Source organism: Geotrypetes seraphini, chromosome 1, assembly GCF_902459505.1.
Source record: "Geotrypetes seraphini chromosome 1, aGeoSer1.1, whole genome shotgun sequence".
Classification (NCBI taxonomy): domain Eukaryota; kingdom Metazoa; phylum Chordata; class Amphibia; order Gymnophiona; family Dermophiidae; genus Geotrypetes; species Geotrypetes seraphini.
The window spans coordinates 487371049-487659406 of record NC_047084.1 but is presented as its reverse complement, the minus strand read 5'-3'; the positions used below and the strand labels follow the sequence as shown (position 1 = coordinate 487659406).

At 44.2% G+C, this 288358-nt stretch overlaps 2 protein-coding genes across 4 annotated transcripts; one reads left to right on the top strand and one right to left on the bottom strand.

The window, feature by feature from the left end:
• Positions 1-101568: 101568 nt before the first annotated feature.
• ANAPC13 (anaphase promoting complex subunit 13) lies at positions 101569-112359 on the bottom strand. 3 transcript variants are annotated; one of them, XM_033926388.1, is made up of 3 exons: positions 112227-112359; positions 103914-104030; positions 101569-103175 (listed from the first exon to the last, which is right to left on the bottom strand). In XM_033926388.1, exons 2-3 carry the CDS (start codon positions 104010-104012, stop codon positions 103050-103052), a joined length of 225 nt encoding a protein of 74 aa, XP_033782279.1. In that variant the 5' UTR covers positions 104013-104030; positions 112227-112359; the 3' UTR covers positions 101569-103049. The 3 variants fall into 3 exon arrangements, with proteins under 3 accessions (XP_033782279.1, XP_033782259.1, XP_033782270.1); XM_033926368.1 differs by lacking the exon at positions 112227-112359 and adding an exon at positions 112070-112211; XM_033926379.1 differs by lacking the exon at positions 112227-112359 and adding an exon at positions 107474-107620.
• A 46-nt stretch (positions 112360-112405) lies between these two features.
• Positions 112406-278989, top strand: SMC2 (structural maintenance of chromosomes 2). Its single transcript, XM_033926356.1, is given in 25 exon segments — positions 112406-112714; positions 117498-117599; positions 117601-117648; positions 117913-118035; positions 130925-130963; positions 134513-134623; positions 134703-134747; positions 141955-142188; positions 143898-144047; positions 146688-146921; positions 156269-156428; positions 170599-170716; positions 185908-186046; positions 186170-186289; positions 188009-188213; positions 192642-192777; positions 203039-203163; positions 237406-237599; positions 242610-242753; positions 245521-245715; positions 248728-248928; positions 254760-254876; positions 263930-264090; positions 277423-277570; positions 278398-278989. Coding segments are annotated over 25 exon segments (3582 nt in total). The 5' UTR covers positions 112406-112546; the 3' UTR covers positions 278563-278989.
• The last annotated feature ends 9369 nt before the right edge of the window (positions 278990-288358 follow it).

Sequence of the window (288358 nt, the reverse complement as noted above, 5' to 3'; positions counted from 1 at the left end):
TGTAAATGTTAAGGGGGCATGAAAGAGGCATGATTTGGATGGGATTTGGGCGGACCTAGCACTTGGATATCTTGCAGGGATAACCAAAGCTTTTTTAAGACATCTAGGGCATCATTTAGATGTTCAGAGTTAGACCTGTTTTAAAAGTGAATAAGGGCCAAAAAAGTACCCAAACTAACCAGATGACCACTTGAGAGATGAACTCCCAAGTGGTCACTGACCCCCCTCTCATCCCCCCCCCCCCAAAGATGTAAATGAAACAGAACATACCTGTCTCTAAAACAGCAGCATGGGAAAGCCTTGTAGAGCAGCATGGGAAAGCCTTGTAGAGCAGCACACAGGTGTCTTAAGTAGCCTGGTGGGTTGGCCAACGAACAATAAAGAGGACGACCCAGGCCCATAAGCAACTCTACCCACTACATTTATGGTGGAAAGTGAGATCCCATCAAAACCATCCAAACCCTACTGTACTGCTATATAGGTGACACCTGCAGCCATAAGAACTATTGGGATGATAGACAAATGGATATAGTAGGATTTGGGGAGAGTTTTGGAAGGCTCACCATACACTAAAGGGGGTTCTGTTGAAATATGTACCTGGTAGTCTTTATGTGAAGATCACAGCAGTGACCTATAAGGTGCCTCACTGCCCTGTTGGGATATCTGTGTGGCCAGTCATTAAGATAATGGACCCTCCCACATCCAAATGGGCTTTATTTGGACATTTTGAACATGGACGTTTTGTACGTTTTGTATTCGAAAAAAGCCAACAAAGTTAGACGTCCAAAGGCCAAGACGTCTAAATAGGTAATTTTCAAATAAGAAATTTTGAAATCTAGTGATTTTAAGAATGGATGTTTCCCTGCCTCTACATTTGGATGTTTTGCAGGATACGTCCAAAGTCAGACTTAGACATACTATTGAAAATGCAACTCCACAACAACAAAAAAAAATTGATATGAAAAAAGAGGTGAATACTCAAAAGATTTGCTTGGGTAACTTCAGCAGTTTCCTGTACTGGTCTTGCCTCTTTAAAATTCCTTGCACACATGCAGACCATCTTGGGCAGTGCTTTACCAGTGGGGAGATGAATCCCTTAATATCCCAGTAGTCTCCCCTCCCCCCCTTTCCCAAGTTTGATTGTGCTGAATGATTGCAGGTTATTTACCTAATTGGCAGAATGTAGACATGTTGGTTTTTATAATTGTTGTCTACACATCTATGTTCCATGTGTAACACAAAGTAGGGATCCACACTAGAGAATGACACGGGGACAAATTTGTCCCCGTCCCCAAAGGAACTCAATTTCCCCTTCCCGCCCATGCGAGTTTTGTCACTGTCCCTGCCCCATTCCTTTAAGCTCTGCCTTAACGGCACAAGCCTCAAACACTTATGATTTGAAAATGTTTGAGGCTTGTGCAGAGATGAGGATGGAGCTTGCAGGAATGGGGCAGGGACAGGAAAATAACTCACGGGGTTGGGACAGGAAAATAAGTTCCCATGGGGCCAGGGAAAAATTTGTCCCCATGTCATTCTCTAATCCACACCAAAAGAACACCACCAAAAAAAGAAATTGAGGGATTAGAATATTTAAAGTTAATTCTGGGGCCAAAAATTCCCGAACATATAAAAGGTGGTCTTGAAGCGCCTATATCACTTAAGGAACTCCAGGCAGCGTTGAAATTCTTCAGTGTTGGATCTGTTCCGGGTAGTGATGGTTTCACTGTGGAGTTTTTCAAATCATTTCAAATTACACTTTTACCTCATCTTCTTAATTTATATCAATCACACCTAACTAAAGGTTGTATTTCAGGTACTACGGCAGAATCTTTAACTATTGTTTTGCCAAAACCAAATAAAGATCCCATGTTGGTTTCAAATTACAGGCCTATTTCTTTAATTAATGTAGATGGAAAACTCCTGGCTAAGCTATTGGTTCTAAGATTAGCCAAGGCTCTCCCTTATATGACTGATATGCACCAAACGGATTTTGTTGCTCAAAGACGTTCTTCAAATAATACTAGATTGGCATTTCATATGCTAAGTTTTTGTCAAAAGCAATGAATGATCCGGCTTTCTCTGTCTCTTTGGATGCAGAGAAGGCCTTTGATCATGTGGAATGGACTTTTATGTATCAAGCGATGGATTGGTTTGGTATAGGATCTGGATTTATACAAATGATTCAAACCTTGTATAGTTCCCCCTCAGCTAGACTATATATTAATAATACATTTTCAGAGCGTTTCTGTCTGAAGAGGGGAGTTAGATAAGGGTGTCCCTTGTCTCCTTTGCTTTTTGATATTGTTTTGGAACCCTTGTTATTGGCCATTCAGCAAGCAAAGGGGATACAGGGGATTCCTTATGCAGGTCAGGAATATAAGATCTCTGCTTATGCAGATGATGTTTTGCTTCATTTGAAGAATCCTGAATCTACCATTCCGCATTTACTGGAATTGATTGATAAATTTGGCAAATTTTCTGGATATAAAATAAATGGGAGCAAATCAGAGGTTCTTCCATTAAATGTGCACTGTGTAAAAGGATTATTTGATCCATTCCCATTCCTTTGGAAGGAAGAGGGTATAAAATACCTAGGTATCATGATTCAAAAAACTTTGGAAGACACAATGACAGTAAATGAAAAATCTTTATTGTTGAAAGTCAAAGAAATGTGTGAGCATTGAAATCCATTACATCTCTCTTGGTGGGGGAGAGTCCAAACTGTCAAGATGATGATTTTGCCTGTAGTTTGCTACCAAATGAGTATGTTGCCAGTTTATTTTCAGGGTCTTTTTATAAGAAATTGAATGGAATTCTCACTAAATTTATTTGGCTAGGTAAAATGGCTAGAATAGCTTTAGTTATCTTTGCAAAAACCAATTGCGGCGGATGGGGTAAATTTCCCAAATTTTTATAGATACTGAGAGAAGGAGGGAAATGGCAAGAAGGTAAAGCATGGAAGCTCTGGAAGAATCCCTCTGGAAGAATCCCTTTAAGTCCTGACATTATTAAACCAGATGAAGTGGGATAAGGAAAAACCATAAGCTCACAGAAACTGTTCTCTCTACAAAAACCTTTCTCTCCCCCTGCAACTAGTATCTTATCTCTGCAGCTGATGGAAACAGTAAATTAGCTGTGAAAAGATATTTCACATCATTGACTAAAGAGCATGCAAAGATGGGGAAATGCGCTGTTTTTAAGTTCAATTAGCTACTGTAGCAGTAAAACTAGAGAAAAAGCAACAGGTCCTGAGGCTGTGGGTTTGTTGTGATGCATCAAGGCCCACCCAGCCAGATACCATGAAGAGATAAACAGACCATGGTCCGAAGATATCATCTAAAGTGTCAGAAATATTTGCAGTTGGGAGGAGGTTTATTGCTCGGAAATGCATATATGGTATAGAGAGACATTTCGGGGAAAAGGTTAGGTCTTACGGGAAACAGAGTGAATATATAACATGACGCAGGTGACAACAGCCAATAAAGGAATGTAGTTAGGCAGTAGTGCATAGGAAAATAGCCAATAAGGAGGTATCATGTGATCTAGGCCAACGTGGTGTTGGCCACTAAGAAATGTATAAAAACCAGGCCTTTAGAAGGGAGAGGGCAGAACAGACATCAGAGAATCTACAGGCCTGGAGATCACCTTCTGTTACGCTATATGCTAAATGATTTATTCCTGTAAGCTGTTATTGATTGGCTAAATAAATATATACTTATTGAAACCAGTATATAGCGTTCGAGGTCTCATTACCGAGGTAGGCCTGGACAGCGGCCTACATCAATACCATCAAGCTTTCATACTGCATCAGGGTATGTATTGGATCCTTCCTGAAGTCTTGGAGCATCTTCCGGACTGGCTTTACTTAGAATGGAAACTTATGTCCCCATTACGGTTATTAGATACCAAGGCACTCAACTTCTATAATATTAATGGAAGAGGCAATGGACTCACATAGGCTTCTAATATATAAGGTTATAAACCCTATATATGCACACCTCCTTCACTTCCAAAATTTCAAATTCATACGATCCTCAGCGAGGCCACCTCCCCACTTAGCATACATTCATAGTGGTCGGCTTTATGCCTCAACTCGTCATTGGATCCTTTATATAAATTTACTTTTTTGACTTTTATTTCATTTTATTTAAATGAAATGGAGAGCTAACTGGTCTGTTCGGAATGGAGTATGAACTATGGGGAGTGATAATCCTGAGGAAACCGTCTTAAATCGCTGGGTGAAACATGTCGGTTATCCCCCGTTCTATGAATAGTGACCAGAAGTCAAGCTAATAAAGCTAAGTGAACTATCTTTAATACTTTAAGAGAAAAGTTCTTTTAAATAAAATGAAATAAAGTAAATTTATATAAAGGATCAAATGACGAGTTGAAGCATAAAGCAGACCACTATAGATGTATGCTGAATGGGGAGGTGGCCTTGCTGAGGATCGTATGAGTTTGAAATTTTGGAAGTGAAGGAGGTGTGCATATATAGGGTTTATAACCTTATATATTAGAAGCCCAATACGGTTATGTCATATATTGAGTATCAAATTATCCAGAATTTATAAGGACAAAAGCATTCTTTTGGCCACCTGGAAAACCTTACAATTTATTGATAATTTAACATCTATATCAGTACAACAATCCACATGTCAATCCTTATGGTAGAACTCCAAGATTCAAATTGTCAAGTCTAAGATCCTCTGGAAGCAATGGCTGCAGGCAGGTATACGTACTTTAGATGATGTCTTATCAAATGGGAAAATGCTGGATTTTTTCACAACTGCAACAATCATTCGGTATTGCAAAGTCTCAAGCATATAAATGGTTGCAGTTGAAGCAGGCCATTCAGAAGAGGTTCCCTGAGTGGCGTAATTTAAATAATCAATATATCTTGCTGGGCCTATGCTTCCAGACAGATTTGCTAGGGCATCAGGCAGCCAAGTGGTATAAATTCATATCTGACTATATGAATAAAAAACCAAAACCAAGCTTGAGAGCATTGAGATTAAGCAGCAGATTTCTGCTTCTCAATGGCCATGGATTTGGACTTGGAGAGTGAGATGTATAGCATCAGCATCTATGAGACAAACATGGTTTTATTTGTTACATAGAAGTTTTTGGACCCCTGTTCGTTTACAAAAGTTGGACTGTTCCAAGTCTGGCACTGTCATTTTGATGTAGGGACACTGGATCATTTTGTTGTTCTATTGTCCTTTAATACTTAACTTTTGGAAATCTATATGGGGACTTATTAATTTGATTCTGGAGACTGTGGTTCCGCTATCGTAAGAAGCGGTAATCTGTGGGAAATTGTTATCTCCTATACCTCCAATGGATAGACATAAAAGCAGATTACTTGGTATAATGACTGGGGTAGCTATGCAAATGGTCAGTAAAAATTGGAAGAATTTTGACAGATTAAATTTCACTTTTTGGTGGAATTCATTATGCTTGTGTTATAAATACGAGCAAATGAATTCTGAACAAATGGATAATAATAAGTTGTTCAAACTGACGTGAGGTCCATTGACCAATTTTATTAATTTTAATTAAATGGATTATTCCCCTATTACCGGTTTGATTTGCACATTCAGGGAAGGGGGGATGGAAAGGGATATTATATTAGGATTTATTTATTAATTACATGTATGTACTGTTGTATGGTTTTATTGTATACATTGGAATTAGGGTGGGTGGGAGGGGGAGAAAATGGTTTCTCATGTATTTATAGATGGATGTAAGTGCTGTTTTTCAAATTATTTGTATGTATTCCTATATGCGCTGTGTTTAAAATGAAAAATTAATAAAGATATATATAAACAAAAAAAGTGGATCCAACATAGACAACAGAATATGGACAGGACTTATAAAAAAAATAGTATAAGATAATATAGATGCACAATGTCTATCATGTTCCACGGTCCCATTCACTATTTTCAATACTCTTTTAAAGGTAGCCTCAGCCCCACCACTCCACCGCTATGTTAATATGTCATTGCGGGAAGAATTATGTGGGAGCTCATCATTGGCTGCCTGTATATATTTTCTCAAAAGTTCATTTGCATTTATGTTATTTCAATAGTTTTAATAAATATTTTATATTTTAAAGTGCCAATGTACTTAGCTTTTTGCTCAGCCAACGTCTGGGAGTCAAACCCGACATGACATGTTTCGCACTGTAAAGTGCTGTATCAAGGGTCTCCCTGAAATGATAGGAAAAGAGGCCGTTAGAAATGTTCACAACCGCCCCCTCTCCCCCCTTCATACATTAATCTTGTCACAACTCTCAGCATACTCAACACCCACCAAGAACACCCGTGTCATCCGACTCCACAAATTTCAGAGTGAAAGATGGCCGCGGCGTCTAAGCACAGAGTTTAAATATCCCTCCCTTCGTGGTATAAAGGTCTCCACCCCCTGAATCTCATTGGCCCAACCTCATCCAATGAGTGAAGTCCACTCGATTTCTCCGTTATTAAAACTATTGAAATAACATAAATGCAAATGAACTTTTGATAAAATATATACAGGCAGCCAATGATGAGCTCCCACATAATTCTTCCCGCAATGACATATTAACATAGCGGTGGAGTGGTGGGGCTGAGGCTACCTTTAAAAGAGTATTGAAAATAGTGAATGGGACCGTGGAATATAGCCTAAGTCTATTGTATTGGATTGAGGTATATGAGAATTGACTAAGGCTAAAATATTATTAGAATCTATGCCATATTAGTGAAGGCAATGTCTATCATGGCCATGTCAGGACCTTAACAAAACTGAGTTCTAATCTAATATTTGTGTGTTGCGCAAACCTAAACAGGCTCAAGGCGACTAGCAGTGGGAAAAGGGTATCTTGGGGCATAGAGGGGAGGGAAGGGGGAAGGAAGAGAAAAGAGGAGAAGAAGGACCTAATCATACTAAGGAAAAGGTACATGTGGAGATCATGTCGATATTAGTTTTCAAAGAGTAGAGTTTTCAATTTCCTCCGGAATAGGGCATGGTTGGGTTCCAAATTCCAACTTTTGACTCCCAGGAAGTTGAGCATGGATTGGAATATTCTTCTATACTTGAGATTTTTTTTGTCGAGGGGAGGTTTAGTTGAGTCCTGTTAAGAATTCTGCGAGTTCACATATAGAACCTAGGTATCAGTACAGTATTTAAATTGGCAGACTAAATCTGCAATAAGAGCATATTTTCTCAAAGGAGACTCTTCCACACTCTAGAAAATAGCTAACCTTGCATCAAAGCTATAGCAAAACTGCATCAAACATCAAAACCAAAATATTTAAACCTTACTAGATCAGACTAATGGTCCATCTAGCCCAGTATCCCATCTCCAGGTTACAAATACCTGGCAAAAACCCAAATAGTAGCTGGAGTCCATGCCATCAATCCCGGGCAAACAGTGGCTTTTCCCATGTACATTTCAACAGCAGTTGTATGGGCTTTTCCTCCAGGAACTTGTCCAAACCTTTTTTAAAACTAGCTACGTTAACCACTCTTACCACATCCTCTGGCAACACATTCATATAAGTGCTGCTGTGTTGTGTATGTTGCTTTACTGTCTCTGTTGATGTTTTAGACATTCAGTTATAAAATGGATGCTTCTATCACACATAGCTATCACATACACTTCCATCCCTGCATGTATTTTGGAAAAGGCTCTTTTTCAGAATTGTACACCTCACTTCTGACTTATAAAGACTATCTAAAATCTGCCTTCAAAATTACATTCTGTTTTTTGCATAGTTTAGAAATAAGAATAACAACAGTCCTTATCTCACTTCTGGTCTTACATAGTTTTGTACAGGTTAGCATTTCTGAGGCATAAGGAAAAACATTTCCAAGAAAAAAGAAGCTTTGCTTATAAAACTTTGGAATTGAAAATACCGGTTCCTTCTGTTTCTATCCTCCTCCCTTATACATAGCAACTGTTCCTAAGGTTCTGGTCCCCAAAGTTATCTAACTCATAAACTGGCAAGCACAAAATGGTTGTCAAACAGTTCAGGCACTCCTTCACCACTGTTTGTATGTGTTTTAATTATATGAGCCTATATTCTTTTCTTTTCATTATTGCAGTACATTGAGAATTTCAGTGGGAATGTGAGAAACAAGAATATAAATCATTGGGAGTAAAAGTTTTAGTTTGGTTTAGTTGTCTGAAACACCGCTATTCCCTAGAGCAGCAACGAGGCTTACAAAATCATAGTTCTTTAGAAAAGCAAAGCCAAGGGACTCTAGATTATTTGCTCTCTTCCCACACTTTTTCACAACGTGTCATGAAAATCACGCTGCATAGTGCCAGATGTATCACAACATAATACAATAATCGTATAGATGACAACAAGATGTCTGGGTGGGAACTGTGTTCTGTCATAATCTCAAAGTCTCTTGGACGAGGGGAACATTGGAAACACTGCTGAAAATTCCCATCAGTTTTGCCAAAGTTCCCTGAAATATGCTCCGTGTGGATGTAAAACTATCTGTATGCTTTCTCTTTTCTCTTTCAGGAGATAATTCAGAGATATGGAAAACACATCAGCAGTATGAAGGCCCATGGCCTTCTTTGTTTGCTCAGAGGTGTAAAAAAAAAAAAGTGGCATGTATAACACTAATTTCTTCCCATAACTGTTTCACTGTGTGTATTTCTGTTTCTCTTGTTTATTCTGTGCATAGTACGTACATTGCCCCAAATTTAGGTGTTTTCTGAAAGAACCAATTCATCCTCCCCAACTTCACTTTTGTGGCAGTAATTTTACCCACGTTTGTAATGCCTTGGAAAGCCTCCGGCTGGAAGCTTGGTTTGAAACACAGTTCCCATCTCATATTCTGATGTTGTTTTTCACCCATACATCCAGGGGGAGTGGGAGCGGGAGGGGGGTATATTTTTTGTTTTGTGATGGTAATGATGGATGGGGGAGGGAATTTTTATCTTTTGTATAGATACTGATTGATTAAGTACTTGGTTGATTATCATTATTTGTATATAAATTGTATTGCACTTTTTGTTGGCATTAAAAACAAAATAAAGTTGAAAAACAAAAAAAAGCTCGCAGTTATCAGCTCAGTTTTATCATCTGCAGCTCACTGTATGGAGGATTTTCCAAACTAGCGCTGGGTACTAGGCTTAGCCTGCATTTAGCTGGCTAAGCTTTTCTTTCAGATACAGCCTTGCTCCATAGATTGCAGCTGAGAATAGCTAATAAATACTCAGTATAAATACTCCACTCTTAAAATTAGAGAGCCCACTCTCAACGGAATAAAAAGGCTCAGGTTTTCTTTGGGTAGGGCATAAATGCTCCAATCTCCTCCACCAACATCATCGGCAAAAAAACTTCCGGAGAGAATGTGCAAATTACCACATTCAACTCTTGATGTAGGACTGAACTAGTTTGTTTTTTGCCGATGATGTTGGTGGAGGAGGTTGGAGCATTAACAGCTGGATCTGGAAAGGCCATCGGTCTCTTTCCCCACCCACCCCCACCCACCTGTATCTCAAACAAGATCCTCAACCTAAGTACCCATAAATAAAGACACAACAACATTAAATTGGAAAAATAGAGTCGCAGCTCTGTTTATTATAACAACAATAACACAGAATTATGAACAACCATCAAGCTACCATACAGTTACATATAAACAGCTATATGGCCCCCGTGACCCCACCCCTGTCAGCAAAGGTCAGGGGGGGGTGGCAGGAACCGCCCTGCCCCTTCGGTCAGGTCACCAGCCCACCTGGGACCCGCTTCCGAACCAGCTGCCCTCTAGCCACTCATTTCCGGATGAGCCCCGGCTTTTTGGTAGCTTGAACCCCGCCTGCAACTCTAGAGCTCCCACCCGGGAACCAAACCACCCCGCAAAGGGAGGGCGGGCGGGAAAGCCGCCGCCGAGGACAGAGAGAGACCCGACACTCGGCGGCTTCACTCTAAAATAACCCTGCCCTGAGCGTCCTGCCGCTAGCCAATCCTGCACTCCTAAACTCGGCAGGACGCATTTCCTCCTATCCTAAACACCCTTTTAAACTTTGTCCCGCCTCTCTTCCCCCCAAGAACCAATCACGACGGGCAGACACGAAGAGCCTTCCAGCCCCGTGTTATCAACGCCCGTCGAGACTAGCTCTCGGGCTAACTTTTAGTCCACTATCTGGGGAGAAGGAAACAAAAATAAAGACAACCCCTCGGGAAAAGGGGATTCAAATACAATAATAAAAGTAACCAATGAAGAAATAGAGTAGTAATTAGATGTTTAACCTACTCATTTAATTAAACACCGCAATAAGGACTCCTTTTACTAAGCTGCGATAGCGGTTTTAGTGCGCGCTTAGCACACGCAGAATTGCCATGCATGCTAGACGCTAATGCCAGCATTGAACTGGCGTTAGTTCTTGCCGCGTAGCACGGGTTTAGCGTGTGCTAAAATTCTGCGCGCGCTAAAACCGCTATCGCAGCTTGGTAAAAGGAGTCCTTATTGCGGTGTTTAATTAAATGAGTAGGTTAAACATCTAATTACTACTCTATTTCTTCATTGGTTACTTTTATTATTGTATTTGAATCCCCTTTACCCGAGGGGTTGTCTTTATTTTTGCTTCCTTCTCCAAAGATAGTGGACTATATAAGATACATATTGCATTGTATTGTTTTCTTGTGCTTAGTTTGGTTGACTACTTAAGTTATATTATATTTAGTATTTAGTATTTCTTTTATCATCTATGTATATTGGATGTATTGAAATGATACATAAATAATAATTTTAAAAAATTATCAGGCGAGAATAGGCAGCATACAAAAGGAGCCCAGGTTGCAATCAACATCATATAACTGCTAAAGTCAGGGGTCCCCAAAGTCTCTCCTTGAGGGCCGAATCCATTCGGGTTTTCAGGATTTCCCCAATGAATATGCATTGAAAGCAGTGCATGCAAATAGATCTCATGTATATTCATTGGGGAAATCCTGAAAACCCAACTGGATTCGGCCCTCAAGGAGGGACTTTGGGGGACCCCTGGCTAAAGTCATAGCCAGTGACTCTGTGGGAGGTCCAAAAATGGGGGTGACACTTATGTGGTTAAGTGCCAATATTCAGCACTTAAACACCTAAATTAACTGGACAAATCAGACTGCATAAAACTTGGTCTTATCTTGGCCAAGTTTTACTTAGGCAGTTAAATGCTGAATATCGAACTTACCGAATAAGAGATAAGCTGGTCACGTAAACCTGAATGTTCAATGCTGGTGCCCGAAAATGGCCCAGAAGTGAATATCATGTCACCAACAGCCAAAGATTACTGAGCACTGAAAGTTAGGTGTTGGGAAAAATTTGCACTCGGTGCTATTTTATAAAGGGTGCACCAACTTTATACAATAGTGCTTAGTGTGTATTCCAGCACCCATCTTTGGGCACAAGGTAGGGTTGCCATATGGCTCCAGAAAAAGGAGGACGGATTTAGACACCCGGGTTTTCTTATATTGAAAGCAATGAAAGTATGGAGGGCAGATTGAAACATCTGGGTTTTTCTTATATTGAAAGCAATGAAAGTATGGACGGCAGATTGAAACATCTGGGTTTTTCTTATATTGAAAGCAATGAAAGTATGGAGGGCAGATTGAAACATCTGGGTTTTTCTTATATTGAAAGCAATGAAAGTATGGAGGGCAGATTGAAACATCTGGGTTTTTCTTATATTGAAAGCAATGAAAGTATGGAGGGCAGATTGAGACATCTGGGTTTTACTTCCATTGAAAGCAATAGAAGTAAAACCCGGATGTCTCAATCTGTCCTCCTTTTTCTAGAGCAATATGGTAACCCTAGCACAAGGATTTAAACCAAATGAAACCTGGTGTAGATCCTAGTGCAGGGGTCAGCAACCTGCAGCTCACGAGCCACATGTGGCTCTTCTTGCATATGGCTGTGGCTCTTCAGGCCCCCAACCCTTTAATCTCCCTCCCAACCCCATGATCCCCCCCCCAGCCTGGGCTTACCAAAGTATCTGGTGGTCTATCAGAGGTCTTTGTGGCAGGAGTGCATCCCTCTCGCTCCTTCCTCCTCATGGCTGCCTTCTAAAATAGCTGTCGCGACCTCTCGCAGCTGCTCACAGCATTTCCTGTACTACCGCGAGCTGTTGCTGCAGCCATTTTAGAAGGAAGCCACAAAGAGGCCGTTGTGAGAGGGCCATGCTCCTTCCACAAAGACTCCCACTGGACCACAAGGTACCTCGGTAGGCTGAGGTACCTTGTCGGGAGGAACGTGGACACGATTTAAGTCTACAAAATCCTGAATGGAGTAGAACAGATACAAGTGGATCGATTTTTCATGCCAACAAAAATTACAAAGACTAGGGGACACTCAATGAAATTACAGAGAAATACTTTTAAAACCAAAAAGAGGAAATATTTTTTCACTCAGAGAATAGTTAAGCTCTGGAACACGTTGTCAGAGGTTGAGGTAAGAGCAGATAGCATAGCTGGTTTTAAGAAAGGTTTGGACAATTTTGTGGTAGAAAAGTCCATAGTCTGTTATTGAGAGACATGGGAGAAGCCACTACTTGCCCTAGATCAGTAGCATGGAATGTTGCTACTCTTTGGGTTTTTGCCAGGTACTAGTGACCTGGATTAGCCACTGTGAGGACGGGCTACTGAGCTAGATGGACCATTGGTTTGACCCAGTAAGGCTATTCTTATATTCTTATGCCCCTCCCATAACCATGACCCCTTCTGGGTTCTGTGTGAGAGGATTTGGCATAGATCTTTATAGAATCGTTCGAGAGGCAAACACAAGCAAAGAATCTAACAAAACTGTTCCTGCACCCCATAGGAGCTCACACAGCTTATTAAGTTGTCTACTACACCGCTGCTTCCAGTTGTTATCTATAAGGTTCCCTAGTTAGTATATTGATATTTTTTTGGACCCCTGAGGAAGGAGTGTTTCTTCGAAACATGGACTGTGTCGGGTCCCGGTCCTCCAACCTTTTTGAATACAAACTGTTTTATGCTCATATTTGTTTGTTTATTAAAGACTTGGCATCTTGTACACCATTCCTGCAGTTTTCTCTTTTGTTTTTCGATTCAATAATTGATTAACAGCCAATTATTGATTGCTAATGGCTTGTTAACTAATTTATTTGTACACATATCTCAGGATAGTGCACACTTTTGGACCCCAAATTTGAGTATCATTTATAGAATCAGGGGATAAATGGACATGCACCCAGCACTGTTTTAGTGTTTTTTGCCAGCTCTAGTATGATAAGGGATAAGGAATAGGGACTTGTATACTTGTTTTTTGTAGTTACACAAACACATTCAGAGCGGTTTACATACAGTTACTCAAGTATTTTCCCTATCTGTCCTGGTGTGCTTACAATCTATCTAATGTACCTGGGGCAGTGGAGGATTAAGTGAATTGCCTAGTGTCACAAGGATCTGTATCTTTCTTTCCACAACATCTGATTTGTAACTGAGATCTAACATTTGGGTTAGTTTTGGCTTCTTTAGTCTGTCATGTTAACCACAATAAGGGATACACGGTTCCCAGAGCTGTCTTTAGGCTGGAATAGGGCCTAACATAAGTCATGAAATCAGGTCTTCAGAGGCTGATTCCCAGCTTGTCATAAACATGTAGGGAGGGATGGGAGACCATGAATATATGGTAACAGTAGTGGTAACAATAGTGTAACCAACACAAAAATGTATTTTTTTTTTAAGGTGCATCCCAATTCCTGTGCAAAATGGAAATAAGATTTAGTACCAGAATGTAGGACATTAATTTCTGAGCCAGATATCTAGGTGTATCATCATGAATAACTCTTTAAATATCATGCACAATATCTTGAACTGTGATCTAGCCTGTACAGGTCGCCAGTGCAACAAATCCAATAGTGGATGTGCTCAACCCCAGTACAGTACTAAGAAAATTAATCTAGCAGTCACATTCTGGGCTACCTGCAACCTGTGTAGTAGATATCTGGCCAATCCCACTTACAGAGCATTACAATATTGTAAAATAGAGGAAGGACCGATTGCTGCAAACTAAACAGGTTCACAGACAGGGCTTTAACCATGATGAGCTTTTAGTTTAGAATATAGAAGCCTGACTTATGCTTCACCCAGAAAGGCCTCATACCACCTCAGTCCGAAGTCCCAGGACACCATACAGGGAGCCAAGTAAAGAGAAAGAAATGAGGGAACTAAGGGGTAAGAAGGAGTGCCCTCCCAGCACTAAAACTTCAGTTCTTTGTTTAGTTTGGACCAGATTGTTCATAGCTAACCAGTATTCGATGGCCTGTAAAATTAGATTCAGCTGCTCTGTAATCACTTTAGCTCCTCCTTCCCAAGGGGAAAATAATTCTACATCAACTGCATAGATTAATCACACCACACCCAATTGTTTAATCAAAAAGGGGAAATGGCGATGTGACACAAACATTCAAGTATCTAGAAAGGCTTCGGTAAAGTACCAGAAGATTTTTTTTTTTCATAGAAAGAAAAGTTTAGCAACAAGGGGTCATCATGAAATCAAAGGGGTGGGAAACACAAAACAATGTGAGAAAATACTTTTTCACTGCGAGGGTGATGGACATCTGGAACAGATTTCCAATCAATGTAATAAGATCCAAAATACTGACAGAGTTCAAACACACATCAAATACACACATATAGACCAAGAGCAAGGGGAGATGATGAAAACTGGGAAGACTTGTGCTAAATAAAGAGACGGGTACAAATGGATAGTGGGTAGCTCTTTTAGTACTCCTATTCCAAAGGTTGTAAATATTCCCTCTGCTTGTAGCCAGAAAGGAACATTGGCTCAAGATAAATTAATCTCTCTCCAAGATACATGGCAAGTAGTTACAAGAATTGAACAATCTTTGCAGAAACATGATGGTAGACAAAGGCCAAATGGCCCATCCAGTCTGCACATTCACAGCATCCACTATCTCCTTCTCATTATGTCAGTTTTCAGAAGCTGGTTCAGCAAAATGTATTGAGCAAGAAAAAAAAACTAGTGGAAGTGGAATACCACCTACAGAAAACCGATACCTTTTTTTAGCTACTTTGCAATCTTCTGTGATTCCCTCGTAAAAGATAGCACTCTAATACATTGCCAGCTGGAATTGATAGAAAATCAACAATGAATTAAGAATCTTAGATTTTTGAACTTCCCACTGACTCATTATTTGTCTCCCTTAGAGCTCTTGAAAATGTATCTTGCAAATATATTGCAATATTCTTAAACTGAATTTTTGATGATTGAAAATAAATTTTGTGTTTTGAGAAACTCAAAGCAGACTAAAGATGAAGGTGAATTAGATCAAATTGTCTCATCAGCCTAGATGTGTCTCAGTTTTTGGAGTCATCTCAAGACATAACCCCCTCCCTCCCTTTTTACAAAACCGTAGCGCAGTTTTTAGCACCAGTTGTGACGGTAACAGCTCCGACGCTCATAGGAATTCTATGAGCATCGGAGCTGTAACCACTGCAGCTGGCGTTAAAAACTGCACTACGGTTTTGTAAAAGGGGGAGATAATTTCTAAAAGAACTATTTTGCTGGTTAAATTTTCCTCTGAAATGATTAAGAATGCAATTTTGGAATTGTATTTTACTAATAAAAATGTTCTTTTATGTGGTCCACTGGCTGACCTTTTCAATGTTTCTCTAGAGACGGGAGTGGTACTGGAGGATTGGAGAAGGTCGGATGTGGTCCCTCTCCACAAAACTAGAAGTAAGGAACTATAGGCTGATAAATCTGACTTCTGTGGAAAGTAAATTAATTAATGTAAACGCTTTTAAAACAGAGAATAGTGCAGTTTCTGGAATTCAGTGAATTACAGGACTCAAGGCAACATGGATTCACTAGAGGCAGGTCTTGTCAGACAAATCTGATCAGTTTATTTGATTGGGTGACCAGAGAATTGGATAGAGGACGTACGCTAGATGTGGTGTATTTAGATTTTAGCAAAGCCTTTGACAATGTTCTATACAAGTGTCTAATAAATAAACTGAATGCCCTTGGTTTGGGCCCCAAAGTGACAGGCTGGTCAGGAACTGGTTGATCAATGCAGATTGCTCTGAGGAAAGGGATGTTACCAGTAGTGTGCCTCTAGGTTCGGTTCTTGGGCCTGTTCTTTTTAACATTTTTGTAAGCGATATTGCTGAAGGGCTTACTGGTAAGATTTGCTTATTTGCAAATGATACCAAATCTACAATAGAGTAGACAGCCCTGATGGTGTAGATAACATGAGGAAGGATCTATGAAGCTTGAAGAATGGTCTGAAATTTAATGCTAAGAAAATGCAAGGTCATGTATTTGGGCTGCATAAACCCAAGGGAACAATATGAGTATAGGAGGTGAAGAACTTTTTTGCATGAATGAGGAGCGGGACTTGGGTGTGATGATCGTAAGGTGGCCAAACAGGTTTAAAAGGCAACGGTGAAAGCTAGAAGGATGCTTGGGTGTATAGGGAGAGGAATGGCCAGTAGGTATAAGGAGGTATTGATGCTCCTGTATAAAACTCTGGTGAGACCTCATTTAGAATATTGTGTACAATTCTGGAGACCGCGTTTTCAAAAAGATATAAACAAGATGGAGTTGGTCCAGAGGAAGGCCACTAAAATGGTTGATAATCTATATCAGTGATTCCCAACCCTGTCCTGGAGGAACACCAGGCCAATCGGGTTTTCAGGCTAGCCCTAATGAATATGCATGAGAGAGATTTGCATATGATGGAAGTGATAGGCATGCAAATTTGCTTCATGCATATTCATTAGGGCTAGCCTGAAAACCCAATTGGCCTGGTGTTCCTCCAGGACAGGGTTGGGAACCACTGATCTATGTTATAAGACTTACGGGAACAGACTTAAAGATCTCAATATGTATACTTTGGAGGAAAGGTGGGAGAGGGGAGATATGTTAGAGACGTTTACATACTTATATGTAAAGGAAGGAGTGGCCTAGTGGTTAGAGCTATAGACTCAGCACACTGAGGTTGTGAGTTCAAACCCAACGCTGCTCCTTGTGACTCTGGGCAAGTCACTTAATCCTCCACTGCCCCAGGTATATTAGATAGATTATGAGCCCACTGGGACAGTTAGGGAAAATGTTTGAGTACCTGATTGTAAACCGTTCATATATCCTTGATCGGTGATATATAAATACCAAAATAAATGAATAAAATATATATATGGCATAAACACACCTGAGGCAAGTCTCTTTCAGTTGAAAGGAAACTCCAGAGTGAAAGGACAGAGAATGAGGAGAAAAGGATAATGAAATTAACTATTGAAGCCCAAGTTTACCTTTTCCCAAGTCTGAATGCCAACAGGTAAGATACTCCAATGAAGTTTCCCTCTCCTTAGCAGGTCCTCACTCAGCACCTCTTGAAATAAAACAAACAAACAAAACAAATTGACAGAATGAGTGGGCCAGACCGTTCTTGTTTGTGTACTTCCTTCTTGTCTGTTATGACTCGGGGCAATTTCTCTAAATCAGTTATTTTTGTGCATACCATGACAGTGATGAACCTCGCTCCTAAGCCAGGGTATGTGGAGTATGATCTCAGTCTCTCATATTTACTGCCTATGCTTGTCTTAGTAGTTGCATTATGCTAAAGAGAGCTGCTTTCTGGAGTTCATAAGATATAACAGGTATTGTGACCAGTGGTGTAGCCTAGGGGTCCTCAGGGCCTGGGCTTTCTTACCTTCAGCTTTAGACTTGAACTGAACTTGTTCAGTCTAGGCAGGACTCGTGTAGGATGCCTCCTCGGCTAGCAGGGCTCAGCACCCTCTAGCTTTCCATCAACAGAATTTTCCAGAAAATATAAAATGCCTCAAGCAATAACTCATATCTGCAGTGTATTCTGATATGCAACTGCTCTTTAAAAACCACAACATCCATTAAAAGGAGAGAGGAACTGAAAAATAATACTTTCTTCAGTTTGTTTTAAAACTGCTGCCAGTTAGTTTCATAGAGTGATCTCTAGTCTTAGCATTAAACCATTGTATACCACTTATAATTATAAAACCACATAATCTGTCAGATCTCCTCTCAACTATCTTTTCTCTAAACTGACACCAACTTCTGTCCCATGAAAATATGTAGATGGAAATAATAAGAAACTAGTTAGGGGTACTCAATGGATCAACTACAAGCTCAAGGCATATTATTTAGAAGTTACATTTGTTTTTGGTAGAAAGGAGCCTAATCCTGACATTTATTTTTCTCTTTCTTCTCTTGTCAATTACTTTTTCCCATTTTGTTCTTTAGGGAAGGGGTGTTTGTTACTTTCAAATAAACAAATAAAAAAGTGAAAGAGAAAAGAACATAAAACAAAAAAATAAAACAAAATGAAAAATATTTATGCACATTATCTATATGAGGGGCTGCTGAAAAGTTCTCAGCCCTATCAACAAAGTTGGTGCAGTCTCCATCGAGAGCTATACACTCAGTCCAGTGATTTTTCATTCCATCGAAATAACACAGAGCAAAAAATGTGAAAAATCGCTGGACTAAGAGATTCATAATCGAAACGAAAATACATCTAAAAACCCGCCTAAATCAGTACTGGGATGACCTAAAAGACAGGTCGGCCAAGTGCCGATACTCAAAACGGGTTTTAGACTTATCTAGAGACATCATGGGCTTTTTGACTGCCACTGTACATCCAGAGCAAAAAAGGGTGTTTTTCAAGGAGTGGTTAGGGCAGGATGTGGGTCAACCAAACTTAGTCGTCCTGCAGCAATAATTGAAAGTTTGGTGAGACTGCCTAGATGGAACTTATATGTTGTGACTTAGGCGACCTAAAAACAGGTATAAGTGCCCAGAAGATATCCAAAGTGACCAGATAGCAACTGCAGGGACAAAGTACAGACCCCCACACACTTCCCCAGTGATCACTGACACCCCCCCTTCCCCCCGCCATAAAATCAGAATAAAAACGTACATACCTGCCTCCAGAACATCAGCACTTGGCATAGGAAAGCCTAGTAGAGCTGCACAGAGGTGGTTTAAGTAGTCTAGGGGGTGGGCTAATGAACCATAGAGAGGAGGACCCAGGCCCATAAGCCACACTAACCACTGCATTCATGGTGAAAAATGTGAGTCCACCAAAAAAAAACCCAAACCCTGATGTACTGCCATATAGTTGGCACCTGCAGCCATAAGGGTGGTAGGGGAAACCATACCACCTGTACACTATGATGATTCTAGTCCCACCCAAGTTCCCCCCACTATCATGGGTTTTTGGAAGTGCAAGGTCTTTTTGTTCTAGTACAGGGCACTAGCACATTCAAGTCCCCAAACTTCACTTGAACCCATCCCCCTCCTCACACAACAGTCACTTTCTTTGCCCTAGGGGAAAACTAGGTTCCTATTAGAAATGATATAAGTCCTTGCCATCATTCCAAAGCACATTGCATACAATAATATTTAGAGCCATCTGCATTCATGTGATACATTCTCTCAAGTAATAAATATTATATTACTCATGCATTCTTCCTGGGGCTCAGGATCCCATTCTGTTGGGGTTTCTCTTTTTACCATGTCAGGGAAACTGTCCTCCATTTCCATAGCATCAGTAAGCCCTTCTCCCTCCTCTAGGAATATGTTCCAAGGATCCTCCTGAGCAGGTTCTAACTGAGCCAACCCCCATTGCCCTTTTCTCCTAGCTATGCCCTGCTTTGGGATTATGCTTCTCTCAGCTTTGCTACCTTTCTGTTGGAAGCTTCTCCTCTGTGCAGGCACCGGAGCTTGGCTTCTCTTCTGGAAGTCTGTGCTTTCCCTGAAGTTCTCTGGCTTCAGTGCTCCTGGCTGCTTCCCTCTGCTCCCAGGTGTGCTCAATTTATTACTCAAAGGCTTTTCCCTTCCACCATCTTGCTGAGAAACCAGAGGCTTTGCTCTCTGTCTCAGCCCTACCTCCACCTTTAACCCTTTCTGTGTCAGCTTCCTTTACATGCTGACCAAGCTGAATGCTAGCACCTTGTTTATGAAAGGAATCATAGGGATAAGTGGCTGAAATCCTATTATCTCCTGCAATATCCTCTTCTCTAGGACTAGGTACAAGTTTACTGGGTTTGTTCCTCTCCTTTGGAACTGGGACAGTTTTTAAGGAATTAGGGTTTAAATGGGTGTTTTCACCAGTTGCAACCCAGTTCCTGAGATGGTATGAAGAAGATCCAAGTATTCTGGAGAGAATTGTCACCAGCGATGAGACATGGGTGCATCACTGTGATCCGGAGAGCAAAAGACAAAGCATGATGAAGTAAAGGAAGCAGTGCTCACCTGGCTTCAGGAACAGCTAAAAAACTTCTTCTTTGCAGGAAAGCAGAAGCTAGTTGAGCGATACAAAAAAAATGTGTCATCTTGCTTGGAGATTATGTGGAAAAGTGATATGTTCAGTTACTCACAGTTACTTCTATTAAAGCCATTAAATGTATTTTACATTTACTTTTTGATTTATTCTTGTAGTTACCTCAGGATTGTGTACTTGAATTAGAAGGTAACTGAAACCTTTCTTTTATTATTGAACTGAAACTGAATCTGTAGCCATATTTGCCACTCAGTTATGGCTGAAACTGAAGCCAAAACAAGCCTAGTTCTGAAATTGGAATAACTCCTACTCCCTCTCTCCTCTGCCACTCTCTCTCTTTTCTGTTGCCCCTTTTAAACTGATGGAGCTCTCACTTTCTCCCCTCCCTAACCCTTCATGAACAGAAGAAGCCCCCATCCTTGACCTACCCATACAGATTCCAGTCCACAAATGACTGGCAGTTGAAGCAACCATTTTGAATGTGGAGACTGCAGGGGCAAGACTGACTGGAGATTGTTCCTGCCACTAGACCATCAGGGTGATACAATAGGCCCAGGGAGGGGCCCTACAAGTGAGTGCAGGAGGAACTCCATCAGTTTGGGTAGGAGAGAAGGAGGAAGAAAGTGGAAGCTCCATCAGTTCAGGAGTGTCTGGAGGAGGAGAGCCACAGGACATAATACAAAAAGTTTCAGTTTCATCCAAAAATACACTGGCATTTTCGACTGAAACTGAAACAAAGCTAAATGTAGATATCAGGTCAGTTTTGACACTGAAGTCAAACCTGAAACCAAAATTCAGTCTAGGGTTATCATATTTCTGAAGACAAAAAAACAGAGGACACATGACCCTGCCCATACTCTGCCCACAGCCCTGCCCACATTCCTCCCATTTCCTTGGTCCCGCTTCCTATCCTCTCTACACTTTTAGTGCTTCTCTCTCTCTCCCTTCCTCCAATCCTTCCTCCCCCATGGGTCTCTCTCTCTCTCTCTCCTTCCAACTCCCCTCCCATGGGTGCTCCTCTCTCCTTCAAACCTCCTCTCCTGCTATTTCTGTCTCTCCACTCCCATTCAGCACTACCGTACTCCATGCTCTTTTCTCTAGCACTCTCTCCTTTCCATAATGCTTCTCCAGCCTTCGTCCTTCCCTCTATGCTGTTGCTCCAGCCCTCCCTCCCTTTCTTCATGCTATTTCTCTATCCCCTCCTTCTCTTTCCCTCCATCCATACTGTTTCTCCAGCCCCCTTCCCATCATGCTGTTTCTCCATCCCCTCTTCATGCCATTTCTCCTGCACCCTCCCACTTCCATGTTGTTTCTCCAACCCCCCTCCATACTGTTTCTCTTCCCTCCCTTCCTCCTCTGAAGCTGCTCTCTAGCTTCCAATTCCCCCACCTACCTCTTCCCCTTGTCGGCCGCTGTTATTGAATCTTCGGACAGCCGGCAGCAGCAATGAGGTAAGCCTGCTGCTGCAGGCCTGCCCCGGAAGATGCCTCTTTACAGCGACTTCGTGTTCCTAGGTAGGTGAAACTTGCAGAGAGGCGGCTTCCAGGGCAGGCCAGTGGCAGCAGACTTGCCTCATTGCTGCTGCCAATTGCCCATAAATTCAATTACTGCGACTGGACTGGGAAAGAGGTAGGTGGGGGAGTCGAGAGAGCTGGCTAAACCCAGACAAACTCCCCCATTTTTGAAAAACCTGCCAGGCACCCAGACTGTCCTTGAAAAAGAGGACATGTCTGAGTTTTCCAGGATGTCTGGTAACCCTTAATCAGTCAGACGTTAACATGAGTAAATGTGATAACAAGACAGTGGGTACTCTTATGACTGCTTCTGAAGAGGCATAAATGTCCACAGCTTCAATCTAGATATAATTTCTGCATGTTTTGTGCTAATGTTTTAAAAAGGTTAAAGTAGGCTAAAAATAGATGTCCCCTTGCACTCAACTTAAGTGACCTGTTATAAAATTATCATCTGCTTTAGCAAACAGGTCCCACTGATGCTTAGGGGCCTTGTATTAAACAACAGACATTAAATCATATTAACATGCATTAACACTGAGATTGTAGCCTGTTGCACAAGGTCCTGCTCAATATATCTGATTATGTAACTTAAGCTCACATTTAGAAATGTGAGCTTCTAAAGCCTGGTCCACTTGTATTTGAGACAGAATTAGTACAACAGATGTCCTCCCTTCCTTTATTTCTAACTGCCTGCTCTACATGTGTTGTTCAAGGGAGGCCTTTGTTCTGCTGATGCTTTGACCGCTGCCAGGGATGTCTTACTTCAGAGGGTCCAGCACAAAATCTGTGTAGAGGGGTCTCTTTGCTTCTTAATGGTCTCCTTCTTTACTCCTATAGATATCTGAGCACTTGGACTGATTCTATTTCAAATTAGAATATCTTAGTAGCTGCAAAATGCCTCCCCATGCCTTCCTCTCAAAACATCTACCATGGTACAGTTGAACTCTTGAGTTACTGCACCTGGATTTCATTTCAGTTTTGGCTGTTGCACAATACAATGTCCACATGCTCCTCAGGTTATTTCCAAATGAAAACCATGTGCTTCTAACACAGAAATACCATTTAGAATTTTAGACCACTGTTGTGCCTTTATTTTGTCTGAAATAATTTTTATGTTTAGTTTCAGTTTGCATTTCTTTAAAGTTTGCACACCGACAACATAATGTGACTTGATACTACTAATTTTATTTTAGTTAATTCATTCACTGGTCGTAAAATCTGACACTTAGCCTCTTCGGCACTAGGAGTCTCTTTTCAGAAAGAGTTGAATCAGCTTTGAATTGCTGCAAACAGCATCAGCTAATTTGTATTTGAATGATAAACAAGGCTGACATATGCTCCCTTCCCTCTTCTCTAACCTCCAGAGTAAACACACCCAATTCATTTGACATAGAAGGCTGCAACTTTATTGGAATGCGTCAGGCCTGATCCTGTTGTCACTGGAGCATATTCAGCTCCTTGCCCTCGGCCCATTGTCCAGAGTCAGCCCACACTCAGACCTTTGAGCACTCTGGAGGAAATTCTAAAAATGGCGCTGAAACTTAGGTGCCGGTAGACACCCTACCAGTGCCTAAGTTAGTTGAGAAACGCCATTTAAAATGGCAAAAAGCTGTAAGAATAAAGAGCTTACTGGCACCTAAATAAAAGGCTCTGAAATCACACCTATGTAGGTGGTTTAGGGCGCCAAAACCAAAGTAAGCATGGCCAACTCCGGAAGTGGCATTAAGCGGCCTAAAGAGCCTTCATAGGCACAATTCACACAAAGATAGGTAGCAGAAATATAGGCCCAGAAAACCCTGGCCTACATTTCTAGTGGCTATCTTTGCATGGGGGATCACGAAACTAGTGCACAGCTTACCAGTTCAGCTAACAGGCAGGACTCCCCAAAACCATGGCTTTGGGGAGTCCTGCCAGCTCAGTTGACTGGGGATTCCCCTGCTGTGATCAGGAATCCCCATTTCCTCGCCCCCTCCCCAATCCCCCCAGTCCCCTTTGAAAGAGAGCCCCCTCCCATTGCACCTGATACCTCACATACCCCCTGATACCCCTCCATACCCCTGAAACCCCAATACCTCTCCACACATCCCAGACATCCCCAAGCCCCCCTCCCAAACCGGCAAGGAGATCCGCATTTCCTCTATCCCTCCCACCCACCCACCAATCACCCCAGCCCCCCTTGAAAGAGAGTCTCCTTCTACCATGCCTAACACCCCTCCACATACCCTGACACCCTAACACCCATCCCTAACACCCACCCTTACCCCCACACACACATCCCTACACACCACTCCTGTACCTTCGATGAAACATCAGCAAGATGGATGCCTACTCCCTCCTGCCAAAAGAGCCATCTCTTCAAAATGGAGGCCTTTCCCCTCCCAGTGCATATTGGGATGCACTGGGAAGGGCCTAAGGACCTAAGCCAATCAGGGCCTTAGTCTACTCCCAGTGCATCAGCAAAATGGTGGCCCTTCCCCCTCCCAATGCATCTTGGGATGCACTGGGAGGGACCTAAGGTGGCCTTGATTGGCTTAGGGACTTAGGCCCCTCCCAGTGTACCCTAAGATGCATTGGGAGGCGGAAGAGCCACCATTTTGCTGATATTTCATCGAAAGGTATGGGAGGAATATCTGGAGGGGGCTGGGGGATGTTAGGGTGTGTGGAGGAATGTCAGGCGATGTGTAGAGTGTCGGGCGCGGTGGGAGAGGGCTCTCTTTCAAGGGTGCATCTACCCATTACACAATCAGAATTTTAAAAAACTTGTCCCCCTCCACCCCTTCCACCCATCACATTCTTAAACCTAATCCCCCAACTCTCCCATACAAAATCAAATGTTCAATATCACTCTTTGGAAAGGCTACTTCTTTTCCTCTGCTGAAAATACTGCTATCTCCCACTTTATAATGGCAAAGTACAGTCTATACACACCACTGCTCCAGTTTCAACACAACCTGCTTCCAGTCCGATGGTCAATCAATTCATAATCCAATTTACCACTTTGGGGCCTAACTTTAGTCTTCTAACTTTATTGATGAGCATCCTATGAGGAACTGTGTTAAAGGCTTTGTTGAAATACAGGTAAACTACATCTAGTGCAGGGATCTCAAAGTCCCTCCTTGAGGGCCGCAATCCAGTCGGGTTTTCAGGATTTCCCCAATGAATATGCATTGAAAGCAGTGCATGCACATAGATCTCATGCATATTCATTGGGGAAATCCTGAAAACCCGACTGGATTGCAGCCCTCAAGGAGGGACTTTGAGATCCCTGATCTAGTGCATGTCCTCAGTCCAATTCTCTGTTCACCTAATCAAGAAATCAATCAGTTTTGTTTGGCATGATTTTTCCTTGGTAATGCCATGTTGCCTAGGGTTCTTGTAACCCATTAGATTCCAGGTAGTTTACTATTTTTTCTTTCAGCAAAGCCTCCATTTTTTTTTTCAACCATCAAAGTGAGACTTACCAGCCTGTAGTTTCCAACTTCTCTGTTACCACTTTTGTGAAGAGAGACCATATTCACTGTTCCCCAGGACCATGGAATATTTCATGTTTGCAAGGATTTATTAAACAAATCTTTAAGAGAACTCACTAGAATCTATCTGAGCTTCCTCAATATCCAGGGTACCGTGGTTTTGTTCACTTTTAGCTTTTCAAGTTGGTAATGAACATTTTCTTCTGTGAGCAGTGTGACATCTACTCCATTCCCATATATACCTTTGTTAGCCAACTGAGGTCCTTCTCCAGAATCTTCTTCCTCAAAAACAGAACAGAAGTATTTGTTTAGCACATCCAATTTTCCTCATCACTTTTCACATAGTTTTTAGTATTCTTCAGTCTAATTCCATTTCTAGTCTTCCTTCTTTCTTCCATATACCTATAAAAAAGTTTTGGCACCTTACTTTACATCCCTAGCCATTTTTTTTCTCCTACCTGCACTTTCACAAACTGTATTTCTGTCTTTGTTTCTTTGAATTTTACTGTTTCTTTTCTGTGTTTCGTTTCTTGTGTTTTCTGTATTCCTTGAATGCCACCTCTTTTGCCTTTATTTTATCAACCATCTGTTTGGAGAACCATACATGTTTCCTTTTCATCTTGCTTTTATTAACTTTCCTTGCACAGAGTTCCAATGCCATTTTTACAGCTACTTTCAGTTTCGACCACTGTCTTCTCACTTTTCTTATATCCTCCCAACCCATCAGCTTTCTTTGGAAACTTTGAGTTCTATGTGTGTCTGCAGTTCACTTTAACTCTTATACTCTATGATCATTACTGCTCAAATAGGTACCCCTGGACATTAGACACACTCTTTAGATCCAGTGCTGTCCCATTCCTCATAGGTTCTGATACTATTTGTCTGAATAGGGCAGTTTGATCTCTCTACTTCTCTCTGATTCTGCAGTTAGGAAATTTCAGTTTGCATCAGGAAGGTTGAATTCTTGCAATAACAGCACCTCCCCTTTCAGTCCCAATTAAGAACATAAGAATACCTTCACTGGATCAGACCAATGGTCCATCAGGCCCAGGTTCTCATGGTGACCAATCCAGGTCCCTAGCAACTGGCCAAAACCCAAGGAGTAGCAACATTCCATGCTACCGATCCAGGGCAAGCAGTGGGTAACATTATCATGCATTCCTCATCCTACTTCAATTTTAGAAAAGCAATAAAAACAAATTTTTTCAATCGATTGTAACCTAAAAATCTTATAATGTATCACTACTCCCAACTTGTACCTTATATACGATGACTTTGTATTGTACCACTTCGCTGATTGTCCAGCACCTCTTATTGTAAACCGCCTCAAACTATCATGGCTTTGGCGGTATATAAAAAAAATAAATTATTATTATTATGTCTTTCTCAATAACAGACTATACGGACTTTTCCTCCATGAAATTGTCAAAACCTTTCTGGAAATCAGCTATACTATCCGCTCTCACCACAACCTCTGGTTTTAAAAGTATTTCCCTGTAACTTCATTGAGTGTCCCCTAGTCTTTGCAATTTTTATGGAGTGAAAAATCGATCCACTTGTACCGTTCTGCTCCACTTAAGATTTTGTAGACTTCAATCATGTCTCCCCTCAGCCATCTCTTTTCCAAGCTGAAGAGCCCTAACCTTTTTAGTCTTTACTCATACGGGAGGAGTTCCATCCCCTTTATCATCTAGGTCGTTCTTCTGTGAACCTTTTCTAGTGCCGCTATATCTTTCTTGAGATAAGGAGACCAGAAATGAACACAATAGTCCAGATGAGGTTGCACGAAGGAGTGATCCAGGGGCATTATAACATTCTTAGTCTTGTTAACTATCCCTTTTTTAATAATTCCTAGCATCCTGTTTGCTTTTTTGGCTGCTGCCACTCATTGGTTTCATCATATCTTTTTCTAGCTTCTCCATTTGTTTTGAAGGACTATAGATGACACCTGTGTGTATAGAAGTTCCATCTTATCTTTTCAAGCGGATCCATAATGCTTCCTCCATTCCCGGGGTCCCCTGTATTTTCAGCTGCTTTAATATTTTTCACAAATTGCACCATTCTTTCACCCCTTCAGTCATCCTTATCCTTCTGAAAAGGTTATAGCCTGGTGTGGTTGCATCCCACTCGGGGAATCATTGAACCATGGCTGTGATAGCAACAATATCCAAGTCAGCCTGAACTTTAATACTTAAACTACAAGCATTTGTGCTCATTGCTTTCCAGCAACATTTTACTGTTGTCTTCAGTATAGTGTTTTTCCAACTCTCCTCTTCTCCTTTCTTGTTGATAGCGTTAGCATTATCTTCCCAACTGCTATTGCATTTTTGCATTATCTGGGGGTAACTTCTTGATCTCACCTGCTTCCATTTGCCATCCCCACACTAATTTAAATGCCTAGCAACGTGTTGTCTGCATTTCTCACCAAGGATCCTTCTATAGAAAGATGTAAGCCATCCTTACTGTATAGCTTTTTATTTTTCCATATATTGTCCCATCCTCCTATATGCTTAAGACCTTCCTTCTATATACGACGAGGTGCTGAAAAGTTCTCAGCCCAACCAACCAACTTCCTACATTCTGAGTGTTATTTTGCCACTGTGTTACTTTGTCAAGTGCCAATTTGCAGAAACAAAATTCTATATTTTGACATTGTTTGAACTATATTCATGTCATCCTCTTCTTGGTTGGGCTGAGAACTTTTCAACACCCCCCTCCTATAAACAATTTATTTATCCAATACTGTTCTCCCAAGGGAGCTCAGAACGGTTTACATGAATTTATTCAGGTACTCAATCATTTCTCCCTGTCTGTCCCAGTGGCTTACAATCTATCTAATGTACCTGGGGCAATGGGGGGATTAAGTGACTTGCCAAGGGTCACAAGGAGCAGCGTGGGTTTGAACCCACAACCTCAGGGTGCTGAGGCTGTAGCATTAACCACTGCACCACAATCTCCCTTAGTAAGCTGACTGAGATAATAATAATAATATAATAATAATAACTTTATTTTTGTATACCGCCATACCCCAAAGAGTTCTAGGCGGTTCACATTAGTTAAACAGAGATTACAAGTGGTTACATATCAAATTGATCATAGAGTTGCAAACAGCAAGGCAAGAGTAGTTACAAGTGGTTGCATATTGAATTGATCATAGAGTTGCAAACAGCAGGGAGCGAAGTGGGGGGAGAGGAGGGAGAAGGGGGAGGGGAGTAGAGGAAACATTGGAAACGCATAAAGGAATTTGTGTGTCCAATCCAAGACAATGAGGAGAATATTTCCTAGAATAGAATTGAGGCAGCTTGTGATTGATAGGGGACACAAGCAGGTCTACCTGAGGAGTCCCCCAAAGAAAGAATATTTGATGCAAGATTAAGGAGTTGAGCATCCACTCGTGTGATTGAAGAAATCTGCTTAGTTTGTAGGCAAGAGTATTTTGTGCTCCTTGGACATAGACAGCTTTTAGAAATATGTTTTGAGAATAGTGGTGTGAACTAAAATAGAAAAAAGTTGAGAAAGTTTAAGAAAAACATTAACTTGAAAATTCAATGACCGTGTCATATCTAAATACACATCGAAGACCTTAGAGACCTCTGCGAACTTTAAAGTTAAACCATCAGAAAGAGACAGTTCCTTAGGAACTGAATCTTCATTCTGACTTAACCAGAGTAATTTACATCATTGTGTGACCCTGGGTTCTGTTTATCATTCAATGTGCTGCATATGTCTAGTAACACTATAAAAATGGTGAGTAGCAGTATTAATAGTGATGTGGCATCAGATATCTCTCAGCCTCAATGTATATTCTGCTCCTGCAAGCCCAGGAAATGCAGAGGATCCAGTGATGCCAATGGCTTGTGGAGCTGTTGGATGGTTTTGGTGAGTTGACAGATGGAGAGAGAAGTGGATCTGGATTTCCTTGGGTGAGCTCTCCGGCAGCTACAGTAGGAGGGGATGGTGCCTCAGAAGATCAGAGAATGACCAACACACAGGCTGATGCAGCTCCAGCAGTCAGTGGGAGAAATGGAGATATGTGCTGGAGGTATTCTATTGGGTTCTGCTCAAAAGCCTTTGGTCGTGACCCTTGACTCCCTTTGGGTTGGCTATTTTAAAGTTGGATCTAGCCCTGTTTAAGAAGGTGGTATATGTCTTAGAAGCATCTGTGGGAACACAGGGATAAATTTTGACTCTTGGGCAGAAATTGACCAAAACAGAGGCCAAGCATTCCTAGCTGACTCATCAGGCTTTCAATATGCAGCTCAGGTTTCCAAAATACCACTTATCAATGGAGATTGTCTAAGAGGTTTTTACATTCAGGTACTCGAACATTTTCCCTTTTTATCCCAAAGGGCTCACAATCTACCTAACATACTACTACTATTTAACACTTCTATAGTGCTGAAGGAATATGCAGCGCTGGGGCAATGGAGGGTTAAATGACTTGCCCAGGGTCATAAGGAGCAGCGCTGGGCTCAAACCTACAACCTCAGGGTGCTGAGGCCGCAGCTCTAACCACTAGGCCACTCCTCCCTATACTCAGCATTAATTGAGGACCAAATAGCAGTCCAGTGAAGGCTGAAGATATTTGAGTCATAGTTGGACACTTAGGGCCGGGTTCTATAATTGGTGCTGATATCGGCAGCCACCTTAAAAGCAGCCGCCCATTGTGTGTCAATCACACATCTGCGCTGGTTTCAGAATCGCACCTATAGTCACCAGAAATGTAGGCCAGGGTTTTCTGGGCCTACATTTCCAGCACCTATCTTCAGGTGAATCGTGCCTACATAGGCGCTTTAGGCCACCTAACACCACTTTCAGCATTGGCCACGTCTACTATGGTATTCGGCGGCCTAAGGCGACTACGTAAGCACAATTCTGGCACCTTTTATTTAGGCGATGGTATACACTTCTACCTCACCATTTCTCACTGTTTCTAATACCGTTCTTCAATTAACTTAGGCGCTGGTACAGCGCTAGTTTTAGAATTTCCCCGTTAGTTTGAGATTTTTGAATTTTCCACAGTCCCCTGTTATTTCACCTATTGTTGTGGTTAAGAGAGATTTAAAGGAAATTGTGAAGATTCCTGAGGAATCCATTCCTCCAACTACCAGAGTCCTCTATCTGCCAATTAAGAACGGTCAATAATGGTAAAAGAGATGTACTAGAGAGGGCTTTGAGTGGAGTGAATTTAACTGGACTCCTCCAGAGTTCTCAGGAAGAAGTGCTGACCAGAAGCACTCTTTTGGTCTCCTTTGCCTTAGAGCCAGATAGGATCAGGGTGATGCATTTATACTTTAGAATTTAGACAGAAATCAGAAATGTCAACAGATTTTAATCCTTTCTGATATGAGTATATCTAGTGAATCTCAACTGAAATGCACGTCTGTTCTTGAGTCCTGTCTGTGGAGGGAATCATTTGTGCCTTGTTTTTCTTGTATGTGTAATGTGGTCTATAACAGAAATTTACTTTTCATGACCCTTCTCAACTAAGAATTTCTTGGATAACAGAACTTCTGTTGCACTGTCCCACTTGCTCAGACTTAGTAGAATGGTCAGGTTGAATAGGATCAGAATAAAATATCTATATATTGACACAGCAGCTCTCATTTCTTTGTGATTTTTGGTTTTCCTTTCCTTTTCTTGCTTAACTATTTGATTTGCTCCATGAATTGTGGACTCTAACAAGTCTACTGTAACTATAATTTTTTTTTCTTAGTTTATCCTTAGTTATTATAATATATTTGATATTTCTGTATGAGATGTGTTTGTCCCAGTTAAAATTTGATAAATAAAGAATATTGAAAACAAAAGAAAAGACAATTTAAAACCATATTTCCCTTCACACTTTTTGGTTGCTTGTTCATACTCAAGAAATTCCACCAGGGTGTTCTCTGCTAGAATGAATCAAACAGAATAAGGGATAATAAAGATATTACTTTGGCTCAAAGAAGTGCTGAGCTTGTAGAAGCTGCAGTTTAGCCAGTGGTAGGGACTTGACCCTATGAATAAGCTACCGAGAAGAATGACTACTGATGCTGAAACAACTGTCCAAGTGTACAGATTGTCGCTGATTTTTTGTATTAGAGGCAAAGCCCTATTCTTGGAACTGAAGAGCCAGTGACAGTCCTGTCCCCTAAGCCAAGGAAGGCAGGCCCTGAAAGTGTTCCCTCCCAGAAGCACTGAGGACCCACAGTATCCTATACCGTGTATTCATATATCTCTTCCACCATCACTGAACAACGAAGTTAATGCCAGTTGTTATTAGCTTGGATTTTCATCTCTCCCTCCTACCACATGCACACTTTAATTTTACATACGTGTATGCCATATATGCACCTTAATTCTAACTCTAATATCCTAAAGATATCAAATGCACTTAACTTTCTATCAGTGATCAAATGATAGCCATGTGACCATTTTATGAGAAGTGAGAACACAAAGCAGAGCCAGGGAAACTTTTCAGTTCTAATTTCTGCTTTGGCTCTTAGGGAATTTGATCAAATCAGTTTGTTGTCATGTAGTTTATTTTACCCAGCAGTAATAGCATAATAGTCATAATAATAATTCTTGTATCTCCTCATTATTGAAGGCTTCATATAGTTCAGGTAGCAAAACAGAATTTCCCAAAATATTTTTACAAACAGGAATTTTCTGGTCAGTGCGTACGTGGCAGGGCGGCGGAGCACCCCTCCTCCAGGCAGTGGGAAGGTGCGTGGATTGGTTGCGGGTAACCTGCACACAGCTGACAGCTCTGCTGATCCCCCACCCATAAATAGAAAATTGACATCATAGGGGGCAGGGGCCAGTGGAGCTGATGGCTTTGTACAGGTAGACCACAGACCTGCGACCGCTCCAGTACCCCTGAGTTCCCTGCACCCAGGGCGGACCGCCTTCCCAGTCCACCCTTGGAACGCCAGTTTCTGGTAGATATTCAGCCAACAGTGGTCAAAGTTTTTCTTACATGCTGACCGTTACAGGCAGAATTAGCCCAGGATATTCAGTGCTTGGCAATGTCCAGACACCAGCACTGAATATTCAGGGCTAATTTCTTATGTGCTGGCCACCATAATTTATGTGGGCCCCAGTAAATATTCAGACATAAGATACTTGTGCAGGCCCTGACTGAATATCGGCTAGGACCCACGTAACAGATGCAGGTGGCCTCTGCTCCCCCCCTGATTCTGCTTCCTACCATTCCAAAAGAAAATTCACCCAATCATGAGGCACAATTCCCCCCCCCCCCCAGTTCCATACCCACTCAACCGAACTTATGATAAGCCTCTTCAGGTCTACATTAAGTCCCTAATGGTTCAGTGGGTTCGATGGGAGTAGAAAGGAACCCCACTCACTCCTGCCCCTAGCAGTTTCCTCAGGAAATTGATAGCCACAACCTCTAGTGGCAGCCTTACCATACTTCAGTAGCAGAGTAGAAGGGTAGCTTAATGGTTCAGTCAGTGGGCTGAGAGTCAGGAGACCCGGGCTGAAATACAACTTCAGCTGTTTGTAAACTGTTTTAAAATTGTGTGCCAGCCTTGCAGCTTTGAGAAGTGTGCTTCTCTGATATCTTCTGTTTCTCTGGGATTGCTGTACATGCAGAGTCTGACTTCTTGAGGTTTCAAGTTCAGAGTTTTGTCCTGATATCCCTATTACCGTACTGATCTATGGTCTCCTGTTTCATATTTGTTGATGGTCTCTCTGGACCAAATTCTATAAAGGCTGCCTAAATTTAGGTGCCTACATTGGCACTTATCCAGCCAAGAGCTAACTCCGTCCCCAGTATACCCTTAAATATCCGGTTTGCAATTCAGCACTAACCGGTTAAGTGCCATTGACAATTAGCAATTGGCTCCAAACAGTCAATTTAATCAGCCAGGAGCCATTTCTGGCCAGTTAAATCTTTTTGAATTTCAACTCAAGTTGAATTGTTTACATACATGTGCGTGTAGTTTTGTATTGAATTAATTGACTTTAAAATATATAAAGTGTTGCCCATAATGTAGAAATTTATTTGTGGGTACACATACAGGCATTATTTGTGAATAAGAATAACCAACAGCCATTCCTTAGACCTCAGTCCCTCCACTAAATATGAGGGATCTTCAAAAAGTTTCTGCACTTTTATTTTTTAAAACACTATTTATTAAATATCTCAAAATAAATTGCATCACTTTTCCACATATTCACCCTTGATATGTGCGTGACATAAGGAAGCCCCGAAACCAATCTAACACCGCTCCTCTAATGCCAATAGCATCTAAACATTGTAACAGGACAAGCAGGCAGGTATTCTCACATATGGGTGACGTCATCGACGGAGCCCGGATGCAGACGTCTCACAAGCAGACTTGCTTGAAGAAACTCGAAGTTTAGAGTCGCCCGCACCGCGCATGCGTGAGTGCCTTCCCGCCCAGCGCAGGGCGCGTCTCCTCAGTTCTCAGTTTTCTGCGGAGCTGAGAAATCTCTGCATTTAACTTCATTACTTTGTGCCTTCTCTGAACCGCGGTTTGTATTATTTTCCTCACAAATCGCTGTTCTTATTTTATTTCTTTCATTTTCAATTTTTAAAAAAAATTTTTCCTCTTCCTTCCGTGTACCGGAACAGGCCGCTCGGCTGCAGCCCGAGGGCTTCAATCTTGCGGCGGCTATTTTTACTTCTATGTCCCGGCCTGTCACGGGCTTCAAGAAGTGTAGCAAGTGCCAGCGCACGATCTCTCTTACGGACCCACACCGTCGCTGCCTCAAGTGCCTTGGGCCGAAACATCATCCGAGGTCGTGCCTGCGCTGTGCTATGCTTCAGCCTCGAGCCTTCAATCATCATTGTATTTTGGTGGACAAGCTCTTCGAGATGGAATCTTCTTCTGATCCCTCGACTTCAAAGACGACCTCGGCCTCGACTCCTACCGAGGTTCCTCCTGCTTCTACTGCTTCCACTTCGAGCCTCATCAGACCTTCGTCGTTTGCAGCGACTCTTTCTTCGACGACATCTGGCTGTATCTTCCTCTGTTTCCTCAGGTCAGATAGCTCAGCAGTCAGTTCCAGCAGTAGTGATTTAAGTGCCTAAGGCTTCCAAGTCGAAGCACACTCACACTACCTCGAAGGAATCTCCAGCCAAAGCAGGTGGTCCAGTTTCAGACGCGGATCCATCCTTGCCGGCTTCTTTCCAGACCATGTTGGAGAAGCAATTCATTCAGTTCCTTACTAATATGGGACCGAAGCTTCTTCCTCTTATCCAGCCTGGGCATTCAGCAGACTCCCGCGAGGTCGAGCTGCTTCCCCTGCCTCAGTCTGAGCTCACACACTCTTTGCAGGGAGCAGAGTCTCTGCGAGTGTCTGGTCTGGAATCAAAGCATGTACAGCAAGGAGCAGATTCTCTGCAAGTGCCTCGGAAGGAATCCTCACACTCTATACAAGGAGCAGAATCTTTGGAAGTGCATTGAGGTTCCTCCACCAAGCCTCTGGAGCTTCAATCTACAGCCTCCAGTCCTCTACATTCTTTGCTACCATCGGCTGCTTCCATCTCCGAGGTGAAGTCTCCTCAATCTTCGAGATCTGCTTCCAGGCACAGTTCTCATCGACGATCGAGGTCTTCATCGAGGCATCCTTCCAGGCATAGTTCTTCTTCTAAAGAAAGACCTACTTCCACTAAGCCTCGATCTACTCCAACTTCGACTAGACCACCGACTCCTCGTTCGAGGTCTCCAATGCCGGACCTCCATTGCCTCGTCCAAGTCACCATATTCCTTTGATGCCTTTTTTCCTGCCGAAGCTTCATCTTCGGCCCAGGCTGCCTCGATGTCCTCGAGTCCTTCTCAAGGCAAAGCATTGGCAGATCAGCTATCTTTCTCATCTTTTCTTCATCAGATGGCTGTGGACTTGGATCTCCAATTAGATACTGGCTCCAAATACTCTAAGGAGTATCTAGAAGTCATACATCTTCCTCAACCTCCGGCAGAGTCTCTTAAGCTTCCTCTTCATAAGCTTTTGAATCAAACTTTTGGTCGATGCGTGGAAACACCTTTTTCCATACCAGCTATTCCAGGAAAATTGGACTCGGTATAAAATTGTGCATCGCAAAGGGTTTGACAACTCACAGTTATCTCATCAATCCCTGCTTGTCGAGTCCTCCTTAAAGAGGTCCCATTCTTCCAAGGTTTATGCCACAGTTCCTCCTGGAAGGGAAGGGAAAACGATGGACAAATTCAGACGTCGCATCTATCAAAATGCCATGATGTCTTCTAATGTCCTCAATTATAATTTTCAGTTTATTACTTATTTTGAATTTCTTATTTCTCTATTACCAAAGTTCTTAACTTATTAATAATAGGAAGGAACCGTATATGCTGGGAGGAGAGAAGCTGATATGCACGGACGGGGAGAGGGACCTTGGGGTGATAGTGTCCGAAGATCTAAAGGCGAAAAAACAGTGTGACAAGGCAGTGGCTGCTGCCAGAAGGATTCTGGGCTGTATAAAGAGAGGCGTAGTCAGTAGAAGGAAGAAGGTGTTGATGCCCCTGTACAGGTCATTGGTGAGGCCCCACTTGGAGTATTGTGTTCAGTTTTGGAGACCGTATCTGGCGAAAGACGTAAGAAGACTTGAGGAGGTCCAGAGGAGGGCGACGAAAATGATAGGAGGCTTGCACCAGAAGACGTATGAGGAGAGACTGGAAGCCCTGAATATGTATACCCTAGAGGAAAGGAGAGACAGGGGAGATATGATTCAAACGTTCAAATACTTAAAGGGTATTAACGTAGAACAAAATCTTTCCAGAGAAAGGAAAATGGTAAAACCAGAGGACATAATTTGAGGTTGAGGGGTGGTAGATTCAGGGGCAATGTTAGGAAATTCTACTTTACGGAGAGGGTGGTGGATGCCTGGAATGCGCTCCCGAGAGAGGTGGTGGAGAGTAAAACTGTGACTGAGTTCAAAGTAGCGTGGGATGAACACAGAAGATTTAGAATCAGAAAATAATATTAAATATTGAACTAGGCCAGTTACTGGGCAGACTTGCACGGTCTGTGTCTGTGTATGGCCGTTTGGTGGAGGATGGGCAGGGGAGGGCTTCAATGGCTGGGAGGGTGTAGATGGGCTGGAGTAAGTCTTAATAGAGATTTCGGCAGTTGGAACCCAAGCATAGTACCGGGTAAAGCTTTGGATTCTTGCCCAGAAATAGCTAAGAAGAAAAAAAAAAAAAAAAAAAATTTAAATTGAATCAGGTTGGGCAGACTGGATGGACCATTCGGGTCTTTATCTGCCGTCATCTACTAAGTTACTATGTTACTATTTGGATACTCAAAAGCACTTTGAATTCCAAGAAGTCCTGGCTTCTTTATCTCAACTCAGATTACATCTCCTACAGTCCTCTTATGATGCCTTCGAGTTGTCTGCCCAAGCAGCTGCTTGCTCTGTAGCTATGCGTCATCTTGCCTGGCTTCATATCATTGACATGGACCCTAATCTTCAAGACCGCTTGACTAACATCCCTTGTGAAGGCAATGACCTCTTCGATGAATCCATCGAGGCAGCCACCAAGAAATTGTCTGACCATGAAAAATCCTTTGCTTCTATTGTCAGGCCCAAGCCAAAGCCAGCTCCTGCCAAACCTGCACGCCCTGCTCCTATCTATCAGTGGCGTTTTGCTCCGATAACGGCTCCTTATAATCGCCCTCCTCTAAAGAAACAGCAGCCTCAGAAGCAACAAAAACCTCAACCTTCTGCTGCACCTAAGGCTACTCAGCTTTTTTGACTGTTTAAAACAGAGCATAACCTCCACCGTTCTGACTGCCTTTTTTTTCCCCCTATAGGAGGTCGTCTCAATCATTTTTACCATCGATGGATGACAATTACATCCGACCTCTGGGTACTTTCCATCATCAGGGAAGGATACTCTCTTCATTTCTCTCAGATTCCACCAGAGCTTCCTCCAAGAGAGTATCCTTCCAATCCACCCCAGACCGCCCTTCTTCTTCAAGAAGCTCAAACTCTGCTTTGTCTCCATGCCATCGAACCAGTTCCTTTGGAACAGCAGAACAGGGGGTTTCACTCCCATTACTTCCTTGTTCCGAAGAAGACGGGCGATCTGTTGCCCATTCTGGATCTCAGGGCTCTCAACAAATTTCTAGTCAAAAAAGTTTTGAATGTTGTCTCTGGCATCCCTTTATCCCCTTCTCGAGCAGAATGACTGGTTATGTTCTCTGGATCTCATATCCCCATTCATCCGGCCTCAGATTTCAGGTGGGGAATCTGCATTATCAATACAGAGTACTACCCTTGGGCCTGGCCTCAACTCCCAGAGTGTTCACCATCATGGTCTTCAGGTTTTTCTCTACCTCGACAACTGGCTCATCAAAGATTCAACATCTCAAGGGGTAGCGACCCAACGGACTACTTGGTTCCTACAAAGTTTGGGATTCGAAATCAACTTTCCCAAATCTCAACTTCAGCCCTCACAGAATCTACAATTCATTGGAGCTGTTCTGGACACTGTCCCACTCAGAGCATTCCTTCCACAACAATGAATGGAAGCTCTTCTTCAACTCTGTCATACAGTGTCTTCCCGCTCTTCCATCTCAGCGAGACACATGATGGTACTTCTGGGTCACATGGCCTCCACAGTACACGTGACTCCTTTTGCCAGACTTCACCTCAGAATTCCTCAGTGGACCCTGGCATCTCAAAGGACACAAGTTTGCGACCCTCTTTCTCGACACATATCAGTCACTCCTTCATTGAAGCAGTCTCTCCGTTGGTGGATGCTCTCTTCCAATCTTTCCAGAAGCTTGCTCTTTCAAATGCCCCCCCATCAGAAGGTCCTCACGACAGACTCTTCGACCTTCGCTTGGGGCGCTCATCTCAATGGTCTCCGTACTCAAGGCCTCTGGACCAGTATGGATCATTAGTGTCATATCAATCTGTTGGAATTCAGAGCAATCCTCAAAGCTCTCAACGCTTTTCAACATCTGCTTCTCGACCAAGTAGTCCTCATTCGGACGTACAACCAAGTCGCCATGTATTATGTCAACAAACAAGGAGGCACAGGGTCTGCCTCCCTTTGTCATGAAGCTCTGAAGGTTTGGGACTGGGCAATCCGCCACAACACCTTCCTCAAAGCTGTCTATATTCAAGGGGCAAAGAATTGCTTGGTGGACAACTTGAGTCGTCTACTGCAGCCTCACGAATGGACTCTCATTCCTCCCCTCTTCATCACATTTTTTCACAGTGGGGAACGCCTCAGATAGACCTTTTTACAGCTTCCCACAACTACAAACTGCCTCAATTCTGCTCCAGGATATACTCTCCTCATCGCCTCGAGGCAGATGCTTTTCTTTTGGAATGGACGAATCTCTTCCTCTATGCATTCCCTCCATTCCCTCTCATTCTCAAGACTCTCGTCAAGTTGAAGAACGATCATGCCACCATGATTCTAATTGCTCCTCGGTGGCCAAGACAACCTTGGTACTCCCTTCTACTTCAACTCAGCAGCAGGGAGCCATACCTTCTACCAGTTTTTCCTTCTCTGCTTACACAGAATCAAGGATCTCTGCTTCATCCCAACCTGCAGTCTCTACACCTGACAGCTTGGTACCTCTCAACATAACCCCTCTTCAGTTTTCTCAATCTGTAAGAGATGTTTTAGAAGCTTCTAGGAAACCTACCACTAGACAATGCTATCACCAAAAGTGGACTAGATTTTTTACGTGGTATTTTTCTCATCATAAGGAGCCTCAACATTCCTCCTTATCTTCTGTTTTGGACTACCTTTTGCACTTATCCAATTCTGGCCTCAAGTCTACATCTATCCGAGTCCATCTCAGTGCAATTGTGGCTTTCCATCAGCCTATTGAAGGGAAACCCCTCTCTGCTCATCCGGTGGTTTCCAGATTCATGAAAGGACTTTTCAATGTCAAACCTCCTCTCAAACTGCCTCCTGTAGTTTGGGACCTCAATGTTGTCCTTGCTCAACTAATGAAGCCTCCATTTGAACCAATTGATAAGGCTCATCTGAAGTATCTCACTTGGAAAGTGGTGTTTCTCATAGCCCTCACTTCTGCTCGAAGAGTCAGTGAGCTGCAAGCTTTAGTTGCTGACCCACTATTCGCAGTGTTCCATCATGTTCCTCCCTAAAGTGGTCTCGGAATTTCATCTCAACCAATCCATTGTTCTTCCAGTGTTTTTTCCAAAGCCTCATTCTCATCCTGGAGAAGTTGCTCTTCATACTCTAGACTGTAAACGTGCTTTGGCCTTCTATTTGGAACGCACCAAACCACACAGAACTGCTCCTCAACTTTTTGTCTCCTTCGATCCAAATAAGTTGGGACATCCTATTACTATGCGTACCATCTCCAACTGGATGGCGGCTTGTATCTCATTCTTCTATGCCCAAGCTGGATTACCCCTTCACAGTAAAGTCACAGCCCATAAAGTCAGAGCCATGGCAGCTTCAGTAGCTTTCCTCAGATCTACACCTATTGAGGAAATTTCTAAGGCTCCTACTTGGTCCTCGGTTCATACTTTCACTTCTCACTATTGTCTGGATACTTTCTCCAGACGGGATGGACAGTTTGGCCAAACAGTATTACAAAATTTATTTTCCTAAATTGCCAACACTCCCACCATCCCATTCTGGTTAGCTTGGAGGTCCTGGGATAAAGCACAGTTACTTACCGTAACAGGTGTTATTCAGGGACAGGCAGCTATTCTCACAACCCACCCACCTACCCTGGTTGGCTTCTCTGCTAGCTATCTGAACTGAGGAGACGCGCCCTGCGCTGGGCGGGAAGGCACTCGCGCATGCGCGGTGCGGGCAACTCGAAACTTGGAGTTTCTTCAAGCAAGTCTGCTTGTGAGGTGTCCGCATCCGGGCTCTGTCGATGACGTCACCCATATGTGAGAATAGCTGCCTGCTGTCCCTGGATAATACCTGTTACGGTAAGTAACTGTGCTTTCATGGTCCACTAAATCAAATGCAGAACTCATATCAAATTGCATGATCAAGGCATTGAGGCCCTTACTGAACAAAAAACGTAAATTGTCCAGAATAGCCGCAGTTACTGTTTCCGTACTAAACAAAGGTCTGAAACCTGACTAAGATTCATGCAAAAGAGAGAATTGATCGAGATATTCCATTAATTGAGAATGGACCAATCCCTCTATAATTTTACAAAAAAATGGAATAGATGCTACTGGTCTATAGTTAGTTATTAATTCTAAAGATTCTTTATGATTTTTTTGAATTAGAGTTATTATAATATGACCATTATTAGTAAAAAAAAATGTCCATTCTTTAAATTATCAGTTAAATAATTTAGCAGGGAACATCTGGACGAAGTAGAAAAGCAGTGGACAAACCTGAAAGGAGCTATTGTAAGGGCAACAAATCATTTTGTAAGGAAAGTAAGTAAAAGGAAGAGGAAAAGAAGGCCCATCTGGTTCTCAAGAGTAGTAGCTGAGAAAGTAAAGAAAAAGAGGCTAGCTTTCATAAACTGCATAAGATTACAGAAAGAGGAAGACAGGCAAAAATATCTGGAAAAATTAAGAGAAGCTGATCAAGTAGTCAGGAAAGCACAGGTGCAAATGGAAAAATAAATAGCTGACAGTAAAACGGTGGGGGGGACAAGACTTTTTGAGATATATTAGTGATAGGAAGACGTGCAAAAGTGGCATTGTGAGACTCAAAGGTGAAGGGGAGGAATATGTAGAAACTGATAATCCACTTAGGCATTATGCAGAACAGAAATTAAAAAAATAAATACGTGACATAAATGAGCATGAGGCGAGTCTCTTTTTATTTGAAAGGAAGCTCTGGAATGAGAGGACATGGGATGACATTAAGAAGTGATAGGCTCAGAAGTAATCAAAGGAAATACTTTTTTACAGAAAGAGTGGTAGATGCATGGGATAGTCTCCCAGTAGAGGTGGTGGAGACAAAGACTGTGTCTAAATTCAAGAAAGCAGGGGACAGGCACTTGGGATCTCTTAAAGAATAGGAAATAGTAGATGCTGCAGATGGGCAGACTGGATGGGCCATTTGGTCTTTAACTGCTGTCATGTTTCTATGTTTCTACCTGTAGCCATGAGGTGGAAGACAGGTAGGTATAGTAGTTTGGGGGGAGCTTTGGAGGGCTCTTCATAAATTATAAAGAGTATTGATTCCTCCTGACTCCTGATATTTTGAAATTCTGTATGTAATTGCTTGTATAGGCTTTCTCTGGTATTGATTTTCCTGCTGCTACTTTAAGAATTTGTTTACTTATATTTATGTGTTTTTATTTTGTTTTATAAACTTATGTATGTGATATCATGTAAACCGTTTAGGCTTTAAACGGTATAGAAATTTTTTAAATAAATAAATAAAGTTCACAGCAATGCCCTCTAAGGCAGGGATCTCAAAGTCCCTCCTTGAGGGCCGCAATCCAGTCGGGTTTTCAGGATTTCCCCAATGAATATGCATTGAAAGCAGTGCATGCAAATAGATCTCATGCATATTCATTGGGGAAATCCTGAAAACCCGACTGGATTGCGGCCCTCGAGGAAGGACTTTGAGATCCCTGCTCTAAGGTGTCCCACTGCTATGTTGACATGTCTGTGTGGCCAGTCCGTCACAATGATTGCTATTCCCATGTCCAAATGGTCTGGATTTGGATGTTTTCAACTTGAAAGTTTGGTCGAAAATGGGGTATAAAGTTAGGCATCCTAAGGATTGGACATCCCGTCGGCCTAGATGTCCATATAGAAGATTAAAAAAAAAAAATTGGGGGGGACACGTCTAGTTCGGATTTTGAAAATAGATGTTTCTATGCTTCCAACTATGGATGCCCTCCATACATGCTAACAAATAGAATCAAGCCTCTACCAGGAGCCAATGGAAGGCACGCAAAAGAGGAAAGAATGAAGGAAAAGTCAGAGATCTATGGCATTGCACCAGAAAGTTAGTTAGGCTGACCAAATGGGCCTTCAATCTTATCTTCCAGTATTTGCTTTTTCAGTCTATTGTTTGAATTAGTAATAGTTTCAAAGTGTATGTACAGTACTTTTTGACATCCACAGGTCTACTTATATGATTCATATGGGGCTTTTTGTGACCAATGTATTAAAAAATTAGTACAGAATCATATTTCATATTCCCCTGGCTAACCCTGTGGTGAATAAGTGTTAAGTGAGTCACTTCAAAACACCACAAAGCAGTAGGTGTTATTTTATAATACATACCATAATTGACTGTTCCAAATTTCTTCATGTTCTTACATTTCCAGTTCACTCTCTCAGCAAGTGTAAAATCGTTTATCCATTAACCCATTCACTGCCAAGATAATTACAGCTTCTTTCAGTGCACAATTTTAGTTAGTTATTTATTTGTTTTTTGGTAGCAGGGATGGACATTCACAATAAGCATAATCTATATGTATTGTAGCCTCATAATTGATATGGTGGTCCTCTGTGTGTCCATACTAAGTTCACAGGGGTCACAATATCTGGGCACAGAGTGCAAAGAGATTTCAGGGGGAAAATGTTATGCATTTTACTGGAAATGCTTCCCAGGCTACAGTTAGTAATACGAGTATATTCTGCTTCCATGGAATACTAGGAGAAGTATTTATACCTCCAGATTATATATTTATAATATATTTATAACATATAGATTCTATAGAATTTCACTATCCTTTCCTTCAGCAATGTTTCCATTAGAAAAATAATGTTTTCTTTAATAATGTGTGTAATATGGTGTATTTTATGCAATCTGTTAAAGTTATATTAATTGTAATACTCTGTCAAAGTTTGAATTTAAAAAAGAAATGTTGCTGAAGGAAAGGATAGTGAAATTCTTAGAATCTAATGGATTACAAAATCTGAGGCAACATGAGTTTACTAAAGGTAATTCGTATCAAACGAATCTGTTTGAATTCTTTGACTGGGAATTTGACAGAGAACTGGATCAAGGACATGCGCTAGATGTAATTTACTTAATTTCATCACAGCCTTTGACACGGTTCCTCATAGAAGGCTCTTAAACAAACTCCATGGGCTGAAGTTAGGCCCAAAGTGGTAAACTGGATTAGAAGCTGATTGACGGACAGACACCAGAGGGTGGTGGTTAATGGAATTCGCTCGAAGGGGAAGGTGAGTAGTGGAGTACCTCAGGGATCGGTGCTAGAACTGATTCTGTTCAATATGTTTGCGACATTGCTGAAGAGTTAGAAGGTAAGGTTAGCCTTTTTGCGAATGATACAAAGATTTGTAACAGAGTGGACACCCCAGAGGGAGTGGAAAACATGAAAAAGGATCTGCAAAAGCTAGAAGAAAGCTAGATCTAACTTCTGGCAACCAAAATTCAATGCGAAGAAGTGCAGAGTGATGCATCTGGGGGTAGAAATCTGAGGGAACTATATATGCTGGGAGGTGAGAGACTGATAAGCACTGACAGAAAGAGGGATCTTGGGATGATTGTGTCTGAGAATCTAAAGGCATCTAAACAGTGTGATAAGGCGGCGGCTGTAACCAGAAGGAAACTAGGCTGTATAGAAAGAGGAATAACCAGCAGAAGAAGGGAGGTGTAGATGCCCCTACATAGATCACTGATGAGGCTGCATTTGGAGTATTGTGTTCAGTTTTGGAGGTCATATCTGGTGAAGGATATAAAAAGACTTGAAGCTGTCAAGAGGAAGGTGACAAAAATGGTAGGGGGTTTGAACCAAAAGAAGTATGTAGCTATTATGTGGTGAAAATTATTTGAGTCATTTGTTCATACACGTCCAGGGTGGGGTGGGGGGAGGGAATATTTCATGATTTATTTTGCTTATGAATAATTGTTGAGTACAAGGGAGGAGGAATATTTGATGAGAGTTCAAATTTGATGATATATTAAGTGATGTTAAAGTATAAAATGATTATATTTTATGTTACACTTATTGTGAGTTTTGAAAATGAATAAAGATTTATTTAAAAAATAAAAAGAGTCATTATGCTACTTCTCTGAACAATATTTTTATTCAAGTATAGAATTATTATATAAAGTGGAGTTTTTCTAGACCAAGGATGTCTCTGCATCTTCAAAATTCTTTTTGAAGTTGTCTTGGCCGGAGGATTGAGTTTTCTCATTAAATCCAAAGTGACACTGAGGTCTTTCCTCCACTTTTTAGACTATACCTGTGGCATTCTTTCTCATGTTATGGTTTTCCTGAATTCATTATATTGTCGAAAATTTGAACAGCACCAACCTAAATATTTTTTTTTCAGAGAATGCATGTGAATTCCTGCAAAGATGCTACCTCAAAAGTTCATTTCAGGCTATTTCAAAACTTGAACAACATTCCCTCCAGGGAGGTGGGAGGATATGTGTGCCTGAATTACACAATACAGGTAAGCATCTTCTCTTTCTCTGTCAGCAAGAGGAATGCATTAGTCATACTTGGGAAATCCCCTAAACTGAGAGAAGCCCTATTCCTAGTCCTATTACTAGTAATAGCATTGGTTTGGCAACTTGAATGTTAAGCTGTGAGGAAGCTCTGTAGATGTTTATGGAAGAGGATTTGAAGAGCTGTCTGTCCAAAAGCATTGTCTTTTCTAGACATATTCCCCTTCATGCTATAATAGGGTATGCTATTTCCATTTCCATTCATGTTATAACAGGGCCAGTGGCATAGTATGGGGGGGGGAAGCAGACCGCCCCAGGCACCATCTTCACGGAGGCGCCAGTGCCTTTCCTCCTCTCTGACCCTCATGTACCTCTTTAAACGTTTGCCAGCATGAGCAGCAGGGGGAAGATGCTGCTCATGCCGGCTAACATTTCAAGAGGTACGTGGGGGTGGGTGCTCATGCAGCGAAGGGCAAGGGCACTCAAACAGCGGGGAAGAGCAGGGGATGCATGGCACAGCGATGCCAGGTGCCACCCTCCCTCTATTCCACTGAACAAGGCATTTAAATTTACATGCTAATTCTGTGGTTAAATATATAGAATACTGCTATCCATGTGGGTAAGTGTACACCTACTCAAGTATATGACAGTATAGCACTGTGAGGAAGTAAGTGGCACAAGATAGGATTTCCTTTCAGATATTCCCTTATTGAAGGTGGTACTGAGCTACTTTAAGGCAGGGAATAGCTTCGGTCAGAGGTGCCCACACTTTTTAGGCTTGCAAGCTACTTTTAAAATGACCAAGTCAAAATGATCTACCAACAATAAAATAAAATAAAAAACACAAAGCACACTGTATGCAGAGAAAATGTTCTGAGGTCAAGGCAGATGACTGTAAAATATGCAATGTTACCTCAGTAACAGCTATACAAAAATAGACAAAGATACCCCCTTCCCTTTTATTAAACCGTGATAGCGATTTTTAGCACAGGGAACAGCGCTGAATGCCCCGCGCTGCTCCCAACGCTCATAGGCTCCCTGCGCTCATAGGTTCCCTGCTATAGCGGTTTAGTAAAAGGGGGCCATAGTGCAAAATATAGACAGCAGATATAAATTCAGACACATTTTGATCACTAACATTAAAATAAAATCATTTTTCCTACCTTTGCTCTCTGGTGATTTCATGAGTCTCTGGTTGCACTTCCTTCTTCTGACTGTAAATCCAATATTTTTTTCTTTCTGCCTCCTCCAGACCTCATTCCATTCCCCCAACCAACATCTCTCTCTGTCCCTCCATGAATCAAACTTTTTCTTCCTCTCTCCCTGCCCCCTCCCCTTTCTTTCTTTTTCTCTCTCTCCCAGCCCCCTTTCTTTCTGTCTTTCTTTCTCTCTCCCTCCCCCTTTCTTTCTTTCTCTCTCCCTGCCCCTCCCCTTTTTTTCTTTCTCTCTTCAAGCCCCTTTCTTTCTCTCTCCCTGCCCCCCCTTTCTTTCTGTCTGTCTGTCTTTCTTTCTTTCTCTTTCCCTGTCCCCCAAACCTAGGCCACCGATTTCTCCCTGCTTCCCTGATGCCAGGCCAGACACGTACAAATGCCGAGCCCACAGCCTTCCCACCCGACGTCAATTCTGACGTCAGAGAGGAAGTTCTGGACCAGCCCTCCACCACAGAAGTGTAAGCTGCAGAAGCTCCACTAAGGTAGAACAAGTTTATCTTGGAATCCAGCTGCTAAGTTTATTATGGATTTTAGGGCTAGGTTAGGTCTAACTACTGGAACTGCCCGATTCAGGGAAAAAAATTTTGATTCGATTCGATTTGGCCCATTTGATTCAATTCACTTTTCCTGCCCAATCGGGTGGGTTTCTTTTTTTTCAAACAGCCTGGCAGATTTATTTTGTAGCCTATTCAACCACCCCTCCCCCCTTTGCCCACTCAAACCTCATGCTGATGCTGTGGTATAAACAAAATAAACAAAAAAAAATTTTCCTTTCTCTATTAGGTCCTAGCTCACGCTCTGTCTAACACAAGCTCTGGCAGGATACACATTTCAGATCTAACATATTGTAATCACAAAATAGAAAATAAAATTATTTTTCTACCTTTTGTTATCTGGTCTTTTTATTATTCAAATCATGTTGGTCCCAGGCTCTGGTTTGTGTTTGTCTTCTGTTAGCTCGCTCGTTTTCTTCTTTCTCCATGCTCGCCATCCATCTTCCATCTCTGTACCTTCCATTCCACTGCCATATCTAATATTTCTGTTTTTTTCCCACATGTTTACAATCTCTCTCTCTCTCTCTCTCTCTCTCCCTCCCTGCCTTGTGCCCTGAGTTAAACCTCTCTATTCCCCTCCATGCAGCATCTCTCTCTTCCTCCCCTCCATTATCCTGTGCAACATTTCTTTCTCTCTCCATGCACCATCTCCTGCCCTTCACCCTATGTCCAACATTTCTCCCTCTCTCTTCTCCATTTATCTCCCTCCCCTCCACCATATGCAGGATTTCTCCCTCTTTCCTCCCATGTGCAGCAGCTTTCCCTCCCTCCTATCCCTTTGTGAGACACCAGCCGACACCCCCCCTCCCTTGAGATCTGACATAGGCGTCACAAAGCAGCAGCAGCGGTGGGCAACGGGAAGAAGCAGCGCTTGGACCAGGCTGCTTCTGGCCTGCCCCACCAGGGCTTCCCTCTGCCACATCACCAGTAATATTTAAGCAGCAAACATTTTTCAGCAGAAAGGAAGTCTAGAATAAGAGGTCATGACAGGAAACTCAAAGGGCAGCAGACTAAAGAGTAACAGGAAATATTACAGTACTTCATGGATAGGGTAATGGATGTATGGAACATCCTCCTAGTGAAATTGGTAGAGGCAAAATCAGTAACAGAATTCCAGAAGGCCTGGGACAGACACAGACAATACTCCAGAAGAAAAGGAATAGTATCAGTCCAGTTACCATACTGTCTATATGTGTACTGCGCTTGTGGGCCTCTAATGATGCACTGTTCTCTCTTTCACTTAGTTTACAATCCAAGAAGGCTTTATCAAAAAGCTCCTGGTGCATTGGGAGTGAAGGAGCAGGAGAGGGAATAATTCTCAAGATCTAAATTGCAAAACAGACTAAAGAAACAAACAACACGGCACAGGAGTTCCAAGCAGATGAAAACAAACCCTGTACCAGGCTCTCCCTAGCTGAATAAAAATGTACAGTACATAAGAAGCAAAAAAAATAATAGGAATCGGCAAATAGTCCAAATAAAATAGCACAAGCAAAAATTGTTCTTGGCAATTCTCTCACACTTTAGTTTGCTTATCACTGAGCTGCTAAGATCCAGCCAGGGCAGTCACTGGAGAAAATGTTGCCCTGGGCAAGGGTTACTTTCAGCCTCGCCCCTTTCCCTTTCAGGCTTAGTTACTCACAGACTTGCAAAATCTTGGCCCTCGGGGCACTTTCCCTGCTCACTTAACTCCTGAGAAAATCCTGGGCTCAGTTGAGATCTGAGGCTGGGAAAACAAAGAGAACACAAAAATTAAAGACGCATAAATGATATACGATTCCTGTGGTACAATTCTTTTTTTATGGACATTTTGAAACACTACTTCTCGTATTTTAAGAACTATTTGTCAATGAACTGTTGATGATCTCACGGGTTACATTTATTTCCCTGGGTACCTTTCCTTGGTTGGAAATGCAGAAGAGGTCCAGTGTGATAACTGGCTTCTATTTGCAAATATCACTGATGTCCCTCACAGAAGTCTCGTCTGTCTGGAAATGGAACTGTGAACAGCAGCTGGAGAAATACACACATTTTGAGCTCTGAAATATATGTATCATAGTAGAGATGTTCTAAAAAAGAACTTGTGGGTGAATTTATTTATTTATACATTTTGGCCCTGATTCTATAAAAGATGCCTAAAGCTAGGCTCCGGGATTGGCGCGCCTAGCGCTTTAGGCCGATATTAGGCATCATTAGGTACAAGTCTATAAGAAGCGCCTAAATTATGGTTCACATTTTCACTCCTCAGCGCCTACATGTTAGGTGCTGTTTATAGAATCGGGGTCTTTAGTGCCAAATTTTATATATGGCACCCCAAAAATCGGTGCCAGATAGAATGGCACTGTGAGTCTGATTCTGGAAGCGGTGCCTGCCGCATGTCAATCACCAAAAAATGGGGTAGCTTATATGATATAAGGCAAGGGGCATAATAGTGAACTCAAACTGTTGGAGATATGCCCCTCAGAGCAAATTCCATATACTTTATATTTATACTAAACTAGTCTTATAGCCCGTTACATTAACGGGTGCTAGAATATATGTGTGTGTGTGTCTGTCTTTTTTTTATTTTTCTCTCTTCTTAGCCGCTTTCTGTATTTCTGTCTGTCTTGGTTTTTTTTTTTTCCTTGGCTGTCCACTACCACCCCTTGCCTGCTCCCCCTGTCCATTCTCCCTTCCTTTTACCTCCCCTGTGTCCTCCACCACCCCATCACTGCTCACCTTATCCAGCAGAAGCCCTTCTCCCTTTGTTTTACCTCCCCCTGTCCATCATCACCTCCTTCCTGCTCCCCCTGTCCAGCAGTAGGCCTGTCTTCATTTTTCTGCCCCCCTCCCTGTTCATCAGCCCCTCTTCCCCTGTCCATCAACCCCTTTTCTGCCCCTCCATTTCCCTCCCACCCCACTTCCCTGTGCAGTATTTTCCTCCCCCCCCCCATACCTTCCTCCTGAACTGCATGCCCTGAACTAAAATGCTTTCCGGGTTTGGCTGCCGCGGCCTGCAGCCACCAACAGCCGCCGCGGCCGACATCCGACTCGGGCCGCTGCGGTCGACATCCGCCTCGGAGAGGGAGGAAGAGAGAGAGAGAGCTTTGGGCGGCCAGCAGCCGCCGCAGCCGACATCCACCTCGGGGGGAGGGAGAGAGAGAGCTTCGCGCGCATGCGCACTCCTATCTGCGGTGGCTTACAGCTCACAGAAAACGGACACACGTGATGGGAGTGCGCATGCGCGGCCTAGCGTTTTATTATATTAGATAATGCCTTAAATGTAAACTCTAGAAGTCTAATATATGCTCAGAGACCCGGAGAGTTCACGAGGTATTCACCTCACTTATGGTCTCACTGACCAATCATTGCATATAGACTGAAAATTCAAATATCTCACAAGGTTACTCGGTTCAAAATTCAAAAGTGAAAGTGTCAAATTTATCTTAAAAGTGTGCTTGTAGGGTCCTGACAGGGGCCATGTTTTGTTCTCTTCTTCAGGGATCCCATGTAAAATTCAAAAAATCCAGAAAGAAGATGCTGAAAAATTTTGTGAAGAGAGACACACTGATTTATCTGAGCTTTGGCATCACTATGCGCCACTAGCCGCCAGGGAGATAAGCGCCAGTTGGAGATGTATCTATTTTTGTTTTAATCACCTTTTAAAAAAATGTAAGTTAGGCGGCAATAGGATGCCTACTACCACCTAACCTTTGGCCGCCCAACGAGAATCAGCCCCTTAGCACAATGCTATAAAAGGAGTGCACATCACAACTTCTAAGCAACCCATGTAGGCCAAGGAAAACCAGGCCTAAATCCCTGCCCCTAACTTGTGCATGTTTCTGGCTTGTTCTATAACAGGGGTGTCCAACCTGCGGCCCCCATGAAGTATTTTATGTGGCCCCGGTTGAGGGCGATGCAGTGTTTTCCTCTGCTGCCCCCGGGTGTTTACCGTCTTGCCAGCTCCCTCCTCTGTCTTGCTGCAATGTTTGCGCATTTGTGCGGCCCAGGGAAGCCAAAAGGTTGGACACCCCTGTTCTATAACAATGCACATAAATTCTAGGAACGCCCACAATCCACTCATGCTCCTCCCCTGGCTATGCCTCTTTTCAGATTCAAACAAATAATGCACTGATTTATATATTTTTTTTTTCAAGGGAAACATAACTGTATAGACCAACACCAAAATAGCTGTAATTTTTCAGCTATTACATCCACAACCTTTGTAAGATCCTCAGCGGCACCACTTAGGGCTCAACATCTCTCATTGCCCTAAGCTTTATGTGTCTAATCATCACTGGATCTGATTTTCTAATCTTCTTAGTCTTATTTAAGAGCTTACTTTTACTTAGTACATTGTTATTCTGCCTTATCAGATATCAAGGCGGCTTTACATTTAAAAAAAGCAAAAACAGGGAACTACTATACACAGTAGACTCAACATGAAAGAAACATCAAAAGATGAACTACCTGAACTAACATGACTGACCTAAACAGACTGGCACGAGAGGAAGGGGAAAACAAAAGGACGGGGGAACAGAGGGCTCAGCCAGAACAGCTGGACTAGCCAGGGAGGTTGGACTAGTATTGTAAAGTCCAATAATATCAAATCAGAACCATGGTCCAACCCATGCGGAGTTCCACAAGGATCACTTCTATCACCTACGCTCTTCAACCTCTTTATTTCCTCCCTTGGAGCCACTTTAGATAACTTAAATGTTACATCCTTCAGCTACGCAGACGACATCACCATACTCCTCCCCTTCGACCCATCAGAGCCCACCACTACAGCAAAACTGGAAATAACCCTAGATGCAGTGGAAAAATGGATGGTAGACCACAAACTGAAACTAAACTCAGATAAAACAAAATTCCTTCTGCTCGAAAAGGCCAAAACTCCCACCATTACAGAACTGAAAATTAAAAACACCAAATACCCAATACAGTCCGAACACAAACTCCTAGGAGTAACGATAGACAGATACTGCACAATGCAGTCCCAAATCAATAAAACATCCCAGAAAGCTTTTTTAATTATGAGAAATCTACGTAAAATAAGAAAATTCTTCGACCCAGCACAATTCAGGCTAATTGTCCAATCCCTAGTCTTAGGTCTACTGAACTATTGCAATTCCCTCTATCTACCTTGTCCTGCCACCAAGATAAAACAACTTCAGACTATACAAAACACTGCCCTCAGACTGATCTACTCCCTGAGAAAATATGATCATATTACAACTGCCTTCCTAGACTCTCACTGGCTACCTATGCAAGCACGAATTCAATTCAAATTCTACTGTCTATTATTCAAAGCATTAAACGGCTCCACCCCCCCCTATCTAAACAACCGCCTAAACCAGATCCTCACCTCAAGACAAAGAAGAACTCCAAACCCTTTTGCCTTCCCTCCACTCAAGGGTACTCAGCGCAAAAAGATGTTTGATAACCTTCTGGCGACGCAAGCAGCAAAACTTAACCACTCCATCTCCAACCTGTTGACGGCAACGGGCGACTTCAAAACTTTTCGAAAAGAAATCAAAACTCTACTTTTCAAAAAATTTATCCAGATATCTTAACCCAAGCCTTCCCCCTCCTCCTAGATAAATTCTCCCCCAAAACCTCCACTTAAATAATCTCTTCCTCCCCAAAACACCAACCAAGTATTCAGATCCCTGAAATATAATGTAATCTTATTTGTACTCTAACTGTAATCTATTTGTTATATCACACAGTAACGTACAGTCAATTTAATATCCAATTTGCAAGTTCTTCCAGAATTAATCCAGCTACCTCTCCTCCCTTGTAACCAAAAAAAAACCCAACCAATACTGTTTAACTTCACTGGAAATGTCCAGTTAGCTCTTTTGTAATCCGCCTTGAACTGTAAGGTATAGGCGGAATAGAAGTCCCTAATGTAATGTAATGTAATGTATTGGATTAAAACATCCTTAAAAGGATGGTCATACTGCAAAAGCATCTTTAAAAAGTATGGTTTTTAAGCTAGACTTAAAATTATCTAATGTTGTAATCTCTCGTAAATAAGTTGTTGCTGAGTTCCAGAGTGAAGGGGTGGTGAGGGGGTGGTGATGGAGAAAATAATATTTCTCATAGTGTTAATATATCTTAATGATGGGATTGCAAGCAAATTTTATTAGGGGCAGAGTTTGGGCACGGAGAGAGTTAGAAGCTGGAATTTTAAGTCAAGAAAACCCTGGCCTAATATCCTGGTGCCTAATTTAGGGTGCTTAACTCGATTTTATAAATGACATCTAACTTCCCCTTCTTTTACAAAACTGTAGCGCAGTTTGTAGCACCAACCATGGCGATAACAGCTCTGACGCTTATAGAAATCCTATGAGCGTCACAGCTGTTACCGCTACGGCCGGCACTAAGGCCCAAATTCTGTAACCAGCGCCTAAAGTTAGGCACCTATTTCAGGCGCCTATCTAAATTGAACAGGAAGCTCAATTAAGCTTTTTAATCAGCACTGATTGAAACATAGGCGCCTATCAAGAAAGCGCGATTCTGTAACCAGGCGCCTCTAAAAATTTAGGCGGCCTTCAAAAAAATAGGCGCTATGCATGTTAGGCGTGGGCGTGGCTACGTGTTAGTCGCTTGCTTACAGAATCACTGCTCTTAAGCGAGCTTCAGCGCTCGCATGGGCGCCTAACTTTTAGTTGTGCCTAGAGTTGGCCTATTTAATGGGCGCCTCCAAAATAGGTGCCGCTCAGTGTGATTCACTAAACAGCACCCAATTGTGCTTGAATCGCGCTGAACGGTGCCTTTATCGGCACCCAACTTTTGGCCGCTTCTTATAGAATTTGCCCCTAAATACTGCGCTACGGTTTTGTAAAAGGGGGTTTGAATGACATGTGGTAGCTGCCGTTTTCAAAGGCACCGTTTTAGGCACCGTTTACAGAATCGGGCACTAAATGACCCCCCAAATAGCACTGAATGCGCTTCTATAAAGTTGCTGTTTATAGAATAGTGCTTAGCTTATAGAATAGTGCTGTTTATAGAATAGTGCTTAGTGCTGAGAACCATGCCTAACTGAAGGTGCAACCATTTATACCAACTGAAGCATGGTATAAAACCTCACACTTACATTATACATGGATTCCCCCTTATTCTATAACTATATACGTTTATTGCAAAAATGCCCTGATCTGCTCATGATCCTCCCGTTGCAATGCCTAAATTTACACATGTAAATTTTAATTAATTCCAACTAGCACCAATAATTGTTCATTAAGATCCCAATTACCAGCACTAATTGGTTCATTATTCAGTTAAACTCCATGCACAAAATCTTTAAGATTTTATTCCCACTCTCAGCTGTTGGACTGGCCATGGATTCTTGGGGAGGGGAGGGGGGGGATGGGAGGGGAACTGATTATATTGTTGAAAATGTTATTTCCTGACTGGTACTACTGTTTGTATTTGCTTCTTACTGATGGAATAATAAAAATCATTTAAACATTAAAAAAATAAAAACTCGAAGGGGGGCGCTGTTGAGCCCGACTGGGATGGTCGCTTGAACAACTAGCTCCAGCAACCTTTCTTTACTTTTTGCTCTTTTGCTGCAATATTTTCGTTTTTCACCCCTCTAATTACCACCTTCAGCTGTATGAACTATGGCTTCAACTACTAAGGGCAAGAGACACAAGCCAGACCCACCTTCTCCGGCGAAAAACTCCAATTCAGAGACTTCTGATACTGCTGCATCTCCCTCCATGTCTGACTTGTGGGAAGCAATTAAAACAGTTCAAGAACTTATGACAGACACCAAAGATGCAATATCGGAGCTTAAAGAAGATCTGGCAGTGATTCACACTGATTTGTCTTCATTTAAATCCAAATTGGCTGATTTAGAAATCAAATCGGCAACTACGGAGGCTAATGTTAAAGCACTTCAGGGCCATGTGAAACGCACGCTGGCCCTGGAGAAAGATATGGAAGACGCGAGTAATCGTTCTCGCCGGAACAATTTGCGTCTTTTGGGGGTCCCGGAAGGGCAGGAAGGAAACAATATGGTCACCTTCCTCGAAGCGTTCATCCCCAAACTGCTGGATCTTTCATTCACCCACGACTTCGAGATTGAGCGAGCCCACCGGTCGCCATCTTCCAGGCTCCCACGCGACCGTCGACCGCGACCCATCGTGATGAAAATCCTGAGATACCCTCAAGTTATTGCTATACAACAAAAAGCAAGATCTATGGCTCCCATTACTTATGAGGGTAACCGGATTCTTATTCTCCCGGATCTTCATAAGAACACAGTCAAAACCCGGCAGCAACTCCTAGCATTCCGTCCCCAGCTAAAGAAGATGGGCGCCCGCTTTGGCCTCTTTTATCCGGCGCGGATGCGGGTGACATATTTAAACCAAACAAAAGACTTCACCGATCCGGAGCTTTTGGCCACCTACATAGAAGAAACTTCGCCCACCCCGATTGACAATGTGTGAGTCTGATCTGCCCTGCTCTGCTAGCAGACGCATGGCTGTGCTTTAAAGAGTGACTCTCTACTTCAGAGCAATGGAATTTTCCTCACCACGATGCATTACTTCCTTTTGTAATTATGGCTCAAGTTTTTTTCTTTTTGCACAATGTCTGCCTACTCTCCTTACCTCTACTGCACTCCTCTGCACCACGAGCTGACAATGTGCTCTCTGTTTGTTTCCTTTCCCGCCTTGGGCCTCGGCACCATTAGATTTAATGCTGCCTGCATCTGTCTCTGGAGCCGTGTTCAGCTCTCTCTCTCTCTAGCCTCTCACTGTGTGCGGCTGCCTTCTGCTTTCTCCTCGGTCACTCTGACACCTTGTTTTCACTCACAGCGTGCTCCTGTATCTGTTCAGCCCTGTTAGTTCTGCTTCAACTGTTTTTGCTACCTGGATTGTTATGACTGGTTATCTTTCAATTAGCCTAATAGGTCAGTTGTTTACTCAAGGTTTTACTGCTTGAACTTGCTGATATCCTGTTTTTGTTTTCCTGCAGCAAGAGCTCCTGTTTTCACAGTCTTTGTCAATAGGTTTGCTGGTGTGTGCTGTCCTTCGGCCTGGGCCTTGGCTTTGGCTTCTCAGCCCACCCATATTTTATGGCCTGCTGCTATTTAGCAGGGGGCTTTCTCACCTTTTCCAGTATATTTTATTGCTCTTTACTTCTTTCTCTCTTTATTGGTATTTCACTGATATTTATCACTCCTGTTCTATTTACTACAGATATGTATGCAGTTTCTGATGGGTATTTCATTCCTTATATTTTATATGCAGACAATTATCAGATTATTTTTATTATCTTCAAATGTCATTATCAATAACATCTTTGAATGTCAAGGGTCTTAATAATGTAATAAAACAACGGAAGTTAATATCATATTTGGATGATATTAAATCTGATGTTATTCTGCTACAGGAAACTCATCTTAATTCTGCTGACTCTGCCAAGTTTACCAAACGTGGTTTTCTTCCTCCCCTTTTCTCCCCTGCTGAGGATGGTAAGAATGGTGTCATTACTCTGGTGAGACAACATCCCTCCATTTCCACACTTTTTAGCTCTCATGATACACATGGTAGATGGGTAAGTGCTAAGCTTTCTATTTCCAATCATGCATTGCGAATCATTAACATCTATGCACCTAATATTGATTCTCCAGATTTCTTTCATAATATCGCCAACCATATATTGCAGGATCCAGATACTCCCGTAATAATAGGGGGGGATTTTAACCTCATTTTGGACCCTAGTAGGGACCGGAAATCACACGCCCCCTATAAAAAATCAAAATCATGGTATGCATTGCATGATATTATGACTCAGTTACAACTAACAGATCCTTGGAGAATCCACCATAGGGATGATGAACAATTTACATTCTTTTCTGCCCCCCATGCCACATACTCCAGGATTGATTATTTCCTTGTCAGCACATCTATCTTAACACACATTCTTTCATCTGACATTCACTCCATAACTGTTTCAGATCATGCTGCCATTACAATAAATTGCACACATTTCTCCCTAGAACCTCGCAGTAAGCAATGGCGGTTTAATTCTTCACTCCTTGCTGAGGACCATTTTTCGGATTGCATTAGTGCTGCCATTGAAGAATTTTTCAAATTCAACATTCCCACACATACTAATTGGATTGTTACCTGGGACGCCTTTAAGGCATTTATTCGTGGCACTATTATTCAATTCTCAGCCAAACTTCATTCTTCTCAGAAAACTGCACAACGGGATCTGGAATCCCGCATTCGTTTGGCTGAGTCCATCCATATCTCTGATACATCTAATATACAAGCTCTAACTGATCTTCGCAATCTGAAATTGCAATACAACTCTCTTTTAAGCTCCTCTGCTGCCAACTCTGTTTTTGTTCAAGCATCCACATATTACGCCGACAATAATAAACCGGGTCATCTACTTGCAAACTATCTGAAAAAATCTCAAAATAAGATTACCATATCTTCTATTAAAGATGTATCTGGGCAGTTATCTACAGACTATTCCTCCATCTCTTCTGCCTTCCATGATTTTTATCAACAACTATATTCATCAGAAACCTCCCCCTCTATTCCTCAGCTTACCTCATTTTTATCTTTTCCCCATCCTTCACTCTTACCTACCGAGACGTCTCCTCTCTCCTCTTCTTTCTCTGCTCAGGAACTCCAGGACGCCATTAACTCTCTAAATTCGAATAAATCACCAGGCCCCGATGGCATTACTGTTGAGTTTTACAAGGCCTTTCTTCCTACTCTGCTTCCACATTTGCTATCTTTCTTTCAGTTTCTCTGCAATCAGGGCGATTCTTCAGGCTCCTTTACAGAGGCTACCCTTATTGTGTTTCCCAAACCCGGCAAAGACCCCCAAGATGTCAAAAACTATAGACCTATCTCTCTAATTAATGTGGATGCTAAAATCTTTGCTAAAATTCTTGCTACCCGGCTCCAATCTGTTCTTCCATCTCTTATCTCCCCTGATCAATCTGGCTTTATCCATAACCGATACTCCTCCAATAATACCCGCCTTTTGTCACATATCATCCACCACACTACATCTCATCCAGACAGACTCTTGATTATGGCCCTCGATGCTGAAAAGGCCTTTGATCGCCTAGAATGGCATTTTCTTTTTCATATTCTCCGTTGGTATGGATTCCCAGATCCTTTTATTGATATGATCAAAGTTCTATATTCCCACCCGACGACTCGGATTATGATTAATGGCCGTACCTCGCAACCTTTCTATCCATCCCGTGGCACCAGACAAGGATGTCCCCTATCCCCATTACTTTTTAATCTCGCTCTGGAGCCGTTATTAGCGGCTATCAGACACGACCATAGAATTAATGGCTTCCAGTCTGACCAATTTTCAGTTAAACTCTCGGCCTATGCAGACGACATCCTGCTCTACATCACCCCGGACTCTCTTTCTCCTGTTCTTGAACAAATTAGACAGTACTCAGCCATATCTGGCTATAAGCTAAACATAACTAAATCAGAAATACTTCCGCTAAATTGCATCGATGTCCAAACTGATGCAATTAACTCTGGCTTCATATGGTCCCCTACCAAAATTAAATACCTTGGTTTATTCTTTGGTCCTACTCTCGAATCCACATTGAAACTTAATTCTGATTTCATCTTCTCTATCATTCACACTTGTACTTCCAAATGGTCCCCCCTCAACCTCTCCTGGTGGGGCAGACTCTCTACAATACGAATGATGATAACTCCCAAAATAAATTATGTTCTCAGTATGCTTCCATGTCTTTTTTCTCCCTCCATCTATTCTCGTATTGAGCGTCTCCTTTCTTCCTTCTTGTGGCACAACAAACAGCCCCGGATTGCCTTGCGTAAATTAAAGTGTCCTCGGGACCAGGGAGGTGTCAACTTCCCTAGCTTTCGGGAATACCATTATGCTTTTCTATTATCTCAAGGCTCCCTATGGTCTAATCTTTTCCTCATAAGCACACCGCCCACGTGGTTATCCTTAGAGCATTCTTTACTCGATCCGTACATCATGCAACATGCTCCTGCCATTCCTCTGCCTTCAGAGGCCAAACGCAATCCGATTTTACATAGTACTTGGCAAACACTTAACCATATTGACTCCATCTCAGAGAACAAATTAGCTGATTCATTAGCGGCACCTATTTGGCATAATCCCAAACTTAAAATTGACAATTCCGTGGTACTTTGGAAATCTTGGCAACAGCAAGGTCTCTGTACTATTGCGCATCTTATCAACGCGAATAAATGGATTACCTTCTCGGACATTATGGCAAAATTCCATATCCCTCCCACCCAATATTTTAATTGGATTCAGCTGCATCATTGTCTTACTGCGAGGTTCTCATCTCCCGCATCCTTGCATACTACTCCTGACCTCCACTCAAAGATACAACTTTTCTCTGCTTCCAAAGGTCAATCTTCAAATTGGTACAAGTATATGCAGGCAAAATCATATCCTTTCCTCATCGAATCCATCTCTAAATGGGATCCGATGTTGCAATCCCCTATTACCGAGCAATTATGGTTGGCGTTATGGCCCAGATTATTTAAATCCCTTCACTCAGCCTCTCATAGACAAACAGCTCTTTTCCTCTATCATAGAGCCTTCTGGACTCCTATTAAATCAGCCAAAATAATGAAGTCCTCAGTTAACTCTTGCTGGTCTTGCAAAGCATCTGAAGGCTCCTTGCGGCATATGCTCTATGATTGCCCCCATTTGCAGATTTTCTGGAATTCGATCTGGCACACGATTTCTAAAATTTTCTCTATCACTGATCCTTTCTCATTTGATATTTTGATTCTGGGTTCCTCGGCACTCACTGCCCATCTATCTGTGTATCATGACCGCCTTTTTACCCTTTTATTAATTCTAGCCATTCAACTTATTTTACATAATTGGAAAGATTTTACAAAATTAGATTATAACCAATGGTGGAATTCAATGTGCCTCCACAATAAATTTGAACGACATATGGCTGACCGCCATAAATCTAGAGCGACTTTTGATAAAACTTGGTCGATTCTGGCAAACATCAGCACTTAGACCCTTGACCATAAACAGGATCATTTACCTATAGTATTCTGGTTTGATCTTTCCTTTATTTTCTCTTTATTTTATTTCATACTATTTTGTCATTGTCTGCTGACGATATACAGTCACATGTGCACTGTTTTAGCGTGGACTATATTGTATCTTATCTCTCTCGATTTACTCCCTTCACTATCCCATACGAAGCTTGTTCCTCGTTCTTATAGGCTTTTATGATGTGCATACTAACATGATTGATATACTGTTTACTGTTCATTTATCTTGTTATTGCCACTTCTTATTATGTAATTGAATATACTGGATGGGTGTCATCACCCGGTTTATAACCTGTGCTTCCTTGGAAGCTCTTCTTTTTGTACTTCAGTTTTTTTTTTTTTATGTTTTCCAAAAACCAATAAAAATTTTTTTGAACTGAAAAAAAAAAAAATAAAAACTCCATGCACAAATTGGGCATATGTGTAACTTGTAGCGCTTTTTATAGAAATTGGGGGCTTATGGGTAGCTTAACCCGTTACTTTACACATTTAATATAGTAACAGAGTACATGACAGTCCATCCAATCCATTAGTTATTCTCATTTAAAAAAATTTGAAAACAGATTTTTATTATGCATTTTTCTTTCTCAGCAAAGTAAATGCTGTTAGGGGAAAAAAATTAATTTGACGCATTCAGCAACAGATTTGTTTCCATCCATATATTCTTTTCTTTTTTTTTTTCCAAGTTCCTTCTAATACTACATAACTGATTACTGCTGGTGGATCCAAAATGTGGATATCTACGAAGGGGTGCTGAAAAGATCTCAGCCCAATCAACCAACTTTCTAGATTCTGAGAGGCTCATAATCGAAAGAGAAAAACGTCCAAAAACCAGCCTAAGTCGGCACTTGGACGAACATTTCCCAAATACGTCCAAGTGCCGATACTAAAAACTGGTTTTGGACGTATTTCTAAGCGACCTAGGCCTTCATAGTGCCGCTGAACGACCAAAGCTAAACGGGGTGTTTCGGGAGAAGTGTCGAGGGCGGGAGTTGAGTGGGACGTGGGCCAGCTTAGACTTAGTCGTACAACATGTATAACCGAAAGTTATACAGCACAGGATCAACGGACTTTGGACGTTGTGACTTAGACCATGTAAAACATGGTCTAAGTCACAATAACCCACCTAAAGTCACCAGATAAGCACTGCAAACACATAAAACAGACCCCCCCCACACACACTACCCCAATGCTCACCATCCCCCCCACCCCCATAAAAATATTAATCACACCTTTAAAATTCAGCCTCCAGACCATCATCACCTGGCCGCCTGGCATAAGAATCCAGCACAGAGGCAGCTTAAGTCATCTTGGGGGTGGGTTAGGGACCCATAGAGAGGATGACCCATGCCCATAAGCCCCTGTAATCACTGCATTGATAAATAAATATGTGCACTCCCCTATACACCCCCAAAACCCTTTTTTACTGGCATATAAGTGGCTCCTGCAGCCATAAGAGCTATTGGGGTGGTAGATAAGTGGGTCTAGGGGATTCTGGAGGTGGTTTGGGGGGCTCACCGTAACCTATAAGGGAGCTGTAGAGAGGAAAAGACATGGCACCCTTTTTGTGAAGTTCACAGCAGTGCTCTGTAAGGTACCCCACTATTTAGGTGCCATGTCTGGGTGTTCAGTCTATCACTTTGCAGACCCCTCCCACATCCAACAGGGCTTGTTCTAGGCATTTTGGACTTGGACGAAAATGTGGTATAAAGATGAACGATCAGATTGGCAGGACGTATAATTAGACGATTTTCGAAACGAAAAAAAATTTGGACTGATTTTTCAAAAATGTGTCTTAAGCTGTTTTTTACTTTGGACGACTTGCAAGTTGGACGTAAAAGAACTTAGACGTCTCTTTCGATTATGCCCCTCTGAGCGTTATTTTGCCACTGTAGCTGAAAAGAGCGTTCTCTTATTTCGTTAAGTGCCAGTTTGCAGAAACGAAATTCTTTGTTTTGACATTGTTTCAGATCATTGATTGAACCATATCCATGTCATTCTCATCTTGGCTGGGCTGAGAACTTTTCAGCACCCCTTTCGTATCACAAGCAAAGCCTGGTTTCACTAGAGGAAATTTTCTGTTTTCGTGCCTTTTTATCTGACATGATTTTTTTCAATGTAGCTTTTATCATCCAAAGTTTTTAAAAACGTCATCCCTACACATACTCAAAAGGGCCTAAATAGTTTCATTTAATTTAAATCCAGATTTATAACCCTCTTCATTCTCAGCAATATAAATCTGAGCAGTAAACAGTTCACATAGAACAATTAACATATCAGATCTAAAGGAACAATAAAATAGAATAATATTCCAATACATCATTAAAACACCATATGGTTAAGTCAACTCCCATTTCATCATCAACCATTGCAACTCAACATCTACACTAGTCAGCAAAATTTCCAAAAGCAAGTTGTTGGGTTGTTTTTTTTACTTCCTAAGACTCTCTATGGTAGGAGATCCGTTTCTCTCTCACAAGTGTATTTGTCTTGACACTGCCCATATTATTGATTGATATATTTATTTGCACATCACAGAAACCATCTGCAGCACAGACCTCTTGGGACCCTCAGCTGATTCTTCAACACCACCCGACGTCAAAACACTGCAGAATCAACTGAAGCTGATGTCTCCAATTTAAGATCACAATGAAAAGGCCATTTTATAGATGTGGCTATTTGACTTTTATTTCATTGCTAAAAGGTCTCTCCAAGTGATGGAAGAAGTGTTTTATAAGCCCTGAAGAGAAAAGAAGCTTTCATCTGTGTGTTTCTCTCATATTTAAATGTATTGTATAAGAAGCTCCCTATTTTCAATATTAGATACAGATGTTAAGGCATATCATGATAGCGCAGAGTTTCTAAACTTATCAGTTCCCTCTAGTTTATTTATCATGTAGGGAATATATTAACCCCCCCCCCAAAAAAAAAAAATTATTAGTCATTGCATACAACCTAGAATCGTTTCAGGTGCTCAAATTGTTTCAGCAATAAATGCCAGAACTTATAACACCTAAAATATGAAAGTGCCCTCTCCCAGTGTTGCTGAAAAAGATTATAGAACGTACATAACACAGATGAGCCCCCACCCCCCACCCCCAACCCCCATTGAAAAGCCATTTCAGGAAGAGTGAAGGAACAGGAAGGAGAAAAGAATGGACTTGGGCAGTAAGTGGAAATGGAAACAGAGGGAGACGGAGCTTGAGGGAGCAGAAAATGTCCTCAGTGTTTGTCCATCGGGACATTCAAGGTGATCAGCAGGCTGGAGGATGTCACTCTTGGAGATATTTATGATATGAAGGGGGGTTAGGGAATAAGTGGGTTGTGGGAAGGGTATTGTCACAGCTTGGGGGCAGTAGGTAATAAGAATAGGACTTACCTCTCTAACTCGGTAAATTCAATTACAGTATTTCAATCTTACTCAGATTCTAAAACTGATCTATTCTGATCTAACCAACTTTTTCTCCAAACACCTAGATCGTTGTATCTCAAACTGTGTGCCTCCTGAGATTCCAAGTGTGCCGCAGCACACTGAGGAGGAAGAGAGGCGCCTGCCAGCTGACTTCCCTACGTGATACAGCGCCAGCGCTGCCTGATTCGCCGAAGGCCTGCATGTTTCCCCCTTCTCTCTAGCATCCACCGGCTTTCCCCCTGGCCTCCCGGTCTCACCTTTAAAGCCAATTACAGCAGCCTGCAGAGGATCACCGGTAGGTACAATGATTTTATTTTCAATATAGTGATTGAAATGCGTCAGTTTTGAGAATTTATATCTGTGTGTCTATGAAAAATGAATGGAAAAAATTGCGTTACAATTAGTAAAGGGGATGGAATCTGGGGCAGAGCTTGGGTGGACCAAGGGAGGTCTGTGGTTGGGGTACTCAGTTGATATTTGTTAGACTTAGGGGGTACTTAGCTTGAAGGAGTTGAGAAACACTGTTGTAGGCAATCAGCTGGTGCCAGTGCCTCTCCTTCTCTCCGGCCCTTTTCCCTTCTGGCACCCCCTACTGGTATCTCAGGGCCCCATCTGGAGGGTCTCTGCACATGCGCGTACGTCAATGTGATGATATCACGTATATGCGTGATGTCATCATGGTGACATCCGCGCACTTCTGGGTGCCTCAAGCCGTGGCCAATACCTTTAGTAATAATAATAATAATAATAATAACAGCTTATATACCGCAGTACTGTGAAGTTCTATGCGGTTTACAAAAGATTGAGCAAAGGTACAAATTGACTGACTACAAGAGGGTTAGAAGAAAGAGAATTAAAAGGACAGGAAATTCATTGTTGAGGAGAAAGTGATCAATAGGACAAGATAATCGCTAATTAGGGGAGAGAGATAAGTGAATCGGTTGTCAAGATGCTTTAGGAACAGGTGTGTTTTTAGACGTTTCCTAAATTCCTCATAAGTAGAGGGCGAAAGTAATTGTTCTAGGTCTTTACCCCATGATGCTGCTTGGTGTGAGAGAAGGTGTTCATGGTGTTTTTTCAGTTTGCAACCTCTCACTGGGGGGAAACGAAGTTGGAATGTGAACTTCTCTTGTGTCTGTTGGCTGAGGAGAAAAGGTCAGTAATGTATTTAGGGGCAAGTCCGTGTAATGCTTTAAAGCAGAAACAGGCAAATTTGAACTTTACGCGTGCCTCCATCGGCAGCCAATGTTGCTGCCGGTAGTAGGGTGTCACGTGGTCAAATTTCTTTAGTGTGCCCCGACTCGAGAATGTTTGAGAGACACTGATCTAGATAGTGCCACTGCCATCTCTAGTATAAAAAAATTTGCAAATAATTTGCATACATCCAAAAATAACCCCGAGCTTTCAATGTGGCTAAAGGCTGCACATAAATGTTAATGTCAGTAGCAGAGATGAGTTTTGTGGAACTCTTGTACTCATATTCTTCCAACTTGACCTACTGACTTGCCAACTAACCTGCCACCATTCTGAAAGAAATGCTTCAAATAAATATAAATACTAAATACCCAACAGCTAAGGCTTGCAATCATGTGAATAATTGTGAATGGCTAAGGTATCAAATGCATTGGAAATATCTCATAAAAGCAGTATTGCCACATTTCCATCGGATTTCTGCAAAAAAAAACAACAACCCTAAACCCAAACAGTCATTGATTGCAACGAGGTCTCAGTATTGTGTACCTATGAAAACTCCCCTGAAAAAGGCCAAATATTGAACTGTTTTATAAATACTCCTCAAGCTATTGCAACTCAATGTTGTCAATAGCCTTGGATAATACAAGGTTGGATACTGGTTCATAAGGATCTACCAAGTGATGCCTTCTGTAATAGGGACTTAGTTATTGCTTGATTTAAAACATGAGGGTAAGACTCTGAGATAATCATGGAAAGGATGTATTATGACCTCATCTTCAGTGAGTTCCATGATAAAGAGTACCTTCAAGATCCAAAAGCATCAGTAGTATGTTGTATATAGCATACCATAAACTAGTAGGTGCATGCCATAAACTAGTAGGATGTGGAAAAGTAATAGGTTATCTTCCGCTAATGCTACCATTCCACCTCCATATAGCAGGGGCTGCCAGCCCAAGACTGAGTGGACTACATGTCCCAGACTGCCCCTATTTTAGGAAGCAAGTGAAAGCCTGGCTCTTCTCCCAATCATTTAAGACATGCAGTGACTGACCATCCACTCACTCACCTGTACTAGCTTATTACTCACCTGTAACTTACACTAACTCCTCATATTTTATTCAAATGTAAATATATAATTTACCTTCACTGTGTCAAGTTTATATACAGTCCATTCTCGTTATTCGTGTGTTCACAATGCACAATTTATCCATAGTTGCATCGATTGTAACCAATATTCCCCGTTCGTGCCACTGTGTTTGGGTATTTGTGGACCAGTGCGTAAACAAAATAGCTGTTTTGTTTTCATTTTCACCTCATGGTCAGGCTTTGCTTCCAGATGTGGCCCCCCAAGCGTCCGGAGAGTGAATTACAGGTACTTCAAGTGCTGTCTCATGCAGGAACCTAACCCTATTTCCCCAGTAGGGTCTACTGTTCACTTGCCCTGGTTTTGAGGGGCAACGTGCACTGCTGGAACCTAACCTCTATTTTCCCATAGATTCAATGTCTATGGGAAACATGTCTATGCAATGTCTATGCAAACATTTTCGGGAACCATTCTACCACAAATAAATGAGAACAGACTGTATCAAAAGTGCCCTTGCCCCTCAACTATCAAGATGTTTCATTATTTTGTACTAGTCTTTAAGCCAGTTACATTAAAGGGTGCTAGAATAGATGTATCTGTCTGTCTTTCTTTCTGTCTCTCTCTCAATCTCCTTGGCCGCTGTCTGTCTGTCTATTTTTCTTTGTCTCTCTCTCTTTGGCCACTGTCTGTCTATCTTTCTGTCTGTCTCTCTGGCCCCCTGTCTGTCTGTAATTCTTTCCGTCTGTCTGTCTGTCTGTCTGTCTGTCTTTCTTTCTCGCTCCTTGGCCACTGTCTGTCTGTTTTGTCTCTCTAACCCCCTGTCTGTCTGTAATTCTTTCTGTCTGTATCTCTCCCTGGCCCCCTGTCTGTCTTTCTTTCTTTCTCGCTCCTTGGCCGCTGGCTGGCTGGCTGGCTGTCTCTCAGGCCCCCTGTCTGTTTGTCATTCTTTCTGTCTGTGTCTCTCCCAGCCCCTTTTCCCTCTCCCCCTCCACTTCCCTGTGCAGCAGTAGCAGCCGGACGCCTTGCAGCACCTCAAAGGACACCCTCCTGCCGTTGCTCTCACCGCCACACGCTATGCAAGCCAACGTACGTTGCACGTGCCGCAAGCCACCACGTGCCTCAAATGGAACCCGGCATGGAAGCACAAATCACGGCGGCAGGGATCACGCCGTTTCAACTGCGCATACGTAGGTAATGGTTTTATTATAGAGGATATGCCACTTCACAAGCACTTTCATGGCACTCAAAGTGTTTGTATGCTGCCCCTGCTAATACAATCGGACTTTTCTTTTCAATGAAGGGACAGCAACCCCAAAAAGGAAAATCAGGCAGAACTTAAATGAAGTGAAAAAAAACCCAACTATTAAAAGGATGTTGAAATGGAAATGAAATGCTGAAACAGAGAAAGGCACTGTAGCCCAGAAAAGAATATCTCCTCTTTTATCTACCCACAAGGCTGACTTGAAAGGCACAAGTGCACTGCAGGCCACACGGTCGCTTGGCAGCAACTAAATGGAATAGCCCCATTCTCAGTTTTCAGTGTGTGTGCAAACAAGTGTTGCAAAGTTGGTTCCTGACAGGCTTAGCTGCCCATTGCCAATACCAAGCCTTGTGAGTTGGTGGCAAAGTCCTTTGAAATCTTACACTCAACACTCCAGCAGGGTGGGACGAGAGCAGTTGGGCTAATCCTTTCATGAGAGCAGATGTTCAGGCCACAGTGCTGTCGCCAAATAGCTTGTCCACACAGGGCGTGGTACTCATGTGCTGTACTGAAGATGTCGCATGCTGCTTCTCAAAACATTCTTTCTCAAAGAAATCCTGCTAATGCCAAGCATGCAAAAATGACAGCCCCATACCAGTTGTTCATCCATGTGGGGTCCTGAGCTCCTCTCATCGTGCCAGGCTTTTCTAGCGGGGCAAAAGCATTTTCAATTAACGCCAAGTTAGTTGGGAATTGCTCTGTCATCACATCCTCCCTAATAAAGCAAGCAAGTTCTGCAGCATGTGGTGACAGACTTGCACTAAAGCAGGGGTGTCAAACCAAATGTCAATGTAAGACAGCTATACTATCTTTACGATGTGTCAGTTGTTTTTAGACCTTTAACTTTTATTTATGTATTATTTTAAACTGGGTTTTAATTCATCATGTGACCATCGATTTCTTTAGCGGGGTTTTTGTGCCACTTTTTGCTTATTACGGTTGTGACTACGGCACCCCTCCCCCCCCCCCATTTTAAATTGCTGGCATTTTTTGAGCCGGTTTTACTTTCGGTTTGCTCAGCTCAGAGCGCTACAGATTGTCTCTGCTAGGAAAGAGCCACCACGGCTTTATTTCATTCTTCCTTTTTATTTTTAACGAGCACATAGTTATTTTAAGTTATCTTAAGTTCCCATAAAATATTAGCTGATTGTTTTTATATTTTCTATAGTCTATTGCCACACTGCAACAGGACAGCTATACTTTTTTTCACGCTCTTCAGCAGAGATTTTTTTATTTATGAATTTTATTATTTATTTTTCACTATTTATATATATATATTTTGTTGTTATTGGGTTTTAGTTTATGTGCCTGCGATGCTTCTTTGGCCATTTTTATGTTTACACTCTTTTAGTTTCTTTTGCCGAACCTTGTCCTTAAACATGGTTACGACCACAGCACTTGTTTTAGTTGGTCCGTGACTTTGTCCAAGTTTTTAATTTTGGCCCACTGTGTATTTAAGTTTGACACCCCTGCACTAAAGGGTTTCTCTGGAAAGCTTACTGGAGATTATCATTATTTCTTTCATTTATCCAGCGCAGCAGTTCCCAAACCTGTCCTGGGGGACGCCCAGCCAGTCAGGTTTTCAAGATATCCCTAATGAATATGCATGAGAGAGATTTGCATATAATGGAAGTGACAGGTATGCAAATCTCTCTCATGCATATTCATTAGGGATATCTTGAAAACCTGACTGGCTGGGGGACCCCCAGGCCAGATTTGGGAACCACTGATCCAGCGCATAACAGATGTACACAGCACTGTACGGAGACACGCAGAAGATGGCCCTGCTTCGTGGAGCTTACAGTTTCGTCAGAACAGGATACATATGAAACAAATATATGGCTTTGAATGAAAGCAGCAAGACCAGAACTGGCTTAAACTGAGGATATTCCAGTAGATTCTGTTAACCAGAACTCAAGCAACCAGCAAAATAAAAATTAAAAAAAATCAAAGAAATACTGTAATACTAAAAATTAAAATAAAATCAATTTCTGGTGCAAATTTAAGTGTAAACTTGGCATGCCACACCTGAGTATGCCCACGCTTTGCCTACCACATGTCCGGTAGTTTGTCTGGAATAGTTTATGGTAAGGCATAGTATGGGGTATAATATTAGTTAAGCCTATTTTTAATGGTGATTCTCAAACAACCAGAAACTACATTTAACTGGCATCTACCAATCCCCATAGGTGCCAGTTAACTGAGAGTGTACTGTATATTTAAACCATAATATTGGTATCACTAGCTATTTAACAAGAAGTAATAAGTTATATGAGTTATAGAAGTGGCTCTCAACCCAGTCCTCAACCCAAACACAGATATATACAGTACATGAGATATGTTTGCATACAATGGTGGCAGTGCATGTATATTCGTTGCAGGTATCCTGAAACCAGAATGGCTGGGTGTGTTCTGAGAACTGGATAGAAACCCACTGGTAAATTGCTCACACTTTATTGCTCCTGATTGGAATCAACCCGTCAAACGGCTTTTTGCAGCATAGCCCCCTACTCTTTGGCTTGCTCTACTTGTTGAACTTCACTTCTCCCAGTCTTTCTGACTCTGCTTTAAAACCCTTCTTTTCACCTTAACTTTCCCATTTTTAAACTCTACTTGACCTACACTGCAGTGGCGTACTAAGGGGGGGGGCGGGAGGGGCGGTCCGCCCCGGGTGCCAGCCATGAGGGGGTGTTCCCGGCCTTGCCGTTCATTCCCCCCCCCACCACCCCCGAAGGACCGCTCGCCCCACTGACCTTCCTGCACCACCTGTGAAGCAGCCCGCAGCAGGATCGCGACTTCAGCGATACCTAAGCTGCTTGGGCGCTGCTTCCTGCGCAGCGGTCCCGCCCCTCCTCTGACGTCAGAGGAGGGGCGGGAACGCAGTGCAGGAAGCAGCGCCTAAGCAGCGCAGAGATCGCTGACGTCGGGATCCTGCTGCGGCTGCTTCATAGGTGGTGCAGGAAGGTCAGTGGGGCGAGCGGTCCTTCGGGGGTGGTGGGGGGGGGGAATGAACGGCAAGGCCGGGAGCATAGGTAGTGCTGCTTCATAGTGGTGCGGGGAGGCCAGGGGGCGAACGGTCCTTCGGGGTGGGGCAGGCGGGCAGGCAGGCAAGCTTTCAAGGAGGAGGGGGGTGACAGACAGGCAGGAAGGCCTTCAAGGGGGGACAGGCCTTCAAGGGGGGGGGGACAGGCAGGCCTTCAAGGGGGGGGGACAGGCCTTTGGGGGTGTGTGCAGACCTTCAAGGGGGAGGGACAGGCCTTCAAGGGGGGCAGGCAGGCCTTCAAGGGGGGACAGGTCTACAAGGGGGTGGAACAGGCCTTGGGGGGGTGGGACAGGCCTTCGGGGGGGGTGCAGGCCTTCAAGGGGGGACAGGCCTACAAGGGGGTGGGACAGGCCTTCAAGGGGGGTGCAGGCCTTCGGGGGGTTCAGGCCTTCGGGGGGTGCAGAACTTCAAGGGGGTGCAGGCCTTCAAGGGGGGACAGGCCTTCAAGGGGGTGCAGGCCTTCGGGGGGGTGCAGACCTTCAAGGGGGGGGACAGGCCTTCAAGGGGGGGGACAGGAAGGCAGGCCTACAAGGGGGGGGACAACCCTACAAGGGGGGGGAGGACAGGCCTTCGGGGGGGTGCAGGCCTTCGGGGGGGTGCAGACCTTCAAGGGGGGGACAGGCCTTCAAGGGGGGGGCAGGCAGGCAGGCCTTCAAGGGGGGGACAGGCCTACAAGGGGGGGGACAGGCCTTCAAGGAGGTGGGACAGACCTTCAAGGGGGGTGCAGGCCTTCAAGGGGGGACAGGCAGACCTTTAAGGGGGGACAGGCCTTTGGGGGGGACCCTGGTTTAGAAGTACACGGAGGGAAGGGGGTGTTCAAAGAGACGTGCATATGCCAAACTTTGGGGGGGGAGGAAGAAATAATGGGTCTGAAAATAGAGGAGAGGGAGAGAGATGATGGACCATGGGATTTAGGGAGGGAAGGAACAGAAAGGGAGAGAAATTGGACACAAGGGATGGTGTGGAGGAGGGATAGAGATACTGGATAGGAGGGTAATTGGGAAAAGAAAGGGAGAGATGGTGGACTCGGGTGGTGGGGAAGGAGGGAGAGATGCCGGATGAAAGGGTAGTTAAGAAAAGGTGGATCTGTGGAGGGAGATGAAAAAAAGGAAAGATACCAGACTTCCTGGGGAGGGAAGGGAAATGGAAAGGGAGGGCTGAGTTGGCAGATGGATGGTTAGCATGCAGAAAGAAGAAAGAAGGAGACCCCAAGTTATCAGAAGAAAACCAGAGCCTTGGACCAACAAGATTTGAAATATAACCAGACAACAAAAGGTAGAAAAATTAATTTTATTTTCTGTTTTGTGATTATAATATGTCAGATTTGAAATGTGTATCCTGACAGAGCTGGTGTTGGACTGCAAACGTGAGCTAGGATTTAACAGAGAGAGGAAAAGTCCTTTTTGTTTCTTTATTTTATTTACACCACAGCGCCAGTGTGATTAGGAGAAGCCAAAGGGGGTGAAAAAGCTATAAAACCCACCAGGAGTTTTGAAAAAAATCACCCAACTGGGCAGGAAAATCGAATTGAAAAACCAATTCAATAGGCTGAATCGAATCAAAATTTTTTTTCCTGAATCTGGCAGCATTAGTTTGCGCTACTGTCTTAGACTTTAGGACCTGGGATTGGGGAGAGATGGCATCCTCAGTACTTTATAATGCAAGTGAAACGAGGATTTGGTCAGACTTTTGAAGGGTCTGCAGAAAATGAGACAGCAGGAAATGGGAACTTTTCTTCCTTCTATTTTTGTGAATGGAAAGGCTGAGGATGTCAGAGAGTTCAGTTAAAATATATGCTTTATAAGAAAATATAATAATGTGTTTTATAAAGTTTATAGCATAGCTGGCCTACCCAGTGAGGTGTTCCTAGTGGTGGTGGTGGCAGCGTGTCAATGTGTTGAGAGGAAGAGGTGGTCTGGGAAATTCTGCTGAGCAAACTCCGGGCCCATTTCCACCCCCCAGTTAGTCCACTCCACTCAACTGGTTCACACACTGAGTGGGTCTTTGGGTGTTGTTTTGGGATCTCTTCCAGTGGTTTATCAGTATCTCCTTCTGGTCCAAGGAAGGAAACTTTGTTATCCTTAGCATTGACCTACAGAATATGTTTGTAACAGCGCTGCTTGTGCGGCATTAGGCTATGTAGTGATCGAAAGAAAAAAACAGACCTTTGCACATTTTTGCACTATATGGTAGGTGTATGAGGAGATTCACATTTCCTGCACAGCTAAGTCCATGTGAAGTTACCTTGTGCTGTATTTGACATCTAGCAAGGTCTCTGTTTGAAAGGAAAAATCTAAACTTAAAAATGAAGTGGCCAGAAGTTATGGTAAAAGCAGATAGTGTAGCTGGTTTTAAGAAAGATTTGGACAAATTCCTGGAGGAAAAGTCCATAATCTGTTATTAAGACATGGGGGAAGTGTCTGCTTGCCCTGGATCGGTAGCATGGAATGTTGCTACTCTTTGGGTTTTGACCAAGTATTAGTGTCCTGGATTGGCTACCATGAGAATGGGCTACTGGGCATGATGGACCATTGGTCTGACCCAGTTAGGCTATTCTTATGTTATGTTCTCATCTGTAGGGGCCTTTGTTTTCACTTCTTATTTTAATGTATTTTTTTTCTGGGAACTTATCAGTGTTTTTTATAATGGGAACAAAAATGGAAGAGAATTAATGTGTGTGGGATGAGGGGGTAACTAATTTCTTCAGCTAAATAATTCAATCCACCTCAAACAGACATAGGAGAACTCACGCACCATTCACACACCCTCCAACCAAAAACGTCAAAAGAAAAAAACTGTTCGACAACCTCCTAGCCATTCGAGCTGCAACACTCGACCCCCCAACCCTACAACCAATTGACATCGACCACAGACTGCAAAACCTTCAAAAAGAAATAAAAACCCTTCTATTCAAAAAACACATAAAACCGAACTAACACAATCAGAACTGTCCCAAGCATCACCTGCAACTACTCCATATGTACTTCTGATGTCATGACAATTCAGACATAATTTATGTTATGTTATGTTTGGAATATAAGAAAATTTTCACTGCCTGTTTCTATTCTGACCATTTATTCCGTTTCATGGTCATTACAAAAAAATATTTTTTTACATGGGGGGGGGGTGTCAAAAAATGATGGGCCCCGGGTGCCACATACCCTAGGTACGCCACTGCTACACTGTCATCTGCTCTGGTACAAACTATTTATTTATTCAATTCTCTACACCATTCTCCCAAGGAAGCTCAGAACGGTTCACATGAATTTATTCAGGTACTTGAGCATGTTCCCTGTGTGTCCCAGCAGGTTCACAATCTATCTAACACAACCTCGGACAATGGGGGGATTAAGTGACTTGCTGAGGGTCACAAGCAGCAGCTTGGGATTGAACCCAAAACCTCAGGGTGATGAGAACATAAGAATAGCCTCACTGGGTCAGAACAATGGTCCATCTAGCCTAGTATCCCGTCATCATGGAAGCCAATCCAAGTAACAAGCACCTGGCAAAACCCCAAATAGTAGCAGCATTCCACGCCACTAATCCAGGGCAAGCACTGGCTTCCCCCATGTCTGTCTCAATAGCAGACTATGGACTTTTCCTCCAGGAACTTGTCCAAACCTTTTTTAAAACCAGTTACATTAACCGCTCTTACTACACCCACTGGCAACGCATTCCAGAGCTTAACTATTCTCTGAGTGAAACAATATTTCCTCCTATTGGTTTTAAAAGTATTACTCGGTAACTTCATTGAGGGTCTCCCTAGTCTTTGTAAATCTTGATGTAGTAAAAAAATATATCCATTTGTACCCGTTCTACATTACCCAGGATTTTGTAGATTTCAATCCTATCTCCCCTCAGCCTTCTCTTTCCCAAGCTGAAGAGCCCTAACCTCTTTAGTCTTTCCTCATACGAAAGGAGTTCCATCCCCTTTATCATCTTTGTTGCTCTTCTTAGAACCTTTTCTAGTGCTGCTATATCTTTGTTGAGATAAGGAGACTAGAACTGAACGCAATACTCAAGGTGAGGTCACACCATTGAGAGATACAGAAGCATTATAATATTCTTAGGGCTCCTTTTACAAAGACGCATTAGCGGTTTAACACGCGTAATAGCGCACGCTAAACTGCTGGCCGTGCTAGACGCTAATGTCAGCATTGAGCTGGCATTAGTTCTAGCCACGTAGCGCGGGTTTAGCGTGCGCTAAAAAGCTGTGTGCGCTAAACAGCTGTGTGCGCTAAAACCGCTAACATGGCTTCGTAAAAGGAGCCTGTAGTCTTGTTTACCATCCCTTTTCTCATATTTCCTAGCATCTTGTTTGCTTTCTTGGCCGCCACACATTGGACGAAAGGTTTCAGCATATTGTCCACGAAGACACCCAGATCTTTTTCTTGAGCGCTGACCCTAGCGCTGACCCTAGCATCAGATAACTATGATTTGGATTATTCTTCCCAATATACATCACTTTGCATTTGTCCACATTAAATTTCATCTGCCATGTGGATGCTCAGTCTTCCCATTTCCTAAAGTCTTCCTGCAGTTTTTCACAGCCCGCATGCATTTTAACAACTTTGAACAGTTTATTGTCATCTGCAAATTTAATCACCTTACTCGTCGTTCCAATTTCCAGATAATTTATAAATAAGTTAAATAGCACTGGTCCCAGTGCAGATCCCTGCGGCTCACCACTAATTACCCTCCTTCATTGAGAAAAATGGCCATTTAACCCTACCCTTTGTTTTCTGACCGATAACCAATTCTTAATCCACGATTCAACATTACCTCCTATCCCATGACTCTTTAATTTTCTCAGGAGCCATCTGGAAATCTAGATACACTACATCAACCGGCTCACCTTTATCCACAGGTTTATTCACACCTTCGATGAAGTCAAGCAAATTGGTGAGGCATGACCTCCCTCGTCTGAACCCATGCTGACTCTGTCTCATTAAATTATGTTTGTCTACATGTTTCACAGTTTAATTTTTTTATACTTGTTTCCACTATTTTGTTCGGCACTGAGGTCAGGCTTACCAGCCTGTAATTCCCTGGATCTCCCCTGGAACCTTTTTTAAAAATCGTCATAATATTGTCCACCCTCCAATCTTCAGGTACTACAGACAATTTTAGTAATAGGTTACAGATCACTAACAACAGAGCAGCAATTTCATGTTTGAGTTCTTTCAGTACCCTGGAATATATACCATCCAGTCCAGGTGATTTATCACTCTTTAACTTGTCGACTTGGCTTAGTACATCTTCCAGATTCACCGAGGTTTCATTCAATTCCTCCACCTTATCATCCTTGATAACCATTTCTGGTTCAGGAAGATTTCTTACATCTTCTTCCTTAAAGATCAAAGCAAATAATTCATTCAGTCTCTCCGCTGTGGTCTTATCCTCCCTGAGCGCACGTTTTACTCCTTGATCATCCAACGGTCCTATGGATCACCTCACAGATTTTCTGCTTTTGATGTACCTAAAAAAATTGTTATAATGAGTAATTTTGCCTCTTTGGCAAGTTGTTTTTCATATTCTTGTTTAGCTTTCTTTATCAATTCTTTGCATTTAATTTGCCAATGTTTATATCTCTTTTTATTTTCTTCATTGGGATCCTTTTTCCATTCTTTAAGGGATATTTTCTTGGCTGTAATAGCCTCTTTCACTTCACATTTTAACCACACCAGCTCTCGTTCTCTTCTTTCTACCTTTTTTAATATGTGGAATACATCTGGTCTAGGCTGTAACATTAATCACTGCACCATCACCATTTCTCCATATTCTCCCTGTGCTATCCCTTTCCTTAGGATTTTATGTAGTTCCTTTGTTTTATTTCCTTGTTTTAATTGTACATTGTTCTGATTTAACTTGAAGGGTGATATATCAAGACTCAACTAAACTAAACTAAATACAAGCAAAGGAGTGCCAAACTGATGAAATCAGTAGTCCATAAAATTTTTTTTTAACTGTTATTAGGCCAATCAAATGTAGGCATCCGATGAACTGAGATGTTTTAGTGACTATGCCAATGCCAGGGGTCCAAAATATCTATACGTCTTCAGGTACGCCATTAGTAGATGACTACACCAAAGTATACATGTTTAGCTATTAGCGAAGTATATTACATTTCTGTTATTTTCCACAATAAAGTGCAGATATTGAAGGTTCATTTAATAAAATACTGTACTGCTAGATTTCTTGCATAAAATATCTTTTTATCAATGTATCTTTGCTGAATGTGATAACATAAAAGTTATAGCTATAATACCATGAAACTTGCTCCAATAAGTAATAATAATAGCATATTTTAAGAAAAACAGCTTTATGTAATCAGTGGCTTTGAGCGACCCCAGGATGGGCTTTAAAAAAATTTTTTTTAATTATTTTCTGATCAAACACAATAAAATTCATGGGAAAAACTTCAATTCGCACAGTTTTTCCAACTTTGGCTTTTCTGGACAACCATAACAAGGCAGTGAGAGATGAAAGGCTGGGAGGGCTAAAGAAAAGTGGTAATAAGGTAGCTTGAAGAGGGTGGGGAAGAAAGGGAAAGATGGCAAAGTGAGTAACACTAGTGTTAAAAATGCTGAGGCAGTACTGGGAAAGGGACCTGTAACATCAACTGGCCCAGAGCAATTGATTTCCCTCATCTATCTACCTCCATCACCACCATCAAATGCCCTGTCCTGGATGAGATCATCTGATCTGGTCCTATCCCACCCTGAGTGAACTAGCCTATGAAAGTGTGACTGCAGCTCAACCCGTTCCTGGCCACAGTGAATCAATAGGCTTGCATGACTACCTCGCAGGCTGACAAACAATGGACGCAAAATATAGTAGAAGGAGGGGACTCTATGTGAAACTGAATGGTAACAGATCAAAGAATATACAGCAGTTATTCCTTCAACAATCAGTCAATCAAGCTGTGCAATTTGTTGCCAGACAATATCAGCAAAACAGCCAGCATAGTTGGATTTTAAAGGAATTTATTCAGTTACCAATCAGGTAGAACTTGGAAGCTTACTGCCAATTCCCAGTAGGGAGCTACAAGGAAAAGATTGCCCTCCTTTGGATTTAGGTCACAAATTTTTAGTAGTAATGAATTACATTCAGGTACTATAGGCATCTTCCTGTCCCCAGAGGGCTTACAGTCTTAAATTTGTACCTGAGGCAATTGACAGTTAAGAGACATAGCCAAAAGATGGGGCAGTGGGATTTAAACCCTGGTGCACACCCTATTTAGGGTTACCAGATTTGTTGAATAAAGAGGACATGTGGCCCCACTCAGTTCCACACCCGGCCCCACCCTATTCTGCCCCAGCCCCGCCCACACACAAACCTTGTCTCCTCCTTCCCAAGTCTGGGCCACGTTGGGCCAAGCATGCGCAGATGTGATTTGGAATAACCTCCCTGCCCCTCACTGCTGAACCTAGGCTCATTCCAATTATTCCAAAAGCATCTGAAAACCTGTCTTTTCTCCAAAACGTAAAGCTATCTATTTAAAATGTAAAACTAGCTATCCTTTTCATAACCTCTAATTTCTTATTATGTCCTTCCCTCATTTATTGAATTTACTTGTAAACCATGCCGAGCTCTATCTTATCTTAAGGTGTAGTTTAGTTTAGTTTAGTGATGTAATGACATGCGCAAGCACGCATGGGTGTGATGTCATCACATTGATGCATGCTCGGAGGCCCTCCAGACACAGCCCAAGCTAAAAACAGGACATGTCCGGGTTTTCCCAGATGTCTGGTAACTCTAGGGTTCCCAGATATTCTGTTTGGAAAATCCGGATGCCTTAGACCCACCCCCAGACCCGCCCAGTTCCACCCATCTCTGCCCCATCATGCCTCAGTCCTGCCCTAGGTCCACTCCCTGCTGCCTGCTATGGTTGGACAGGAGGGCATGTGACGCAATGACATTGCACGCATGTGTGCGTGCGCGCGCAGCTTCCTCGTTTTGCCCTCCTGTCCGATGCCGATTTTGAGGGAGGTTTTTCAAAAATCCAGACAAAGTGCCAGGTTTTGAAAAGCCATCTGGACCCCTGGACATGTTCTCAAATGGAGGACATGTCTGAGTAAATCCGGAAGTCTGATAACCCTAGGCAATCCTAACCCTACTGCTCTAATCATTAGACTACTTTGCATTCTTTGCATCTACTGGATACTGACTAGAAAATGACACGGTGAAAAAATTCATCACCGTTCCCGTCCCCGCGGATAACCACGGGAAACCATCTCCATGTCATTCTTTAAGGAGAGAGGGTAGAATCAGAGTATGAAGGGGCACAACCACTGACCCTCAAATCTTGCATTGAAGAATGCTGGTGTAGAAGGACTGAGGTAGAGAGAGACACTAAAGAATGACACCGGATGGTTAGAACATGAGATCATAAGCGTTGCCATATTGGGACAGACCGAAGCTCCATCAAGCCCAGTATCCTGTTTCCAACAGAAGCCAACCCAGGTCCTAAGTACCTGGCAGAAACCCAAAGAGTAGCAACATTCCAGAGCTGAGATTGTGATGTCATAATGCCTCATTCCATCAATGCCTATAAGCCAGCCTCATCAGTGATGTCACAAAGGCTTCATTAGCCTATACTTGGCTCAAATAAGAATCAGAGTATGAAGGGGCACAACCACTGACCCTCAAGCCTTGCATTGAAGAATGCTGGTGGAAGGACTGAGGTTGAGATATAGACAGTAAAGAATGACACCGGATAGTTAGAACATAAGACCCTAAGCACTGCCGTACTGGGACAGATCGAAGCTCCATCAAGTCCAGTATCCTGTTTCCAGAGGCTAACCCAGGTCCCAAGTACCTAGCAGAAACCCAAACAGTAGCAACATTCCAGAGCTGAGATTGTGATGTCATAATGCCTCATTCCACCAGTGCCTATGAGCCAGCCTCATCAGTGATGTCCCAATGGCTTCATTATCCTATACTTGGTTCAAATAAAAACCAGAGTATGAATGGGCCCAGGCACTGACCCTCAAGCCTTGCATTGAAGGATGCTGGTGTAGAAGGACTGAGGTTGAGATATAGACAGTAAAGAAAGACACCGGATGGTTTCCCGCGGTTATCCACGGGGTCGGGAACGATGATGAATTTTATCACGTCATTCTCTAATACTAACTCAAGACCTGACTGGACAGTGAGTTTTCTGGATGACAGATCGTAATGGCCACCTCTACAAGGGTGTGTTTGCTCTAGGGCCCTGGAAGATAACATCCCTATCCCACAGAGTCCAGTTCATTGTCTTTTATTCACAAAATAGAAAAGTAGAAAAATAGCAAGAAGGGAAAATCCCCCTAATAACGCTAAAGAATAAAAAAAAAACAGGCATCCGTAGGTGCTGGAATGGTTACAGGGTGGCAAACTCTTCAGCGACTCACTCTTCCTCCGTCTCCCATCCATATCGCACTGCACTCTCAGGCAGCTGGATCTTTTGCAGGTCATATCATCGGAATGCTGGCACCAACAGCATCTACCTTTCTGTCCAGCTGGCTGCAAGCTTCTCTCGGCACTGTATGCAGAACTCACTCTCCTGCTGTCCCCCCCAGAAGTTGTATTGTCAGATTCCAAGGATCCAATGTCTCTTTGCTGCTTCACCCCCTTGCTTTGCCTGTCCGGGCTGGCTCTAAGGTTGTCTGCCCATCCGGCTGGCTCTAAGGCTACCCGTGCAGAGCTCACTCTCCTGTTGTCCTCCAGATAAATTGCATCGTTAGACTCCATGGTTCTAATGCTTGTTTGTTGCTTCAGCCCCTTGCTTTGCCTGTCCGGGCTGGCTCTAAGGTTGTCTGCCCATCCGGCTGGCTCTAAGGCTACCCGTGCAGAGCTCACTTTCCTGTTGTCCTCCAGATAAATTGCATCGTTAGACTCCATGGTTCTAATGCCTCTTTGTTGCTTCAGCCCCTTGCTTTGTCTGTCCTGGCTGGCTCTAAGGCTGTCTGTCCATCCAGAGCTCTTCCTCTCAATTTCTTACCGAGGTCCTGCACTATCTGTCACACTAAGCTACATCAGAAGAGAGACAGCTATTTATCCTTGCCTTCAAACCCTTAATCACAGAGAGTTGATTTTTTTTTTTCTTTTATTGCACCTGTCTGACACTGTGTGATGTCATAATCCCTTGCTGCAAGCCTCTGCCATCCTGCCCTGCCCAGACCCCATCCCACTCAGTCATCTTGCCTTTTTGGTGCAAAGAACAGTTAAGTCCATGCAATACAACTCTAAGAACATAAGAATAGCATTACTGGGTCAGACCAACGATCCATCAAGCCCAGTGGCCTGTTCTCACAGTGGCCAATCCAGGTCCCTAGTACCTGGTCAAAACCCAAGGAGTAGCAACATTCCATGCTACCAATCCAGGGCAAGCAGTGGCTGCCCTCATGTCTTTCTCAATACCAGACTATGAACTTTTCCTCCTCTAGACACTGCAGTCACTGAAAAACCTCTATTCCATTGCTATGGGTGAAAGAAGAAGAAACAGACTGATGTTTAAAGAGAGGGTAAAAAGAGTATTGACAGTGCATATATAGGCAGCAGAAGCTGAAATCCCTCACTATCTGGCATTTATTATATTCAGCAGGGATTCATTTACTGTAGGCCCAGAAAGAAAAAACAGAACTTCTTGCACTCTAAGGAAACTCTACCCTGCCATAATACAAAAGATATTTCCTGAGCCCCCCTCCCACCCACCAATGCCTATAGTGTTTATAGATAGATAGAAGATCTAGATATACAGTAGATGTAATGCCCCTTTCAGTGTGGCTCTGGGTCCAGAGCCCAATCTGGCTAGAGTCCCCCGAAGGCATTCTCTGTCAGTCCCTAACTCGGTTAGCATTCAGTGCCTACACCTGGGGAAAAGAAGTGTTAATAGGTGGGTTTACCCTCTTCTCCCACCCTCACCCAATCCCCAAGATCTCACCTGTCTGTGGAAGCTTTCAGGAGGTAGCCTGGTTCCTCTGTTGGGCTACTAGTGCCAATCACACCCCGGTAGCCTCTCCATCTTCAAGAGGAGCCTCTGGGGTAGTTACTTGCTCGAGTTCAGATTACCAGCCCTCAACAGGGCTCTGCAACCACCAATAACAGGTCTCCCCCTGTTCTTATCAGCCCTTAGGCATTGATAGTGCCTCCACAGGCCCTTTTCTCCTGTCCTGAGTTACTCCCAAAGGTCGCTCGCCTTGAGCTTGGCTCCCAAGGACTCCTGGTCTTCTTTCTTCATCCCTGAACTTCCAGCTCTCAAGGGTGGCTGATCTTCAGAAGCGCCTCTAGTGGTATACCTCCCTTAATATACTAGTTCATTCTCTAGTAATATCTAAACTAGATTATTGCAATTCTCTATTGAAGGGGGCACGCTTAAAAGACAAAACGTCTCCAACTTATACAAAACACAGCAATTAAGATAATTTCAGGCTCTAAAAAATTTGACCATATCACCCCATTATTGCAAAAAGCTCATTGGTTGCCTGTTACACATAGGATAACATAAAATTGCTCTTCTAATTTTCAAGACTATACAAACCAACGCCCCAACATTTATAGACAGGCTTTTGATTCCGTATGAACCTTTGAGAGTTCTTAGATCTACCTCACAGTTTACCCTTAATGTTCCTTCCCTGAAAATAATCGGAACTCGCCATGCTCTTATTTTTTCTGTAACTGCTCCAATGACTTGGAATTCTCTTCCCCTATATCTAAGACTGGAACGAGATTTGCAGAAATTTAAAAGCAGCTTAAAGAGCTTTCTTTTTAAAGATGCATTTAACTGAAAACACAATGCCTAACTAAAATATAATACTTATTAATTTTAGCTGTCTCCAAAACTAATAATTTTAGCAGTTTTCTAATTCGACTTTATCTTCGCCAGCAATCCTTTTCTTTTTACCCCCCTTATGTACTTCCCTTCTATGTACTCTTTCTTTAAAATTGTAGTTCTCCCCCTCTTCCCTATTGTTTCCTGTGACTTTAAAAAGCAGTTACCCAAGTACATCCTGTGATGAATTATGTACATTTGATTTCTTAAAATGTTATTTTTACTAATTGTACAACGCTTTGTACTTCTGGTTAAGCGTTTAATCAAACAATATGAATAAACTTGAAACTTGATGGTACACAGAATACCAACTCTAAGAGCTCTGTAGTAGCCAGTAACAGTGTTTCCTACATAGAAAGCTGTTTCCCCAATGAGCATATTGCTCAGAAATGACTCTATGCTGTTCAAGACTCATGAATTCCAGATTCTTCAACTCTTTTTTCTTTCTCTTGCAATTCAACTCCCTAGGGTTACCAGATGTCCAGATTTCCCTGGATATGTCCTTCTTTTGAGGACATGTCTGGGGGTCCGGACGGCTTTTCAAAGCTTTGCACTTTGGCCGGGTTTTGAAAAGCTTCCAATGTCGGGACGGCATCTGTGAACACGCAGATGAAACATGTGACATCATGCGCACACGTGCGATGTCATCTTGTCGCATGCGCACATACGCGATGTCATCACGTTGCATGCACACATGCGTGGATGCCATCCCAATGCTTGAACAGGTTAAGGGGGTGGAGCTGGGGCGTGGCTAGGGGTGGGATGGGCAAGATGTGAGCGGAGCTAGGTGGGTCTGGGGGCATGGCCATGGGTTTGAATTTTCCTTCAGGAAAATCTGGTAACCCTACAACTCCCTGAACTCCTCACCAATTTCTCTCTCCCTTGAACTCATGGGGAGTAGATTTTCACTTTCCCTATTCTGATTCAGCTCCTCAGTTTATATCCCCACATTCATTTAGGCCCACAAATTTTATTCCCATTCAAGAAATAATCTCTTAAAAGGTATAACAGCCTCCCAAATGTCTGTGTGTTTATTCCATAGTGCATAAGGTTTTAACCAGAGACGTTGGACCACTGCATGGTTTGGGGGGGGGGGCCAGGAGCTCCGCCTTAGACCCAATGGAAACCTACAGCGCAGGCACAGCCTCTTTTCAGCTCCTGACTCCCCACCCACCTCCTCCCAGCATTGTAATTGTAAGTCTTCAGGCAGCCACTGTGCAGCATCAGCGAGTAGGCCTGCCCTGGAAGTAGAATGAAGTGCTCCAGGGCAGGCTTGCTCATTGATGTGCTCCGCCTTCCTTCCAGCCAGCTTGGATTGCCGTCCTTCATGCTTTTGATGTCTTCAGCATTTCAACTCAATGGGTTCCCGATGAAGGGTCTCCTTGTTACCGAAACCATGCTTGGTTGAACCCTGGTTTATGAACTATTCTTACCATCTGTTTTTGGACGTGTGGCTTCTTGAAGGATCTCACTCTTCGTCAATTCAAGCTAAGTTTCATCTTTTTGCAGTTGGCTGGGGGGTTCCTTGAGTTCCTGTTGGTGTGTGAGTGTAATTTATTGATTCATTTATCACTGTGTGTGTTTTATTCACTGCACCAGTATTCACTTTTATGTTAGGCACACAAGAGATATCCCGTGATGGTGTGTAGGTAGGGGCTTCCCACCGCTGCCTTGTGGTTAGCGCTGGAGGCTTGTCCTCCCCTCGCTATAACCTCACACTGAGGATATCTTTCCTTTGGTGTCTGATTATTATTAGTTTATATTAGTTTAGGGTGTTTCACCCAGCACTCACTCTGACGTCTAGGATAGCGCTCTCTGAACCTATTGACTATACTGCATTTTTGTTTTTTCTTTGTGATCATTGATGTGGCAGCTGCCCAAAGATTTAAAATTAGAGCACCAGGAAGCAGGTGGGAGGGCGAGCACCAAGATAGAACACCAATCTTTGGGGAGGCCATGGCCCCTGGGGCTCCCCCCGTTCCAACACCTATGTTTTAACCACCTCCTCTGCTGTATGTAAACTGGATGCAATTCTCCTGCATCCCCAACAGATGGCAGTCACAACTGTTCCCATTAAGTGCAATGTAAACAGATAAGTGCTCACTTTGTAGTAACTAAAGAATGACACGGGGATAAATTTTTCCCTGTCCCCCATGGAATCTATCTACATCCTTATTACTCTAATCAATACCCTATATGGAACTAACAGGGGACTCTGCACCACTGAAAGGCTTCACCCAACCACACATTGCAGTCACTCAAACGCAAGTGGACAAAACACGAAAACAAAGAAGTAAAAAAAGAAAAAGAAGTGGAGAAAAAGCTTCAGTTCTGCTTCATCTAACAAAAAACTCCACTTCATTAAGATTCACATGTGACTTTACACAAAAAGGTGAAAAAGGTGACAAACAGCCTGTAGAGCGCCACCATGTCATTCAGCACACCAGGAAAAAAAACTCCAAACAGTGATACTGTGGATGAATAAGCACTTTAGCACTACAGTCACAAATATTGCATAATGAGCAGAACAAGACAAAAGCACTTAGCTGCCAACAATGTCCAGGTTTTCTCCAAATATCCACACTCTCTGCTCTTACACACGGACTCTGCAACTAGTTGACCCGATGGGAAGATCTCCGTTTCGCTTTGGTTTGCTGCATCAGGGGTATCAATTCCACTGCATCACACACAATATATCAGGACCCACCGTGCACATCAGGCTCCCATTCCACTTTCTAAATCACTTCTTCTACATTCCCATCCCATCCCTATGAGTTCTGTCCCTGTCCCATCCCGGCAAGCTCTTCATCTACACAAGCCTGGAACACTAGTGATTTTAAAGTGTTTGTGGCTTGTGCAGATGAGGACAGTCTGCACCCTTCTCCTCTATTGCCAACTCCCGACTCCGCCCCTTCTGCCTTGCTGCATCGTATGCCTGGAACAACCTGCCTGAATCAGTATGCCAGGCTCCATCTCTGGCAGTATTCAAATCCAGGCTCAAAGCTCACTTTTTCATAGCTGCATGTAGGTTCTAACTCTTTCAAGCAGGGATCATCTCTTGCGTGTTTAATGTACAGCACTGCGTGCATCTGGTAGCACTATAGAAATAATTACATTACATTACATTAGTGATTTTTATTCTGCCATTACCTTGCGGTTCAAGGCAGATTACAGAAGAGGATTTCTGGACATGTCCAGAGGTGTTACAGAGTAGAGCGGGTTGCTTCAGAGGATTGAAATGTTTCATACGGTGTTAGTTAGTCTTCATGGATTTCTTGAATAGCAGGATTTTTATTTCTTTTCTGAAAGTTTTGTAATTTGGGGTCGTGATTAGTAGATTGGAGAGTTGGTGGTCTAGTTATGCTACCTGTGTGGCTAGAAACCTATCGTACAGTTCTTTCCGTTTGATGTCTCTGATCGGAGGGTATGTGAATGGTGTCTGGGTTCTCCTGTGTCTGGTTGTGGTAGTTTGGATTAGGCGGTTGTTCAAGTAGGCTGGGCTGTCACCATTTATGGATTTAAATAATAGACAGTAGAATTTAAATAGTATTATTGCTTGAATTGGGAGCCAGTGTGAGTCAAGGTATGTGTTCGTGTTTTCTTAATGAATATATTAGTCTTAGGGCTGTGTTTTGTACTGTTTGTAGTTGTTTTATCATTGTTGCGGGGCAGGGGAGATATAGGATGTTGCAGTAGTGAAGGAGCCCTAGGACTAGGGTCTGGACCATGAGCTGGAATTGTTTTCTGTCGAAGAATTTTCAAACTTGCCTTAGGTTTCTCATGACCACGAATGATTTCTGTATTGTTTTGTTGATTTGTGGTTGCATAGTGCAGCATCTGTCTATCGTCATTCCCAGAAGTTTTAGAGTGGGTTGAATGGGGTATGTGATTGAGTTTATTACTAGGCTTGTTATGGTTGGGGTTTTATTTTTTTCGAAAAGTATGAATTTTGTTTTGTCTGGGTTCAATTTTAGTTTGTGGTCTTTCATCCATGTTGCCACTGTTTCTAGAGTTCTGTATAGTGTGTCTGTCATGGTGGGCACGGCTGATCAAAAGGAAGGAGAATGGTGATGTTGTCTGCATAGTTATAGGAGTTTAAGCCTATTTTGTCTAGGCAGGTGCCGAGGGATGCAATGTAGAGATTGAAGAGTGTTGGGGGATAATAGCGATCCTTGCGGTACACCACAGAGGTTGGACCATGGTTCTGATCTTCCTTTGTTTGTCTTTACTCTGTAGGTCCTGGATTGTAGGAATCCTTGAAACCATATGTGTACTTTGCCTGTGATTCCTATTGTATCTAGTATTTGTAGCAGGATGTCGTGGTCTACCAGGTCAAATGCTGCGGTGAGATCTAGTTGAATAATTAGCATTTTTTGCCTGTGCTGAGGTGTTGGCTAGTTGTGTCCAGAAGGGAGCATAGTAGTGTCTCAGTGCTGAAGTTGGTTCTGAATCCAGAAACATAGAAACATAGAAATAGACGGCAGATAAGGGCCACGGCCCATCTAGTCTGCCCACCCTAATGTCCCTCCCCTACCTTTGCCCTGTGAATAGATCCCATGTGCCGATCCCATTTGGCCTTAAAATCAGGCACGCTGCTGGCCTCAATCACCTGTAGTGGAAGACTATTCCAGCGATCAACCACTCTTCCAGTGAAAAAGAATTTCCTGGTGTCACCTCGTAGTTTCCCGCCCCTGATTTTCCACGGATGCCCTCTTGTTGTCGTGGGACCCTTGAAAAAGAAGATATCTTCCTCCGCCTCGATGCGGCCCGTAAGATACTTGAACGTCTCGATCATGTCTCCCCTCTCTCTGCGCTCCTCGAGCGAGTATAGCTGTAATTTGTCAAGCCATTCTTCGTACGGAAGATCCTTGAGTCCCGAGACCATCCGGGTGGCCATTCTTTGCACAGAATCCAGTCTCAGCACATCCTTGTGATAATGTGGCCTCCAGAATTGCACACAGTATTCCAGGTGGGGCCTCACCATGGATCTATACAATGGCATAATGACTTCCGCCTTACGACTGACGAAACCCCTTCGTATGCAGCCTATGATTTGTCTTGCCTTGGACGAAGCCTGCTCCACTTGATAGGCAGACTTCATGACCTCACTGACGATTACCCCCAAGTCTCGTTCTGCTACCGTTTTTGCTAGGATCTCGCCATTAGACTTGCATGGATTTTGGCTGCCCAGGTGCATAACTTTGCATTTTTTGCCATTGAAGTTGAGTTGCCATGTCCTAGACCATTGCTCCAGTAGGAGTAGGTCGTGCATCATGTTGTCGGGCATTGAATCTTCGTCTGTTGTGCATTTGCCCACTACATTACTCAGTTTGGCGTCATCGGCGAATAATGTTATTTTACCTCGAAGCCCTTCTGCCAAGTCTCTTATAAAGATGTTGAATAGGATTGGGCCCAAGACTGAGCCCTGTGGTACTCCACTAATCACCTCTGTCATTTCGGAGGGGGTGCTGTTCACCACCACCCTTTGGAGCCTACCTCCAAGCCAGCTCCCTACCCATTTCGTCAATGTGTCACCTAATCCTATAGAACTCATCTTGCTCAGCAACCTGCGATGTGGTACGCTATCGAATGCTTTGCTAAAGTCCAGGTACACGATGTCCAGGGACTCCCCAATATCCAGCTTCCCCGTCACCCAGTCAAAGAAGCTGATCAGGTTGGATTGGCATGATCTCCCCTTAGTAAATCCATGTTGTCGGGGATCCCGTAGATTCTCCTCATCCAGGACCTTATCCAATTGGTGTTTGATTAGAGTTTCCATTAGTTTGCTCAGACTGTGTAGGGTGGAGCAAATTGTGGTTTTCTAGGTGAGGAGTTTCTAGGTGAGGAGTTTAGCTATGAGGCTTTCCATTAACTTGACATATAGTGGAATTGAGGCTATGGTTCTGTAGTTGGATGGTTGATCTGTTGCTCCTTTTGGGTCTTTTAAAATCAGAGTGACGATGATTTCGGAGACGTCTTGTGGGAAAAGACCATCTGTGAGCATGGTTTTTATCCATTGCATGATGAGAGTGTGGAATTTTAGGCTGGAGGTTTTTAATAGGTATGGAGGGCATTGGTTGAGGTCGCAAGCTGTGCGGCTGTATTTTTTTTATACAGTTTGTTAAGGTCAGACCATTGTATTGTGGAGAAGTGGGACCAGATTCTATCTGCTGCAGCTGATTCTTTTTCTGTGGGGAGCACTGTGATCTCTTCTAGGTGGGAGTGAGGTTCCTGCAAAGTTGGCAGTTGTAATTTTGTTTTTAAAGTATTCAGCTAAAAGGGTGGCTGAAGGGGGAGGGTTGTTGTTTTTGGCTAGGTAGAGTTTGGTGTCTGTGAGTTCTTTTAGTAATTGGAATAGTTTTTTTGTGTCTTGGGCTTCTATGCCTATTTGGTTTGTGTAGTATGTCTTTCTTTTAGTTTTAGTTTGTATTGTTGGTTTAGTTTTTTCCATGCTGCTCTTGTGTGTTCTTGGTTACTTTTTCTCCATTTTCTTTCTAGTCGTCTGCATTGTCTTTTGAGTAGGAGTAGTTCATTTTCGAACCATTTGTCTGATCGTCTGCTGATTCTGTTTTTTGTTTGTATTGGGGCTAGCTCGTCTAGGGTAGTTATACTTATATTGCACCATTGTGAGATGAAGTTTTTGGGGTCACATTCTTGGATTGTAGTGTCTGTTTTATTCCAGAATTTGGAGGGGTCAATATATGTACGTGATTTGTAGGTTAAGCTTTGAGATTTTGGTTTGGTTTTGCCTTTGGCCCAATTGATATTGAAGGTGTATGTGTAATGGTTTGAAAAGATGGCTATGGACCATTTTCCATTTGAGGTTTGAATCTCTGGCAGAATGGGCTGTTGGGTCTTGAAGACTGCAATGTCTAGTTGGTGACCTATCTCGTATGTGGTTTGTGGGTCTAAGATCTTGTAGGTTAAGGCTTTGAGGTAAGATAGTAGGTTTTCTACTTGCTTAGAGGTATGGTCTTCAAGGTGGAGGTTTAGATCTCCTAGGATTAGGTTGTAAGTTGCTTTAGTGAGTTTTTGGTTTATAAAATCTTCAAATTCTGGTCTTGCTGTGTTCCAGTTCCCTGGTGTTATGTAGCAGAGCATGCAGGTTATGGATCCTTTTAGTGTGGTGCATGAAAGTTGGCAGGCTAGTAGATCCATGTATGGGGTGGACGTTTTGTCTAGTATATTTAAGTTTAGGGAGTTTCTGACTAAGATGGCTAGACCTCCTCCTCTTTTTTTACACTAATAGGAAATTTCCCTGGTTCACCACCAACCTTGCTGTGACTAGGGCAGCCTTCTAGTGCTCCGCTGCCACAGCCTTCCCCTATCCACTGTCTCTGCTTCTAGTTACCCTTGAAGCAAGCAGGGCAAGCTCACTCACACAGGGAGGGTTGGAGCTCTACAGACAGATTTTTTAAACCCTGAAAAATGATCAGACATATTAGCCACTCTTCTAGCTTCTGGTACATGGATTTAAAAAGCAGTAAAATCATGAAGAAAATCAGACAGTTGTCAATCCTAACCTTCTGAGTGCTTAGTACATCTAATAGGGTTCCCCTAAACTTTGGACCTTAGGTATGTTCCTAGTTTGCCAATGTCTTAATCTTTCCCTATGCATGGCAACAGATAGTCTCATACACAAAGAGGGGCATAATCAAAACAAACATATAAGTCTGTTTTGGGCTTAAGGTGCTAGTCACCCAAAGTCGGCAGCGTCCAAAGTCCATTCTTGAAAAATATGGTCAAATTTTATTTTTTTTCCAAAAATCATCTACTTCTACATCCGGCCATTTGATCGTCCAGACCACTAGTATGTTTATCTTTATACTCATTCTCATCCAAAAAATTGTCCATGTCCCAAACGCCTAGAACAAGACCTTTTGGATGTGGGAGAGGCCAGCAAAGTAATGGATTGGACACCCAGACATGGCAACAGAGTAGTGGGGCAGCTTACAGGGCAGTGCTGTGGACATCACAAAAAGGGTACCACATAAACATCTCACCACAACTCCCTTGCAGGTCATGGTGAACTCCCCAAAACCTACTATACCCACCTGCCTATAACCCCAATAGCCCTTATGGCTGCAGGTGCCACCTATATGACAGTTCAAAAGGGTTTTTAGGGGGGAAAATGTTTCACCTTGAATGCAGTGATTAAGAGTGGCTTATGGACCTAGGTCCTCCTCTATATGGTTCACTATATGGTTCACCCCCAAGACCACTTAAGCCATCTTTATGCAGTTCTACTAGGCTTTCCTATACCAGGTGCTGATGTTCTGGAAGCAGGTATGTATGCTTTTATTTTGATTTTTATGGCGGTGTGTGTGTGTGGAGAAGGGGGGTAGTGATCACTGGGGGAGTGTGTGGGAGTCAGTACTTTGTGTCTGCAGTGGTTATCTGGTCACTTTGGATACCTTCGAGGCATCTAGATCTGTTTTTAGATCACCTAAGTCACAATGTATACCGTATTTTTCGCTCCATAAGACGCACCTGACCATAAGACGCACTCAAGATTCAGAGGAAAACAAGAAAAAACCCATTCTGAACCAAATTCTCCCTTCCAGGCTCTACACCCAACCCCCTCCCTGCCAGGCTCTGTACCCTGTCCCCCCTCTGGTCTAGTGGTAGGCCTGGACAGGGCACAGGGCAGGCCAGGTCAGGGGACAGGGTAGAAGAGGCAGGCCTAGTGGCAGGACAGGAAAGCATGCAGGCAGGGCCCCCCACCCCCCTGACAGGGCCCCCCAAACCGAGGCAGGCAGGGCCCCTCACCCATGTGAGAACTGGGACAGCCATTCACAGAGTGGTGTGGGACAAGGCAGGAAGTGAAAAATTTGCACCTGCCTGCTTGCCACTCTGCCACTGCTGGTGCCATTCGGGGGGAGAAAAGAGAGGACAGGAGGCTGTAGGGCTGGACCGCCATTCACGGAGCGGCAAGGCAAGAAGCGAAAAACTCGTGCCTGCCTTCTTTCCCCTCCAACTCTGCCTGCAGCTGGGAGAAATCAGGATGAAAGGGTAGGAGGCTGAAAGCTCCTGCCCTACAGCGCTGGACCGCTGGACTGCCAGACTGCCGGAGAAATTAAGGTAGGGGAGGGGGGTTAGTTAGTATTCGCTCTATAAGACACACCCTTATTTCCACCCACTTTTGGGGGGGGAAATAAGTGCGTCTTATAAAGCGAAAAATACGGTAAGTTCTGTCCAGGCAGTCTCGTAAAACTTTCAATTATCCCTGCAGTATGACAGTGAAAGGGCAAGTGACATTGATTGCTGACAGACATTAATTGCTTTTCCAGTAGTTGCTAATGGAACCCACGCAGGATGGAGCTGTACTCGATCTGGTGCTTACAAATGGGGAAAATGTGTCAGATTATTACAGTGGGTGATCACTTGGCATCTAGTGATCACTGAATGGTATAAGGACACACAAGGAGAGGGTTTATTTGAGATTTATATATTTATTAGGATTTTTTAAACTGCCTTTATAAAGAGATTCACCCAAGGCGACAGAACGTACAATTCAACATACAGCTTACAATTTTGTTAACAGCATTGTAACAATAGTAAAAAGATCAATATATAAACATAAATATAATGAACTAGTGTTTAAGCCCGTTACATTAACGGGTGCTAGAATATATGGCTGTCTGTCTTTCTTTCTTTATGTCTCTCTCCCTGCTCCTGTTTCTTTCTTCCTTTCTTTCTGTCTTTCTCCCTCCTGCAATTTTTTTCTCTCTCTCCCTGGCACCCTTTGCCTGTCTGTCTTTATTTCTGTGTCTCTCTGGTCCCCTGTCTGTCTTTATTTCTGTCTGTCTCTCTCCCTAGCCTCCTTTGTCTGTCTGTATTTCTTTCTGTGTCTCCCTCCCCCCCACTTTCCTTTGCAGAAGCAGCAGTGCTATTTCCCTTCCCCTCCAGATCCCTGTGAAGTAGTAGCAGCATTTCCCCCCACCCCCCCCCCATTCCCTTCCCTCCCCCCCCCCCACTTTCCTTTGCAGAAGCAGCAGCGGTATTTCTCTTTCCCTCCAGGTCCTTGCTGAAGCAGTAGCAGCATTTTCCCCCACCCCCCATTCCCTTCTCTCCCCCCCACTTTATTTTGCAGAAGCAGCTGTGATATTTCCCTTCCCCTCCAGATCTCTGAGAAGTAGTAGCAGCATTTTCCCCCACCCACCCCCCATTCCCTTCTCTCCCCTACCACCACTTTCCTTTGCAGAAGCAGCAGCGGTTTTCCCTTCCCCTCCAGGTCCCTGCTGAGTAGTAGAAACATTTTCCCCCCACCCCCCATTCCCTTCTTACCTTGAGCTGCCTTGCTCCGTTCGGCCCCTCCCCCTTCCCTTCCCGTGTGCTGGCCTGCTGCGGCTGAAGGTTTTTTTCGGCGACTCCTCCTGTTAAAACTCCCCCCCCCCCCGCAACCGCTCCTGTTCAAAGCGGCCTGCTGAGGTTCGCGGCCGCTGTAACGAACCTCGCAGGCCGCTCTCCAACTCGGTAGCATGTTCCCTCTGACGCGATTGCGTCAGAGGGAACGTGCTACCATGTGGAGAGCGGCCTGCGAGGTTCGTTACAGCGGCCGCGAACCTCAGCAGGCCGCTTTGAACAGGAGCGGTAGCGGCTGTTGCAGGAGGATTGGGGGGGGGGGGAGGAATTCGTGAGCGGCGGCAGGACCATGAGGCGGGATTGAGTTTTTCGGCTTCCCCTATCTGGGGAAACCGCCGTGCCGAACTGAGCTGCGCGTGGGGCCGTAGTAAGCGCGGGGCATGCTGCAGTCTTGGCGGCCACGGACATACGGATCATGGAAGCACGCTGATAAGACTGCGCATGCGCCGCCTACGGTTTTATTATATAGATGAGGTAAACTCAAAATCAGCAGATTGATACTTAATGATAGGACTACGGTACCATGAAAAGTTTCAAAAATATACTATATGCTGGAAGTGAAAACGGGAAACTGACAGAGTTAATGGTCAGTTTAGAAGAGGTATACAGGCAGATTGATAGGCTCAAGAGCAATAAATCCCCAGGACCGGATGGCATCTATCTGAGGGTCATCAAGGAACTGAAAGGGACCATAGCTGAACTGCTTCAACTAATAGCCAATCTGTCGATCAAAATGGGAAAGATTCCGGAGGACTGGAAGCTGGCGAATGTTATGCCGATCTTCAAAAAAAGATTGAGGGGAGACCCGGGAAACTACAGACCGATGAGTCTGACCTTTGTACTGGGAAAGACGGTAGAGGCACTGATAAAGGACTGCATCATTGATCACCTTGATGGACACGGTCTGATGAGGACCAGCCAGCATGGTTTCAGCAAAAGCAGGTCTTGTCTGACAAACTTGCTGCACTTCTTCGAGGGAGTGAACAGGCAGATAAACAAGGGCGACCCAGTCGACATTGTATATCTGGACTTTCAGAAGGCGTTTGACAAGGTTCCGCATGAACGACTACTTTGGAAAATTGCAAGCCATGAAATCGAGGGTGAAATACTCACGTGGATTAAAAACTGACTGGAGCATAGGAAACAGAGAGTGGAGATAAATAGACAATACTTGGACTGGAAGAGCGTCACCAGTGGAGTACCGCAGGGCTCGGTGCTTGGACCCATGATCTTCAACATCTTTATAAATGATCTGCACATAGGTACAACGAGCGAGGTGATTAAATTTGCGGATGATACGAAGTTATTCAGAGTAGTGAAGATGCAGGGGGACTGCGAAGATCTGCAATGTGACATAATCAGGCTCGAGGAATGGGCATCGACATGGCAGATGAGGTTCAACGTGGACAAGTGTAAAGTGATGCATGTCGGTAACAAAAATCTCATGCACAAATACAGGATGTCCGGGGCGATACTTGGAGAGACCTCCCAGGAAAGGGACTTGGGAGTTCTGATCGACAAGTCAATGAAGCCGTCCACGCAATGTGCGACGTCGGCAAAAAGGGTGAACAGAATGCTAGGAATGATAAAGGAGATCACGAACAGATCAGAGAAGGTTATCATGCCGCTGTAGCGGGCCATGGTGCACCCTCACCTGGAGTACTGCGTACAGCACTGGTCGCTTATAGCACCAATCACTGCCTGGCTGGCCCTGGACTTCCTCTCTGATGTTAGAATTGATGTCAGATGGGGAGGATTGCTCGGCCCGGCGCTCATGCGTCCTCTTTATGGCGTCGGGAAGCAGGGAGAGCTGTACTCTGTGACAGTGGCTGGGGGGCCTGTTCCCCAACTGCGGCAGTGGTGGCTTGGGGGAGGAGAGGGAGAAAGAAAGACAAAAAAAGAAAGGGGGCAGGCAGGGAGACACAAAGAAAGGGGGGACAGGGAGAATAAAGAAAGAAGGGAATCAGAAGAAAGAGGGACAGAAAGAAAGGGGTAATGGAGAGAGAAAAGCAGGCAGAAAGAAAAAGGGGGCATGGAGAGAGAATGGGCTCATAGACTCCCTGCGCTAAAAACCGCTATTGCAGTTTAGTAAAAGGGGGCCATAGTGCAAAATATAGACAGCAGATATAAATTCTCAAAACGGACACATTTTGATCACTAAATTGAAAATAAAATAATTTTTCCTACCTTTGTTGTCTGGTGATTTCATGAGTCTCTGGTTGCACTTTCTTCTTCTGACTGTGCATCCAATATTTCTTCCTTTCTTTCATCCTCCTGTATGCTTCCTCTCCTCCATACCTCATCCCCTCTCCCAACTTTTTCTTCCTCTCTCCATGCCCCCTCCCCTTTCTGTCTGTCTGTCTTTCTTTCTTTCTCCCTGCCCCCTTTCTTTCTTTCTCTCTCCATGCTCCCTTTCTTTCTGGCAGAAAGAAAGGGAGAAAGGCAGAAAGAAAGGGAGCATGGAGAGAGAAAGAAAGAAAGGGGGCAGGGAGAAAGAAAGAAAGACAGACAGACAGACAGACAGAAAGGGGAGGGGGCATGGAGAGAGGAAGAAAAAGTTGGGAGAGGGGATGAGGTATGGAGGAGAGGAAGCATACAGGAGGATGAAAGAAAGGAAGAAATATTGGATGCACAGTCAGAAGAAGAAAGTGCAACCAGAGACTCATGAAATCACCAGACAACAAAGGTAGGAAAAATTATTTTATTTTCAATTTAGTGATCAAAATGTGTCCGTTTTGAGAATTTATATCTGCTGTCTATATTTTGCACTATGGCCCCCTTTTACTAAACTGCAATTGCGGTTTTTAGCGCAGGGAGTCTATGAGCATCGAGAGCAGCACAAGGCATTCAGCGCAGCTCCTTGCGCTAAAAACCGCTATCGCAGTTTAGTAAAAAGGGAGGGATATATTTGTCTGTTTTTGTATAGTTGTTATTGAGGTGACATTGCATAAAGTCATCTGCCTTGAACTCTTTGAAAAAACCCCGGAATATAAATAATTAACATTTTCTCTACGTACAGTGTGCTTTGTGTTTTTTTTTAATTTTATTGTTGGTAGATCATTTTGACTTGGTCATTTTAAAAGTAGCTCGCAAGCCCAAAAAGTGTGGGCACCCCTGCTGTAGTGTATAATGTTTTATGAAATATACTACTACCACCTAGTGGTCATAAATATGAAATACATTTAGCATTTATTTTAACTTCAGCTGGATGCTACATTTGTTACCTTTCTACAATATTCAAACTTCATATCTTTTCAGTTTTCATATTCCAGGGGTATGCTACCTTCATTTTTTATTGTTTTGTTTTTATTTTTTAATGTCCTTACATCTATAGTATGCCAACTTTAGTTTATTGTCCTATGTACAGTATATTCATTTGATTTAGAGCAAAAATTTAACACCTAAATATAATTCTAAACTACAATGCTTTATTCTAATACTAGTCTTTAAGCCCGTTACATTAACGGATGCTAGAATATATGTCTGTCTGTCTTTCTTTCTGTCTCTCTACCTCCCGCTGTCTTTCTTTCTATCTGTTTCTCTCCCTGCCCCCTATGCAGCAGCAGCATTTCCCTCCCCCACACTTCCCTGTGCAGCAGCCTCAGCAGCATTCCCTCCCCACCCCACTTCCCTGTGTAGTAGCATTTCCCTTCCCCCCCACTTCCCTGTGCAGCAGCTGCAGCAGCAGCATTCCATCTCCCTCCATTTCCCTGTGCAGCAGCATTTCCCCCCACCCCACTTCCCTGTGCAGCAGCTGCATTCCCTCCCCCTCCATTTTCCTGTGCAGCATTTCCCTCCCCCACCCCACTTCCCTGTGTAGCAGCAGCATTTCCCTTCCCCCCACTTCCCTGTGCAGCAGCTGCAGCAACAGCAGCATTCCCTCCCCCTCCATTTCCCTGTGCAGCAGCATTACCCTCCCCACCCCAGTTCCCTGTACAGCATCATTTCCCTCCTCCCACTTCCTGTTCAGCAGCATTCCCTCCCCCTCCATTTCCCTGTGCAGCAGCATTTCCCTCCCCCACCACTTCCCTGTGCAGCAGCAGCAGCAATATTTCCCTCCCCCTCCACTTCTCTGTGCAGCAGCAGCAGTGGTATTTCCCTCCCCTTCCACGTTCCTGTGCAGCAGCAGCATTCCCTCCCCCTCCATTTCCTTATGCAGCAGCATTTCCCTCCCCTATCTCACTTCCCTGTGCAGCAGCATTTCCCTCCCTTCCCCTCCCCAACTTCCCTGTGCAGCAGCCGCAGCAGAATTCCTTCCCCCAACAAAAACGCAGCTAAAACGGCTCCCATAGTTCTTTGCCGGAGTTATTTTTAAGTTTAAAGCTGCCGCGGCGGCTCCTCTCACGATCCCCACCTGCGTCAGAAGCCTTCTCCGAAGCAGGTGCAGCTCGTGAGAGGAGCAGCCACGGCAGCTTTGAACTTAAAAATAATTTCAGCCTTGGAGTGTAAGGGAGCCGGCCAGACCGCAGAACATTACCTTGGGGTCAGCAAGTGTGGGGCCGTTGTCTATTTCCTCCCAGGCTAATAGAACCCTAAGTGCGCATGTGCACTCCTACCTGCCACGGACCTACAGATCACGGATCACGCAGGTAGGAGTGCGCATGCGTGCTTAGGGTTTTATTATATTAGATAACCCTGTTTCCTCTTTTCCAGCATATTTTTTCTTTCTTTGTAATCAAGACACTAAGGGGTCCTTTTACCAAGCTACAGTAAAAATATTGTTTCTGAGCACTAAGGCAATTTTTACCACTACCAGAAAATAGCCAATTTTCCATGTTCTAATTCCATATTAATCAGATACCCATAGATTTTATATATGGCACTCAACTTTGGGCACACTTCAGAGATGTGCGCAACAATTAATTGGATAGTGAGCTCTGAACCATCAAGGGAGGTAGGGAGTGGCCTAGTGGCTAGAGCTGCCACCTCAGCACACTGAGCAGTGGCGTAGTAATGGGGCAGGAGGCAGACCACCCCACCGTCTTTGCAGGGGGGCACCACAGCTTTTCCTCTCTGCCCCCCTTGCATACCTCTTTAAATGGTCACCAGCGCAAGCAGCATCTTCCACTTGCTGCTCATGCCAGCCTCAGCTCCCTTCCGACATCACTTCCTGGTCACAGGACCAGGACGTGACATCAGAAGGGAGCCAAGTTCGGCATGAGCAACAGGTGGAAGATGCTGCTTGCGCCGCTGAACATTTCAAGAGGTACATGGGGGCATGGGGCACACAGTATGGTGGGGTAGATTGGGAGTACACAGTGCAGCGATGCCAGGAACCACTGCCCTGGGCAAAAAGCTACCTCGCTATATCACTGACCCTAAGGTTGTGAATTCAATCCCAGCCTGTTTCCTGTGACCATGAGCCTAATCCCTCCATTGCCCCAGCTACCACAGTTAGATTGTGAGCCTGCCAGGACAGATAGGAAAAAAGTACTTGAGTGCCTGAATGCTATTCAAATGTATTGGAAATTGCTTTGGGTGAATCTATTCATGAAAAGGTGATAAATAATTGATGTTAATTGGCACTCATTAAAAATTGCCCATGCATCTGGCTGGGCAGTATTCTATAATGCACAGTGTCCAACTCCCATGGCATGTATCTCAAAAGGGAGAATAGCCGTGGATGTGCTGGGGGCATTCTGAAAAGTTGCACAGAACACTGCCTAACTGCACCCAACTTGATTGCCAGCATTTACATCAGGTTTTAACAGGCAGTAAGTCTAGAGTTACCAGATTTTCCAAATAGAAAATCTCTGTCCATTTCTTCTGTCTGTGAAGGCCTGATAATCACACCAATGTAAATACAGTGGTACCTTGGATTACGAGCATAATCCGTTCCAGGAGCATGCTCGTAATCCTAAATGCTCGTTTATCAAAGCGAGTTTCCCCACAGAAAATAATGGAAACTCGCTTTGATACGTTCCCACCCCCCGATAACCGGCATCGCTCCCCCCCGCTCGCAAAGGCCCCCTCGCTCCAACCGGCACCCCCCCACGCCCGAACCGCCCCCCCCCCCCTCCCGTCTAGCGCAGGCACAGTTCGTGTGCCTAGATCTTCCAGCTTCCGGCTTCCTGCCTTGAGCATGCATCTGCGCATGCTCAAGGACTTCTAATTCTCAGATACGCTGAAGCAATAGTCTCCTTGATCCAGCGCACAATGGTGGAATTGGAAGCACCGTCCTCTTACGAGAACCTGCTAAGAGGACAAAAAGATGATCCGAGTTCCAGAACACCTGGGTCCATCGAACATAAGAGCAAAGGACCCATAAGAACATAAGAACAGCAGACATTCAACTTGCACAACTGTCTCTGCTCTCAAGAGCCCTCCCAACTACCCAAGACCAGGAGGACCACGGACTGGTTGACATGAAAAGGAAAAACCACCTTCGACAGAAAGGAAGGAACAAGCCGCAACACTACGAGCTCCTTAGAAAACTCCAGGGAGGCCTACAAGAGAAAGCCTGCAGCTCAGAAAACACATCTCACAGAAGTAATGGCCACCAGGAAGACCGCCTTAAGAGTAAGGTCCTTCAACAAGCAAGAACCCAGAGGCTCAAAGGGAGAGTGCACGGACAGGACCAGATTGAGATCCCAGGTCAAAACCAAAAGCCGAGAAGTGGAAAGTCTTGGGTGCATGACCAGCTGACCCCCAAGCCTGCACTATCAACTCAAAGGCTGAGGGACCGAGACACCACTCTCCGGGTCACTTTATCTGAATAACCTTTCTTACCTAGGCATTCCATTTTAAGAGCCAAGCTGTAAGACAAAAGGGCCCAGATCGAACATTGGAATGGGGTCCTGAATCAGAAGGTAGGGCAAGAGGGGCAGTGGAAGAGGATCTGCCACAAGATGACAAACCAGATTTGCGTACCATGAGCGCTTGGGCCAGTTCAGAGTCACCAGGATCATGCAGCCGGGGTGCCGAGCAATGCAAAGGACTCCTCTGCCCACCATCGGCCACAGAGGAAACACGTACAAGAGGCCCCCTGATGACCAAGGCTGCACCAGAGCATCCAGACCCTCGGCCTGAATATCCCTGCGGTGACTGAAGAACCGTGACGCTTTAGCATTGACATTCGTGGCCCTCACGTCCATGATCAGCTGACCCCAAGCCTGCACTATCAACTCGAAGGCTGCAAGACTGAGACACCATTCTTTGGAATCTAGCACGTGACGATTGAGGAAGTCCGCCTGGACATTCTCCACTCCCTCTATGTGGGAAGCCGAGATATCCAAATGAGTCTCTGCCCAGGCCATAAGCAGAGCAGTCTCCTGTGCCACCAGACTCCTGTTTCCTCCCTGATGATTGACGTAAGTCACCGCCTTGGCGTTGTCTGAGAGAACCCGAACCAACTTGTCCATCAGCAATGGCTAGAATATCAGCAACGCCAACTGGACGGCTCTGGTCTCCAGAACACTGATCGACCAAGACGCCTCCTCTGGAGACCAACTATCCTGAGCCGAGCGACCAAGACACTGAGTTTCCCAGCCGAGGAGACTGGCATCCTTGAGCACTGTCTACTCGGACTGATCCAGACTCACATCCTGCACCAGATTGGAAGACTGTAGCTACCACTGGAGACTGCGATTAACCAACCCCCGAAGAGGAACAGGAAAGTCCAGATTGTGCAAACGAGGCAACCACCACTGAAGAGGAGCACACTGAAGTGGCTGCATGTAAGCTAGAGCCCACCAAACCATGTCCAGGGAAGCCATAATCAACCCCAAGACCTGGAGAAAATCCTGCACCCAAGGACACCGGGAAGCCATCAGAAGGCGAATCTGCGACTGCAACTTGTTCACTCGGCCTCTGGAAGACAGACTTTCCCTAAGCCAGTGTCGAAAAGAACCTCGAGGTACTCCAGGCATCAAGACAGTCAACCGGCTCTTGGACAGATTGACCACCCATCCCAGTGACCGCAGAAAGTCCACAACCCAAGCTGTAACCTGGGAACTCTCCTGAAAACACATTACTCGAATCAATTAGTCATCCAGATAGGGATGAACCAGAATGCCCTCTTTGCGCAAGGCCACCACCATAATTTTGTTGAGCATCTGAGGAGCCGTGGCCAGACCAAAAGGAAAAGCACAAAACTGATAGTGCCATCCCAAGAGCGAAAGCGAAGGAACCTCTGATGTGAGGTGCAAATCAGAACATGCAGGTAGGTCTCTGGCAGATCGAGAGAAGTCAGGAGTTCCCCTGGCTGAGGTTGCAAACAAAATGAAGGAGTTTCCTGCCAAAACAAGTGCAAAACACACCGAAAAACTCCACTGAGGCCTGTAGCGGTAAAGAGGCCTGAACCTCCCCAGCCACTAAAGCAGGCAAGCCGGCAGCTGCGGAAAAGGAATCCCCAGTATTATCAGCAGTAAGGGAAACCTTATTTCCCTGACCGTTGGGGAAATCCCTGTGTAAGCCCAGGCCTCCCTGCTGCCGATGCACTTGCAAAGGGGAACCCTGCTCGCCAGCACCCGAAGCCGACGAGGCTTCCCCTTCGCAGCAGCCAGCATACCACGAACACAGACCAGCCGCATCGATCTCGCATCTGGAGTACAGCACAATAAGCACTTTTTCCCTTTAAAATTGCTCATTGCACAATACGGGCCTGGCTAAAAGAAAAAGTTCTGGTTAACAATTAAATTAAATTAAATGCAATTGAAGGCTTCCCTTCAGACCGGCACCGCCTCAGGATTCTTTTTATTTTTTAATAACTACTAGAACACACCCACTGGCTCTCTAAGCCAGTGGTTCCCAACCCTGTCCTGGAGGACCACCAGCCAGTCGAGTTTTCAGGATAGCCCTAATAAATATGCATGAGACAGATTTGCATATAATGGAGGTAACAGACATGCAAATCTGCCCCATGTATATTTATTAGGGCTATCTCAAAAACCTGACTGGCTGGTGGTCCTCCAGGATAGGGTTGGGAACCACTGCTCTAAGCCATATGCCTTGCTGGTTTATCAGTGGAAATGCTTACAGCTGCAGTACCTTTACAGAAAAAATTTTGGTGAGGTGAAGGAAATGAGGGGAGGGACTCCACCCATCGAATGTGACCCCTCCTCCCCCCAAGGTCAGACGGACTCCTGAAAAGGACCCCCCCCCCAATCTCAGTCTGGCAACAGAGACACAAATTCCAACAGCCCTACACTTAAACAGAAAAGACTGTACATGCTTACCACCTCCATCTTCTGGAGACTGAGAGCAGACTGAGTGTATTTGGGGCTGAACAGCCAAAAGTTTGTCTCAGTCTCCACCTGCTGGTCATGGTGAGCTATTATCCATCATTGAGCTGTGCCGGTCTGGAGAGACGCTTAAGAAAATACTTTTAAAGAATCATAAATTTAGTCCTACTTATTGCTCACTCATTACAGAAGGGAAGGAGATGCATCCCACTTACAAAAGAACACTCCCTCCCAATTTCATTACAATAAAACAGCTTATAGGAGAGGAATTTTATAAAGATTTTTGTGTGTGCAGATCATGTTTTACATGTGAAAAAAGGGCTTTTATAAAATCATACATATGCATGCATATTAGCATTCCTGGGCATGTAGTTGCAGTGTAAACTTGTGAATTACTGGGGCTGCTTCTGGGATCCTATTTTAGAAAAGCGCATTGACATCTAGATACCTCTTTGGACTTTCCACAGGAGTAATTTTATACAGTTACTTCCACGTGCAAATTTTCCACCTATGAAACAGAATCCTTAAAAAAAATGTGCCTGGGTATATATTTGCAAAAAGCAAATGCACAGAAAAAGTACACCCATCTTTATTAAGACCTGCTGCCTAGCCCGCAGGCACAGAGCTTCACACTGTTACAAATTCAACCTTTTATTGTTTAGAATATTTATAATTCAAGGATATAAAGAAACAAGAAGGGGGAAGGATGGACTAAGAAATTACCTGGATAAGAGGAGATATTTAATTTAATTTTATTACATTTATGTTCAAATGATTTATATTGAGCCAAAACCAAACAAGTAGAGCAAGTACTGAAGAACAAAACAAGACTCAGCTTTAACAATAGAAAAATGAGTGCAATTCATAAACAGTCCAGAGAACAAGATGCATAATAGCGGACAATCCAATACCGACTGTAACAAAATTAGATCAGGTAAAATAATCAGCAGAGTCCAGAGTGTTCACAAAATCCTAGTGCCCCTTGTGATGGATCCTCAATACTGTTGGATAAGTAAGCATAAATTGATAGCGCTTTTCCTGAAGCTTGGCACAGAGCAGGGTAAATTTTCTATGTTGTTTGGTTAAAGCTGCCGAAAAGTCCTGGAAAGTATATACTGGGCAATCATCATACCATAAAGAGTCCCTCTAAGCCCGATAAAGGCACAAAATCACCTTAAGGACAGAGTTGTGCAACTTAGCCACGATCACACGCGGCTTGGTGGAGTCCCTATTCCACTGTCGCAAGCGGTGGGCCCACTCTAAACGAACAGGCCCCACCGTACTAGAGGATAGAAACTCTTTCAACAACCAAGTTTCAAATGCAGAAAGCAGAGTTGAATCAGAAACTAATTTCAGTATCCCCAGGAATCGCAAGTTGTCCCTGCGCGATTTATTTTCCAGCTCTTCTAATTTATCTGCCTGCTTTTGTACAAGGCCCCACAGCTCCTCCAGCTCCAAAGTCAGCGTGGAAGTGTCTGCGACTCCTGAAACCCACTGCTCCAACTTGCCGGTTCTGTGAGTGGTATCCAAAAGTAGAGTTTCCAAATTAAAGAGCTGACTGGACAATTGAGCTAGGCATGGATCGAGTGCTGCCACCACTGCTGATTTTAGTGTTTCAAAATTACCTGCCGAAAGCTGTAAAACGTGGTCAGGTAAAGGATCTGCCATTTTGGCCTCAGGGCCCTTCCCTCGATCGTGGTCTTTTCTCTGTATTTTTGCATTCAGAGGTTTAAAACACAAATCTGTCTATATAACCACACAGAAACAATGTCTTGCAAAAGCAAGGAAGATAGTCCCCTGGAACACAATTAAAATTAGAAACAGTGTCAGGGAGCCACAAGCAGAGGCAAAAGACGTCTGCCACTGCTCAGCACATCACATTACTCCATTTTCATCACATTACTCCATTTTATTACATTTATAATCCACCTCTTAACCTTCATCTAAGGAAATATAGGAAAGACATAAACCTATGTAGGATAATCTCAATGGGATACAATGTTACTATCCCACTGTTTTATAGTCATGGTTCAAGCACAGGAAAATTAAGTAACTTCTTGTACATTATACCATACAGAACTTGGATTTTAAGTGTGTACTCTGCAGGTCTTTATATTACAGTTAGTCTATCACACGTCTAAAATGTCATTCTTTCTCTCACAATCAAAGATTCAGGGGAAAAGGATGACATTGCAAATGATCTGTAAGGTGCTTTATCTAGTTTCCTGTTGTAGGAATGTTCTCATGCAGGTACTGCAAAGCTAAGTCTGTCCACTTCATCTCTTGCTCTTTCACAGATTCTGTTGTTCCACCATTGTCTTGCTCTGGTTCTGGAAGTTCATTCTGGAAACACAAAAGTACAACATTACATCTGTCAAACAAGAGAGTTGACTCTAGTTCCTTCACAAAAGAAAAACCAACCAAAGCAAAAGACTTGTGGAGAGTTGATGTCCAAGATGAAGGCTTTATTGAAACAACTTAATAATCCACATAATAAATGTCTAGGACCTAGGACCTGATACACTGGAAACATTTGGACCCAATACGGTCCGTGTTTCGACACTATTATCTTTCTCAGGGGTCCCTATAGGTCCTATGAATAAGCTCGTGGATTAAGTAATAAAAACAAACAGCAGACCTCTACGCTGATAAGATGTACTCCCGCTTTCGAGTACATCTCATCAGCGTAGAAGTCTGCTTTTGTTTTTAGTACTTAATCCACAAGCCTTTTCAAAGGACCTATAGGGACACCCGAGGAAGACAATAGTGTCAAAACACGGACCGTTTTGGGTCTAAATGTTTCCAGTGTATCAGGTCCTAGGTCCTAGACATTTTTTATGTGGATTATTAAGTTGTTTCAATAAAGCCTTCATCTTGGACATCAACTCTCCACAAGTCTTTTGCTTTGGCAATATTATATCTGTAGCATGAACAAATTTCACAATTACTGTGATCTTCCATTAACATCCGATTGGACCACTGAAAGTTATTTCTCATGCTACAGCTACGAGGTTTATCTGTTTAATTTCAAATTTCTTAGGCTGAATATTATAGCTTGTGTATTAACAAATCATTGCTCACCAATGGTATTGTTACATCCTCATATGGCAATTTATCTTCTCTCCAGGCATCATCAATGAGATCCAGGATTCTTCCATCCCTCTGTACCTCGCTATCCATCAGCACATCTAGGGTACACTGTATTAAACATGTAATTGCTTGTTTATTGAATACCTGATATACCACCTTTCAAAGACAATCAAAGCAGTTTACAATTAAAAGAAAAACTGATTTTTAAAAAGGAAAAGAACTACAAATAAAAATAGAAAAGAATAGCAAAGCAAAGGCAAAGTATGAAATCGCAGACTAAGGGCCTCTTCTGTTAAACTGCATTAGCACTGCACTAGTTCCTATGAGTGTCAGGAGCAGCGCGGGCCATTCAGTGCAGCTCTCTGTGCTAAAAAGCATTTTAATAGAAGAGGGGGTAAATGCTGCTGCTCATTCAAGCACTCCTGTTGTCCGATTCAGGGAAAAAATTTTCAATTCGATTTAGCCTATTGAATTGATTTTTCAATTCAATTCGATTCACTTTTCTCACCCAATCGGATGGTTTTTTTTTCAAACTGCCTGGTGGGTTTATTTTGTAGCCTCTTCACCCACCCACAAGCCCTTTGCCCTCTCCAACCCCACATCAATGCTGTGGTGTAAACAAAACAAAAAAGGCTTTTCCTCTCTTTATCATGTCCAGACTCATGTTCATTGTCTAACACTAGTTCTGGCAGAATACACATTTGAAATCTGACATTGTAATCACAAAAGAGAAGCCCTGAATATGTATACCCTAGAACAGTGGTCTCAAACTCGTGGCCCGGGGACCACATATGGCACGCCAGGTACTATTTTGAGGCCCTCAGTATGTTTACAAAAGTAAAATAAAACAGTTTCTTGATCATACATCTCTTTAGTTAAAAATGACAATATTATTATTAAGACTTAGCAAAAAGGAAAGTTTTATAAACTATAAAGAGTTTTACCTCATGCAAAATTGTCATTTCTTTAATAAGACATTAACTATTTTTTTTTTCTGAGGCCCTCCAAGTACCTACAAATCCAAAATGTGACCCTGCAAAGGCTTTGAGTTTGAGACCACTGCCCTAGAGTAAAGGAGGGACAGGGGAGATATGATTCAGACATTCAAATACTTGAAGGGTATTAATGTAGAACAAAATGTTTTCCAGAGAAAGGAAAATGGTAAAAACCAGAGGACATAATTTGAGGTTGAGGGGTGGTAGATTCAAGAGCAATGTTAGGAAATTCTACTTTACGGAGAGGGTGGTGGATGCCTAGAATGCACTCCCAAGAGAGGTGGTGAAGAGGAAAACGCTGACAGAGTTCAAAGAAGCGTGGGATGAACACAGAGGATCTAGAATCAGAAAATATTAAATATTGAACTAAGGCCAGTACTGGGCAGACTTGCACGGTCTGTGTCTGTCTGTATATGGCCGTTTAGGAGAGGATGGGCTGGGGAGGGCTTTAATGGCTGGGAGGGTGTAGATGGGCTGAAGTCGGTTTAGATGGAGATTTTGGCAGTTAGAACCCAAGCACCGGGTAGAGCTTTGGATTCTTGCCCAGAAATAGCTAAGAAGGAAAAATTAAAAAAATCTAAATTGAATCAAGTTGGGCAGACTGGATGGACCATTCGGATCTTTATCTGCCATCATCTACTATGTTACTATGTAAAATTATTTTTTCTACCTTTTGTTGTTTGGTCATTTTATTAGTCAAATCATGTTGGTCCCAGGCTGTGGTTTAAGTTAACTCGCTCACCAGGCTCTCCTGCCCATTTGATGTTTTCTTATTTCTCTGTGCTCACCATTCATAAATCTTCCCTTCCACTCAAAGCAAACAAAAATAACCCAGAGAAACACCTCTACGAATAAAGTAGAGATGAAAGAGATGCTTCAACAGAGTTTTATTGCACTAAAATAAACCTCAGACTCAACACGGTCTATGTTCCAAAACCTTAGTGTCTTCCTCAGGAGTCAAACTGTTTGGAGAATGACACTTCATACAAAGGTACACAAAAAACCCCAACACTGCAATATCAATCCACAGTCACTTAAATAATGAAATGAGTCAAGAGTTTTATGTCCAAATGAATCAAGCTAAAAGAAAGCATAACACTCAATCCATTCATATTGAGTGTTATGCTTCCTGTTAGCTTGATTCATTTGAACATAAGACTCTTTACTCATTTCATTAATTAAGTGACTGTGGATTGATATTGTGGTGTTTGGGCTCTTTTTGTGTGCCATTATATGAAATGTCATTCTCCAAACAACAGAATATATCAATAGTTTGACTCCTGAGGAAGGCACTAAGGTGACGAAACACAGGCCATGTTGAATCTGCTGTTTGTTTTAGTGCAATAAAGTTCTTGTTGAAGCATCCCTTCCCTTCTACTGCCATATCCAACATTTCTGTTTCTTTCCCACTGTCTACCATCTCTCTCCCTGCCTTGTACCCTGGGTCATACCTCTCTTCCCCTCCATGCTACATCTCTCCCTTCCATTATCATGTGCAACATTTCTTTCTCTCTCCCCAAGCACCATATTTCCCTGTCCTCCACCCTATGTCCAACATTTTTCTCTCTTTCTTCTCCATGCATGTCTCCCTCCCCTCTACCATATGCAGGATTTCTCCCTCTAACCCCTTCTACCTCTGTTGCATCTCTCCCTTCCTCTCCTCCACTCCATGTCCAACAATTTTTCCTCTCCTCATCCCTGTGCAGCAGCCTTCCATACCTATTCCCTTGTATAGCAGCTTTCCATCCCTCCTATTCCATTGTGCAGGACCTCCCGAACGCCCTCCTCCCCCGGGCCTCCTAAAGTAGCAGCAGCGGTGGCTGGCTGGCAGAGACAACACAGTGAACAGGCTGCTCGCAGCCTGCCCTGCCAGGGCTTTCCTCTGCCACATCATCAGATATGCCATCAGTGACACGGCAGAGGGAAGGCCCTAGTGAGCAAGGCCAGGAGCAGTCTGTTCACCATGCTGCCTTTGCCCACTGGCCACCGCTGCTTTAGGAGACCTGGATGAATGTTAGGAGACTCAGGACTCACTGAATCAGCGAGTCTGACTTTTTTTTAGAAAACAAATCAATTCAAATCGGTGAATCAGGCAGCACCATCAAGCAACACTATACCTGCACGTCCTGAAAGGCCCGAGAGAAAAGATGAGTCTTAAAGGCAAGTCTAAATCTAGGGTAAGAAGATTCAGCATGAATTAAAGCAGAAAGGGAATTCCAGAGGAAGAAGGCAGAACAAATAGTATTAGACTAGAATCCTCCCTGGACAAATTTAAATCCAAAATTTTAAAACTTTCCTTTTTAGAGATGCTTTTAGCTCCTGAGGCAGAACCCTTTATGCAGAAAATGCCAAGATCATAGCTGAGAAAGACAAAAGCTTCTTATGAAGCAACCCCCCTCCCCCTCCTACGAGTGCAAAATACTGTATGTTGGGAAACACTAGTATAGAAGAATGTAAAGCCTTTTTTTTTTTTTTTAAAGTAGTGTCACTTTTTGCAAAACATAATTTTGGGATTGTTATGAGTAATATAAACAACCAGAAAGCAAAGTTGCTTACCTATAATAGGTGTTCTCTGTAGACAGCAGGGGAATGCAGCCACACTTGTTGGTGAAGTTCTCTAACTGAGCCTGTGTGTTGGTGCTATCCCCTAGCTAAAGTAAGCTTTTAGCTTACTAAGCATGTGCAGGATGCCTTACACCTGGAGCCCCTCCCCTCATCCTGTCACATTTGTCTCTAGCAATATAACAAGTTGAGATGAGGGGACAGTGGGAGGGCAAGTGTGGCTGCATTCCCCTGCTGTAGGGTTACCATATGGCTCTAGAAAAAGGAGGACGGATTGAGACATTCAGCTTTACTTCCATTGAAAGCAATGGAAGTAAAACCCGGATGTCTCAATCCGTCCTTTTTTTGGAGCCATATGGTAACCCTACCCTGCTGTCTATGGAGAACACCTGTTACAGCAGGGGTTTCAAAGTCCCTCCTTGAGGGCCGTAATCCAGTCGGGTTTTTAGGATTTCCCCAATGAATATGCATGAAATCTATGGGGAAATCCTAAAAACCCGACTGGATTGCGGCCAAGGAGGGACTTTGAGATCCCTGTGTTACAGGTAAGCAACTTTGCTTTCTTTGGAAACAAGCAGGGGATATACAAGCATGAGATCTATTTGCATGCACTGCTTTCAATGTATGCTAATAGATCTCATGCATATTCATTGGGGGAAATCCTGAAAACCCAACTGGACTGCAGCCCTCGAGGAGGGACTTTGACACCCCTGGTCTAAACAATAGTGCTTTGTAAACGTATGCACTGAAGACCAGGATGCTGCTCTACAGATATCTTGAATTGGGATCGATTTCAAGTTTGCAATTGAAGCAGCTGTAGCTCGTAGTGTATGTGTCCAAATTGAACTAGGGCAGGGGTAGGCAATTCCAGTCCTTGAGAGCCAGAGCCAGGTCAGGTTTTCAGGATAGCCACAATGAATATGTATGAGATGGATCTGCATGCACTGCCTCCTTGAGATGCAAATCTATCTCATGCATATTTATTGTGGATATCCTGAAAACCTGACCTGGCTCTGGCTCTCGAGGACCAGAATTGCCTACCCCTGAACTAGGAGGCTGTATGAGCTCTTCTGTAACAAAAGTGGATGCAGAGTGTAATCCAAACTCTTTTAGTTGCTGGTTAGCCACGGGTACCTGGATTGTAAGGAAATGAATAGCTGGCTGGATCTGTAGAATTGAGAAGTTCCCTTGAAATAAAAAAGAAGTGCTCTTTTGCAATCTAATGTTATGAAGGGACTCTTCTGCTGCAGAGTAAGGAGGTGGAAAGAACGGTAGCAAAGTGATTGCCGGTCCATGGACCGGTCCGCAGAAATTTTCTGCCGGTCCACAGGATCGGCACCTCCATCAGGCCCAAGACAGTGTTCTGCAGCCACCGATCCACGGTGCGATCAATGCAGCGTCTTTGGACCAGCTCCCTGAGTGCTGCAGTGCACAAAGCTGTGGGAAAAGGCTCCTACGTGCATCCTGCGCCTTAACCGGAAGCCTTCTCTCTGACGTCACAATGTCAGAGGGAAGGCTTCCAGATGAAGCGCAGGACGCACGTGAAGAGTCACTGCCCACAGCTTTGTGCAATGCAGCACTCAGGGAGTCAGCCCGAAGACGCCATGTTGATCGCACCGTGGAGCAGGCCAGAAGGCAAGGCACAGCATGGAGGGAGAGACAACAATGGTAGGGGGAATGCTTTTATTTTTTTTGTTTAGTGATTGATTTACATCTGCTGTCTGTTCAGGAAGAAATGCATTTGTTTCTTTTCCTCTGGGATTGTACTGCTTGCAGAGTCTTGCATCTTAGGGTTTGTTTGTAAATATTAGTACTTTTAGTTTTTGGTCCTGCATTTGCATGGGGTTATCTGTTTTCTGGTAGGAATGAATGCTGAAAAGCATAGTGTGCTTTGTGTATTTTAATTTTGTGGTTAACCATTATGTGTTGTTAATACAATTATATTGTGTGTGTGTGTGTGTGTGTGCATATATGAAAAATGAATGGAAAAATGGTGTTACAATTAGTACTATTATGGGGGTGGGGTCTGGGGCAGAGATTGGGTGGAGATGGGCACGACTTAGCCCAGTGTTCTTCAACTGCCAGTTCGCGGACCAGTGCTAGTCCACAAAATAATTATTTTATTTCCACCGGTCCATAGGTGTCAAAAGGTTGAAGAACACTGCTTTAAGCCATGCTGTGCGTCGGGCAGCTATAGCCACTGCTGCAATTCTGGTCATCATATCATAGGCATCATAGTTGGTTTTAATTAAGTAGTAAGTAGACTCCTGAAGAGCTACATGAGGATTTGGAATGGCCCCAGGAGAAGTGTCAAGCGACTGAATGTTGAAAATGCAGGATTTGAAGCTGATGAGCCATAAACCTAGAAGAAAGCATAGCGCCTTGATATATCTTGCGGCCAGTGGAATCCAGGCAACGACAGTCTTTTCCTGGGGGAGCATTAGCAGGAAATTTTGATGCTTTTGATTTCTTAATAGCCGACTCCGAGACCATGGAATGGTGAGGGAGCTGAAGCAGGTCATGACAGGTGCCTCTTTCACCTTGTTATTTTAATTCAAGTTTCTTAGAAGTTGTGGAGACTGATAGGGGTTTTTGCCAGATAGCTAGTTGTAGGTCTTGTAATATCTGATGCACTGGTAATGAAATGATTTCCTTTGAAGGAGTTTTACAGGACTGAAGGATAGCTTGAAAATTTTTACTGCCTGTGGGAACAGTAGCCGCCTGATGAAGATTCAGAAGAGTAGAAACCTTTTGTAAGAACTTAGGATAAGAAAACTTCTCTGTTGGGACTGACTACAAAAGAGATAAAGAAGACTGGTCAAGGTTTGATACAAGGCCATCATCATGATCTGACCAATCTTTAGGAGAATCTTCCTGTGCTGGAGATGAACAGATAGGGGAACAGGGACCCCAATCCATGCTCTGTTTAGTCTTAGCATGGGTTTTTGCTAATTTTGATGTGGTTTTCAAAGTTGCAGCCAAAACTTTCAGTATGGAGCTGGGAGAGGAGTGTAAGGCCAAAACTGAGCCCCCGAGAGCCTTCCCAGAAACATCCACTGTTAACAGCGACGTCCCTGTGTCTTTCTGTGAAGGACGTGCTGCTAAAGTTGCTGCTGGTGGAGAGGGAGTATCACCCCTCTGGATAGGCTCCTTTTTACGTCCTTCCACAACTGCCGTTATTTTCTCCTCTGCCGGCGGCACCAAGACAGGGCCCTGGGGGGAGGAAGCAAGTGGCGAAGTTGGCAGCCTCAACACCTTCGTTACAGTTCTGGTGTGAAGGGAGAGAGAGCCGCTGTCCATGGCATTAGCCTCGAAGGAAAAAGATGTTTTTGTGGTCTTAAAGCCCACAGTATTTAAGCGGTTTTTAAAACCGTATATATTGTACGTTGAATTTTTTTTCTGTGAGAGGCTTTCTTCACTCTCTCTTCTTTTTAAATTAAATGAATAGAAAGAAATAATACCCTAATGGCTAGAAAGCCTTTTGGCTTTCTTTTTCTCTTTCCTTTTTTTTTCTCTGAGGAGATAGAGAGGAGAGCTATGACTAAGTATACAGGAGCGGTTAAAGAAAAACAACAAAACTGACAGGATGAGGGGAGGGGCTCCAGGTGAAGGACACCTGCACATGTTCAGTAAGCAAAAATCTTACTATAGCTAAAGGAGAGCACCGACACATAGACTGTTAGAGGACTTTACTAACAAGTGTGCCTGCCTGCATATCCCCTGCTTGTCTCCGGAGATGTTCTACATTAATTCTTATCTAAGAACACGCGATCTCCACCTCTTAAAGATTTAAAAAACGTCTGGTCAGCATCCCTACCCTTAAACCGACACTATACAACATTTAAAGGGCAACAGCTCCCTGATCAAATAAAACTGACACCTATGTGTGTGCAACTCTCCCCGATTCCAGTTACCTGGGCTTAACCGAAGGAAAATGGGAGAATAGCAGGCAGACGAGCGAACCGAAATAATAATAACTTTATTTTTGTATACCGCAATACCAGAAGCAGTTCAGAGCTGTTTACAGAGGAAGAGACTGTACAAAGACAGCGATGTCACAGAAATATATTGTCAATTACAATAGTAAAATATTTCAATTACATTAATGGGCCGAGAATGGTTAGGTATAGCTGGAAATATGTCAGAAGTACAATAAGTGTTTCAGAGATGCAGGAAGGGGGTCAGAGAAATTTATCAAAGAGGTAGGTTTTAATTGATTTCCTGAAGGATTAGTAGGAGGGTGAATTGGGAAATGAGGGTGGTTAGACATTTATTCCATTTGCCAGCTTGGAATGACAGTGTTCTATCAAGGAATCTCTTGTAGATACAGCCCTTCAGGGAGGGAAAAGCAAACGGATGGGCATTACGTGTGGAAATACAAAATGGTGTGACAGGTAAATCGGGGATGAACCTGCTAAGGTTTGGAAGCAAAGGCAGGCGAACTTGACACTACCGCAGAAATATCAAACCACAAGCCTGGAGTCGTGCAAATTGTTTGCTGCTTCACACTCCCGCTTTAAGAACCTAAGCGAACAGACAATAACGAGCATTCCTGTTGGTGATCGGGTAGGAAACGAGTTTCACTGTTACCTCAAACCCAGGCTGTAGCTACCACGAGCAGAGAAAAGCGAAACGCCTCCCGCAGGTCCCCGAACTGTATGAGTCCCGCCCCTTCCGCTAGGACCCCCCTCAGCGTCCGAGAGTGTCTTCGAAAGTGCCCGATTCCAACAACTCAAGAAAACTTTACCTCCCCGTTTAAGCTGTTCCCTAAAATTCCTAAAACGGACTTCAGGGGGAGGTTTCCGGATCCGTTCCTTTTCGACCGCGCGAAAATGCTGAGGTTGCCCGTCGCTTAGGCAGTCAGGCAGTTCCGGACCCCACATCAGCAAACGGTTTAGCGGCCGGGGGGCGCCAAAATTTAAAGTTTTGGGGGAAGAAGGGGAGAGCAGTGGCCGGAATAGTTCTGCGCGGTGGTTTCGGTTTGGCAGTTTTGGGCGTGCAGGTCCGTTTCCTGTTTCTCGCGCGTCGGTGGCCCTTTCTCGGGCGGAGGCTCAGCGGTTGAAAGCAATGTATATCAAGTCTGTTGTCCTGGATGGCTTCAAGTCCTACGCGCAGCGCACCGAGATTCACGGCTTCGATCCGCTCTTCAATGCTATCACTGGCTTGAATGGTAGTGGCAAGTCTAACATCCTGGACTCTATCTGCTTCCTGCTGGGTATCTCCAACCTGTCGCAGGTATACCGCTGTGTACGCGGCTCAGTGCTTGGGGGAGTGGGGGGGGGGGGGAACTCATCAATTTATTAACAGGATACTTATTCCATATAACTCTTCTCGCCCCCTTCGTTCTTCGACCCAAGGTATCCTGGCAGTCCCTTCTTTAAAAGTGATCGGCACTAGACGACATGATATATTTTCAATAGTAGCCCCCCAAGTCTGGAATTCTCTACCCCAACATATAAGAGACGAAAAAGAGATTAGCCGTTTTAAAAATAATCTAAAAACCTTCTTGTTTAAAGATGCTTTTACACTCTGATTGGAATAGTTACAGTGCAGTAGACTCTTTATCAAAAATAAAAAAAAGATACCCCTCCTAATGTTTTTTCCCTTTATTGTCTCCCTCTTTTCAAAATTATTAATATTGTACCTTTATCCCTTCATTCCCCTTCTCTGAGTTGTTATTTTTTTTTTAATTTATATATTGTATGCATATCTTGTATTTTAATGTATGCATATTTTGGATTTTATTGTAATTCGCTTAGTAATTTATGTATAAGCTATTCATCAAATTTCTAATAAGCTTGGAATTTGATCACTCTGGTACCCCTTTATTGTCTTTTTATGGGGTTGATATAATAAACTGCAAAAATGTAGGGGTGGAATTGTTATTAATCAAAAATCACCTCTTGTTCATTGTTGTAAAAGAAGGAGGTAAAACTGAACCTTCTCATTGTTTTTCCATATCCACATTAATCAATTTATCAGTGGTGAGTGAGAGCAGCAAAAAGTTGGTCTACTCGGCGGGTGTCTTTATAATCACCTCCTTCTTCTATAATAATGAACAAAAGGTGATTTTTTTTATTAATAACAATTCCACCCCACATTTTTTGCAGTTTATCATTTTTTTAAACTTTTTTTGTGGGTAGGGTTTCTTTGTTTTGGTTGGTTGATGTAATAAGCCAAGGGTTAGGGCTGTGTGCCGAGTTTAACCTACATTTTTCTAAAGCTCCTGTAAAAGATACATGCCGTGCAGTAAAGAAATCATAAACAAAAAATGTTTGTAGATACAGTAGTCTTCACCAAACTAGGGAGATTTACAATGTAATCTGTGATGAATATATCAAATCACTTCAACTTGATCACAGCTTTTATTATTATTAAATAAATATTTGAATAATTATAAATAATTGTAAAGTGCTCAAACCATATAACCCTTGATTTAGTGATGACACCAAACTGTGGTTCTAGTAGGGGCCATCATTGCCTTTACAGTCCCTGACCCAACCAATAAAACTCCTAAAAGTTAATAATGACCACTTATCTGAAATCGCTGAAAAGTTGGGTACTCCGTAACCACAGCAGTGATAAAGTGCCAGTGCTGAATTGTGCTCAAAAGTGGAGATTTAGGGCTCCTTTTATCGAGGTGCGCTAGCGGGGTTTAGCGCGTCGGACATTTAATCACACGCTAACCCCTGCGGCAATTCAAAAAACTAATGCCTCATCATGGAGGTGTTAGCGACTAGCGCAGCAGGCGGTTTAACTTGCGGTATTCTGCGCGTTAAACCCCTATCGTGCCTTGATAAAAGGACCCCTTAGTTTACACTGAAGCACTTTTGAGCACAATTCAGCACTGGCACTTTATCACTGCTGTGGTTACGGAGTACCCAACTTTTCAGCGATTTCAGATAAGTGGTCATTATTAACTTTTAGGAGTTTTTTATTGGTTGGGTCAGGTCCCTACTATAACCACAGTTTGGTGTCATCACTAAATCAAGGGTTATATCGTCTGAGTACTTTACAATTATTTATAATTATTCAAATATTTTTTTAATAATAATAAAAGCTGTGATCAAGTTGAAGTATAGATACAGGAGGACATTCTAATTGCCACGAAAATGTTTATCCATAAGCAGAAATGCCGAGTCTCATTTTGTAGGAGTTGGTCACACAAATAATTACCGTATTTTCACATAGATAACGCGCACCCGTGTAAAATGCGCACATGGGTATAGCGCGTGAAAAACACAAATTTATGTACAGAAATTTTTATATACCGCGCACACCCGTATACCGCGCATGCTGCCCGACTCTCCTTTCGCCCGCCCCGACTCTCCTCTGGAGACTTCGACTCTCTTTTCGCCCGCCCCGACTCTCCTTTCCCCCTTGAAGTCCTGTCCCTACCCTGAAAGCCTGATGCCCCCCCCCCCCGACGTCCGATTCACCCACCCGAAGGACCGCTCGCACCCCCACAGCCCCCCCCCTCCCCCATGGAGAAGCTGTCTACCTTGTTTCCGGATGCCAGCCCAGCTGCTTCCTCTGCCGGCGGTCCTGCCCCTTCTCAGAGCCCTGTGCTGCGCTGCTTCCTCTTCAGGCAGTCCCGCCCTTTCTCCTTCGGGGTGGGGGTGCGAGCGGTCCTTCGGGGTGGGGGTGCGAGCGCTCCTTCGGGGTGGGAGTGCGAGCGCTCCTTCCGGGTGATGAATCGGGCGTCGGGGGGGGAGGGGAAACTAAAAAGAATTTTGTACAACGCGCAAGGGTATGCGCGGTATGTAAAAACTACGTATAACGCGCGCGTTATATGCGAGAAAATACGGTATTTGAAAGCTTTCTCGCACTCTTTGAGCCTTTTCTCCCACTCATCGGAGCTTCAGTACCAGTGCATTGATCTCGATTACTACTTGCACGAGGAAAGCATTAAGAAGTAGTGTACTCATAAATCAAATGATCCACAATCGGAGCCTACTTTTCTGCTACTGTTTCCCTGCTACTGTGGTCTGAAATCAATAGTACATACTTTTAACTACTAGGTGGAAGACAGTTTTCAGCTCTGGTGTCATGCAAATTTGGCTCCAAAGACAAGCCAATGTCATTTCACACTGACTATTTGTCAAAGCTGTACTACATTTAAATCATTCTAGATCTATGCCCTGAAAAATCTCACTCCTTGGGTAGTAAATCTCTCTTTGGGCTGGTTCACCCTTTGGCATCTCTGCTTAAGTGCATCAAGGGGTTGATGTAGAAAACCATGTGTATGGTTTCTACTGTGAGCTATGCGTTAAGCTAATTCTATGCAAATTTTATGTGCACAGAATTTGTGCACTTTGCCAACTGGTTTCAAGCAATGGGGTTGATCTAGTGCTGAGTTTACCCCCACTGCAAGCAGGGACTTTTCCGCAATACATTTCCTAAACAAAGCAAAATTACAAGTCCTTGGCATGTAATGGGGTAAAACCAGGATTGGATCAGCTCCATTGTTTGAAACAGGGTTGCCAACTAGATCCAATCAGGGGATGCATGTTGGACATGCCCACACAGTGCAGCTTCTTGTGCACATGTATGCTGACACTTCATTTTCTTCAGACATCTGCAGCTGCTCTGTACATAAATATTAGCCTTGCAGAAATTTTCCTGCAAGTGAAATATTTTTCAATGCTAATATTTATGTCCAGGACAACAGCTGTAGGTGTGTGCTGGCACTTTCAGACGCATGCACACTATTGCTATTTCCTCCCATCTGTGATTCAAGGTTGCATATACTGGTTCGGCTGGATAAAAATAAAAAAATTAGCCATTGTAAATTACAAAAAGGGCATAAAATCCTCTCAACAAACCTTTCTGTGCTGCCCTGGAGAAAAATTTCTTTTGAATGCACCTCAAAAGCCAAGGTGCATTGAAGCAGAACACTTAATACTCTCATGAACATTCATTTTAATAGTGTGTGTTTGTGTCCACATCTTTAGTTTGAGTTAACACCCATGCTCAGTGTTAACACCCATGCTCGGGTGTGAGGTTATGCTTGCAGTAGCTTTCTGTATCAACCTCTAGGCATAGAGAGATGTATTGTGATCTGGATGATGTTGTATGTGTACACGTTACAATTTGTCTGGAGTGCCAAATGTATATTCCAGAACTAAGTACCAAACTAGAATAGCAAACATTCAAAAATCATTTGGCAGAGCAGTTTTCTATAAATGAACATGTGCAATTACTTGTGCTTTAATTGGCACTTGCACTTTTCTATAAGGGAGTGTGTAAACTTTGGGTTGGATTCTGTAATTGTTACCTCAAGTTAGGTGCCTATCAGAGGTCAATCGCACTTAGGTGCCAATTACAGAACTGTGCTTAACGATGCGCCTAACTTAAAACTTAGTTCAAGGCCTAGTTAAAAGTCCACCTCTTTGAGAGTGCTTTCGACTGCTAATTCCTCTCACCTTGGGTTCTGCATCCCCAACCCTATATGTCATGTCTTTCTGTCCAAGTTAGATTATAAGCTCTTCCAAGCAGGGACCGTCTATAAATGTCAAAATGTATAGCACTACGTATGCCTTTCAGCACTATATAAGTAGTACACTTCTCCTTCAGTATTCGCTTTGATAGGGGGTTAACAGAACCGCAAATACAGAAAAACCTCTAATAACTTTTTCATATGTTATTCGCTGTTTTCTGTTAAAAACCATGGTGAATATGGTGAAACCGCAAATAACATGGTGGGAGACCTGGCCTGTTCCTGAAGGAGAGGCAAAACACGGTGAAGAAAGTGCTGGGAATCAGTGATTTTTCTCTGTAAATGCATGGAATCAGTGATTTCTCTATGCAAACTGATGTAATTTTTTTGTGGGGGGAGGAGCCAGCAAGCTAAAAACCGTGAATAATTGAAACCTCAAATGCTGAAACCGTGAATACAGAGGGAGAAGTGTAATATAAGATCAATTAGGAGTAAAATTAGAAGCTATATAAGAAAGCAAAATGAAAACCTTTAAAACACAAATATGATTTTTTTTTTTTCATTGTGTTCTTGTTTTAGGTGCGAGCTTCCAACTTGCAAGATCTGGTGTACAAAAATGGCCAGGCTGGAATTACAAAAGCTACTGTATCCATCGTCTTTGATAACTTTGACAAAAAAAAACAGCCCACTAGGATTTGAGACCCATGATGAAATCACTGTTACCAGACAGGTTAATCTATCCTTGTTTATATTGGCTTGTGGTACTCAGCTATCCTGAGAAACATTCAGTTTGTAGAATTTTACAATTTTTGCATGCATTTATTTAGTTTTTGTATTGAGGAAAATATGTTGCAAAAATGCTCAAAGGGGATTTGGAAAACATTCAGTCCCTATAGCACCTTTTAACATATAGTATATATCGTAAATAACATAACATTTCCCTTTTATGAAAAGCTTGCATTTTGTTAATCACTATTTCCCTTCTTGATTACAGGTGGTTATAGGTGGAAGGAACAAATACTTAATCAATGGTGTTAATGCAAACAATATCAGAGTTCAAGACCTATTCTGCTCTGTAGGGCTGAATGTCAATAATCCACATTTCCTCATCATGCAGGTACGGTATGCATGTTCTGAATTGTACCAGTGTATGGATATAATTACAATCGCAAAAAAGGAAATGAAATGCTTGTTGCAGGTTTCTAGGTCTCGCTGTGTCTTGTCAGGTAGAAACTGACATTTTAGCCATCATACTGAGGCTTTCTTCAGGATATGCTGTGAGGTCTACCATTAGTCTTTGTAAATAGTGGGTCCACTGACCTGAATAGAGAGCAGGACAGTCAGTTGGTCACAAATTTGAATTTTGATTGGAAAGTCAGTTGGTCTGTTTTTTGTTTTTTTTCCCCCCACAGAATGGAAACGTTTTTGGTGAGTTTAAAGTTGCTCTTCCCATGAAGCTGGGTTATATGTTCTCTCAGGGCTTCCGCAGATGGCATTGTGCTTGTTGCAGGTTTCTGGGTCTCGCTGTGTCTTGTCAGGTAGAAACCAACGTTTCAGCCATCATGCTGTGGCTTTCTTCAGGGTATGCTATGAGGTCTGCAGTTTGTCTTTGTAAATATTGGATCCACTGACCTGATTGAGAACAGGGCAGTCCATTTGTCACCAATTTGAATTTTGATGGGAAAGTCAGTTGGTTTCTCTTTTTTTCATGGAAAGGAAAAATTGTTTGTTGTTTTTTTTAAAAAAAAGAAAAGTCTCTGGTAAGTTTAAAGATGCTCTCCTCGTGAACTAAACTAAACCTTAAGTTTTTATACTGCATCATCTCCATGGATGTGGAGCTCGGCACGGTTTACAAGAACTTAAAATATAGGAAGAGAAGGAAAAAAAAAGGTTTACATGAACTTATATATAGAAGAGAAGAGTAAGGGGGAATAGAATTACATTTTAGTGAAAAACCAAGTTTTCAGTTGCTTACGGAATAATTGGGAGCACAGGTTCCGCAGCGGGGTAGTAAGGTCGTTCCAAAGACCTGTGATTCTGAAGAGAAGGGATTTTCCCAGTTTGCCTGCATAACGAATACCGTGAAGCTGGGTTATATGTGTTCTCAGGGTTTCTCTCAATTAGGTCAGTGGATCCACTATTTATTTATTTTGTTTATATCCCATCCTCCCCAACAAGCTCAGAACGGGTTGCAAAGTGCAGGACTCGCAGCATACCCTGAAGAAAGCCAAAGCATGATGACTGATATGTCAGTTTCTACTTGACAAGATGCAGCAAGACCTAGAAACATACAACAAGCACAATGCCAGCTGTGGAAACCCTGAGAGAACATAAACACTGGGGGTTTTTTTTTTTTGTTTTTTTTGCTGCTGCAGTAAGCATGCATTAGTGATTACCAGCTTTGTAAAAGGACCCCTATGTTTTTGTACTTGAGGCGAAAAGGGTTAAGTGACTTGGTCTGGATCACAAAGAGTAGAAATCGAATTTCAACCCTGGCTTTCTTAGTTCTTAGCCTGCTGCTCTACTAGGCTACTGTTCCACTTCAGATAGACTTAAGAGAGCCTTTTAAAAATAGGGTCATCTTGATTCCCCTGCATAGCCTTCTGTTATATTCTTTTACTTTGTATTTTTTTTAGTTTCTGTGAACCGAATTGGGCTCCACTTTGGTTGAAGACCCGGTATACAAAGCTAAGTTTTAGTTTAGTTTTAGCAGGACTAATTGTATAAGTGCCTGTGTTTTACCTAGGACTTCCAGTTAGTTTCAGACTGTGCAGCGTGCCAGCCAAATCCAACTGCCTATTGGTTTTACCAGCATAACCTGTCGAGGCATCCCAGTTTTACTCCTAGAACTACTAATCTTTCAGGGCAGACTGGATGAGCTGGATAGTCTCTTCTGTCATTATTTACTATGATAACTGTTTAAGCAACTGATAAATAAACTTGGCAGCAGGAGGAGTGAATATAATGTACAGACAGTTTCCTTGTTGCTATGACATTAGAGGCCTGTTTGCTGAATTTCTGCACATTGAAAGATTCAGTGAACACATAAATCCCCCTCCATACATATTTCATTTTTCAGAGCTTGAATCTCTGCTTTCAAATTTGAGTTTACTGATGAAAACACTGTACTTGACCAGTCAGACATGACTAATTTTGATCCTTGGCTTCTTTCATACTGATTCATCAAATCAAGGCAGTCTGTCCCAGATGTGTAATGAAATGGGAAGGGATGGGGGGTAGGGTAGGGTAGGGAAAGGTATTGAAAATATGGATATTAATTGTCAATATTAATAATTGATGGGAGGGGGTTGGGTATAGCTATGATTCTATAATATTATTGTTTGAGATAGTATATTCTTTGTAATATTTTGTTATTATCAATTAAATGTATTACACTATTGTAACTAAATAAAATAATAAAAATGTAAAAAAAAAAAAATCAAGGCAGTCTGATAGTCATGGTGAAACCAAACCAAATTTGAAAGTGTTGCATTAGGGGCTAATTCATCATCCTTTTAAACAAAGTCCATGTGCATGGGGTATAAATAAAATCTGGTTTTCAGTTAAGGGCTTCATTTTATTGATTGATTGTCACTCTATGAAGGCATACCCACCCTCATTTTTATTTTTTTTTTATTTATTTTTTTTTACAATTTAATGTTTGTTGGATTTTCTGAGTACTAGCATTCATAAAAGATATCATCTTGTGTTTCAGACTTCAGTGAATGTAAAAAATAAAATTTGTGTGTTTTCCAAAGTCTTTTGTGGAATTAAGCTAATATAATATTTCTGCATCATTTGGAGGAAAGGCAGGAGAGGGGAGATATGATAGAGATGTTTAAATACCTATGTAATATAAATGTGCATGAGTCAAGCCTCTTTCATTTGAAAGGAAATTCTGCAATGAGAGGGCATAAGATGACGCTAAGAGGTGATAGGCTCCGGAGTAATCTGAGAAAATACTTTTCTATGGAAAGGGTGGTAGATGCATGGAACAGTTTCCCGGAAGAGGTGGTGGAAAAAGAGATTGTGTCTGAATTCAAGAAGACCTGGGATAGGCACATGGGATCTCAGAGAGAAAGAGATATTGGTTACTGCAGATGGGCTGACTAGATGGGCCATTTGGCCTTTATCTGTCGTCATGTTTCTATTTGCCAGTTTCCAGCTAGTTTCTCTTGCTGTGATATCTAAATATATGTTTAATTTTTTATATCTACATACAGTAGACTCACAGTTATCTGGCACCCATGGAGATTGGTGGATGCTGGATAAGTGTAGTTTCTGGTTGCTTGAGAGTTACTTTTAAAAATATTTATTTATTCTATTTTCTATACATTTCTCCCAAGGGAACTCAAGAATGGTTTACATGAATTTTATTCAGGTACTCAAGCATTTTTCCCTGTCTGTCCTGGTGGACTCACAATCTATCTAATGTACCTGTGCATGCTCAAGACCTTCCGGCTCTTGCCCTCTCCAAGGTTCTCAGAGAGGGCAGGAGCTGGAAGGCCTTGAGCATGCGCAGATATTCAAGGTCCTACAGCAGCCCAGCTTAGAACTTTAGTGGCAAGCTGTTTTAGCACTGGCACGCAGTCAGTGGGGGGAGGAGAACAGCGTTGGTAGCCTCAGGGGTGGGGGGTTTGGAGTATTAGGTCAGTGTTTTTCAACCTTTTTACACCCGTGGACCAGCAAAAATAAAAGAATTATTTTGTGGACCGGCAAACTACTAGGACTAAAATTAAAAAACCCCGTTTCCTCCCCATCTCCACAAGCTCGGTCCCCGCAAATCATCTGATCCCATCCACAAAAGCCTCAGTTATGATTTTATATTGAATGTATTTTATTAAAGTATAAAAAGAAACAATATTCTGTACAATTGTCATTTTATAAATATAAATAATACAGAGCAAGGATCAACAAAACCCCTGTCTCCCCTCTCCTTCTTATATATCCCCTCTACTATCAAGAAAACTTAACAAGCCAAATTATTACAGAATGCTACACAGAAATATCATGCTAACAGAATACTGCAGTCACACATGACAGGAATAGTTTTAGGGGAGTGCAACTCGGGCAACTGCCCCCTGGTCAGAAAGTGCCCTAAGCCAGCTGGAAGCTAAAGAAGCACTGCCTGGGCTTTGCAGTTCCCAGTTATGTCTAACACCAGCTCTAGCAGGATATATATTTCAAATCTGATATATTCTAATCACAAAATAGAAATAAAATTTTTTTTCTACTTTTTTGTCGACTCTGGTTTCTGCTTTCATGTTCTTTTCACTCTCTTCCTTCCAGTGTCTGCCCTCTCTGTCTCTTCAATCCAGCATCTGCCTCTTCCATCCACTGTCTGTCCTCTCCCCCTTCCATATGGTATCTGTCTTCTTTCTATGCCCCTCTCCCCTTTCCATCCAGCCTGCGCCCCCTCTCTCACTACTCTCTTCATTTTTATCTCTTCTACACCAGATCTACCATCGTTATCCCTATCTGCTTATTTTTCTGCTGACCCCTTCCCATCATCAATCTCTCTACTTTCTCATGCCCGTCTCTCCCCTTCCCCTCCTCTAATCTCCCTTCCAGCTGTTTCCTTCCTTTTTTCCTTCTCCCTTCCCTCTTCCTCCTGTCCAGCAGTAACTCTCTTCCCTTCCTCCCCTCCCAGCAGCATCTCTCCTTCTCCCTCTCCAGTAGCAGCTGTCCCTTTTTTTTTTCCCTTGCCCAGCAGCTTCCCAGACTCCAATAGTGGCTTTCTCCCCTCCCAGCAGCTCTCCTTACTTCTCATCCACGCAGGGCCGGCGAGATTGACTAACTTCAATTTCCTGCAGGACAGGCAAGATCAACGAGTTATTTTCATCTGGTCTGCGCTGGGCCGGAGCGATCATGGGGAGCCTCCGACAGTGGCTTTCTCCCCTCTCTGCAGCTCTCTTTTACTTCCCAGCGCAGCGATTCAGGAAGGCAGCCTTGGGTCCTTTGTTGGGTCGCGCCGCCTCTGAGGAAAGAGGAAGTTGCATCATCAGAGGCAGCCGTGACTAAGCAAAAGCCCTAAGGCTGCCTTCGTGAATCGCTGCGCTGGGAAGTAAAAGAGAGCTGCAGAGAGGGGAGAAAGCCACTGTCAGAGGCTTCCCATGATCTCTCCGGCCCAGCGTGGACCAGATGAAAATAACTCGTCGATCTTGCCGGCCCTGCAGGAAATTGAAGTTAGTCAATCTCGCCGGCCCTGCATGGATGGGCAGAAATTTCCTGTGGACTGGCGGTTGAAGAACAGTGTATTAGGTAGCAGCAACAGTAGCCTTGGAGGGGGGGTTGAAGTGTTGGGTAGCAGTTGAAGGTGGTCTCGGTAGGGGGGGATATTTTTGCTGGTTGGTTAAGAGTGCCAGTTAGTTGAATGCCGATAAACTGGGATTCTTTAGCGTCCTTCCAGACCGGCACAGAAACAAATAGGTTTACGCTCCTCTACCAGCAGATGGAGACTGGGACACTGACTCAGTCTTTTTTCAGTCTCCAGCAGGTGCAGTCTGTGCAGAGGTTTCTTTGGGCCTGTTGGATCTGGTTAGGGAATTTTTTCTTGTCCCTTTTGTTGTCCGGACAGAGCTTGGGGGACCCTCTTGGGGGTCCTTCCGACCTCAGGGTTGCCGCACTCTAAAGGGTCAAGTCTCTTTCCTCCCCCCCCATTTCCTCCACCTCCCTAGGTTTTCTGTAATAGAGGAGCCTCAACTGTACACCTGGCCAGGCAAATTTTCTAAGTCATCATGCACTGGATCCTGGTGGGTGATGTCTTCGGCTTGAAGCCTTCAAGTGCATTGTTCAGGTTTAGGGTCAGCTAATCATGAACCTCATGGCCACGAGTGTGGGCGCCAAAGTGCTGAGGTTCTTCAGTCGGCACAGGGTTTGCCAGGCCAAAAGGCTTGATGCTTGGCCTTCGAACGGCCTGCTGTATGTCTTTCCTCCATGGCCTCTGGTGGGCAGAGCTCTTCTTCGTATTTCCCGGCATGCGGGCCGAGTGATCCTGATCGCTCCGGATTGTCCCAGGCACCTGTGGTATGCGGATTTGGTTCATATGCTAGTGACAGATTCTCTCCCACTGACCCTCTCTCCCAATCTTTTGACTCGAGGTCTCTTTTGTCTTATGGCTTGGCTCTTGAAAGGGCTAGCCTAAGGAAGAAGGGATATTCGGATAAGGTGATCTCCACTCTCTTTGGGTCTCGGAGAATTTCCACCTCTCAGGCTTATGTCCATGTTTGGCGTCTTTTTGAGGACTGGCATTCTGTACATGGCATGATTCCTCTTCAAGCTGCTTTGCCTCACTTTCTGGAGTTTCTGCAGGTTGGCCTGGAGCGAGGCCTTGCCTTGTCTTCCCTTTGGGTGCAGTTTGCCGCTTTGTGTTCCTTTCGCAGTCTCTTGTATGGTAAGTGTTTGGCCTGTTATTCAGATGTGATTCGGTTTTTGAGAGCTGTGAAATTGCTGCGGCCTCCAGTGCGGCCATTGGTTCCTGCCTGGGATCTCAATTTAGTTCTCTCTGTATTCGTTCATCCTCCGTTTGAGATACTCGGCACCTGTACGTTGAAGGACCTTATTCTTAAGGTGGTTTTTTTCATGGCCATTACTTCCACGAGATGCGTTTCAGAACTGTAGGCCTTTTCGTGTAGGCCTCCTTTCCTGGAGTTCTCTAGGGAGCGGGTTGTGCTGCAGCCAATTCCCTCCTTTCTTCCGAAGGTTTCACCATTTCATATCAACCAGTCCATGGTCCTCCCGGTCTTGGGTAGTCGGGAGGGCTCTTTGGAACAAAGGCAGTTGTGCAAGTTGGATGTCTGTAGGGTCCTTCGCTCTTATGTTCAGCAGACCAAGGAGTTCCATAAATCAGATTGTCTTTTTGCTCTCTTAGCAGGTCCTCGTAAGGGGGACTGTACTTCCAAGGCTACCATTGCATGCTGAATCAAGGAGGGAGGCTATCGCTTCGGCTTACCTTCTCCAAAAAAAAGCCTGTTCCTGAATTTCTCAAGGCTCATTCTACTTGGGGTCAAGCAGCTTCTTGGGCTGAATCTTCTCTTGTGCCTCCGGTGGATATCTGTAAAGCTGCAGTTTGGTCTTTTCTCTATACTTTTGTTTGACATTACTGTGTGGACATTCAAGCGTGTCAGGATGCGGTGTTGGGTGAGCATGTGCTTGTGGCGGCCCTTTGGGGGTCTCACCCATGATGGGTACTGCTTTGGTACGTCCCATCCGTTTCTGTGCTGGTCTGGAGGGACGCTTTAGAAAGAGAAATTAGGTCCTTACCTATTAATTTTCTTTCTTTTAGTTCCTCCAGACTGGCACAGACTCCCGCCCTGTCATTTTGTTAAGGTGTTTTTCACAAAGAGTTTGGGGGTTTTCTGCAGGATTTGTTGTTGTTGGTTGGTTGGGGAGTTTAAAGAGCAGCAGCAATTGGTTCGACTGGTTTAGTTAGCATTTTCTGAAAAATTCCTGTTCTAATCAGTCTCCAACAGTGTTTTCCTTTGTCTTCTCCATGTAAGTGTGAAGTTGGGATGTTATTGTTTTCAGCCTGGTTCTTTTTCTGCTTGGCTATTCATTAAGATTGAATGTAATAGGGACAGTACAGCCCGCTTATACTGTAGCCAAAAGTCAATGTTTCGGTCTCTACCTGCTGGCAGAGGAACGTAAACCCATCCATTTCTGTGCCGGTCTGTAGGGACTAAAAGAAAGGTCTTACCTGCTAAATTTCTAATTTCTCCTTCTACTGTAAATAAATTTATGTTTCCCTAGCAACAGCAGCAGATGAATCCAGAGACCAATGGGATAGCTCACATCTACCAGCAGGCGGAGATAGAGAAACTGATTAACAGGTGGTCCTATTGGCTGGCACTCCTCCTGTCTCATCAGTAATCTCTATCTCCCAGCAGGAAAAGGTCGCTATTCAACTAGCTCCTGAATTCTGGCTGTGGCTGGAACTTTATTTTCTCCTGTTGAGGTTTCTCTTCAGTGAGACTGCCATTCTGTTTCTCTTGTTGAGATTTTCTCTTCAGTGAGCTGGCAGTGCTATTTCTCTTGTTGAGATTTTTCTCTTCAGTGAGACAGGGGTGTCCGGCTGAACGGTGCCGGCTTTAGAGGTTACACTTGGGCCCCCCCTTGTCCCTGCCTCACCCTCCCTCCATTGCTAGAGGGTCTGACTGGGTCTCAGTTTTTTTCTTCTTTCCCTTCTCTGTAAAAAAAAAAAAAAAAGAGACCACGGTTGTTACATTCTGCCATGCTTTTGCTGCAAACTGGCTTCAGCCGGCCCTAACAACAAGCTGTGAGTATGTCTGGCTTTTACAGTTGTTTGAACTTCAGGTTCTGTTTGGGAGTCTTAGTACTGTGGGTTCGGTCATCATACATTTAAGGTATGGATATTTTATTGAGGCTAAGTTTTATGACTAGAAATCCATGGAGGGAGCCGGGACTTCCCGCCCTTTGCATGCACGCGCTTTGTTTCCTTGTTGGTTACAGCGCAGCAGTAGCGATGCGATTTCATGCTTGTACTTGTTCTCATTGTTGGGTTTCAGTGCAGCAGTAGTCCTGTTTATTCTGAGGCTCTCTTTCATCAGTGTTTGTCACGGCCATGTGCAGCTGATTGTGCAGGTGCCGGTTTATAGCAGCGCACATGAGATGGGATATGTTTTTTCCGGTGCTGTGGGCCGTTTTTCTGGTTATTCCCCGAGTCTGATTTTCTTTCTATGCAAGCCGTGCCAGGGTAAATTTTGCGGGGCTCAAATCCAACTATGTTTCTAGGAGCGTTGATGCAGCGGCCACGTGTCAGCGAGAATCAGGCGTGCGCATGGGTCTCCGGCGATGGCGGGAGAGCTGCAGCGTTCCGGTAGTTTGTTTCCAGCTGACTTTGGTCAGGGTATGCCGGGGCTTCTCTTCTTTCCGGTTCAGACAAGTTGTATGTGTTTCACCAGCTTTGGGACAAGCTTGGGCAGCTTTATATGTCTATGTCTGTGTTCCTGCTGTACTCCCTTGAAGGAAGCTGCTTGTTTAATCGGACTCTGGGGTTAGCATTCAAGGGGTTTACCAGAGAGACTCTGACCTGTGCTAGGTCACCCAGTCTCGGTTTGTCTCCAGACTGGGGCGACATACGGCAACTCACGGCACAGTGAGATCAGCAGTAAGATAGTGCCCTGTATTTCACACAGGTATCTCATTGTCTCTCTTGGGGTCCCTGCAGATTGAGCCTTTGTCTATTGGTAACTGTCCTTGTTTGGGCCTCTGTGCTGAGCTGCATGTGTCTAGTAGTGGCACAGGATATTTATGCCTAAAGGTAGTACAAGCAGTTTCCAAGTTCGGGCTGTCTCTATGGGCATAATGACACTGCGCATATTCCTGCGGTCAGGACTCTCTTTCTCTATTTCTGAGGGGGCCTGGACTTCAGATTTCCATGCTTATCACGCTGGTTTCTCCTGTCACCATTTTCTCATGGCACATGCTAGACGGGCCCCCCAACCAGACAGAAAAGGCTGTACAGCTCCTTTTAACCAGGAGCCAGTTACCTATTCTATCAAACCCATGGAGGTTCACGCACTATGTGGCTGTTAGCCTCATCCCTGAAGCTCTCATTAACGATGTGAGCTTTGTCTGATACCTGTAAGGATGCTGTGGTTTTCCACGGGGCGGTAGATGCAGCATCTTGATTGAGTCTAGTACGTATTCACTTTAAAGGACATACGTATTTCGCTCATGTTGCATGGGGTTAGTACTGTTTTCATGGTTCCAGTATATTCCTCTTTACATTGTGAACCTTGATTTTTCCTAGGAGAATCTTCTTGCAGATCCTACAGTCTTATTCTGCCATTCCCTGACCTTCTGCACTTCATTCTGAGGGGATCTTGACGTCTTATAATGACTCTTCAGACTTTCTCATGAGGGAGAAGACACTATAATGTCAGGTCAGAGGGCTGTGAAGATTTTTCAGGATGCTTGCATCTTTGCATTCTCCTCAGGTTTTCCAGTTCGTTCTTGGAGTCTCTATGTTTTGTGTTTCCCTTTTCAGTGTTACTGGTCCTCAGGACGGTTCTTGTAGTTCTTCGGGAACTAAGGGACGTTGTTCCACTTACCGCATGGTGCCCGAGATAGGGGGCATTGGGCAGGCTGGATCCCATTCTGCTGAATTAGTTTCTCGGGGTTACACATTTCTGCAGACAACCTGGGAGTATATTTACATTTTCTCTATGGACTCCGAATCGGCACTTGGTTTGCCTGCCTCTCTTGGAGTGGCGCTTTCGGTTTTGGCACATGCCATTTTGCCTACCCAAGGCTTCACGAACGTTTTAGGTGATGTGGGCGGTGGTACCGTTTTGGCGCTACCAGGCGATTCATCTAATTTCTTCTTGACTGCCTGCTTGATTCGGACGACTTCCAGTCGGGCCATTTGACTGACATGAAAAGGGTGATATCTTTTCCTCAGTTCTTTACACGTGCATCTTTGCGCACAGCACTCTTTTCTCCTGTACTATTTATAGGTATATCGGGGTGATGTTTTTATTCATATAGGAGAGACATGTGTTTCTTTCCGGAGACTTGGGCGTGGGGTCTCGGTCTCAGATTGGTATTCTTCTTCGCTTACCATGACCAAGAGTATGGGATTCTGTACAGTTTCTGGGATCCATATTGCTGACTCCACTGGGGACTTCGGCTTGCTTTCCCCTTCTTACGCTACAGCAGTCGCTTTTGTTCCGGTGGTTCCCGGTATCTCAGGGCACCAATTATTTGGTATGCTCCTCCTGCATCACTCTGTATGATTTGGTGGCTCCGCGCGATTTCTCTTTTCAAGGCACGCCTCGGTTTTTGCTGGACTATCTCATGATCACCGACCATCCCGGGCTGTCGGGTTGGGGGGCTCCGTGACTTCCATCCTCAGCTCCTGGAGTCTGGTCTTCAGAGGCGACTCAGTACTTGTTCATTCTTCTGCTCTTGAGCAGGGTCAGGCTACCTTTCTGGAGCTTCAGATCATTCTTCCAGATTGCCACTGAGGGTCCTTTTGGTCAGTATTAGGATGGGGGTATTTCTCTACTGCTTGGGCAGTAAGTGTTGCACTCATTGGCAGGTGAAGTTGTTCTGCTTCAATGGGTGGACTCTCATCTTCGTCTTCTATTGGCAGATCCTTTTATGGATCAGGATAAGAGTTTGGATAGACTTTCTCTCCGCGGAATCTGAGCATGGCCCATTTCTTGTATGTTACAGTGTACAGCGCTGTTCTAAGCTTCCTAGCTTCTTCGGCGGGCCCAGGGAGTGGGAGTTAGAGGGGGTAGCTGCATGGCTCCTTTCTCGCTTCTGCCTTCTCTTTTTCAGTGTTTTCCGATGGCTTGGATTTGCCACCTCGAGCTCGCTTTCCGGGCACAGTATTTGTAGAATCTCTGGATTGGCGGCGCCATCCTTACTTTGCGGATTTGATGAGTCTTTCAACAGCCGGACTAAGACGTTTCCTGGTATCTCTGGCTTTGCTCGCCTAGGGTCCGTTCAACATGGATATTTGTACTACTTTAGTATTACGACCTAGTTTTTTGAAAAATCTTGGCTGACGTGTAAGGATTATGCGAAGCAGGTTGTTTCTTCTCTTATCCAGGTGCTACGGAAGTCTTCTCCTGTGGCTTCTGCTTCCTTTTGGAGGTTTTTCCTTTCTTGGGTGCTTCTTAACGTTTGAACCACTCCAGAGTTCCTTTTTGGCACAGGTGTATTGCCGAGGGCTTAGCGTTCAATTCCCTTCAGCTTCTAGTGTCCATTCTTAGCTTGTTACATGGGCTAGGTATATTGCTCTTCGCTTACTTCTCAGCTTCATGTAGTTCAGGTCCTAAACAGAGTGCGGTATATTCATGTGCCTCTTAGAAAGCCCGGTTTGGAGTACAATCTTCAAGTACTTCTTCTCAGTACCGAAGGCTTCATTTCATCCTTGTCTTTTGGGACTCTAAAGGGCTGTGCCGTTGAACATGGGGTTTCTTGTGGCCATGGCTTCAGCTCTGCAGTTTTCTATGTTGCAGGCCTTGTTCAACGGGGATTCCTATTTCTGATTTCCAAAATATGGGGTATCAGTTCGGATGGTACCATTATTTCTTTCTAGGGGGGTGTCATCCTTTCTTTTATGTCATGCTTGCTTTTCCTTCCTTCTTCCTGGGAGGGGAAATTGGGAGCAGTGCTTTTATTCACTGCATTTTTTGATATGTACGTAGCGTTCTCTGTGAGCTCGGTTTCTTACGACTTTTAGTTGTTTATATCTCCTTTTTGCATTTTTCAAGGGACGCCTCAAACGTTTGGTGGCGTCCGAAGCCTCCATCGCTCAATGGGTCCAGGAGGACATTCTTTATGCTTGCTTGCTGGCAGGGAAGCGGTTGGCGAAAGAACTTCATGACCATTCCGCTGGAGCGATGGCTACTTCTTGGGCTCGGCCCAGAAGTTTGTTTTTTTTTTTCCTTGGAGGAGATTTGTCTTGCGGCTAATTGGTTTTCCGAGCGTGCTTTCTCTCCCCATTTCTGCTTGGATGTGGGGGCGCATGCGGTAGGGGCGTTTTGTGCTTCGGTTGTTGCGGAGACGGCGTTTGCTTCCCACCCAGATTGAGGATTGCTTTGCTACATCCCATTGGTCTCTGGATTCATCTGTTGCTGTTGCTAGGGAAGGAAAAATTATGTTCTTACCTGTTAATTTTCTTTCCCTTAGACGCAGCAGATGAATCCAGAGCCCCTTCCTCTGGATTCATCTGCTGGTTACGTGTGCTTGGGCAAGGAGCTATACTGATGAGACAGGAGGAGTGCCAGCCAATAGGACCACCTGTTAATCAGTTTCTCTATCTCCGCCTGCTGGTAGATGTGAGCTATCCCATTGGTCTCTGGATTCATCTGCTGCGTCTAAGGGAAAGAAAATTAACAGGTAAGAACATAATTTTTCCATATTTATTATAATACTGTCTTGATATTTTGCATAGCCTGAAACTGTACTCTGTACTTCTTAGCATTTGAGGAATATCTTGTGATCATTGTACTTCCTTCTTTTATTTTTAGGGTCGAATTACTAAAGTGCTTAATATGAAACCTCCAGAGGTGAGTTGAATACAAAGATGGCAAAAGACTCTTGTCATCTCTTTTACATCATGGACCTGATGGTTGTGCTGCTCATTATCCAAAATGGACCACCACACTAACCATAACAGTCTCTTCTTTTTCTTGACTAGCCCAGTAGAGAAGGAACGCAAACCCAATTCCCTTGCTACACAACTACAATATGAGACATTTTAGTGTTAACTATAAGAACAAAAGATACATCGTACATAATGTCCAAGACCAGCAGTCTGACAATGACCAGGTCAGGTCACAAGTATATAGTAGCATGCCAAAGAGTAGATCTATTACTTTGTGGATTTAGTGGCAATCGCAGAGATGTGGTTCACAGAAAGCGAATAAAATGTTAGGCATGATAAAGAAAGGAATCACAAGTAGATCGGAGAAAGTTATAATGCCGCTTTACAGAGCAATAGTCAGACCACACTTGGAATATTGTGTCCAACATTGGTCTCCCAACTTAAAAAAGGACATAAAACTGCTTGAGAGGGTGCAGAAACGAGCAACAAAGCTAATAAAAGGTATAAAGAACTTGGAATACGAGGAACGACTTAAGAGACTGGGATTGTTCTCCCTTGAGAAAAGGAGACTGTGAGGGGATACGATCGAGACTTTCAAAATACTGAAAAGAATCGACAAAATAGAGCAGGAAAAAAAAATTATTTACAATGTTCAATGTGACACGGACAAGAGGACATGGACTGAAGCTGAGGGGGGACAAGTCCAGGACAGATATCAGGAAGTTCTGCTTCGCGCAGCAGGTGGTGGACGCCTGGAATGCTCTCCCGGAGGAGGTTGTTGTGGAATCCACCGTTCTAGGATTCAAATGCAAACTAGATGCACATCACCTTACGAGAGGCATTGAGGGATATGGGTGACTAAAATTACGCCAGGTGTACACATGGCTGGGCCTCCGCGTGTGTGGATTGCCGGACTTGGTGGACTGAAGGTCTGATCCGGAGATGGCAGTTCTTATGAGACACATGACTGAGTATAGTTATACCAGGCTATAATCTGTTCAGGAAAGACAGAGTAGGAAGAAAAGGAGGGGCATTATAAGTTAAAGATCATATTAAAGCCACAAAATTGCAGGATCCATCGAGGCTCGGGGTCCGTTATCATGGGGGCCTGTTCACCTTCTAATTTTTCTGAAGCTTGAGCTCAGGTTGTCGGACCCCACCAGAGAATCATATAGTGTCTTTAGGAAAGAACTAAAAACCACCTTGTTTAAGAAATTCATAACCTAACCAGACTTCCCCCCTAAAATCAGAGCCTCCTCCCATCCTAAGGAGCCCGTCCACCCTCATCTGCCAAAATTCTACCTTTAATTGTTACCAGTTTTCCCACTGGTGCCCGTCCTTCGTTAATGTACCAAGATAACAAATTATTTCTCATCAACATTCTTATGTTATCTTTATCATCTATTCAGTCTTGCACCTTGTAACTCATTGACCGCGCAATCTCCTTTTTCTTTTCCTACTTATGCTCTCAATTTCCGCCGATTGTATAATGTTACTCATTGTGAAACCGTGTAATTCACTGACCCTGTAACTCTCCTTGTACTATCACTAGATGTTCAATGCTATACTCTGTAATTCACTGTCTGTACAGCTTTTCTTCATTGTGAACCGCCTAGAAGTCGCAAGATTGTGGCGGTATATAAGAATAAAGTTATTATTATTAAAGTTATTATTAACAACATTTTGGGTATTATATCAGGGAGCCAGCTGCGTGTTAATTTCCCTCTGTTGTGTTTTATCATTTCCCTGGGGGTGAAGTACACAGTCGGTGTCCATTCCAACTGGCAGCCTTAAGATCTTTTGTGGAGGATAGTGTCCAGTAGGAATTTTAGGCAGAAAAATCCTTTCCTTCAGGCAGGTTGCAGCAAAGCTGACAAAGACAGGCACAGCAGAAACCACAGTGAGTATAGCCCATTACTTCCCATGGGGAAATTTGGGGAGGAGAGGGGTCTAAAATTCAAATTTAAGGGTTTGGTTCCCCCACCTCCAAAACCCCTTTCCCTGAATTGTTTAAATATCAGAGAAGCCCCCACGGGGTGTTTCTGGTGTTGGCCATCTTGGGTTTTAAATGATTTTTTTTTTCTTTTTTAAGCCTCCATCTGTTTCAAAACTTCTGATTTTGCCTAAGGATCAGCTGAGATGGACTCTTCAGGCCAGTCTGACCCTGTATCATGCCAGTTGCCAGTATTGTGCATTTTTAATGGCCATGTGATGAAGGGGCAGGAGCTTCGGGTTCAGCCTCCTGTGAGTCCTCCAGGACTGAGGAACCCCAGAGGATTCGCACAACAGGGAAAAACTCCTGCTCGGAAGCCACAAGCAGCAAAAGCGTGAAATGCAAGCACGTGGATATGGCTGGGGCCAAGAAACCCCAGATGGAGGCTTGCAGGGGTCCTTGGGGCTACCTGTTCAGGGATTTACCCAGAGTTTGTGAATTTCTTGTGAAAAGCTTATTTGACGGGCCCAGGAAGCACTGCGCTGCCTATGGGCGTGCCAGCATCAGACCAGGGAGAGTTTCCTCTCATAGATGTGTCTCAGCCGTGGAGCAAACTGGCTGAGACCAATCGGAGCAGGATTGGCAGAATGGAAGTTGATCTCCATGACTTTACTGTCCCAAGGCTCAGCTACTCTCTTGGATGATTTGGGATAACTAGCTGGGAGTAGGGAGTCGGTTGCTCTCAACTAAGAGGATGTATCTGGACAAGTGGCTAATAAGAGCATCCCCAAGACCAGAGGGCAAGCAGGCAGTGCAACAAATGGTGGGCAAAAAATTTCACAGTTTTTAATTTTGCATTTAGTGAAGAAAAAAAATCATTTTCATATTAGCCAGATCAATCCAGGCACCTGGGTTATACTCCCCTTCCAGTAAATGAAGATATGGATGAGAGAATATTGACATATTGGTGTTTACACAGGCATCTTATGTACAATGACATTGGCAAAATGTGCTCTTTGTCAGATCTGTGCAGCAGGAAATTCTTTGACAAGCCTGAAGTCGGCAAGTCATGGGATTATGGGGGCTTGGTGGTACTGTACTGCTAGGGTCCTATTCCTGCAGCAGACTTGATTGGATCAGGTGGTTTTTACTATTTAATTTCCATTTCCTTTTTCATCCCTCCAGACCAGATCTGAATGCATAGGTTATGTTAATATACCGGGCAATACAGTCTATTCTACCCTAGAAATAAACACCTCAGTCTTATTAAAAGTGAGATACCTTTTTGGCAGTCACAGCAGAACTGCCAGTCTTGCACAGGTCTGAAGGATGAATTGTCCTTTGTCCCTTAAAGGTTCTCTTCCAGAGCAGGCCTAAGGCATATTAGCAGGGCAGTATAGAGAAGCTCCCTGTGAATAAATGGAACTAGATAACCGTTCTAAGCATTTACTACTGTACACAGTTTAAAGAACCATATTAGTATGTACTGAATGATATGACTACCAATCAAGCACCAAGTGACTTAGAAAATGGTATCTGATCTTTGAATATTTTATGCTTTAATAACTGTTATTTCAGATTTTAGCAATGATTGAGGAAGCAGCTGGCACCAGGATGTATGAGTGCAAAAAACTTGCTGCTCAGAAAACCATAGAGAAAAAAGAGGCCAAGCTAAAAGAAATCCAAATGGTAAATATATGGAATTCTAAACTACATTCTTTTCTTTTCTTTTTTGTTTTGTTATTAATTTAAAATATGTTTTTCTCAGATTTTAGAAGAAGAAATCACGCCAACTTTAGAAAAATTGAAAGAGGTAAGCACTCCATATTAAAACTTTATATTTATTGGGACATATTTTTAGGTTTTATGGCTGGTGCATTTTCCATTTCATTCTGCCAAACCAGTCAAAACTCATGTATTTTCCCCTGCCAGCAGATGAAGACAGAGATAAAAATCATTTCTGACTTTGCATCAACCTATATAGAGCAGGGGGGGAGCTTGCTAGTATTCTGTCTCCAGAAGATAGAGCAGCTGAAGAATAGGAGGGTAAGTTTGGGTATCGGAAGTCTTGGTGGGAATGGCAACTTTGGAGCTTCAGTGAAGGGTGCCTACTTCAGAGAAACTGAGAAGATGGAAGAGTTATTCCTCCTAATAAAAGTTTGCAGACCCATGTATAGGTCTGGGTGAGGCAATTCCGGTCTACCTTGTGATTAAACACAGATCACTTCAGACCATAAGGGCTTGGTCATAGTTCTATAGTGCTATGCCCTGAAATTACTCCTTCAGTTTCAGACTCCTTTTTTTATCTTGTACCTGTGCCATTCCATGTTAAATCTACAGAATAGTCTGTGCTGGTTCATTTGGAGGCAATGATTTCTGACCATAACCCTAAAAAGAAAAGCAGATTTTAACTTCTTGACCTCAGGTGGCTCATAGTGTGCTTTTTGAGTAGCATATTTCAGGTATTCAACCTTCCCTGGACTCGGTTCCAATTTCTTTTGTTAAACGTGAAAATCTTATGGGCAGTCATTGTAGTGGTGAGGAAGGGACAGCATCTCACATATTTGAATCTTTTATTTTTTTCAGGTTTGTTTTACTGGGCCAGTATTTCCAGTTCCAGGCTTTTCTGTTTAGGTTGAACACTGTCCCGAGGATGTTCTCATCCGTCCCAACCTAGACAGTTGATTGATCGGTTGAGTCAGGCAAAGTGTGTATAATCTTAGTGTGTGCAGATTTCAGGAAAACATTTGTTTCTTTAGCGCCTGGTAGACCGGTATAGTCCTTACAAATGGGTTATATGCCTCACTGCTATCAGCAGGTGGAGACTGAGAACAAACTTGTATATCGGGATAGACTACCCACTAGCAATCCAGTCAGTCTTAGGCTCCGTAGCAGATGGTAAGGCTAATTTGTCTCCCCTCTTAGTACTGTTAGAATTTTGTTTTTGGACTCCTGGGTTCCCCTTTTGTGCCAGATAGAGCTTGGCCGGGTCATGTTTGGGGATCACTCCGACCTCGGGGGTGTTAAACTGGGCAGGTCTCGTTCAGGGTCCCTCCCCCCCACTTTCCTCCACCTCCCCATTTTTGTAAAGGTGCCTCAGCCAGCGGCCAGACCCCCTGGTTGGTCAGCCCTCCAGCTTTGAGAGTCTGTTCTAACTAAAAAAAAAATTCTGAGGTGTGCCGGTCTAAAGGGTTCATTTCCCTTTAACACTGCCTTTCTTCTGTGTTTTCTCAACTAACCGGTACTTTTCCTTGTAGCTAGGGCACTTTTCGGCACAATGAGCACTTTTTAAAGGGAAAAAGTGCTCATTGTGCTCCAGTCGCGAGGTACTCGCGGCCGGCCTGTGCAAGCGTTATGCAGGTCAGAGCAGTGGGGTAGCCTCGTCGACAGTGGATGCCGGCAGCCAGTGCACCCCACCGCAGGTACTTCGCGAGCTGGCTTCAGATCATGGGGAACCTCAGGCTTCCCCGACGCCCACGCAGAGGGTTCCCCAGCCGCCACCGGTCAGGAAGAAAAGGATTCCCTTGCCGCCGGACGGCTGGAGATCACCTTTTCGCGTCAGTTGATTCCTCGGCTTCAGCGTCAGGAAAGTCCCAGGCTGTTCAGACAGGAGCTCCGATTTTGGCGGTTTCAGGTCCAATTTCGGCAGGAACCTCCTCCTTCATTTCAGTTACCTCAGGTGACCTTCCTCCTGTTCTGGAAATACAGGGGCCAAGGTATGGCAGGGAGTCCCTTGGGGCTGCCGGGGGTCTTTCCCCCTGAATTCATGTTAGCACTTTGTAAAGCTTATGTGCTGGCGGTTGGAGGTTCCGTGTCCACTCCTGGGGTCGCAATGGGGGGGGAGGTTTTCCCTTGACGTCTTCCCCGGTGTGACCCCATACAATGTCGGTTTTGCCTCCTCAACTCCTCTCTTACCCAATCGCCCGAGGGTCTCTTGGGATGAGGATTTTTGCCCAGAGGAGCAAGATGTTATTGATGAAGGACCTGGACCTTTGAGGAGATTGCCAAGATCCTCTTGGGAGGCCAGATTCCGCCAGCGGGGGGGTTCAAGCACTCCCCCCCCCCCCTTTGCTGGCAAAGATGCATCTATGGTGCGCATTTTTCAGCGGGACGAGCTTCCTGAGCTAATTCTTCAGGTCTCCTTGGTTTTGAACCTTGAGGACACGGTGTCGGTACCCCCGCGTACGGTGAACCCCTTGCTTAAGGGGATTCGCTCTGCTTCCCACTCTTTTCCTATGCATCAGAATATTCGGGACATTGTGCTCGCATAGTGGCAGGTGCCGGAAGCGACTTTTCATTTTGTGCGCTCCATGGCCCGCCTGTATCTCATTCCTGAAGGGGACACTCTGAAGTCGCTGGTGGTGGACACGGTGGTCTTGGCCATCTCTTAAGAGGCATACCGTGCCTGTTGAGGGCGATGCAGCCTTGAAGGACCCTGAGAAGTGTAAGTTGGAGTCCCTCCTTTTTTTTTTAATATGATTTGCAATAACATACAAGTAAAACACTTGTTACAGCAATACAGAAAACAAATAAACTAGATTACAAAAAGAAACATTTCCGAGGTCAAAGTATTTTTTCTTTTCTTAGACCACAATTAAGCAAGGGGCATCCATAGACCCATGGAGAGGATTCAAAAGAAGGAAAAGAAAACCTTTATATAAGAAAGCAGACTATGCTATCCAAACCCATACATTCTATTTATTCCAGTTCTATTAATTGTTAGAGATCTTCTTAAGGTCTAGAAAGGCTCTCAATTTTGAAGGTACAAAAATGGTATACTTACCGTAATCCCCAGATATCGAATTAAACATTTACAGGGGTATGCTAATAAATAGTTAGCCCCAATCTTTTTAACATCTTCACGCATAGATAAAAATTCCTTTACAAATCCTGCTCAAATACAAAGGAAACTAGTAATGTTGCCCTTTCCTTTACTTCAGAAAGGAATCTTCTAATATAGCGGATAAATCTTATGTCATTTGTTTTTTCACCTTGCACTATATTTCCTTCATCAGTAGCCTTAGAAATAGGAGTTGGAATGTAATATATCTTAAGAGGAGGAATAACTTGTTGAGAAAATTTAAGAATTTCAATCGGATATTTTGTGAAATATTCAATTGGGCTTATGGCTAATGATTTAGGAAAATTCAGTACTCTAATATTGAGCCTCCTGTTAAAGTTCCAGGCCTGATGTATAAAGTTCTTATGTTTTATCAAAGTTGTTGTTACTTCTTTTAAATCTTTTTATCTCAGATTTAACCTGTATATTTTGTTCAGTGGAATCTTGTTGAATTTTTCCAACATTTTTAGCAAGATTATCAACTTTTTCTGAGAGATTAAGTACCTCTTGAATTGATTTAATCAGTAAACCAGCCATCCTTTGCAAGGCCTGCCAAATGATCTCTAGAGTGTTGTAGGTGGTGGAGAAATCACCACAGCTCCAGATGTAATTTGCTCAGCGTTCACTTCCTCAGGCACTCCTTCCTCCAGGCTTGAGTCCAGCTCTGCGACTTCTGCCCCTGGACTCGCCACCGGGGCAACCCATTTGAACGCTGGACACAGTGGCGCACTGGAATCTGGAGGGGACAGAGATACTTCGTGTCCCAGAAGACTAGATACTCCATTGTCTGTCTTTAGCAGGACCCTCGGAGTCCATCCTTAAACAGAATTTTGATGTGACAGCTCTGGCGTTCCAGGCAGCGATATGTGGTGGGCAGGTGGCTCGAACGTGTTTTCACTGGGCCGAGCATGTGCTTGATAGTAAATCTGAGGATTAGGACTTGCTAAAGCGCGAAGTGGCAAAGATTGAATTGGGTGCTTCTTATCTTTCAGATGCCATGTATGACCTCTTGCGAGCTTCTGCCAAATCGTTGGCTTTTGGAGTGGCAGCATGCCGTACCCTGTGGCTTCGCACTTGGTTGGTGGATACGGCATCCAAAGCTAAGTTGACAGTTTCCCTTTAAGTGGTCTTTCTTGTTTGGTGAGGACTTGGACAAGTTGGTTCAGACTTTAACTGATTCTAAAGTGCCTCGTTTCCCTGAGTATAGGCCTAGGCCGCTGACTTGAGGTGGTGCTGATCATGGGCATGATTTCTGCCACTTCCGACCTGGTCGAGGGACTGCCTCTTTTCAGTCTGCTGGGCTCTCTAGAGGCAGGTTCTTCCAGCGCATGCAATCTTTTTGTGGGGCCCGCCAGGGTGCGGGTAGCGCCCCCGCCAGATCCCCTGCCACCCGTCCTGCCCAATGACTCCTTGCCAGTGCCCATCTTGGTTGGCGCTCTTCTTTGGAGGTGGTCGCCTCAGAGGCACAGTCTAGATCATCCTGTTCAGGCTCATTGCAGTCTTCATTGGTGGCTTCAGACCTCCCATCTTGTACAAGGGGCGAGTCTGGACCAGCTGCAGTGGACGGTGTAGCTCACGGATACCAGTCCTCTTGGTTGGGGAGCTCAGTGTCTAGGTCACTCAGCTCAGGGCACCTAGTCCACGGAGGAGGCTTCCTGGTCGATAAATGTCTTAGACCAGAGCTATCAGTCTGGCTTTGTTAGCCTTCCAGTCCTTTCTGCTGGACAATTCTGTCAGGGTTCTTTTGGACAATGCCACGGTGGTGGCCTATGTCAATCATCAGTGGGGCACCAGGAGCCCTTTGGTGGCATAGGAGGCGACTCTGCTCATGGTTTGGGCAGAGTCTCATCTTCAGGACATTTCGGCCTCCCACATAGTTGGAGTGGAGAATGTTCAAGCGGACTTCCTCAGTCGTCACGTGCTAGATCCCAGAGAGTGGTGTCTAAGCTATGTGGCCTTTCAGTTGATAGTGCAGTCTTGGGGTCAGCCCCTCATGGCCATGATGATCACAGATGTCAATGCCAAAACACCCCACTTCTTCAGTCGTCGCAGAGACAGTCAAGCCAAGGGATTGGATGCTCTGGTTCAACCATGGCCAACGGAGGGGCTGTTGTATGTGTTCCCTCCGTGGCCATTAATGGGCAGAGTTCTTCTCCGCATAGTTCGCCATCCATGCCTTGTGGTTCTAGTGGCTCTGGATTGGCCCAGGCGAAAAGAGGAGACTGAGAGGGGACATGATCGAAATATTCAAGATAATGAAGGGAATAGACTTGGTAGATAGAGACAGGTTGTTCATCCTCTTCAAGGTAGAGAGAACGAGAAGGCACTCTCTAAAGTTAAAAGGGGATAGATTCTGTACAAACGTAAGGAAGAGTTCCAGTTTTCACCCAGAAAGTGGTAGAAAACTGGAACGCTCTTCCAGAGGCTGTTATAGGGGAAAACACCCTCCAGGGATTCAAGACAAAGTTAGACAAGTTCCTGCTGTACCGGAATGTACACAGGGAAGGCTAGTCTCAGGGCAATGATTTTTGACCTAAGGGCCACCAAGGAAGCGGACTGCTGGGCATGATGGACCACTGGTCTGACCTAGCAGCAGCAATTCTTATGATTCATCTCAATGTGATACTAGGAGCAGGGAAGGGAGGAACTGTGAGTTAGTGTTACTCTTGGGTGCTCGATGGCTGTTGCTTATATTTGTAATTGGGTAGTATATTGTCTTAGCTCTTTGTACCCAGGTCTTGTGGTGTAAGGGGGGAGGGGGATTTCTTATCATGTGGAAGAATCACTTTTCCGTTGTTCGTTGCTTTGTTTGATGTGACTCATTTTTGCTACTGGGGGAGTTTAAAAAATTCAATAAAAATTTATTGATGATAAAAAAGCAGGGTTGGAAAACCAACATAACTTAGGATGAGAGTCCAAATACTGAAAGTTCTTATTGTATCGTACCAATTAGACCCTACACTGTCCATGTTTTGTCTCATGACTCCTGAAGCAGGCATTCTTAATTTCTCATAGCTATTACCCATGCTGTGATGATATTGTATAATATGTATGTCATAATTGAGCACTTTGATAGACACTGTCATTTTAATTTCAAATTTGACAGTATATGAGAAATTATTGTAACCCCTGAGGCAGATGTTCCTGAGCCGAAACACAGACCATATTGGGTCTAATTGGTATGCTGCAATGAACTTTCTGTATCTGGACACTGATCCCAGGTTTTGTTGGCTTTCCATTCCTATTTTTATTGGACTTGTGTATGCTTCTTGTCTTTCTCTTTTTGTTCCTTTCGTTCTCTTTGCACCACCAACTGTATGTACAGTTCAGTGGGACTCTGCTTTCAGAGCTAGAGCACTGAGAACAACTTGCTTTCACCCTTTCTGATGAGGCAAAGCTTGTGTATATCTAGTGTATCTAGATTTTCAGAAAGCTTCTGAGAAAGTCCCTCATGAGAGCCTCATGAGAAAATGAAAAAGCCTTGGAATAGGAGGCAATGTTCCAGCACTCCTTTTGTGCTAGCAACAGAAAAGGGTTTTTGGGTCATTAAATGGAATTCACCTAAAAGACATTTATGACTGCTGGGGGTTTTTTTAACACATGTTGCAAATACAGCACTGAACCTCTGTTTTTTTGATTCTGGAAAAGCACTTAATTGCTTCAAAAATAAAGCTCATAACTTCCACCTGATAAACCTCTAGAATTGGAAGCCTTACTCATTATCCAACTGTTCTTTTAAAACTGAATTTTTTCTTTTTCTTGGTGGGGGGAGGGGGGCTGGTTCTCTTTATGGGTTTTGTATTTTTTTGTTCAGGTGTTTTTGGGATCAGTTTAGTCAATAGAATACTAGCAAGTTCCAGGGCTGTTTCACACTTTATATTTGTGGTGATGTCACTGGGAAAGCAGTGTTCTGTGGCTCCATCTGCAGGCAGCATGACTTAAGCTGGTCTAACAGGATTCAAGGAAAGGAAAAGAAAATAACAGGTAAGACAAAATTTTCACCTTATTTAGCTGTATGGAATAAGTTGCATCTTTAGAAGGATGTAATAAGAAAAGTGATGGAAGAATGAGGAAACAATCCCTATATAAATATATCTTAGAAGGGAAAGGAGCAAAGAGATTGACCTTGCAGGGGGGCTATAATAATTGTTTGCTTTTTATAAATGATGATGTTTACTAGGAGCGATCTTCCTATTTGGAGTACCAGAAGATAATGCGAGAGATAGAACACCTGAGCCGTTTATATATTGCATATCAGTTTGTCTGTGCTGAGGAGACAAAGGTACGTTCAGCTGAAGAACTCCAGGAAATGCAGAACAACATTTTGAAACTTCAGGAAACGATGGTCGAAAACGAAAGAAAGGTGAAGGAGCTCAATGGAGAAATAGCAGAACTGGAAAAGAAAAAGGATCAGGTAAGAAGGAGGATTTGTATTCAAGTACAGAGATTGCCTTAACTTTTTTTTTTTTCTTATGAAACTGGATTCTCCCACAGAAAGGCTAAAATGAATAAATTGTAACACTTGCAACCAAACAATAGTTGGTGCAAAAGTTTAGGCATCTTTGGTCAGATTGTTTTAACAAATCGCTAAGGGCTTCTTTTATAAAGCTGCGGTACAGGTTTCTACTGCAGGCTGGTGAGGTAAATGCTCCGATGCTCACCATACAAAAATTTTTGTCTCTAGTATTATCTCTAACAGGCATATTGTAAAGCAAATTAAAAATCTAGAAAACAAAGTCACTCAGAACCTTGAGCAAATCTGTCATGCCAGCATTAACTGATATTTTAGGGCCCTAAATATTACAGTGGCGCCCTAAAATATCAATATAATCGAGAAAACTGAACAAGCCAAATTACTACAGAATACTACATAGAAAATTCATGCTAATAGAATACCTCAGTCATACATAGAGAACACAAATGCAAAATACTGAATAAATGACCACAAGCCATACACACAAACATAAATTGAAATCCCCAAAAGACAGGCCATGCATGTAGTACAACACCGGCGAAATAGAAAAAGATGCATGTTCTCTTACACTGTGCAAAATGTAAAGATAGAACGTGCCAGTGATTTGTTAGGGGGGTACAACTAGAGCAGTTGCCCTTAGACATGTGGCCAAAGAGAGCCCTAAGCCTGCCAGAAGTTGAACATGGTGTAGTTTTCCTCCCACAGGTCCAGCATCTCTTTCCCTTCCCTCCAGCCCCCCTCCTTTTCACACATCTGGCACCTCTATCCCTTCCTGAGTCCAGCCACCCACATTTGAGCATTTTTTGCTGTCTTCCATCCTGCAGGTCTAGGATCGTTGCCTACTTGTTCTGCAGCTGTTGCCACCACACACTCTTTTATAGCTTACATTTTCAGGCTGCCTGGCAGCAGTTCAAAAAGGCATTCTGGGACCTTCCCTCTGCCACAGTCTGAAAACATAAACGTGTAAGCACTGGGGGGGAGGGGGAAAAGAACGAAGAGGCAAGGATCCTGGACCTGCAGAAGGAAAGGCAGTGAGAGATGCTGGATTGTGGGTGCACCATCTCTGGGTGGGTCTCTGGCAAAAGTGGGTAGACCCTGGCCCACCCGTGGCTATACATCTGCAGTCTCAATTAGTCAGATTTTGTTTATTTTAATCTCTTAACTTTCCATATAACCTGCCTAATCCTGAAACTATGTTTAAATATGGGCAAGGGACTATGCTTTAGCATGAGCTGTAATTTGTAAACATGTTTTAGTTTAGCTCACATCTTGCCTTGAACTAGCAATGAAAAGTTACCTTCAGGTGACTTTGGTGTCTCTCCTGTCTCTGGAGAACTTTCAAGCTTGTACCTGAGGCAGTGAGGAATGAAGGGATTGTCCAAGATCACAAGGAATACCACCAGTGAGAGATGTGCAATTTGAACCCTGACTTTCCTAGTTTTCAGCTTGCTGCTCTGGCCACTAAGTTACATCTCAAATAAACATACAAATACTTTGAGCCACTCAGTTTATCATGGCCCTACATTCTCAAATGTACTTCTAGAATTGGTTTATTGTGATGCTGTATGTCCTTGCCCTTTGGATCTTTATATCAGACTGAAATGAAGATGGTGCAAACATTTCTTAGGCCACCTGTCACTTTCTTGCAGGAAGTTGGAGGAGTTCTTCGTTCATTAGAAGAGGCTCTTGCAGAGGTCCAGAGAGTAGACACCAAAGCACAGAGTACTCTTGATCTTAAAAAGCAGAATTTGAAAGGTGAAGAAAATAAACGCAAAGAGATGGTAAAAAGCATGGAGGAGGTAAGCAGTAATAACTCATTTCGCTTTATTAGTATATAGGTGGGAGGGGTGGGTTTCTTATATAATTATCTATTTGGAATATTACAAATAAGAATGTCAAGTGATTAATTAAGTTATTTATGAATGATTGTTGTACACTTGTTGTAATTTTTGAAAATGAATAAAGATTTAAAAAAAGAAAAAAAGAAATAAGTTAAACAATTCCCCCCCTGTGCACTTAACAAATTTTGATGACCTCTGGTTTAGGGAATACCTTTGTTTTAACTCCTTTCTAAGGCATGTTGTTCTGTAGTGGGGGCAGAATTATATCGGGTGCCCTAGTTTAACTTATCATATGGGTTACCTTGGGCCTGTTATTCAAAAAAAAAAAGATGAGCTCCTAAATTTGGGCTGAAAATAGGAAATAAAATAATTTTTCTACCTTTGTTGTCTGGTCATTTTAATTTTTTTTTTTTGTTGGTTTTATCTCTGCATCTCTGTTTTCTACTTTCCTCTGTTTTCTCTTAACTTTCTTGTCAGGATCTTCTGTTCATATAATATTGCTTCTTTCTCCATGTCCATCTATCTTTATTCTGCCCTCATGTTTACCATCTTCCTCCCCTGCCCAACATCTCCATTCTGTATCCCTGCCCCTATTCATTCAGCATCACCTCTCTCATGTGCAATATCGCCCGTCTCCCTGATCCTATGCTCCCCCTTGTTTCCAACATTTCCCTTCTATTATTCTCTCCCTGTCCAGCATTACCCATCTGTCCATGTCCCTTTACTTCCTCCATGCCAGCTATCTCCCTTCTGTGTGTTCATCTTCTTTTCTCTACCCTCCCCACCTAGCATGGCCCAGAATCTTTCCTAATCATCAGGTATCTATCTTCTCTCCACCCAGTGACCAGTGTCTTCCCCCCCTCAATACCCATTGAAGCATGTGTCCCTACCTCTGTGAATCTAGCATCTCTTCTCTCCATCTCCCACATTTTTCTTTCTTTTTGTCTGGGTAACTTTACATTTCTCCTTTGCCCTTTCCTCCTGCAAGTCCAGCATGCCTCCTGCCCCCTCCTCATAGGAGTCCCTTTCCCCCTGTTGTAGTTCCACATTTTATCTTAACCATTCCCCTGCCAGTCCAGTATCTCTCCTGACTTGCCCCTCCTCTGCTCTCACCCCATGTCCAGCAATTATTCTTCTCTCTCTTCTCCCACACCATGTCCAGCAATGCTCCCTCTCTCACCTCCCTCATTTGCAGCATCTCTTTCCTTCTCTTCCCCACACTTCATGCATTCTCTGCCAGTCTGATCATTGTCCCTCACAAATATTTGTCAAATGGTTGCCAGTAGCAATTTCCTCACATTGCTCGTGGCTAACCTGGAAGCCTTCCTTCTGCCACGTACTGTCCCCACTGATTCAACTTCCTTCTTTTTGCCTGGATGCAGCCATAGGCATCATGTGAGAATCTCAACTGGCAGCTATTTGATAAAAAAAATTTGTGAAGGGAGGAAGATGCTCAGCTTGCTCCCCTTTCCCCACATATCAACATTGTCGAGGATGCAGAGCTGCTGGGTGGGTCTGAGCGGGAAGTGGGTGGGCCCACAGATCTGACAGGCCTCCACCTCCCTCACTTCCACAGGTCCAAGCACTTCTTCCGCATCTACCTACCCTCTCCCCTGGCGCTTCAGACCTGTCTATTTTGCTAGCTGCAGCAGCGATAAATACATAGTGTCTGCAGCCAACCCTAGAACCTTTCCTCTGCCATAGCTCGCCCCCTAATGATGCAACTTCCCATTTGCTTAGGGGTGGGTAGCGGCAGAGGAAAGGTTCCAGGGCTGGCTGCAGACACCATGTATTTATCGCTGCTGCAGCTGGTGAAACAAGTCAGAAGGAAAGGGGGAAAGATGGTGGGAGGGAGATAGAGGTTTGCACCCAGGGAGGGAGATAGAGGCCTGTTAGACCTACAGAGGAGGAGGGGCAGTAGAGAGCTCTGTCTTTATAGAGAGGATGTGGTATATAAGATTAAGGTTTAGTTTAATTTAGTTTAGCTGTTGACTTGGGAGACTTTTTTTTTTTTTTTTTTTTTCAACACAACTCATCCTGCAAACCCGAAGAGCCAGGTTGGATTTTTCTTTAGTTGCCATGGTGACCTGGCCCTGTGTTTTATCAAGCCCTGATGTATAGTAAAAGCAAACAAAGTACATCAGTATTAACAGGTCAGGTGAATTAAGTACTGTAGTTTCCCTCATTAATATGAAATACTTTTTCCATATAGTGGACCTTTTTGAGTATTTTTCCACATATCTGTCGCATGCATACATAGCCACTCGCAGCTTAATTTCTCTGTCTGCCCATACAATCCTACCATCTGATGTTCATAATTGCAATATGTTGGAAGGTCCCCTCAATTGACGCACAGCTCGTGCCAGAAACTGACCGCAGTGGTTGCCATAACAATGAAATTGATATCTATAATAAGCTAATGATTTTGTCATCTATAATCTTTGATTTTGTCATGTATAATGAAAATAGATTATAGGGAATCATTTATGATTTTAAAGTTGTGTTCAACCAAGTTTCACATGTAGATAAGTGCCTCACGGAGGATTCAGGGTTCAGCTGTATGAAGATAAATAGCGGATTATGTTATTGTCTCTTAAGGATTCTAAAACACTGGCAGCAAAGGAGAAAGAGGTGAAGAATATAACAGACAGTCTGAGTTCCCTGCAAGAAGCAGGTCAGAAGGATATCGATGCCCTGGCCGCTGCCCAGCAGCACTTCAATGCCGTGTCCGCTGGCCTTTCCAGCAATGAAGATGGAGAAGAAGCTACTCTTGCTGGACAGATGATGACTTGCAAGAACGATATTAGTAAAGCTGAAACCGAAGCAAAGCAGGTACTGAACAGCAGTAGCTAAGGGCTCCTTTTACTAAGGTGCGCTAGCATTTTTAGTGCACGCTAAAACCACACTACGCTTCTAGAACTAATGCCAGTTCAATGCTGGCATTAAGGTCTAGCACGCGTGGCAATTTAGCGCACACTATTCTGCGCATTAAGGCCCTAACGCACCTTTGTAAAAGGAGCCCTAAGTCTCCCATAGCTATGTCGATAAATTATTTTTATACTCGCTTGCTCTCCTAAACTAAAGTACTAAACTTCATGTTCTATCACACGGAACAAATATAAAAAAATAAAATTGGATAGGCTGGCATTTTTTCTATCAAAGTATGGGTTTCCTTTAAAGAAAATGATTTAGACTTGGATCAGCGATGGGTCTTCCTGCCGGGTCCTACTTGATCTCATCCAAAGGACACCTTGGAGATATGTATTATAAGGCTCAAGATGGTGTCAGTTCAGAGGATGGCACTAACAGTCAACTGTATTTAAAATCTTTGGGCACAGACGTAACCATGTATACCCCAGAGGAAAGGTTGGTTAGGGAAGATATAATAAAATTTAACTATTTCTAAGGCCCAAATCATAGGAGACAGACCTCTTTCAACAGAAGGAGGCTCTGGAATGAAAGATCATAGGAAGAAGTTTAGTAAGAGAGCTTAGAGATGAGCATAATCGAAAGAAATTTATAGTACAATAGATGTGTCATTCTGGACAAGTGGGTAGAGAATCCAAACCCGCATGCTTTTCAGAAGGTGTCAATCACAGTTTCAATTCCTTCTTCCTCAATGAAGCGTGCTGCCCTCTTCAGTTTTTCTTTCTGCAAGCTTGCAGTAAGGTGTGTGTCTGATCTGCTCTATTTAAAACTTTTTTATTTTCTGGGCTTTTCTTCAGATTTGGAGGATGTCAGTGTTCAGAGTTCCCAGTATTTCTGGGGTAAGAAGCAGACTTGGGGTCTGCAGCCGACAGGCTAATCCCTCTGTGGTACCTGTTATCTTGCTTAACATTGTTGGAGCTCGAGGACTGTTCCCCCCTCAAAGCTAGCTTATCCCCCAGATTTTTTCAGGAGGTTGAGCGCACGCTGATTTGGCACTGGCTGTGGTCCTTTTGTGGGGCTTTTGGGGTGCTGGCTGCGTTTCGCCTCCCCCCTTAGCGTGCGCAGTTCGGTGAGGATAGAGGTCCAGTCTGATCTCGCTCCAACTGGCAACCAGAAGATTTTAACAAGGGAAGCTGATTTTTGTTTGAGGCAATATCCTTCAAGTTCCAGCTTGACACAGGAGCTGAAGCAGGCTGAGATGCCTTTGTAGCACAGCAGGTGACAGTGAATACAGACTGTTATAGTCTATGGGAAAATCAGAAGGGGGGGGGTCTGTAAACTGGATTTTTGCCAGTTTTTAAAGTTGCCTGGAAGGGGGGCGTGGCTTAACGCGAACACGAATGGAAATGTGATCGCTAAGCTCCTCTATATCTAGGCAACTGAAGAAAAAATATTATTCCCTTCTTGAAGATTTCAAAAAAAAAATAATTATTAATAATGATGATGTTACCCTCTAAAGCCTGAAGTTGAAGATTGAAAGAATAACAGCTGAAAAGTTAGAGTGCCGACATCAAATCGCCGACATCAAAAAAAAGCTGAGGGGAAGGTAATTTTACCGGCTTTTATCTTTACTGAAAAGGCAAAGCAGAGAGTGAAGATAGATAAAAACTTAAAATGGCCAACGTATATAAAATTTATGGGCACTGAGAGAGAGAGTCTTGCAGCGAGAGAAATTTAAAAGATATAGCTGTGACGGTTTGAAACAAACTTCTCTTGCCCGCGCTGAACAGAGACTCTGAGGGCAAAAATCGGCAAATTTTCTCCTCACTGAAATATTAGGAGACTGAAGAGGAGGTTTGCTGGAGCGATTAAAACTGACAAAAAGTTAAAAAGAAAAGAACTGATCTAATTGTGAGGCTGCTGTCAGTTGATTTGTGTGGTGATTTGATTTCTCCTGCCGGCGCTGACTCAGAGCCCTACGGGTGGTGAATGAGAGAGATCAGTATTGTCCTTTTTGCCGGACAGATCATTGAATAAAGAAAATTGGATCGGCACGGGATAGAGAAGGAATATTAGAAATTTAAACTGACCAAAAAGAGAAGGAAAGTAAGAGAAAGACTGATTCTAGTGTGAAGCCTGCTGTTGATTGAATTCCTGAGCTGTGACAGTTTGAAATTGCCCTTTACAGCCAGTGAAGCCCTGAGAGATCAATTAATAAATTGAAGTATTGAAAAAAAAGAAGATTGATAAAAAGTATACTGCCTGATAATCAAACAATAGTCTGAAGGAGGAAAGTAAAGAAAGAGGGTTTATTTCTCTTTATGCTGAGTTCTTTCATGACAGGAAGTTAGATAGCCAGAGCAACGGGGCATATTTGAAGTAAACTCGGCGTAGGGAACATCAGCCTGATATTATAAACTGCCAAGCCTGGGTAAGATATTGAAAGAGAAGCTTGAAATATAAAAAGTGTTGTTATTTCTCTGTGCGCTGAATAACTGTTGAAAAGGAAGCCGATTTTGATGTGAGGCTGCTGACGGTTGATTGTGGAACTGTGACAGTTTGATACAGCCTTCTCCTGCCAGCGCTGAAAAAGGCTGATAAAAAATTTTTTCCCTCCGTGCTAAAACGAATAGATATTGGGAGAGAGTAAAGCTGAACGGAGCTAGAGGGAAAAAGAGCTGACAATATATGTGAAAGCCCTTCGGTGACGACGCTGAAAGAGGGGATTGATTGAAGAAAACTGAGTGAAAGGAATACCGGAGTTTTCTCTCAGTGATTGAACACTGAAACGCTGAAGACAGAGAAAGAATACAAACTTACTAAATAAACAAAAAACTGAATTGAAATTGCTTTTCTCTTACAAAGCTGCGATTGGGCTTGTATGAGAGGAGACAGAGGAAGGGATTAACGGAACTTTTGGAAAAAAGCTGAAGCGGCAAGACATCGAGGCAGTTGAGAGACGCCAGAGAACTGGAAACAAATAACTGACACTTACTTCAAAGAACCTTTTTACCAATATTAAAGAGATAAAGACACTAAAAAAGGAGTATATAAGATTGAGACAGATAACTGAGAAAGAGAAAAGGAAAAGGAAAAAAGGCAAAAAAGGAAAAGAAAATTTCTACTTTAAAAGATAAAACTTAAATTTGGAAGAAAAGGGATTAAAAACAACAGTATGGCAAGCACCAGACAAAACAAAAATGAGGTTGGTACATCTGCAAAAAGACAAAAACAAGATCAAATAACACCAAGCAAGATACCACTTCCTATTGATGAACCAGACATATTAAGCAAAGCTGAAGTCATGGAAGAATTAAAACAAATCAAACAAATGCTTAAAGAAACTATAACTAATATGTCTGAAATGAAAGAAGAAATTTTAAATATACATAGACAAATGGAAGTTAACAACAAAAGAACAACTGAACTAGAATCAAAAATGGAAAATATAGAATGTGAATCAAAAAGATGTAAAAACGACAGCCTGGAATTAAATAAATTAAAAGATCAACTGGAGGATTACGAGAATAGAGGAAGAAGAAAGAACATCAAACTCTTTGGAATACAAGAAAATTTAGAGGGAAAAAATACTATCCTTTTCCTTGAAAATTTAATTCCAAAAATTCTACAATTAGACTTGAAACAACCAATTGAAATTGAAAGGGCGCATAGAATCCCAATTAAAAATTTAGAAAATAAAAACAGACCAAGACCAATCATTTTCAAAATGTTGAGATACCAACAAGCAATAGAGATACTAAATGCTGCAAAAAAAGATAAAAACTTAAATTATAAAGGATCAAGATTATGGTTTTTACCAGACTTCGCCAAAAACACAGCAACTAAAAGAAAAAGACTACTAGACATGAGACCTCTACTCAAAGAAAAAGGATTTAAATATGGTCTATACTACCCGGCGAAAATGAGAGTGTCATCTGGAGACAAGTCCTTATATTTTGAGGATCCCGAAAAACTAAAAGATTTTCTCTCTAAACCAGAACCTATGATATATTAATATAATATATTAAGATGGTTTTGAAGATTCTATGAAAAATTAAAAAATATAACATATCGAAATATTTGAAGAAATGGAGGAAAACAATACAAAGAAAAGACAATAATAATTATATGAAAGAAAGAACAGAATATAGGAAAATTATTAAATAATACACTGCATATATGTTTAAAATAATTATATGTTGAAATCATAATACTAAGGAAATACAAATTAACATATTGTTAAATGGAAAATGATACATTAATAAAATGTTATGGAAAATGATTAAATAAATATAAAAGATCAATATAGATAGATAGAAGGGAAATTTGTTTAAACAATTGAATATTGATTGCCTAGAATGGGGAGAATGTTGGGATTACAGTTCCAATGTGTATCCTTAAGCAGCCAATGTATTGGGTGGGAAAGGGAGGGATAAGGAGAATATTTATTAGAATAATTAAGGGAGATACATTAGGGTTAAATATGTGTGTCGTGAAGAAAATTTTTTGGATATTAAATATGAAAGAGGAGAGGAAGAATAAGATAATGAAAAGTATTAAAATATATAATGTCTTTTAAAATATATTCTATTAATGTCAATGGCCTGAATCACGTAATTAAAAGGAAAAAAATATTAACATTTTTAAAAAAACAAAATGCAGATATTTACTGTCTGCAAGAGACCCATCTTAATATGAAGGAATCACAGAAATTATCAGGTGGATGGATAAAAGAATGTTTTTTTGCTCCAGCAGTGGGTAAAAAAGCAGGGGTTGCAATCCTTATAAATAAAAAATGTATGGCCAATATAAAGGTAAAAAATTCAGATCCACATGGAAGATGGATACATATCGATATAGGTATGGGAAATGATACCCTGACGTTATTTAATATATATGCCCCTAATTCGAATCAATCAGAATTTTTCAAAAAGCTACAAAATATGTTATTACCACTGGCTGCCTCTAATTTAGTGGTGGCTGGAGATTTTAATGCTGTAATGGATCCATTATTGGATAAAAAACCAGGTAAAAATATTAAATCTTTAGGTCTAGATAATTTAGTTAGTTCATGTGATTTGAAAGATATATGGCGTATTCTTCATTTTAATGATCAGGAGTATTCATTTTGTTCACAGGTTCATAAATCATTTTCAAGAATAGATTATATTTTTGTTTCAACAAATAAAGTGCAACAAGTGATTAAAGCCTCCATTGATCCTATTATCATTTCGGATCATGCGGGAATATGGATAGAATTACAATTAGATCAATTAGAAAATAATAGACCTCTTTGGAGATTTGATAATGCATTGCTTGTGGATGACAAATTTTTGGAAAATTTTAAAACACAAATTAATGAATTTTTTCAAATAAATTTAGTGGAAGATACATCTATAGAGAATGTATGGGATGCATTTAAAGCAACTATGAGGGGTAATATCATATCATATTCAGCTTTTATTAGGAAACAAATTAAAAAACAATATATGGAATTAGAAAAAGAAATAAAAATATTAGAAGCTAAATTGATAAGTAAATGGGAATATGAAGTTTTACAAGCTCTTTTGAAAGTAAAAGGTAAATATAATGAATTAACTTCAAAAATGATAAGAAAAGATTTGTTTTCCAAACAAACGGTGTATTATGGAAATTCTAATAAGGCGGGAAAATTATTAGCAAATTATCTTAAGGCAAAAAAAAGGAGAACTAATATTAATGGAATAAAAGATGATAATGGTATAATAACAAATCAAACAAATATAATATTAAAACAATTTTTAAATTTTTATAAGGATCTATATTCTTCCGAACCTTATTTGGAGAAACAAAAAGATGGAAAAAAATTTTTAGATTTAATAAATGGACCTAAGATTCCTGATCATATAAAACGAAGTTTAGAAGAACCTATATCATTAAAAGAATTAGAAACAGCATTGAGATCTCTTAGAGTTGGATCCGCTCCAGGTGGTGATGGTTACACAGTAGAATTTTATAAAACATTTCAAAATATCCTCTCCCCACATTTATTAAAATTATATCAGACACAACTTATAAAAGGTAATATAAAAGGTACTATGGCTGAATCAATAATAATTGTTTTGCCTAAGCCAAATAAAGATCCTACTTTGGTTTCAAACTACAGGCCTATATCTTTGATAAACGTTGATAATAAACTTTTGGCGAAAATTTTGGCTTTGAGATTAGCCAAAGCTCTCCCACATATTATAGATATGCATCAAACGGGTTTCGTTGCTAAAAGACATTCCTCCAATAACTCTAGACTATTATTTCACATGCTAAACTTGTCAAAAAAAATGGATGAACCGGCTTTTACAGTTTCATTAGATGCTGAGAAAGCATTTGATAGGGTAGAATGGAATTTTATGTATCAGGCTTTAGAATGGTTTGGTATAGGTTCTGGATTTATACAAATGGTAAAAACATTGTATAGCTTCCCGATTGCAAGATTAAATATTAATAATAAGATATCTGATGGTTTTCAATTGCAGAGGGGAGTTAGACAAGGTTGTCCTTTATCTCCTTTGTTATTTGATGTTGTATTAGAACCCTTATTGTTAGCAATACAGCAAACGAGGGAGATACAAGGAATTCCATATTCAGATATGGAATATAAAATTTCGGCTTATGCTGATGATATTTTGCTTTATTTGAGAAATCCAGAGTCTACCTTATCTTCTTTATTGGAATTAATTGATAAGTTTGGCAAATTTTCAGGTTATAAAATTAATTGGAATAAATCTGAAATTATACCCTTGAATGTTTACTGTGTAAAAGGATTATTTGATATTTTTCCATTCATATGGAAAGAAGAAGGATTTAAATATCTAGGCATTCAAGTTAAAAAAACAATTGAAGATACTGTAAAAGAAAATGAAAAATATGTATTAAAAAAAGTAATGGAGTTATGTGAACAATGGAACCCATTACATATATCTTGGTGGGGCAGAGTTCAAACTATTAAAATGATGATGTTGCCTGTGGTTTGCTACCAAATGAGTATGATACCTATTTATTTTCAGGGGTCCTTTTATAAAAAGCTTAATAGAATTTTAACAAAATTTCTTTGGCTTGGTAAAACACCTAGAATAGCTTTAGTAACCTTACAAAAATCAATTAAGGAGGGAGGGGTAAATTTTCCAAATTTCTATAGGTACCATCAAGCCTATATTCTACGTCAGGGTATGTATTGGATCCTCCCAGAACTTATAGATAATGCACCAGATTGGTTATATTTGGAATGGCGCCTTATGTTTCCCCTAAATTTAGTTCATTTACCAAGTATTAATATACCTAAAAGATACAAAGAAAATAAAATAATAATGGATACTTGGAAAACATTGAGATTTATTGATAAATTAACACCCATCCCAATATATAAATCAACTAATCAATCCATATGGATAAACTCCAAGATCAAAATTGGCGGAGCTCAAATCCTTTGGAAGAACTGGATTATTGCAGGAATTAGATCTCTAGATGATATTATTTCAGAAGGTAAACTGCTGGATTTTTCACAATTGCAACATAGATTTGGTCTTAATAAAACACAAAGTTTTAAATGGTTGCAATTGAAGCAGGCCATTCAGGTTGGGTTCCCTGAATGGAAATCATTAAACAATCAATATAGTTTAAAGTTCTTATGCTTTAAAGCAGACTTCCTAGGACATCAAGCCGCATTGTGGTATAAATTAATATCTGGATATTTGAATAAAAAACCAAAAAATGGTCTAAGAGACATTTGGAGCATTGAGATTGGACATCAAATTAATGCATCTCAATGGCCACTAATCTGGTCTTGGAGAATGGGATGTACAGTGTCAGCGTCTATGAGACAAACATGGTTCTTTTTATTACATAGAGCTTTTTGGACCCCTACTCGTTTACAAAAACTAGACAGTTCTAAGTCTAATAGATGCTGGCACTGTAATCTAGAACCAGGGACATTAGATCATTTATTATATCATTGTCCTTATATTAAAATTTTTTGGAATTCAATTTGGCCACAAATTAATAAATTAATGGAAAATCATATTGCAATATCATATGATACAATTTTATTTGGAACAATGATGAGAAAAAAAAGTCAAATTTCACCAGAAAATAATAAGCTTTTATTAATTATGACAGGGGTTGCCATTCAACATATAACTAACAATTGGAAAAATTACAACAACCTAAATTACACATTTTGGTGGAATACAATATGCCATATTTTTAAAATGGAAAGAACAATAGCAATACAAAAGGGGACATATAATAAATTTATAAAAATATGGGGGCCATTGACAAAATACTGTAATGATTAAATAATGGAATACTTTTTCTTCTTTTCTTCTTTTAGAGATTTTTTTTTTTATGACACACATATAGGGGGGGTAAGGAAAACAAATTATATATAATAAATTATAATATATGATACAAAATGTAACATATGATTAAAAAATAATAGAAGGGTGGGGGGAGGGAAAATGAATAAAATTTATCCAGAATATATTGTATTAGATATAAATATGTTATTGAATAATTATCAATTATATTCTAATATGTTGTATACTTTTATAAAATTTGAAAATATTATATTAAAGCAATAAAAGGGTGGGGGGAGGGTGAAGGGGAAAATCAAATCCAGACATACATTGTGTTAGATATAAAAGTGATACCATGCATTTATCAACTGTATTTTATTATTATGTACACTTTTTGTAAAATTTGAAAATAAAAATATAATGGAAAAAAAAAAAAAAAAAAAGTTGCCTGGAAGGCTCCCCTCTCCAAAATTCTATTTTTTTCTCAGTTTTTGGAGTTTTAGTTTGGCTATCTTCAGGATTTTTTTTGTTGGGGGGGGGGTTAACTTTGAGACTGTGAGTAAGGAAATGCTTTTAATTGCCCCCATGAGTGAGTGAGGATCTGCATCCTTTTAAACACACACAATAATTTTGTGAAAACAGTTCTCACAAATATTTTTTTGTGTGCATCTGTTTCGAAGTTGCATGTTTCTAAGCTCTTTGTTTAAGCTCACATTGTAGCAGCTAGTTAATGTGGAATTTTTATATAAACCTTTTGAATATAGTGGACTATGCACAAAATTTTATTACTAAAGCCAGCCTCATGTGTTGCATCATAAAAAGACATAAAATGCAAAACTGCTGTGTGGTTTTGTGGTTTTTTTTGTGTGTTTTTTCTGCACACTTGCTGGTGGTCAAATGCAATGTCTTTCTTTTGCAATAAAATATTGTAACATAGTACAAAGGCATTTTATTTTGCTTTAACTGGCTTCCTCCTTTCAGGCACAGATGAAATTAAGCCATGCTGAAAAAGAATTAAAGGCCAAACAAGCTGAGGTGAAAAAGATGGACAATGGCTACAAAAAAGATAAAGAGATGTTTGAAGCTGTGCAAAAAGAGAAAGAGAAACTAGTTGCAGAACTGAAGAAACTGAATTATGAAGGTCTGCATAGTTCTTTATTTCTAATATAATGGCTTTATTAAATAGAAGGTTTAGAATAAATTGCATAAGATGTGACCAGTGGTCCATTTCTTTCCTACTTGAGATTTATGTGCTCGAAGAGCTCAAAATGTTTACAGTGATTAATTTGGCCAGATTCTATAAATGGTGTTTAGGTTAAGTGTCCTAATTGAAGATGTGTAGAAACGCCTAACACCCCCCAACCCCACCCCCCCCCCTCCCGGAGCACTAACTGCTCCATTGCTTATAGGAATTCTCTGAGCCATATGTGTGAAATATGAAAAATGAAATGGAAAAAATATTATAATTAGTACTATTATCCCAGGACAAGCAGGCAGCATATTCTTGACTGATGGGTGACGGCACCGACGGAGCCCCGGTACGGACAATTTTAGAGTGATTGCACTCTAAGAACTTGGAAAGTTCTGGTAGGCCGCACCGCGCACGCGCGAGTGCCTTCCTGCCCGACAGAGGCGCGCGGTCCCCAGTTTCTTAGTTTCCGCGGAGCTAAGAAGACGCGTTTCCTCAACGGCTGTTGAAGAAAATTTTTTCGATCTTCCCGCTCGCGTAAACCTTTGCTTAAATAAAGGTTTCTTTATTTCTTTTCTTAAAAAAAAAAAAAAAAAAAAGACTAACTTAATTGTTTTTCTTTTCATTTTTCGTTTCGCCCCGGCGGGGCCTGTTGCCACAATTGAAGCCTCGGCCTTCGATTTGGCAGAGGCTGTCTTCACTTTCATGCCCCCTCAGCCCGGGTTTAAAAAGTGCCAGCGGTGCGCTCAGCCAATCTCACTGACAGACCCGCATAACTGGTGTCTGCAGTGTCTTGGTCCCGACCATCAAGCGTCCACTTGCACCCGCTGTGCAACTTTGAAAAAAAGAACACTTAAAAACCGCCAAATCCAGCAGCGGTTACTCTTCGGTGCCGAGATGTCCGATTCCACCGTACCGGCACCGACATCGATTCCATCTCAATCGGCACCGACTTCATCGACACCGCGCCGGCGTCGCATCCAGCAGGTAAGCCGGCTAAGAAGCCTTCCCCGCTGGAGCGTCCTCCGGTCTCCACTGCAGTGAGTCCAATCCTGCCGACCTCGAGGCGCCCACGGAAGCGCTCCGCTCCGATTGAAGTTAGCCCCTCGACATCGGGTTCTTCGTCGGAGTGTCGAGCGGCACCCAAGGTACCGCAGAAGAAAAAGGCGGTACCGGTGCCTTCGCTGGACGAGCGTATTGCCGCCATTCTGCAGGTACAGCTGAGAGAGCAACTCCAACAGCTACTGCCTGCTCTTTTGCCCCAGAACCTTCCAGTTCCGGTACGGTCGGAGCCACCGGTACCGATAGTGGAACGCCCTCTTTTATCGGCATCCACTTTGTCGGTACCGGTTCTTACCACCTCATCGACTTCGATGCCGATTTTAGCTCCAGAGCCTACATCTCACCACCAGGCGGTACAAACCTCGGTACCAGCACAACAGGTTGCATCGCCTGGTACCGTATCCATGAGGTCGGGCAAGTCCACCCATAAAACCCGACACCTGGAACCCTCCACACCAGAGTCTCGACACCATGGCTCTCAGGTTAGGGATCCTGATTTATGGGGTGATTCTGAAGAGCCCTTTCTATCCGAAGGTGAATGCTCTTCTGATGAGGAGGAACGCCTTGTTACCAATCCCTCTTCTCACCCAGATTCCACATCTTTTCCATCTTTCTTAAAGGAAATGTGTGAATCCTTGTCTATTCCCTTGGAGGCTGAGTCAAAGAAATCTAAGGCATTTCTTGATGCTTTGGACTTTGACCAGCCTCCAAGGGAATTTCTTAAACTTCCTCTCTATGATATATTGAGAGAAACGTTTTATAAAAACCTAGAGACTCCCCTGACTGTCCCAGGAGCCCCTCGTAAACTGGACTCTTTATACAGGGTGATTCCTATTCCTGGGTTTGATAAACCCCAACTCCCGCATGAATCTCTTTTAGTGGAATCCACTTTAAAGAAATCAGCGGGAGCTAATGTGTATGCCTCAGTCCCTCCTGGCAGAGAGGGCAAATCAATGGACAAATTTGGTAAGCGGTTATATCAAAACGCCATGCTAGCCAACAGATCAGGAAACTATGCTTTTCATTTCTCATTTTATTTGAAGCATTTGATCCAAACAATCTCCACTTTTGAGAAATATCTTCCTGATCTCAAAAAAACCTAATTTTCAGGCCTGTACTTCCTCTCTTCTCCAGTTGAGAAAGTTTCTAGTAAGATCAATTTATGATACTTTCGAATTGACTTCTAGAGCCACGGCTATGTCAGTGGCTATGCGCAGGTAGGCATGGCTCAGGGTCTCAGAACTAGAGGTAAACCACCAAGACCGTCTAGCAAATGCACCTCTCTTAGGGGATGAGCTGTTTGGTGATTCCATGGATTCCACCACACAAAAACTATCAGCACATGAGACACGTTGGGATACTCTCCTAAAGAATAAAAAGAAGACTCCACCTACTAGGCCTTTCCGACAACAATCGGCCTACCAACGCCGTTATGCTGCTCGCCCCTTACCTCAGGCTACTCAACAACCTAGACGTCAGCGACAACAACAACAACGTCAACCTCCGAGGCAGGCGCAACAGCAACAAAAACCTCCACCACCTCAAAAGTCTACCCAACCCTTTTGACGTGTTTCTCCTGAGCATAGCCAATATTCCACCATCTGCCCATCTTCCTCAACCGATAGGAGGGCGCCTGACCTATTATCTCAGCCGTTGGGAGATCATTACATCCGACCAATGGGTCCTCAACATCATCCGCCACGGCTACTCTCTCAACTTCCAGACTTATCCCGATCAAAGTCTGCCAAAAGAGTCTGCTTTGAACACTCATCAATCCTCTCTCCTGATTCAAGAGGTTCAATCCCTCCTTCTTCTAAACGCCATAGAAGAAGTTCCTCTAGACCAGAAAGGACAGGGATTTTACTCCCGTTACTTTCTAGTTCCAAAGAAAACAGGAGATCTCAGGCCCATTTTAGATCTTCGAGATCTCAACAAATGCTTGGTCAAGGAGAAATTCAAGATGCTTTCCTTAGCAACTCTTTATCCTCTTCTCAATCAGGGCGAATGGCTATGCTCCCTCGACCTCAAGGAGGCTTACACTCATATTCCCATCCATCTAGCCTCCAGACAGTATCTCCGCTTCATGATCAATCACTGTCATTACCAATACAAAGTTCTCCCCTTCGGACTTGCTTCATCTCCAAGAGTGTTCACCAAATGTCTGATTGTGGTGGCTGCTTTCCTTCGTTCACATCATCTTCAAGTTTTCCCTTACCTGGACGATTGGTTGATAAAGGCCAGTTCTCCTCAAACAGTGCTACTGGCCACCAATCAAACCATCTTGTTCTTACAGATTCTGGGGTTCGAGGTCAATTTTCCCAAATCTCATCTCATCCCCACTCAGAGACTTCAATTCATTGGAGCGGTGCTAGACACGATCCTCATGAGAGCATTCCTCCCGTCCAACCGTCTCCACACTCTTCAAGTTTTGTGTCAACAGGTTCTTCCTCAAAGTTCCATCTCTGCCAAGCAAATGATGATACTATTGGGACACATGGCTTCAACAGTTCATGTCACCCCTCTGGCACGTCTTCACCTGCGCACACCTCAATGGACCCTTGCTACCCAGTGGTCCCAAGCGACGGATCCTTGCTCACGTCACATATCTGTGACATCATCTCTTCGTCAGTCTCTACAATGGTGGTTGGTATCCTCAAATCTATCCAGAGGTCTGCTGTTCCATCTACCTCCTCATCAACTAGTCATCACAACCGATGCCTCCCCTTATGCTTGGGGAGCTCATTTGAACGAGTTCCAAACTCAAGGCCTTTGGACAGCCCAAGAAAAGAAGCATCACATCAATTTCCTGGAACTCAGAGCGATGTTTTATGCCCTCAAGGCTTTCCAACATCTTCTCTTCCCTCAAGTTCTTCTGCTGTGCACAGACAATCAAGTTGCGATGTACTACATCAACAAGCAGGGTGGAACGGGCTCTCGCCTCTTGTGCCAGGAAGCCCAGAAAATCTGGACTTGGGCCATAAATCATCATCTATTCCTGAAAGCGATTTACATTCAGGGAGAAAAGAATTCTTTAGCGGACAAGCTCAGCAGAATTCTCCAGCCTCACGAGTGGACACTCGATCCTGTAACTCTACAATCCATTTTCGCTCAATGGGGCACTCCTCAGATAGACCTCTTTGCAGCTCCTCACAATCACCAGCTGCCCCTATTCTGCTCAAGACTATACTCGCCTCACCGTCTGGCAGCGGATGCGTTTCTCCTCGATTGGTCAAATCTGTTCCTGTATGCTTTCCCTCCTCTGCCTCTCATGTTGAGGACCTTGTTCAAACTCAAGAAGGAACGAGCCACCATGATTCTGATTGCTCCGAGATGGCCCAGGCAACATTGGTTCTCCCTTCTACTTCAACTCAATTCCAGGGAACCTTTTCTTCTTCCACTATTTCCTTCTCTGCTTACACAGCATCAGGAAACCCTTCTACATCCCAACCTCCAGTCTCTGCACCTGACAGCTTAGTATCTCTCGGGCTGACTTCGAGTGATTCGCTTTTGTCTCAGCCTGTTCGTTCAATTCTGGATGCCTCCAGGAAACCGGCCACTCTACAATGTTACCATCAGAAGTGGACACGTTTTTCTTCCTGGTGTCTTCTTCATCATCATGATCCCACTTCCCTTGCAGTGGAGACCTTGTTGGATTATCTCCTTTCGTTGTCCGACTCTGGCCTCAAGTCCACTTCAATCAGAGTCCACCTCAGTGCTATTGCGGCTTTTCATGAGCCAGTCCATGGAAAACTCCTCTCAGCTCATCCCTTAGTGTCCAGGTTCATGCGGGGTCTTTTTAATGTGAAACCACCTCTTAAAGCCCCTCCTGTTATCTGGGATCTCAATGTGGTTCTTTCCGCTTTAATGAAGCCTCCATTTGAACCCTTGGCTACCGCTTCTTTCAAGTTCCTCACTTGGTACTTTTCCTTATTGCTCTTACCTCTGCCAGGAGGGTCAGTGAGTTACATGCACTAGTTGCGGATCCACCTTTTACAATCTTCCATCATGACAAGGTGGTTCTGCGTACACATCCAAAGTTTCTCCCTAAGATTGTCTCTGAATTCCATCTCAACCAATCCATTGTTCTGCCTGTCTTCTTTCCGAAACCTCACTCGCATTCTGGAGAGCAGGCTCTGCATACTTTGGACTGTAAGAGGGCTCTGGCTTACTATTTAAACCGTACTAAGCCCCACAGATCATTCCCTCAACTCTTTCTGTCCTTTGATCCGAATAAATTGGGACGTCCTGTTTCTAAGCGTACGTTGTCTAATTGGCTGGCAGCGTGCATTTCATTCTGTTATGCTCAGACCGGACTGACACTGGAAGGTTCTGTCACGGCCCATAGAGTCCGAGCTATGGCAGCATCTGTAGCTTTCCTCCGTTCCACTCCTATTGAGGAAATCTGCAAGGCTGCTACTTGGTCCTCAGTTCATACTTTTACATCTCATTATTGTCTGGATGTTTTTTCCAGACGGGATGGACACTTCGGCCAATCTGTTTTGCAAAATTTGTTTTCCTAATGGCCAACCTTCCCTCCATCCCTCTTTTTGTTAGCTTGGAGGTCACCCATCAGTCAAGAATATGCTGCCTGCTTGTCCTGGGATAAAGCACAGTTACTTACCGTAACAGGTGTTATCCAGGGACAGCAGGCAGATATTCTTGCGTCCCTCCCTCCTCCCCGGGTTGGCTTCTTAGCTGGCTTATCATAACTGGGGACCGCGCGCCTCTGTCGGGCGGGAAGGCACTCGCGCGTGCGCGGTGCGGCCTACCAGAACTTTCCAAGTTCTTAGAGTGCAATCACTCTAAAATTGTCCGTACCGGGGCTCCGTCGGTGCCGTCACCCATCAGTCAAGAATATCTGCCTGCTGTCCCTGGATAACACCTGTTACGGTAAGTAACTGTGCTTTATGGGGGTGGGGTCTGGGGCCGAGCTTTTGGGTTCCTCCAAACAAAAGAGCATTCTGCCTATGCCTAGATTGACTATTTGAATAAAGTTGGGATCAAGTATGGTAACATGTATGAGGTAACCAAGTGGATCGCTGGAATGGTGTCTCAGGGTGAGGAAAGATCTATACTTCTACTAAGATTAAGTATATTAATAAAAAATTTGGCCCACGACTTAACCTGTGTTTTAGATTTTGGCCCCATATGTAATTGAGTTTGACACCCCTGGCTTAGTCGGTAACAACAAAGGTTTTCTTATGCTGGTGGTGATTTTAAAGGTAAAGCATGAATAGAGATTTAAACATGAGATAGAGGCTTTTTCCTTTGTTGTTTTAGTTTTTGGTGCAAAAAAAGCACTTGTGTATTTAGTGGAGAGAGTAGTGCCAAAATTCTACCTACACACTATTCTGTAAATATGTGTGTATCTTACAGTTGGACAGTGAGCAGAGTGTTTGAGATTTGCATATAACTTGTAGAATGCCTCTATTTTGCAATAAAGCTAGTATTCTATAAAAGAAAATAGATGCCTACATTCTTTTATAGAATATGCTCTTCTTTAGCACTCTCCAGACCGGTAGAGGTTAATCTTACAAGTGGGTATATATCTCTTCATGACCAGCAGGTGGAAACTGAAACAAAAACTGTGGAATTGTACATAAGAGATACCTTCCCCTATTCCTATCAGTCTTTCAGTCTCCAGCAGGTGTGAGTGAGCTATACCCATCTCTCTTGGTAGGGCTCTTGGAATTTGTTTAGGGTTTCTAGTCCCCGTTTTTGGCCGGATTGAGCTTGGGTGGGCCCTGTTTGGGGAGGACTTAGATAAGTTGGTTCAGACTCTGATGGACTCTAAGGTGCCCCGCCTGCCTGAGGACCATGCCCGCCCAATGTCTCGGGGTGGCACTGCACGCGGGTATCTGCAGGAGTTCCGCAAGTATCGCCACGGGTGTGGGGCTGCTACTTTCCAGGCTTCGGGGTTTTCCCGGGGTCGGTTTTATCAGCGCATGCAGTCCTTTTGTGGGGACCATCAAGGGGCTGGGAATCCCTCTGCCGGTTCCTCCGCTGCCCATCCTGCACAATGACACATTGCCGGCGCTCCCTTTGGTTCCGATAGGTACCCGGCTGCGCAACTTTTTTCCCAAGTGTGCCGAGATACGTCCGATCAGTGGGTCCTGCAGGTGGTATGAGACAATTATGCTCTGGAAGACACAGGCCTTTCGCTAGACCCTTCAGCGCTTGCTAGATCTCAAAGCAGTTGTTCCAGTGCCCCCTCAGGAGTGCGGCACCGGCAGGTACTCCATTTACTTTGTGGTGCCCAAGAAGGAGGGGCCTTTCGGAACCATCCTAGATTTAAAAGAGGTCAACAGGTCTCTCAGAATTCCGTCATTCTGGTGGTTCAGCCGGGGGAGTTCCTGACTTCTCTCGATCTGATGGAGGCCAACTTGCATGTTCCCATTTGGGCCTCCCATCAGCGCTTCCTTGCTTTGCGATCTTGAGTCAGCACTATCAGTTCTGTGCGCTTCCCTTTGGCCTGGCCATGGCTCCCCGGATGTTCACCAAGATTATGGTGGTCGTCGCGGCAGTCTTATGGTCAGAGGGCATTCTGGTGCATCCCTACCTGGATGACTGGTTGATTTGGGTGAATTAGTTGCAGGAGAGCACCCAGGTTATGGCTCGGGTGGTGGAGTATCTCCAGTCGGTGGGCTGGATGGTCAACCTTTTCCAAGAGACAGTTAGTCCCATCTCAGCATCTGGAGTACCTTGGAATTCTGTTCGACACCTCCTTGGGGAAGGTCTTCCTTCCAGAGCCCCAGGTAAGCAAATTGCAATCTCAGATTCACCTCCTTATGGGATCCCGGTGTCCTCAGGCGCAGGATTTCCTCCAAGTCTTGGGGTCGATGGCGGCTTCTTTAGACGTAGTGAGGTGGGCGCAGGCCCACATGCGTCCTCTTCAGTTTGCTCTGTTCCAGAGGTGGTCGCCCCAGAGGTACAGTTTGGATCTCCCTGTTCCTCTGCGAGGCTTGGCGCACTGTAGTCTTCATTGGTGGCTCCAGACCTCTCCTCTTGTTCAGGGGACAAGTCTGGATCAACCACGGTGGACTGTGCTTCTCACGGATGCCAGTCTTCTCGGTTGGGGGGGCTCAGGATCACTCGGCTCAGGGTACCTGGTCCACAGAGGAGGTGTCCTGGTCGAATGTGTTGGCGCTGTTAGCCTTCTGCTCTTCTTGTCAGGCAAGTCAGTCGGAGTTCTGTTGGGCAATGCCACGGCGGTGGCTTACGTCAATCGTCAGGGAGGCACCAAGAGCACTCAGGTAGCGCAGGAAGCGGCTTTGCTCATGGTCTGGGCAGAGTCCCACCTTCAGGACATCTCGGCCTCTCACATAGCCGGAGTGGAGAATGTTCCAGCAGACTTCCTCAGTTGTCACGTGCTAGATCCCGGAGAGTGGTGTCTATGCCCGGTGGCCTTTCAGTTGATAGTGCAGTCTTGGGGTCAGCCCCTGATGGACCTGATGGCCCGAGTGTCAACGCCAAACTGCCCTGCTTCTTCACTCATCGCAGAGACTGGCTGGCCGAGGGCCTGGATGCTGTGGTTCAACTATGACCAATTGAGGGGCTGTTGTATGTGTTCCCTCCATGGCCATTAGTGGGCAGAGTTCTTCTCCGCATCATTCGCCATCCGGGTCTCGTGGTTCTGGTGGCTCCGGATTGGCTTCTGCGTCCATGGTACGCAGATCTGGTGCGGCATCTGGTGGCAGATCCTCTTCCTCTCCTCTCTTGGACAACCTTCTGACGCAGGGTCCCATTCCAGTGTTCGATCTGGGTCCCTTCTGTCTTGCGGCTTGGCTCTTGAAAGGGGTCGCCTAGGTAAGAAGGGGTATTCAGATAAAGTGTTCTCAACTCTCTTGGTGTTCCGGAGGCTTTCTATCTCTCGGGCTTATGTGAGGGTTTGGCGTCTATTTGAGGAGTGTTGTGATGTGAGTGGAGTGGTCTCTCATCGTGCTTCCCTGTCTAACATCTTAGAGTTCTTGCAGGATGGCCTGGATAGGAGACTGGCTTGGTCTTCTCTCCGGGTTCAGCTTGCGGCCTTGTCAGCCTTTCGTGGGTTGTTGAAAGGTCAGCATTTGACTGCCATTCCTGATGTGATTTGCTTCTTGCAGGCGGCCAAATTGTTCAAGCCTCCCGTACGACCATCTGTTCCATCTTGGGATCTGCATCTGATTCTGTCAGTGCTAGTGCGCCCTCTTTTTGAACTTTTGGGTGACTGCTCTTTGAAGGACCTTACTCTCAAAGCGGTCTTCTTGGTGGCCATTATTTCAGCTAGACGGGTTTCTGAGCTGCAGGCTTTCTCTTCTAGGGCTCCCTTCTTGGAGTTTTCTAGGGAGCAGGTTATCTTGAGGCCTGTTCCTTCCTTTCTGCCAAAGGTAGTTTCTCCTTTTAATGTCAATCAGGCTGTGGTCCTCCCAGTGTTGGGTAGTCGGGAGGGATCTTCTGAGCAGAAGCAGTTGCGCAAGTGAGATGTCGGTTGGGTTCTTCACTCTTATGTGCAGAAGACCCAGCAGATCTGGAAATCAGATCATCTCTTTGTCCTAGCCGGTCCTCATCAGAGGGATGGCGCTTCTAAGGCTACTATTGTGTCGGGATGCGGTATTCAGTGAGCGTGTTCTGGTGTTGGCCCTTCGGGGGTCCCACCCATGATGGGGACTACTTTGGTACATCCCACTTGTAAGATTAACCTCTACCAGTCTGGAGAGTGCTAAAGAAGGAGAAATTAGGTTCTTACCTGCTAATTTTACATTCTTTTAGCTTCTCCAGACCCGGTAGAGGTCCCTGTCTATTATTGTGCGGGCAGTTTTTGGTTTTTGCTGCAGGTTCTAGTATTTTTCTAGGGCCAGGGAGAATTGAAGAACAGTGGCTGTGGCTCGGCTGGCTAGCTGTGGGGACTTTTTCTTTCTGGTATTTGTCCTCTGCATTTTCCAACAGCATTTGGGTATGTTAGTTATTACTCCTGTTTGGAGTATTGTTTATTTCTGTTTCTAGTTCTTAGTTCTGCTTGGCTATTCGGTAGACTGATAGGAATAGGGGAAGGTATCTCTTATGTACTATTCCACAGTTTTGTTTCAGTCTCCCTCTTCTGGTCATGATGAGATATATACCCACTTGTAAGATTAACCTAGAGAAGCTAAAAGAAAGTAAATTAGCAGGTAAGAACCTAATTTCTCCTTCCTAGGTGCTCGGTTATACAAGTATCTCCTAAATGTTGTATGTATTTCATTATATAGTATTAGTCAATGTGAGATTTAGTGACCATATGTGGCTTAATGTGGCATTTCTCATAACTTGGAATTGATAAAATAGCATATAGTTTAGAGCAGGGGTGCCCACACTTTATGGGCTTGCGAGCTACTTTTATAATGACTAAGTCAAAATGATCTACCAACAATAAAATTAAAAAAAAACACAAAGCACACTAAAAGGCAGCGAAAATGTTAATTATTCATATTCCGGGTTTTTTCAAAGAGGTCACGGCAGATGACTCTATGCAATGTCACCTCAGTAACAAAATACAAAAATAGACAAATACACCCCCTCCCTTTTTACTAAACCACAATAGTAGGTTTTAGCACAGGGAGTTACGCTGAATGCCTCGTGCTGCTCTCAATGCTCATAGGCTCCCTGCGCTAAAAAACACTATTGCGGTTTAGTAAAAGGGAGCCATAGTGCAAAATATAGACAGCAGATATAAATTCTCAAAACCGACACATTTTGATCACTAAATTGAAAATAAAATCATTTTTCCTACCTTTGCTGTTTGGTGATTTCATGAGTCTCTGGTTGCACTTTCTTCTTCTGACTGTGCATCCAATCTTTCTTCCTTTCTTTCAGCCTCCTGTATGTTTCCTCTCCTCCAGACCTCTTTCTGTCTCCCTGTTCCCCCTTCTTTCTGTCTCCCTGTCTGCCCCCTTTCTTTCTTTCTTTCTCCGTGCCCTCCCCCAAGCCACTCGGTTTGCTGCCACCGCCATCAGGGAACAGCCCCCAAGCCACCGCCGTCCCAAGCTTTCCCTGCAGAAGCGTCGCGCTGACCAGCATTCCACTCCCTGATGTCAATTCTGACGTAGGAGAGGAAGTTCCGGGCCAACAAGGCATTTCTCCTCATTCAATCCAGCCTGAGCCCCATCTCTCCTTGATCCAGCATTTCCCTTCTGTGTCTGTCTGAATTACCATTCCACCTATTTTCCAGCATCACCCTTCTTTGTGTCCATCTCACCTATATCCCTATCTCACAACTTTTTCAGAATCTTCATTTGTCTCTGTCCTTGTCTTTACCCCATGTTCACCATTTGCCCTTTCAATGTCTTTATCTCCCCCCACACACTTTTTCAGCATTACTTCTATGTCTCTATTTCACCTCCTCTTCATGTCCCCTCTGTATCTCTATCCTTATTCAGTAGGTCCTGCTTACCCTTTCTCTTCTTTGTGTCACTATCTCCATTTTCAGCTTTCCCCCCTTTTCCTTTGTTAATGCACCCTCTAGCCAGAATCTTTCCACCCTCCCTCCACTCCGGCCCAGCCCAGTATGAAATATTTCCTTTTGTTTCCCTCCCCTCTCTCTTTCTCTCTCTCTCTTCTGCTCCCTCACCCACGAGTCCTGCATCTGGCCCTCTCCCTTCTACCTGCACCTGGCAAAACCCCCCTGCTCCGCGGCTCTCTTAAGCAACTCGTCAGCAGCGGTGATCAAGACAAGCTGCTGACATCGAGGCCTTCCCTCTACGAGTCCCGCCTTTGTGGAAAAAGGAAGTTTAAACAAGCGGGACTCGCAGAGGGTAGGCCCTGACGTCAGAAGCTTGTGTCAATCGCTGCTGCTGAGTTGCCGAAGAGAGCCGTGGAGCAGGGGGTGTGGCCGGAAGCAGGTAGAAGGGAGAGGGCTGCTGGAAGAGGTAGAAGTTCCGGAGTATGACACCGACCTGGGCCAGGATGACTTCTTTTTCAGGCTGTTGTTGCTGCTGCCGCCACCATGCCCCCCCCCCCCGAAATGACAAAAACAGCCTAATGCTCGGCGTCTTTGACGTCGGGGAGAGGAAGGCTGATAGGCCCGGTAGATCGGGACGGCAACACGAGTCTATCACAGAGCCCGGGATGGGCTCTGCGATCGACTCACGTTGCCTTCCTGAGCTACCGGTCGATCGCGATTGACGCGTTGGGCACCCCTGGTTTAGAGTCTAAACTTTAGACTTAACTTACAAAATATTTTTCATTGTGTTTGAAGGGAAGATAAAGTTTTTGAGGGAGCGTATGTGTATCCTATAATCAACAGTAATATATTGTATATATGAGGGTTCTTCAAAACGTTTTCGCACTTTCATATTTTCGCACCATTCTTTTCTGATGGTATAAAGAAGTCAGTAAGACACACCAGTAGAATCCCAGTTAACTGGTATTCAATTAACTGACACACTCAACCAATTGGCAAAATAAATAAATAAATTGGTTCCACATTCCTCACCCGACAACCTCCAAAGTCATGTGCTTCTAACCCAACAACCTCCCTACCTCCAGCCCCCAAAGCATCAGCAGTGACCACAAATCTCCCTCCCTCACTTACCTGAAGCATAAGCGGCAGCTGGTGAGCAGAGGCAGCGTTGTAAACAAGCTGCTTCTGGCCAGCCCCAGTAGGGCCTTTCCTCTGCCACGCCACTTACAACACAGCAGAGTAAGGGCCCTGCCGAGGCTGGTGGGAAGCAGCCTGTTTACGGAGCTGCTTTGGATAAGTGGGAGGAAGGGTGTGTCAGGACCAGCTGTCGCTGCTGTTTCGGGGACCGGAGGGAGGGGAGGTGTTAGGACCAGCTGCCGCTACTGTTTCTGGGGCTGGAGGGAGGGAGATTTGTAGCTGATGCTTCAGGAAAGCCATAGGGACCAGACCTACGCTGGGGGAGGGAGGGAGACCAGACACGGGGGAGGGAGAAATGTGTGTGTGTGGGGGGGGAGAAATGGAAATGGATACTGGACCTGCAGGGTGAAGGGCACAGGAGGAGAGATGGATGCTGGAACCATAAGTGAGGTGGGGAGGAGAGAAAGTGACCCAGATAGAAAGGAGGGTGGTAAGGATACTGGACCTACAAGGGGGGGGGATGATAGAGAGAGGTAGAGAGAGTGATTCAGACCAAAAAGGGGAGGTGGGAAGATAGACAAAACTGCAGTTGGAGTGAGAGATGGAGGAAGCTGGAACCTGAGAAGGAAATGGCAGAAAGGAATTTGCTTTTATTTAGGGCTCTTTTTACAAAGCCATGCTAACGGTTTTATCACACGCACCGGATTAGCGCATGCTAGCCGAAAATCTACCGCCTGCTCAAAAGGAGGCAGTTGCGGCTAGCGCGTGCGGCAATTGTAAAAGGAGCCCCTATTGTATTTCAATATTAATATGAAGTCATTACAGAGTTTATGGTATGGGGTATAGTATTAGGCCTATTTTTAATGGTAACTCTCAAGCAACCAAAAACAACATTTAGGCAGCATCTACCAATCCCCATGGGTGCCAGATAATTGTGAGAGTACTGATATATAAGAGATATATATGTGTGTGTCTGTGTGTATGTTTTATATATATATATATATCCAATTCAAGCCCTGGATTCCTACAGAAGAGCGATGGCTGCAGGGCCCTATTGCTTTACCTAGGGAGAGAGTACTTGGAAGGGGAGAGGAATGCTTGGAAGCAGGCCATGTCCCTAGTGGAAGAGGAAAGCAGAAAAGCTAAAATGTAAAGTTCTAAAAAGATGCAAAAGGAGGGATGGGGAAGGGGATATTTGTTGATGTTATTGAGTTATGAAATTAGATGATATCTCTTCTTTTTTTGTTGTTGGGGTTTTTTTAAGCTTGAGGCATGTATCTTGGCAAGAGCACCTTCATTTTGTTTGTAATCTTTTATCATTTTAAAAAAAAATTGTTTCAATCTTAGGAGTCATGCAATAAAACTACCAAGTACATTTTTTTTAAAAATGCAAAAAAAAGCTTAATAATTTAATAGCAGGCAAAACAAAAATTAATAAAAGAATAGACTAAGAAAGCCCCTTCATTCTAAAAATTTTTGAATAACTTCCTGATTTTTTTGTGTTGATTTCAGATGGAAAAGAGGAAAAATTCTTAGAGATGCGCAGAGAGCTATCTCGTAATGTCAGTCGGCTGAAAGAGTCCTATGAAGCTTTAATGGCCAGATTCCCGAATCTACGGTTTGATTACAAGTAAGATGCTGAAAAGGGGCCTGAATATGATCACTTGTCAATGAAAGGAACAGTGACTAGGCAACTTGATTCTCATTTGATTAGTCATTTTTTCTCATCTGAGCTCAAGGCATGCTCCCATGCCCCAAAGGACTTGGGATCTAAGTCTGTGCCTGGGACAGTTGAGGATTTATATTTTTCAAGGAGTGGGGTGTTTAATAGATGCTAGTAAAAGAAGAACATAAATGCATATTCTTTAGCACTCTCCAGACCAGTAGAGGTTAATCTTTACAAATGGGTATATATCCAATCATGACCAGCAGGTGGAGACTGAAAACAAAACTGTGGGACAGTATATAATATACTCCCTTCTCTATTTACCTCAGTCTTCTTTCAGTCTCCAGCAGGTGTTGATGTGATCTGTACCCATCTCCCTTGGTAGGGCTGTTGGAATTTGTTTAGGGGGTTTATAGTCCCTGTTTTTGGCCGGACGGAACTTGGGCGGGCCCTGTTTGGGGGTTCGTCCGACCTCGGGGGTGTCAAACCCGGTGGGTCTCGAGCGGGGTCCCTCCCCCCACTTCCTCCACCTACCCACATTTTTTTAGAGGAGCCTCAGCAGTAAGCCTTGCCCCCTAAATCAAGCAAGGCATATTGCTTCGAGAGCCTGTGGAGTCTGTTCTGTAAAAAAAAAAAAAAATCCTGAGGTAGTGCTGGTCTGGAGGGTTGTTTCCCTTTAAGAAAACTGTATTTTACTGTATTTTTTCATCTAACCGGCACTTTTTTATAGCTAGGTCGCGTATGGAGCAATGAGCACTTCTAAAGGGAAAAAGTGCTCATTGTGCTCCAGGCGCGAGGCACTCGTGGCCGGCCTGTGCAAGTGGTGTTCAGGCCGGTGCGGTGGAGGAGCTCCATCGGCAGCGGCTGCAGGCGCCCAGAGCTCCCCGCCGATGATGCCTCGCGAGTCGGCTGGGAATAGTGGGGAAGCCCGGTCTTCCCCAACCGCCCACGGAGGGATTCCCCGAGCCGCCGACGGTCGGGTTGTTGGGGATTCCCTCTCAGCTGATATTTTGACAGCTGATGCCGACTTGCCTGTTTTAGCGGCTGGGACTGTTCAGGTTTCTCATGCCGCTACAGGCTATGGAGGGAGCATTTTTGGCGGGAAAGTCGCCATCTTCTCAGTCTGGCCTCTCCATTTTGTCTTCCACCTCAGGTGACCTTCCCCCTGTATTGGAAAAACAGGGGCAGGTTTCTGCTGGGTCCCCTGCTGTGGCAGGGAGTCCCTTGGAACCCTCGGGGGGGTTTTCTCCTGATTTATTTTTTTCTTTGTGCAGAGCCTATTTTCAGGCGGCTGGGGGTCCCGGATGCGCTCAGGGGGTTTTGGGGAGTGGGGTTTCCTCCGCGCTCCCTGCGGCTTTGCCTCTCTCATCTGTTGTGGCGTCTCCTCCTCCTCCTCCCTTGTCCAAGCGTCCGCGGGTGTCGTGGGACGAGGATTTATGGTCGGAGGAGCGGGTCGGTCTGGATGAGGACCTGGACCCTTCTGAGGATTTCCAGGATCCTCTCGAGGGGACGGCCGCTGGCGGTGGGTTGTCGGGTTTCCCGTCCTCCGGCGAAGAGGCGTTCCGTGGTGCGCCTTTTTCAGAGAGATGAGCTGCCGGACCTGATTCAACAGGTTTCTTCGGTGTTGCGTTTTGAGGATGCGCCGCCGGAGACTCCGCGTGTGGGGGACCCTCTGCTACGGGGGATCCGTTCCGTTTCCCGCTCTTTTCCTATGCATCAGGATATTCGGGATATTATACTAGAACAGTGGAAAACGCCGGAGGCGCTGTTTCGTTTGGCGCGCAGCATGGCTCGTTTGTATCCCATCCCAGAGGGGGATCGGGCTACTTTAACATCGCCAGTCGTAGACGCGGTGGTCTCGGCGATTTCTAAGCGGCATACCGTGCCTGTTGAGGGCGGTTCTGCCTTGCGGGACTCTGAGGAGCGCAAGTTGGAGAACATCCTTAAGCAAAATTTTCAGGTCTCTGCCTTTGGGGTCCAGGCGGCTATTTGTGGGGGGCTGGTCGCTCGCGCCGTGTTTCGGTGGGCTGAGCGTGTCCTGGATCGGGAGTCTGATGACTGGTCTTTGGTGGATCAGGAGGTGGCGAAGATTGAGATGGCTGCCTCGTTCCTCTCAGATGCTCTGTATGACTTGGTGCGGATCTCGGCTAAGTCTATGGCCTTTGGCGTATTTTGTGGCTGCGCGCTTGGTCGGCGGATGCTGCGTCCAAAGCTAAGCTTACTAAATTTCCCTTCCGGGGGTCTTTTTTGTTTGGGGAGGAATTGGATAAGTTGATTCAGACTCTGACGGACTCAAAGGTGCCCCGTCTGCCTGAGGACTGTGCCCGCCCTGCGTCTTGGGGTGGCGCTGCCCGGGGGCGTCTGCGGGAGTTTCGCAAGTATCGCCCTGGGCGTGGGGCTGCTTCTTTTCCGGCTCCAGGGTTTTCCCGGGGTCGGTTCTTCCAGCGCATGCAGCCCTTTCGGGGGGCCGTCGGGGGGCAGGGAATCCCTCCGCCGGTTCCCCCGCTTCCCGTCCTGCACAATGACTCCTTGCCGGCGCCCCCTTTGGTTCCGGTGGGGGCCCGGCTGCGTGACTTTTTCCCCAAATGGGCCGAGATCACGTCCGATCAGTGGGTCCTGGAGGTGGTGTGGGACGGTTATGCCCTGGAGTTCGCCCGCTCTCTGCCGGACCTTTTCCTAGCCTCTCCATGTCAGACTCCTTGGAAGACGCAGGCTTTTCGCCAGACCCTTCAGCACTTGATAGATCTCAAGGCAGTTGTTCCAGTGCCCCCTCCGGAGTGGGGCACCAGCAGATACTCCATTTACTTTGTGGTGCCCAAGAAGGAGGGGACCTTTCGGCCCATCCTGGATTTGAAAGGGGTCAACAGGGCTCTCAGGATTCCATCTTTCCGCATGGAAACTCTGCGGTCGGTCATTCTGGCGGTTCAGCCGGGGGAGTTTCTCACTTCTCTCGATCTGACGGAGGCCTACTTGCATGTTCCCATTCGGGCCTCTCATCAGCGCTTCCTTCGCTTTGCGATCTTGGGTCGGCACTATCAGTTCTGTGCGCTTCCCTTTGGTCTGGCCATGGCTCCCCGGACGTTCACCAAGGTGATGGTGGTCGTCGCGGCAGCCTTGCGGTCGGAGGGCATTCTGGTCCACCCCTACCTGGACGACTGGTTGATTCGGGCAAAGTCGTTGCAGGAGAGCTCCCGGGTTACGGCTCGGCTGGTGGAGTTTCTCCTGTCGCTGGGCTGGGTGGTCAACCTTTCCAAGAGTCGGTTGGTCCCGGCTCAGCGTCTGGAGTACCTTGGGGTTCTATTCGACACCTCCTTGGGGAAGGTCTTCCTTCCAGAGGCCCGGGTGAGCAAATTGCAATCTCAGATTCGCCTGCTTTTGGCGTCCCGGTGTCCTCGGGCGCGAGATTTCCTCCAAGTCTTGGGGTCGATGGCGGCGTCCCTGGACGTGGTGAGGTGGGCGCGGGCCCACATGCGTCCTCTTCAATATGCTCTGCTCCGGAGGTGGTCTCCCCAGAGGCACAGGTTGGATGTTCCTGTTCCCCTGCGAGGCATGGCGCGCTGCAGTCTGCGTTGGTGGCTCCGGACCCCTCACCTGGTTCAGGGGGTGGGTCTGGATCTCCCGCAGTGGACGGTGCTCCTTACGGATGCGAGTCTCCTCGGTTGGGGGGCTCAGTGTTTGGGTCACTCAGCTCATGGCACCTGGTCCACGGAGGAGGCCTCCTGGTCGATCAACGTGTTGGAGACCAGAGCGGTCCGTCTGGCGCTGTTAGCTTTCCACTCCCTTTTGTTGGGCAAGTCGGTCAGAGTCCTGTCGGACAATGCCACGGCGGTGGCTTATGTCAATCGTCAGGGGGGCGCAGGAGGCGGCTCAGCTCATGGTTTGGGCGGAGTCCCATCTTCTGGACATCTCGGCCTCTCACATAGCCGGGGTAGAAAATGTTCAGGCGGACTTCCTCAGTCGTCACTTCCTGGATCCAGGAGAGTGGTGTCTCGGCGCCGTGGCGTTTCAGTTGATAGTGCAGACTTGGGGGCAGCCCTTGATGGACCTGATGGCCACGAGTGGCAACTCCAAAGTGCCCCGCTTCTTCAGTCGTCGCAGGGACGGTCTGGCCGAGGGTCTGGATGCTCTGGTCCAACCGTGGCCGACGGAGGGGCTGTTGTATGTGTTCCCTCCTTGGCCATTAGTGGGCAGAGTACTTCTTCACATTGTTCACCATCCGGGGCTGGTGGTTCTGGTGGCTCCGGATTGGCCTCGACGTCCGTGGTATGCGGATCTGGTGAGGCATCTGGTGGCGGATCCTCTTCCTCTGCCTCTCTTGGACGATCTTCTGACGCAGGGTCCCATTCCCATGTTCGACCCGTCTCCCTTCTGTCTTACGGCTTGGCTCTTGAAAGGGGTCGCCTTAGTAAGAAGGGATATTCAGATAAGGTGATCTCTACACTCTTGGGGTCCCGGAGGCTTTCTACCTCTCGGGCTTATGTGCGGGTTTGGCGTCTCTTTGAGGGGTGGTGCCGGGTGCGGGAGTGATCTCTTTTCGTGCTTCCCTGCCTAACATTCTAGAGTTCTTGCAGGATGGCCTGGATAGAGGCCTGGCTTGGTCTTCTCTCCGGGTTCAACTTGCGGCCCTGTCGGCTTTTCAAAGGTTGGTGACAGGTCAGCGTTTGTCGGCCATTCCTGATGTGATTTGCTTTTTGCGGGCGGCCAAGTTGCTCAGGCCTCCCATACGGCCCTCTGTTCCCTCTTGGGATCTCAATCTGGTTCTCTCTTTGTTGGTGCGCCCACCTTTCGAGCCATTGGATGGCTGTTCTTTGAAGGACCTTACTCTGAAGGCGGTCTTTTTGGTGGCCATTATTTCCGCTAGGCGTGTTTCTGAGCTACAGGCTTTCTCTTGTAGGGCTCCCTTCTTGGAGTTTTCTAGGGAGCGGGTTGTCTTGCGGCCTGTTCCTTCCTTTCTGCCGAAAGTAGTTTCTCCTTTTCATGTCAATCAATCGGTGGTCCTCCCAGTCTTGAGTAGTCGGGAGGGCTCTTCTGAGCAACAGCAGCTGCGCAAGTTGGATGTCGGTCGGGTCCTTCGCTCTTATGTGCAGCGGACCCGGGAATTCCGGAAATCCGATCATCTCTTTGTCCTTCTGGCGGGTCCTCGTCGGGGGGCTGGCGCTTCTAAGGCTACTATTGCGCGCTGGATCAAGGAGACGATTGCTTCCGCTTATCTTCTGAGACAGAAGCCTGTTCCGGAGTTTCTCAAGGCTCATTCCACTCGGGGTCAGGCAGCTTCTTGGTCTGAGTCGTCGCTCGTGCCTCCAGTGGATATTTGTAAGGCTGCAGTTTGGTCCTCCTTGCATTCCTTTGTTAGACATTATCGGGTAGATGTTCAGGCGCGTCGGGACGCGGTGTTCGGTGAGCGTGTTCTGGTATCGGCCCTTCGGGGGTCCCGCCCGTGAGAGGGACTGCTTTGGTACGTCCCATTTGTGAAGATTAACCTCTACTGGTCTGGAGAGTGCTAAAGAAGGAGAAATTAGGTTCTTACCTGCTAATTTACTTTCTTTTAGCTTCTCCAGACCAGTAGAGGTCCCCACCCTGTCTGTTGTTGTTGTTGTTGGGGCTATTTCGCGGGCAGTTTTTGTTTTTTGCTGCGGGTTCTAGTATTTTTCTAGGGCCGGGGAGAATTGAAGAACAGCGGCTGTGGCTTAGCTGGCGAGCTGTGGGGACATTTTCCTTCGGGTATTTCTCCTCTGCATTTTCCAACAGCACTTGTGTATGTTAGTTGTTACTCCTGTTCGGAGTATTATTTTCTTTCTGTTTTCCAGTTCTTGGTTCTGCTTGGCTATTCGGCACACTGAGGTAAATAGAGAAGGGAGTATATTATATACTGTCCCACAGTTTTGTTTTCAGTGTCCACCTGCTGATCATGATTGGATATATACCCATTTGTAAAGATTATCCTCTACTGGTCTGGAGAAGCTAAAAGAAAGTAAATTAGCAGGTAAGAACCTAATTTCTCCTTCCTGTGCAAACAGCATACGATTCCTTACAGACGGGTTAAGCACCTCAACTTGAGAGTTGCTTGCAGAAGCCATCAACCATTTTCTTTTGTCCACCCTCTTGTCTCTCTGAGCAGCACCCCCCTCGCCTCAGTCTTCTGTAAGCGAGTTGAGAAGATGTCTTTTCATCTGCTCTGCATTAGATTTTTTTATTTTCGGGATTTAATCTATTTTCTGAGGCTTCCCTGTACTAAGAGGTTCCCAGTAGTCCTGGGACAGCTTTGCCTAGGAAAAGGACGAAATAGGGTCTGTAGTCAGAAGGGCCACACTTTTAAAAAGAGCACCTGCCTGGCTGGCCTGCGTTAACACTTGAGAGCTCAGGACTAGGTCCCCTGGGAGTGGTGATCGTCCTTGCAGAGTCAGGTACTTGAATGCAGGCTGATTTGACCCACAACTGGTTATGAGACTTGGCGGAGGTCAGCTGTGTCGTCCCCCACCCCAAAGAATCATGTGGGAGTGCAAGAGGTCGAGGGTTTGAGGATTTTAGAACCTGAATAAAAGGCAGCCTGAAGATACAAATCGCTATCTTGTTATACCTTTCTGTATAAAAATTTTCCACTAGAAAGATGCTAGGGTGCGTAAGGAGAGGTATGGCCAGAAGGAAGAAGAAAGTATTGATGCCCCTATATAAGTCTCTGGGTAGACCTCATTGTGTTCAGTTCTGGAGATCGCACCTTCAAAAAGATAGAAAAGGGTGGAGTCGGTTCAGAGGAAGGCTACTAAAATGGTCAGTGGACTCTAAGGTCGTTGAGGCCCTTACCAAATAATGGTTAGTGGTCTTCATCATAATGGTTAGTGGTCTTCAGACTACTAGACACATTGCATTAGGAGTACTGATAGAAACATAATGGCAGATAAAGGCCAAATAGCCCATCTAATCTGTCCATCCACAGCATAGTCTGTTATTGACAAAGACATGGGGGAAGCCACTGCTTGTATGGGGACAGACTTAAAGATCTCAATATGTATACTTGGAGGAAAGGCAGGAGAAGGGAGATATGATAGTGGGACAGGCATGTGGGATTTCTTAGGGAAAAGAGGAGATAAGAACATAAGAATAGCCTTACTAGGTCAGACCAATGGTCCATCAAGCCTAGTAGCCCCTTCTTACGGTGGCCAATACAGGTCACTAGTACTGGGCCAAAACCCAAGGAATAGCAACATTCCATGTTACTGATCCAGGGCAAGCAGTGGCTTCCCCCATGTCTTTGTCAATAACAGACTATGCTGTGTATGGGCAGATTAGATGGGCTATTTGGCCTTTATCTGCCATTATGTTTCTATCAGTACTCCTAATGCAATGTGTCTAGTAGTCTGAACACTAGGGTTATGCATCTGAAGCCACAACTTGCTTACAAAATGCTGTCAGTCATCTTTCAAGTTTCCAAGTTTTATTAGTGCTTGATAAATCGCTTATTAAATTCCTAAGCGATGTACAATTCAGGTAAAAATATAAATACAAATACATTGACCTTTAAATTAAAAAAAAAACAAAAAACATACTGGGTTAACACACATGAAACAAGCGGGTAGAAGGGAAAAGTTACAATATATTTGTAGAGGAAAATATACATTTAAGGGAAAAAATAACTCAGGGAAGGGAAAAAAGTGAAATTAAGGGATATTAAGCCTAGCGTTAATAAAACAAAATTTATAAATCTAAGATTCATATGTTAAAAGCTTCCTTAAAAAAATAGGTTTTTAAAGCTCTTTTAAAAGAAATGAGGTCCTTTATGTCTCTAATGTACTGAGGTATAGAGTATAGAGTTCCTTCCCCCTCAATTTTTTTTCTGCAGGCAACCAAGTTCAGAAGTGTTTCTGATCTCTACGGTTTTGTTATTTTGAGGGAGGTTTTTTGTTTTCTTTTTCCTCGTGTTCGGTTGGAGTCTCGGTGCCCAGAGGTTCCAACTTGCTGGGATCTCTGCCTGGGAGAAGACACAGACTCCCTCTGTGGAGATCTGCTACTAAAAGGATCAGCCCTCTGGGACACCTAGCTAGCCAGTCTGCTTTCATATTTTTGGAGCTCAGGAGCAATCTTCTGCATAGCTGCTCACATCCCTGATTTATCAGGAGCTTGAGCATAGGCTGTTTGGCTCTGTCCTGGCTTAGCCAGGCTTAATAGTGTCGGCTGCATGGTCCACCCCCCATCGCAGTGTGAGGTTTTCCAGGAGTAGAGGCTCGGTCCAACATTAGTCTGACTGGCAGCCTGAAGAACAAGTTTGTCACATGAACCTGTAAGACAGAGTTCTTTTCCATTTATTCCAGCTGCATTCTTAAGCTGAAGCAGGTAGGCACCAGGCACAGTAAGGAAGGCTATTATAGCCTATGGGGAAAATCGTGGGGGGGCCATAGCTAGGATCCCCCACCTCCAAAACCCCTTTGCCTTCATTTTATTGTACCTCAGGGGAGTCCCCATGAGCCGTTTTTGGTATGATTTTGCTGGCGGTTGCCATTTTAGATTTTAAACAATTTTTTATTTCTAAAGTCTTCATCTGCCTCAAAACCCCTCAATTATGCTTAAAATCAATAGGGATGGACCCCCCCTCAGACCTTTCTACCGCTCTATCATTCCCGGTTTCTGCTGGCTGGCTGTGGAGCATCCATGTCCCCCATACAGCAGAGCGCACAGAGAAGGAGCGGGAGGCTTGGAGGCAACCTTCTCCGAGTCCTCCAAGGCTGGGGATCTGCAGGAGGCTTGATCTTAGCGGAAGGAGACCCTTTCCAGAGTCCTCTGAAAGTGCATTGATGCCAGTCCCAGGCAGATATTCCATATACTTCATCGTGCCAAAGAAAGGCTCAGACAACTGGATGCCATTTCTGGACCTCAAGTCGGTCAATGATGTACTGAAAGTGCCATGTTTCTGCATGGAAACCATTCAATCAGTCATAGTGGCTATGGCACTGGGGGAATTTCATGCCTCCCTCGATTTGACAGAAGACGGAAGCCTATTGCCACACTCCAATTTTTCCAGCCCACAGGAGGTACTTGCAGTTTCATGTGCTGGAACAACATTTCCAGTTTTCCTTGCTCCCCTATGACCTAAAAATGGCACCTCTCACCTTTACCAAAGTAATGGTGGTGGTAACGGCACACTTTCATAAGGCAGGGATCCAAGTGCACCCATGTTTGGATGATTGGCTAATCAGAGTCCCGTCCAGGGAGGAAGACAAACTGGCAGTTTCAAGAGTGGTCCAACACCTCCAGGACCTGGGATGGATTGTCATCTTCAAGAAGATTCAGCTGTTTGGCATGGCCTTGGACCAGATTTTTCTTTCAGAGTCACACAGGCTGAAGCTTCAAAAGCAGGTTTTGGACCTGTTACAGAGTCTGACTCCCACAGCAGATACAGAGGTGGTTCCTTGGGCGAGAACACACATGGTACCTCTTCAAGACTCTTTCCTCTCTTGCTGGTCTGCTCAGGCGGACTCACTTCAGCAACCACTTTCATGATTATCGGAAGTGAGAAACAGCCTGTGGTGATATGCAGGCTCTCTCACTTACTTAGCAGGAGTGGAGAATGTGCAGGCTAACTTTCTCAGTTGGCAAACTCTCGACCCAGGGAAATGGTCGCTGTCCCTTCCAATTGTTCCACACCATTGTTCGGCAGTGGGGTCATCCACAGATGGATCTGATAGCTTCAGCACACAGTAAACACAAAGGCAGCCCACTTTTACAGTCAAAGCGTGGGATTGGATGCGTTAGTCCAGCTGTGGCCAGAGAAGAGGCTCTTGTATGTGTCAATGTAGCTTAGGCCATGGAGTAAAGTCATTCCCTGAATTATAAGTCTTTTGGGGTTGGTAGTTCTAGTGGTACCCGATTGGACCTAATTCACCTCCAGAGGGATGAAGGCTTCTAGTCTAAGTGGATCTTCTCATTTGGGGACCAGGACTGAGGACCCATAGAGAATCTGGAGTACTTTGGGCTTACAAGCAAAGGTTAGTTGGATGTGGTCATTGCCACTCTGCTTAGAGCTAAAGTACTGTTGACGGTGGCAGCCTATAATAAGGCCTGGAAGTCCTTTCAGCACTGGTATGCTATCTATGATGTAGAGCCCTTAAGAGCCCCAATTTTGATAATCCTGGACTTTTTCCTAGAGGGACTTTAGAAGGATCTGTCGGTTGGATTGCTGAAAGGTACAGATAGCAGGCCTCTCCTGTTTCCAAGCTCGGGGGGTGAGGTCTCTGGCCTTTCACCCAGATGTCACCCATTTTCTTAAAGGGGCTCTTTGGTTCACCCTCCAGTGAGACTCCCATTCCTATCCTGGAATCTTAACACCATATAGTTACAAGCTCTATCCTGTAGGGAGCATACCCAAAGATTATGGAAGCAGGGCTTTCCTTACACACGGTTCCATCTTTCTTACCTGAAGTAGTCTCTGCCTTCCACGTCAATCAGGAAGTCCATTTGCCTGCATTTCATCCTATGGGGTCGAAGAAAAAAGATAAAGCGTTACTTGTGCTTGATGTCAAGCAAATGCTTCTCTGGAATCTCAAAGTTACTAATGAGTTTCACATATAGGATCATCTTTTTGTTCCGATCAGTCATGCTAAGAAAGGGTTTCCAGCGTCTTAAGACCTCAATTTTCAGATAGACTAAAATGGTAATTACCTCCGCATATGTGGGCTGTGATAAGCAGTCATAGATCGTGTTGAAAGCACACTCCACCAGAGGAGTTGCTACCTTGTGGGCAGAGACTCGGGCTATTTTGCCCGAGGAGATCTATAGAGCAGCTACATGGTCTATCCCTTCATATCAGGTTCTATTGAGTAGATGTGGCAGCCAGGAAGGAAATCACTGTTAGGTCATCAGTGTTAATCAGGCTCACGGGTCCCACCCTAGACTCAGGGGACTGCATTCTGGACTACTAGATAAGTGGCACTAGAAAGATTAGGTTCTAACCTTAATAATTTTCTTTCTTGTAGATGTCTAATAGTCCTGAAGACCCGCCCTATAAGTGGTCTTTGCCTGCCTTCTGCCTTAGAATTCTCTGTATCTCAGATAAGCTTGGAGTAAAGAAAAAAAGAAAGTAAAGTCTGGTCTGAGTCTCTGCTTGATAGCAGGACATGCAAGTAGCTACAAGCTCTATAAATATTGGTGCTGATTGCACATAGCTTTTGTATCGGTTTTGATTAGGTTAGTTGAATGTTATAATGTTAATTGAAACAGAGCAGAACAGAATTGTAATGTTGGTGATTTTTTTCCCCCTCCATTTCCCTCCTTCCCGTTATGTCTTCCATTACAGTGCTGCTTGATTGTTGTACAAACTGGGGGTGCAGGAGTAGCTCCCTGGGAAGGAGGCGGAGTTAAAAGATGATTGACAGCTTTCTACAAGCAACTTGTGGGTTCAGATGCATAACCCTAGCATTAGGACTACTAGAGACATCTACAAGAAAGATTATCATGGTTAGAACTTAATCTTTTGCAGTCAACTATGAAATGAAGAACTGTTTCTAGCTCCTTAAAGAAACTACAAATTTCAGTCGCACCAATTTTTTTTCAATGCTTGCTGTAATCCATAATCCACTGTCCTGGGCTGAAACTATCAATTGTTCGTCCTTGAGTTTCAATTCACCCCTGTTTAACCATTCATGTGTCCAATGTTGATTCATGAATGGGTCCTGGAATATTTCCTGCTGTACTCATGCATTTGCCATTTGTTGCTTCTCCTTTTATGATCCAGATTCTTGAAAGTCTTTCATAATTTCTATTGATTCCTTTCCTTTGGATGCAAATGGATTTTCAACCATTTCTTCTACTTGTTGAACTGCTTGTCCAAGTTTAATGGGGGAACTGGATTCTGGAAGTTTGCTTTCATATTCCATCGTCTTTTGTGCAATGGACTCTTCCACATAGGGCCAGATTCTGTAAAGAACACCTAAATTAGGCGCCTTTAATGAGGATGCCTAGCAACGCATAACTTTGGAATCTGCTTTCAACCTCTTTTTTATAATTGGCTTAATTGGTGTGATAATTGACTGCGCCAGTTTTTAGCCAATAAAAAAATTAAAATAACAAATTAACATAAGTGCTTGGGACGATGGAGGATCTCCCAGCTCTGTTTAGCCCTTTTATATAGGGAGGCGCCCCTAGATCTATATAGGGAAATTTGGGAGAGAATTCTGGGCTGGGCAACGGGAGAACAGAGGTGGAAACAAATTTATAGAAACCTTTTTTCTCTTATTCTCTCTTCTAATATGATTGAAAATGGGTATATCATTGGTATCTGACCCCCAGCAAACTGGCTCAGCTATATGGAACTTCTGCTTTTCACTGCTGGAGAGGTGATGGCTAACGCGGTGATTTCAGGCATATTTGGTGGAAATGTACCTTGATCCGAGGCTTTTGGTATATGGTAGGTCAACTTTTGGTGTGTATTATGGGGAAACATTTTTCAGTACTACCTGCTTCCTGCTTATTGAACTCACCTCCAGGTTATGATAAATATGAACACTGATTGGTGATGTTTATATTTACAGTGGCACATCTTTGGCACTCAGCAAAGCTATCTGACAGAGAGGTGTTATTAAAAAGGCTTGATTATATCCAATTGATGTGTAAACATACAGCTATATGCAAGAAAATTTTGCCTCTTTATCATAAAATTTGGGATATGTATAGTGCTTGGAGAGTAGGGGGGGGAGGGGGAAGAATGCTTTGAGCTTATTGAATAGGTGTTAAGCTCTAATATAGTCCTCTCAGCCTGTCTTGTAGGGGGGAGGGAAGATGTGGGGGGTAGGGCCTTGGGATTCTGTTGTTGGGGGTATGTCTTATGTATATTTGTATAGGTTGAAGTATCAGTTCTGTATGTTTAAAATCTCAATAAAATCTACATATCAAAATATATGGCTAAACTCCAGGATCCAAATAGGCGGTTTTAAGATTGTCTGGAAGGATTGGATTAAAGCAGGTATACGAACCTTAAATGATGTTATATCTAATGGTAAACTGCTAGATTTTTCACAGTTGCAACTTAAATTTGGCCTTGATAGAAAACAAAGTTATAAGTGGTTGCAACTGAAGCAGGCTATTCAGGCAGGGTTCCCTGAATGGAAATCTCTTAATAATCAATTTAGTTTAGATTTCTTATGCTTTCAGGCAGACTTCCTGGGACACCAGGCCGCACAGTGGTATAAATTATTATCTGGCTATTTAAATAAGAAACCAAAGACTGGACTTAGAGATATTTGGAGTATTGATCTCAATGGACATGTATTTGGTCTTGGAAGATGAGATGTACTATGTCTGCGTCTGAGGCAAACATGGTTTTTCCTGTTGCATAGAGCACTCTGGACCCCTGTTCGTTTACAAAAATTGGATTGCTCTAAGTCTAATAGATGTTGGCATTGTCATCTCGAAGCTGGAACTTTAGACCATTTATTGTTTTATTGTCCATTCATTAAGGCTTTTTGGCAGTCTATTTGGGATCAAATAAATTGTTTGTTAGAAAATTATGTAGCTCTGTCATATGACACAATTTTATTTGGCATGTCCATGAGAGCTAAAAGTCAAATATCTGCTAATAATAACAAGCTTTTGATGATATTGGCAGGAGTTGCCATCCAACAAATAACATATAATTGGAAGGATTATAAAAGGCTGAATTATTGTTTCTGGTGGAATTCAGTTTGTCACGTATATAAAATGGAAAGAGCGTTGGCAGTGCATAAAGGTTATTATAATAAATTTAAGGATGTGTGGGGTCCATTATTAAATTATTATAATGAATAATTTACACTTTTCCCAATGTTAATACACATGTGGATTTGGGATGGGGGGGGATTCTTGGTTTTCCACTAAGAATATGAAAGACATAAGATATTATTTTCATGAGCTATAATATAATTGTATTTGAATTTGGGAGGGGGTGGGGGTTAAATCTTCTTTGTTATATGATTTTGTAGATTTTCAAGTGGTATTGTAATATATTTGTTTGATATTTATTGTACACATGTTGTAAGATATAAAATGAATAAAGAATTAAAAAAATAAAATCTCAATAAAGCATTTTTTTAAAAAAAATTAAGTTTGTCACCAAACTCTTAGAATGCCTAGCAACTCCTAAGTGGAGGCACACTCCAATGCCTAATGACACCTCTCTGTAAAGTAGGCATGGTTGACTTAGGCATTGCTAGACATCTGAGTTATGTGCCGGTAAATTAGGCAAAGTAAAACCTGACCTAATATACCAGCTCCTACCTCTTAGGCCCCGCTAGGTGGGATTCTATAAGCGGTGCCTAGCGGTTGATTGACAACTGCACTGAGCGGCACCTATAATGCAGGCGCACTTAAGTGCCATTTATAGAATCTGGCCCACCCACTATAATAAAACCCTTAGCGTGCATGCGCACTTCAATCTCCGTGTGCCTTGCTTCCGTGCCGCACATGTGCAGTGCCTGCCTTCTGCCCCGATCTACGACGCTGGCTGACTTCCTGCACTGCCGGGATGCCTCTTCTCACCCCTGGACCAGCAAAGGCAGCAGCCGCGGTTTCATCAAGCAGCCGCGGGGCATTTGCTAGGCTGGCCCACTTCGATAATGCGAGGCAGACCGGCCTAGCAAAAACCCCGAGGCTGCCCGGTCTAGTAGATGCTGGACAGGGGGAGCAGGGAAGGGGTGCTGCTGGACAGGGGGAAGGTAAAATGAAGGGAGATGGGCTACTGCTGGAATGGGGGAGCAGGGAAGGGGTGCTGCTGGACAGGGGGGAGCTAAAAGTAATGGAGAAGGGCTACTGCTGGACAGGGGGAGCAGGGAAGGGGTGCTTCTGGACAGGGGGAGGCAAAAGTAAGGGAGAAGGGCTACTGCTGGACAGGGGGAGCAGGGAAGGGGTGCTGTTGGACAGGGGAGAGAGACAGAAATAAAGACAGGGGGCCAGGGAGAGAGACAGAAAGATAGACATAAAGAAAGAACGAAAGAAAAAGAAAGAAATGCCTAAGTCTACACATCTATTCTAGCACCCGTTAATGTAACGGACTAAAAAACTAGTAGTCTATAAAATACAGGTGCATGTTTAATGTACTAGTGCACAGCTGGTTTTCTCTTCTTAACTTACCCTGCTTTTGGGAAAATGGTTTGGTTTGTCTGACTTTGTGTTCTTTTTGTTTGTTTTAATTTAAGAAATCCAGAAAAGAACTGGGATGCAAAGCGTGTAAAAGGCCTTGTTGCTTCTCTGATCTCTATAAAGGATGTCTCTAATGCAACAGCATTGGAAGTAGTAGCTGGAGGCAGGCTGTACAATGTAGTGGTAGACTCGGAGGTAGGTTCCTCCAATTTGTAAATATAATGTACAATTGTTTCAATTAAAGGAGGAAATAGCATTTCCAAACTCTGCTTTGTACTAGATAGTTTCTCTTTAACTGGTTTTAATTTTTGCTTTCAGGTCACCGGAAAGAAACTGTTAGAAAAGGGTGAACTGAAACGTCGGTACACTATTATTCCACTTAACAAAATAGCAGCAAAAAGTCTTAAGCAAGAGACTGTCAAAATGGCCAAAAATTTGGTAGGTCTGATTTTTGTAAACTTGAGTATTCTGTTTAAGCAATCCATTTTACTTTTTGTAAGTAATTGTAGATGAGCTGAGTTACCATATTTAAAACAAATTCCCTATTAATAAGCAGGATGAATCAGCTGCCCAAGGGGCTATTCACTGAGATGAGTAGCTCTTAAAGCTTAGAAAGACCTAAAAGGTTTTCCTGAATATGTGCGGAACTCTCTATGCAGCCTCTGTTGCATGAGTTTCCTCATTCTGTTTTTGTTTTTCTGTTATCCAGGCATGGTTTATACTCTTATTTTTTTATTACTTGGTACTGAAGAGAATTTCCCTCAATTTTATTTCTTATGCCCCTGAGTTACTTGCAGGTGAGGTGGCTCTCCCTCAAGAACAGGTTTTTATTTTTCTTTTGTTTCATTTTTAATTTGAGTTTGACCTTGAGTTTGAACTTGCTAACAATCTGTTATGCTCTTGTGTTTGTTATGCTCCTGTGTATGTTTGTTAATTGCACCCATTATAAATACTGATCATGGGCATTCTGAAAAGTTGGTCGCGCTGCTATAGAATACATCTGATCCACGCACAATTTATGCCTGGTTTTCATTGGCCTAAAAGTTATGATGTGTGTACCTTTTTATATAATTGCACTAACCACTCTTATAGTTGGTGATGATTTTTTGTATACCATATATAAAATATGGCCCTAAGTGCTCCAGTTTTTTATAAAATAGCTTTGGTTTTCTTTTGAGATTGCACTGGGAAGGAGGCCTAAGACTCCATTTGGCCCAGGTGCCCAAGCCCCTTCTTATGGGAGGGACCTTAGGCGCCTAGGCCAATCAGGGCCTTAGGCCCTCCCAGGAAGCACTTGGAAGTGGAAGGCCTGCCATTGTGAAGAGACGGGCTTGCCGGCTGGAGGGAGTAGGCATTCCTCCAGCTTGCCACACTACAAAAGGTACAGTGGGGGGGGGGGGGTTGGGGATGGATTTTGAGGTGGGGAGTTGTGGGTTGGGGGAGTTCAAGGGTGTCATCGATTGACGGTCATCAGTTCAAGGGGGGCCTGCTCGCAGGAGAGAGTGGGCATTCCTCCTGCCTATCGCTGTTGGGGAGGTTGTTTTTGGAGTTCTGGCAGGAGGGAGTGGGTATCCCTTCTGCTGGGGAACTTCAAGGGGGGTTCATGGTTGGCGGCAAGAGGGATTGGGCATTCCTCTTGCCAAAGACAATCTCAGCTGGGGGTCTCTGACATAGCTGCTGCTGCTCAGTCCTTCCTGGCCCCACTAATGCCTTAATTCAGTAAGCAACCAACTATAATTGATTTAGTGAGTTAAGGTTGCTCACATCTTTTCATGTGTATTTCATCATAATGTATAGTAGATGATGGTAGATAAAGACCAATTGGCTTATCCAGTTTGCCCAGTTAGATGATGATTTTGAAAATTCACAAAGAAAACAAAATATTGGGATGATAAATTCTTTGAATCCAATATTTGATGGATGGATGTCCTTGATGTTATAGCCACCCTGAGTGACAATAGCACTGCTGCTCATATACTAAATATTTCAAGTTAAACCTAGTAATCTTACCTATGAATATGGCTTCTATGAACAAATAATGTACCATTGCGTTCTTTAAGTAAAATACTGTGTTGGAAGACCTTGTGACCAGGTGGTGTGGAAAGTATCTAGCTACTCACTGGTGAAAAGCTAAAATAGTTTGTACTGTTTTCTTAGGTTGGCAGTGATAATGTCCATTTGGCTCTTTCTCTGATTGGCTATGAATCTGAACTGCAAAAAGCAATGGAATATGTCTTTGGGACAACACTGGTTTGTGACAACATGGACAATGCTAAGAAGGTGACTTTTGATAAGAGGATAATGACAAAAACAGTTACTCTTGGAGGAGATACTTTTGATCCTCAAGGAACACTGAGTGGGGGTAAGTGCCACTTAGAAAACCAATTTAAGTTAGGCTTCTCAGACTATGGATCAGTGACTCCAAATGATGTCACAAAATCTGCATTTGGGGTCGTGACTTGGATGAGCTCTCCCATGTACATCGCCACTATTTTATTTGCCGCAATCATGAGATCATGGCTACAAAATGATTGATAAGTACTGGTTTAAGGTTCTGGTTATAAGTGTCAAATTGAGATGCATTCATGAAATATTGATGTCTTTTAAAAATGTCTACGTTGGTACTTATTAAAATTATCTGTAACATTTTGTGTTGGGATTTTTATGAAACAGAAACATCTTATTTTATATAATTATATTTCCCCATCCTCTAGGGCAGGGGTTGGGTTTCAATAATATTTTTCAATATTTTTTGCCACTTAAAAATTATATGTCTTGATTAATGCTGCCCCTCCCCCCCGAATGCCTCAAATCCTGCCTCTGTTTTAGATGATTAACCTTGGCTATATACCAACTTATGTCTAGAATTGTCAGTTAAGATGGGGGGACGTTCATCATCGCACATGATGGCTGCTTGGACTCCCGGCTCCCTACCCTACAGCCCTCATCTACAACCTAGCAGTGTCATCAGCTGCAATTTTGCTGCTTTTTTAGTCAAATTGGAGAGATGAAATTCTCTCATCTGTGATGCTATAAAAACTGGCAAGAGAAGAATTGATCTTTTAGAGGTTTCTTACCTTCATGCATCTCATCACCAGGTCGAGGGCCTTACCAAATGGCAGATATACAGCCAGCAATGGGATCCAACCAAATTAGTGATCCTGACGATGTTGATAATACAATGCTAAAAGTGTGAAGCTGGCTCAAGGATTTAAGAGTAAATCTTAAGTCTGTATGGGAGGAACTCACAAACTTAGGAGCTGATTTGAGAGGGGAAATCTCTGAACTTAGGTCACCACATTGAAGAGGCTGAATTGAGAATGGAGGACTAGACGGATATGGTGATTGGTCTTGATAAGCAATTAGGAGAGATGAGAGGGAAAATGCTTGAGTACCTGATTGTAGAACCGCTTAGATAACCTTGATAGGCGGTATATAAAATCCTAATAAAACTTAAAAAACTTAATAAGAGTGACTATTGATGAGCTTTCTGAAATGATCAATGACTACTACTACTTATCATTTCTATAGCACTGCTAGACATATGCAGTGCTGTACATTAAACATGTAAGAGACATTATCAGAGGACAAACAGATATTATATTTTCACATGTGGGTGATGTCATCCACGGAACCCGACACGGACAGTCAAAAAAGTGTATTGTCGCTTTAAAACTCCCCATTTTGCATTCATGCTGGTGCCTTCCCACCCGTTGTCAACTTGCAGGACTTTCAGTCTTCCGTGGAGCTGAGAAGCTGTGATGTAGAGTCTCTAAGCATGTCAAACTTATATTCTTTTTTGTGCCTTCCCGTTCTGTTTTTTCTTATTATTTTAGTCATAATTTTATTTTTCTTTTGTTTCCCTAATATTTGGTCCAGTGGTGGTCATTGGGGAAGGGGGCAAGAGCGCAGGCCCCTCATTCCTGCCCATTGTGGTGCCCTTCCAAAATGGCTGCCATGATCTCTCATGGCAGTCATTTTGGAAGAAACAAACAAACCACAGTGGAAATGCTGGTGTGCAACTTTATTCTTCAATCATTAAAACCTGTGCGGTGGCTCGACACACACGTGTTTCGGCCAATATGGCCTGCCTCATAAGAATTTCCGCTGCTGGGTCAGAGCAGTGGTCCATCATGCCCAGGAGTCCGCTCCCACGGTGGCCCTTAGTTTATTTAAAAGCATTAAAACCAAGCCGATAAGCAGTTACAGATGGGATCTTTTTGCAAATAATTAATAGAAATACACTAGACAGAATTTCTCTCTAAGATTAAATTATTACATTTACTCACATATGCTGGTTGAAAAGTCCTTAGAAGGCCATATGGCCTAGCTGAAGAACTAAGCGCTGGTTGAAAAGTCCTTGGGCCCGAGCACATAGCATGTACAAGAAGCACATGGCCTGGAGAGGTTGCAGCTTGGTCCAGCGCTGGTCCGAAGGAAGAGGAAAGAGCATCTTCCCTTCTGAGAAAGGATTCCACTTAATATTTATAAGGTTGAGACCTGTTCTAAAAATAGAATCCATTCTCTGTTCCTAGGTGAATGATGATTGAATTACAATGACTTAACATGGTGTCACAATACAGAGTATTGTTACTGTCCTTGCTGGATGAGGTGTGAATCTATGTCTGAGTGGTTTAAAATGGAGGATGGGCAGATGAGGTCATTTTATTGTTAGTTCAGAGCTGAATTTGGTGTGAAGAGCTCTTGTAGTCCAGAGGTGAATTTGGTGTGAAGGGCTTCTGTTTGATCTACATCCTGTTAAAGTTCTGTTTAGCTTTGGTATCCACCCTGGCCATGTCTCGTCTATCTGAATAGGTGTACTTACTTAACACTTTCTGAAGGTGCTGGCTCAGTCCTTTCTTTTGTGATCTATTGAATGGGGCATTTAACACCTTTCTGAACAGATGGCTGTGCTGGCTCAAAGACCACATCAGAAATTCACTTTTAAATCCATCAAATTAATATACTTTAACTCTAAGCAGAATTGTAAAACCATATCATTTCTACTTTAAATCCCTCAGAACAAATGATCTATTGGGTCAGGCAATAATTCAAAATTCATAACTTCAGTAACATTAACTATATCAGGCTACATAACTCCAAGCAGAATTATAAAATCATTTCATGCTTAGAAACCCAATGTACTTCTCCCAAGCTTTCTTTTCATCTCCATCACCTCCACAGAGAGGCCATTGTACACATTCACCACTCTTTCCATGAAAAAGTATTTTCTGAGCTCACTTCTGAGTCTATTCCTTTTCACCTTCATCCTATGCCCTCTCATTCCAGAGTTTTCTTTCAATTGAAAGAGACTTGCCTGTTGCACATTTATGTCACATAGGTATTTAAACGTCTCATCATATTTCCACTCAGGCCTTTCTTCCAAAATATATACAGTATAGTGAGATCTTTAAGTCTGCTCCCATACACTTTATGACAAAGACCACTCGACATTTTAGTAGCCATCCTCTGGACTAGCGCCATCACGTTATATCCTTTTGAAGGTACAGCCTCCAGAATTGTACACAGTATTCCATCAGAGTCTTATACAGGGTCATCATTATCTCCCTGACCATTCCTTTCTGTATGCACCCAAGCATTCTAGCTTTTGCTGCCACCTTTTCTACCTATTTGGCCATTTTAAGATCATCACATACATCGCATCCATGTCATGCTTCTCTCCCCTCCCCCAACCACACACACACATAAGTTCGTCACCCCCTAAACTATACTGTTCTCTTGGATATTTGCAGCCTGAATGCATGACCTTGCATTTCTTAACATTAAATCTTAACTGTCAAATTCTGGACTATTCTTCAAGCTACACTAGGTCCTTCCTTGTGTCATCCATTCTTTCAGGAGTTTCTACCCTATTGCTGATGTTGGTATCATCTGCAAAGAGGCAAACCTTACCCAACAGCCCTTCATCAATATAGCTTACAAAAATGTTAAAAAGAATAAACCCAAGAACCAAACCTTGTGGCAAACTGCTGGTAATGTCCCTTTCCTTGTAGTGATCCCCATTTACTACTACACTCTGTTGCCTTCCACTCAACCAGTTTCTAACCCATACCATGGGCACTCAGTTTTTTATTACATGCTTGTGTGGAGCAGTGTCAAAGGCTTTACTAAAATCTAAATACACTACACTAGTGCTCTCCCTCTATCCAACTGTCTGGTCACCAATGTAAAAAAAAGTGTTGATTAGATTTTTCCGACAAGGCCTATATCTGCTGAAACCATGTTGCCTCGGAAATTTCATTGTTCTCTGTTCATTATTTAAAAGCATTTCCATTAATTTATTTATCCACAGAAGTCAGACTTATTGACTTCTAGTTCCCTACCTTATCCTTACTTCCACATCTGTCCTTCTCTAGTCCTTTGGTACCACTCCCAACTCTAGAGAAGCATCGAATAGGTCAGCCAGCAGAGCTGCCAGAACTTCTTTAAGTTCTTGTGCACCACAGATGTACACCATCTAGCCCCATTGCTTTATCGACCTTTAGTTTAACTAGCTTCTCATGAGCCACAGTCCTCTGAAAATCGTTCAGGGTGTACCACTTTCCTATTTGCATTTTTCTTCTGCAGTCCAGCTCCCAGCCCTTCTGCTGTGAACACAGAACAGAAATAGTTATTAAGCAATTCAGCATTATCTTTATCAGCTTCTACATATTTCTCCCCTTCACCTTCGAGTCTCACAGTGCCGCTTTTGCACATCTTACTATCACTGTTAACCTTGAGAAGACATTTCAGTTTCATTTGGTCTTTTTTTTTTTTAATCTCCTGCAAGGTGCACGTTCACAGACAGCATCTATCCTATCCAAACTTCAGGAACTAAAAGATATCCAAGATGATCTCAGAGCCAAAGAAAATGAACTGCTCACTATTGAGAAGGACTTAACAAATTTAAAGAACACAGCTGAAAAGTAAGAATTGAATAATTCAGTGTTTCACTTCTCCTAGTATTTACAAATTGGATCTTCAGGTTTCTGTCAGCAGAAGTGAAATGACATTGTAAGTATTGTGATCCAAATATTATATTCTGATTTGAATAAGTTTAACACTATCGTAATAGTTGCATTTTAACACTGTATGCACCATTGCCACTGATTTGCATATTGTTTTATAAACATAGAAACATGATGGCAGATAAAGGCCAAATGGACCATCCAGTCTGCCTATCCGCAGTAACCATTATTCTTTGGCAACTCTCCAGACTAGTATAGCTGAAATAGGAATCTTACAGATGCGTATACTGTATATTTTATCATGACCAGCAGGTGGAGACTAAAACAAAACTTTAGAACAGTACATAATAGGTTACTCCCCCTTATTCCCTCAGTCTTCTTTCAGTCTCCAGACACCCATAGAGGGATTTCCTCAGCCGCCGACGGTAAAGGTAAAAACAGACCCTTACCGCCGAAGCGGCTGGGGATTCCCTATCAGCTGTTGTCAACTTGCCTGCTTTAGCGGCTGGGACAGTTCAGGCTTCCCAGCCATTTTTGGTGGCAAAGCCCTCCATTTTCTCTGCAGCCTCAGATGACCTTCTCCCTGTCTTGGGAAAACAGACAGGTTTCTGCAGGGTCCCCTGCTGTGGCAGGGAATCCTATGGGACCGCCTCAGGGGTTTTCCCCAGATTTATTTTTTGCTTTGTGTAGAGCTTATTTTCAGGTGGCTGGGGGTTCTTCGTTGTGCCCCCTGCGGCTTTGCCCCCCTACTCCTTTACCACCCCCTCCTCCTCATCTCTTGTCCAAGCACCCGTGGGTGGCCTGGGACGAAGACTTGTGGTCTGAGGAGCGTCTGGACCTGGATCCTTGGGGAGACCTCCAGGATCCTCTCGAGGGGACGTCGCTGGTAGTGGAGCCTTGGCTTTTCCGACTATCGGCGAGGAGGCGTCCGTGTTGTGCCTTTTTCAGAGACGAGCTCCCAGATTTAATTCAGCAGGTTTCCTCAGTGTTGTGTTTTGAGGAGATACTGCCTGAGACCTCGCGGGTGGGGGACTCTCTTCTCCGGGGATTCGCGCTGCGCCCCGCTCTTTTCCTATGCATCAGGATATTCAAGATATTATTCTGGTGCAGTGGAGGCGCCTTTTAGTTTTTCATGGTCCATGGCTCATTTGTATCACATCCCAGAGGGGTTCAGGGCTACCTTGAAGTCGCTGGTTGTGGACGCAGTGGTCTCAGCTATTGCTAAATGGCATACCGTGCCCGTAGAGGGAGGTTCTGCCTTAAGGGACTCTGAGGAGCATAAGTTGGAGACCATCCTTAAAGAGAATTTTGATGTCTTCCTTGGCGGTCCAGGTGGCTATTTGGGGGGGGGGGGGGCTCATGGCTCGGGCAGTGTTTCGGTGGGCCGAGCGTGTTCTTGACCGTTAGTCTGATGATTGGTCCTTGGTGTATCAAGAGGTGGCAAATATTGATATGGCAGCCTCTTTCCTCTCAGATACTCTCTATGACTTGGTGCGGACTTCTGTCAAGTCTATGGCTTTTGGGGTGGCTGCACGTCGTACCTTGTGGCTCCGCGCTTGATTGGTGGATGCGGCGTCCAAGACTAAACTCGCAAAATTTCCCTTGAAGGGGTCTTTTTTGTGTGGAGAGGAGTTGGATAAGTTAGTTCAGACTCTGACAGACTCTAAGGTTCCCCGCCTGCCAGAAGATCACGCCCAACAGGCTGGTAGGGTGGACTCTGCTCGGGGGTGTCTGTGGGATTTCCGCAGATACTGCATAGGGCTGCTACCTTCCCAACTTCTGGGTTTTCCCAGGGTCGTTTCTATCAGTGCATGCAGTCTTTCGGGGGCTGGGAATCCCTCCACCGGTTCCCCCACAGCCTGTCCTGCTCAATGACTCCTTGCCGGTGCCCCTGATCCCAGTAGGTGCCTGGCTGCGTGAGTTCTCTTTGCGGTGGGCAGAGATCACGTCCAATCAGTGTGTCCTGGAGGTGATTCAGGCCGGTTACACACTGGAGTTTGCCCACTCCCTGCCAGATCGTTTTCTAGCTTCTCCTTGTCAGGCAGAGTGGAAGCAGCAGGCTTTTTGCCAGACCCTTCAAAGGTTGCTAGATTTCAAAGCTGTTGTTCCAGTGCCCCCTCAGGAGTATGGCACCGGCAGGTACTCGATTTACTTTGTGATGCCTAAGAAAGAGGGGACCTTTCAGCCCATCTTAGATTTGAAAGAGGTCAACAGGGCTCTCAAAGTTTCGTCTTTTCGCATGGAGACACTGCGGTCGGTGATCCTGGCGCTTCAGCCGGGGGAGTATCTGACCTCTCTCAACCTGACGGAGGCCTACTTGCATGTTCCAATTCGGGTCTCCCATCAGCGTTTCCTTCGCTTTGCGATCTTGGGTCAGCACTATCGGTTCTGTGCGCTTCCCTTTGGTCTAACCACGGCTCTGCGGACATTCACCAAGTTTATGGTGGTTGTCGCAGCCGCCTTGCACAAGGAGGGCATTCTAGTGCATCCCTATTTGGATGACTGGTTGATTCGTGCAAAGTTGTTCCAGGACAACACCTGGGTCACGGCTCAGGTAGAGAAGTTCCTGCAGTCGCTGGGATGGTCCAGGTCGATCAATGTTTTGGAGACCAGAGCCATCCGTCTGGTGCTGTTAGCCTTCCACTCCTTCTTGACGGATAAGTCAGTCCGGGTTCTGTTGGACAAAGCCACAGCGGTGGCCTATGTCAATCGTCGGGGGGTAAGCAGGGACCTTACCAAACCCTGCCCTTAGTTGCCCAGGAATAATAACAATTGCACAAATATTCTCCAATCAGTTATTTTTTTATTCGTTTTGGCATAAACAACTTTTGTTAGGCATTCGTGCAAGGAGATATAAAGCCAGGCATGTTAAAATACATCTCTCCTAGCAAATATAATCTCAAAGAACCCCTGCCACAAGGTTTCCTTATATACTTTTGTAATGCTTAGTATGACATCGCACTTGTCAACCAATCAGCCAACAGAGGCCGTCCTTAGGTATGAACAAAGAAAATTTCTTTTACATAGTTACAAACTCAGACAACTTTTAAAAATCACATCTTTGTTTACATCAATTTCTGAATGCGCAACACATTATAACATACCCAATAAACCCTTTGTAATTCTCAAAAAGTTTAAATCAAACAGCCTTTCTGTGTTTGCAGAACCTGTGCTTGGAAAACTAACAGCTTCAAGTTTCACTGAACCACATTCCTAAGTGGACTACAAGTGCTCTCCCTTTACAAATTTCCATGGTAAGCTAGCTGAAAGGTCAAATAGGTCAGACTACAGATGTGGTATTTTTCAGAATTTCTCCTTAAAGTTTCTTGAATCTTATATATGTAAAACATTTGAAATTAAATACAAATCATTCTATCGCACATAGGGATCCCTTCATCCGTAGACAAGCAACACTCGTATTTCATTCCTGATCAATACTGCATTCAAAACCTATTAAAAGAAAGATTTTCTTCTATACCCAGCATTGGCATGCCAGGACCATCTGTTAATACTTAAGCCATGAGGTCTCTCCTATTCCACCTAGGCATAGCCGAACACACAAAGAACACAAGAATTTCAGGCCTTTCATAGACGGGAAAATTTCAGTAATTTTTTCCCCAAGAAGAGACACAAAGAAAGACAGAAGCCAACATGGAGGAAGATTAATACAAAATGGAGTCCTTAATACCTCTAGAAGTATGTTATGCATTACCTGATTTCCCTTAGGATTTGGCTTAATAGCAAAATACATAAAGAGAATATTATTATGCTTTTCCTTATCTATAGTGTTTTCCTGGCCTTAACTGCAATCCATATTCAGATTGTTATTCACCAACTTTTCGTACGCTTCTATTGGGTGTGGCCTTAACTTTCACATATGCTCCTATCTGGTTTTACCCAGAACCACACGAAAAGCAGGTGTTAAATGTAGAAACGCTTCACAAACACGTCTTGCACACTATCCATTCCATTTCCGCATTATAGCGCCCCTACCAGCCAGCGAGCACCACTACTACTCAGGGGGCACCAGGAGCACTCTGGTGGCGCAGGAGGCGGCTCTGCTCATGGTCTGGGCAAAGTCTCATCTTCAGGATATCTCGGCCTCCCACATTGCAGGAGTAGAGACTGTTCAAGCGGACTTCCTCAGTCGTCACGTGCTAGATCCCAGAGAGTGGTGTCTAAGCCATGTGGCCTTTCAGTTGATAGTGCAAGCTAGGGGTCAGCCCCTCATGGACCTGATAGCCACAAGTGTCAATGCCAAAATGCCCCGCTTCTTCAATCGTTGCAGAGACGGTCAGGCCGAGGTTTTAGATACCCTGGTTCAACCATGGACGACGGAGGGTCTGTTGCACATGTTCCCTCCATGGCCATTAGTGGGCAGAGTTCTTCTCTGCATTGTTCGTCATCCAGGCCTTGTGATTCTGGTGGCCCCAGATTGACCCAGGCACCCGTGGTATGCAGATTTGCTGAGGCATCTGGTAGCGGATCCTCTGCCTCTCTCATCCGACCATCTGACACAGGGTCCCATTCCAATGTTCGATGTGAGGCCTTTTTGTCTTATGGCTTGGCTCTTGAAAGGCATCGCCTAGGTAAGAAGGGGTATTCTGATAACATAATCTCCATTCTGTTGGGGTCCCAGAGACTTTATACTTTTTGGCCTTATGTGTGGGTTTGGCGTATATTTGAGGATGGTGTGCGGCGCTTGGAGTGGTCTCTTTTCGCGCTTCCATGCCTAACATCTTAGAGTTCTTTCAAGATGGCCTGGACAGGGGCCTGGCTTTGTCTTCTCTCTGGGTTCAGCTTGCGACCTTGTCAGCCTTTCGTGGGTTAGAACATAAGAATATAATAGCCTTACTGGGTCAGACCAATAGTCCATCAAGCCCAGTAGCCCATTTTCATGGTGGCCAATCCAGGTTACTAGTACATGGCCAAAATCCAAGGTGTAGCAATATTCCATGCTACCGATAACGGGGCAAGCAGTGGTTTCCCCCATGTCTTCCTCAGTAACAGACCTTGGCCTTTTCCTTCAGGAACTTGTCCAAATATTTCTTAAAACCTGCTATGCTATACGCTCTTACCACACCCTCTGGCAATGCATTTCGGAGCTTAATTATTCTCTGAGTGAAGAAAAATTTCCTCCAATTGGTTTTAAAAGTATTTCCCTGTAACTTAATCGAGTGTACCCTAGTCTTTGTAATTTTTGACGGAGTGAAAAATTGATCCATTTGTACCCGTTCTACTCCACTCAGGATTTTGTAGACTTCAATCATATCTTCCCTCAGCCATCTCTTCTCTAAGCTGAAGAGCCCTAACCATTTTAGTCTTTCCTTATATGAGGTCAACATCTCACTGCCATTCCTGATGTCGTTCGCTTTTTACGGGCGGCCAAATTGCTCAAGCTTTCCGTGCGTCCATATGTTCCATCTTGGTATCTTAATTTGGTCTTGTCCATGCTAGTGCACCTGCCTTTTGAGCCCTTAGGTGCCTGCTCATTGAAGGACCTTACACTTAAGGCGGTCTTCTTGGTTGCTATTACTTCGGCTAGGCGTGTTTCTGAGCTGCAGGCTTTCTCTTGTAGGTCTCCCTTCCTGGAGTTTTCGAGGGAGCGGGTCATGTTTCAGCCTGTTCCTTCCTTTCTGCCAAAGGTAGTTTTGCCTTTTCATGTCAATCAGGGGGTGGTCCTCCCAGTGTTGGGTAGTCGGGGAGGATCTTCTGATCAGAAACAGTTTGCGCAAGTTGGATGTTGGTTGGGTCCTTCACTCTTATGTACAGAGGATCTAATCCTAAATGGGTTAAGGGGACCTGCAAAGGAAGTAGAAGTAGTGGGACCATTGGGAAACAGCGATCATAATATGATCAAGTTCAAGGTTGAGGTAGGAATATCGAAAGGGAAGAGAACCATAGCGACAACTTTTAACTTCAGGAAAGGAAACTACGAGGCAATGAGGGAAATGGTAAGGAAGAAACTTAGGAACAATTCCAAAAAATGGCAAATGGTACAACATGCCTGGTCTTTTTTCAAGGACATGGTGAGCGAGGCGCAAAATATATATATCCCCAGGTTCAGAAAAGGGTGCACAAAGAGTCGAAGAAAAGACCCGGCGTGGATAACCAAAATAGTGAAGGAAGCAATAAGTAATAAGAAAAATTCATTCAGGAAGTGGAAAGAGGACAAAACTGAGGGGAACTGGAAAGAGCACAGGAAAAATCAAAAAGAATGTCACCGTGTGGTTCAAAAAGCTAAAAGAGAGTACGAAGAGAGGCTAGCCAGGGAAGCACGAAACTTCAAACCGTTCTTTAAATATGTTAAAGGGAAGGAGCCGGCTAGGGAGGAGGTAGGACCACTGGATGACGGAGACAGAAAGGGAGTGGTGAAAGAGGAGAAAGAAGTGGCAGAAAGGCTTAACATGTTCTTTTCGTCTGTATTTACAAATGAGGACACATCAAACATACCGGAACCTGAGCAATTCTTTCATGGAAGTCAAGCAGAAAAATTAACATCCATAGAAGTGAGCCTTGAAGACGTACGCAGGCAGATAGAAAAACTAAAAACTGACAAATCCCCGGGTCCGGACAGAATACATCCAAGGGTTCTGAAGGAATTAAAGGAGGAGATAGCGGAACTACTACAGCAAATTTGCAACCTATCCCTAAAAACAGGCGTGATCCCGGAGGATTGGAAGATAGCCAACGTTACGCCCATCTTTAAAAAAGGATCAAGAGGTGACCCTGGAAACTACAGACCAGTGAGTCTGACCTCGGTTCCGGGAAAAATGGCGGAAGCCCTGATAAAAGAAAACATTAATGAACATTTTGAAAGGAACGAACTTCTGATAACCAGCCAACATGGTTTCTGCAAGGGGAGATCGTGCCTGACAAACTTATTGCACTTCTTCGAGGGAGTTAACAAACAAATGGACAGAGGAGACCCCATAGACATCATATATCTAGATTTCCAAAAAGCCTTTGACAAGGTGCCCCATGAACGTCTACTACGGAAACTGAAGAACCATGGGGTGGAAGGAGATGTACATAGATGGATCAGAAACTGGTTGGAAGGTAGAAAGCAAAGGGTAGGAGTGAAAGGCCACTACTCGGACTGGAGGAGAGTCACAAGTGGTGTACCGCAGGGCTCGGTGCTCGGGCCGCTGCTATTTAATATATTCATAAATGATCTAGAAACAGGCACAAAGTGTGAGATAATAAAATTTGCAGATGACACCAAACTATTTAGTGGTGCTCGGACTATAGAGGACTGCGAAGAATTGCAAAGGGACTTGAACAAGCTAGGGGATTGGGCGACGAGGTGGAAGATGAAGTTCAACGTTGAGAAATGTAAAGTATTACATATGGGAAGCAGAAACTTGAGGTACAACTATACGATGGGAGGGATATTATTGAATGAGAGTACACAGGAAAGGGACTTGGGGATAATGGTGGACACAACAATGAAGCCGATGGCACAGTGCGCAGCGGCCGCTAAGAGAGCGAATAGAATGCTTGGTATAATCAAGAAAGGTATTGCGACCAGAACAAAAGAAGTTATTCTCCCGTTGTATCGGGCGATGGTGTGTCCGCATCTGGAGTACTGCGTCCAATTTTGGTCGCCATACCTTAACAAGGATATGGCGTTACTCGAGAGGGTCCAGAGGAGAGCGACACGTCTGATAAAAGGTATGGAAAACCTTTCATACGCTGAGAGATTGGAAAAATTGGGTCTCTTTTCTCTGGAGAAGAGGAGACTTAGAGGGGATATGATAGAAACTTACAAGATCATGAAGGGCATAGAGAAAGTAGAGAGAGACAGATTCTTCAAACTTTCAAAAAATAAAAGAACAAGAGGGCACTCAGAAAAGTTGAAAGGGGACAGATTCAAAACGAATGCTAGGAAGTTCTTCTTTACCCAACGTGTGGTGGACACCTGGAATGCGCTTCCAGAGGACGTAATAGGGCAGAGTACGGTAATGGGGTTTAAGAAAGGATTGGACAATTACCTACTGGAAAAGGGGATAGAGGGGTATAGATAGAGGATTACTGCACAGGTCCTGGACCTGTTGGGCCGCCGCGAGAGCGGACTGCTGGGCACGATGGACCTCAGGTCTGACCCAGCAGAGGCATTGCTTATGTTCTTATGACATAGGAGATCAGGAAATCAGAACATCTTTTTGTCCTTCTAGCAGGTCCTCGTAAGGGGGATGGCACTTCCAAAGCTACCATTGCGTGCTAAATCGAGGAGACTATTGCTTCCGTATACTTTCTTCAGAAGAAACCTGCTCCGGATTTTCTCAAGGCTCATTCCACTCGGGGTTAGGCAGCTTCTTGGGCTGAGTCTTCGCTGGTGCCTCCAGTGGATATTTGTAAGGCTGCGGTTTGGTCTCCCTTACATTCTTTTGTCAGGCACTACCGTGTGGACCAGGGGTCTCCAAAGTCCCTCCTCGAGGGCTGAATCCAGTCAGGTTTTTGGGATTTCCCCAATGAATATGCATGAGATCTATGTGCATGTACTGCTTTCAATACATATTCATTGGGGAAATCCTGAAAACCTGACTGGATTCAGCCCTCGAGGAGGGACTTTGGAGACCCCTGGTGTGGACGTTCAGATGTGTCGGGACGTGGTGTTCAGTGAGCGTTTTCTGGTGTCTGCCCTTCGGGTGTCTCACCTATAATGGGTACTGCTTTGGCACATCCCATCTGTAAGATTCCTATTTCAGCTATACCGGTCTAGAGAGTTGTTAAAGAAGGAGAAATTAGGTTCTTACCTGCTAATTTTTATTTTAGCCTCTCCAAATTGGTATAGCACCCCACCCTGTCTGTTGTCGTAGTGTTCTTGCGTGAAGATTTTTGCTTTTTCAGCGGGTTCTAGTATTTTTATAGGGCCAGAGAGATCAAAGAACAATGGCTGTGGCTCGGCTGGCATAGCTGGTGAGCTGTGGGGACCTTTAACATTTGCATTTGCTCCTTTGCATTTTCCAACAGCGTTCAGGTTTTATTAGTTGTTACTTCTGTTTGAAGTCCTGTTTTTAATTCTTAGTTCTGCTTGGCTGTTCGGCAGACTGAGAGAATAAGGGGGAATTCCAAACTTTTGTTTCAGTCTCTACCTGCTGGTCATGATAAGGTATATACCCTTCTGTAAGATTCCTATTTCAGTTATACCGTTCTGGAGAGGCCAAAAAAAAAAAGAAAATTAGCAGGTAGGAACCTAATTTCTCCTTTCTTCTGCTCTCTAAGAGATCCCACGTGCCTATCTTGAGCTTTCTTGAATTCAGGCACAATGTCTATTTCCATGCATCTACCACCCTTTCTGTAAAAAAAAGTATTTCCTTAGATTACTCCTGAGCCTATCACCTCTTAACTTCATCCTATGCCCTCTCATTCCAGAGCTTCCTTTCAAATGAAGAGACTCGACTCATGCACATTTACATCACATAGGTTTTTAAACATCTCTCTCATATCTCCCCTCTCCCACCTTTCCTCCAAAGTACACAGATTGAGATCTTTAAGTCTGTCCCTATATGCCTTTTGATGAAGACCACGCACCATTTTAGTAGCCTTCCTCTGGACCGACTCCTTCCTTTTTATATCTTTTTGAAGGTGCGGCCTCCAGAATTGTACACAATATTCTAAATGAGGTCTCGCCAAAATCTTATACAGAGGCATCAATACCTCCTTTTTCCTACTGGCCTTACTTCTCCCTATGCACTCTTGCATCCTTCTAGCTTTCGCCATCACCTTTTCAACATATTTGGTCACCTTAAGATTATCACATACAATCACACCCAAGTCCCACTCTTCTGTCATGCACATAAGTTCTTCACCTCCTAAACTGTACCGTTCTCTCAGATTTTTGCAGCCCTAATGCATGACCATGCATTTCTTAGTATGACCTTGCATTTCTTGGCATGACCTTGCATTTCTTACATTAAATTAAATTTTAGCTGCCAAATTTCAGACCATTCTCCAAGCTTTGCCAGGTCTTCATGTTTCTTCATTCAAGAAAGCATGGGAAAGGTAAGTAGGATCTCTTAGGGAAAGGAGGAGATGGTGGATGCTGCAGATGGGCAAATTGGATGGGTCATTTTGCCTTTATCTGCCACCATGTTTCTATGCAATTGTAAACTTGAAAGTAATTATTGTATAATATAGACAGGCATGATGAAAGGGAAATACAGAGAAATATTTCTTGTATATGACTTAATTTGTATGCTCCTAATCTGTTAAGATATCGCCAACTGAAGCAGCAGTGGGAAATGAAATCAGAAGAAGCTGAGCTCCTTCAAGTTAAGATGCAGCAGAGTTCTTATCACAAGCAGCAAGAGGAGCTGGATATCCTTAAGAAAACCATTGGTAAGAAGATGTCCATGTAGCATGTCTTTCTAAGCTGTTTTCCATAGCATCCCTCCAGACCAGTGATTCTCAACCCAGTCCTCGAGACACACCTAGCCAGGCAGGTTTTTAGGATATCCTTACCGAATATGCATGAACTAGATTTGTATACAATGGAATAAGTAGGATGGAAATCTTTCTCATGCATATTCATTGTGGGTATCCTGAAAACTTGACTCGTCCCGAGGACTGGGTTGAGAACCCCTACTCCAAACCAGTCGAAAAGTATAGGTTATGCACTACGGGCGTCTTATACATGGTGACTTTAGAAGTAGAGGAGTAGCCTAATTGGTAGCACAGTTGGTTGAGAACCTGAGGAACAGAGTGTAACCCTTTAATTGGCAGATAGTGAAACGGCTACTTTATGTAACTTGATGTTGAAAGAGAGCAACAGTGCCAAGTAACAGGCATTTGGAGATGCAGATCTCCCAAAAGAGTCATAGAAGACACATGCCAAATAAAGGGTTAAATTCCCATTATGGCTTCTTGAGACCCTGGACAAGTCAATTAATGTAAACCGTTTGGCTGTACCACAGAAAAGTGGTATATCAAATCCATGACTCATTCTGAGGTAATGCTGGGCCTTTTGAACAATATAGCTATTAATAAAACAAAGAAACACTATTTTAAAAAAATGATAAATCTGAAAATTCACCAAAAACTACCTTTAAGATATTTAACACACTGAATTGTACAAAGTCCTTTCAAGAACATAAGAACAGCCACTGCTGGGTTAGACCAGTGGTCCATCGTGTCTACCAGTCCGCTCATGCGGCAGCCCTTAGGTCAAAGACCAGTGCCCTGAGTCTAGCCTTATCTGTGTATGTTCTGGTTCAGCAGGAACTTTGTCTTGAATCCCTGGAGGGTGTTTTCCCCTATAACAGCCTCTGGAAGAGCGTTCCAGTTTTCTACCACTCTCTGGGTGAAGAAGAACTTCCTTACGTTTGTACAGAATCTATCCCCTTTTAACTTTAGAGAGTGCCCTCTCATTCTCTCTAACTTGGAGAGGGTGAACAACCTGTCTTTATCTACTAAGTCTATTCCCTTCATTATCTTGAATGTTTCGATCATGTCCCCTCTCAGTCTCCTCTTTTCAAGGGAGAATAGGCCCAGCTTCTCTAATCTCTCACTGTACGGCAACTCCTCCAACCCCTTAACCATTTTAGTCACTCTTCTCTGGACCCTTTCAAGTAGTACCGTGTCCTCCTTCTTGTACATTGACCAGTGCTGGACGCAGTATTCCAGGTGAGGGCATACCATGACCCGGTACAGTTGCATGATAACCTTCTCCGATCTGTTCGTGATCCCCTTCTTAATCATTCCTAGCATTCTGTTCGCCCTTTTTGCCACCGCCGCACATTGCAGAGACAGCTTCATTGACTTGTCGACCAGTACTCCCAAGTCTCTTTCCTGTGGTGTCTCTCTAAGTACCGCCCCGGATATCTTGTATTTGTGTATGAGATTTTTGATACCGACATGCATTATCTTATACTTATCCACATTGAACTCATTTACCATGTCGCTGCACATTTCTCAAACGTGGTAATGTCACGTTGCAGATCTTCACAATCCCCCTGCATCTTCATTACTCTGAATAACTTCGTATTGTCTGTAAATTTAATCACCTCAGTCATCATACCCATTTCCAGATCGTTTATGAATATGTTGAAGAACACGGGTCCAAGCACCAAGCCCCGAGTTTCTCCAACCTAGCACAGAAGACTTTCCCCAATTCTTTCAGTCAAAGGTCAATAAAATTAGACAATTGCTTGCTTTAAATATTCCAGCTTGTACATCAGTCTTAGAAAATACCCATCCTTTGTGTGTGTGTATATGGGAATATCAGATGGAAGATATTGAGTGAATTTACACAAGTGCTACCTGATGCAATCTGTAAGACCCCGAGGCCATCCCCTCAAAGACGTCTACAGTCTCCACACAGATGGAAGCAATGGATCAGCCAGATGAAAGCCTTTTGCTAGAGCTGAGGAGCCTGAGAGAGGAGGTTCAGCGCTTAAGATGCATCCGAGATGTCGAAACCTTCATCGACAGTGTCATCCAGGAGCTGTCTCAGATCGCCGAACAGGAGCCTGACAGGACCATCCTAGAGACACCCCAAGCATCCAAACCTGCAAACTTGAGACCAACCTTCGGAATACAGGAAGTGGCTGGGGACGCTGATTCCTGGCAGCTGGTTACTTCCTCCACAGGAAAATGCAGAAAACCTTACTCTGTCTCTTTCTCTCACATACAGGGCGGCTCTACATCGACACCACAAATCACCCTGAGGAACAGATACCAGCTGCTACAAGAAGGTCCTTTATAACGAGGAACAGGAAGTTGTTCAGCAGACAGTTCCAGTTCCAGAGTCAACAGATCGGCCCACCCCTAAGAAGCGCAGAGTGGTGGTCATCGGGGATTCGCTGCTGAGGGGCACCGAGGGTCCAATTTGTAGATCAGACCTGCAATCAAGAGAGGTCTGCTGTTTGCCAGGGGCCAGGATCCGGGATGTAACTACTTGCCTGGACAGACTCATCAAGCCCCGTGACCACTTCCCAATGATTCTCATCCACGTCGGAACCAACGACACTGCCAGGAGGACCCCGGAGAGCATTCCTGAAGACTTCAGAGCCCTGAGTGAGAAACTGAGGAGGATGGATGCGCAGGTGGTCTTCTCTTCGATCCTCCCAGTAAGGGGCAAGGGCAGTGCCAGGGAGGATCGCATCCAGAGGGTAAACGACTGGCTGCAGGGATGGTGCGAGGAGATGAACTTTGGGTTCTTGCACCATGGAGAGGCATTGCAAGGACTACAAGGACCAGACGGGCTACACCTGACCAGAAGAGGAAAGAACGTCCTTGGACACCGTCTAGCCCGCCTACAACACAGGGCTTTAAACTAGGTAAGTTGGGGGAGGGTACAGGCACAAACAACCTATCGGGTGAGCTAAGCTGCCAATACTTTTTTGAGACGTTGTAGCTCTGGGTCTAGGGAAAGTTCAAAACATGTGAATAATGCTAAAGATGTCCAAGTAGCTCAAGCGGGAACATCCCCATTGAGACGTAACAAACATACAACCAGGGCTGTGGAGTCGGTAGATAAATGTTCCGACTCCTCAGTTTTTTGTACTTCTGACTCCCCGACTCCTCAGTTTTTTGTACTTCTGACTCCGACTCCGCATGAAACAAGATCTTCATCTGCGTAAAAAGATGTTGTGTGTATGGTGGGAGAGCTTGGTTGGATGAATTTTTCAAGTCTACACCAGGTGATTTCTACCAACGAGGTATTTGAAAACCTTGTTGAACATTGGAAATAAGTTGTAAACAACAACAAGGGAGAATACATTTATAAGTATTGGTGCTCCGAATTGTGCGTTGCGTGCCATATAGTGAAGCACGTGTTCGTTTTGCGGTTACGTGAGGCACTGCATGCATTGGTCTTTATTCTTACAGTAGAGAAGTCATTAATTATAACTTTTTGTGAATTGGGACATTTAAACTTGCTTTTTTTAATTCCAATCTAAATTTAGTCAGAGTCGGTGCATTGTTTGGCAACTCCGACTCCAGGTACCCGAAATTTCCTCTGACTCCACAGCTCTGCATACAACATGGAGGGCTATGTACGTAAACGCCCACAGTCTGGGAAACAAGATCCTGGAATTAGAAACAGAAATGAGGAATGCCGACCTGGATGTGGTGGCGATATCTGAGACCTGGCTCAAGGACTCCCACGGGTGGGACATGGTCATACCGGGTTAAAACTTGCTCCGCCAGGACAGGGAGGGCAAAATGGGAGGAGGTGTAGCATTATATTCTAAAGATGACATTAAAGTCACCAGAATCACAGATGTCCAATACACTGGGGAATCCCTTTGGGTAAACTTGGCCAGAGGGAAGGACAAATGCCTGTATCTCGGCATAATATACAGACCCCCAAGACAACAGGATGACCTAGATATGGAATTAATCAGAGATATAGAGAATATCACCTTGCGTGGGGACACAGTATTGTTAGGTGACTTCAACATGCCTGATGTGGATTGGGACACGCTTTCCTCTGCTTCCGGCAGCAGCAGGAGGCTATTAAACTCTATGAAGGGAGCAAGACTCAGGCAATTGGTGTTGGAACCAACAAGGGATCAGGCAATTCTGGACCTGATACTTACCAATGGAGAAAGTGTCTCAGAGATCTCGGTGGGCGACACATTGGCCTCCAGTGACCACAACATGGTGTGGTTCAATCTCAGGAAAGGTTTCACTAAATCTACTACACTGACCAAGGTCCTCAAATTCAAGGACACAAACTTCAAAAAAATGGGAGACTTCATTTACCAGGCACTACAAAGCCAAGCAGGAATCGATAACGTGGAAGAAATGTGGTCGACTTTGAAAGCCACCATACAGGAAGCAACAATCCGCTATGTTAAATCAGTAAGTAAACGGTGAAGAAACAATAAACCTCAATGGTTCTCTGCGGAGATTTCGGCCCTCATCAAGGAGAAGAAAAAAGCATTCATCTCTTACAAACAATCAGGGAAACAGGACTCTAGGGAAGTCTAAATGACCAAGTCAAAAGCCGTCAAAATAGCAGTTAGGGAGGCCAAATTCCGCATGGAGGAGTCTCTAGCGAAGAACATCCAAAAAGGAGATAAATCCTTCTTCAGGTATATCAGTGAAAGAAATAGGAACTCAGGCGGGATAGTACATCTTAGGAAACTGACGGAGACTTTGTAGAAACAGACTCGGAAAAAGCCCAACTGTTAAATGAATACTTCTGCTCAGTCTTCACCCGCGAGACGCCAGGACTCGGCCCTCAGCTACAGACAAGGGTTGACGCAGTTGACCCGTTTAGTAATTTCAAGTTTACACCCAGCAGTGTCTACTGCGAGCTGTCAAAGCTTAAGGTTAACAAGGCAATGGGACCTGACAACCTACACCCCAGGGTGCTCAGGGAGTTGTGTGATGTCTTGGCGGAACCGCTATCCGCGCTCTTCAATTTCTCCCTTAGTACGTTGGCTAACGTCATTCCACTCCACAAGAAAGTTTCCAAGATGGAGACGGCAAACTACAGACCGATGAGTCTCACATCAATAGTGAGCAAACTAATGGAAACTCTAATCAAACGCCAATTGGATACGATCCTGAACGAGGAGAATCTACGGGATTCCCATCAATATGGATTTACTAAAGGGAGATCCTGCCAATCCAACCTGATCAGCTTCTTTGACTGGGTGACGAGGAAGCTGGATGTTGGGGAGTCCTTGGACATCGTATACCTGGACTTCAGCAAAGCATTCGATAGCGTACCACACCGCAGGTTGCTGAGCAAGATGAGTTTTATGGGATTGGGCGATACATTGACAAAATGGGTTGGGAACTGGTTTGAAAGTAGGCTTCAGAGGGTGGTGGTGAACGGCACCCCCTCCAAAATGACAGAGGTGATCAGTGGGGTGCCGCAGGGCTCGGTCTTGGACCCGATCCTTTTCAACATCTTTATAAGAGACTTAGCAGAAGAGCTTCGAGGTAAAATGACATTATTCGCCGATGACGCCAAACTGGGCAATGTAGTGGGCAAAAGCACAACGGACATAAATTCAATGCCCGACAACATGATGCACGACCTACTACTACTGGAGCGCTGGTCTAGGTCCTGGCAACTCAACTTCAATGCCAAAAAATGCAGTCATGCACCTGGGCAGCCAAAATCCATGCAAGACTTACACCCTTAATGGTGAGATCCTAATAAGAACTGAAGCAGAACGAGACTTAGGGGTGATCGTCAGTGAGAACATGAAGACTGCCAATCAAGTGGAGCAAGCTTCATCAAAGGCAAGGCAAATCATAGGTTGCATATGCAGGAGTTTCGTCAGCCGTAAGCCTGAAGTCATTATGCCATTGTATAGATCCATGGTGAAGCCCCACCTGGAGTACTGTGTGCAATTCTGGAGGCCGCATTACCGTAAGGATGTGCTGAGACTTGAGTCGGTCCAGAGAATGGCCACCAGGATGGTCTCGGGACTCAAGGATCTCCCGTACGAGGAACAGCTAGATAAATTAAAGCTATACTCACTCAAGGAACGCAGAGAGAGGGATGACATGATTGAGACATTCAAGTATCTCACGGGCCGCATCGAGGTGGAAGAAGATATCTTCTTTTTTCAAGGGTCCAGCGTCAACAAAGGAGCATCCATGGAAAATCAGGGGTGGGAAACTGCACGGGGACACCAGGAAATTCTTTTTCACTGAAAGGGTGGTCGATCGCTGGAATAGTCTTCCACTTCAGGTTATTGAGGCCAGCAGCGTGTCTGATTTTAAGGCCAAATGGGACAGACACGTGGGATCTATTCACAGAGAAAGGTAGGGGAGGGTCTTTGGGGTGGGCAGACTAGATGGGCCGTGGCCCTTATCTGCCGTCTATTTCTATGTTTCTATGTTTAAACTTGTTAATAAGACCTGCCCTTTAGATACATGTGCCCCCCCCCCTTTCTGGAGGAAAATTATTCAGAGAATATAGCTAAAACCTGTATTTACACCAATTCCAAAATGTATGGGTGCTGCTGATCTCACCATTGTGGATAACTATAGGCCTATTCTAAGCATTCAAGTTTCAAGTTTATTTTCAAGTTTATTAGTTTTTAATATACCGACCATCAACAAATATCTGGCCGGTTAACAATAAAATTTAAAAGGTAAGAAAGATAAAAAAAATAAAATAATTGGCGTTTTAAAATAAATGGTGTGAACATAAATAATATCAACAAGACAAACTTGAAAGGGAGGGGAGGGGAAAAGTTGCATATTTGAGAAGAAAAGGAGAAAGTGGGAATGGGATAAAACGTATAGGGTAGGGTCGCTTTGTTAAAGCGGTTGGTTGCTTGGAGAGGAAAAGGAAGTAAAAAAAGAAAAGAGAAGGAAAAAGAAAAGAAGAAAAAAAAAAAAAAGACAGAAGATAAGTCTAAGCACAGCCAAATGCGTCACAAAATAAAAAAGTCTTTAGGCTTATCTTAAATTTGTCTAGATGTTGTTCATCGCGGAGTTGCTGTGGCAGAGAATTCCATAAAGTTGGGGCAGCTACTGCAAAATTTATTTTCCGTGTATAGTAGAAGTCTTTTATGGAGGGAATATAGAGAAGTTTTTGATCAGTTGACCTTAAGAGTGCGTGGGGAACATTGGGGGATGAGAAGTTTATCAAGAAATGAGGGCTGGAGAGAGAGTTTTATTTTGAAGGAAAGTAAGATGATTTTATAAGTGATACGGTGCGTGATGGGGAGCCAATGTGCCTCTTTTAGAAGAGGAGTGACATGGTCAAATTTGCCTATTTTATAAATGAGTTTTATTGCAGTGTTTTGTATTAATTGTAGGCGTCGGATTTCTTTTTGAGGGAGACCGATGAGAAGCGAGTTGCAATAATCTAAATGGGAGATAACTAAGGAGTGAATCAGGATATTGATTGAATCGGTCTCTAGAATTGGAATTAGCGACCGAATGATGCGGAGTTTGTAGAAACAGATTTTTGCGACCAAACTAATATGGTCGTGGAAGGTAAGATCCCTATCATTGATGACGCCTAATAGTTTTATTTTTGTTTCAATTTGTATTGGAGTGGATTTGATAGAAATTTTTTCCAATAAGGATTCGCATGTTTTGATTGGAAGTAGAAGGCCTCGGGATTTATCTATATTGAGGGAAAGTTTATTTGAATAGAGCCAATCATTTATGATGTCCAGTTTGTTATTTATGTCTTTTATGTCTGAGATGTTTGAAGTGTTGACTGGGTGAAGAAGTTGTATGTCGTCTGCATAAGCAAAGATTGAGAATCCGATAGATTGAGCCAATGTAAGAAGAGGAGAAAGAAAGATATTAAATAGTAATGGGGATAGAATCAAACCTTGCGGGACACCATAGGATTGTGATATAGCTGAAGAAGTTTCATTATTTACATGGACTTTAAAGTTGCGTTCGTTAAAGTAAGATGTGAACCATGAAAGAGCTGGACCTGTAATACCGCAGTCTTTGAGTCTATTAATAAGAAGAGAGTGGTCGATAGTATCAAAGGCTGCTGACAGGTCAAGAGAGATAAGAATGACAGATTTTTGATGGTCGTGGTAATAATGTATGGTTGAGATAAGGCCTAGAAGTGACAATTCTGTTGAATGTGAAGAACGGAAATCAGTTTGGCATGGATGTAAAGCATGGGTTTTTTCAATAAACTCTGTAAGTTGGGAGTGAATGATTTTTTCAGTTAATTTGGAGATCAAGGGTAGATTAGCAATAGGGCGGTAATTTCTAGGTAGAGAGGGATCTAGGTTGTGTTGTTTGAGTTTTGGAAAAACAAGGGATGTTTTCCAAGCAGTAGGTACTATACTGTCGGAGAGAGATTTAGATATCATTTCCCAAATGAATGGGCCGAAGAAGGAGAAGAATTTTTTAAGAAGCGAAGGGGGAATACTCTCCAAAAGATTATTGGACGTGTTTAAAGATTGTAAAATGAGAAGGAGATTTGTTAATGAGGGCATTTTGAAATTTGAGCAAGAGCTAAATGATAGTTGAGTAGAATCATTGAGAGTGTGAGGAGAGGAAGCTAGAAGTGAAGGTCCAAGATGTGATCTAATGTCCTTGATTTTAGTATCAAAGAATAGTGATAGTTCATCTGCAGAAGGCTGGGTAGTAGGGGGTAGGTTTTTTTTCTTAGAATATTTTGAGAGTGACTGAGTAATACTAAAAAGGGTGGAAGAATTACGGGTGGAAGTAATGAGTTTAGAATAGTATTCTTTTTTAGTTTGTTGAATGACTTTTTTATAATGAGAAGCTTTTTCCTTGAACATAATGAGGAAATTATTGAGGCGGGTTTTACGCCATTTATGCTCTACAGAACGAAGTTGTCTACGGAGAAGGGCGAGATTTTCGTTATACCAAGGTTGTTGTTTAGCATTCCATGGTTTGCTAAACTTATGGAGCTTGTAGTTAATACTCCGTTTTCAGACTTTTTCCCCTCTTCTTGTTTGCATTCAGCACAGCACAGTAACAGAAACTGCTACCTAGTGACATCAGAAATAATGTCCATTAGTTCATTCTTTGTGGCAAGAAGTTTGGTCTGTAATGAAGAAAATTTTCCAATTGGAGTGTAATATTTCTCTATCGATAGTGATTTTTAAATCACAATCACCGATTATCTCTCTTCTTGAGACGGATAAAAAACTTTTTGATATATTGTTGACTATAACATAGAAACTAATTCTCTCCCATTGGAAAGCCTGAATCTCAATTCATATTCAACACTTATTGAATATGAATATTGTTGAACCTAGTACTACAACATCATAAATGTGGCTGAATGTAGAGGTCATTCGCATTCAACAAGTCTTCTTTATATAAATATTTACAATCTATTGTCCCTATAGTCTAAATTTTTAATAACTGAAATATTATATCCTATATATTCCTAATGTACTGTGCTGTAATTTCATGTATTGTATTACATTTGGTTGCTGATTTTTGCAGTGTGCTTGTATAATTTTGTTTTCTTTTTTTGTTTATCATCTAAAAAAATCTAATAAAATTTCATGGAGAAAAAAAAAAGAAAGAAGGAATAGCTTAAGTAAAAGGAAAGAAAAGATGGAGATCAAAGCCCAGCATATCTTTTTAAGAGCTTTGCTTCTGTAGCGCATGGTAGATTGGTATAGTCCTTATGAATGGGTTATATACCTCACTACTACCAGCAGGTGGAGACTGAGAACAAACTTGTATATCAGGATAGCTTCCCCTCTTGCAATCCAGTCTTCCTCAGTCTCCATTAAAGCAGGTAGTAAGACTAATTCGACCCCCCTCTTAGTACTGTTGGAATTTTGTTTTGGACTCCTGGGTTCCCCTTTTGTGCTGGATAGAGCTTGGACGGGTCCTGTTTGGGGATCCATCGGACCTCGGGGGTGTTAAACTCGGCAGGTCTCATGCTCGGTCCCTCCCTCCACCTCCCCACATTTTTGTAGAGGTGCCTCAACCAGCGGCCTGGCCTCCTGGTTGGTCAGCCACCAGTTTTGAGAGCCGTGGAATCTGTTCTAAGTGGGGAAAAAAATCCTGAGGTGTGCTGGTCTAAAGGGCTCAGTTCCCTTTAAAACTGCCATTTGTATGGGCTTTTTTCTCATATAACCAGCACTTTTATTACAGCTAGGGTGTTTTTCAGCAGAAAGAGCTGCCATGGCCTTTGCAAAATTGGGAAAGAAACCCAGTTTGGATCCCTGCCACTTTATGCTCTTTTTCTCCTTGGCCACCTTCAAAATTTCAAACACTTGTGGAAATCTCAATAGCTTGAATATTATGGGCCTGGGGCCGGTAGTAGTAGTAGTAGTAGTAGTGCTGTTTTTCCTTGAAGGGATTCTATGAGCTCTCTCCAATTCCAGAGGTTGAGAAAATGTTATTCATAGCACTTTAGGAATAAATCTACCAGGAATCCTGTAATATCCTGCCTCTCAATACCCTCAGGATGACCTAACAGTCTAATATTATTTCTCCTTCCCCTATTTTCAAAATCTTTCAGTTTTTTTGGTAAGAGTAATTACTGATTTGTGATCCAACCAGCATTGGACCAGCTTTGCCTCACAGTCAGACATCTGTTGTTCACAACTATCCAATCTAGTGTTAGATATCTGTAATTGTTTAGTCAGGGTAGTCATTTCTTCCTGAACTGAGGCTAACCTGTGTGAATTATCCTGTAACAACTCCTGCATGTTTTTCATTCTCTCCATCATTTGCTCCAGCAATTCCATGGAGTCTCTTGGCAAAGGCACTTTAGAAGGCATGACATTAGGCTTTGATCTTTTACTTGTTCCTTGAGCAGCAAATGCAGACTCTAAACGTGGTTGTCTTCCTGCAGCCATCTAAGATCAATCAAGGTCCTCTGAGAGGAAATAAATTGGTAGAAAATAAGCTGTTTGCAAGCCTAAAAGAGCAGCTCAGTAATCACACTGCCATCCTTGCTGCAACCAAGTTCCGGAATACCACAATGATCACTTTTAAGGGAGAAAAATGCTCATTGTGTTCCAGACGCGAGGTACTTGCGGATGGCCTGTGCAAGCATTGTGCAGGCCGGAGCAGTGGGGGTGTCTCGTCAGTAGCAGTTACCAGTGGCCAAGGCACCCCACTGCATGTACCTCACGAAGGATTCCCTTAATGCCGGAGTGGCTGAGGATTACCTTTTCATGTTGGTTGGTGCCTCAGCATCAGGAAAGTCCCAGGCTTTTCAGACACAACAGGCCCCAGGAGCTCTGATTTTGATGGTTTCAGGTCCGATTTTGGCGGTTTCAGGTCCAAATTCAGCAGGAACCTCCTTCATTTCTGTTACCTCAGGTGATCTTCCCCCTGTTCTGGAAATACAGGGGCCAAGGTAAGGCAGGGTCCCCTGCTGGGGCAGGAAGTCCCTTGGGGCTGCTGGGGGTCTTTCCCCCTGAATTCATGTTAGCACTTTGTAAAGTTTATGTGCTGGTGGCTGGAGGTTCCGTGTCCACTTCGGGGGTGGGGGGTTGCCCTCAACGTCTTCCCCAGTGCGTCCCCATGCAGCAGCGGTTTTGCCCCCCTCTACTCCTCTCTTGTCCAAGCGCCCGAGAGTGTCTTGGGATGAGGATTTTTGCTCAGAGGAACAAGATGTTATTGAGGACCTGGACCCTTGGGGAGATTTCCAGGATCCTCTTGGGGGGTCGGATTCCACCTGTGAGTGGTTCGAGCACCCCCCTGCTGGCGAAGATGCGTCTGTGGTGTGCATTTTTCAGCGGGACGAGCTTCATGAGCTAATTCTTCAGGTCTCCTCAGTTTTGCACTTTGAGGACACCGTGTCAGAGCCCCCTGTGTACAGTGGACCCCTTGCTCTGCTTCCCGCTCTTTTCCTATGCATCAGGATATTCAGGACATGCTCGTACAATGGCAGGTGCCGGAAGCTCCCTTTCGTTTTGCGTGCTCCATTGGCCGCTTGTATCCCATTCCTGAAGGAGATAGGGACACTCAGAAGTCGCCTGTGGTGGACGCGGTGGTCTCGGCTATCTGTAAGAGGCATACCAAGCCTGTTGAGGGTTGTGCGGCCTTGAAGGACCCAGAGGAGTGTAAATTGGAGTCCCTCCTTAAACAGAGTTTTGATGTGACAGCTCTGGCGGTCCAGGCGTCAATGTGTAGTGGACTGATGGTTCGGGCATGTTTTCGCTGAGCCCAGCATGTGCTTGATAGTAAATCTGAGGATTGGAAATTACTCAAGTGCGAGGTGGCAAAGATTGAATTGCGAGCTTCTGCCAAGTCGTTGGCGTTTGCAGTGGCAGCTCGCCATACCTTGTGGCTTCGTGCTTGGTGGGTGGATTCGGTGTCCAAAGCTAAGTTGACAAAGTTTCCTTTTAAAGGCTCTTTCTTGTTTGGTGAGGATCTGGACAAGTTGGTTCAGACTCTCACTGATTCTAAAGTGTCTCGTTTGCCTAAGGATAGGCCTAGGCCACTGGCTCGAGGTAGGGCTGCTCGTGGGCGTGATTTCCACTGCTTCCACCCTGGTCGAGGAGCTGCCTCTTTTCAGTCTCCTAGGCTCTCTAGAGGCAGGTTCTTTCAGCGCATGCAGTCCTTTTGTGGGGCCTGCTGGAATGCGGGTAGCGCCCCCGCCGGGTCTCCTGCCGCCCGTTCTGCCCAATGACTCCTTGCCGGCACCCATCTTGGTTCTGGTGGGCGAACGGCTGAGGGATTTTTATCCAAAATAGGCAGAGATCACGTCCGATCAGTGGGTTCTGGAGGTGATTCGGGACAGTTATGCTCTAGAGTTTGAACGTTTCTTGCCAGACCGTTTTCTCGCTTCTCCCTAGCAGGAGGCATGGAAGCAGAAGGCCTTCTGCCAGACCCTTCAAAGATTGTTAGATCTCCATACGGTAGATCCAGTTCCCCCGCAGGAGTGGGGCATAGGTTGATACTTGATTTACTTTGTGGTGCCAAAGAAAGAAGGGACCTTTCAGCCCATCCTGGATTTGAAGGGGGTCAACAGGGCTGTTCACGTGCCTTGCTTCTGCATGGAAACTTTGCGGTCTGTGATTCTGGTAGTTCATCCGGGAGAGTTTCTAACCTCTCTAGATCTGACCGAGGCCTACTTGCACATTCCTTTTTGGGCCTCCCATCATCGTTTCCTCACTTTGCAATCTTGGGGCAACACTATCAGTTCTGTGCACTTCCCTTTGGTCTGGCCACGTCTCTGCGGACATTCATCAAGGTGATGGTGGTTGTCGCGGTGGCATTATGAAAAGAGGGCATTCTAGTTCGTCCCTACCTGGACAACTGGTTGATTTGGACAAAGTTGTTCCAGGAGAGCACCCAGGTCACGTCTTGGGTGGTGGAGTTTCTGCAGTTGCTGGGATTGGTAGTCATCCTTTCCAAGAGCCAGTTGTCTCCATCTGAGCGCCTGGAGTATCTGGGAGTGCTGTTCGACACCTCCTTGGGGAAGGTCTTCCTTCTGAGATAAAAAGGCTGCTTTGCTGACCTCATTGGAATAACTACAAGACGGCATTTTATTTTCCAAAACAGACAATATTTTTTATTGTTATTTTAATGGCTTACAAATTTATAGCAGCGGAGACATAATAGAAAGAAATATATATTGTCAGTTCAGAATATGCAATGGAGAGTAACACTTACACTCATATGCCGAGCAGGGGACTAGCACACCCCCCCGGCATAAGCAGGTAAACCTCTCTGACCCTACTTGTGATGCATGTTCTTTTATACAGATAAATTCTTGCTTTGTTTCAAAAGGCTCATCCCCGAACTCTGGTCATATGACTCCCTAGTGATACAAAAAATGTATACCTAACTATTCCCCCCCCCACGAGAGTGGCCCTAGCAGTCCAGAAACAGAGGGCACTTTGGGAACTTCTTTTGTCCATATCTTGAATCCTTATCACCTTGCTGAGGCTGATTTGTTTGTTATAAAACACTGTATGTCTTCAGGATGGTGTCCTCGTAGACAGTCTTATGCAGCAAACTGAAACAAAGATGCAAGGGTGACATTCCAGCATCCTGGCCATGCCTGGATCCCATGGCTTGCTTTAGAGACAGGCACCAGGCCCCCACATCCCTACTCCCCCTTCATCCTTCAGGGGTTGTTACTTGTTATGGGTGGTTTATGGCTTCTCAGGGTGCCTTGCATATGTCATACGGCACTGATAACAGCTCAGTACAAATGAACAATGGTCACCGAACCTTGGAGAAGTATCCTCCTTAGGAAGACAAGAACTAGGCCAGCAGGAGTATCATTTTCATAGATTAGCGAAGTACATGCTGTTCCATCTGGTTAGCTTGTAAAGAAAGGCTGCTTAGACTGTGAGAAAATATGTGTTAAAATGGCTGTAATGTCCAGCATACACAAGGTATTTCTCCACTAGGTAGTTCAGTTTGTCCAGGTTATCCAACTCAGTCCCCTCTTGGCGGGCCGAAGTAACGAGGGGTGGCTGAGAGAGGAAGTAACAAAGGCGTGGAGGAGGGTCAGCCCACCCAGCTAGCTAAACTCAGATACAGTATATGCCAGAACCAGAGGATGGAGGCACAAAAGGCTAATAGGGGAACCATAAAAACAACAGTGGGAAAAAGCAGGATTCCACAGCAGTCAAGACAGTAGTCATTGCTAAGTAAAGAACAGCATTGAGAGTCATCAAAAATATGAGAACCAGACCATAGGAAGATATGAAAGCAAGAAATACATACAGGATATATGTGTTTCTGTTCAGGTGGTAGTATAAGAGGCAAGCTAACAAAATATAAATAAAGCATTAAAAGAAACGAATGACATGGTAGTAAAAATAAAAACAAAAATGGACAAACTTGACAGGTCCATAACCTAGCCTAGGCATTACAGCAGAAAAATTATAATGTCACTTAAAAGGAATATACAGAATAAAACAAGCAGTCCTTCACAGAAATAATATCCAGAGCCAAAACTGCAAAAAGATAAAGTCCAGCAAAACGGGCAGAAACAGGGAGAGAAAGTGTCCAAGAAAGTAAAAGTTCAGGATGCAGCAGTTCAAGGCACGCAGTCACTTTAAACCGGTACGGTGTACACTCGGAATGAAAGGTGTCTGCACATACACCATCTTGAAAGAAGTCCAGGTATCATCATCTGTCAGTACGCCTTTCACTTAACCCCTACCACCTAATATTGTGGGGGCCACTTTGTCAGTACGCCTTTCACTTAACCCCTACCACCTAATATTGTGGGGGCCACTTTCAAACTGACATCATCCAGCAGCCGAAATCCAGTGAAGAGAGTCAAAGAAAAGAAAGAGAGAGAACAGGTTGCCCGTACTGAGGGCGTCAACAAGGGACAAAAATAAGACATTTACTGGTCATAAGTACAGCAAGAAAGATACAAGATTCAAGTATACAATATGCAGAAGAGGACATGTTACATGGTGTAAACTTAGGAGAGGGCACAGAAAAATACCATTAAGTCTATAGAACCTTTCTCTAAATAAGAGAACCCCTAACGGAGCAGCGCTCAGGCCATGAAAGAGAAAAAAAAAATGTAATGTAAAAAGGCAATTTAGATAGGAAAAAACAAAAATGCAAAAAGGGAGAGAAAAATCTCCAAAAATGGCCAATGGATAGTCGGTTTCCCCGGGGTACCCCACAAACCAAACAGATAGACAAAACAAAGATTACAGGGCACAAACATAGAAAACACCAAGGTACAGGCGTGGAACTTTTCATCCATCAGTCAAAGATTCAGAGCTGAACTTAGATCTGCAGAGAAATGCACAGTTAGACAAAAACAAACATCATCATAGCACGAATCATAATTGTGTGCACACAGTGGCTATAACATATGGCATAGTAATCACATAGACACACCACCAAAATATATTCCAGTCAATGCTCACTACTATGGAGAAATACAGACAAGAGATAAGGGTATGTAGTTACATGGAGAAAAGACCTCAGTTTCCTCTTAGAGAGGTCTCTATGACTGCCGTACTCAACTTAAAGCAGCATAGGAGAAAACATCCCTGGTCAAAAAACTCCACTACATAGTACTAACAAAAGAAACTAGTAGTTAGAATCAAAAAGACTTATCTCTTAATGTCACAATTCTCCAGGTGAGACAAGAATCCAGTTAGTTAACTTAGGATTATCACGTTAAACTTCATTCAAGCGTGAAAAATTTCTTTCCAAAGACTCCCGACAGGCCCTGTTTCGCTACAAGTTGCATCAGGGGAAGTCTATGTAATTTAACTACCGCTCTACAGATTCTCTCAAACAGAGAATTCTGTTTGAGAGAATCTGTAGAGCGGTAGTTAAATTACATAGACTTCCCCTGATGCAACTTGTAGCGAAACAGGGCCTGTCGGGAGTCTTTGGAAAGAAATTTTTCACGCTTGAATGAAGTTTAACGTGATAATCCTAAGTTAACTAACTGGATTCTTGTCTCACCTGGAGAATTGTGACATTAAGAGATAAGTCTTTTTGATTCTAACTACTAGTTTCTTTTGTTAGTACTATGTAGTGGAGTTTTTTGACCAGGGATGTTTTCTCCTATGCTGCTTTAAGTTGAGTACGGCAGTCATAGAGACCTCTCTAAGAGGAAACTGAGGTCTTTTCTCCATGTAACTACATACCCTTATCTCTTGTCTGTATTTCTCCATAGTAGTGAGCATTGACTGGAATATATTTTGGTGGTGTGTCTTGTTAATATTCCACTTGCTATTATATATATATTTTTTTGTCATAGTAATCACATAATCATAAAAGGCATCGAAAGGGGTACTGGAGCTTCTGAAAGAGAAAACATAAGAATGTGATCATACTGACTCGGTGCCCTGCCGATTTCATTCATAAGGCAGACAGGGACGCAACTGCTAGGGTGAGCTTCAATCTGGAAAAAGAAGCAAAACTTACTAGGTAAAGTAAGATACCGTGTACAATGTTAAAATAGAGGTATTCTGAAGTAGGGCAATGTCAATTCAAAGGGAAAAAAAGAAACAAGTTAAATGTTAAGTGCAAGGTCATTTCAAGGGTACTGAAAGCATAACAGTGTCCTCCTTCTCTGGGTTAGAAAAAGGCTCATTGTAACAGGTCCAGAACAGCTCTGTATGTATGTCTGCGAAGACAAAGAAGAGACAATATAACGTGACACCACCCCTGAGGACACTTAGCCATGTTCCCTGCAGGCAGACCTGGAACCCTTGTATGCCACCTGGGTCCCGCTACACTCAGAGGAGAGGGCACTGCTGCAGACTAGATGTAGCTACTGTTTTAAAGGAATTTATATTTCCAATTGTATTTAGAATCTGAGTGATAATAACACTTTATACAAACGTGCATGGGAAGAAAGAATTCATAAAGAACAGCAGGATAAAGACACAATACGGGAAAGCAAAGGAGACAGTAAGCACACAAGAATGAATCACAATCCAAATATTTCAATTGCCAGAAAAATATGGATACTTAACCTCTATCATTGGTAGTCTTGTACTTTAAATCCCCCAACACTGGGATACAAAGGCAGGGATGTGCCCAACACAAACCCTACATGACAGACAAAGGTCGCTGGTTGTTGTTTGTATGTGTTTTTCTTTTTGGGTTTGTTTTATTACCAGCAGACACACTTTTACAACTGCGAGAAACTATCTGGCACAATTCACTTTAAATGACGCACTGCCTTTAACAAATCCACTGCACGCAGGATCAAACACTAGTTCCTTCGAGCTTGACAAAATGATATGTCGAAAATCCCAGTCCTTATTCTCATGCATCAGTGCGAAACTCACATTCTTAATTCTGGCTAGATCCACATGCATTATACCCTGTTTATCAACTTACATTACTTACACTATCCTTTCTGCAACTTTCGCTATCCTGTCTGCAACATTCGGCAACAATCATGCTGTCTTGCTTTACTAACCTTTCCCAGGTTACCAACCTAAATGCTTTTTCCATCTCCCTGGGTAATTTCTCAACATCACCAATTTCTCGTTCTCTGTGTCTTGTCAGGTGTCCCCAAAACTTTTGTTTTATTAATTTGACAAGTATGACAAAAAGTTGATTAAATTCCAAATACTAAGCCTTGGACAACAATAAAAATAAGGTGAAGAAAACAATAAGGAATTACAAAATCACACAAAAAAAACAAAACAACCTCTACAAACCCAGAATTAAACAAATAAGAAACAAGGAGAGGGCAAAGGGAAAATGTTTCGGTGTTTGTTTTGGTGCTTTGAATTTATCTAAATGGTGCTAAACCATAAGATGAGGAGAGTTAATCCAGTCCAAGCATGGCTGTGTAAAAGCCTGAACCAATTCAGAACTAATGAGCATACCTTAGTTTATCCCAGGACAAGCAGGCATGATATTCTCACATGTGGGTGACGTCATCTACGGAGCCCCAGCGCGGACAGCTTTTCAAGCAAACTTGCTAGAAGTTTCAAGTTTGCACACTGCACCACGCATGTGCATGCCTTCTCGCCCACTAGAGGGCGCATCCCACCTCGTGGTCCTCAGTTCAATTTTTTCCGTGGAGCCAGAAAGCCCTGTGGATTTGAGCTCCAGTTGTATTGCCTTTCTAGCTGCCGCGTTTCGTTGTTTTTGTATTTTGATCGATTCGCGGTGCTCCTTTCTTTTGTTTCTTTCGTTAAAAAAAAAAAAATATTTTACTTTTCGTTAGGCTCCGGGGGCTCCCGGCAGCCGTGGCCGCGGGACGTCGGTCGTTCCCGGCCTTCTTTTTCGTTGATGTCCCGTCCTGTTACGGGATTCAAAAAGTGCAGCCGGTGTGAGAGGTTACTTTCCATCACTGACCCTCACCGGTGGTGCATTGTTTGTCTTGGGCCGGATCATCCGACAGCTTCGTGTGATCGCTGCGCTACTTTTCAAAACAGAGCCCTCCGTCGCCGTAAGGCCAGAATGGCGGAATTGTTTGTAGTGGACGCGCCGCCTAAGGCCTCGACGTCGGCCTCGGCCCCGGCCTTGACCTCGGCCTCGGCGTCCTCGGCTTCGCCTCGGCCCTCGACTTCGAAGGCGTCCTCAGGAAAGCCGGCTTCGGGTAAGTCCTCTGTTCCATCCCCTTCAGCAAAGAAGCCATCCTCTACTCCGGCTAAGGCGGGTGGGTCGACCCCGGCCCCGCCTCGGACCTCGACTTCGCACACCCCGAGGGAATACTCGAGACCGAGGTCGCCCTCCAGGGAGTGTGCTCCGGACCCGGAACTCCCACCTTCGTGGGGATCCCGGCCTTTCAGGACCTCCTTCGAGCCCTTATTTCATCGGAGCTGTCGGGGGCCTTGGAAGTGTTGCAGCGAGCTGCGGTTCCGGCGGCCTCGACCTCGCAGGCCTCGGCCGGGGCGCCCTCGCCCTCGGAGGCCCCGGCCTCGGCTCCCTCGACCTCGGGAGCCCCGGCCTCGGTGGCCTCGGTCTCGGGTATTGTGGCCCCCTTAACCTCGGCCCCGGCCCTGCCCTCGACCTCGACCTCGGGGGGGCCGCCTGAGCGGAGTGTGCGGCCCAAGGAAAAGTTGCGCAGAGTGCGCCGTATTTCCTCCTCTTCCTCGGGGTCTTCCCGGGACGCCTCGCCCTCGACGCGACCTCGGACGGGGCGCCGATCGAGGAAGCCGAAGCGCCCGCGCGGCTCGCCTTGGAGGCACGGTCGTTCCTCGCCGCTCTGGGGCGAGGCGCTTCAGGTGTCGGAGTTGCGCCTCGACAATCCGAGGCTCCTCCGATCACCTCATGGGAAGTCTTCCCGTGCCGCCTCGCCGAGGAAGTGGGAGAGTGTCCCCCGGACCCCGGGGTCCTCACCCAAGGGTTCTGCGAGGCGGAAAACTTCTCCTTCCCCCTCGAGGGCCTTGGAGAAAGGATCCTGGGACTCGGGGTCGGTCAGGGATCCTCATTATTCCCATGAGGCCTCTCCCCTCTCCTCGGTGGGGAGGTCGAGAACCCCGTCTCCCCCGGCCAGACCGTCCTCATTTTCAACTTTTGTTCAGGACATGGCCCGAGCCCTGGGGTTAGACCTTATGGTCGGTTCACAATATTCCAAAGAATTTTTGGAGGAGCAGGACCTTCCCACTCCTCCTAGAGAGGTGCCTAGGCTCCCCCTCAACAGAGTCCTTCTGCAGACCTGGTTGAAGAATTTGTCGAACCCTCTTACAGTCACGTCGGTGCCTTCTAAAATGGAAGCCAAGTATAGGACGGTGCCCCCTAAAGGGTTCGAAAAGGCGCAGCTCTCCCACCAGTCTCTTCTGGTGGAGTCTGCCCTAAAGAAATCACAGCCCTCACGGGTTTCCGCGGCGGTTCCACCCGGCAGGGAGGGGCGGACCCTGGATAAGTTTGGCCGTCGCCTCTATTCAAATTCCCTGATGGCCACCAGGGTTCTAAATTATGCCTTCACCTTTTCCTCCTATTTGCGTGGCATGGTGAAGGACCTTCCTCAATACCGAGACTCCTTACCGGACCCCCTAAGAGCAGGATTTGATAAATTTATGTCCAACCTGTCTCAATTGCGGTTGTACCTATTTCATGCGGTGTACGACGCATTTGAGCTGGTTTCGAGGGTGTCGGCCTTCGCAGTGGCCATGCGCCGCCTGGCCTGGCTTCGCACCCTCGATATGGACCCAAACCTGCAGGAACGTCTTGCAGACTTGCCTTGTGTGGGGTCCGAGTTATTTGACGAGTCCTTAGATGCGGCGACCAAGCGGTTGTCGGAGCAGGAGCGCTCGTTAGCATCCCTGGTCCGCCCCAAACCTAGACCCCCGCCGCAGAAACCTTTCCGTCCTCCGCCGCGTCGATATCCTCAGAAATCGACTCCGGCTTTTTCGAGGCCACCTCCGAGGCGTCCATCTCAGCGAGGCAGAGGGGGACAAACCCAAGCCCCGGCGCAGGGTCCTTCTAAACCCGCGCCTTCCTTTTGACGGGCTGAGCGGACGGGGCGGGTTCCCCTCCGCGAAATCTCAGGAACCCCTTCCTATCGGGGGGCGTCTTCGGTTCTTCCGGATGGCATGGACCGAGATAACCTCAGACGCTTGGGTGCTCCGGACCATCTCCGAGGGCTACTCGCTCAACTTTGTGTCCTCGCCACCGGACAATCCCCCGACTCTAGCCTCTTGCAACCGATCGCAGCTGCCGACCCTTCTGGCCGAGGCCAGGGCCCTTTTGGTGCTTCGGGCGGTCGAACCGGTCCCCAAGGACCAGCGGGGTACGGGGTTTTACTCCCGTTACTTTTTGGTCCCAAAAAAGACCGGGGACCTGCGCCCCATACTGGACCTCAGGAAGCTCAACAAATTCCTGGTCCGGGAGAAGTTTCGAATGCTATCTCTCCCGGTTTTATATCCTCTCCTGGAGGAAGGGGACTGGATGTGCTCCCTCGACTTGAAGGAAGCATACACCCATGTTCCGGTGCATCCCGCCTTCCGAAGATTTTTACGATTCCAGGTGGGGGACCTGCACCTCCAGTACAGGGTCCTGCCCTTCGGCCTGGCCGCGTCCCCACGAGTCTTCACGAAGTGCATGGTGGTGGTTGCGGCAGCCCTGAGGTCTCGTGGGCTTCATGTGTTCCCTTACCTGGACGATTGGCTTATCAAAGCCCCGACCAGGGAGGGGGTTATCTCAGCGACCCGACAGTCTATTGCCTTCCTGCAGAGCCTCGGGTTCGAGATAAACTTTCCAAAATCACAGTTGTGCCCGGCTCAGTCTCTTCAATTTATAGGCGCGGTGCTGGACACGGTGCGCCTGCGCTCCTATCTCCCGCCCCAGCGGTTGGAAGCCTTGGTGCGGATGGGCCGTCAGGTCTCTCAACTGTCGGTGGTGTCGGCCCAGCGCATGATGATGCTGCTCGGTCATATGGCATCGACGGTCCACGTCACTCCGTTTGCAAGGCTGCACTTGAGGATTCCTCAGTGGACCCTCGCTTCCCAGTGGCGTCAAGAGTCCGATCCGGCGTCTCGCCTCGTTGCGGTGACTCCGCTTTTGCGGAAATCGCTGTGTTGGTGGACAGACTCTTCAAATCTGTCCAAGGGTTTACTGTTTCTCACCCCTCCTTTTCGCAAGGTTCTGACCACAGACTCCTCGGAGTACGCGTGGGGAGCCCACCTCGACGGTCTTCGCACGCAGGGCCTGTGGTCTGCCGAGGACCGTCGGTGTCACATCAACGTGCTAGAACTTCGGGCCATCTTTCTAGCACTTCGAGCATTCGTTCACATATTGCAGAATCAGGTTGTCCTCGTCCGCACGGACAATCAAGTGGCAATGTACTATGTGAACAAGCAGGGTGGCACGGGTTCTTGGCCCCTCTGCTCGGAGGCTCTTCGCCTTTGGGAGTGGGCGGTCTCCCGGAACATCTTCCTTCGGGCGGTCTACATCCAGGGAGAACTGAACTGTCTGGCGGACAAACTCAGTCGACTTCTGCAACCGCACGAGTGGACTCTACACTCCGGAGTTCTGCGCGAGGTTTTCGCTCGCTGGGGAACGCCGCAGGTGGATCTGTTTGCCTCTCCGGAGACCCGCAAACTGCCCCTGTATTGTTCTCGGATGTACTCCCGGGACCGTCTGGAGGCCAATGCCTTTCTTCTCGATTGGGAAGGGAGGTTCCTGTATGCGTTCCCTCCCTTTCCCCTGATCATGCGAACGTTAGTACATCTCAAATCGTCCGCTGCCACGATGATTCTCATTGCTCCTCAGTGGCCGCGTCAGCACTGGTTCTCCCTGCTGCTTCAGCTCAGTGCCAGGGAGCCTCTTCTTCTGCCTGTGTTTCCTTCTCTGCTGTCTCAGAGTCAAGGATCCATGTTACATCCCAATCTTCAGTCATTACACCTGACAGCTTGGTTTCTTGCTCCCTAATTTCGCCTGGTCTGTCTCAATCGGTGAGGGAGGTGTTGGAAGCCTCACGCAAGCTCTCGACGAGGCTTTGTTATTCGCAGAAATGGACCAGGTTTTCCACCTGGTGTTCGTCTTTTCACCTGGATCCGGTGTCGGTTCCGGTGTCCTCGGTCTTGGACTATTTATTTCATCTGTCGCACTCTGGCCTGAAAACCACTTCGGTGCGGGTTCATCTTAGTGCTATTTCTGCTTTCCATCAACATCTGGATGGGCGTCCCCTGTCGCTCCATCCTTTGGTGACACGCTTCATGAAAGGGTTACTCAGGGTTTGTCCCCCTCTTAAGCCTCCTTCAGTCGTGTGGGATTTGAATGTGGTTTTAGCTCAACTGATGAAACCCCCTTTTGAGCCACTCAACAAGTCTCTCTTGAAATTTCTGACTTGGAAGGTGATGTTTCTGATTGCCCTCACCTCCGCTAGGCGGATTGGGGAGTTGCAGGCCTTGGTTGCGGACCCTCCTTTCACTGTCTTTCATCATGACAAGGTGGTTCTCCGCACCCATCCTAAGTTTTTACCTAAAGTTGTTTCTGATTTCCACCTCAATCAGTCCATTGTCCTTCCTGTGTTCTTTCCGAAGCCCCACTCCCATCCTGGCGAGACGGCGCTTCACACGCTTGACTGTAAGAGGGCGTTGGCATATTATCTTCAACGCACCAGGTCTCATCGGAAGGTTCCTCAATTGTTTTTGTCCTTCGATCCTAATCGATTAGGACATCCTGTTTCCAAGCGCACTCTGTCTAACTGGTTAGCTGCTTGCATTTCTTTTTGCTATTCTCAGGCCGGACTTCCGCCCCCGGGTCGTGTCACGGGGCATAAGGTCCGAGCGATGGCAGCTTCGGTGGCTTTCCTCCGATCCACTCCTATGGAGGAAATATGTAAAGCTGCCACTTGGTCTTCGGTTCATACGTTCACCTCTCATTACTGTCTGGACACTTTATCCAGGAGTGACGGCCGGTTTGGCCAGTCAGTGTTGCGTAATCTGTTTTCCTGAATTGCCATCCTCCCACCTGCCCTTTTTTGGTTGGCTTGGAGGTCACCCACATGTGAGAATATCATGCCTGCTTGTCCTGGGATAAAGCACAGTTACTTACCGTAACAGGTGTTATCCAGGGACAGCAGGCATATATTCTCACAACCCGCCCGCCTCCCCAGGGATGGCTTCTCTGCTAGTTATGGAACTGAGGACCACGAGGTGGGATGCGCCCTCTAGTGGGCGAGAAGGCATGCACATGCGTGGTGCAGTGTGCAAACTTGAAACTTCTAGCAAGTTTGCTTGAAAAGCTGTCCGCGCTGGGGCTCCGTAGATGACGTCACCCACATGTGAGAATATATGCCTGCTGTCCCTGGATAACACCTGTTACGGTAAGTAACTGTGCTTTATTTATTGTAGGCAAAATACATTGCAAAGACAAAAGCCAAACACTAGTGTTTGTTGTTCCTGTCACATCAAAATATAATCTAAAGAAAAATACACATTACGGGGTACTAATTTCATATAACCAACGCAGAAAGGTCCATCATCAGAAACGGATGCTAGAAAAAGTCAGACACCCACAGCGGTATAAACGAATTATAATGTCTCCTAAAGTCAAAAGATATCCTAAAACAAAAAAAACAAAGAAAAGAAGGAAAGAAAACACTTTCCTTATTATGTCTAGACCCATATGACTAGACCCATGTGCCCCTGGCATGTCTCATACACACACAATTGCAGGGTGCACAGAAAGAAAAAAAAAAAAATCCAGATCTTGACTCAACCCTATTCTTTCCCCTAATATATATATATACATACAGTATACATACAAATGTCCAATTTAAACGTCCTGTTCCGGACAGCATACAGTGCAGCAGGCAGGTATGCTAGCCAATTAGAGCAAGCAGAGGGCATAAGCTTACGCAGTGCCACTTTTAGAAGATCATGGGCCTTCTCTGCGTACCCATTACTTTGCGGATGGTAAATAGTTACAGATTGTTGTGCAAAGCCCAGCCGGGCACAGACCTCAGCCAAGAGGTCATTACGGAAATAGGTGCCATTGTCTGAGTACAGAACTTCAGGCACACCGTGTCTACTAAAGAGCTCACGGCAAAGCATCTCTGCAGCAGCAGCCGCTGACTCAGAGGAGCAAGGGAAAGCTTCTATCCATTGAGAAAAAGAACACACACATACCAAAAGAAATCTTTTCTTTTTGCAAACATATTGAGACCGTCATTGGGTATATGCATCCCCATCCTCAGGGCCCGCGTGGTCCCAATTCATTTGCCCTCCTTGATTGTAAGGGTTGCCAGGGGGCCGAGGATTGCCTCTGCCTCCCCTGTACCTGCCTTTCCCTCGCAGGATTTGATTTCTACATTCATTTGCATAATGGCCAAATCTATGGCACGTAAAGCATTGTATCTGAGATCTGGGTATTTGAGACGGGGTACCCCTCCCCCTATGGCCTCCTCGGAAGGGGGGTTGCCGGGTGTTGTTAGTCCATTTAATTTGAGCAAGTTGTAATGCCTTTTCTACTGTTGTGTTAATGTTATCTTGGATAGCCTGGCTAATCTGTTGTACTTTGTCTGCCTTCGCTGATTCCTTCTTTTCAATCCGTAAAGCAAAAACCTTCTTTTGCATCTGTGCCATTTCTTTCTCTGTTTTGGCTTCCTCTTCTTTTGATTGTTTCACAAAGTGATTGACATGAGAAACAATCTCACTCAAATGTTTTCCTTCTATTGCTACAACATTGTCTAACTTGATCTGAACCTTCTTTGGCAACGTGCTTTTTAAGATCTGGTATGCCAGATCTCGCATGATCGCATGACTACAAGGCTGATCATAAATGTCATTTGTCAGAGGGTAGCTTTTAGTGGTTAACTTTGAAAAATCCTTAATATCAGGGAATCTGTCTTGCAGGGCTTTCCAGACCCTCGGGCGGCTGGTATTAAATGGGGCCCCGTCAAAGTATGTGACATCGGGTGTATAATCTGGAATGCCAGCATCGGAAAAGATATCAGTTGCTGTATTGCCTACCAATTGGACTAATAGGTGTCGGACGTCACCTATCCCTAAGGTCCATTGAGCTGTTAGCTTCTCAAATTTTTTAATCCATGGGCCAGCTCCCTGCATCAAAGGCGGGAGCTGCTGTTTAATTGCCACAAAATCAGTGAAGCTCCAGGGAATGTAGGAGCGCTGCACTCCCCCTCCTTCTTTTGTGCTCATGAGAAGGGGGGCTTGTATAATGGGCATGGGTGTAGTCACGCTTTGTCCTAAAGTAGTTCCTGGGAATTGAACTGCTTCTCCATTGTACATGTGCTCATGTTTTTCCCACACCTTTAAGCCTTTTTTCATGTATTTGAGATCCCAGCCGGGGTCTCCTGTGCCTTGCTTGATGCACAGTCGGGCAGTATTCATATGGATAGTTTCAAATACATAGTAACATAGTAACATAGTAGATGACGGCAGATAAAGACCCGAATGGTCCATCCAGTCTGCCCAACCTGATTCAATTTAAATTTTTTTTTTTTTTTTTTTTTTTCTTCTTAGCTATTTCTGGGCGAGAATCCAAAGCTCTACCCGGTACTGTGCCTGAGTTCCAACTGCCAAAATCTCCGTCAAGACCCACTCCAGCCCATCTACACCCTCCCAGCCATTGAAGCCCTCCCCAGCCCATCCTCCACCAAACGGCCATACACAGACACAGACCGTGCAAGTCTGCCCAGTAACTGGCCTAGTTTAATATTTAATATTATTTTCTGATTCTAAATCCTCTGTGTTCATCCCACGCTTCTTTGAACTCAGTCACAGTTTTACTCTCCACCACCTCTCTCGGGAGCGCATTCCAGGCATCCACCACCCTCTCCGTAAAGTAGAATTTCCTAACATTGCCCCTGAATCTACCACCCCTCAACCTCAAATTATGTCCTCTGGTTTTACCATTTTCCTTTCTCTGGAAAAGATTTTGTTCTACGTTAATACCCTTTAAGTATTTGAACGTCTGAATCATATCTCCCCTGTCTCTCCTTTCCTCTAGGGTATACATATTCAGGTCTTCCAGTCTCTCCTCATACGTCTTCTGGCGCAAGCCTCCTATCATTTTCGTCGCCCTCCTCTGGACCGCCTCAAGTCTTCTTATGTCTTTCGCCAGATACGGTCTCCAAAACTGAACACAAAAAATGACCCCTCTCGGGGGTAGGGAATCATTTGCGGGGCCTGTCCTTCTGTCCAATCTGCCAAATTAGATACCCAAACATATACATACTTGGGAGATCTCTCATTCTGGAGAACTATCTCCATAGGAGAGAGTTCTGACTGGAACATGGTTCGGACAGGGTCTGCATACACATGTGTTTGTGCTGCATGTTCGTCAGATGCTGAATCAGAAAACTCAGTCTGATCCAGAGTCTGGAGCTGTCACTTTAATCCATTTTTCATGGAAGTGGGAGATGTTTGTAGCTAATTTAGAATGATTGGCCGTTTGTATGACCTCTAGAGTTAACATCCTGATGCAGACTAAACTGCTCAATTCCCAATTATATACAAAATATACAATCTCTTGAAAACAAAAAACACGCTCATCCCTACATTGTTCTATCTTTCCCTATTTATAAAACTGACATCTAATATATACAAAAATTAAAGTAAAAAGTTATACTTACAATTTGTACAGTGTTAATTCTGTACGGTCTCTGGGTGACTATTTGCCTCACCCAGGAACACCATCCGTCCAGCACCAAGGCAAAATACTTACGCCTCCTGAACGTGTTTCTCTTTGGAGTTCACCGGAGCACCTTATAAAATAAATCTGTTAATCATGATCACGTCGGGGTCACCAATGAGATAAAAAGGCTGCTTTGCTGACCTCATTGGAATGACTACAAGATGGCATTGTATTTTCCAAAACAGACAATATTTTTTATTGTTAGTTTAATGGCTTACAAATTTATAGCAGCGGAGACATAATAGAAAGAAATATATATTGTCAGTTCAGAATATGCAATGGAGAGTAACACTTACACTCATATGCCGAGCAGGGGGCTAGCACACCCCCCCGGCATAAGCAGGTAAACCTCTCTGACCCTACTTGTGATGCATGTTCTTTTATACAGATAAATTCTTGCTTTGTTTCAAAAGGCTCATCCCCGAACTCTGGTCATATGACTTCCTAGTGATACAAAAAATGTATACCTAACTATCCCCCCCCCCCCAGTCCACGCCTCTCTCACTTCCCCCCCCACGAGAGGGGCCCTAGCAGTCCAGAAACAGAGGGCACTTCGGGAACTTCTTTTGTCCATATCTTGAATCCTTATCACCTTGCTGAGGCTGATTTGTTTGTTATGAAACACTGTATGTCTTCAGGATGGTGTCTTCGTAGACAGTCTTATGCAGCAAACTGAAACAAAGATGCAAGGGTGTCATTCCAGCATCCTGGCCATGCCTGGATCCCATGGCTTGCTTTAGAGACAGGCACCAGGCCCCCACATCCCTACTCCCCCTTCATCCTTCAGGGGTTGTTACTTGTTATGGGTGGTTTATGGCTTCTCAGGGTGCCTTACATATGTCATACGGCACTGATAACAGCTCAGTACAAATGAACAATGGTCACCGAACCTTGGAGAAGTATCCTCCTTAGGAAGACAAGAACTAGGCCAGCAGGAGTATCATTTTCATAGATTAGCGAAGTACATGCTGTTCCATCTGGTTAGCTTGTAAAGAAAGGCTGCTTAGACTGTGAGAAAATATGTGTTAAAATGGCTGTAATGTCCAACATACACAAGGTATTTCTCCACTAGGTAGTTCAGAATGTCCAGGTTTGTCCAGGTTATCCAACTCACTTCCAGAGGCCCGAGTAAGCAAATTGCAATCTCAGATTCGCCTGCTTATGGCGTCCCGGTGTCCACGGGCGTAGGATTTCCTCCAAGTCTTGGGGTCGATGGCGGCTTCCCTTGATGTAGTGAGGTGGTCGCAGACCCATATGCGTCCTCTTCAGTATGCTCTTCTTCGGAGGTAGTCACCTCAAAGGGACAGTCTGGATCACCCTGTTCCACTTCTGTGCTTGGCTTGGTGCAGTCTTCATTGGTGGCTCCAGACATTCCATCTTGTTCAAGGGGCGAGTCTGGACCAACCACAGTGGACGGTGCTGCTTACGGATGCCAGCCTTCTCAGTTGGGGAGCTCAGTGTCTAGGTCACTCAGCTCAGGACACGGAGGAGGCTTCTTGGTAGATCAATGTCTTGGAGACCAGAGCCATCTGTCTGGCGCTGTTAGCCTTTCATTCCTTTCTGATGGGCAAGTCAGTCAGGGTTCTGTCGGACAATGCCATGGCAGTGGCCTATGCTAATCATCAGGGGGGCACCAGGAGCATTTTGGTGGCACAGTAGGCGGCTCTGCTCATGGTCTGGGTGGAGTCACACCTTCAAGAAATATCAGCCTCCCACATAGCTGACTTCCTCAGTCATCAAGTGCTAGATCCCGGAGAGTGGTATCTAAGCCTCGTGGCCTTTCAGTTGATAGTGCATCTTGGGGTCAGACCTCATGGCCAAAACGCCCCGCTTCTTCAGTCATCGCAGAGACGGTCAGGCCGAGGGCCTAGATGCTCTGATTCAACCATGGCCAATGGCGGGGCTGTTGTTTGTGTTCCCTCCGTGGCCATTAGTGGGCAGAGTTCTTCTCCACATAGTTCGTCATCCGGGCCTGGTGGCTCAGTACCGGCCCAGGCAGCCGTGGTACACGGATCTGGTGACGCATGTGGTGGCGGATCCTCTTTCTCTGCTTCTCTTAGACGACCTTCTGACTCAGGGTCTTATTCCAATGTTCGATCCGGGTCCCTTCTGTTTTACGGCTTAGCTCTTGAAAGGGATCTCCTAGGTAAGAAGGGGTATTCAGATAAAGTGATCTCAACTCTCTTGGGGTCCCGGAGGCTTTCCATTTCTCGGTCTTATGTGAGGGTTTGGTGTATATTTGAAGAGTGGTGTGCTGTGTGTGGAGCGGTCTCTTCGCGCTTCCCTGCCTAACATCTTAGAGTTGTTACAGGATAGCCTGCATAGGGGACTGGCTTGGTCTTCTCTCCAGGTTCAGCTTGCAGCCTTGTCAGCCTTTCGTGGGTTGTTGAAAGGTCAGCGTTTGATTGCTATTCCTAATGTGATTTGCTTCTTGCGGGCAGCCAAATTGCTTAAGCCTCCCGTATGACCCTTTGTTCCTTCTTGGGATCTGAATCTGGTTCTGTCAGTTCTAGTGCGCCCTCCCTTTGAACCATTGGGCGACTATTCTTTGAAGGACCTTATTCTTAAAGCAGTCTTCTTGGTGGCCATTACTTCAGCTAGACGTGTTTCTGAGCTACAGGCTTTCTCTTGTAGGGCTCCCTTCTTGGAGTTTTCTAGGGAGCGGGTTGTATTGAGGCCTATTCTTTCCTTTCTGTCAAAGGTAGTTTCTCCTTTTCATGTCAATCAGGCAGTTGCGCAAGTTGTAAGTCAGTTGGGTCCTTCATTCTTATGTGCAGAGAACCCAGGAGATCAGGAAATCTGATTATCTCTTTGTCCTTCTAGCGGGTCCTCGTAAGGGGGATGGCGCTTCTAAGGCTACTATTGCGCTTTGGATCAAGAAGACTATTGCTTCCGTTTATCTTCTGAAGAAAAAGTCTGTTCCAGAGTTTCTCAAAGCTCATTCCACAGGGTCAGGCAGCTTCTTGGGCTGAGTCTTCTCTAGTGCCTCCAGTGGATATTTGCAAGGCTGCAGTTTGGTCTTCTCTGCATTCCTTTGTCAGGCACTACCGTGTGGATTTTCCAGCGCATCGGGATGCAGTATTTGGTGAACGTGTTCTGGTGTCGGCCCTTCGGGGGTCCCACCTTTAATGGGTACTGCTTTGGTATGTCCCATTCGTAAGGACTATACCAGTCTACCAGGCGCTATAGACAATACAAGGAGATAGCTTGTAGACTGGTATAGTCTCCCACCCTATCTGTCTTTGTGCAGTGATTGCGGGTTTTGGTTTTTGCTCGCATGCATAATTTGTTTTTCCTGCGGGTTCTAGAATTTTTCTAGGGCTGGGGAGAATTAAGAACAGCGGCTATGGCTCAGATGGCTTAGCTGGTAAGCTGTGGGGATATTTTCTATACCAGGTTTTAGTTCTGCACATGCTCCAACAGTTGTTTACAAGTGTTTGTTTTTACACTCCTGTTCAGAGTGTGTTTTACTGTTTTCAGTTGAAGTCTTTCCAAGGTTCTGCTTGGCTATTCGGCAGACTGGATTGCAAGAGGGGAAGCTATCCTGATATACAAGTTTATTCTCAGTCTCCACCTGCTGGTAGCAGTGAGGTATATAACCCATTCGTAAGGACTATACCAGGCTAACAGTAAGAAAATGAGCAGGTAAGAACCTAATTTCTCCTTACTTAGTTGGATTAATCTTTGAAAAATCTGTGGGTTCATCAAGCTGATTGAATGCACTTCTTAAAAAAAAAAGATGTATTTGAAAATCAGTGAATCAATTTAGGATTTTTTAAAATTGTGTGTGTGTGTAAGGATGTGGTTCAATTTATCCTCATTATAAGTGTTATTTTCCTTTGTTTTACATCTTAGCATGCTGCTACTGCATGCAGCTTCTGCCCAAATCACAGCACAGAAACTGTCTTAGCCTCTCTGACTAATTACCTCCTCCACTTATTCTCTCTGGGAAAAAGTGCCTTGATACTCCAGTTCGACCTGAGCAGTGCCTTCGACCTGGTTGACCATGACATTCTACTCAGATGCCTTGACTCCATCGGCATCTCCGGTCAGGTCCTAAACTGGTTCACAGGATTTCTAAAAAACCACTTTTACCAAGTACACTTCAATGGGACCTTCTCCCAACCCTGGCACAATCCCTGCGGAGTTCCTCAGGGCTCCCCTCTTTCACCCTCTCTATTCAATGTCTACATGGCCTCGCTAGGTCATATGCTATCCAACCTAAAACTAAAATCATATATCTACGCAGACGACATCACTATTATCATTCCCATTACCTCGCTTTCCCAAGAGATGGAACAATTCACCTCATCCATCCTCACCAAAATAGAACAATGGGCCACTCAATTCAAATTAAAGCTGAACCCAGAAAAAACCAAAATTTTCCTGGCTAGTCCCAACAGCAAGCTAACAAACACCTCCCTGAAACTTAACGGGTTAGACTACCCAATTAACCCCACAATCAAAATCCTTGGAGTCATCCTGGACCGCTGCCTTACTTTTGAAGTCCACACCAATGCTCAGATTAAAAAATGTTTTGGTACCTTCTGGAAACTCCGCACCTTCAAACACTACTTTGATTTCTTCTCCTTCCGATTACTGGTCCAATCACTAATCCTGAGCATCCTAGACTACTGTAATATCATCTACCTAGGTTCATTTAAAAAAAACCATCAAACGCTTAAGACTCGTTCAAAAAATCTGACCATATAAGCCCCTTCTACAAAAAACTGCACTGGCTGCCTATGGAGGCGAGGATTATCTTCAAATTTGCTTGCCTCTGCTTCAAAACCCTAACAGGCTCCTCTCCAATCTACCTATCAGATCACTTTGTCCGTCCTGGCCCCATCCGCACACGTAACGCCCACTTGTTTGCCTTCCCGTCCCTAAAGTGCTGCATCTACAAGAGAATCCTTGACTGATCCCTGGCGTTCCAGGCATGCAAATGGAGCAAATGTCTATCCACTCTCATCTCTAATTCTCCCTCCTACCAAACTTTCAGGAAGTCAATCAAAACTTATCTCTTTGACAAATATCTCTGACTCCCGCCCTCTTTGTAACTCTACTTTTAACTTTGCCTTGTACCTCCCACCTTCCTGCACCTCCCACCTACCTGCCTCTTCCCTACCTGCACCTCCTACCTACCTGCACCCGACTTCCTGGCTGGGGCACGGGCAGTGTGTCTGGGAGGGAATGCATGGATGGGAGAACATCGCAGGGGAGGAGACATAGGCATCCTGGGACTGTCTGCCAAGTCTCTTCCCTGAAGAAGCCCTTTCTGGAAACGTCAATCGCTCCTCCTAAACTTACTTGCTCCACTTCATCACTGACGCTGAAACCGTGGATTGAAGACAAAGTTTTATTTTATTTTTCTTTCCAGCTTATGATTTATCTTTAATCTTATCTATTGTTTTGCCTTTTGTCTTTGTTTTGTTCTATTTCTATCATTTAAATTTCTCCAGAATTCTACTGTTCAACGGCTCCCCCTTCTGCTTCTATTCCTTTCTCTCCTCTCTTCTACCTTCCAAAGTATTTAGATCAATGCTGTCTTGTTAAAATGTTTATTTTATTTTTATTTTTCCTCTAACTCTACTTTTCACTTCTCTATTACCCTCCAGGTACTTTAGTTAGATTGTGAGCCTTCGGGACAGTAAGGGAATTTTTCAAGTACCTTTCTTATTTCTAATCTTAATGTATATTTTCTGTAAACCGCTTAGAACCTAACGGATGTAGCGGTATATAAGAAATAAATTACATTACATTACATTACATTACATTCCTAAGCCACGCCGATTGACTTGTTTATAACCTCTCTATCTCCTTCTTGCCTGCTCCCAACTTGCTAAGTTATATTGATTGATTGACTTATTTGTAAATTTCGCTGTAGATGTACAGTCTCTTGTCATGTAAACCGCTCTGAACTATTCTGGTACTGTGGTAAACAAAAATAGTTATTATTATTATTATTATTATTATTCTTCAATACAAGGTCCAGAGACTAAAGGCATCCCCTGGAGACCTCTTAGGCAGCCCTGATTGTCACTCTGGCTTTTTATTTCTGCTACTCTTTGCATCTCTACCCCCAACTCATGATAGAAAGGGAAAAGTAGATGGAAGGAAAAGCCACATGCTTGGAGGGCAGGACATTTCTCAACAGACTAGGAGAATGCATTTGGAAATGCCTACCTCTGAGGATAACATCAATAAAATGTTTGGTGGGTTAGATATCATTAACACATACTGGTCAGCAATGTCGTGGCTTTACGTGGGAAGATATTTGGTAGCTCTCCTTCATCTCATTTGAATTCAAAGTGGCCCTGAATTAAAAATGAATGAATACCACTGTGCTATTGAATAGTTCACTGCCTGCTTTGAGCTGGAAGTTACTGAAGCAGGAGATAGAACCTAAGTTAAATTGTGATACCACAAGGCGTTTCAAAATAGTAACTCAGTAAATGATGGCAGATAAAGACCTGCATGGTCTATCTAGTCTGCCAAAAGGTGGCCAGAGCCACTCCCACCTCTCTGCAGGTTATAGTCATTCTTGCTTAAACACTGATTAGCAATTGTTTTGGAATTAATTAGTAACTGCTTTGAAGTGATTCAGAATTTCTGAGTAAATTAATATGAATTTTTCAAACTGGATTTTACATCTTTTAGAGGAAAGTCAGGAAACACTTAAGAAGACGAAGGAAGTTCAGATGAAGGCAGAAGAGAAATATAAAGTTCTGGAGAACAAAATGAAGAATGCTGAAGTCGAGAGAGAGAAAGAACTTAAGCAAGCCCAGCAAAAACTGGATACAACAAAGAAGAAAGCAGATGCATCCAACAAAAAGATGAAAGAGAAGCAACAGGTAGAACACCAGCAGTAGCAGATTTTTATTTTTTTTTAATAGTTCATTGGATCAGTAGAGCAAACAAAACATCATGGGGACTATGTAATAAAGCTCGAGTTAACAAGGCTTTGTTATGTGACTTGTAAAACTTCTTCCAGCCAATATTCAACGCTCTTTGACCAGCCAGGAACAACTCCTGGCCAGCCAAATAGCACATAGCCAGTTATTCGACAATATTCAGCAGGAAATAGGCAGCTAACCCGATTACCAGCTATTTTGCATGACATAGCCGATCACCAAAATTCGGTGGCTATAGCCGATCACCAAAAAAAGCAGGTCTATCTTTGGCCACTAGGGCATAACTGACCAAGCCGATGAATACCAGGGTCTCAACTGGCCAAAAATACCACAGAAACTCAATGCCTGTCACCGAATATGGTATCGGCATTGAATTTCCAATTTTGTCATCAACCACAGGAGATAGCCATCTGAGTATCAGGCAGTTTGTGTATGTTAGAAGGTGTAAACAAGCTATGCAACTTATGCTGAATTGTGTGTCCTTGGTATGAATGTGGACATTAATACAAAAAGATAAACATCTTTGTTAGTGGGGAGGGAGAGATTTCATAATCAGTTTCCCTGCCCTATATCCGGAAAAAACTATATGATGGCCTCCAGGCCACACAAGCAGCAAAACTCGACAACCAAATCTCCAATCTGCTAATTATGACTCCAGACTACAAAATGTTCAGAAAAGAAATAAAGACTCTACTTTTCAAGAAATTCCTGCCAACGACTTAATACTGCTAGCTCCTTCCCACTTCCCAATACCTTCCCGATTTCCCGAAGCAACCTTATCTACTCTTTATCTCTAGAAATTACCAGATATCTTCTTTTTGTAATACGTTTTTTATAATTCTTTTGTAATCCGCCTTGAACTGCAAGGCAATGGCGGAATAGAAATCTCTTTTTTTTTTTTTTAATTCTTTATTGATTTTTAAACTTTCATCAAGTATACAGAAATTCATAATAAACACTATTAATTTGACCATTTGAACAACTTATCATTATATCCTATAAATAGAAATATAACCCTCTCCCCACCCTCCCTCAAAGCCCCTTATTCATTATAAGATCATAAACCCTACACTTGAAACCCACCCCCCACCCAACATTAAGTGGTGTATAATTAATAGAAAAATGGCATTTAATCTTGACAAAAAGATGTTAATGGCTCCCATATTTTAATAAAATTTTTATATTTTCCATAATATATATATATATATATATATATATATATATATATAGGAATAGAAATCTCTAATGTAATGTAATATCCATTACCACTGCACCACCTTAACAATATTCTGGTTGGTTTCCTTACACAAATGACAATACAGTAGGCTGAGCTGCTGTACTCTGAGAGAGCTACATCCCCCCCTTCTTTGCTTTGCTTTGCTTTCAGCTGAGCTCGTGGTCAAGGTGGATAAAAATCACAATAATTGGATTTTGTTTTCATTTAAATTGGATTTTTTAAAATAAAATGCTTTTCTGAGGAGAAATCTATCTAAAGATAGTTTTCTATTTAAGATATATGAAGAACATAAGAATAGCCTTTCCGAGTCATACCAAAGGTCCATCAAGCCCAGTAGCCCATCCTCACGGTGGCCAATCCAAGTCACCAGTACCTGGCAAAAACCCAAAGAGTAGCAACATTCCATGCTACCAATCCAGGGCAAGCAGTGGCTTCCCCCCATGTCTTTCTCATCCTGCATTACAAACATATTTACTTAAGAAATTTAATGCTATTTGGTCAGTAGCATACCAAATGAAAATACTATTATGATACATGCAGTCCACCAGGACTTCTACCAAGATGTCATTAAACATAAAATGGCTTTCTTCATAATTCAGAGCTCATTTGCAACTAGAAGGCAGCAATATCTGCTCAATAGTCCAGTTTGCCCACAATTAGCAGTTTGTATACCACAAAACGCTGGCAAACCACATCCACTTTGAAATAAGCATGACTTTCTTTCACATAAAAATGAAAATGATGACGATACAGACTGTAGAAGCATAAGTGTAAAAAAAATTTAGAAAAAAGGGGGAAGGTTTTTTTAATGTCTCACTTGAGTTATTGCAGGTGTTTATTTAAACCCAGTAAAGAACAGATGTAGGACTCAACCACAACCTCTGGCAATGTATTCCAGAGATCAACTATTCTCTGAATGAAAAAAATAATTCCTCCTATTGGTTTTAAAAGTATTTCCCTGCAACTTCATCGAGTGTCCCCCTAGTCTTTGTAACTTTGATGGAGTGAAAAATCAATCCACTTGTACCCATTCTACTCCACTATTCACCTTTCCCTCCTCTGAGTGAATTCTACTAAACACCAACCTCTGGTGTCTGTCTATCAACCAGCCTCTCCTCATAGGAATGACTTCCCTATGAGGAAAGGCTAAAGGGGCTAGGGCTCTTCAGCTTGGAGAAGAGACGGCTCAGAGATGATATGATAGAGGTCTATAAAATACTGAGTAGAGTGGAAAGCTTAGATGTGAATTGCTTCTTCACTCTTCCCAAAAATACTAGGTCTAGGGGGCATACGATGAAGCTACTAAGTACTAGATTAAAACAGACTGGAGAAAATATTTCTTCACACAATGTGTAATTAAACTCTGGAATTCATTGCCAGAGAATGTGGTAAAATCAGGTAACTTAGCAGGGTTCAAAAAAGGTTTGGATAATTTCCTTAAAAGAGAAGTCCATAGGCCATTATTGAGATGGCTTAGGCCGGGGGTCGGCAACCTGCGGCTCCAGAGCCGCATGCGGCTCTTTTCCACCTTTGCTGCGGCTCCGGTAGTGTGTCACGCAGGCATGCAGCTTAAGTCCGGCGTCGCGGCGGGAAATAGCCATGCTGAGCAGTGAGCTCAGCACATACACAGATGAAAGCCTTGCTTGCTGATTGGTCGGCGGCCCCGCCCCGCCGGACCAATCAGCAAGCAAGGCTTTCATCTGTGTAGTGCTGAGCTCACTGCTCAGCATGGCTATTTCCCCCGCGACGCTGGACTTGTAAGGTGCTTGAAAAAGAAATCATCCTGGCCGGGGTCGGTGTCATGCTCCGGAGATCTACAGCCTTCCTATCTCCCTCTCCCTTCTACCTGCTTCCGGCCACATCCCCTGCTCCGCGGCTCTCTTCGGCAACTCAGCAGCAGCTTCTGACGTCGGGGCCTACCCTCTGCGAGTCCCGCTTGTTTCAACTTCCTTTTTCCACAAAGGCGGGACTCGTAGAGGGAAGGCCTCGATGTCGGCAGCTTGTCTTGATCACTGCTGCTGACGAGTTGCTGAAGAGAGCCGCGGTGCAGGGGGGTGTTGCCAGGTGCAGGTAGAAGGGAGAGGGCCAGATGCAGGACTCGTGGGTGAGGGAGGAGAAGAGAGAGAGAAAGAGAGAGGGGAGGGAAACAAAAGGGAATATTTCATACTGTGCTGGGCCGAAGTGGAGGGAGGGTGGAAAGATTCTGGCTACAGGGTACATTAACAAAGGAAAAGGGGGGAAAGCTGAAAATGGAGATAGTGACACAAAGAAGAGAAAGGGTAAGCAGGACCTACTGAATAAGGATAGAGATACAGAGGGGACATGAAGAGGAGACATAGAAGTAATGCTGAAAAAGTGTGGGGGGGGGGAGATAAAGACATTGAAAGGGCAAATGGTGAACATGGCGTAAAGATAAGGACAGAGACAAATGAAGATTCTGAAAAAGTGGTGAGATAGGGATATAGGTGAGATGGACACAAAGAAGGGTGATGCTGGAAAATAGGTGGAATGGTAATTCTGACAGGCACAGAAGGGAAATGCTGGATCAAGGAGAGATGGGGCTCAGGCTGGATGGAATGAGGAGAAATGCCTTGTTGGCCCGGAACTTCCTCTCCTACATCAGAATTGACGTCAGGGAGCGGAATGCTGGTCAGTGCAACACTTCTGCAGGGAAAGCTTGGGACGGCGGTGGCTTGGGGGCTGTTCCCCGATGGCGGTGGCAGCAAACCGAGTGGCTTGGGGGACGGCACAGAGACAGAAAGAAAAAGTTGGGGGAGAGAATGAGGTCTGGAGGAGAGGAAACATACAGGAGGCTGAAAGAAAGGAAGAAAGATTGGATGCACAGTCAGAAGAAGAAAGTGCAACCAGAGACTCATGAAATCACCAAATAGCAAAGGTAGGAAAAATGATTTTATTTTCAATTTAGTGATCCTGTATATAGCATTAAGATAAGAAACAATATATGCAGTGTTAGATTTGTTTTATAATGGTTTTGCGGCTCCAAGTTTTTTTTTCTTTTCGAAAACGGGTCCAAGTGGCTCTTTATGTCTTAAAGGTTGCAGACCCCTGGCTTAGGCAAATCCACTGTTTATTCCTAAGCAGAATAAAATCTGTTTTACTAGTTGGGATCTAGCTAGGAACTTGGGATCTGGATTGGCCACTGTTGGAAACCAAGATGCTGGGCTTGATGGACCTTCAGTCTGTCCCAGTATGGCAATGCTTAATTTTCAGATGTGCCTTACTTGTTTGCAATAATGGTATTGCAACTTTGCTGCCAACCAAATTGATGGGGTTCAACCTTTGGTTTCCCTTTATTGGTTAGACACGTTTCTAGAATAGTTTGGGATCCCTTCTGCATGCCCCTCTCTCCTTCCCAATCGGAGCCAGGGACGCCATCAAACACCATGATTCTTGATTTTAAAATTCTCCAGAATATTTTTTCTTATTTCTATATCCTCCTCCCAAACCATTTAGCCCTGTCGTGGTAACAGTCCTCTGCTATGGGCTCCACACAAGGTCTCCTTCAGGACCTTGCAATCATGAATCCTAATCCTCGTCGCTAGGTTTCACTGTTGTACATTGACTAGGAATTCTTCTGCATGGCAATACATCACATAGCCACTGAGCCACCAGGCTAGTACTGTGCTACATGTTTTTTCAAGTGTAAACCTACAAATATTCCAGCTTAAAAGGTTGCTTTTGTTTGTTTCTAGGAAGTTGATGCTTTAGTTTTAGAGCTGGAAGAGCTAAAGAGAGAACAGACTACATATAAACAACAGATTGAGGCTGTGGATGAAGCTATGAAGGCATACCAGGAGCAGATTGACAGTATGGCATCCGAAGTGGCAAAGAATAAGGTAAGACTGGATTAAAATCCTTGTCTTGGGCAAGTCACGTAACCCTCTGTTGCCTGATGTACAAACTTAGATTGTAAATACATAATGTACTTAAATGTAACTCAACTTGAGCTGCTACTGAAAAAGGTGTGATCTAAATTCAAATAAGTGTAAACAGAGGGGATTGTTGTTTTGCTAAAGAACAGGTTCTGCATAACAATCGCAAAAAAATTAGCCACACAGTTGATGATATCATCCAACTGTTGCTGATGTAGACCACAGCTCTGGAGCTTTCAACAGCCTGATCAGGCAAAGGGTGTTCCCTTTGCACACACTCCCTCGATGCCAGTGGTGGAATCCATTGCTCTGGGCTTAATGAGATGTCCATCTCTAGCAGAGGAAGCAGTTCCCCTGTTGTCACTCCTTCTGCAAATGAGGTCAACTGCTCAGTCTGAGGGTTTGGAGCTGTAAAGCAACCCATTGGTCCAGAAAAGCACACTGGTCCAGGAAAGCACACTGCTTACCAGGGGTAGGGAACTCCGGTCCTCGAGAGCCATATTCCAGTTGGGTTTTCAGGATTTCCCCAATGAATATGCATGAGATCTATTTGCATGCACTGATTTCAATGCAAATTCATTCGTTGGGGAAATCCTGAAAACCCAACTGGAATACGGCTCTCGAGGACCGGAGTTCCCTACCCCTGTTTTAGATATTAAGAATCTCTAGGTAAATCAAGGTAAAGGAATCTGGGGAGGACGGTCCGCAGGCACCCGCTTAACTCCCATCCGGATTCAATCTTGGTCCACCACAATTTTTTTTTTCCAGTGTAATGTTTGAAGATCTTTTTACATTTTAGCAACTACAATTTATATAACATTTTAAAGAAAAGCCACATTAATAATACATTGAAAATTTATTTGTTTAAAACAGATGGAATTACCTCTTTAACACATTCATTAATTTGTGTTGCTTTTAGAGTGAACTTTGAGGTATTTGCGGTATATAAATAAAAATTGTATTGCATTGTATTAATTTGCCAAGCAGGTACCTAGGCCAGAGATTCTCAAACCTGGTCTTGGAGGTACCTGAACCAGTCAGGGTTTAAGGATATCCACAATGAATATTCATGAGAAATATTTGCATGCGCTGCCTCCATTGCTTGCAGATCCCTCTCATGAATATTCATTCTTGCTATCCTGAAATCCTGGCTGGCAGAGGTGCTTCCAGGACCAGGTTTAGGAACCATTGGCCTAGGTCCTTATTACAGTGCAAGGTTACTGTATCAAACAATAAAATTGTTGTACAGGGGCGTGGCTTGGAAGCGCATGAGGAAGGTTGGCTAATAAGTGAGCTCCAAGAAAAAGACCTTGAAAGTCTGCAAAAAGTCTAAAAAAAACTTTAAAAATAAGGAAAAAAAATAAGCTTGGATTAATAAAGAAGACAAGATAAAAGAATGGCAACAGGAAAACAGAACAAAAACGACTTTGCGGTGGCTGGTAGCAGCAAAAGATCAAAACCGGAACAGGAGACAGGTTCAAAAATGACAGATATAGAAGTAGTAAAAGAACTAAAGGAAATAAAAGAAATGCTATCAGTATTAACGAAAAAAGTTACGAATATATCAGAGGACGTTTCAGCGCTAAACAAAAAAATGGATCTCCTGGAATTAAAGTCAAATAATCTAGAAGAAAGAATGATGTTTGTAGAAGAAGAAGCAAGTTACAGTCGAACAGATAGAAAAAAAATAGAAATACTTACTAAAGAAATTGAAGATTATTCTAATCGAGAAAGAAGAAGTAATGTCCGTTTGATTGGATTACCAGAAGGAGCAGAAAAGGGAAATCCGGTACTCTTTATTGAAAATCTGTTACCCAAACTACTTCCTATAAAAACAAAATATCCCATAGAGGTAGAAAGAGCACATAGAGTGCCTATGAAGAGAGGAGAAAATCAACACAGACCAAGACCATTTATATTCAAACTATTGCGCCACCAACAGGTCTTAGAAATACTTCAACTAGCAAAGCAAAATAAAGGTCTTAAATATCAAGATGCTTATATCCACTTTGTTCCTGATTTTGCTAAAAACACAGCTATAAAAAGGAAAAAGTTGTTGGAATTGAGGCCAAAACTAAGAGAATTAGGTGCAAAGTTTGGATTAATGTATCCTGCAAACATGAAGGTTACCATCGGAAATAAAACTTTTACATTTGATGATGCTGAGAAACTAGAGAAATTTATTCAAACTCAAGAAATACCTATGTTATCCTAATTTTGAATAATATGTCTTTAATTTATTAATATAAATTTGGGGAAATATTATACTATATATATCATCATATATTAATTATATAGAGAAAAATAACTTTAAAGAATTTACTATATTTCAAAATGCAACGATTTAGAATGTTTTTATTTAGCTTCAAATATATTCTTTTCAACGTCTCTCTTACAATAGAATTAGAAAGTAACAGACATTCTAAAAAAAAAAAAAAAAAAATTTCAAAGGCTTAATGCAATTATATGTTTGTAAGTTTAACAGGAAATAATTATAATATAAAATATGGAAAAAAAAGTTAACATAAATTTAAATGAATGTAATATAGAAAGGATAATATAACTAAAAGCCTGCTTTGAAATTGATTACAGACAGAATATATTGGTGGGAACATCAGAGATTAAAAAAAAAAAAAATTGTTGTACAGTAATTCATCTTCATCCTTGTTGAAGTACCTTTCACTTTTCTGATTTTCCTGTATATTTCTATGAAAGTGTGTTTACCTTATAGGAATCTGTAAAGAAAGCCCAGGAGGAATTAGCCAAACAGAAGGAAGTGATTATGACACATGATAAAGAAATTAAGGGTAAATCTTCAGAGGTGACAAAACTTCGAGAGCAAAATAATGATCTACAGTTGAAGATTAAAGAGCATGAACACAATATCAGCAAACATAAACGAGAGAGTGCTGATGCAGCCAACAAGGTAACCTCTGCTTTTCTTTCACAATGCTAAATCAAGTTGCCTTTTTTCTTTGCTTCCTTCTGACTGTTTTTAGTTTAGAACATAAAGCAACGGAACATAAGAGAAAATATTGGTGGAATTTATTTTGCAAACTTGTTTGTTTCTCCTGGTCTGCAGTACCCCCTTGATTTCTAAATATGCAGGAATAAAGATTGATAAAAAAAAAAAGGCCAAGACAATTCCTTTGTACAGTTTACAGCCAGCATATTTAATAAACTTGTTAAGCCAGTAAACGCTTTTATGAATATGCCATGAGGTAATTACATATGGAAGTATACATGATGACAAGAAGCCATGTATTTTACTCAACAATGTATAGTCAAGTTTCAAGTTTAATTTTATTTGATGTATCGCTTATTACAAACTAAGCGATTAACAAAGTATAACAATCATCATTAAATTATATAATATTGAACACAAAAGGGGTAAAATGATAGTATTATAATATTTCTTTAACTAAAAGGAATTTGACACACAAAACAATATTGACAAACTGTGACACATATGGAATGAACATGAGGACTTAAAGTTACAAAAATATTTTCCCTAAAAAGGGAGAAAGAGAGGTCTGAAAGGGGAAGGAAAAAACAATAGGGAGGGATTGAGGGTTCTCAGATAGAAATTGGCAATGAAGTGAGTTTAGAGGTCAAAAGAAATTTTAAAAAGAAATGATTTTAAATTAGTTTTGAATTGGTTTAAGTTCTTATTTTTTCTGATATATAAAGGAAGAGAATTCCAAGTAAGAGGAGCCACTACAGAGAAAATGTCATGGCGTTTTGTCCCTACTATTTTTAGAGAGGGAACCATTAATAATTCTTGGGATTCAGAACGTAAAGAGCGATTTGAAGAAATGTCATGTTCAGGGACAAATTTGGGTGGCGTGCAGGTACAGTTGTGGTGTATGCAGATATTATTTTATAAAATCCATGTTTACAAGAATCAAGTACACCAATTCCCAAGCAGGTATAAATTTATTCAAGTGCCCAAGGTAAAGCAGGACTTTCGACCATTGCTGTTGGTGCAGAACTTTTGGCTTCAAAAATTTTTAGCGCTGGAATTTGGATGCCCAAATGGCAGCATTCGAAAGTTCCTCAGATGCACTGATCTCAGGTACTTAGAATCAGGGCCGTCAATCCTTGAGCAGAAGGGAAATGTGGGCTTCCTCAAGGTACTTCTTGGGGTAGGACCTCCCTGGCTACAACAGCAAGCGAGCACAGGCCCTGTTTCATATGTTCAATAATTTTGATTAGTATTTGCACAAAATACATTATAACATGAATCGTATGTATATATAAAAGAGAAAAGGAAGAAACAATATAAGCAACAATTAACATTTGCTCATTAATACTATCATAAATACAACAAGACCGTATGGATGTACACCTCGTTCAAACAAATCATGATGGTTTAACAGGCGCATAACTGTAATGTTCTAATGGCTCCCATATTTTATTAAATTTGTTTAACACATTTAATCTTTCTGCAGCAACACGTTCAAATTTAGCAGTTATACAAACAGTATTCCAGGTTATGTATTCTACCATTGATGCATCCTTCCAATGCTTAAGATGATTTTAATGGCCAAATTGAGCAAAATGCTTAATTTAGAGTGATCATCAGATATTGGCTTCTGAAGCCCAAAATGACCCAATACAATAATATTTAATGTTACAGATGTCTCAAACTTTTACCCAGTAATCACTTATATTATCACAGTAGTACAGTGAATGGGTTTATTTTATTTATTTAATTTTCTATACCGTTCTCCCAAGGGAGCACAGAACGGTTTACATTAATTTATTCAGGTGCTCAAGCATTTTTCCTTGTCTGTCCCGGCGGGCTCACAATCTACTACCTAATGTACCTGGGGCATTGGGGGATTAAGTGACTTGCCAACCTCTTTTAAACATGACCAACATTTATTTGATGTATCACTTTTGATTTTAGATAATTTATAAGGTGTCCATGTGGCTTTGTGAAACACAAAAAATATGGATTGTTTAATTGCAGCCGATCTTAATGATTTGTGGATGGAATTCCAAACCTTCTCCCAACACTGCTCAGAGATGTCTTTTATAGCAAATTGCCACGTAGATTCCGTTCCCTTGGGATGAGAAAATGCATTAGCCTGTAATATTTTATACCACTTAGAACCCTTTTTTTAGATGATATTACTTCCACAAAAGACAGCAGGCTTGGGGAGGAAGAACAGAGCTGTTTGCACTTCAAAAAGGCACTAAGGCAGTGTTGTATCCATTTATAGAATTGATTAGAAGGTAACTTGTATACAAGTTGCAAATCCTGGAAGGATAACCATTTTTCATCTTTTCGTAATTGATCATATACCAGCCTGTTGCCACACTGACCATTGCACCATCATTCTTTGTATCTTAATCTGCTTATTATTTCATATAGGTACATGTAGCGTAGTCAAGCATTTCTCAATCTTCTTCATGGCTTGCGACATACTATCAAGAAGAACATCTCTATTAGTTAACTTACTGTTTGGTGAAAACGGAAGAAGACATAAAGGATAATTGTCCAATAATGTTAGTTGCACATGTAACCATTCAGGATAATCTTCCGCACTTCCACTATCAGTAAACCATCCAGTAGATTGTTTAAGGATGTGCGCTGTGTGGTATTCCAGGAAGCTAGGAAAGTTAACTCCCCCTGTTTCTGAGTACCAGAGGTCAGTGTGTTGTTAGGGTGGGGGAGCTTGGAACTTTTGGATGCCACCTTTTGGGTGTCCAAAATTCCAGTAGCCAAAAGTTATGTGCGCTGACAGCAGTGCTGAAATACCAAAACAGAAACGCCCATCGCTGTACACACACAAAAAAATAAGACATCCATGAAAATAAGCCCTAGTGTGTTTTTTGGACTCAAAATTAATATATGACTGTCTTATTTTCGGGGAAACACGGTATGAGTAAAGAGATTTTTAATCTATTGGTCTTTTATTTTTCTTTCTAGGTTACTAAAATGCTTAAAGATTATGAGTGGATTGCCTCTGAGAAGCATTTGTTCGGCCAAGCCAATACAGTCTATGACTTTAAAACAAATAACCCCAAAGAAGCAGGCCAAAGGCTGCAGAAGTTACAGGAGAAAAAAGAGAAGTTGGGCAGGAATGTTAACATGAGAGCCATGAACATGCTTACACAAGCAGAAGAAAGAGTAAGTGCTAAAAACAGATATTCTTTGGTGGTTAAAATAAATAACCCTCTTCTCTGAAGACCAGCAAGATGATATATCTTCACAAATAGGTAACATCATCTTACAGAGCACATGTGAGCAAGTTATCCTCCCAGCTGGTAAAGCTTTGAGCCAGACTGTGCATGTCCTGTGTCATCAGAGCCACCTCAGATCTTTATTTTCCATGGATCCAGTAAGACCTAATATCTTCCCATATACTTCAGTTCACAAGTTACAGGCAGAGAATGAAGGACTATGCAATGAAATTCTTAAATATCACTAAATTAAACCCTGAAAAATGGCATTCCACATTGCATATCTAACATCAGGGAGGAGTAGATTTAATGAAGTTGCCCAAGGAGATAGTGCCTCTGGTTTCCTGGAGTCTTAACAAAATCAAATGAGCTGGTTCATAGAAAATGCACCCTGGGATTCCATGGGAATAGTACTTTAAAGTAAATGCTGATGCCACTGATGGAAAGTTTAGAAATTAAAAAAAAAAGAAAACTATTAAAACTGTGTTGCTATGGTTGCAGTGTTACTATTCATGATTCTTTTTTTATATTCTTTATTCATTTTTAAAACATATACAATAAGTGAAATACAGATAAATTAATCATTTTACAATATAGACATCACTTAAAATTTTTCAAATATTCATGCTTAGTAATACCCTCCCCTCACCCCATCAAAACTTTCCCAACAATTTTTCCAACTTTATTTACCTCCCATCCCTCCCCCCTCCCTGGATGTGCATATTATCTAATAACAAACCATAACTATAGAGATTCTACAAAGGACGTCAATGGGCCCCAAATTAATTTAGTTTTCATTATTCCCTAATATAGCAGCATTCATTTTTTCATATTTATATATTAGACATAAACTTGCCCATCAAAATGTAAAGTTGAGACGATCCCAGTTTTTCCAGTTTCGTGTAATCAGTTGTATAGCTGTACTTGTCATAATTAAAAAGAGACGTCTTTTATGTTTATCTAGGGGATTTTTAATATGCAAAATAGTACTGCAAATTATTATTTCACAGGTTAAAGGAATCTCAGAATTTAAAATGTTATTAATTTGTCCCCAAATTGATTTCCAAAAATTCAGACTTCTAAGGCAGTAAAACAATAGATGGTCTAATGTTCCTATGTCTAGGTGACAGTGACAGCATCTATTAGATCTAGAATTATCTAATTTATTCAACCTAACTGGGGTCCAAAAAGACCGATGTAACAAAAAGAACCAAGTTTGTTTCATAGACGCTGACCCTCTACACCTCATCTTCCAAGACCAAATATGTGGCCATCGAGATGCAGAAATATACTACTTAATCTCAATGCTCCAAATATCCCTAAGAGCGTTTTTGGGTTTCTTATTCATAAGTTCAGATATTAATTTATACCACTTGGCGGCTTGATGCCCAAGCATATCTGCCTGAAAACAGTGGAATTGTAGGCTATAAAAATTTTTCAAATTACACCATTCAGGGAACCCTTTCTGAATAGCTTGTTTCAGTTGCAACCATTTATAAAATTGAAATTTTGAGATACCAAAAGATTGTTGCAACCATGAAAAATCAAGCAGTTTTCCATTTGAAATAACATCCTCTAATGTTCTTATGCCTACTTGCATCCAATCTTTCTATGATTCTTGAATGTGAACCTTTTGGTTTGCACTGTTTCATGAATTTCAATAATCAGTTCAAAAACAAACAAAAAATAGCAACCAGAGTTCCTAAAAACAGGTAGGCGAGAAAGAAAAGTAAACTCAACACACAACTAATGAAAGCCAACTAAGGAAAACTATGAGAAAAGAAGTGACCTATTTGACGACAGATGCTATCCTCTTTGGCTGGGGAGTCCATTATCGAGGGGTTGTTCAATCAACCACTTGGAGCTGAGAGCGATCAGGTTAGCCCTTTGGGCACTGGAGAGCATCTTGGAGGGCAAGGTGGTCCGTGTCTTCTCAGACAATGCCACAGCGGTAGCCTACGTCAGCCAGCAGGGAAGTACCCAGGAGTGCACCACTGATATTAGAGGCTAAAATGCTGTTCCAATGTGCCAAGGCCCATCTATTGGTTCTTTCGGTGGCACATGTAGAAGAAGAGGACAATGTGCATGTGGATTTCCTGAGTCATCAGACACAATCCAGGAGAGTGGTGTTTGTCGCAGGAGACTTCGACAACATTGCTCAGCATTGAGGATGATCGACATTCAATCTCATGGCATCAGCCAGCAATAAGAAGGCTACTTGGTTCTTCATTTGAAGATATGAGCCAGGAAACGATTAGCTTGAACACTGTGGTCCAGCTCTGGCCTCCAGCAGAGCTTCTGTATGTATTTCCCCTGATGATGGGAAGAGTCCTCCAAAGGGTAAGGACCCATAAGGGCTGAGTAATTCTGGTTGCCCTAGACTGGCCGAGGTAGCGGTGGTACGCAGACCTGGTGCATCTACAGAGGAGCAAGGGGATCAGGCTTCTCTGTCCTCTGGGACTCCTTTCACAAAGCCCAGTTGCCCTAGAAGATCCAGACCACTTTGATTTTACAGCTTTGAGCACAAATTCTTAGTGCGCAAAGACTGTTCAGACTTAGTGAAAACCACCCTGCTAAGATCTAAGAAGTCCACTGTGGCAGTCTATTTGAAGGCTTGGATGTGTTTTCATGGCTGGTGCAGTCAGAAACACAGATTTGACTAAGTTCCCAATTGTCATGGTCTTAGCCTTTCTTCAGGAGGGGTTCAATAAAGGCCTTGCAGTGGGTTCACTCAAAATACAGATAGTGGGTCTTTCCTGATCTAGAGGGAAGACCAAACAGCAAACCTTGACTTCTCATCGAGATGTGCCCAGATTTTTAAAGGGAGTATTGTGTGTTTGCTCCCCTGTACACCAGACCTTTCCATTCTGAAATCTTAATCTTGTCTTGCGAGCACAGGCTTGGGCTCTTTATGTGCCCTTGGAGGAGGCCTCACTCAAGGACTTAACAGTCAAGATTATTTTTAGTGGCCGTAACTTTGGCCAGAAGGTATCAGAATTTGTAAGCTGTCCTGCAGGGATCCCTTCCTCAAGATTTCAGAGATTGGTGTCTCGCTTCGAATGGTACTTACCTTCTGTGCTGAGAATTGCATTAATTTCTGTGCCAGTACTTTACAGCATTTAATGTTTCGTCTCTCCATAACATTAAAGTGAATTACAAATTAAAATACATAAAACACATTTGCAGCTCAGACATTTATCTATCAAGCAATTCTTCTAGGGAAGGAGATGATACTTCAAAATACATAAAACAATAGGTTTCTTACCTGCACTGTAGACCTTACTCTTGATGCTGTGAACTTGTCTTGTGTTGAGGTGCTTCAGGGGCGCATGGACCTTCTTTATTATGGATTCTTTGACTGGCGCCACTAAAGGGACTTAGATTTCCCATGCACACTCTTCTTGAAGATTAAGAGGATCCTTCTCATGGAGAGTCCTTTTTTCTTTCTTTTCTAAATGAGATGATCTCCCTTTGGGAAATAAGAGCACTATTTTCTGTGCCAAGTACCTTCTCCAGTGGTCTCAAAGGCCTGGATTCTGTAAACATTGCCTTAAAAAAAGGAGCCAACCGCATGTCAATCACACTTAGGTGCCATTAATAGAATCACGGCTACTGAAGCCTAAGAAAAAACTTAGGCTCAGGCAATGCAGGCTTTTAATACCCTGGCCTACATTACCAGTGCCTATGTTTTTGGGAGAATCGTAAGGTCACCTAAGGTCACCTCCACCCCTAACCACACCTACTTTGACCTTAGGCATCGCTAGCCACCATGCTGTAGGTGCAGTTCCAGCACCTACCAATACTTCCTCTAAGGATTGGCCAGGTGTGTGTAGATTTTTTCTCATGTGAGCGACAAGTTCTAAAAATCTGTTTTCATGTGAGCCACACATTCTAAAAAACAATTTTTCAGATTTGAAAGTATTTTTGGGGTTTTTTTTAAAATTCTTTATTCGTTTTCAATCTTACATCAAGTGCACAAACAATAAAACAATACAATTAAACACATCACTTGAAAGTATTTTTGTGAGCGACCATGTAAAAATCTGTGAGTGAAACTCTTAGAATGTATGAGCAATGGTTCATATGCTCAGCTTAGAGGGAACATGGGTGCCTACTTGTTTTAACAAGATTTTAATTGGATTTTAATGGTTCAGTCAATTACCACACGGATTAAAGCAGTTAAGGTAGGCGCAACCTAGGTGCCTACTGGCGCCTAACTTATGGTACCGTTTACATAATATGGCCCAAAGAGCCTTTGATCTTGAGCGTCTGGACCTTGGAACATGTGTATACTGTTGACATGAAGCTTCCTCATGGTCTTTCCCCCAAACATGTCTTGCAGACAGAAGTCATATATATTTGTCCTTGTCACATGCCTATTATGTTTAGGGAAGTGTTTAAAACTATTTACCTACCATGCTAAAGAGGGCTTCCACTAAATTTTAAATTCAGTGGTGAAAATTGGAGTTATAGCAGTAGGTTGAAAAACAGGGAAGACCTGTTTAAATCCCACTGATGATCTTTGTCATTTTGGGTACCTCTCCCTCAATTGATAGCCCTTAGGTTTTAAACCCTCAGGAGGCAGAGAAGACTTACTACACCAGAATGCAACTCTCTTTTAGCTACTACCGAAAAGGTACATGAGAAATTGGAATCTAAGTGAAAATAAGAATATGAACTGAAGAGAAGGTATGGGTGTGATGGCTATATATAGGAAAAGGGTACAAGAACTCATACCAAGGCCAAACCTACACTTCTCCCTCCGGATTTGCGGGGGATAGGGGCAGAGCCGGACTGCGAATGGTGAAAAACCACAAATATCTTCTGGTCCGGCTCTGACCCACCCCCGCCTCCTCCCGCCTTCCCCCTAGCATCCCGGCCTTACCTGGTGGTCTAGCGGGCTTTCGGGGCAGGAGCGATCTTCCTACGCTCCTGCTCCATGCAGATCGCCAATAGGAAACGACTGCTGTGAGTTCCCGTAGTCTCTCGAGACTATGATGGGAGCTCATGGCATCCATTTCCTATTGGCGATCTACACAGGGCAGGAGCATAGGAAGATCGCTCCTGCCTCGCTAGACCACCAGGTAAGGCCTGGATGCCAGGGGGAAGGCTGGAGAGAGGCGGGAAATGTGCAAAACCATTGAGGGTTTCCCCCCCCCCCCAAAAAAAAAAAAATTGCAAATATGTGAAATCGCGAGTGCCGAAATCGCGAATGAGGAGGGGGAAGTATAGAAACTTGCTAAAAAAAATTATTCATAAGAGTGGGGAGAAAGCTGAATGCATTTATTTTCAGAAGGAAGAAAACAAATCCCAGTTTCCTCTCTTGGCATCATGGGAATGCAAACAAGTACTTGGGAAACTGAGCAATTTTGTTTAGAACTCTTGAAAACTGATTTATACCAGCATCATCTGATGTCACTTACTACTTATTTCTGTAGCGCTTAGCACTGCTAGTCGTACGCAGCGCTGTCTACTAAACATGTAAGAAACAATACCTGTTCAATAGAGCTTACGATCTAATTAAAACAGAGAAACAGAACAAGTAGGGGTCAGAAAATTTCTCACAAAAGGAATGATAACCAGCGAGAAGGGTACTTTACAAGTGAATGTGTGGCTTATTTTAATCCTGCTTGTCAATAGATAAAAAGAAAATACCAGACTAAGAAAACTATTGATTTCTTCTCAAATTTTCTACAAGTCGTCATTCATCTTTGATCATTTAAATTGTTACCCAGATTGATTTGTGAGAATGTAATCTTGTTTTGTGATTTTTACCAGTACAATGATTTAATGAAGAAGAAAAGGATCGTAGAGAATGACAAGACTAAAATTCTTGCTACTATTAAAGAACTGGATGAAAAGAAAAATGAAGCCTTAAATATTGCCTGGCAAAAGGTATTCTATTATGTTAACCTGTGCAATTCCTAAGGGAATCTTTATCTTATGGAAATGTAAAACATATTGAAAAGATAATTAAAGTACTGTTCTAGAAAGTGAGATATAAATAGAAATTTAGTGCATGCTGGATTTAAGAGTGTCTTGTAAGAGTGTCTAAATTTAATAACTAGTCTAACTATATTTCTAGCCTTGATAGATACTTTCATAATATCATTCAGTACAAATGTGTTTTTATAAACAAGTTTCTGATCACTTAACATTGCAGGAAGGACCATAAAACCAACCCCTGCACAGCTGTATTGTTTTATGCAATTCAAAGCATCTGCTGTGCCCTGGGTGGCAAAACAGGGTTTAGCCAAAAGTGCTGCCATGGCTCTTTGCTTTTCCTGTCTGGTCAGCACAGGATAGGAGGGATTTGTATAAAACCTGGACTGAGTGATATGCGAAAGAATCGGGGAGGGAGTTGGCTAGAGAGAATATATAGAAGGATTATGAAAAGTGGCTGAGAGGTTGCATGGATAATGAGACTTGGGGGAACATGGAATATCTGAAATAGGGCTGTGTGTTTTCACACTTGAAGGAACTCAAAGATCTGTGGGTGGAGAAAGAAAGAGAAACAAGGGGCTAGTTGGGAAGAACAAGAGAGAAATAGGATCAGGAGTGGGAAAAGAGTGGAGATGTAAAGGGGGGAGAAGGCTGGAGCCAGGAAAGGGATACTTCCTCTCCCAGAAATTCAAGAACCTCCTTCTCCCCTTTCTGTATCCCCCACTAAGATCCTAGACTTTCCTTTCTCCCTGATCTTCCTCATCCCCCACATCAATACCTGAAATCCCCTATCCATAAAACTTCCAGAAGCACCAAATAAATTATTATCCCAGGACAAGCAGGCAGCATATTCTTAACACATGGGTGACGTCACCGACGGAGCCCTCGGTACGGACCTTTTTAACTAGAAGTTTCTAGTTGGCCGCACCGCGCGTGCGCGAGTGCCTTCCCGCCCGACGTAGGAGTGCGTGGTCCCCAGTTTCTTCGTTTCCGCGGAGCGAAGAAGACGCGTGTGTTTTTTTCAACAGCCGTTGAAACCACTTTTTGCCTTCCCGCTCGCGCTTTTTTTCCATTTTTTTATCTTCCTTTGCCTTCGGGTTTCTTTTTTCTTTGCTTTGTAAAAAAAAAAAAAAAAGACTTTGCTTTTTTCCCCTTTTTTCCTTTTGCCCCGGCGGGGCCTGTTGCCATTATACAGGCCTCGGGGTTCGATTTTGCGGAGGCCGTTTTCCCCTTCATGCCCCCGCAGGTCGGTTTTAAAAAGTGCCAGCGGTGTGCACGCCCGATCTCCCTCACTGACCCACACAATTGGTGTTTGCAGTGTTTGGGTCCGGAGCATCGGGCGGACTCCTGCACCCGCTGTGCCACTCTTCAAAAGAGAACCCTTAAAAACCGAAGAATTCAACAAACTCTCCTCTTCGGCACCGGGTCGGCGATGGACTCCTCGACATCGACAACGGTACCACAGAAATCGGCACCGTCTACCTCGACACCGCCCGACCCCACATCGGCGTCTCTGGCGCCAGGTAAACCGGCTAAGAAGCCTTCCTCTTCCCTCGAGCGCCCTCCTACTACGGTGGCGACGCCGACCTTGCCGGCATCGCACCGGTCCCGCAAGCGCTCCGCCCCGATCTCGGTGAGTGCCTCGTCATCGGCCTCCTCATCGCCGGGGTGTGGAGCGGCATCTAAGGAACCAAAGAAAAAGAAAGCGGTTCCGATGCCACCCCTAGATGACCGTATCTCGGCCATCTTAAAGGCTCAACTCCAGGAACAATTGCAGCAGCAGCTCAAACACCTGTTGCCCACTATCCTGGCACCGCTCCTTCCGGTACCAGACCGGCCCGAGCCCCGTACCGAGCCCCCGGTATCCACCCCTTCGGTACCCATCAATACTTCCATGCCGATTCTTTCGGCTGAGCAGCTTCATGCCCATCCAGTGGTGCACTCCCATACCACATCGGATCCTCCTCGGCACCAAGCAGTGCGTCATTCTTCCCGGGACCGGGATCGACGCCGGTCTTCCTCTCCTGGTACCGTTTCGGTGCGGTCTGGAAAATCTTTATCCAAAACCCGCCATACCTCACCTTCCACCCCGGTGTCTCGACATGCACCAGAGGTCCGGGACCCTGACTTATGGGAGGAAACCCCTCTCGGTACCGAGGAGGATCCCTCCTCATCTGAGGAGGACCCGTCGGCACCCGATGCCACCTCCAAACCGGAGCAGTCCTCCTTTTCTAAATTTCTGAGGGAAATGTCTGCAGCCCTGTCCCTTCCTTTAGAATCTGACTCAAAGAAGTCTCAAGCCTTCCTGGAGGCTTTAGATTTCGAACAGCCTCCTAAAGAGTTCCTCAAGCTCCCCGTGCATGACATCCTACGGGAGACCTTTTACAAAAACTTAGAGAATCCCCTTACGGTACTGGGGGCTCCACGTAAACTGGACAACCTCTATCGAGTCATCCCTATTCCAGGGTTCGACAAGTCTCAATTGCCCCATGAGTCCCTTCTTGTTGAATCCACCTTGAAAAAGACTCAGGGCTCCAGTGTCTATGCCTCTACCCCTCCTGGCAGAGAGGGTAAGACCATGGACAAGTTTGGCAAGAGGCTCTACCAGAATGCCATGCTGGCCAACAGGGCAAATAATTATTCATTCCATTTTTCATTTTACATGAAACATTTGGTTCAGAAGCTGTCTGCCCTTCAGAAATACCTCCCGGAGCGCAAGGTCCCGCTGTTCCAACAGCACATCTCTGGCCTTCTTCAGCTGCGCAAGTTTATGGTCCGCTCGATATACGACTCGTTCGAGCTCACCTCCCGTGCCTCTGCCATGGCCGTTGCCATGCGCCGCTTGGCCTGGCTGAGAGTCTCCGACCTGGACATCAACCACCAGGACCGTCTAGCCAATGCCCCCTGTCTCGGGGATGAACTTTTTGGAGAGTCACTGGATTCCACCACCCAGAAACTCTCCGCCCATGAAACAAGGTGGGACACCCTGATCAAACCAAAAAAGAAGGCTCCGCCTGCCCGACCTTATCGACCTCAGTCATCTTATCAGCGCAGGTTCTCAGCCAGGCCACTCAATCCGCCTCCTCAACAACCTCGGCGGCCCCGTCAACAGCAGCACCATGCCCAGGCTCGTTCTCAGGCCACTCAACCCTCCAAGCCTCTTCAGCCTGCTAAGCAATCCCAGCCCTTTTGACTCTTCTCTCCAGGGCATAGCCAGTCATCCACCCTCGCTACCTCTTCCACAACCAATCGGAGGTCGTCTCACCATATTCTCCAGCCGTTGGGAGGTCATCACATCGGACCAGTGGGTCCTCAACATCATCCGCCACGGCTACTCTCTCAATTTCCAGACTCTTCCACCGGACAATCTTCCCGTAGAGTCTGCTTCACACTCATCTCAAACCCCCCTCCTCCTGAGGGAGGTTCAATCCCTCCTCCTTCTCAATGCCATCGAAGAAGTACCTCCAGATCAAAGGGGTCAGGGATTCTACTCCCGCTACTTCCTGGTACCCAAAAAGACGGGAGACCTCCGTCCCATTCTCGATCTCAGGGACCTCAACAAGTGTCTGGTCAAGGAGAAGTTCAGAATGCTCTCCCTTGCCACGCTCTACCCTCTTCTTTCTCAACACGACTGGCTATGTTCCCTGGACCTCAAAGAGGCCTACACTCACATCTCCATCAATCAGAATTCTCGCCGCTACCTGCGGTTCCAGGTGCTGCACCACCACTATCAGTACAAGGTGCTACCGTTCGGCCTCGCTTCCTCACCCAGGGTCTTCACCAAGTGCCTTATAGTAGTGGCGGCCTTTCTCAGGTCTCACAACCTCCAGGTGTTCCCCTATTTGGACGATTGGTTGGTGAAAGCACCTACGTCTCAACTTGTGCTACAGGCTACTCATCACACCATCTCTCTCCTCCACCTCCTGGGGTTCGAGATCAACTACCCCAAGTCGCATCTGCTTCCCACCCAGCGACTTCAGTTCATTGGAGCAGTTCTGGACACCACACTAATGAGGGCTTTTCTCCCCTCCGATCGTCAGCAAACCCTGCTCCACCTCTGTCGTCAGGTGCTTCTGCATCCCTCCATTCCTGCCCGTCAGATGATGGTCCTCCTGGGTCACATGGCCTCGACGGTGCATGTCCTTCCTCTGGCACGTCTCCACCTTCGCACACCTCAGTGGACCCTCGCCAACCAATGGTCACAGACTACAGATCTTCTTTCTCATCCCATCTCTGTGACATCATCTCTTCAGCAATCTCTCCAATGGTGGTTGAACTCCTCAAATCTTTCCAGGGGTCTTCTTTTTCATCTACCCCCTCACTCTATGATCATCACCACGGATGCATCCCCCTATGCGTGGGGAGCTCACCTGGGAGATCTACGCACCCAGGGACTTTGGACCCCACAGGAGCGTCGTCATCACATAAATTTCCTGGAACTCAGAGCCATGTTCTACGCCCTCAAGGCTTTCCAACATCTCCTCTGTCCTCAAGTCCTCCTCCTGTGCACAGACAATCAAGTCGCCATGTACTACATAAACAAAAAAGGCGGCACCGGATCTCGCCCCCTTTGTTTGGAGGCTCTGCGCATCTGGACCTGGGCCACAGACCGCAATCTCTTTCTCAGGGCGGTATATATCCAGGGCGAACAGAACTCCCTGGCCGACAATCTCAGCCGCATCCTTCAACCTCACGAGTGGACGTTGGACCCTCCGACTCTGCTCTCCATCTTTGCTCGATGGGGCACGCCGCAGGTGGACCTCTTTGCAGCACCTCACAATCATCAACTGCCCCTCTTCTGTTCCAGACTCCTCTCTCCTCACCGTCTGTCCCCGGATGCATTCCTGCTCGATTGGAGGGACCGGTTCCTGTATGCCTTCCCTCCACTTCCTCTGATGTTGCGGACCTTGTCCAAGCTCCGCAGGGACAACGCCACCATGATTCTCATCGCCCCTCGGTGGCCCCGACAACACTGGTTCTCCCTCCTGCTCCAACTCAGCTCCAGGGAGCCCATTCCTCTTCCTGTGTTTCCTACTCTACTTACACAGCAGCATCAGTCTCTACTGCATCCCAATCTGTCTTCGCTCCACCTGACAGCTTGGTTTCTCTCGGGCTGACCTCTCCAGAGAATCTATCTCAGCCGGTCCGCCTCGTCTTGGACGCCTCCAGGAAACCGGCCACCCTCCAATGTTACCATCAGAAATGGACCAGATTCTCCTCGTGGTGTCTCCGGCATCATCAGGAACCCACCTCCTTAGCGGTGGAAACTGTATTGGAATATTTGCTCTCGCTGTCCAACGCTGGCCTCAAAACTACCTCCATCAGAGTCCACCTCAGTGCCATCACTGCGTTTCATGAGCCTATCCTCGGAAAACCCCTCACGGCTCATCCTCTGGTTTCCAGATTTATGAGAGGGCTCTTCAATATCAAGCCGCCTCTCAAGCCTCCTCCTGTCGTCTGGGACCTGAATGTAGTTCTCTCAGCACTCATGAAACCTCCGTTTGAGCCTCTTGCCACAACTTCGCTCAGGCTTCTTACCTGGAAGGTTCTTTTCCTAATTGCCATCACCTCTGCCAGGAGAGTTAGCGAACTGCATGCACTGGTTGCTGACCCACCGTTCACTGTTTTTCACCATGACAAGGTTGTTCTGCGTACCCACCCTAAATTCCTTCCCAAGGTGGTCTCGGCTTTTCACCTCAACCAGTCCATTGTGCTGCCCGTCTTCTTCCCTAAGCCTCACTCGCACCCTGGGGAACAGGCGCTGCACACGCTGGACTGTAAGCGTGCCCTTGCTTACTACCTTGATCGTACCAGAGCTCACCGTACATCCCCTCAGCTATTTTTGTCTTTCGATCCCAACCGTTTGGGTCGTCCTGTCTCCAAACGGACACTTTCAAATTGGCTTGCTGCCTGTATTGCATTCTGCTATGCTCGGGCCGGTCTCTCACTGGAAGGTGCTGTCACGGCCCACAGAGTCCGAGCTATGGCTGCTTCTGTAGCTTTCCTCCGTTCCACGCCCATCGAGGAAATCTGCAAGGCTGCCACTTGGTCCTCAGTTCACACGTTCACTACTCACTACTGTCTGGATGCCTTTTCCAGACGGGATGGTCACTTCGGCCAATCGGTGTTACAGAATTTAATTTCATGATGGCCAACCATCCCCCCTCCCTCTTTGTTAGCTTGGAGGTCACCCATGTGTTAAGAATATGCTGCCTGCTTGTCCTGGGATAAAGCACAGTTACTTACCGTAACAGGTGTTATCCAGGGACAGCAGGCAGATATTCTTACGTCCCACCCACCTCCCCGGGTTGGCTTCTTAGCTGGCTTATCCTAACTGGGGACCACGCACTCCTACGTCGGGCGGGAAGGCACTCGCGCACGCGCGGTGCGGCCAACTAGAAACTTCTAGTTAAAAAGGTCCGTACCGAGGGCTCCGTCGGTGACGTCACCCATGTGTTAAGAATATCTGCCTGCTGTCCCTGGATAACACCTGTTACGGTAAGTAACTGTGCTTTCAGGCACAAAGCAAGAAATAAGTTACACACAAAAAAAATCACAAGTTATGTTTTTATTTAAACAAGTGCTTAATATTTATGGAAAAAGAACATATTTGGACCTGTGTAGAATGTCTGCTTAGTGGTAGTAAAATGTGTAGAAAAGACCAAATGTATCTCTTCTGCATATCTCTCTTCAGTGTAAATGATACGTGCTCACAGAATTAAAATCGGCCTCCAAACTTTTGAATGTGCATTAAATGTGAGTAAGAAGTACAAAGAGACATACTTTCAGTTTTGAAATTCTTTATTCATTTTAAAACTGACAAACAAGTGATTAATATTAAAACATTACATTACTAATAAAATATACAGCACTTGACATTCTTATACATATAATCCATTAAAGTAGAAATTATAACCCTTCCCCCCACCCAACAATTCTTCAATGAAATTTTCATAATACAACAGAAATCCAATCATTTAATAAAAATATTAATCATCCAATTTCCCCCCTCCCCCCAATAAAATACATGTATCCATCAGAAAGGAAAACGATGTTCATTCATTACAATAATTCTCTAATGGCCCCCAGATCTTTATAAAGTTGTTATAATTACCTCTCTGTACAGCAATTGCTCTTTCCATTTTAAAAATGTGACAAAGTGAATTCCACCAAAAAGAATAAAGATTTGTATAATTTTCCAGTTAGCTGTAATGTGCTGAATTGCCACCCCTGTCATTATTAATAGAAGTTTGTTATTATAAGATGAAATTTGACTTTTTTTCCTTATAGCCATGCCAAACAGAATAGTATCATAAGACAAAGCAACATGATTTTCAAGTAAATGGTTAACCTGCGTCCAAATTGAATTCAAAAATAATTTAATATATACTTTATTAAGCTGTTTACCACCACCTCCCACCTTCAGTGTAAGATACTAAAAAAGTTAACCTCACAGGGCAAATTTATAAATATTTGCCTAGTTTCCTGCAGAATCTCAAGAAAACTGCCTAAGCGTTAAGAATTAAAAAATCCTACAGCAACTATTTGCATGAAACAGAATTATTTAGATATTAAATATGAATTTATTTTACATAACTGAAATAAAAGTAATTTTCCATTATCATAAAATCTTCTCACTTCAAAATCTTAAGTCTCTTGATAGAAGTAACTCTCTCCCAACATGATATCACGTTTTGTGAATCTGTATTCGGGTCAAAGCACTCAAAATACAGAAGTAAATATTCTGCCTGCAGCAGTAAGCATTTTGCTGATCACTGCTGGTGTTATTCCCAGATATTCGGCCTTAGCATTGAATATCCAGTTTATGCGTCACCAGCTAACACAAAGCAGGTTAAGCTGTAATTCAGAACTATCTTTATGCAGCAAGCCATGGCTGGTTAAAGACTGTTTTATGCAGTTACCCTAGCCAGTTAAGTGCTGACTTCTCCCCAAAAATAATTGGTTTCACTAAACACTAACAACCAGATTCTCTAACTGATGCCTGTGTCAGCGACCGCCTTAAAAGTGGCCATAGATCACATGTCAATCACACGACTGCACCGGTTAGAGAATCTCACCTCAAGCACCTATATAAGCACAATTCATGCAAAGATAGGTACCGGAAATATAGGCCCAGAAAACCCTGGCCTACATTTCCAGTGCCTATCTTTGCCAGGGGATCCTGAAAATAGTTCATAGCTTGTCATCAGCTGATCGCAGGAGGGGTATCCCTGATCAGCTGAGCCAGCAGGACTCCCCCAAAACCACAGCTTTGGGGAATCCTGCCAACTCGGCTGATTGGGGATTACCCTGCCGCAATTAGCTGAACCACCAGGGAGATCACTGATTTTTCTCTCCCACCTATTAATCCCCCCAGCACCCCTCCAAAGAGAGCCTAACCAGCACCCCCACACACCCCTTTGTACCTTTGGATGGAAAACCAGCAGGGGTGATGCTTATCCCCTTCTGCCGGTAGGCCTGCCTCTTCAAAATGGAAGGGGCCTTAGGTGCCTGGGCCAATCAGAGTCTTTGGCCCATCCCAGAGTGCACCAGGAAGAGGCAGGCCCACCATTTTGAAGAGTCAGGCCTGCCGGCAGGAAGGTGGTAGGCATCCTTTCTGACTGTTTTTTATCCAAAGGTACATGGAGGGTGTGATGGGATGTTAGGCTCGGTGGGAGGGGGCTTTCATTGGAAGGGTGCTGGGGAGGGATCAGAGGGAGGGAGGAATCGGGGATCTCCATTCTGCCACGATCAGCTGATGGTAAGCTGTGGACTATTTTTGGGATCCCCCATCAAAGATAGGCGCTGGAAGTATAGGTCAGGCTTTTCCGGGTCTATATTTCCAGCGCTTATTTTTGCATGAATCGCACCTAACACCTAAGTTGCCTGTGGAAATGCTTTTTGAAATTATATCATTTGTGTTTCTGGGACAAAGGCTTTGTTCATTTCTGACTCCGTAGTATGCAAAATCTTTAACATAATTATTACAATGGTCTTATTTGTAGGTGAACACAGATTTTGGTTCAATTTTTTCAACCCTTTTGCCTGGTGCCAATGCTATGCTGGCACCCCCAGAAGGGAAAACTGTCCTGGATGGGCTGGCATTTAAGGTTGCACTGGGAAGTACATGGAAGGAAAACTTAACAGAACTCAGCGGAGGTCAAAGGTAGGTGTTCAACTCCCAAACTGGATTGGATGTTTTCTTCTCTCCTTTTATAGTCCAGCTGAGACGGCATGGGTAACCACTATAGTTTAATACTATTATAGTATAATGGTGAATGATCTACAGATGAAATATGAATGTTTGTTGATCTTATGGAATTTTATGAATATTTTTAATACTGGAAACTGCCTAGACTTTAAATGGTATATAAATGTGATTAAAATCAGTACCATGGTGAATTACTAATTGCAAATTCCAATTCATCCTGTCAGACCAGCCCAGACCAAGGAGGCTCAGATGTCTCCAAGGAAGTACTTTTATGACTTTGATTCCAACTGTGCCTGGATATCTGAGGAGCTACCAGAGGTCCTCTTGGAGGAGGGGGTCCCTTGGTCTGTCTTCAGACCTTTCCCATCCATACGAAAGGAGAAAGTTGCCTCCGGAGGATCTCTCCTTTATTGACTTATTCTCATTTGATTTGGAGACTGAAGATGAGCCCATGGCCAAGACATTGAGCATCCTTCAGTTTGAACCCATTACCACCACAGTACCAAGGAGGCTGTGACAGTACCAAGCACAAAATCCTTTAGATTATACATATGAAGCAGTAGGAGACCCTCTTTGTACAGCAGGTCAACAAGAAGATTGATTCTATGTATAATCTAGAAGACTTCGGGATTTGAAAAGCTGCAGCTTCCTTACTATTCCAGGGTGGTCTAATCTGCTCTCAAAAGAGACAAGAATTCCAAGGAAGGGTGGTTCGGACATTAATCTTTTGGAAAAAATGTTTTCCAGAATGCTGTGCTCTTCCTATACAGCTTCTTGCCAGCTCTTAATGAGCATGCACTTACAGAACATTATATACAGTGTGGTAGAGTTCGCAGAAACTCTCCTCAGGAAAAGACTGAGGAACACTGTCAGCTAGTAGCCAAAGAAAAGGAGTGTGGAAAGTACATGGTCGGTACAACGTGATGCTTTTGATACAGTGTCCAGGACCTCTACTGTGGAGATTAGTTAATGCAGATTCACCGCATACCTTGAACTTGTAGCTCAAGAGAAGCTGGAAGTCGTTCCATGCCGGGAAAATAACCTTTTTGTTGGACAAGGTGGAAGAGACAGCACATCTCATCAGAAAGCATTTTGAAACCATCAAGTCACTCCTTTTATATTCTCTCTAGCCTGCTTTTTGCTCAGTCTCCATATCCAGGAGGTATTTTGGTAAAGGGTAATGAAGGCATAGATATCCTACCCCCCCCCCCCCACCGAACCAACCAGGGAGGTTCACCCTTGTCCTAGGCAGCAGAGGGCCCAAAAGTCCAAACCAGTTCTCCAGTCAAAACAAGGAGTGACCTTTTTGACTAGCGCCAGGAGAGCATAACCATAATTCCAGTAACCATCACAGACAACCTTCCAGTAGGAGGGTTGCTGAATTTTCCCACATAGGTGGCTTTTTAATCCTTCCGGAGCTTCTTCTTAGGGGATAAACAAATACATATGGTGGAACAACCCACCTGGGATATTTGAACACATGCCCAGGCAATTCATTGGGTATGACATTAATTATTAAGGAAAAAAAAAGGAAAGAAAATTATCAGGTCGGGGGGTTCAAGGGGGGCTCCGCCCCCCTTGTATATCACTTTCCCCAAGGGTCACTTAGCATGGAGTATTCAAAATTGGGGGTTCATGCCAGTGAAATAGTAAGTTTGCTTTAATTGTAGCTTTTCTGGCGTATTGCCAGATATACCTTGAGTAGCCAGGACCCAGCCATTCCAGGTAACATTGAAATCAGTTGTGTCAACCCATAGTTTTTTGCTTATATAGTTAGGGAATATAGCTCCCACCTGTGTAGGTTGTGTTTCAGAAGGAGGTACTGCAACAAGAAGGAAATTAGGTTTAGGCCTAAACATCCTTCTCGAGTATTGGTTTGACCTGTGTGTTCTTGCAGTGGATCTATTGCTAAATTCTGTAAATTTGATGGACCCTACCTCTCTTTTTTGGTCATAGTCAAATAGTGTGGTGTATAGGTGCATCCAAGGTGTGTCATTAGCTGTAACGGGTTGGTTCCAGCAGTTATGTGTAGGTATAATTTCAAAAGACCACCCTGTAATTCGGTATTGATCCATGTATCACATTTAATTGTCCCACATAACCATCCCACCACTCCCCCCTAGGTTTATAATAAACACCACCCCCCAATTTATCTGCTGTCTCCTTTGCAAGTCTAGACTTGCCACAACCTGCAAACCCAACTATTACTATTACTGTGGTCTTCCAATCACGTGATTTACACAACCTACGTATATAGTTATAATCCCTTAAGCCCCTCCCATACCTTATAAATACACCTGGATGTTGTTTAGCAACAGCCAGAAGGTCCCCGGATGTCTCCTGGAGTAGGTCAACTGCTTGCTGCAGCTCTGATCTTTGTCCCTGCTTGGATATACTTCCTGACTCTAAAAAGGTGCCGGTTTTGCTGCAATACTTCTTATTCTGCTGATCTGAACCCATGGCTTTCTCAAGGTGAGCTCGGGGAATGCATTTTTTAAAATTTAACAGACTTTCCCTCCTTTTACCAAAATTTACATATCCCTGAAGAACACAAAGTCCGATTTCTGCTGATAATAATAAACTTTTATTAATTTTAACAGGGGTAGCCATACAGCAAATTACTCAGAACTGGAAGGATTACACTAAATTGAATTACACTTTTTGGTGGAATTCAATTTGTCATATATATAAAATGGAAAAATTATTGGCATTACAACAAGGTTATATTAACAAATTTAATAAAATATGGAGACCATTGACAATTTATTCCACTGATCAGATATAATAACACATGTATAGAACATATAGAAGGGATAGGGAGGGAAAACTATTGTAATATTAATATGATATAAATTCTGAAAAAGGGTTTATTTAATTCACATTGTAAGAAAATTTAATGATAATTTCAAGTGTTTTTTTGTATAATTGAATGTATTACATGTATTTCACTTGATGTAAGAATTTTAAAAAAAAGAATAAAAAATATATATACAAAAAAAAAAATATCTCAGATTGCAGTTAAAGATTGGCGGAATAAAAAAAATCAGTATAGCTTGCCAGACCTTTGCTTCCAGACAGACTTGCTAGGGCATCAGGCAGCCAAGTGGTATAAATTAATATCTGAATTTTTGAACAAGAAACCAAAAACTAGTCTAAAAGACATTTGGAGAATTGAGATTAAGCAACAGATTTCTGCTACTCAATGGCCACAAATTTGGTCTTGGAGGATGAGATGTACAGCGTCAGCATCTATGAGACAAAAGTGTTTTTTTTGTTACATAGGACTTTCTGGACCCCAGTTCGTTTGTAGAAGTTAGATAGTTCTAAATCTAACAGATGCTGGCACTGTCATCTTGAAATAGGGACATTGGATAATTTGTTGTTCTATTGTCCTTTAATACTTAATTTTTAGAAGTCGTATGGGGACATATTAATACCATACTGGATTCAGCGATTCAGTTAACTTATGATGTAGTCATTTGAGACGTTATTGCATATTAAACCGCCATTAGACCGATATAAATGCTGGCTTTTCCTTATTATGACTGGGATAGCCATGCAAATGGTTACTTGCAATTGGAAAAATTGGGATCGCCTTAGTTTTCCTTTCTGGTGAGCGAATTTATGCTTATGCTACAGGTATGAGAAAATGAACACTGACATGTTGGGGCATAATAATTTATTCAGATTGGTTTGGGGACCATTGACATCTTTTGTTACTATAATATAGTTGTCTTAGCTTTAATTTTTCATTGATTTGCATACACATCCAGGAGAGGTTGGGAGGAAGGAGGTGGCTATCTCTTTGCTTTGTTTTAATCCTTGATTGAATGTATTGGAAGGGGAGTTATTCTTTGTGTATTGCTATTGATTGATTATAATTGCTTACTCTGATGATTAATGTATGTATAATGTTCTGCACTTTTTGTTGGCCTTGAAACTTAATAAAGTTAAAAAAAAAAATCTCAGATTGGTGTGTTCTCAAAATAGTTTGGACAGGTTACATGTTATAGTTGAAAAATGTACTGTATCACCTAATTGCCCACCAAGAGCATCAAATTATGTAAACCACTGATGGGATGGAAAGCCCAGATGGCTTATTCTTCTCGCAGAAGAAGTAGAGACTTTGTCACCATTTGGACTCTTTATTTGAACATTTTGCCTCCAAGGAGTCATAGTCGCATTCTAAATAGACTTCAGCTGTTTCCCAACCCACCTGTCTAGCCTTGGTTCATTTTCGTTTTCTCGCATTGTTGTCTATTTGGGGAGTGGGTAGGGCTTTCTGATGGGGGAGACTGGGGGATTGAGTTGGGAGCCATAGAGGATATCAGAGTACAGTCCTCTTTGGTAGGTAGATTTGATTGTAACTTACTTGCTTGTATCATTATCCTTGTTTTGTGGTTCTTTCTTGTTAATAAGAAAAGATTTAAACATAAAAATTATGCGAACCGAATCGAGTTCCTATTTTTAGGAGATGATTCAGTATATAAGAATTAGATTAGATTAATTAAGCACTCGGCACCAGAAATTGCTTTCAAAGGAAAACTCTTCTGTTTTACAGGCCAATATGGTCGTACATTGAGAATTTATCATCCATCAAGAGCATGCCAGCCTGCTAATCAATGCTGCTTAGTAGTCCCATGCACACATCCTTCCAAACCTTTTCTTTTTAATTTGAACATTGTACAAGCTCACCCTGAATTAAAAGTTTTTCCCGCATCAGGGGCATATATATAGCACTAACTGTATCCTCTAAAGCAGGGATGTCCAACCTGCGGCCCGAGGGCCGCATGCAGCCCCGTGAAGTATTTTGTGCGGCCCTGGTCAAGGGCAATGCAGTGTTTTCCTCTGCTGCCTCGGGTTGTTTACCATCTTGCCAGCTCCCTCCTCTGTCTTGCTGAAGCATTTGTGCGGCCCCAGAAAAGGTTTTTCTTTAGCACTCTCCAGACCAGTAGAGGTTAATCTTTACGAATGGGTATATATCCAATCATGACCAGCAGGTGGAGACTGAAAACAAAACTTTGGGACAGTATATACTATCCTCCCTTCTCTATTTCCCTCAGTCTTCTTTCAGTCTCCAGCAGGTGTTGATGTGATCTATACCCATCTCCCTTGGTAGGGCTGTTGGAATTTGTTTAGGGGGTTTATAGTCCCTGTTTTTGGCCAGACGGAGCTTGGGCGGACCCTGTTTGGGGGTTTGTCCGACCTCGGGGGTGTCAAACCCGGCAGGTCTCGAGCAGGGTCCCTCCCCCCACTTCCTCCACCTCCCCACATTTTTTTTAGAGGAGCCTCAGCAGTAAGCCTTGCCCCCTAAATCAAGCAAGGCATATTGCTTCGAGAGCCTGTGGAGTCTGTTCTGTAAAAAAAAAAATAAAAAAATCCTGAGGTAGTGCTGGTCTGGAGGGTTGTTTCCCTTTAAGAAAACTGTATTTTACTGTATTTTTTCATCTAACCGGCACTTTTTTATAGCTAGGTCGCGTATGGAGCAATGAGCACTTCTAAAGGGAAAAAGTGCTCATTGTGCTCCAGGCACGAGGCACTCGCGGCCGGCCTGTGCAAGCGGTGTTCAGGCTGGTGCGGTGGAGGAGCTCCGTCGGCAGCTGCTGCAGGCGCCCAGAGCTCCCCGCCGATGGTGCCTCGCGAGTCGGCTGGGAGCAGTGGGGAAGCCCGGTCTTCCCCAACTGCCCACGGAGGGATTCCCCGAGCCGCCGACGGTCGGGTTGTTGGGGATTCCCTCTCAGCTGATATTTTGACAGCTGATGCCGACTTGCCTGTTTTAGCGGCTGGGACTGTTCAGGTTTCTCAGCCGCTACAGGCTATGGAGGGAGCATTTTTGGCGGGAAAGTCGCCATCTTCTCAGTCTGGCCCCTCCATTTTGTCTTCCACCACAGGTGACCTTCCCCCTGTATTGGAAAAACAGGGGCAGGTTTCTGCTGGGTCCCCTGCTGTGGCAGGGAGTCCCTTGGGACCCTTTGGGGGTTTTTCTCCTGATTTATTTTTTTCCTTGTGCAGAGCCTATTTTCAGGCGGCTGGGGGTCCCGGTTGCGCTCAGGGGGTTTCGGGGAGTGGGGTTTCCTCCGCGCTCCCTGCGGCTTTGCCTCTCTCGTCTGTTGTGGCGTCTCCTCCTCCTCCTCCCTTGTCCAAGCGTCCGCGGGTGTCGTGGGATGAGGATTTATGATCGGAGGAGCGTGTCGGTCTGGATGAGGACCTGGACCTTTCTGAGGATTTCCAGGACCCTCTCGAGGGGACGGCCGCTGGCGTGGGGTTGTCGGGTTTCCCGTCCTCCGGCGAAGAGGCGTCAGTGGTGCGCCTTTTTCAGAGAGATGAGCTGCCGGACCTGATTCAACAGGTTTCTTCGGTGTTGCGTTTTGAGGATGCGCCGCCAGAGACTCCGCGTGTGGGGGACCCTCTGCTACAAGGGATCCGTTCCGTTTCCCGCTCTTTTCCTATGCATCAGGATATTCGGGATATTATACTGGAACAGTGGAAAACGCCGGAGGCGCCGTTTTGTTTGGCGCTCAGCATGGCTCGTTTGTATCCCATCCCAGAGGGGGATCGGGCTACTCTAGCATCACCAGTCGTAGACACGGTGGTCTCGGCGATTTCTAAGCGGCATACCGTGCCTGTTGAGGGCGGTTCTGCCTTGCGGGACTCTGAGGAGCGCAAGTTGGAGAACATCCTTAAGCAAAATTTTCAGGTCTCTGCCTCTGGGGTTCAGGCGGCTATTTGTGGGGGGCTGGTCGCTCACGCCGTGTTTCGGTGGGCTGAGCATGTCCTGGATCGGGAGTCTGATGACTGGTCTCTGGTGGATCAAGAGGTGGCGAAGATTGAGATGGCTGCCTTGTTCCTCTCAGATGCTCTGTATGACTTGGTGCGGATCTCGGCTAAGTCTATGGCCTTTGGTGTGGCCGCGCGGCGTATTTTGTGGCTGCGCGCTTGGGCGGCGGATGCTGCATCCAAAGCTAAGCTTACTAAATTTCCCTTTCGGGGGTCCTTTTTGTTTGGGAAGGAATTGGATAAGCTGATTCAGACTCTGACAGACTCAAAGGTGCCCCGTCTGCCTGAGGACCGTGCCCGCCCTGCGTCTCGGGGTGGTGCTGCCCGGGGGCGTTTGCGGGAGTTTCGCAAGTATCGCCCTGGGCGTGGGGCTGCTTCTTTCCCGGCTCCAGGGTTTTCCCAGGGTCGGTTCTTCCAGCGCATGCAGCCCTTTCGGGGGGCCCGTCGGGGGGCAGGGAATCCCTCCGCCGGTTCTCCCGCTTCCCGTCCTGCACAATGACTCCTTGCCGGCGCCCCCTTTGGTTCCGGTGGGGGCCCGGCTGCGCGAATTTTTCCCCAAATGGGCCGAGATCACGTCCGATCAGTGGGTCCTGGAGGTGGTGCGGGACGGTTATGCCCTGGAGTTCACCCGCTCTCTGCCGGACCTTTTCCTCGCCTCTCCATGTCAGACTCCTTGGAAGACGCAGGCTTTTCGCCAGACCCTTCAGCGCTTGCTAGATCTCAGGGCAGTTGTTCCAGTGCCCCCTCTGGAGTGGGGAACAGGCAGGTACTCCATTTACTTTGTGGTGCCCAAGAAGGAGGGGACCTTTCGGCCCATCCTGGATTTGAAAGGGGTCAACAGGGCTCTCAGGATTCCATCTTTCCGCATGGAAACTCTGCGGTCGGTCATTCTGGCGGTTCAGCCGGGGGAGTTTCTCACTTCTCTCGATCTGACGGAGGCCTACTTGCATGTTCCCATTCGGGCTTCTCACCAGCGCTTCCTTCGCTTTGCGATCTTCGGTCGGCACTATCTGTTCTGTGCGCTTCCCTTTGGTCTGGCCACGGCTCCCCGGATGTTCACCAAGGTGATGGTGGTCGTCGCAGCTGCCTTGCGGTCGGAGGGCATCCTGGTACATCCCTACCTGGACGACTGGTTGATTTGGGCAAAGTCGTTGCAGGAGAGCTCCCGGGTTACGGCTCGGGTGGTGGAGTTTCTCCGGTTGCTGGGCTGGGTGGTCAACCTTTCCAAGAGTCGGTTGGTCCCGGCTCAGCGTCTGGAGTACCTTGGGGTTCTGTTCGACACCTCCTTGGGGAAGGTCTTCCTTCCAGAGGCCCGGGTGAGCAAATTGCAATCTCAGATTCGCCTGCTTTTGGCGTCCCGGTGTCCTCGGGCGCGAGATTTCCTCCAAGTCTTGGGGTCGATGGCGGCGTCCCTGGACGTGGTGAGGTGGGCGCGGGCCCACATGCGTCCTCTTCAGTATGCTCTGCTCCGGAGGTGGTCTCCCCAGAGGCACGGGTTGGATGTTCCTCTTCCCCTGCGAGGCATGGCGCGCTGCAGTCTGCGCTGGTGGCTCCAGACCCCTCACCTGGTTCAGGGGGTGGGTCTGGATCTCCCGCAGTGGACGGTGCTCCTTATGGATGCGAGTCTCCTCGGTTGGGGGGGCTCAGTGTTTGGGTCACTCAGCTCAGGGCACCTGGTCCACGGAGGAGGCCTCCTGGTCGATCAACGTGTTGGAGACCAGAGCAGTCCGGCTGGCGCTGTTAGCTTTCCACTCCTTTTTGTTGGGCAAGTCGGTCAGAGTCCTGTCGGACAATGCCACGGCGGTGGCTTATGTCAATCGTCAGGGGGGCACCAAGAGCACTCAGGTGGCGCAGGAGGTGGCTCCTCTCATGGTTTGGGCGGAGTCCCATCTTCTGGACCTCTCGGCCTCTCACATAGCCAGGGTAGAAAATGTTCAGGCGGACTTCCTCAGTCGTCACTTCCTGGATCCAGGAGAGTGGTGTCTAGGCGCCGTGGAATTTCAGTTGATAGTGCAGACTTGGAGGCAGCACCTGATGGACCTGATGGCCACGAGTGGCAACGCCAAAGTGCCCCGCTTCTTCAGTCGTCGCAGGGATGGTCTGGCCGAGGGTCTGGATGCTCTGGTCCAACCGTGGCCGACGGAGGGGCTGTTGTATGTGTTCCCTCCTTGGCCATTAGTGGGCAGAGTACTTCTTCGCATTGTTCACCATCCGGGGCTGGTGGTTCTGGTGGCTCCGGATTGGCCTCGACGTCCGTGGTATGCGGATCTGGTGAGGCATCTGGTGGCGGATCCTCTTCCTCTGCCTCTCTTGGACGATCTTCTGACGCAGGGTCCCATTCCCATGTTCGACCCGTCTCCCTTTTGTTTTACGGCTTTGCTCTTGAAAGGGGTCGCCTTAGTAAGAAGGGATATTCAGATAAGGTGATCTCTACACTCTTGGGGTCCCGGAGGCTTTCTACTAGAGAATGACACGGTGGCGGTTTACCCGCGGCCACCGCATTTTAGCCGCGGGTCACCGCCGAAAACGGGGAAGAAAACTAGCAGTCGCTGCGGCGACGGGGACAAGGCCATTCACCGCCCGCGGGGCGGTGAATGGGTCTTGTCCCCGCAGTGAGGCATGAAGGATCGCGCGGTCCCCGCAGCTCACACCCGCCTGCTCAATCGATTCTAGTGTTTAGCCAGCTCTCTCCCTTCTCCTCACCTTAGTTTGTAGATTTTCTTTTTCGGCGACCCGCACACTATCAAAGAGCCGCTGCTGCTCAGTTTCGATCTTCTGCTCTGACGCAACCGGAAACAGGAAGTTGCAGCAGAGCAGAAGATTGAACACTGAGCAGCCGCGCGTGTGCGGCTCTTTGGGAAAGCGTGCAGGTCGCTGAAAAAGAAAGCCTGCAAATTAAGGTGAGGAGAAGGAGAGAACTGGCTAAACACTAGGATCGATTGGGCAGGCAGGTGGGGGCTGCGAGGACCGTGCGATCACCCGTGTTCCCGGCTCAGACTGTAAGGAGGGAGTGAAAGGGAAAAGGATTCTGGGCCAAGGTGATGAAAACGGAAAGAAAAACCCACAGCAGGAAAGAAAGGGAAGGACAGGCAGGTGAGCCAGATGCTAGAAGCAGGGGGGGGGGAAAAAAGAGGGAAAAAAGCTAGATGGGGTTGAAAAGAAGAGACACACTGGTATGGAAGAGGAAGATAGGGGAAATCTGGACACAGGAAGGTAACAGAAAGAGGGGAAATTATGTGCATGGGGCATAGGGACAGAGACAAAAAGGGGACATGCCATGGGGATGGTATATGGACACAGGGGGGGGCAATGGCAGATACATAGGGGAGATATTAGAAAAGTATATAAAATCGTACCCGTTTGAGGCTTTTATGTATGCAGCGGTGACGGTGACGGGGCGGTGAATGGGGTTGCAGTGGCGGTGACGGGGCGGTGAATGGGGTGGCAGTGGCGGTGACGGGGCGGTGAAGGGAATGACGGTGACGGGGCGGTGCAGAGGATGGTGAGACGGGGACGGGGCGGTGACGGGGACCAATTTTTTCACTGTGTCATTCTCTACTTTCTACCTCTCGGGCTTATGTGCGGGTTTGGCGTCTTTTTGAGGGATGGTGCCGGGCACGGGGAGTGGTCTCTTTTCGCGCTTCCCTGCCTAATATTCTAGAGTTCTTGCAGGATGGCCTGGATAGAGGCCTGGCTTGGTCTTCTCTCTGGGTTCAGCTTGCGGCCCTGTCGGCTTTTCGAGGGTTGGTGACAGGTCAGCGTTTGTCAGCCATTCCTGATGTGATTCGCTTTTTGCGGGCGGCCAAGTTGCTCAGGCCTCCCCTACGGCCCTCGGTTCCCTCTTGGGATCTCAATCTGGTTCTCTCTGTTTTGGTGCGCCCGCCTTTCGAGCCATTGGATGGCTGTTCTTTGAAGGACCTTACTCTGAAGACGGTCTTTTGGTGGCCATTACTTCCGCTAGGCGTGTTTCTGAGCTACAGGCTTTCTCTTGTAGGGCTCCCTTCTTGGAATTTTCTAGGGAGCGGGTTGTCTTGTGGCCTGTTCCTTCCTTTCTGCCGAAAGTAGTTTCTCCTTTTCATGTCAATCAATCGGTGGTCCTCCCGGTCTTGGGTGGTCGGGAGGGCTCTTCTGAGCAACGGCAGCTGCGCAAGTTGGATGTCGGTCGGATCCTCCGCTCTTATGTGCAGCGGACCCGGGAGTTCCGGAAATCCGATCATCTCTTTGTCCTTCTGGCGGGTCCTCGTCGGGGGGCTGGCGCTTCTAAGGCTACTATTGCGCGCTGGATCAAGGAGACAATTGCTTCCACTTATCTTCTGAGACAGAAGCCTGTTCCGGAGTTTCTCAAGGCTCATTCCACTCGGGGTCAGGCGGCTTCTTGGGCTGAGTCGTCGCTCGTGCCTCCAGTGGATATTTGTAAGGCTGCGGTTTGGTCCTCCTTGCATTCCTTTGTTAGACATTATCGGGTAGATGTTCAGGCGCGTCGGGACGCGGTGTTCGGTGAGCGTGTTCTGGTATCGGCCCTTCGGGGGTCCCGCCCGTGAGAGGGACTGCTTTGGTACGTCCCATTCGTAAAGATTAACCTCTACTGGTCTGGAGAGTGCTAAAGAAGGAGAAATTAGGTTCTTACCTGCTAATTTACTTTTTTTTAGCTTCTCCAGACCAGTAGAGGTCCCCACCCTGTCTGTTGTTGTTGTTATTGGGGCTGTTTCACGGGCAGTTTTTTGTTTTTTGCTGCGGGTTCTAGTATTTTTCTAGGGCCAGGGAGAATTGAAGAACAGCGGCTGTGGCTCGGCTGGCTTAGCTGGCGAGCTGTGGGGACATTTTCCTTCGGGTATTTCTCCTCTGCATTTTCCAACAGCACTTGGGTATGTTAATTGTTACTCCTGTTCGGAGTATTGTTTTCTTTCTGTTTTCCAGTTCTTGGTTCTGCTTGGCTGTTCGGCAGACTGAGGGAAATAGAGAAGGGAGGATAGTATATACTGTCCCAAAGTTTTGTTTTCAGTCTCCACCTGCTGGTCATGATTGGATATATACCCATTCGTAAAGATTAACCTCTACTGGTCTGGAGAAGCTAAAATGTAATGTAATGTAATTTATTTCTTATATACCGCTACATCCGTTAGGTTCTAAGCGGTTTGAAGAAAATATACATTAAGATTATAAATGAGAAGTAAGAAGGTACTTTAAAAATTCCCTTACTGTCCCGAAGGCTCACAATCTAGCTAAAGTACCTGGAAATTAATAAAGAAGAGAAAATAAAGATGGTTGAAAAAAGAAAAATTCTATGTGAACTTATAGGATGGAAATTAAACTGACAGTGAAGAACTGTATGAAAAATACATATGGAATGCAGTTAGAGAGGGTAGGTTACAATCTATTTATGGTATTTGTTTAATTGAAAGGTGTTAAGGTGGGTAATTTGGGGGAAGGTTATCTGAAGGTAGGTGAATCTTCTGGAGGTAAAAGAGGAGGGGTTAAGATATTTGGATGAATTTTTTGAAAAGCAGGGTTTTGATTTCTTTTCTGAATGTTTTGAAGTTGTATGATATTGTCATAAGATTGGAGATGGAATGGTTGATTTTTGCTGCTTGTGTTGCCAGAAGGTTGTCAAACATTTTCTTGCGTTGTGTGCCTTTGAGTGGGGGGAAGGCGAAAGGGTTCGAGGTTCTTCTGTGTCTTGAGGTGGAGATTTGGTTTAAGCGGTTGTTTAGATAGGAGGGGGAAGAGCCGTGTAATGCTTTGAATTGGAATTCGTGCAGGCAGTGGAATTTGAATTGGATTCGTGCTTGTATGGGTAGCCAGTGAGAGTCTAAGAAGGCAGTTGTTATGTGATCATATTTTTTGAGTGAGTAGATCAATCTGAGGGCGGTGTTTTGTATGGTCTGGAGTTGTTTTATCATAGTGGCTGGACAAGGAAGATATAGGGAGTTGCAATAATCCAGCAGACCTAAGACTAAGGATTGGACGATTAGTCTAAATTGTGCTTGGTCAAAGAATTTTCTGATTTTACGGAGATTTCTCATGGTTAGAAAAGTAAATTAGCAGGTAAGAACCTAATTTCTCCTTTTCGGCAGTGCGGCCCAGGGAAGCTAAAAGGTTGGACACCCCTGCTCTAAAGCAACCTCAGCATAACTAGAATCCGTGTACCATACTTCATGAAGCTAGCAATAGTCAAAGTGCTATGGCACGGATGAGGATAACCCATAGGTAAGATGACCCTGGTTTATGTATGGGATTTTAAAGTTAAAATTTCTCAATTTATAGATGAGTAAATACAGTAATTTAAAAACTATTATTTACTCAGGTTCCATTTGTGTAATATTACATTGTATAAAAATCAGAACCCATTCAGTGTGACACTTATACAGTAATAGAAGAAATGAGAAAGGGGAAAATCTTTTTCAACCACTAAATGCACAGAACTAGGAATAACATTTCAGAGATTCTATCTGTTATGCAACAAGAAATGAGCAGTTGGATAATCTCAAACCTTTGTTTTTCTATTCACAGGTCTTTGGTGGCTTTGTCTCTAATTCTGGCTATGCTGCTTTTTAAACCAGCCCCAATCTATATTCTGGATGAAGTAGATGCAGCCCTTGATCTTTCTCATACACAGAACATTGGACAGATGCTCCGCACTCATTTCCGTCATTCTCAGGTAGGGAGGTCCTGGCAAACGGTTCATAGACAACGGCGCGAAAGACAAAGGCGCGCCCAGACAATTGAGCGCAGCACGGAGGTGCGCGCCGCTCAAAATTAGTTTTTAGGGGCTCCGACGGGGGGTTTTGTTGGGAAACCCCCCACTTTACTTAATAGACATCGCGCCGGCGTTATGGGGGGTTTGGGGGGTTGTAACCCTCCACATTTTACTGTAAACTTAACTTTTTCCCTATAAACAGGGAACTGACTACTGAACATCAAAGGTCTGTTGAAAAAACTGTTTTTAGACCAATTTTAAATTTAATGAATGACTGTTCAGCTCAAAGGTTTACAGGAAGTTGTTCCATAATATGTGTTAAATAGAAGAATGCAGAATATCTGGTTGATTGAAAAGTAGTATGAAGTGGGGATGGAAGAACCAAATGACAAACATTTAAGGATTATATTATGCAAGTAGATGCATTTGGAATAATAACTGCTGACAGATAAAATGGGTACCTCTGTAGTGAGCTTTATGTGCTAAGGGACCCCTTTTACAAAACGCAGTAGTAAGTCCTGGTGCGGCAAATGCGGTGCAGGAACTGAATGGGTTGCATCACATTTGCCACACAGGAATTGCTTCTGCAGCTTTGTAAAAGGAGCCCAAAGAATCTTAAACTATCCTAAATACATGCATTGTGTTTCAGAGGGATCAGTTCAGATGTCTTAGGAAAACAGATCAACAAACCACATTGTACCAAATAAGTTCTGATACTGTTAACTATAGGTGGGATATTTTTAACAGTGCTTTCATTTCTAATTGACGTTTATTTTTTCCCTTCCTAGTTTATTGTTGTATCACTAAAGGACGGGATGTTCAATAATGCAAATGTCCTTTTCAAGACAAAGTTTGTAGATGGTGTTTCAACAATATCCAGGTTTGCTCAGAATCAAAATGGAGGCAGTACAGCTGGGCAGCCGAGAATGGAGAAGAAAAAAATCAAAAGATAAAAGATCAACCAAAGTGTTTGAAATACAAGTTCCGTGTATATACAGTACATTGTCTTAATTTTATATCCTGCACTTTTTCTGTCTTATATACATGTTCTTTTATTTGTTTTACTATCCTGACTTGTAAAATTTCTGGTTTTATTTCCCTATTCCTTTTGGCATGTTTGAGGGAACTTTCCTCCCATTGGTAATTGAGGCCACAATGTGTTTGACTTTGGATAAACTAGAATTAAACTGCTGTTTAAACCGAGGTTTATAAGCTAATTGCTACTCTTTTTAAAGTTCTGTCTGGCTTGTACCTATGCAATTTTTTTTATTTGAGCAAAACCAATTAAAAATGAAAAGAAAATAATGTTTTGGATATGGCTGTCACTTAGGGCTCCTTTTACGAAGCCGTGTTAGCGGCTTTATCGCACGCGACTTTTTATCACGCGCTAACCCCCGCGCTAGCCGAAAAACTATCTCCTGCTCAAGAGGAAGCGGTAGCAGCTAGCACGGCCAGCACATTAGCGCACGCTATTACGCACGTTAAACCGCTAACGCGGCTTCATAAAAGGAGCCCTTAGACTCGGGGCTTCTTTTACAAAGCTGTGATAGCAGTTTTAGCACGCATGCTATCGCCAGCATTGAGCTGGCGTTAGTTATAGCTGCATAGCGTGGGTTTAGCGCGTGCGGCAATTCTGTGTGCACTAAAAACGCTATCATAGCTTAATAAAAGGAGCCCTCAAAGTTGAGTACCTGAAATTAAGCTATTTTTTCTCTTGAGAGTGAATGGGAGCAGATGAATTAATGAAAATTGAAAGCCATCTGATCATGGACACATTAAAGAAAAAAAAAAAAAAAAGTGATGCATCATGCAAAACATCAGTACCAGCCTCGATATTTGCAATCAAAAAAATTTAAATCTACAGCTAGAGAAAGAACCAGATTTCCTGTGCCAGATTTGATTCATTTAGAGCCCCTTTTACAAAGCCGCAGCAAATATGACACAGCTTATTCAGTTCCTATGAACTATGTTACATTTCCCACGCCAGGACTCGCTGCTACCTTTGCTTTGTAAAAGGAGCCCTTAGTGTAGCAAGGAAAACCAAATTACTTTCTATGTCTGATCCTATTGTATAGGAGCTCAATAGTAGTATGTTGGACAGGGGCACTTGTCAAAATACATACTGTTGTAAATAACTATGTTTTTCATAAAGGAGCCTGAGATAGTTGGGGTTTTTTTCCTTTTGAACATCTCTATTTTTTTAGCTCTGTAAAAACATGGCAATAAATAAAGTTTTAGCTAAACTCATGCTCACTGTATATTATCAATAAATATTTCAAAGAACCCGATTTTGTTCTCAATAGTTCTGTATTTAATTTTTCTTTAGTTTCTCATGTTCTGTGTTAATGGTGCAGTAACAAGAACACACAGTGATCTGCAGTATGGGCATACATCACTCTTGAAACATGAACTTCCTTCCACTAATGCATTTGGATTGCATTTCATATACAGTGTCTTATAAAAGTCTTCACAACCTTGTCTATTTTTTCACATTCTGTTATCTAAAACAGTGGTGTAGCTATTGAGGGGCCTGGGCCCCCTATAACACAAATATTAATGTACATGGCTGGTGGGGGTACTCAAGCCCTACCATCTGAAATTTCCCTGTCGGAGCCCAGCTCATACAGTCTGAGCAACAGAAGTCAGCAGGCTGCTGTGGCCTCTGACACCCAGCATTCTGGTGTCAGAGGCCAGAACAGCCTGTCGATTTCTGCTGCCCAGGGTGTGTGGGCTGGGCTACATTACATTAGTGACTTCTATTCCGCCAATACCTTGCAGTTCTAGGCGGATTACAAAAGAAGATAACTGGACATTTCCAGGAAAATTACAAATGAGGGTGCTGTTTACATGGTTGAAACTTTGATGGGAAATTTACAAGAGTGGGGATAGTCATGGAGATGTGTTATGATTTCTTGATAAATTTTTTGAATAACAGGGTTTTGATTTCTTTTCAAAATGATTTGAAGTCGGTCATTGTCAGCATGTTGGAGAGGAGGTGATCAAGTTTCGCTGCTTGCGTTGCTAGTAGGTTGTCATACATCTTCTTGCGCTGTGTACCTTTGATTGGGGGGTAGGTAAATGAGGTCTGAGTTCTCGGCTGGCAGGGTTTGAGCATCCCCACCAGCAAAGGTATGATTGGAGGGAGGGGGCACAACACCAGTGGCAGCTGGCAGTGGGAAGGATGGAGAGGAAATGCTTGCCCCACCACTCCCCATCCCCCCCCCCAATCAACTTCTGGCTATGCCCTAGATTAAAGAAAAACTACAGTTCAAAATACATTAATATTTGTTCTTTATAATACACGCGGCACTTCCAGTGTTTAAGAACAATTATAGAAATAGTCAAAAAATGAAACCAGAAAGTCTTAATTGTACCTTGACTCTGGGAGAGGTTTTAGTGTGTTTGTCTATACACAATACTCCAATCAACAGTACTGTTATCCAAGAAAGTACAGAAAACAAATAAAACTGAATTAATTTAATATATCCTACAAGCAATCTTGTTTCTATGGCCAGCCACTATTAATTTTCTGCAGTACAGAAAGTAATAAGTGGGGTGATTGGTTGGTTCAATTGTGTCACTGGTTCAGCAATAAAACAAAACAATATTTGCATTTCACCATAATGGATTTTTCCCAGATCTATCAAAAAAGGAGCATGCAAGTTATGCCAATAAAACTGCTGAATTCTGACATCCAAGCTAGAGCTCTGTTTCTCAAGCTGACTTAAGTGTATCCCAAGCCAATCTGGTTTTTAGGGTATCCACAATGAATGTGAATGCGATTGTAAATATTCTGAAAACCAGACTGGCTAGAGTATAATACAGAACTAATGTAACACACTGCTCTTCTTTATACAATACAATACAATTTTTTTTTTTTAATTCTTTATTCATTTTTAACCTTTCATCAAGTGTACAAAAAAGCACAGTTACTTACCGTAACAGGTGTTATCCAGGGACAGCAGGCATATATTCTCACATGTGGGTGACGTCATCTACGGAGCCCCGATGCGGAAGCATTTTCAAGCAAACTTGATTGAAGATTTAAGTTTGCTCTGCTGCTCCACGCATGCGTGCCTTCCTGCTCCACTAGGGGGTGCATCCCCTCGTGGTCTCCAGTTCACTTAACTAGCCAAGAAGCCAACCTCGGGGAGGTGGGTGGGTTGTGAGAATATATGCCTGCTGTCCCTGGATAACACCTGTTACGGTAAGTAACTGTGCTTTATCCCAGGACAAGCAGGCATGATATTCTCACATGTGGGTGACCTCCAAGCTTACTGAAGAGGGATGGAGGGAAGTTGGCAATTTAAGCAAATAGATTTCGCAACACCGATTGGCCGAATCGGCCATCGCTTCTGGACAGGGAGTCCAGACAGTAGTGGGAGGTGAAGGTATGAACCGAAGACCACGTGGCAGCCTTGCAGATTTCCTCAATAGGTGTGGACCTGAGGAAGGCTACGGAGGCTGCCATCGCTCGGACTTTGTGTCCCGTTACTCGACCATGCAGCGCGAGACCAGCCTGAGCGTAGCAAAAGGAGATGCAATCGGCCAACCAGTTGGACAAGGTGCGTTTGGAAACTGGGTGACCTAACCGGTTTGGGTCGAAGGACAAAAACAGTTGTGGGACTTTCCGGTGTGGCTGAGTGCGTTGGAGGTAAAAGGCCAACGCTCTTTTGCAGTCAAGAGTGTGGAGCGCCACTTCTCCGGGGTGAGAGTGGGGCTTGGGAAAAAACACAGGTAAGACAATGGACTGATTGAGATGGAAATCAGACACTACTTTAGGTAGGAACTTTGGATGGGTGCGGAGTACCACCTTGTCGTGATGGAATACCGTGAAGGGTGGGTCCGCTACCAGAGCTTGTAGCTCACTAACCCGCCGTGCGGACGTGAGCGCGAGTAGGAAAATTACCTTCCAAGTGAGGAATTTTGGATGGCATTTGTCTAGGGGCTCAAATGGAGGTTTCATTAGTTGAGCCAGAACCACGTTAAGGTCCCAAACCAGCGGGGGAGGTTTGAGAGGGGGGTGGACGTTCAGCAGGCCCTTCATGAAGCGAGTGACTAAGGGATGGAGCGAGAGGGCTTTCCCTTCCAGGGGCTGATGAAAGGCCGCAATCGCACTGAGGTGTACTCGAATGGAGTTGGTCTTTAGGCCGGAATGAGATAGTTGAAGTAGATAGTCAAGGACCAGGGGGACGGGGACCGACACCGGGTCCTGGCTGTGGGAGGAGCACCAGGTTGAGAATCTGGTCCACTTTTGGGAGTAGCAGGTTCTCGTCGAGGTTTTTCTAGAGGCCTCCAATATCTCCTTGACTGATTGAGACACGGGGAGAGCAGTCAGGGGGAGAGAAACCAAGCATTCAGATGAAGAGATTGAAGATTGGGATGTAACAGTGAACCCTGACCCTGTGACAGTAGAGAGGGAAACAGAGGCAGAGGCAGTGGGTCTCTGACACTGAGTTGAAGTAGAAGGGAAAACCACGGCTGGCGTGGCCAGCGAGGGGCAATCAGGATCAGGGTGGCTTGTACTGTTTTCAGGTGGACAAGCGTCCGCAGTATCAGAGGAAACGGCGGGAACGCGTACAGGAACCTTCCCTCCCAATCGAGGAGGAAGGCGTCGGCCTCGAGCCGGTCCGGGGAGTATATCCGGGAGCAGAAGAGAGGCAGCTTGTGATTGTGAGGGGACGCGAACAGGTCTATTTGAGGCGTCCCCCACCGTTCGAACACTCCTCGTAGGGCCTGAGAGTGTAGTGACCACTCGTGTGGCTGGAGGAGGCGGCTGAGTCTGTCCGCCAGGCAGTTTTGTTCTCCTTGTATGTACACCGCCCGAAGGAAGGTGTTGTTGGAGATTGCCCATTTCCAGAGGCGCAGGGCTTCCCGGCAAAGGGGCCAAGACCCTGTGCCCCCTTGTTTGTTTACGTAGTACATCGCTACTTGATTGTCGGTTCGGATGAGAACCACTCGGTCGCGGAGCAGATGTTGGAAGGCTACTGCTGCGAGGTAGATGGCCCGAAGTTCTAGCACGTTGATGTGGCAGCGGCGGTCTTGTGCTGACCACATTCCTTGGGTGCGTAGGCCGTCCAGATGGGCTCCCCAAGCGTACTCCGACGAGTCCGTGGTGAGTACCTTGCTGTGGGGTGGGGTGAGGAAGAGCAAACCTTTGGAAAGATTTGAAGAGTCGGCCCACCAGCGGAGCGATCGTTGCAATGAAGGAGTCACTGTCACGGAGTGGTCGATCGGGTCCCGGTCTTGACGCCATTGAGACGCCAGGGTCCATTGAGGGATTCTCAGATGGAGGCGGGCGAAGGGTGTGACATGGACGGTGGAGGCCATGTGGCCCAGGAGGGTCATCATCTGTCGGGCTGATACTGAGGTCAGCCGAGAGATCCTTCGGCTCAGACTTACTAACGCCTCCAGGCGCGGAGGGGGGAGGAAGGAACGGAGGCGAACCGTGTCCAGCGTGGCCCCGATGAACTGTAGGGATTGCGAGGGGCGTAGTTGAGATTTTGGGAAGTTTATTTCGAACCCCAGACTTTGTAGATAGGTAATAGTCTGTTGGGTCGCTGAGATAGCCCCTTCTTTGGACGGGGCTTTGATTAGCCAGTCGTCCAGGTAGGGGAATACCTGGAGGCCCTGGGAGCGTAAGGTTGCTGCTACCACCACGAGGCACTTGGTGAAGACCCGAGGTGATGATGCTAGTCCGAAGGGGAGGACTCGGTATTGTAGGTGCCAGTCCCCTACTTGGAAACGCAAAAACTTGCGGTGAGCGGGGTGCACTGGGACATGTGTGTACGCCTCCTTGAGATCGAGGGAGCAGAGCCAGTCGCCCTCGTCGATCAGGGGGTAGAGTGTTGGTAGTGAGAGCATCCGAAACTTTTCCCGTACCAGGAATTTGTTGAGGCGTCTCAAGTCTAGTATTGGGCGTAGGTCTCCCATTTTTTTCGGTACCAGAAAGTAACGGGAGTAGAAGCCCTTCCCCCGTTGGTCGGGGGGGACCTTCTCCACTGCTCTCAGGCGAAGCAGGTCTCGAGCTTCGGAGAGGAGTAGAGGTAGCTGAGTCCTGTTGGGAGGGCAATTCCTTGGGGGGTTGTCCGGGGGAATGGCCCGAAAGTTGAGAGAGTACCCTGATGAGATCACGCCAAGGACCCATGCGTCCGTCGTGAGTTGTTCCCAGCGAGGGTAAAAGGCTTTGAGTCGACCTCCGATGGGAAGGCGGCCTGGGACTATGGCGGAGGGGGCCCGCCCCCTTCCGCGTGTCCCGTCAAAAGGACGGGGATGGTTTGGTGGTCGCGGGCGGTTGGGACTTGGGCATGGCCCTGTGATGGGCTTGCGGACGTCTGGGTGGGGGCCGCGAGAAAGCAGGGGTGGACTTTTGTGGGTAGCGGCGCGGAGGGGCCCTGTATGGCCTGGGCGCTGGCGGTTTGGGCTTTTGCCGGACAAGGGAGGCAAATGAGCGTTCATGTTCGGAGAGGCGTTTTGTCGCCGCCTCGATAGTGTCATCGAACAATTCCTTTCCCACGCAGGGGAGGTTAGCCAACCGGTCCTGTAAGTTGGGGTCCATGTCGACCAGGCGCAGCCAAGCTAGTCGGCGCATGGCGATAGCGAAGGCTGCTTCTCTGGAGGAGAGTTCGAAGCCATCGTAGGCCGCGTGGAATAGATGAAGGCGCAGGTTGGAGAGGGACTCTAAAAGCAGGCCGAACGTTTCCTGCCGGGAGGCCGGTAGGTCAGTCTCAAAGGCTCTCAATAGTCCAATGAGGTGTTTGAGGTATGATGTGAAGGTGAAAGTGTAGCTTTGCACCCTAGAGGCCATCATTGCGTTTTGGTATAGTCTCCTGCCGAACTTGTCCAGGGTTCGGCCTTCCCGGCCTGGGGGTACCGCTGCTGCGACCCGGGACGGGTGAGCCTTTTTCAAGGAGGATTCCACTAGCAGCGATTGGTGGGAGAGCTGTGGTTGCTCGAATCCCGGATAAGGTACTGTGCGGTACTTGGCCTCCATTTTGGAGGGTACGGCCGTGACCATGTAGGGGGTCTCCAGGTTCCTGAAGAAGGCCTGTTGGAGTACCGGGTTAGGTGGTAAGCGAAGGGACTCTCTGGGCAGTGATGGCATATCCAGCTCTGCCAGGTACTCTTTAGAGTCCACTCCCACGGCGGCCCAAACAGGTCACGACCTGTCTGAATCACCAGAAGGGGCCCCCTTGCCACCTTGGTTTCTCATTGAAGTCCTATCTTCCCATCGAAGTCCTAACCCTCCGATCTTGCACATGCATGACCTGTTTGGCTTTCTATACTTATTACCTGGTTAGCTTTCTATACTTGTGTTACATCCCAGCACCTCTCTCAGTATCCCACGATCCCTTTATCCCTCAGGAATCCGTCCAATCCCTGTTTGAATCCCTGTACCGTACTCTGCCTGATCACTTCCTCCGGTAGCGTATTCCAAGTGTCCACGACCCTTTGAGTGAAGAAAAACTTCCTTGCATTTGTTTTGAACCTATCTCCCTTCAGTTTCTCCGAATGCCCCCCTCGTACCTGTTGTCCCCCTCAATCTGAAGAATCTGTCCCTATCCACCCTCTCTATGCCCCTAATGATCTTGAAGGTCTCTATCATATCTCCCCTGAGCCTCCTTTTTTCCAGAGAGAAGAGCCCCAGCCTATCCAACCTCTCGGCGTATGGGCAGTGTTCCAGCCCTCTTACCAGTTTCGTTGCTCTCCTTTGGACTCTCTCAAGTACCGCCATGTCCTTCTTGAGGTGCGGCGATCAATACTGAACGCAGTATTGCAGATGTGGACGCACCATCGCTCGATACAATGGCATGATGACTTCCCGCGTCCTGGTTGTTATGCCCCTCTTTATGATGCCCAGCATCCTGTTGGCTTTTTTCGAGGCTGCTGTGCACTGTGCAGATGGCTTCAGTGATGCATCCACCAGCACACCCAAGTCTCTCTCAAGTCTGCTGTCTCCCAACAATGCCCCCCCCCCAATTTGTAGTTGAACAACGGGTTCTTTTCCCCTATATGCATGACCTTGCATTTTTCCACGTTAAAGCGCATTTGCCATTTGTTTGCCCAGTCTTCCAGCTTGTCCAGGTCCCTTTGCAGGTCCTCACACTCCTCCCTGGACCTAACTCTGCCGCACAGTTTGGTATCGTCTGCAAATTTTATAACCTCGCACTTTGCCTCCTTTTCCAGGTCATTGATAAATATGTTGAAGAGTAACGGCCCCAGCACCGATCCCTGTGGCACACCGCTCGTGACTCCCCGCCAGTCAGGATATAACATAGTAACATAGTAGATGACGGCAGATAAAGACCCGAATGGTCCATCCAGTCTGCCCAATCTGATTTAATTTAAATTATTTTTATTTTTTATTATTTTTTTTTTTTTTCTTAGCTATTTCTGGGCGAGAATCCAAAGCTTTACCCGGTACTGTGCTTGGGTTCCAACTGCCGAAATCTCTGTTAAGACTTACTCCAGCCCATCTACACCCTCCCAGCCATTGAAGCCCTCCCCTGCCCATCCTCCTCCAAACGGCCATGCACAGACACAGACCGTACAAGTCTGCCCAGTAACTGGCCTAGTTCAATCTTTAATATTATTTTCTGATTCTAAATCTTCTGTGTTCATCCCACGCTTCTTTGAACTCAGTCACAGTTTTACTCTCCACCACCTCTCTCGGGAGCGCATTCCAGGCATCCACCACCCTCTCCGTAAAGTAGAATTTCCTAACATTGCCCCTGAATCTACCACCCCTCAACCTCAAATTATGTCCTCTGGTTTTACCATTTTCCTTTCTCTGGAAAAGATTTTGTTCTACGTTAATACCCTTTAAGTATTTGAACGTCTGAATCATATCTCCCCTGTCTCTCCTTTCCTCTAGGGTTATACATATTCAGGGCTTCCAGTCTCTCCTCATATGTCTTCTGGCGCAAGCCTCCTATCATTTTCGTCGCCCTCCTCTGGACCGCCTCAAGTCTTCTTACGTCTTTCGCCAGATACGGTCTCCAAAACTGAACACAATACTCCAAGTGGGGCCTCACCAATGACCTGTACAGGGGCATCAACACCTTCTTCCTTCTACTGACTACGCCTCTCTTTATACAGCCCAGAATCCTTCTGGCAGCAGCCACTGCCTTGTCACACTGTTTTTTTCGCCTTTAGATCTTCGGACACTATCACCCCAAGGTCCCTCTCCCCGTCCGTGCATATCAGCTTCTCTCCTCCCAGCATATACGGTTCCTTCCTATTATTAATCCCCAAATGCATTACTTGCATTTCTTTGCATTGAATTTTAGTTGCCAGGCATTAGACCATTCCTCTAACTTTTGCAGATCCTTTTTCATATTTTCCACTCCCTCTTCGGTGTCTACTCTGTTACAAATCTTGGTATCATCTGCAAAAAGGCACACTTTTCCTTCTAACCCTTCAGCAATGTCACTTACATACATATTGAACAGGATTGGCCCCAGCACCGAACCCTGAGGGACTCCACTAATCACCTTTCCTTCCTTCGAGCAACTTCCATTAACCACCACCCTCTGGCGTCTGTCCGACAGCCAGTTTCTGACCCAGTTCACCACTTTGGGTCCTAACTTCAGCCCTTCAAGTTTGTTCAACAGCCTCTTATGAGGAACTGTATCAAAGGCTTTGCTGAAATCCAAATAAATTACATCTAGCATATGTCCTCGATCCAGCTCTCTGGTCACCCAATCAAAAAAATTCAATCAGGTTCGTTTGGCACGATTTACCTTTTGT

Coding starts and splice junctions, on each gene's coding strand:
- ANAPC13 (XM_033926388.1), bottom strand. CDS start 104,012: ATGGATAGCGAGGTACAGAGGGATGGAAGAATCCTGGATCTCATTGAT. Junction 103,176..103,913: donor AGGATGTAACAATACCATTG/GTGAGCAATGAT, acceptor TTGTGTTTCCAG/AATGAACTTCCAGAACCAGA.